The 237,685-nt window shown below is 39.3% G+C and overlaps 1 protein-coding gene across 9 annotated transcripts; it reads left to right on the top strand.

Annotated features, from left to right (window-relative positions):
• Window positions 1–20,962: 20,962 nt before the first annotated feature.
• MAPK10 (mitogen-activated protein kinase 10) lies at window positions 20,963–220,893 on the top strand. Of its 9 annotated transcripts, none has more exons than XM_080367454.1 (16): window positions 20,963–21,110; window positions 49,400–51,379; window positions 55,989–56,106; window positions 110,133–110,289; window positions 130,364–130,435; window positions 142,119–142,288; window positions 161,862–161,991; window positions 164,313–164,371; window positions 166,755–166,893; window positions 168,162–168,327; window positions 171,559–171,630; window positions 191,526–191,708; window positions 193,859–193,983; window positions 207,941–208,004; window positions 208,492–208,569; window positions 213,492–220,893. In XM_080367454.1, the coding sequence occupies exons 5-16, from the start codon at window positions 130,370–130,372 to the stop codon at window positions 213,632–213,634; spliced, it is 1,395 nt and encodes a 464-aa protein (XP_080223580.1). In that variant the 5' UTR covers window positions 20,963–21,110; window positions 49,400–51,379; window positions 55,989–56,106; window positions 110,133–110,289; window positions 130,364–130,369; the 3' UTR covers window positions 213,635–220,893. The 9 variants fall into 9 exon arrangements, with proteins under 9 accessions (XP_080223580.1, XP_080223581.1, XP_080223583.1 ...); XM_080367455.1 differs by lacking the exon at window positions 20,963–21,110 and adding an exon at window positions 106,605–106,716 and having other exon boundaries at window positions 42,816–51,379; XM_080367457.1 differs by lacking the exons at window positions 20,963–21,110; window positions 171,559–171,630 and adding an exon at window positions 181,932–182,003 and having other exon boundaries at window positions 42,816–51,379.
• Window positions 220,894–237,685: the final 16,792 nt, after the last annotated feature.

Raw genomic sequence — 237,685 nt, 5'->3', positions numbered from 1 at the left:
ATCAGCTATTAGAAAAACTGAGGATGACAGCTGTTTACAAACTTACATCTCCTTGTCCACAGATGGAAATACAGACTACAGGTAGATACTGCAGTTGTGTTTTCTCCCCCTTTTTTTTTTTTTTTTTAGTGTTGGGTTGTTTTTTTAACTTTGCTGAATGTACTTTTGCTGAAATCTAATACTGAAGGACTGTTTTACAATTAATATCTCGTATTTTGAGATTAAGAGCCTTTGAAAATAAAACTTCTCCTTTCTGAAATCTTTTTTCTCACCATGAGAGTTAGGAGGGAGAGAGGCTGCACTTCTTAGTAGTAAGCAACGGAGTCAGTGTGATACACAAGAGGCAGTGCAACACTTATCCCCCTTCCATGTTTTTCTTCAAAAAGCCTCTTGCATATTATCTCGTAGTAGTTCTGAACGAAATGTATTGATTTTCATACTTTTACTATTATAATTACAGCATCAACATTACATAATGCACTATCTCTATGATAGAAAAATTTTTTCAATAGCAGCATCCTGTTCAGCCTGACACTGGAAAACATGTCATTTACGTCATACTATACTGGGGGGGGGGGGGGGGGGGGGAGTGTTATAGACAACAACTTTTGATAGTAAGAACCAAGTGCAGCAGTGTATCAACTGGCACGCTGGCAGTGAGAAAACTTAATTATATTTCTCTAAAAAAAAAAAAAGTACAACATTTCTTAAAAATCTTGTTTAAAGACACAATTTTAAAGGGGTTAGGAAAGAAGTGTTATACCATCCAGAACAAAAATAGCTACAAAGAAAGGATTAAATCCACATGGTTGCCTACGCAGCCTTTCAGATCTGAACAGCCAGCCACTAGCAACTGCTGACCAGATGGTAACTGTACTAGCCCAGGAAATAGAGGTTTGGTTTTTTTCTTTCCAAATCCCTCACTGCTGTTAGAGTTTGTTCAGCACAGAACAGCCACTGTAAGGTGGTCATCCTGTAATTGTTGAGCATGTATTTGCAGAGTTTTGAGGATCCTTAGTTACTGAACTATAACAACAAGCAGTGGGGATATGTGCCAACCGTGAGTCCGATCACAAAGAGCAATGAGACAAACACAGGGATACTGTTGAGAGTCTTGCCTCCATGTAAGACCACGAGCCTATGAAACAAATGTGGCAGATACTGCTCCCAACACTGTGTGGAGCTCCACAAAGGTGCACTTAGTTATCCCTGGCTAAATTCTTCCTGGCTTCACTCCATTTCATGTCCATTAGACTTGTGTGGTATTAAGTGACTGCAATATAGCATACAGCTATTCAAGGATGCTTTAGTCTATTACTAGCTCAGCTATGGCAGCAAGAAGCTCAGCACACTCCTTCAGTCTTGGTACAGTAATTTATCTTTTGGCCATCCAAACTGAAAAACCCACAGGAAACCTGAGAAGAACAAGAGAAGCAATGGGGAAGATGTGACAACACATGGGATGTGTGAGATGGGGAAAAGAAGACAAGAGAGATGTCATCCTGCTACAAGCAATGTAGCCATGAAACCTATTGTTAGTGCTGCAAAAGCTTTGAGGTGGATTATCTGTGTACTCTGTGCACACAGATATACTGTCACAACTATGACAGTGCTGTGCAGACAGCATGTCTTACTTTTCGCAGGCCATTCAATGCTAAATTGGCTGGTGTGGTGAAGCAGGAGATACCAATGCATCACAGGGTACTGGGCTTGTAGCTCAAATAGTCAAACTAAGAGCTCACTAATTCAGAGGGGGCTTGTCCAGAATTTAGATTATGCTAAACGCTAAACTCTTGTTACTAGCAGTTTATACAATGCCTGGCCTAACTCCTCTCTAGGAAGCAGATGGGTGGAGAATACATAGAGCAAGAATGGAGCCAAAAGCTCTGCACTGGATCCTCAAGTGGATTTTGCTATAGACATTGTTCCCACTGCTTTACTGTAGTTTTGAGTATGTTTTATCGAGCTACCTGGAGCTTGTGTAGACATGCTCGTATTGTGGAAATAAACCCAAACCAAATATATACTTTCTTTTCAAAGTACAAATTTCACTAAAGCTCTCAGAAAAAGAAATTAAAAGATTGGGAGAGATGCTATCCTTGCAAATAGAAGATATGTTTCCAGTTGCAGTAACAGGGTATGGCCTTCTTGCTCCAATATGATGAAAAAAACCTTTGCAAGTATTTATCATATGCTACTGTGTATTTAATTTGTTTCTAAAATATAGTATAGTGCTCAGAGATGAGCAGACTTTTTTTCAAGTGGACATCATTACATATCTGCCTATGAAAGCCTGCAGTCTCCCATACAGCAGCCTTAATTGTTTGCATTACTTGAAAGAGTAATGCAATTTAAAAAATATGCCATGCCATCAACTTGACTATTTAATTGTTTAATGTCTTTCTTTGATAGATTTATGTTCATTGGGGTGGCAGCTATACAGAAAACAGAGAAGATCTTTTCTTACCTGTCTTCAGCATAAGATATGTTCTAACATTAATTGTAATCTAAGCCATCAGGAATGGCAACACAAACCCCAAGCCTTCTACACTATGAAACCAAATCCATTTTTTGACCCCTCTGGAAGACAAGCCAGAAATCTGCCAGATTTTTATGTCTACATACATAGTAAGTCAGTTAGTTGTGAAAAAATAAAGATAATGCTAGCTTGTGCTTTGTAATGTCCTAGATAATTGAAACCTCTCTCTCACCCCTATCTTTTCTTTTTCTTTTCTTGGGGGTGGGTGAGGTGGGGTGGTGGAGGTGGGTGAGGGCAGCTGAAAGGCAATAAAGTAAAAGAAAGATAAAAAGCTAACTGTATTAAGACTTGAATGTTTGAGATGGTACAGTATTGGGAAAACTCTGTGTTCCGAGTTGTACAGTCTGGTAAAACAGGTGATTTAAATGCTAGTTGCAAGGTAACTATTCCAGTTGTAGGTGCATACAGGGTTGTCCCACGGAAACAAAAGTCAGCTAATTGCTTGGTAGTACCCAGAAATGCAGAGAGGAAAAGAATGAGCTGAACCACGGACTGTTTCTCTTTGTTCAGAAGCTGTGCAGAGACACTGAGCAACTGAGTATCAGGGAAGCTTTCTTCCTACCTTGGGTATGTACGTTGCACTTGATCATAAAGCAGAACTTTCTTCCTCTTGATGAAAAATGCCTGGCAAGAACAAATTCCATCTTCAAGGTAGACTCCAAACCTGCTAATTGTTTTGGCTCCAGAAAAGGAAGGGCATCTTGGAGGTCATCTTTGGAGTTTAACTTTACTCTTGGCAGTGACTGTTTTTACCCTTAAAAAAATTCCTCTTGGGCAATTTTAAGTATCTTTCCCCACAGAGTCCTGATAGACATTGCTAAAATCTTCCTGGGCTTCTTTTCACCTACTAACTCAGTTTATTTCTCAGGTCTTCTGCAAAGTACTAACAACTTAGATCAAGTATCTGCACTGATGAAACTGTATTGCTGAAAATTACACTAAAAGAAAAGCAGCTGCAGAATGTGTGTTTGAATAAAACCTGCAGCACGAGCTCTTCATAAGTGTATAAATTTTAGCAAGAATTGAGCTACTCTACTGCAATTATGCAAGCATATTATCAGCCAAGAATAACTTTTAAAAAAAGCCCCAACCACAAAACCAAAATCCACATCTATCCTTGAATGCCTTCTCACATGCAATTTGAGTGTTTAAGCCTATCACTGAATGCCATTACATGGCACATAAAACCTGTTAAATGTGTGAATTTCTAGGTTTTTTTAACTGATGTAGTGGAAGGAAAGGCTGGTCTCACCATCTTCAATCTCAGTGACAATCCTGCTTTCAAAATAACCATGAAGGACAGAAATGGTTTCAAGCTTCAAAGATTTTTTTAGAAGAGTAATAAATACAGGATCATATGAAAACAGAGAGTATTCCATCTGTATCTAAAATATAAATGAGACTTCCTAAGAGCTGTATAACAAGACCATATTCTTTCCTATTTTCCTCCAGTAACCACAATATTTCTTCACTGGAACTATCTATTCTTACTAAGTAGCAAAAGTTAGCTGTAGAAGCCACAGTATCATATATTATTGATGAGGCAGTTAATCTGCATACTGATACAACACAAAGAAGAACTAAATCCTTATAGACTGTAGTACACATTAGGAAGTCATTTTAGTCAGTAAATGGGAGAATGTATGGTTGCATCTCATAAATATAGACAAGAGTAGTTATACTGTACTATTTATGCCAAATATTTTCAGGTGTGGAATTTAGTTGTGCAGGCTCAGTGCAAAATTGCGAGGGTTAGACTGACCAAGAAAATCACTTTGCTCACTGAGCAATTTCTTCATTTGCTCTGATCATTGAGATTCCTTTTCTCACCGGAGTTGCTCAGGTGCCCAACTTAGATGTGTAGCATGTTCTGTAGTCTGTGCAACACAACCAATCCAGTAAAAGGAAGATACAGTAAGTAAGTAAATACAAAGCTGTCCGAAAGTGTGAAAATTGGGTGTGTGGGTGTGTGTGTTTGGTTTTTTTGATTGTTTTTTTGTTTGTTTTTTTGGGGGGGATGGTGAGGGTGGTGTCGTGGGGGGAGCTAAGGAGACATGAAGAAAAATTTCTATAAGCAACTAATTCTTCCTTGCTATGGTAAATTCCAAACAGTTTCTTAAGGACACTTTAAGCCTACAGATTACTTCTACCCTTTCTTTAGTTCCCAGCATAACCTGCGGAGCAAAATGCAACAATTTGGCAAACTAACTGACATGAGAAAGACTGAGGGGCAAGGGAAGGCATGGATCTTACCATGGGCTGTGTGCCTCTTACTCACAATCTTGAATCAGTGCTTACACACCTGTTCTTAGAGTGCTTTGTTGGTCTTTTAGAATATTACTCTGTAAATATAGAATGTTACGTTTACCTGAAGCTACTGCAGTCTGTAAATATTCAAGTGAATGCTGCCAGTTTTATGAATGCAAGACTCATGTTGCACTAATGGCAATTATATATTCAATCATAAATGAAGAGGACTTTCAAGAGACACTTAAGAGCACTTAAGTACTAGATATCTAACAAGCAAAAAGTCCTAATAAGTAAAGAAGGAAAATTATTGTGGCTTTTCAGTGGAACTTCACAAATAGCTAACTCTGCAAACATCCTTCCTCTGCACCAGAATCTCAGTAAGTCTGAGACTTCTCAAAAAAAAAAAAAAAAAAAAAAAAAAGCAAAAGTACTCCATGTAATATTTTGTGAAATGTGGTTATTTAGTTCTGCTACCACATACATACACCACTGTGTGTTCAGAGAAAGGGGTGTTGCTTACACGATTCCTTCAATCTCTTTGAAAAGCAAGGTAGCTCTCCTCTGTGTGCTTCTACTCACAAAAAAAATAATCAGGTGGAGCCTTGTATAAGAGTTTGCTGCCTAAGGCCCAATCCATACCTTAGCATTCTCTCCTGAGAAATCAAATCTTACATTCCCAGTCTATCTTACCTAGATTTAATTGCCTGATTACCTTATTCTTAATTTTCTTAAGTCTCCTTGTGCCTTCCAGTGACAAGGAGAGATGGGATTCAGTCATATTCCTGTCTTATCATCTGGGCCAATAGGTTTTCTGCACCCATGCAAATGCTTTTGTAAGGGGTATGGGATTTATTTCTACTACGTATCAAGACTGTTGCATTAAATGTTTGTAATGCAATGCATTGCATAATAGTATGATGTGCTCCTCCTTCTACAGCTTGCCTGACAAATTCTTAAATTCTTTTCTGTAACATCCTCCCCTTTATTCTACAAAGACTGCAATTAAATGTTAAGGGTTGTTTTGTATTTATTTACATAATTAATTGGATCATTATCAGAAAAGCAAGAAAATTATCTTTTCTGTGTGTGCAGAATAATAGTAGTAATACAGCAGTTCTTCCTAGAAGAATCTGGATATAGAAACCGATAGACCAGCATAATGGTCCTGATCGGAAGACTTTGTACATCGAGGAGCTAGTCATCCACAAAACTGAATGTTAGCAGGTACAGGCCTGTGCGGTGCTATGCTGAACATACAGTTTAGCCTTCAAGCCTCTGTCGTGCTGGGCATATCCCTTGGCAGCTCGATAGATTGAGATGGATAATGGTAACAGAGGAGCCTGCAGGAAGTTCCCACTTTGCAATTGGCAACTATGCACCTGCACGGCCTTGCCTCAGTATAAACTGCAGCAAGCTCTCAGCTGAACATCCTTTTTAATTTGACAGTAGGAAGAATGAAGAGATTTTATTTTTTTACTTTTAAGAAAAGCTTACAGTAGCTTCAATGACCAAAACAACGTAGCCTTTCAAACGATGGGATCTGCATCAGATGCTTTGTCCTGATCCAGGATCACCCATTTGATCCAGCCCAACTCCCTACTTCCAGCATCTGAAGGGACTTAAGATTACATATACAATTTGCTGCCTCTTTGTAGTATTAGCTCCGATACGTGGTATTTTAAGTGATACTTTACAAAGTGCAAGTGCCTTTCTTACTGGGATTCTAAACAGCCACCACCTGGTGCAAAACCACTGGTTAACCTTGGCTGAGGTTATGAAAGCACATTGTAATACAATTTTACATCTGGGTACCAGTATCCGAGAAGGGAAGCTATAGCTTCCACAGGCTACAACATTCTTTCCACACAGGTCCTGTTTAGCACAGCACACATTATATGCCAATGAAGTTAGCAGTTGTTACGTACATACTTCAGAGTCCTGCTGAGTGAAGGCTTATATGAGAGCATGTAAGCACATCTAGTAAGAACTCTATCTAATCTTCTTGACTTGATGGTTGCTGATCACAGACACTTAAAGATTGCCATGCTGACATAGGAGTTTAGGAAACACATTGTTATTTAGAAATAATTTCAACATATCCTGAGTGGCATTTGGGACCTGCTGGGCACTCAGAGGGAGATGGCTGTTTTTACATGTTGAAGATTCTCCAGTTTAATCTAACAGGCTTTTTTAATGAGGGTCAGGAACCAGAAAAATTCTCTTTTCTCAAATACATGTAACACCTTTGTTAAAAAAAAAAACAACAAAACCCCACAAAACAACAAACAAAACCCTCTTGTTTTGTTTTTTAAAAAGTTAACAATAACTTCTGATTATATTCAAATCAAAAAAGCATTTCATTCACATGACACTCAACAATTGTCACATGTCACAGCACTCACAAAACTATCAAGCTGCAACAAGGTCTTTTACCATCTCATACCAGCACACTCTTCATGCCAGTCCCTCTGCTGCCTTCTCCTAGTCTCACCTCATCCAGAGCCCCCTCTCTCTCTTTTCTTCTTTCTACTTCTTCCTCCCCTCTCTTCCTTGGCTGCCCAGCCTCTTAACAGAACCAGCCACACCTGCACCTTGTCTACATCAGCCAACTCCCCCGCCCCTGAAGCCAGACTCCAGCTGTATATTACCAATGCTATTTAACCCAGCTTCATTCCTTTACAGTCACATTTACCAAATTTATTGATAACCACCAAGCACGTGTTAGCATTTAAAATGCATGCAACATTATAAACTTCCAGGCTTTCACCATCTATGGAAAGTCAAGTCATGACTAAAGTATTGATGCTGAAAGAGATTAATGTTTATAAAGTGAGTAATTTCAATGGTCTACCTTGAGACCATAGCAATGGGAATGCAGGGTGGAGAGTCCTTAGAAATAAGAAACTTAGTAGTAGCTGATAGGGTATCAGTTATAAGCTTTAGTTACCTTAAGTAATTATAACACTAAAACCGCCACTTCTAGGAGGAGATTTTTTGTGAAAATGTAGGACCACCTTTGTATAATAAGCTAGACAGCAATAAGGATATGCACAAACAAACTTTTATAGAAGTGATTAATTAGCTATTTTGATATAATTTCTTTTTGTTACCATTTTATAAAAAGGACACTGCATGTTTCCTAAAAGGTGTGCTGGCTGCTTTAGATGCCTAGCACCCAGTTTTGCAGAACTGAAATAGAACAAGTATTCTGACTTTTTGTGTTGACTGGCTTATTGCACACTGGGTGAAGAATCCACATGTTTGGGACAACATTTTGAAATTTCTAGAGGCAACACTGAGTATTTTTATTGACTGCCTCTTTTTATGGCACTGATAACTTTGTAACTTTCCTCCCAGAGAGAGTATCAATCCTATCCAAGTATTAAACCACTGCCAAGGGAAAAATAAAAAATCGGTTGTAACTGATAGGGAGTGTCAGAGCAGGGAAGGTGGGAATGTATATACTGAGTTATAAGTTCCAAAGGAGTTCAAATTAAAGAGAGTTTATTAATCTGGGTTAGGACTCAGAGTACTCTTTCCATCAGACTCCCACTTCTAAACTACTGACAGGACCCAAACCCTACAATTGTCTAATTCCAGCTGAACTGTAAATCTTCAGAGCATTACTACTGTATTGTTTTAAGGGGCAATCTGATATGCTTTTTCTATGCAAAAAAGTACTGGATTGGAACAATATTGCTGTAACACACCCCCATTTGCAGATTCTCTTACTTCATCTTTGTAGGAAGTTTTCCATTAAGTCGCACTGCAGCTCCCATCATCAGAAGCATTTTGAGAGCTCTGTACCTGCCAACAGTCTTCAAATGGTGTTGATAAGAGAAAGGAACAGTACAGTACACAATGCCATATAGAGCATCTTCCCTGACCTGTTGCAAATGCCTTTCACAAATACTAGGCAAGATGTTTACTGCTGAGCTCAGAAATTAATCTACTGGATTCTGAGGAGGAAATACTGCTGTGTTTTTGTTCAGAAGAAAGGAAATTGTTTCCTTTTACAACATCTAGCAATGACTACTATCTGAGCTAAAATTTGGAGCTTCTCAAATGGAAATGAGAATTGTAATGCCAAACTGAGCTCCCCTGGCTAAATCTATTTGATGTATTTGTAATTAATTATCCATACCTGAAGTAAAACAGAGTTCAAAGCTGATAGATATAGAAAGGAAACTGCTGTATTAGACAACAAAAATAGCTGTAAAAGGTCTAGGCCAGTTTATTAGGGTCTTGCTCTTAGGAAAGTTTCACTAGCAGTTCTAAGCTTTAGTTTCACTAGAATTCTAGTTCTTGAAAGTGTTGTGGTCTCAAATGTATGCGAATCGTGCCATTCAAAACGTACTAACACAGCTAATGCAGTACACCCTCCTGAAATTTATTTATAGACAATCGTACTTTTGCAGGGTTGGGATGGCAATTCAGAATAGAAGTTTTGCAGATACTGAGAAGCCCTGGAACTTGTCTTTCCTTCTGGAGCTTCTGGATGAGTAAAGCTGTTAAGACGCTTCTAACTAAAGTTTGAGAAACAGTAAGGAAATGTCACTTAAAACTAATTATCCCTGCAACCCGTACAACCAGGTGCAGTCCCCAAGCTTCTAGCAGAAGCTGGGCTGGTTGTTGAATTGATATATTATTACTTAACCTGTTCATACTACATTTCCCAGAATCAAAGAAATGTTAGACGGAAGGGACCTCTGGTCAGCCATTGCTTTGTGTAGCAAAGTCTCGACAGGCCTCAAGGATGGGGATTTCTCAATCACACAGATAAACAGCACTGCAGTGCTGCCTTCTTACTAAATCAGTGTCTCTTAATGTCCAGCCTGAACGTACTTTTCTAGATACCCGGCCACTAACTCTCTCCACAAAGCATCATCTGCACCTGAATGCATCTGAAGGAAAAAGGAAATGACAGGGAGAAGTGCCAGAGGGTAGCCCCACAGGATTCATGATGCAGGGAGAGACAAAGAAAAGGAACTTGAAGCAGATGAGTATCAAAATTATTTGAGTGAAGGAACTGAACAAAAGAACCCTGGCTTAACTACCAGTCTCTGAAATATCAAAACTAGGATGTTAGTAAAGAACTGGCATAGCAGCCATGTAACTACAGAGTCTTTGCTTCCTGCAAGTGGACTGTAGGAATTTGGGATGACACTAGAATATGGGTTCAGCTTTGTTTACACAGTAATTAAGATATTAATATTTTCATCTGGGATACAGTAATTTCTGGTAACTGCAGGTGAAGGAAAGATAGATTATAGTGAAAAACTACAAACTTAGCCTTTTACAATATTTTCATTTTGCCAAAGGAAAGAAGATTAAGCAAAGAAAACTAGTAATGAAGCTGCAGACAGACATATGATGATTTTTTAGAATCATGAATGGCTTTAGTCTTCCTGTTCAAGATTATAAAACAGCAATGAATAGAGGAGATGGAAGATCCATAAAGCACACATGGAAGCTTAGGCACAGAGCAGTCAGTCAACACGATCACGAAAGCAATGCGATGAAATCTTGCTCTGATACATATATATAAAGAAATCAGCTACTGTCAGAGTTCAAACAAACAAAGTGAATGTAATTAAATCAGAGTAAATCTCAGGGTGAAAGATGAAGCAGGTCAGGCGGGTTCAATTCTGTTAGTAGCCACTACTATAAAAGAAGCCTATGCACAAGATATCTGAAGTCACTAAGCCACAGAGGTCAAATGTTATGATCCAGCTCCTCTATTCCTGAATAATCACATTGGGTTCCAAATCGGGAGGCTTAAACCAAACCAACAAACAAAACCTATTAAAATCACATTCCATCACTCTTGGGATTGGAAGTCAGTTCATTAAGCTATATGAATCATTAAAGATGGCCTCCAATGTATGCATACATGCACAAAATACAGATTCCACTTACTCTAGCCTCTCTTCTAAATGAAGGGCACTGACCCATACTTGAAATTATTGAATTCACCTGAATTACTTTCATTTCAGCTGAGGCATTTCCCATGATCCTCTTTCCTGAGTCTTAATGGTCTGGGGGAGTGGCTAAAGGAAATTAAGGAAGTCAAGGAAAGGGGCTTAGAGGAGTAGTATAACATCTGATACTGGCTTTTTCCTTTCCTTGTTTTCTGCAACACTTTGTAGAATATTTCCTTATGTTTTAAGGTTAAGTCAGTCATGAAAGTAAGAGTGTTAGCTTGAAAGTCGGATAGAGCAAAAGACCATTTTACCTCCTTGTAAGAGTGCCTCCTGCAAGGTTGGAAGTGCTGTGACACATGAACCTTCCAGAGCTGAGTCCTGCAAGGTAGGATTAAGCAGAAAGAAGTTTTGGAGTGTCTCCTCGCATGATGAAAAGATGTAATTAAAATATTTGTCTAGAATTCTAAGACCATTGGAATTAGAACTTAGGATGTTGTTTCTTTGGGTTTTTTTTATAAGAACACTTAATTTCCTATTCAGAATGAAGGCTTCACACCTAGAAAAACTCGAAAGACTAACAGTCAGATTTAGTGATCTTAAGGGTCTTTTCCAACCTAAATGATTCTATGAATGCTAAGTGGCTTGATACTAGCTCCTAATCAAAACTGCATCAGCCAGATGTGAGAGGAAGAAAGGCTGTAGTCTGAATGGGAATTCATGCCTTCCTGGTTGTGGAAAGGCAAGTATAGCCTGAATAGAGATGCAGAATGGAATATATACTGGCTGTTGCTGAAGAAGAGCATATTAATGGTCCGATGGTACTATGTAGCCAGGCACATGTATATTGGTAGCTCTGCGGGGCTCCTGTTCTGCACACTTTTAAAGGTGGTTGATGCTTCAAGGGATACTATAGGACAGAATTATGGTTAGTTCTTAAAAGCTTTGACAGTATGCTCTGTGAAAGATATCATCGCTCAGGGGTGTATCAAAAAGCATAGAAAGATAGTAGTCAGAAATACATCTTAAGTAATGTTACCTGAAAGCAGATACTAAATTGAAAAGCCACCCAAGGTAGAAGAAACTGAGACCAAGGTTGCAGATGAGCTACTTCATCCTTGCATATAATGGAGTATAGACTTGAGAAAGCTAAACTAATTGACTGGAATCTGAATAAATTTATTTAAAATTATTTTATATATATATATGGCTTATATCTTCTTAGGTCAGAATATAAGCCTCACTCCAGTTCCTTGAAATACATATTCCCAGTTACTTCAGTTAAAACTTTGTATGCATTTCTAAGAGCTGTGCATTACTTCTTTATCACTTCTATGTTAATAGGGGAAAATTTGTTAGGTACCTGTTTTTTCCTAGCCTTTTTAACAAAGGCTCTCTAAAGAGTAGAATTGTGGTTTTGCTGTGTTTTTTCGCTGTGGAATTATATTTTATGGTAGTTGCCAGGTCATTTTAATTTTGGATTTGTAGGGGAACAAAAATATGAAGGACTTGTTTCTAACTCATATGTACAGCTTACTGACAACATACTAATGCTATTGCAAGCAAAATTAATTTTTTATACCTGTCCTATAATGAAATTTTTGTGTGTTAGAAGAAATATGTACTCCTTGGTACTAATGCATAATCTGCTATGAACAGCAAATGAAAAACAGCAAGAACTGAGGTTAAAGCAGTTAATCAGGTTCCCTTCAAATCCTGAAGTCATTTTTCTAAAAGTTTCTTTGATTTACCTGGAAACTTGCACTACTTACTCAAGGAGCGAGCTTTATAGGATCGTTTACCGTAGCCTTTCAAACCAAGTAATAAATAGATCAAGGAAGTAAAGTGCTCCTGAGAAGTGCTTCCTGAGATATAGTACAGCAAATTCAGCAACTGCAATTTATGGCTGAATGTGGCAGCAACACCACAGAATGAATGTCAAGTTCAATATATTTTCAGGTTATGTTCACTGGTTCTTTTGACAGACATAAGACTTTAACTGAGCCCCAGTTTACAAGCTGCACTATTACACAGTTGACTCATAAAAGAGCTCAGAGCCTTCTCTTGAAACTACCTGAATATTTTTTTTTTAAAAAAAAAGGTACTTATTTGGTCTATGTATGAGGTGTCTTGAACATGTTTTCCACTCCAGAGTGTAGAAAACATTAACTGAGCTACTATAGCATCCCTGAAGTGCCACAGGATGGCAGCCTTTCAGAACGGTGCATTGTTATTCTGTGGAAAATCCCGTAGTTATTTTTTCTGCCTGAGAATTCATACTGTCTCTGGCTTACATCTCTGCTACAGAAACCATTGCCAAGATACATCATGTTGTATTTTGTTGGGATAGTCACAAAGCTTAAAAGGCTGTTCTATATGGTGCAGTCACATTTTATGCCTGAAACTGGGATTATAAAAGAAGGGCAATCAAATATGGTTGTGGAGCGCTACTTGGTGCTTTCCACTTTAGCCTGTGCTATGCTTAAAGGAATCCACAAGGTTAACCCCTTTTTCGTCTTGCACGTGATTATTTGGTTTGTTTCCCTGACCCAATCCTTCAAGTACTTTCGATGGCATTTTGTTTAAGTAGAGATTACAACTTTAAAACATACTTTGAATATGGAAAGCCGTTGTTACTGTTGGTATGTGAAAAGTAATTACTGTTAGTTGTTGCAAAAGGGATCCATACACGTGTGAAAGTGTTGAAGATTACCATAGACAGCAAAAAAGAATTGTGTTCAGGTAGAGCTGACTGCTTACATAAACTGAGCAGAAGGACTGTGTGACCTCAAAATTAATACTACCTTAATTCCCATAGAAAAAAATTAATTGAATCAGTTCCGCACAATTTTGTGACTGTGTTCACAGGGTAAAAATTGCAAACAAACCATTTTAGTGAAATCAAGATCAAAAAAGATTCCTTGATACATGATTGTGGTGTAAAACAACAGCTTTGAGGCTACATTAGAGTTGGTGAGCGTGTTACTTGTGGAAAATTAGTCCTTATGAAATGAAAACAATACATACTCCCACATAAGCCGACAGATGTTACTTGATTGCTTACTGCATATTCTTTCTTCCCCTGGAAAAGCTCTGCTGATGTACAGTACTACTTCTCTCAGAAAGTAAGCTGTTTTACAACTAGCACAGTCTTGTTAAATCCACGTCATTATCAAGCTCCCAAGACAGGCTCTATAGCCAAGCAGACACATTCAGGCGGCTTCTATCTCAGGCTGACCAGCAGGTGACAACTTCCTTCCAAATATGTTTTATTCAGAGTTATCTTGAGGACTACCAGAAACAGACTTTTAATGCATAGTGTTGGGAATACTACATTCAGATGCTATATTGATCATTTAAGCTAAAAGGAGTCTCCTTAAAGTGAAAGGTCAACTTAAGGTACAGTGCCATAACTGTAGTATTTTTAAAGATCCCCCAGTCTTCTTATTCACTGTAGTCTGTTGCCACTTACGGGGAATGAGAGCAAAGTGAATGCTAAGAAAGGCCAAAGCCATCAGCAGGGTAAAACATCCCAAATTCTAAGAAGTTTTCCATTAACTAAAACTGTAACAATGCAGAAGATAAGTAAAGGGGTGGAAAAAAACCTTCTATCAGGACTTGGATTCTCTTCTCCTTAAACTCTGATTAAGTCCTTTGCTCATCCTGGCTTCATGAGAACATAGTGCACAATACAACTGGTGACTTGAAAATACTTTGGGAGGTCTTGTAAGCCTTTGCTGGCTTTGTATATTAGCCTGTAGAAGACGGTGTTATTTATTTCTAATGCCATAGTGCCTGACGCCTTGTCAAAGACCAGGACTACACTGAGCTAGGTTATGGACAGACACACAGTTAATTAAAGTACAAATTAAGATCAGAGAGTATGATAGTTCATACCAGTTGCTTTTGCAGATTTCTCTACAGTTGTATATTTGACATTGGATCCGTGTCAAGTGAAGTTAATCTTTGGAAAGTTTGGTAATATATTAGTAGTCAATGACAGATGTAGACAAGTTCTCTACTGTGAATTGAAGTGTGGTTTTTTTCTTAAGCACAAATCTGAACAGAAAAAAAATCGTTGTCTTTGCTAGTTTCATTACTAGCATGAGAAAGAGGAACAGAAGCTGGAATGGTGAGTAAGGCAGGAAAGAGAGGCTGTACTATATCTGAAGCACTACAGTTACTGACAGTGCAGCTGTTGACCACATAAGGTCATGTCCAAGAACAGTCAGTACTCATTTGTTTACACACATGGGTAAAATCCAACTTAGAAAAAGCAAACTACCTGCATGACCATTAGGAATTCTTGAAGGTGATACTCTTGTGTAGAGTATTATTCATTAAATTAAACTTTGCTTAAATGTATCAATGTATATTTGCTTGTATTTTCCCTCCAGAATTATTTTAATAGGCTAATTAAATTCCAGACACATAAGCTTGTCATGCTGTGGATAACCTCTCCAAAGTTTAAAGGCTGCATCTGGAGTGCCTTTTTCCTCCACCATCTATAAATCTCACAGGAAACATTAGGTCCAATTTCTGCCTACCAGGTAACACTATTTTACTTAGGAATTATAGTAGTCCAAATACCAACAACTTCATCCTAAATCAGACAGTGGCATCTCCTTGCAATTCCAAGCTCTCAGAAGAGAAAGAGGAATTGGGAACTGCTGCCCTTGAAAAAATTTTGTTTAAGCTTTGAGCAGATCACTCGGAAAATGAAGACACAAAATCCACTAATAAAGAAATACAGAGCTATTTACCAATCTACTTATACAAGCCATTTTCTTACAGTAAATAAGAAATATGTGGGGTTTTTCTCAAAAAAACTAAATTGATGAATATCAATATCTATTTATCTGATCCCTTGGAGCACTCAATCTCCAGTCTATTCAGATTTCTTACAACATACATACCAGAATGTCCCTCAAATTAATCAAATGTCCACTCACTCTGCTTTTCTTAAGAGACTGGGGAGGAATGTACTGAGGTATTGTTAAAAACAACTCAGTATTACCTTTTAGGACAGGGCGTGTAACTCAGTATTATCTTGTAGGATAGCCTGCGTAACCCATGGTTACATGGACGTTCTTTAGGAACAGGAAAAGGAAAGCAGCAATTCTGACAGCATCTTTCTGGCTTTTCTCATATGCTGTCTTCAAAGTCCCTCACACTAGGCCACAATCTTGACCGCTGAATTCTTTTATCCCTCCTCTTCTTCTTTATCCTATCCACAGAGCATAATACCTATGCTACCATTAGGACAGCAGAAAGTCTCTTATATTCTCTTTCTCTTGATCATGTAAGCCAAGGGCAGAACTGGTCCTTCACCATCTGCTTAAACTACTTGGAAAGAACCAATTTGGTTATGTTGAGAGTGATGCTATTCTTATCACAGTAATTGCTCAAAGGCAGTGCAGTATCTGGGTTTATGGGACAGTCCTTGGGGGATGTGGGAGCCAGAAACACCTGTGTCTCTCAGAATATTCCTCATCTGAGAGAAACCAGCACTTTCTTTTCTTAGGAAGTCAGGAAACCAGGAGGTAGGAAATCCTGCCTTTATAGTTAGCTCTCAGCTGACCCATAAGTGCTTTCAGACAGCAGTCAATGCACATTTGGCTCTTGTTCCAGCATATGCAGAAACCAGGGCACACAGAAGGAGAGTGTAGTGCTACTGTGCAAACAGTTAGGAGCACGCCTAAGCCATGAACTGGGCCTTGAAAGCAGAGGAAGGTTTTTGGTTTGTTGGTAATTGAAGTGTAACATGTAAAAAGTGAACTGCCTTCCTGCACGGGTGGTAGGTGTGCTGGGGAGCTTGAAATTGAGCAGGATGGAAGAGGCAGAGCAGCTGCCTCACACTTCTGAAAGGTCCTGCTTTTCTGTGCAGCAGAAGTTGTAGGATCACAGAACTGTGCTGAAGCATATGCTTCAATCCTATTTTGGTTGAGTGCTGAGACTTTTTAGAGTCTTCTTAGTCTTGGAGACTTCTGGGTGGAGAGCCTTCTACCCAGCCATGGTGACAGTCCCTCCTCAAAACTCAAGAAAGAACCCAAAAAACAGCAACAAAAAAAATGTTGGTATGGCATGTCACTGCATACTGCCCCACTTCAAATGCTACCTATGAATGTTTCATTGCATTTTCTCTTCAAATTGCAGATCTCTTCAAAATAAATAACAAAGTAATGTACAGAAAGAAATGCATAATCATTAATACCAACAGCAGTCATAACAATAAGAAATTACTTCTAAAATTAGCATAACTGAGTTGACAGAGAGTAAAAGCAGTCTTCTCATTTTGAGAGTTTCTTTACAGAAAATGTTGATAATGGGAGAAATTCTGACATTTATTAAAATGAGGACCTAAAAAAATTAAATAAACTTTGGTTGTTTGCTGTGAACCTAGAAATTTATTTTATGACTGGAAGTCTATGCTTGCAGAGTGTGCTTGTTTTAAGTATGATTTGCACCCTTTGGTACACCAAAGCAAAATGAGACTTGGGCTCATAAATTGTGGTTAGACGAGCTCAATCAAAATAATCCTATGAAGCCCATGAAAACTTATTTTGTGGTTATAAACTTATAAGTTAAAACTTATATTAGTGGTGCATTTGGCACCATTTCTCCTTTGATCCTTATGCACATAAACAATAGCCTTATTTTAGAATCCATGGCAAGCAGGTTCCTCAACAGAGGAGCTGGCTGTGGGCAACAAGTTCCTTCTAAATATGTACACGTTAATTGTTATCCTGCATACTTAAGTTGAAGTGCTCAAGATGGGCTTCTGAAGAAAGCTAGACTAAATAGGATAACGGCCTTCTGCAACAAATACAAGCAGCTCACAATATTCTGTCATAGCTTCTAATATGGGGGGGTGGGGTGGGAAATAATCTGGGTTTGTTTCTAAGACAACCTTCAGTTATGCATTAAGTAGACCCAATATATATGAGAAGACTTTGAGAAAGAGTGTGTCTTGCTGCCCTGAAGTGAGACAGTTTTGGCTTGGGTCTAACATGAATAAGCCAAGCCAGTCCTTCAGGAATATTCCAGAGGTGCTGGGCAGCCAGCACAAGTCACAGGGGCTCCTGGCATAGGATATAAGGACTTTTCCCTGTTGAAGTTCTTTTCCATTTGTTTTGGTCTTTGCTTAAGGCGGCTGCTGCTGCTGTAGTCAACTTGTTGCTGCTGTACAAGGTTATATGCCAACAAGCATCAGTAGGGACATGCATGATGCATGTTACGAATTTTTTCATACTGGGGAAAAGGGAATGTACAGATTAATGTTTTGTCATCATTGGTTTTCAAATCAGTCATGCCAGGCAATTTTTTGTGGTGTTGGGGTAGAATCCCTGTGGATGATACCTATTTTGTGAGCAGGCAGCCTGGATTAATGTTGTTAGAATTTCTTGGAAGCATCTGGTTCACGTTTAGACGTTTAATGTTTTTTTGCTACCGGTATTTACTAGTGACACGTATAACCTGCTTTGTGCTTAGGTCTGGACTTGCTGAGTCAGGCAAAGAAACATGACTGTAGCTCTTAATGCTCCTGAGCCGAACTGTTGGTTTCTATTGCCATCATTCAGGTAAGAGCTTTCCAAGAACAATCATCTGTTTTAGGGTGCTGGGCAAATGTGAACTAGGAGGAGGATAACTTAAAATGCAGACTATGAGAAACACAGTACAAAGACAGCATACAAAAGTTCATGTGTCTTTTTACCCAACATACAAATTGCACAACTCAGTTGCTACTTATAACCTTTTTGCTTCTTGTAACTTGCTGATACAGGTTTACTATTGTTAAGTCCACAAATTGAAAGAGCAGAAAGATTAATTACTACTCTGTAGTTATTTTTATGAGAAAAGTGGTTCTTACTGTTTTGAATTCCTTAACATTGGGTAGTTTTCTAAGTTTTATAAAGCACATTGAATTTAAGTTGTCATTTATTCTTCCAACTCTGTACAGTGACTGCAGGTATTTTTTACATTTGTCCAGAGCTGGTTTAGAGTAACAGTATTCTCCAGTGCGCTGAGGATATTTACAAACAACTCAGGGTTTTTTTCAATATTGTGACCAGCAAATACTTTTCTTCACTTTTAAATATTCCTTAAATACCCAGCAATTTCAATAAAGTCACTGCTAACACAAACTGAGAAACACCATCTAAGTAACTGGATCTAGTTTAGAGTAGTCAACCAACCAACGAAGACTGCATACAGGGAGTGCTCTGCTTTGGCTCTCTTTTTTCTGTTTAGATCCATCAATACCAAACCCCTTCACATTGTAACTGCTGCCTTTACCATCGTAATCTCCCTTTAAGAGATGTTCTAGCTTATCCTTTAAGTATATTTTAAAGTAACACAACTGTTTGATTACAGTTAGAGCTAGCTTGCCAAGTTGGCATCACGGGATCGTAGCAGAAACTTCAGTTATTAAAAATATAGGTATTAACTTACAATTACTTAGTTTGTCTACTCAAATAAACCACCTGATATCAAAATTACTTCACTTATTTTCCTAAAGATACTTTATCTAACAAATTAATTACCAAGGAAAAATAAAAAATCAGAGCCGCAGAAGGTTACGATACTAACGCTGGGACTTTTCAACTATGTTAGGACAGATGAATTATAAGGAAGCCGAATTATTATTTGTGGTTTGAAAACTTACTTATCTAGCCATCTTTGAAATGTAGTAGCTAAATTTTGGCTTGTTGAATGTATACTCTGGAAAATTTTGGGGTGGGGGGTGTTATCAGCCACAACAAACTTAAAGAGAAGAGTAGTCTCCATATTTGTCACTTCAGCTTTCAAAAGGAATGTACAACCTTAGTTTAAAAGAAGTTGCAAGTTTTTTTTTCAAGCTCCTGTTGAAATATGATGTTACAGCACTGTGATTTCCCAAAGGTATAGAACACCTTATTTTTTGCATTGTTCTTTGTTGCATTGAACTGTATAACATTGTAGACAAAGGATTCTAGCAAAACCCATTCTTGCAATGATTTGTACAAGTATGAATAACACCAGTAAGGAAAAAAAAACAAACCACTTTTAAACTACTACAAAAATACACACCCCAACCTACTTATACAGAACTACAAATTTCACAGATGTTTAACATGCTCTGCAAAACTGAAGATCAAGATAAACTATAGAACTGCTGGTGGCAATTCCATTGGAAGCACAGACAGGATTTGAATTGTATAAATCGGTGGATAGAAAGAAACACTTACTAGAAACCTGTCGGTATGACCCAGACTTGCAGACTCTTAGGAGACCGCTTCTAACATCTACTTAAGTCTGTAATAATTCATCGTGATTCATATAGATTAACTGTTAAGAGAAGCAGGCTACTAACTGCATCTTACAACATTACATGTTTGACTTTATCAAATATTATGTAATTCAAGTAATAAATTTAACTCACAAGCTCCTTGTTTCTCGATTTTTACTCTTTCAAAAAGCCAGTACGTTCTTGGACAGCAGTACAATTTCTGGAAGTACATCATCTGGAAGAAGGTGGTGAAACAAGTTGTTTTCACTGCTTACTTCCTTCACTGTCTCAGCTCTTGTAGGTGCTTCTTGCCAGTAGCTTGCTTCTCAGCTTGCTGTAGCAGGTAAGAGCTTATATGTGCAACCTGTACAATCATACATTGCCTAGTTATGTCGACCTTTGAGATGAGTCCAAAAATGCTTTACTGGCTTGATGCACTGTGAATAGAGAATGGAATTTTAATTATTTGTTATTATTAGTTTGGCATCACCATTTTTTACATCTTAGTTCAGTGTGGAAGTCAAAACAAAGCAGGCTGCAAATCACCTCCTCAGGTGTTTGTGTACAGGCACAGCAGGGGCAAAGTGTATACAGTATACATAGTTTTTTTAAAAAATCATAAAATATATATGGTACTGAAGTCACTGCATGGCCATTGCATGTGAAGGTATTTCCTTGTATTATTCCCTATGGTGAGTGAAAATAATGAACCTCTCAGGTGTTTTGCACACAGATATGCATTACAATTTCATCAATTGCTGGCTGAAATTACTTTGTGACACATAGGCAGCCACGCACAACATTCCCCCCCCCTTTTTCCAAGGGAAGGACGCCACCTCAGCGCCCCTGCCAGCAGCTTCAGCTCTGTCCTTCCACTCAGGCAACGGCACCTGAACCTGCCCCCGGGGTTCCGCCATTTTGGGAGGGCACCTGAACCTGCCCCCGGGGTTCCGCCATTTTGGGAGGGCACCTGAACCTGCCCCCGGGGTTCCGCCATTTTGGGAGGGCACCTGAACCTGCCCCCGGGGTTCCGCCATTTTGGGAGGGAACAGGCCTGAAGAGAGCCCAGCCCCCAGTGCCTTTTCGGAGGTTTGCAGGGTGTGATGTCTTGTCGAGTTCAGCAACAGCACAGGTGTGATAGGTGAGGAGGGAAGGGAGGAGGTGCTGGGTTTTAACCTTTACAATTTGGTGTGGGTTGTTGGGTATTTTTCCCTTGCTAACCACCCTATATAGAAAGCAACTTGAAGTAGCACTCGTATTATATTGACTTTTAGCATTTTAGTACCTGGCGTGAAGATCCAAGCCTGTCAGAAAACGGCGCCTGAGGCGGGGGCAGAGGCTGCCCGCCGTGGCGGCGGGAGCGCGGAGCTGCCCTCGGGGCTGAGGGGGTGGGAGAGGCGGCGCCACCGGGTTGTCAGGCAGGTCAGGTGTAGTTCTGGGTTTTTGGTAGATTATCTCAAATCCCTTCCCCTCCCCCCCCCCCCCCCCCCCCCCCGACTGTTTCAAAGAGCAAATTTATGTGTTTGTATCACATATTAAAGTAGATTGATCATAGAATCACAGAATGGTCAGGGCTGGAAAGGACCTGTGGAGATCATCTAGTCCAAACCCCTGCTAAAGCAGGCTCACCTACAGCAGGTTGCACAGAATTCTCTCCAGGCGGGTTTTGAGTGTCTCCAGAGAAGGACACTCCACAGCCTCTCTGGGCAGCCTGTGCCACCCAGAGCGTGCCACCCTCAGCGTAGTTTTTCCTCATACTCAGGTGAACCTCCTGTGTTGCAGTTTGTGCCCGCTGCCGCTTGTCCTGTCACAGGGCACCACTGAAAAGGGCCCAGCCCCATCCTCTTGGTACTTGCCCTTAAGATATCTGTAGACACCGGTAGGATCCCCTCTCAGTCTCCAGCAGGCTAAACAGGCCCAGCTCCCTCAGCCTTTCCTCATAAAGGAGCTGCTCCAGCCCCTCACTCCCTCTGTAGCCCTCCGCTGGCCCCTCTCCAGCAGTTCCCTGTCTGTCTCGAACTGGGAGCCCAGCACTGGGCACAGCCTCCAGCTGCGGCGTCCCCAGGGCACAGCAGAGGGGGAGGGTCACCTCCCTCCACCTGCCGGCCACTCTTCTCCTCATGCCCCCCAGCATCCCATTGGCCGCCTTGGCCACCAGGGCTCACAGCTGGCCCGTGGGCAACTTGCTGTCTCCCAGCTCCTTCTCCACAGAGCTGCCTCCCAGCAGGCCAGCCCCAGCCTGCACTGGTGCCTGGGGCTGTTCCTCCCTGGGTGCAGGACCTTACACCTGCCTTTACTGAACTTTCCACCTCTCTGGGTCTCGCTGAACGGCAGCGCAGCCTTCTGGGGTATCAGCCATTCCTCTCAATTTTGTATCATGGGCAAACTCGCTGAGGGGACACTGTCCCTTCACGCAGGTCACCGGTGAATCAGCTGAACGGGACTGGGCCCAGCACTGAGCCCTGGGGAACAGGGTCAGCAGCCGCCTGGCTACAGCCCTCCAGCTGGGCTCTGCACCGCTGGTCACAGCCCTCTGAGCTCTGCCATCAGCCACTTCTCAGCCCACCTCACTGTCCGCTCATCTAATCCACACAGCTTAAGTTTATATATGAAGATGTTGTGAGATACATCCCATGGTGCTTCTCTGGCATGCTAATTTTATTTGTATCATGCCTCACAGTTACAATAAAAGCACATTGGTTTGTGTTTTGTTTTGGGATTTTTTTTTTTATTTTTTTTTTAAATACTCTTAAGTTCTCTATTTCAAGCAAGTTTTATGGTACTATGAAAATATGCACGTGTAGATCTGCCGGTGTGGTACAGGCAATTGAGACCATGGCAACCCATAGCCTGAGTTAGATGGGAGTCTTTGAGAAAGCGCATATTTTCTCTCCCTCCCCCACCCCATATTACGTCAGATACTTCTGAGAGTTTTCACTAATTTTTCGTGTTCGTACTGTCATGTTAAGCCAAACAGTTGTGGTTGTGAAGTTGAGAAAACATTTGCATTCCAGAGAGCTTGTCAGTTAATACTGGATATACAACAGATTTGCAGTTGTCTTTTTGTTATGACCAGTTTCTTAGGTAAAAAACAAATACTTGACTTTCTTAGGCACTGGCAGTACTGTGAACGAGGACTGTGGTTTTAGCAAGTGTTACAAACACATGTAGAAACAGAAGTGGCTATTAACTTTGTTTCTGCAGTAATATCTGATGGCATATCCTTTGAGTTCCTGTGCTCTCTATGTGATGGATACCTACAAACAGAAATTTCTTAAATGTCTTTATGCTGTGTGCTCTTTTATACAGCATTGCAAAGGTAATGCAAACTTCACAGCATGCTTCAGCATGTGCCTTTGTAGTGCCCTTCATTGTAGAGTGTAGCATATCTGTAAATGCCTGCAGTCTATTTATATTCCATTTTCAAGTGGTCGGTTTAATAGTTAGGCTAGATGCATAATTCTGAATTTTACCTAAATTGAAGGCCTGCTCTTTTAGCCTTCTGGGAACTTGGTGCAGCCTTTCATCAAGTTCCCCTAACTATGGCCATATCGATTTGTCCTAAGTATGACATATACATATATATTCTTAACTGTGAATATACTTTCAACTCCTGCAACTGTTTGAAAAATTATTATTTTTTGTATTCAGACCATCTTAGGAAAGGAAAAAGAACATTAAATGTTATTGATGCTTGGACATCAGGTAAAGGGTTAATAGAAAAGACTCTCAAGGGGGTGAAACTAAAGAAGACTAAAGAAACTAGAAAAGCTATGAACAGAGAAGATGTTAAGGATAACTTGAGGGCTATACTACACAAGAGTGAGTTGCTTTCTGAAGCCATTTAAGGAAATAAAATGTCTGGGAGAGTGTGCTACTGAGATCCTCTTCTGTCAATTTGTTCTCAAAATCTGCTCGCATGATGTTGCGTTTCTGCGTCATACCGCCTTTCAAGGGGAGCATCAAGTTGCTTTCTTTGGGGCATTGTGAGTTCAGGCTAGCTGTAAAGCATTTCATTTTGCCTTCTCTTACAGACAGTTTTTTGTACTCTTTGTCTGTATGCCTTCCACAATCAAATCACATTCCTGATTATATAAAAGATAAATTACTTCCTGGTTTTGAATTTTTTAGGAGTGGTTTGTTCTTCCTTTGGCAAATTTTTATGTTTTCTGTTTGTGGAATTTTTTTGTTTGTTGCTTCCAGAGTCCCAATGAATTCTAATAACGGTAGGTATCCACTGCTGTCTATTTTATATGGAGAAGGCTGTTATAAACATTTTCATGAGTCTTATTTCAACTGTTTGAGTGAAGCATTTCTCCTTGGAATTAGTAAGATTTATTGTTGTTTAATCTTCCCTCAAAAAATGTTTTCTTTCATCTGGAGTGTTTATTCTAAACAATCTGAAGTCATTTGTTTTACTGAAAGAACACCCACAATGTGTTTTGAGGTGTTTGACATGAAAACCCACTGAAACCTATGAGTCTGACAACCTGTGACATTTTTTTTTTTTAAAGTATACTCAGTATATATATGAAAATCCTGTTTCCTTAAAGGTTTCTAATGGTATCATCAGTGTTATTTTGAAAATAATTCTTTCTGTTCATATTTGTTGGAGGTAATTTAAATGATAGTTTAAGTGAACACCAGACTAAAGCCTTTTTTCCCCTCCTCTTAACTTGTCTCCATATAAAATGAGTTAGGTGGTTCTAATTGAAGCCAGAATACTTATTCATATATATATATGTATACGGTTTTTGAAACAGATATTCTTGTTCTTATTTCACAGAAAGTCTCATGAGGGTAATAAAAACCTGAAGGAAACAGTCATCATTATCTAATTCCTGTTGAACAAAATTTGTCTAATTTTCAAAGGCTTGGTTTATGTTCTCATTTCAAACTATTAAAGTCAGTAGCTGAATTTCATGCATATGTCTCTGAAAATGAAGGCTTGCCGTTGCGTAACCTCCCAGATTCAGAGTCATGGTTTTGCATTTTAAACAATCTGAACCTGTTGTTTCCCTATGAAGCTGTCAGACATGAATTCTGTTCAGTCTCAGCATTTGTTTCTGCAGTAGTTGTATGTTTGCTTCAGCCTGTGGTCACGTTTTCCCAGACTGGCTTTAATGGTTCGTATTCAAAATAAACGTTGTTGGGGTTTTTTTCAGACTCTCTGTCAGTTATACATAAGGAAAGCAACTGTCTGTAGTTGTTTTGCCTTCAACTAGCATTTTCAGGACTTCCACAGGGAAAGCTAATATGTGATGGGATTTGTGTTGGTTTTGGCTAAGATAGAGTTGATCTTCTTTATAGTAGCTATGAAGAAGTATGGGGCTGTGTTTTGGATTTGTGCTGAAAACAGTGTTGGCAGTGCAGAGATGTTTCTGTTATTGCTGAGCAGTGCTTATGCAGAATCAAGGCCTTTTCTTCTTCTCACCCCACCCCACCAGTGAGTAGGCTGGGGATGCACAAGAATCTGAGAGGGGAGAGAGCCAGGACATCTGGCCTCGACTGACCAAAGTGACATTCCATACTGTGTGATGTCATGTTCAGCATCTAAAGCTGGAGGAGCAAGGAGAAAGAGAGGGATGTTCAAAGTTACAGTGTTTGTCTTCCCAAGTAATTGTTATGCGTGATGGAGCCCTGCTTTCCTGCAGATGGCTGAACACCTGCCTGCCGATGGGAAGTGGTGAATCAATTCCTTGTTTTCCTTTGCTTGTGTGCGTGGCTTTTGCTTTACCTATTAAACCGTTTTTATCCCAACTCATGAATTTTGCTACTTTCGCTCTTCTGATTCTCTCCTCCATCCCACCAGGGGGAGTGAGCGAGTGGCTGTGTGAGGCTTAGTTGCCAGCAGGGGTTAAACCACAACAATCGGTTTTTTGGCACCCGACGTGGGATTTGAAGGGTTTGAAATAACAACAGGTTTGATTTGGAATGTGCTAGATCGAATTTATAGCTGTTATTGCTGTTTAGCTATTAATCAATAGGCTTCTGTGCTCGCCACAGGGCTTGCTTGCCTTTCTGTGTATTAGTCTAGTCCTCGTTAGTGGCTGCTTTTCACTTTTGCTGCTTGCTGTACTGCTTATCATCTTACTCTGCTGTGCCTGGGAACATTTTGGTAACAGAAATGGCAATGCACCTGGGCTGGCAGATGGCCAGGGCATCGCTGCCGTTTCTGTACTGCTGTACTGGATTGGCTGGAACTCCAATGTGAACTCAAAGGGACTGTGGATGAGTCCATTCGGGAGCAGGACACCCTGAAGCATCTGTGGCTGTGGATAAGTTCACACTGACGAAGGTACATCTTGAAGTCCCTGTGGCTGTGGTTATGTCTGTGCCACAGCAGGCTTACCTTTGAAGGGACTGTGGCCCAAGGATTCCACACTGGAGAAGGTACACCTTGAAGCTTCTGTGGCTGTGGATAAGTTCATGCTGTAGCAGGTACGCATTGAAGCGTCAGTGGCTGTGCGTGAGGTGTTGCTGGACCAACTCAAAGTGTGTGGCCATGGATAAGCCCATGACAGAGCAGATACACCCCTGGAGGGACTGCAGCCATGGGTAAGGCCATGTTAGACCAGGCTTACTTCTGAAGACATTGTGGTCTATGGATAAGGCTGTGCTGGAACAGGTGCACCTCGAGGCAACTGTGGCTCTGGATAAGTCTATGGTGCAGCAGGCATACCCCTGAAGAGACTGTGGCTCATAGATAAGGCTGCACTTGGAACATGTACAACCCTAAGGGGCTGCAGTCTGTAGGTTAGCCCAAGCCAGAGCAGGGGCAAGGAGAGGAGTTCATTGCAGTGTTAAACCCTGTAACCTGGCCTAAAGGGACCAGAGGTGGAGATTGTAATGGAAATACCTTTAAACTGTTGTAACGCATGGTTTGAGTTGCATGTTGTAGGAATTAGTATAGGAGGAATCACCCGAACCAATGGAGGATAAGCCTTACAAGAAACAGTGCTGCTAGTGCAGCAGCCACCTGACCTGAGGTGGCTTTAGTGTCCAGTACCTCCATACAACCCACCACCTCTCCTGTCCTGAGTGACCACCATAACAGATGTAGCCCAAAGTCATGGACTGAATTAACTCAGTGGACATTTGTGGACCTTTTACAGAGGTGGCCCATAGACTAGGGGAATTACATCCATGTATTATATCAAAGGATGGGAATGGAGGGTGCTGGTTAATGAGGATGTGTTGGATAGTGTGGGACCTGAGCATGATAAAAGTGGTATGGAGTAAGGGCTGGAGAATGTGCTGGTTTTGGCTGAGATAGAGTTAATTTTTTTCATAGTAGCTAGTGTGGGGCTATGTTTGGGATTTGTGCTGAAAACAGTGTTGATAATTCAGGGGTGTTTTTGTTATTGCTGAGCAATGCTTACAGAGTCAAGGCCTTTTCTGCTTCTCACCCCAACAGTCAGTAGGCTGCTTTTAAGATCTAGTCTATTACACTGAAGAGACACTATACTAAATAGATATTTTTGACAGTGACTGACTGGAGATGAAATGGAGGTGCATCTTGAATGTAAACAGAGTTATCTTCTGTCAAAGAAGTAGACTTATTTCAGGAGATGTAGTTAAGCTGTGTCATTTAGGGGGGTACTTCAGGTGCCAGAGATAGAAGGAATTTCATATTCAGAATTTTAAGGGTCTGTCTAGTTTTACTGAGAGGCAGATGTTAAAACCCCAGTATTTTCTGTAAAATGTTTCTGTTTATGTGTTATGGCTTTTTAAATTAAATTGTTGTTTTAGAGGCAGTACAGTGCAGTACAGTGGTTTAGGCAGCCATAATAATAGTATTTTGTTAGCCTGTGTAATTTACTGCAACATTGATATGCTATAGCATTACTATTATTCTGAGATTAGTTTCTTTTTAATTGTGTTGCTATCATCCTTGAATTTTTCAGGTTTCTAGCCCACTTACTAGTTTCCTTAAATGGTTTTGGGAGTCTCCATGTTTTGAAAGAAGTTTGTCTCATAATCTGCCTTTTTATCTTGCTCAGTAGCAATTCCAATGCATAAAGAGGAGATGCTTACAGCAAGGCATCGCAAACACAATTTAGTGGGTAATATGGTCAGAAATAACCTGTTAATATGAGAAAACGATGAAAGAAGTATCCTGAAAACGATGACTGGGATATTCTGAAGTTTTGCTGCTTTGTAGTTGGCATAAAAATTTAACCAAGTATACTTATTCTTTGCATCAAGAAATAGGGACTTTTGGCTTAAAGGGTTACACTGTGAAGCTATGATTTGTGTAACATAGTGTTTGTTTTCTCCTTTGTGACTGGTGCTGGTCTTTGTGAGCCTGTGTTTTGTTTTTACTTGGGGAAAAAAAAAGTGCTTCCTTGGGGAGTATTTTGGCTTTTATATCAAAGAGCAGAAAAGAATCAAGATAATCATGTATAAGTGAAATGCACCAAGAATCTTGCATCCCTGCTATTTGGGTTCTACTCTCTCTTTGGTTGTTACTCTTTTCAGGATAAAGTAACTTGGATCAAAGAGATTATTCTTTCAACAATATGTATTTGCCTTTTATCTGCATTACAAAATGAATGTGAATACTCAGCATCCTTTCAGTAGTTACTTGTTTTCATTTACATTGCATATATTATGCACATTTCTCAGACAAAAATTCAGTCTGTAACACCAGGACACTTTGGTTTTGAGGCTGACCTCTGAAATGGGGTGGTTATGAATGTAGGGTTGGATACTTGTCTTTGATGATTTCATGCTGGTACATCAGGGGCAGGTTGGTCAGACCTTCCCCTTGAGGCTGTCAAAATCTGAAGTTATGTACTGGGACTGAATGCAGTGACTCCCACGTCATCCATATGTGTTGAGATTTGACAGTGCTACGCCTTCACCCACCACAGACTGTTGTGTGAGGCATTCTGCTGCTCCTACGAGAATGCTGATTCATATATAGGTGGCTGTAAATCCCTTTGGCAAAAATGAATTTAAGCAGAGTTGAAAAAATGGCCCCTTGTTGATAATGCCTTTATTAAAAGTTTATCTTAACAATTCATTCACATAAATAGTGTTGAACATAAAGAATAAACCAAGAAAAAAGTGTTTGCTGTTCACACACGAAACAATGAATTTTAATTCAAAGTTCTCGGTAGATCTGGTTCTGTTGGCTGTACTCCCTGTTCCCCGTACAAGGCTTTTGCACTCAAAAAATGGAAATGGCAATGTGCCATATACCACATATTAAAATTGCACTGTTATAAAAGCAAGAGAAAAAGCATTTTGCAGTGCTTTCACTTACCATTCAGTGCCAGCTGGCAGTGTGGGATAGGAAAGGCTATTGGTTAGTCTTTTATATTTGGTCTTGGTTGCTGAGTAATAAATAATGGGTCTATCTTTCCTGGCACCTTTTATACTAGGATCTTGAACTGTTTCAACTCTGCCTGTGGATGGGAAGGGTTTAATTAAATAAGCAGGTGTTGCAAAACAGGCATGTATTACACTGGGTTTTTTTACAGGATTATGCTGATACCTGCCCAGGTGTTAATGCCGGTGAATCTGTCAAACACTGCTTGCAGTCTGTACCCCATTCTGTTGATCATAATCAAAACAAAAAGAAAAATAAAGCCTCACTTGCTTTAGAAATGCAGACCCCGGCCTGTGTGAAGGGAGGGATTTTTTTTAAATAGCTCAAATTCTTTAAAACAGATGCTTTGATGCTTTCATCACATTGAAGAGCTGCCTGTGCAGCATCTTTCCATCTGAATTCTTCATGCTATCATAGCTGTAGGCTGTGATCATGATTGGGATTTTATTGCACTTACACAAACATCATAAGTGTTATTTCTTCTGTGAATGCCCCATCTAAGATCACCATTAATTTGGGTCAGGAAGAGACAATTTAAAGCCATCTCCCTCTGCATTGATTTGTTAAAATCTCGTTTTAACTATTGGGTTTTGTTATGTTTTGGCGTAGTTACTGACTTCTGTTAACTCTCCCCCACCCTCTCTTTTTGTCTGATTAATTTCCATAGCTGCTGTTCTTCTTGTGTTTCTTCTCTCATAGAAAGACAGCAGGTCTAAAGTACTCTGCTGCAGCTTTTAAGATGGTAGCAGTGAGGAGCAATTTTATTTTACAAGGCACAGATTTGCATAACACTTGACAAATGGTCTGCCTAAGGGTTTGAAGTGTTACTGCTGAGTTCAGTGGGAGGCTTTTCATTGCTTTCAGCGTGTTCCAGAGCAGACCCTAAGTGCCTGGTACAGAGAGCAGTGGGATATGAAGGCATACATGGGCTCAAAGGTCTTACATAGCAAGAAGCAAGAGGTATGTGAGAGTTCAAAGGTGATGACAGCAGTAGTTCTAAGTCCTCTAATTTATCTATGTGACTTCAGAATGGTGATGCAGATTAATACCACCTTGCTTCTGACATTTACAGTTACCACTGAAACATGCATATTTCCAGTTTGCAATCATACTCTGTATACTGATTTAGGTAACAAACAGTTTTGACTGTGGTAAGTCTAAGACCTGTAGCAGTCGTTTTCCTGATCTGCATGAGTGATAGGATTTTCCTGGCATGCCACCAGGGAAGACTGTGCTTTTGAAAGGCAGTATGGAAAAAAATACCCGATAAGGAGCACATGCATCTCTTTGTCCATCTTTCTACAGGTGTGGACAAATGTAGACTACACTTTTTTTTGTAAGAGGCCACTGGGCTACCAGGCTGTGTACTTCCATTTCTGAGCCACGCAGTACTAGTACTTCCTTGCTTTTCTCTTTCATTGTGTAATATGTTTGTGTATATATACTGATTCATATAATGTATATGTGTGTGTGTGTATATATATATGGCAAAAGAGCAGAGAAGTTTGAGAGTTTGTGGTGAAACTGCATTGTATTCCATGCTGCACTGAGATAAAAGGAGGTGGTCAGTGATGCAGGCTGGCTTAGACTTAAGGGAGAACTCCTTTTAATACCAAACGTAGTGGTGTTTATAACATGCTATGTAGGATCAAAGTCATCAGGGAGTATCTTGGAGATCTTGTGGTGCCACCAGGTGATTGTGGGCATCCAGCTCGAAGTGGATGTGCAGTCATAGCCGTTTTAGAACATTTGGGGGAAAATGGAAACCTGAAGTAGTATCTTCCTCTCTTCCTATAACTGGAAGCCAAATTACACCATATTCAGCTATAAAGAAACTTCTCTCTGAACTGTGTAGAGATCAGAAAAATTCTAAAGCATATGTATAATAAGATCACTGGAATATAAATATGGCTTAATAGTAATAGTCAATTCTTTGAAGTCCTGCTTGGGGCTATTGATAATTTGGAACCTGAAATAGGAATGATTATATCTTCAAACTATTTCACTGTAATATTTGCTGACTTGAGCATTGTTTCTCCATTTTGAGACTTGTGCAATGTGGGGAAAAAAAGACTTGTTCATGAAGAGTAGCTGAAATAAATTTTGTAGTAAATAGTAACATTGCCTCTGTGTTTACCTGTCTGGAAAATGAATGCCTGCAAATAATAAATATAGATATTTCAAATAGAAATATTAAATTCTAAACATGGGTTTTCATAATTCTGTGGAAAGTGATCATAAAACTTGTATGACATCATCACATAAAAATCGGGTTTTTTTCTAGCTTTATATACATTATTATTGTCTATGTAAAAAGGGCTGCTATATATATGTATGGATATGTGATAAAAAATGGATTATATCAGAAAATTTAGCCCTGTTTTTCCATGCATTTTCTGGGAAAGATGAAAAAACCCAATGATGATTATTGTTTATTTTTGTTTAGGTCTGTCTTTTCAAGAAGAGCTATGATTACATGCAGGAGATTTGGTGGCTGTACTTCACTGTGGTGTCATCTTTTCTGTAAAGATGTAAAAATGGCCGAACTAGTCCTGTGATAAGTTATTACTGGAAAAAAAACCAAAAAAGAATGTTAGGCATTACTGAAAAAAAAAAAAATAGCATCTCTGGCTAGAGAAATGCTAAATGTTGCAGAAGTGACTTATGGAATCTGCATTCCCAGGATTTTCATTTAGGCATGGAGATTTCAGTCTTGCTAGGTTTTGTACTTTTGTGGCCTGGAAAGGACGGGAGAGTTATACAGGGTGTTTTGTTAACAAGAAATCTCTCAAGTCACCAGGATAACTACTCTAAAATGGCATTCATTCAGCTGAACATGTCAGAATAGATCTAGCCTGTTAAACTTTCAAAATACTTTCAAGAAATCTAAACCAGGATGTTAACGGTTTAAATAAGGTAAATAGACAAGTATTAGGGTAGATAAAAGAAGCAAAATTAATCTTTTGTTAATAGTAAATAAAGTTAATCATTGGAGGGAAAGCTTGCCTTTATTTATTTGTTGGTTCTGCTAGCCGAGGTTCTGATTGTTACTGTTTTACATCCAGAAATATTTGAACCATCCTCTTAGCTTGTCTAAAGTGAGCTGCTTCAATATTGCAGTCAGTGGGCTGATAGAAGCAAGCCTGTAGCTGTTGTTGGTGTATTTATTATTTGCAATAAACATTTCACTTAAAGGACTTCCTTTCATAATATTTAAAAAACAAAACAAAACCAAGCCCAATTTGCAAGAATAATTAAATGTAAAGGGTTTGCTTCTTTTAGAAGTAATGAAGTTGCTAAATGAAGCAAGCAACCAAAAAGCAAAAGAGAGGAAAATGTGAAAACACTAGAGAAAGGGGCTGTAGCATGAAGGTCTATGCATATAGCTTTTTAAATTTTTTTTATTGCAGTCAGACATAGCATATACCGATGTCTTCTAGGGCAAAAAGTAAATTATTTGGTAATATCTGCTAGCTGGTATAGTTCATAAAAACATAATAAAGCTAGGAAAATGGTATCCAAACTGGGGCAATTAGAAACAATCAGATGACTGACACCTAGCCTACAAATAGGTTATACCTGTCTGAATAGGTTGGAGTAGGGTGGTACCCAGGGGGTAACACATATGTGGATGAGCCAGGAGAAGCCAATTTTCAGCAATGGGTAGTAGCAGTAAGCTTTTGAACCAGACTAGTCTTGACCTGTGGAAAGCTGTATATAAACACTAGTGATGATACTGGGGAAGAGAGATTGCAACTTACTCTTGCTGAAGAGCTTTTTAGCCTTACCCAATTTACCATGAAGACTAAAAGTCATCCAATAACTGAGAGCCACCCTTACAGCACCAGATTCATGGTATCATATATCTAATATTAGACTTATATTTTTGATAAATGATTCGTCTTCAGCTGTTAGGAGTTGTGCATGAAAAAAAATCATTCTCTGAGATATTGAGACTTATCTGTGTCTCGTCCCTCATCAAGGTGATCTCCATTTTGCTGTTAAGAGCAGTTGTGACAGAAGCAAGTGTTCATGAGCTGTATTTTTTTAATACATAAATCTGTAAAGTCTTATTGTTTCCTTGTCTTGGCACCTGCAATTCTATGCCCTTCTGTAGGTATCTGATGAGATAATCACCTACATCTGTCTTAAGTGTAGGGACTGAGAAATAGGGTAAAGCTGTAACTATTGTGAAGCTGAAAACATCTGTATCAGTTAAATTGGGCTCTTCATGAATGCAGCTGTGACTACTTCGTTTAGAAAAGGCAGCCAGAGACATGTGTAGTGCCTGCCATCTTAGTGGCTCTGCAGTTTCAGCACAGGCCTGGGTTATTTTTGGTGCTTCAAAAACTGGTTCTGCTTGCTTAAACAGTTGTAGGAACAAACCGAGAATCCTCTATTTCCCCTTTTGAGAAACTGCACAAGTGAGTTATTTCTCCCTTTCTTTCTGTTTCTGACTTTGGATTTTGCTTTCACTTCTGCACAGTGAATCCAAGCCTGTCAGTGCCTGGAAAAGTGTTTATGCCACGGAGCTATTATCTTAAAATGCTACTCTTTTTCCAGCTGTGCTACAAAAATAAACAGTGGTCCTTCTCTGGCCATTCGTAGAACAACTGTAGGCACCCAGGACTGTGAGAGGAGACCTGGACTGTCCATACTCTGGACAGAGCAAGGAGTTCAGATACAGTGTTTGCTCTTAAGATAACTAGCTGGTTGTCATCCTTCATGTCTTCTGCTTTGGATAAACTTGACTGAACACCTGTTTCCCCCAGACATTGTATGGGAAGCACTGGTACACAACTTTGAGATTTGCATTCCATCTAGGGATTTACAGGCCTGAAAGACAGATGTGTCAATGTGCCATTCCTAGGCATCTAGGTTTCTTACTGGACCCAATGATATCAAAAGATCTGTAGTATTGTCTGATTTTCGTGAAGTAATCTGGGGCAGCTTCCAAGTGGCTATTTAAGGCAGATATTCTGTTAAGTTCAGTACTCAGTGAAGGTTTTGTTGCATAGCATTTTGTCCATCTGTTCAGTGATGGTTGTTTTTTTTTTTTTTTATGATAGGAAAGAAGCTAAAATTACTTTGGAATTTGTTCCTATTCCTTGTTGCTTGTTTAAGGAGGAAAGTGAAACTTCATGACTCTTAACAGGAATTTCATGGATAGGCATGCTTTCTTTTTCAGTTAACATCTGAAGGGTTAGGTTTTTTCCTCATGTCTTCTTTCCCAATCCTTTCAATACCAATTGAAAAAAAAGGTTTTATTATAAACATTTTATAGGTAACCAAAAAAATTAAAGGAATTGCTTGTATTTGGCAGCAATTTCCACATGTTGCTGCTGGCAGTAATGGTAACTCTTAACTTTTGTTTTTCCTGGTTTTTGAGGACAAAACCTTTGAACTTCTCATCTCATTTCCAAGAGTGTTCTGTGTTTTGAAAACATTTCCTCAGTAAGCAATGTAAACATGCAGATTATTAGATTATCTCTGAGATCTGTTAGTTTAAAACATGGACAAAAAAATATTTCTATCTTAAAGGGAAAAAAAAGCTGCATAGATGCAGAAGTGGAGCAGCTTTGAACTTTGTAGAATAAATGTTAAGATTATACCTATATAAACACTCAAAAGACAGCCCAGCTTTTTTTGTGATTCAATTAATAAATATGCTTGCAATTTGAAATTATTAAAATTTATTTTTATTTAAGAGACCAGACTTTAAAAAAAAGATATGCAAGGTCTCTATAGTTTCTGTTTGTGCACAAAGGCATTCCAGCTGCTCCAGCTAGTAAGTCAGATTTATTGGGGGCCCATCTTAAATGCCTCTATGCAAACACATGTAGCATAGGAAATAAATAGGAGGAGTTAGACATGTGTACATGCTTGCTGCGCTGCAGTCTTACTAGCATCACAGAGACTTGGTGGGATGACTTATGACTGGAGTGTTGGAATGGAAGGATACAGGCTCTTTAGGAAGGACAGGCAGGGGAAAAGAAGAGGGGATATCATCCTCTGTGTCAACAGCCAGCTGGAGTTCTGCCTGGGGATGGATGAGGAGCCAACTGAGAGCTTATGGGTCAGGATTAAAGGGAGGGCTGGGACAGGGACAGGTCGTGATGTTGTATTGGGGGTCTACTACAGGCCACCTGACCAGGAAGACTGAGCGGATGAGGCTTTTTATAGGCAGATAGGAGCAGCCTCATATTCAGAATCCCTGGTCCTTATGGGGCACTTCAACCACCCCAATATCTGTTGGAGGGACAACACAGCAGGGCACAGGCAATCCTGGAGGCTATTGGAATGCATTGGTGATAACTTCCTTCTCCAAGTGATAGAGGAGCCAATGAGGAGAGGTGCCATGCTGGACCTTGTTCTCACCAACAAGGAGGGCTGGTGGGGAATGTGAAGCTCAAGGGCAGCCTTGGCTGCAGTGGCCATGAAGTGGTGGAGTTCAGGATCCTCAGGACAGCAAGGAGGGTGCACAGCAAGATTACTACTGTGGACTTTAGAGGAGCTGACTTCGACCTCTTCAGGAATATGTTTGGGAGAATACCGTGGGATAAAGCTCTGGAGGGAAGAGGTGCCCAAGAAACCTGGATAATATTCAAGGATCACCTCCTTCAAGCTCAGGAGCAATGAGCCACAACAAGGAGCAATGAACCACAACAAGGACCAAGTTGGGCAAAAATGGTAGGAGGCCTGCATGGATAAACAAGTACCTCCTGAACAATATAAAACACAAAAAGGAAACCTACAGGGAGGTAGCCTGGGGAGAATACAGAGAAACTGTCTGAGCAGCCAAGGATCAGGTTAGGAAAGCTAAAGCCCTGATAGAATTCAATCTGGCCAGGAGTGTCAAGGGCAGCAAGAAAAGCTTCTATAGGTACGTGGTAAAAGGAAGTCTAAGGAAAACATGGGCCTTCTCCAGAAGGAAATGGGAGACCTAGTTACTCAGAACATGGAGAAGGCTGAGGTACTCAATGACTTTTTCACCTCTGTCTTCACCAGCAAGTGCTCCAGCCACATCACCCAAGTTGCAGAAGGCAAAGGCAGGGACTGGGAGAATGAACTGCCCACTGTAGGAGACCATGTAAGGTCTGAAGGTGCAGAAATCCATGGGACCTGATGAGATGCATCTGCAGGTCCTGAAGGAACTGCTGGATGAAGTGGCTAAGCCACTGTCCAACATATTTGAGAGGCTGAGGCTGTCCAGTGAAGCTCCCATGGACTGGAAAAGGGGAAATGTAACCCCCAGTTCTAAAAGCAGAAATAAGGAAGACCCAGGAAAATACAGGCTGATCAGTCTCACTTCTGTGCCCAGCAAGATCATGGAGCAGATCCTCCTGGAAACTGTGCTAAAGCACATGGAGAATAAGGAGGTGATTGGTGACACCTTTACTAAGGGTAAATCATGCCTGACAGATCTGGTGGCCTTCTGTGATGGGGTTACAGTATTGATGGATGAGGGAAGAGCAACTGACATCATCTACCTGAACTGGTGCAAAGCTCTTAACACTGTCCCACACGACATCCTTGTCTCTAAACTGGAGAGTCATGGATTTGACAGGTGGACCACTTGGTGGATCAGGAATTGTCTTGATTGTCACATTCAAAGAGTTGTGGTCAACAGCTCAATGTCCAAGTGGACACAGGTGATGAGTGGCATTCTTCAGGGGTCTGTACCAGGACTGGTGCTGTCCGGCATCTTTGTTGGTGACTTAAACAGTGGGATCGAGTGCACCCTCACAGGTTTGCTGGCAACACCAAGCTGTGTGGTGTGGTCGACACACTGGAGGGAAGGGACGCCATCCAGAAGGACCTTGACAAGCTTGAGAGGTGGACCTGTGTGAACCTCACGAAGTTCAACAAGCCCAAGGGCAAGGCCCTGCATGTGGGTCAGGGCAACCCCCAGTATCAATACATGCTGAGTGGACAGTGGATTGAGAGCAGCCCTGAGGAGAAAGACCTGGGGGTGCTGGTGGACAAAAAACTCAACATGGCCCAGCAATGTGTGCTTGCAGCCAAGAAAGCCAACAGAATCCTGGGCTGCATCAGAAGAAGCATGGCCAGCAGGTCAAAGGAGGTGATTCTTCCCCTCTGCTCTGGTGAGACCACACCAGAGTACTGCCTTCAGCTCTGGAGCCCCCAGCATAAGAAGGACATGGACCTGTTGGAGCAGATCCAGAGGAGGGCCACAAAGATGATCCGAGGGCTGGAGCACCTCTACTATGAAGACAGGCTGAGAGAGATGAGGGATTGTTGGGTTTGAAGAAGAGAAGGCTCTGGGGAGACCTTATAGTGGCCTTCCAGTGCCTGAAGGGGGGACTTATAAGAAAGATGGGGACAGACTTTCTGGTAGGGCCTGTAGCAACAGGACAAGGAAAAAAGGTTTGAAACTGAAAGAGGGTAGATTTAGGTTAGCTATTAGAAAGAAATTCTTTACTGTGAGGGTGGTGTGACACTGGCACAGGTTGCCCAGTGAAGCTGTGGATGCCCCATTCCTGGAAGAGTTCAAGGCCAGGCTGGATGGGGCTTTGAGCAACCTGGTCTAGTGGAAGGTGCCCCTGCCCATGGCAGGGGGTTGGAACTAGATGATCTTTAAGGTCCCTTCTAACCCAAATGATTCTATGATTTATTGAATTTTTTCAGTGATCGCTGAGGTCCGGGGTAGATAGCTTTGCTGCTGCTGTTTACGCCTCTATTTCCTTCAAGAAGCTTTCTCACTGATTTCTTATCAATTCTATTAGTTTATAGAAATTTTTGAGTACTTTGCTTGATTGAAGGAAGTAATAAATTGTTCCTTTCCTGTAAACCTTGCAATTTGAGGAAAAGGTGAATGTGGTATTCTTCATGTGAAGGTGGTACCTGTTCAGAAGTGATGATATTAACAACTGTTATATTACAGTATTTAAATTAATATTTTAATACATGTAGTATCTTTCATCCCAAAGCTGCTTTACAAAATGTGTGTTCCAGCTGTGATCCTGCTTGATGATCTATGAATGGTTTAATGGTTTCGTGATATCTCTAAATGACATACTGCACGCAAGTGAGAGCTCAAAAAAGCTGTTTTGCAGTGCACTTTGTCTACTGTGGTATTTCTGGTTTACTTATCTAGGTAACAGTTTCTATATTAAATGCATTGTGTACTATGTAGAATGGCAGGGAAAGCTGCTATAATTATCTTGGGGAGAGGTCTTGTATTATACACAAATGTAATCAGTTGTGAGATGAAGACTTATACAGGACTTCATTTTGCAGGTGCAAAGGACTTTACTTTTGTGTTTAGATTTCTCAGAGAAAGATAACAGGATGCAATAGAATAGCAGAGAACCATCCCTCTTTTTTCTCAAGAATTGGAATGATGCTTCAGTGTATAGGTCAAGATTGACGTGGATTGATAGGGGCACCTGGTGCTTTGTTTTGGGAGGAAAAGCACTGTGCTTGAAAGGAATCCATGTCAAGATTTCACCTAGAAACTGTCATCAAAAGAAAAACCATGTTTCATGGGCATTTTCCAAGTCATAGTTGCATGTTGTAATTTATCTGTGTGTGATAACAATGAAAGATAAATTGGAGTCTGTCATAAATTGCAGCTTGACTTGGAGAGGACAGTAGGCAGCTGGATAGCACAGGCTTGATGTCCAAGGATGTTAGGGGCCTGATTCAGCTGCATAAACATAGATATCTGCGATACAAAATGTCACAGAGAATATTATCTATTATCTAGCTGCTGATTCAAGAAGGCTGTGGTTCTCCTGAATGTCCAGTGACATACATACCAAGTCTGTGGAGATTAGCTTGGACTTCATAGAGTATCTCAGAGAGTACCAGGTGCTTATATTGAGATGACAAAACTGCCTCATAAGGTGCTTGCAAGAAGTATGGCTCACCCAAGAGTGTTGTTTGAATAAAAAGCGTATGATTTCCCTTCTGTATTTCTTTTGCTTGTGTCCAGAGCAAGTAAGATAAATCACTGAGGGGAAAATGTGGGAGTTAGATGTGCCAGGTAGGTGTCAATAAGTAGTGTTCTCTGGTTTTGTCCTAGGTTTTGGTTCAAGTAAAGTAGACACAGGGTGTCATGGAAATTTGCAATGGCTCTCAACAAAAATCACTGTTGATAAATTAGTCCCCATGGTGTTTTAATTCTTAGGGCTCAGATAGAGAGATCCAGTGCTGTTTTTCTCTCTAATAGATACCTCTAAAATATCCAGTTGCTAATCTATGATTTAGGGCCTCTCTTTCTCTCTTGAAGACAGATCATAGAATTTTCTGCAGATCCTGACTTTGGTTTCTGTTTTTTTTATCTGTCAGTCAGTTATCTATTTTAGTAGCTATTAATCCTTAACTTTTGAACTTTCTTTTGACTTATTAAGCAGGAATAACACTTTTATCCAGAAATACGTGGTTTTTTCCTGGTGAAAACAGTATGATGCTGCAGTCCCTCTTCAGTGACGTAATTAGACCACTTATAAGAATAATCCTTGAAACTGGCCTCTGCAAACTATTTTCAGTCAACAGACATGGTTCTCTAAGCTTTTATTTGCATTCAGGCAGGTTACAGTCTTGACTTTCCTGTCAGCATAAATAATGCAATATTAAACTGATGCATGCCATGTGCTTTTGGCATAGCTTGCAGAACTTTTTTCTTTATTTTTTTGGCTTTGCCTAGGTTCATATTCCAATCACTGGCTGTAGATTTGTCCTAATTTACTAGATTACACGAGTGTGTAGATCAGATACTGTTTTCCAGTATAGGTACTCACAGACACTGATCACACCGCCACTCAATTTATTTTTTCAGTGAAGTAAACAGATTGGGATCCTTATGTTTCTCTAGCTTAGGCAGGATTTTCATGAGTGTAGTTTTTTGTGGTGGGATTTTTTTGGTTTTGTTGTTGTGTTTTTTTTCCTTGCTGTTTCTGTGACATTCTTTGCAATATTGCAGGATGAAATGAAAGAGAAGTATGCTGATGCAGTGAAGAGGGAGAAGGGCTAGAAGCACAAACAGTGTCTAAATTAGTGGAATGAGAATGTCTGAGGAATGTGATCTCTGTTGTATCTGAGCTATTACTTAAATTCTGAAATTAATTTATGTTGGCTTGGAATTACACTCTTTTGACATCACCATCCTGCATCTTTGGGATATTCATGGACCTGTTGATCTCAGCCGGTTTGCACATCGCCCTCACTTTGCTGCTGTTTTGTTCCAGATCAATATTAAAATATGGTGCTTAAAAACGTTGCTTTGCCAGATGTGCATAATGCTGTGTGGTAGAAGCAAATGAGTACATCACGGAAGTAACAACTCCAAGGGTCTTATTCTGTTTATCTTAGACTATATCTACTGCTTGTCTTGACAAACTCTATTTGAGGATGATGTTAAATTAGTTGTGTCCATTCTCCCTTGCAGTGCTCACTAATAGAGATCTTGGGTTGTGTTTGGAGCTGTGGAAGAAAGAGGGAATGTGGTTTTACAGATGTTCCTTACAATTCTCTGGCACTGTGCCAGCTAGTATGACACGAAGTTGGAGATGCAGCCTCAGCTGCTCCTGCCAAGACCAAGCAGGCAAAGCTCCCTTAGGTAGTAATGTCTTGAATAGGAAGATTTCATACCAATGTCAGTACAGTGTCACATGTAATATGCACTCTCCTGCCCTCACCCAGTCTTTGAGAGCTTCATAACCACTCCTTAAGCATCAAGTGTGGAAAGCAGGTATGGTGAAGAGAATGTTTATGTGCTTTGAGAGCATGCATCTCATATATAGTGCACCGAGTAGATGATGTACCCATCTTTCTGTGTTTTGCTTTGAATGAATTTTCTACAAATCAAGCAAAAATTTAGCTGTTTGACTTCATTTTAACTTGCAGGCAATGTCAGGGTACTTGATGCTAGTTTCTGTCTCTGAGCTGCAGTCTTTACAACTCCCCAGTTGAGGCAAAATCTTTTTGACCTATTTCTTTGGTCAAGGCTGAGATAAAACATTCAAAAATGCTTTTTTGTGATGTGATCGTTCTGCTCCCAAATTGGAACAAGCACACCTTTAGAATCATGTATTTGGAAGAAATACCTGGGGGAACCAAATGTATGGAGACAGTCAGCCCAATTGCATTAAAATAAATGGATCATGTTCTGCTAGTTTGACATTCTATAATCCCAGTCTTGGTTGGAACTTTTCGGCTTCGTCATGGGAGCATAGACTTGCTTATGTACAAGAAATGTGGAATCAGGACTTAGTAAGCGCAAAGCGTCACCTGGTGAGCTTGAGAAAAAGTGGATGCGTTGGCCAAGCTGTTATCCAAGAATTAAATTTAAGAAACAACTTCTAAGCAAGTAATTTACCAACAAGACTTTCTAAGAAAAGGCAGTATATGGAAAGCTTTTGAAGTTACTCGGGAAGCTAAGTTTTCAGTAGCAGAGGAGATTTTGCTACCAGTCATCAGGGTGCTGAAATCCATTTAGTTCCCATATCTAGATGTTCATTCTTTTCCCATTTCAGTAAGTTTGTGCAATGTTGAATACAGCAGTGTTTAGCCAAGAGAATTATTTGGCCCAACGCTTCTAAATCCTACCTTAGGGAACATACTATTGCCATGGTAACATGGTCAAAGCTTTTCCTGTTAGTTAACCTCAAGATAGGAAACTATATTCTTTCAAAAGGTATATTTGGAGCACAAGTTATTAAAATCATCAATATTTATACAGCAGATAGTATCTTCAGACAGGCTGGACACCATCTGCCACAGCCTGATTTAATTTTATGGTTGTAGCAAAGTGAACTGACAGTATAGAACTTTTCACAGAAGTCAGCTGGAAGTATGTCATGGTTTTCAGGTAAACCTGTGAAATGTTGTAAATGGTTGTGCATTCATGTTATGTAAATGGAGAAAGTACTTATTTTGGGGGAGGGGTTGACTTCTGTTTGTTTGCATCGTGAAATGAGTTTAAGTTCTGTTTAGTGCTCTATTATAGTGGAATAATTTATAATTGAATCCTTGATACTTGCCTTACTTATCTCTGTGGGGAAAATTGAGCATGAAATCATTCACTTCGGAAAAATTGTTGAATACAGGAAATGCCAATTTTTAAAATTAAATAAAACTTGAGCAGTTTTTGGTTTTACCTTCAGATAGCAATTTAAAACTGCAGTTGTTTTCCACAGTAAGCATTCAGTTTATGGCAGTTTATTAGCATTTTATGTGATATTTTATGTCATTAGGATAATAAAACACCTATCATTTTACCACTAAGAGGAAAGAGCACAGCCAGAAATAGATGTATAATGCACATAATCTTCTGGTTTCATGGCTGGTGCCATTGTGAGTGGCTTGGCTTCTATGACAATGGGACATTCTTTGACTATAGCCTGTTAGGGAGGGATGGGATCTGTCTGTCTAGAAGAGGCAAGAAATCTTTGGCAACAGGTTGGCCAGCTTGGTGGGGCGGGCTTTAAAATGAAGGACATGGGGAGAGGGGTTCAAAATGACAATGCTCACTCCTGAGGGGTGGATGCAGGGTAAGTCAAAGGCTTATGGGTTAAGACTGAGAGGCAGGCCAACATGGGGGATGCTGTTGTGAGTGTTTGCTGCAGGCCACCTGATCAGGAAGGAGATGATGGCTTCTACAGACAATTGAAGGTAGCCTCATGATCACAGGCCCTGGTTCTCATGGGAGAATTCAACCAGCCTGATCTGCTGGAAAGACAGCACAGCTAGGTACACACAGCCCAGGTTGTTCCTGCAGAGGATTGATGATAACTTTTTCACACAGGTGGCAGAGGAGCCAACAAGGTGAAGTGTGCTCCTGGACCTTGTACTAACAAATACAGAAGTAGTGGTTGGGGATATGAAGGTTGAGGGCAGCCTTGGCTGCATTGACCATGAGGTGGTGGAGTTCCTGCGTGGAGGAAGCAGGGCAATAGGTAGAACTGCAGCCCTGGACTTCAGGAGAGCTAACTTTGGCCTCTTAAAGGACCTACTTGGAGGAATCCCATGGGTCAGGGCTTTAGCAGGTAGGGGGGTCCAAGAGAGCTGGCTAATATTCAAGCATCACTTCCTCCAAGCTCAACACAGGTGCATCCTCATGAGTAGGAAATCAAGCAAAGGGGGTAGGAGGCCTGCATGGATGAGCAAGGATCTTCTGGCAAACTTCAGACAGAAGGAAGAAGCTTACTGCATGTGGAAAAAGGGACAGGCCACCTGGGAGGAATGTAGGGATGTTGTCAGAATGTGGAGGGGGGCAATGAGGAAGGCTAAGGCCCATTTGGAATTAAATCTGGCAGGGAATGTCAAGGACAACAGGAAGGGCTTCTTCAATTACATCAGCAGGAAAAGGATGACTAGGGAAATTGTGGGCCAGCTGCTGCATGAGGTGGGTACCCTGGTGACGAAGGACACAGAAGGCAGAGTTACTGAATGCCGCCTTTGCTAGTCCTTACTTCCAAGGCCAGCCCCACAGTTTCCCATACCCTGGAGGCAAGAGAGGATGTCTGGAGAAAGGAAGACTTCCCCTTGATTGAGAAGGATCATGTTGGAGATCATGTAAGCAAACATGATACCCACAAATCCATGGGCCCTGATGGGATGCAATCCTGAGTGCTGAAGGAGCTGGCGGATGTTATTACTAAGCCACTCTCTGTCATCTTTGGAAGGTCATGGAGGACAGGAGAGATGCCTGAGCACTGGAGGAAAGCCAGTGTCACTGCAGTCTTCACAAGGGGCAAGGAGGACCCAGGAAACTACAAGGCCAGTCAGCTTCATCTCCATCCCTGGAAAGGGACCTCCATCCTGGAGGTCGTCTGGAAGCATATGGAGGAAAATGTTATCAGGAGTACTCCACATGGATTCACCAAGGGGAATTCATGCCTGACCAACCTGATAGCCTTTCATGATGGAATGACTGACTGGGTAGAGAAGGGGACAGTGGTGAATGTTGTTTGCCTTGACTTCAGCAAGGCTTTGGCCACGGTCTCCCACAACATCCTCGTGCATAAGTTCAGGCTGTGTGGATTAGATGAGCGGACAGTGAGTGGGCTGAGAAGTGGCTGATGGCAGAGCTCAGAGGGCTGTGACCAGCGGTGCAGAGCCCAGCTGGAGGGCTGTAGCCAGGCGGCTGCTGACCCTGTTCCCCAGGGCTCAGTGCTGGGCCCAGTCCCGTTCAGCTGATTCACCGGTGACCTGCGTGAAGGGACAGTGTCCCCTCAGCGAGTTTGCCCATGATACAAAATTGAGAGGAATGGCTGATACCCCAGAAGGCTGCGCTGCCGTTCAGCGAGACCCAGAGAGGTGGAAAGTTCAGTAAAGGCAGGTGTAAGGTCCTGCACCCAGGGAGGAACAGCCCCAGGCACCAGTGCAGGCTGGGGCTGGCCTGCTGGGAGGCAGCTCTGTGGAGAAGGAGCTGGGAGACAGCAAGTTGCCCACGGGCCAGCTGTGAGCCCTGGTGGCCAAGGCGGCCAATGGGATGCTGGGGGGCATGAGGAGAAGAGTGGCCGGCAGGTGGAGGGAGGTGACCCTCCCCCTCTGCTGTGCCCTGGGGACGCCGCAGCTGGAGCGCTGTGCCCAGTGCTGGGCTCCCAGTTCGAGACAGACAGGGAACTGCTGGAGAGGGGCCAGCGGAGGGCTACAGAGGGGGTGAGGGGCTGGAGCAGCTCCTTTATGAGGAAAGGCTGAGGGAGCTGGGCCTGTTTAGCCTGGTGGAGACTGAGAGGGGATCTTACCGGTGTCTACAGATATCTTAAGGGCGAGTGCCAAGAGGATGGGGCCGGGCTCTTTTCAGTGGCGCCCTGTGACAGGACAAGGGGCAGCGGGCACAAACTGCAACACAGGAGGTTCACCTGAGTATGAGGAAAAACTACGCTGAGGGTGGCACGCTCTGGGTGGCACAGGCTGCCCAGAGAGGCTGTGGAGTGTCCTTCTCTGGAGACACTCAAAACCCGCCTGGAGAGAATTCTGTGCAACCTGCTGCAGGTGAGCCTGCTTTAGCAGGGGGTTGGACTAGATGATCTCCACAGGATCTTTCCAGCTCTGACCATTCTATGATTCCATGACAGATTTATTCAAAACCATATTTCTGCTTTTTAGCGTATATTCATTTGCTAGAGGTTTACAGGACATAGAGCCCTTGACAGTAGACAGACCAGACCAGTGAGGGTGAGGTTTTAAAAATGGCAGTAGTAGTGTGTACTTAAATAGTTTTTTAGATATATATATGTTTTTGAATAAGTACTGAAACGTTTTGCACAGAAGATGCAGTAATTGAAATTACAGTTGGAACATTTTTGTGTTCAGTAAGAAGATCCCGTTTCTCTAACACTTGTATGCTTTAAGTTATTAATTAAAGTTCATTCCTTTTCTTGAAGTAAGTACGTAGCAGTCCACTTTTTTATATCTAATTCACTGCCTAGTGAGGTATACGTGCCTCCTTCTGTTTGATATTTATGGGCTTTGGATCAGGACTTCCTTTTTCTAATTATGATGAGTATAAAGACTTGAACCCTTCTAATTTGTGTATTCATATGCATGCATGCATGTGCACACTTCGTCTGTGTTAGTGCCTGTCTTACTGCTTTCTAATGTAAATCTGCTAGATTTGTTTTATGCTATATGAGATCTTGATTTAGAAATGTAGAAGTAATGAATAGTGCTCTTGACTTGCAGAAGCATTTTTTTTCAGAAGCGACTCCTTTACCACATATAAACCAGATTTTCAAGTTTTAAAATAACACACTTCTGTAAAATACTACAGTATTTGCCTTATTTTGCAGTTGTTTTATGATGTACAAATTGGTGTAACTCCTTAGGACAGTTACTGTTAATCAGTCTCTGTCCTTTATGAATCCTTCTGATGCATCTATTAACTGCCTCTTTCACTTAAAATCTTGTTTGTGGAAAAAATGAATCAAGTGAACTTGTCTAACAGCTTTGCCCTGTGATATTATTCCCTGTTCTCAATTACCAGATTTTGTCTCCAGTTACATTCTATAATTGCAGCAGCTCTGTATTCATCAGGCCACATGAAGTTACTGCTTAGATAGTGCTTTTCAATGGCAGAGTTAACCAGAAAGCCGATACAAAGTTAGTCATTTATTTCTCTGTCTCAGTTTAGTTCTGTTACATTTGTCCAGCTGTATAACAAAGTTAAAGAAATACGCTTTTCTTCATGGTAGGGCAGTGAAGAGGCAGTAGAAGGAAGGGAAGTGGGGTTGTGAAAGAGGGGTGATGGGACTATGTGCAGCTTCCTTAACTTTTCCAAGAGCCCCTCTTGGCCATCAGTGTAATAATCACATGGAGAATGTAATAGTTTTAAAGCCTTTTGATGGTGATGAGCACAAAATCCAAGATCATTCTTTCTTTTGCCTGAGATAAAGTTGAGGTCAACCTTCATCAGTAATTATTCTTGAGAATGAGATTGAATAAAATCAATGAAGGCATCACAAATGTTTTGGATTTTATTAAAACTAGCTGAGAAGTTCAGTACAATGGAGGGTTGTGCTGCAGGCAAATGAAAGCTGCAAAAAAAGGTTTGTATATTGAGTCCTCAAGATTGAAAAATAACTTTGGGACAAAGGAACTCTTGGATTTCATGTACAGTGGTCATACATCTGGGGAGAGCAGCAGTGACATAGTGAGTTTGGGTTCCAGCATCAGTAGGTAGCCTATCACATCTCTTCATTGCTCCTTTTGACAGTGCAACACTACATCAGACTGGAATCATAGAAATCTATAGCTGAAAGTGATGTTGAGAAATCATTTAGTTCTAGCTTTAGCACTGAGTTGGGTGGGAGAATTTGTTCAGAGATTGGCTTGCTGCTTTATGTCTTAAAACATGAAGGTGCTTGCTCACTAGGATTTTATTTTAGTGGCCTTAACTTAATATGATCCGTTTAACCATTGAGAAGAATATGATCTCTGTAAGGCTGATAGAGCTGTACAGGGTATGTAGCAGCTCCTAAACCATCACAGTCTGCAACCCAGTACATGAAGCCATTGTCAATTTCAGATGACTTTAATACGCTGGATTGTGAATTCTGGCAATTCAGGAGTTTCTACATTCAGCCATCCATGCAGCAGAATCTGAGGAATGGCATGAACTGCTTGAGCAATTCCAATTTAGTCCTGGACCTCACGTGGATTAACAGTGAGTCACTGAGTACTTCCACGGCAGGCAGAGCTAGTACTTCTGTAGTTACTGGTCCCCTGGTAAGACCATTTCAGAAGATTCGTATAAAAATTATTAATGGTGAGCATAAAGTCACAGCTGCTTTCCTCCATCTGTTAAAAGCAGTGCTTGATTCTTTAAAAGAGTGCCTCATTTACCTACATCTATTTTTCTTTCTTGACTGAACAGCATCAGCAAACCAAGAATTGGAAATGCAGATCTACCAGAATCTCAACTTGACATTGTTGTTTTCTAAGTGATCTCTTTTTGTTTATATAAATACAGAATTGAATGTGAGCAAATACAGACATAATTGTTCTCTGAACCTCAGTGCTCCTGGTCTTATGAAAATCGATGACAGAGGTACAGTCCAGTGTTCATCCCCTGGGCTAGAAATTGTATGTACTTTTTTTGGAATTCACATTTAAAGTAAAACAAGATGAAGTTTTGTAGTTAAAAAGATCAACACTAATGAGTGCTTTAGAGGCACAAAGGGAGAGTATAAGAGCTTAGCTGAAATGAATTTAATTGGCTCATGGTGACTATTGTAGCTGTCTTTATGTTGTAAATACCTGCTTCAGTCTGGTTGATCTTAAATTTAGACTATACCTACTTCTAGTCTTGTCTATCGTGGAAAGCATTTCTGCCTGTTAAGGTTGTGACTGCTATTCTGGGAAACGGGCCTAAAATGATTGTTTGACTCAAATTTTCTGCGCTGTGTCAGGCCATTATGGTGTTTATCTGAGGCCTGATTCCAGACTGGAATGTATTTTATGGCATCTTGGTATATTTTGGCCCAACCAGTAAGCCATCTCACTGTAAAGACACGAGCTGTAATCACTCAAGGAGTGTGGAGTGAAATGCTGTTCAATAAGAGCTGTTAAATAAGAGGAAGCACCATCCCTTCATTAGAAAAAGCAGCATCTGAAAAGACGTTTTCCATTAGATCTGTACATTTTTTGTGTGTTTGTTCCAAGCACAAATACCATAATTCACTCCAAAGCCTCTGTCACCTCTGCAAGAGCTTAGACTTTTTTTAAAAATTCTCCCTTCCCCCAACCCCAGTCTTGTAATTATGTGAAAAGCAACCACTCCCTACCCCTTCTGCACCAATGAATGGTCAGTTAATGCTATTTTCAAAGGTATTCTCCAATTCTGCTGGCTCACACAGGAGTGTTTTTCCCAGGAAATCTATTTTTGACTGTATCCTGAACCATTTAGGTAATACAGGTAAAATATACATATGAACATATCTTTAAGGAAAAAATATCCCCCTTTGCTCCAGATTAATAGTAAACTTACACATATATGTGTATATATATTTGTGTATGGTTGCTGTAGTGGAGTCTTTCACCAAATGAGCAAAAGTCTTTTAATAGGTTTTTGAAATGAACAAACACACCAAAAAAGAGGCTAATACGTAGGCTTTATTCAAAGAGGTAATTTAAGTCTGGTATTTTATATATTAGAGTCTTGTTGAAGACAACTGTAAGCACAAAAGAAGTAATTTTGTTAGGGTATTCTCTTGTGATATATTGTAGGATCTGGAAGGAAAAAAAAAATTCTGGAAGTAAAAGGAAGCTCCTTTTATCAGACCCCCTCTGTGCTGGAAGCAGTAGTAGTACTTCTTGTGCAAACATGACAGATGAGTATGGTTACAGACACAAAATGGGAATGAAGGTTTTGGTGTGATGAGGGTTTGTGTTGGGGGTTTTTATTTCAGTATTTGGTAGTTACTGCTAATTGTGGCTTCTGCTACGCATGTTCCAGCTCCTTTACTTGCCTCTCCTCCCCTCATCACTCAAAAAAAGGCAAGTGTAGTAAACTGTATTTCTGAAGCTTACCTAGTCAAGTATACTATGGTTACTGAGACCAGTTACTTGACACACTAAAACTATCTGGCTTATTGCTTATGTCTATTGTGCAGGTGTTTGCAAACTATGGTGGAGGTTGTACCTTGCTGCCCCTTGTGCCTCCTCAGGACATTGGTGACACTGGCAGGATGCTGGTGACAATGGCAGGACGTTCTCTGGGCACATAATGTACCTATGCATGCTGCTTCAGTCTGTCCCATCCAGTCTTCTCTTAGTATAAGGTAAAGCACAGGGAGAACTTTCTGTGGTGATTGCTAGCTTGTGATAGAGTTGTTAAATAAATGAAAAATAATTAAAAAAAGACACAGTGTGGGCAAGTTGGAACCATAGATTTTTTTTTTCTCACTAGAAATAAATGTATTCAGGCCTTCATGCATGTATATATACACACAAGGTACACAGATCAAGATGAAAACCTTCGATTCCAATATGCAGGAGAAACAGGCTAATGAAGAAAGGAAAGTGGAAGAATGTGGTATAGTTAAGACAAGAATGGGTAACCTATGACACAGCCAATGACTTCATCTGTAGTTCTGTTACATACTTTGTTTATGGATCATGTTGTCTGTCAGTGTATGACTTGCTAAAGCAACTTGGACGGCCCTCAGAAAGGAAACAGTTATCCAACCTGAGTTAGAGAGTGTCTGTGTTAGGAGTTCCAGGTCACAGGGGACTGTGTAGCTTTAGCAATGGTAAAGTCCATGGAATATTCGGACCACTGGCAGGAAAGCTGTCGTGAGCTCCTTGGAGCTATCTATCAATGCAATTGATACACTGAACAAAATTGGTTTGTTTTCCAAAGAACACAGGTATTCCAGCAAGATAGAATTTTACCGTATTCCTGGCTAGCTCTTATCCCAGCCTAAATCTCATGGAAGTCTAGTTCAGTGTAGTAGTTTTACCAGCGTACTTTCTTTGCTCTTTAATGTCAGAAAACAGGAGACATCCTACAGCTTGATGTATGCACAAGAAATGTCATTTGCGTAAATTTTCAACTTGAGAACATCAGAAATCACTGCCACCTCTGCTAGTTTTATAAGCTCGAAATGCAATAGCTCCTCTGTGCAATGGGACCTTTTAGAAGTGGCAAGGTTTTAGTTTGGGGATTTGAGGCACTCTAGTAGTGGGGACAACATACTGATAATGGGGAGATCTTTAGCAGTTCCTTGGGTTTCTAAGGGACTCTATTCTCAGAGTTGCATTGCTTTTTCATGTGAGCAATAGCTGCATGAATAGTTGTGCTCAATAACTATGAGGAGATGTGTTGTGATTTATTATTTTTTTTAACACACCCTCCCGCCCAAGCAGGAAACTTAAATGAATTTCAAATATTTGCATGATTTCTAGGGTGATGGGCATTTTATGCCTTTGTATATCAGCTACTGCAAACAAAAGAGCAGATCTACACTGCTGTTACTATCGCCTCTCTCTGCTGACTAGCTCCCCGATGCTGCAGATGCCCGAGCTGCCGCTGCTGGTAAGTGCTACAGAAGACTATTCAGCTTCCCTTTGCAGTCTGCTCTGTCCCCTGATTCACCAGGGCGTACCGTAGCTGTGGCTGCAGATTAGACTTTTCTCTCCCTCCCCCTGCGAGACCTCTGTGTGCTTTGACGTCATGTGTGCTCCTTTCAGTTGCCATAGCAGCCCCATTCCCCAAGCTCTCTGCCTGTCTCCTCTGGTAGGTTCCACAATGGTACAGCCAGCATCACGCTGCACAATGGTTTCCAGGCAGTGAAAGAGCGTGATTCAGCAAGCCACTCTTTCCCCCCCCTTTTTATTTCATTATTATCAGACATTTTGCCTCCCCTTTTCTGTTCTGCTCTACCCTGTCCCCCAGGCTTTTATTTAGTTCTTTAAAGGAAAACAGTGATTTACCTTTAATCCAACTACCCATCTTTTTGTTTTTTATTATTATTATAAATAGCCCATCTTTTCCTCGGCACTGTTTGGAATGTGATTTAAAAATACCACCTAAAGTCGCAGTTTGGGGGAAAGGTTTCTGGACAAGGAGAATAGCTCGCAAGCACGGAATGGTAGGTGGTTGATGCTAATATTCTATGACTAACTGCTTTTGCAGGGTGGGGTGATGAATATTGATTGCTGTTTAAAAAAAATGGGGGAGAGGGAGAGAGAGACAGGCTAATGAAGTAAACTGCTAACCGAAGCAAGAAGGCTGCAGCTGTATATTTTGTGGCCAGAGAACCATCATTTTCCTGTGTTCAGGTGCGTATGAGCTTTTCTCTTTGGATGATTTAGGTGACTGGTGGTTGTGAGAGCAGTGCAGAGGCACATCATGGACAGGAGTGTGATAGTGCTTTACCAGCTGGCTCATGTAAACAGTAGTGTTTTACTCAGCCTCATCACCTCTAACGCTGCTTGGGGGCTTATGGGGGAAGGAGGTGTCTTGCCTTGCAATTCAGTAGGAATGAGTGCATTGTGTGAGTTATATAGTCCATAAAGAGCCGTATAAAATTTGAATTCATAAACATTTTTTTTTAAAAAAACAGGATAATGATAAGCAATTAGAAGATCTAGAGAACAGAAGTCTTGGCCTTTTGCAAAGTGGTTGAATGCAAGAAAAAAAAAAGAAAAAGTGTGTGTGTGTGGAGAAGTGAGTGTTTGACAAACCTTGTTGGATATGGGGGTTGTTTTTAAGAAAGTGGTCTTTTAAGGTAATCATCACTCTTCTTCATTACTCTCAGATGCAAGTGAACAGTGCAGCCCATTGAGTCTTACAGAACCACTGAGAGCTTTTAGAAGTGTTTACAGTGCTACAGGCCAGTTATTTTGCAAAGAGAATTAACAATCTGTAGATACTGCAGTGAAATGAATGTTGCTTTGCAGGGAAATCCTCTGGCAGGAAAGCTATTGCTACAGGAAGAGATGTTGTTTTTGTTTTTTACTGCAGAGAGGCCTTCTTAGAAATCACACAAATTTGACTTGGATAATTAAGTGTTACAGCATTGTTTAATAAGCAGGCGGTGCTTCCGGTGAGCCACGATGGGCATGTTTCACACCATTTGTGTACTGAGTGATTGTAAGCTTGTTTACGTGGGCTCTTTTTGCTGCATAGCTTCATGATACCCTCAATGCAGCCTTCCCCTTCTCTCATATGTTCACTGTGAGTTTTGCTAGAGATTTGTTTGAAGACAAACCAACACTATATGAAAATACAGATTTTGAAAAAAATGATGGCATAGAGTAGAATATTTTTTTTTTAGGAGGAAAATGCAAATAAGCGTACTGTAAATGATCAGAAGTCTGAAATCAGCTTGCTGGAGGACACAGAGCTTGTCATGCAAGGGCAGCTTCAGAAAAAGAGAAAGGTTAGGACAGAACAGGATGGTGTTGGTACTGTACAGGGCTGTTTGTCTTTGCCCACATGTAAGCTATCTTTTGTTCCTGTGCTTTGAGGAAAGTGGAGTGCACAAAACCTCTGGTATTTTAACCCTCTTTCAGAACATTGCTCTGTAGTCACTAGCCAGGAACACTCTACAGTAGTATTTTCTTCCATGGTACTTCTGCTGTGTGCTTACTCTTCCTGCTAGGAAAGGTGGCGTAGAAGTAACTTTTCAATTGGCGCAGCTTACTGACTTTCTCTTACTGGACACAGATGTGAATGACAAGGGTGATTTGACCTTAGCCATTAAACAATATTCTTGCTTCATGGCTCTCAGTAAACTGCACTCTTGTGCATTGCTCTCTCCTGCTGTTTCAGAGTACACATAATTTGTTGGGGTCCTGCTGTAATTATGCTTTTGTTGAGGTGTCTTGGGATTATAGGGATGTCCCTAAATAGGATAAGGGCAAAAATCACTTAACATGAAAAATAAGTTGCCTTCAGCTGCCTGCTCGGTATTAGAAAATGTCCCTCTCATCATTAGAAATATGTGTGCACACTGAAAGGGCTTTTTATGAGCAGGCCTTAGGGGTGAGTGGTTTTTTTGTAGGTTCCCCCCTGCCTCGCTGTCAGTGGTTGGCAGGTTTGCAGCCATTATTTAGAGATTTAATAGTACTGGATCAATAATTATAAGACAAAATACCTTCCAGTGGTGTTACAGTACTTTGCTTGTGAAAGCAAAGGGAGAGCTATGAAATTTCCCTGATGTGGTATTGGAGAATGTCAGAAGCTTACTTGTAGTTTGCAGTCTGTTGCAAAACTCATGCAATTTAAGGGAGAGCTAGAGCAGGCCCAAAGAAGGAGGGGTTTTAGTATTGCTTTTGCAGACGACACTATAGTTTTATTAAATTTTGGAAGGCAGAAAAGCTGTCTTTAGAGGAACGTCCCTAGCTTTAAAATTGATTACCTCTTAAAGTGTTGTTCAGTAGAAGCTACCCAGTTCTTTGGACGATTCTTGAATAACAGAAAGTATTGCCAGCTTGTTGATAAATTTTCAAAACAAAGTCATTTATTTGTTTTTTTGAATGGCAGGCATTCTATACCTCACATTCCACTGGTTACATTTTGAGCTTCTAGCAGTACTAGAGTTGATGACCTAAAAGCCTAGTGATTGCTGTATTACCACAGCTGCTGTGCTGTTATGTCATCAGGCGAAAAGGAGAGAGACTTCACTGATCCGTAGTACTGAATATACATATAACCTTTCCAATTCCAACGTTTCCAATGCTCGTATTCTGCTACCCTTTTCTATGATTCTTGCATGCTTATGATTTTGAAGGCCACGTGCAAGAAAAATTAACCCTCATAAAAGGGCACTAGTTAAAGGAGAGAATGCTGCATTTGCTGTGAGTTCTTTCTTTCTTGCAGCACCGTCTGTGGAGACAAACATATGAAAAACAGTCTTTCACAGAAAAAATCTCTTGTACTTAAGTAACTATCTAAAACGGATGGGTCTGAAACTGGAAGTGTGAAATATTAGGTGTTTGGGCTGTTTCCTTTCTCTTGGGCTGTGATAGTGAGATTAAGTTATAAATCAAAAGCATTACAGGGGATGGGATGGAATTTAGTGGTCCCCTGTCCACCATTTGCAAAAGGTACACAACTTTACTTGAGTTGCTGTACTGTGTTTTAGCCTGATAGCTGTAGACTTGTTAGCAAGCTTTAGAATCAGTCTTGCCTAGTTGTTAGAAGCAAAGGATAAGAAATTAAAATCCTGATACTTTACAGTCTTGTTTGTTATGTAGTGAGATTTTTAGTAAGAGATTTGGCACATGAACTCACTAGTGGCAGCGGAATGTTCTCAGCTTCATCTCTACAGAAGGGGTGTGGAGTCATTAGCTTCTGTGTATCTTCAGATATCCCTGACCATGCCTGGAGCATAGGACAGAGTCAGAGCCCTTGTTACAGCAAGAAAAAGAAAAAGCAGATGTTGTATTTTTAGGCTTCCATGTTTTTCTCCTATCCAAGGCAAAGAGGAGGATGATGATGAGTGCAGACCCTTGCTCTCATCACAGTAGTGACATGAGAAATTTTGGATGTTTTAGTCTCCCAGGACTGCTGTCAGCTTTTTACGTTGCAATAACCAGTAAAAGTTGGAGGACCAGAAGAGCCTTCCAGCCAAGTCAATAGCTGCTTCACCAGGATTCTACACTAAGAGGTCAGGAAATTAGGAACTACAGTTTGAAGTGGAATTTCAGGGAGCTTGAGTATGTGCAACTCTTGTACCAGTTCAGTGAAGTGTAGTGGGCCCTCTCTGATTAAGCCGTTGTTCTCTCATAAGGATTTTTAATCTTCTATTCTTAGTAGAAAGCTTTAGTTCTTCTGAGGTATTTGTGAACATGTTGTTAAACAGTGGTAAGAAAATGTTGCCCAAACCTTCCTGTTGGTCACCTGATTTTGTTCAGTGATTAGACCAGAGTGGTGCATGCTTGATTGTTCCTCCTGTCATTCACTGTCTTAATGCCGCAGCATTTGCTTTTTGCCACATTTCTGGAGGTTGTCTGTAAGTTTCTCACCTGCAAGCACTTTCTCTGTTGACCATATTTTGTTATGTGTTTTATTGTTTGATTTTAAGAGGATGCTAATTTGATAAACAGTAGTAGTAATTCACAGGCCTTTTCTTATGCCTGTATGTATCCATATTGCACAGTTTTTAAAGCTGTTCATAATGTCACCAGTCAAATTTAATTTTAATCCCCAAGCATTGGTAACAGATAACTACAAATCATAACTTGTTATAGTGAAAGTTTCTGCTTTTCCTTATTCTAAAGAGAAATTTGAAGATCCAACCTGAGAAAGATAGGATAGAAACAAAAATAATTATTTAAGAACAGTTTACGATTTTTAGTGCCATCAGTTGAAATTTGAACAGTCTTGAATATGAGCTCTTGAGCACTAGTGTTTGCCTACCTTAATTTTTATCTTTTTTCTTTTTTTTTCCTTCTTTATTTCTTTGGGAAAATAACCATGACACCTCTCTCCCATTTAAACAACTCTTCATTATGCATTATTACCTATCTCTAGCCTTTTTTCTTTGCATGGAAGAAGGGGAAATTTATGGTATGCATTCTGTCTGTACCTGGATGCTTTACGGTATTATCAGAGGAAAATCTTAAGTCTTTGTTACATGATGTGCAAATATTGACATTCCAGGTTAGCTTAGTTTTCTGAGCTTTTTCTGTGTCTATCAGACTTGAAAAATAAACCCTAAATATTTCTTTCTCTTTTTTGTGTGTGCTTAGGGCTAGTGTTAGAAACTTGTACCAGCAGCAGGCCAGCCAAATATCAGCTATGGCAACCCATGCATGAAGTTGATGCCTTTGAACCATTCCCTATAGATGAGACATAGCACATGCTGTGGTGAGTCAACAATGCATTATTTATTAAATCTTACTCCTTAGCAAACAAAGTAGTGCTTAATGCCAAAGTGCATGCTGATTTTTATTTGGGGGGACAGGGGGACGGGGACAGACAACCAACATTAAAACTTCCAGTAATTTTTAATACACATGAGCATAATGCTGTCTTCTTTCAAAAACCTTTTTCAAGTGTATCATTTCTGCATTGAACATGTAGTTATCGCATAGAGTGCATTAGGAGTATGGTTTTGCTGTAAGTGTGAAGACAGCAAAGTAATTAAAAAAAAAAAAATCCTGTATCTGCAGTGTTCCGGGTTTGATATAGCCACTATTTTACACCAAGTTTTGTAATTAAGGTTTTGCATCACTTTGATTTGGGGTGGGTGAGAGGAAGGGTTTTCTAATTTCTCTTTGAGATGACTGAAGACTAAGGAATACTGACAGAATTTTTTTGCATGTATTCTTTATCCTTGGACAGGAAAATAAATTGTGAGAGTAATGATGGAAAGCAAATAGCCTTTTTAAAAGTACTCTGTGGCTTTAAATATCTGGGAGTCTGCCCTTAATTTCAATGCATATTTCATGCATAATAAGTAATTTTGATCCTGATAATTCCTGTAAGATGGCTTTGGTATACCTTTGGGAGATGAGGAGTTGTTCTTAGGTGTCTCATGTAATCACAAAGGGATTATTGTGCAACCTTGTAACACTTGAAGGTAACCAATTTTCTGTTCAAAACAAGCTTATCTTCATTTCCCCCCGCCCCTATTGCTAGCTAGATGTTTGTCAGCTGCACTCACCATAACCAGCATAAACTGAAAGCCAGCAGCTTTAAAAGGAAGCCACAGATCCAAACTGATCTGTAGACTTCAAGCAGATCTTGTGTGGTTTGGCCTTTAACAATAGCCAGCATCAAATGTTATTCCTGGTGTTATTACACGAATAAAGCGTAGGTCCAAGTCACTAAAAAAATTCTGCTGTCTTGTTAGGGGTTAGAACTTGTTGTAAACTGCAGTTCAGTCAGAGGTGGAAACACATAGTATGTACTGACTGGTGGGTAGTAGTGGTACGTGGCTAATACATTAGTAATGAAATGAGTGCTCTGATGGCATGTCATTTTCATCCTTGATAGAGCTGCTGAAAAAAAAATGTAACAGGTGTCAGTTAAATCAAATTGACTCTGCTCTGGAGTGAAGTAAGAGAGAAAGTAGCAGAGCTTACTAGTCTATTGAAAGAATCTGTTCTGTTGAAGCCGAAGGGGTTTCCCTGTGGGAGAAACCATACATTGGACTTGTATAGTGATTTGTGCCATGAGGAGTCCCAGTCTGGGTGCTCATGTCCTTGACTTGTAGACATCCAATGGAAGCAAAACATTTATGTAGAACTTACGACCACCCTATATTACTACTATTTTTAACTTATGGTTTTTAAGGCCTATTGCATTTGTCCTAAGGCAATTCTTCTTAGCAGGCTAGCCTTCTTCTTGGTTTAATATGTGGGCTATAAAAACTGTGACACTTAACCTTTCTTATATGAATCAGTTTGGGTGAATTTTGAATCCATGATGAAGCCCAAAACCATACAACCATTTATTTATTTATTTTTAAATTTCTGTGTTTAGGACCATATAGATAACCTGCTGTTTGGAGATAATGAGAGTTTTAAATAAACTGGCCACAGCAAAGTATATATGATTTATAGTAATTGGTAGGGTTGTGCAAATAAGGGATTTTGTTAACATGTCCATAATGAACAGTAGCTACAGTGGTATTGTGCACATGTTAATACAATTAGCCCATACTCATGGCAGTTCAGTTCCTCTCTCCATTAACATTTTAAAAATTGCTGCATATGTAGAAACATCTTTTTGAAGAAGCTGGGTGATGATAATTCCCACTCTCAGCAATTTTACATTTAGTAGTATATGCAATGCTGTCTACAAGCAGTGTGACTTGATCATTTCTCCTTCAGGTCACCAGGAAGTCTTTGTCGTAATGTTGTAACTATTGATATTGCTGTGTGGTATTTGAAGCATTTACCAATGGCTCTGTTCAGTGTACTTTCTCTCTGAGTTCAGTGCACATCTAAGCTATGTCATCCAGCTTTGTTCTTCCCAATTTAGATTCTGTGATAGGTAATCAGTACAAATAAACTGCAGGTTTTCAGAAATGGCATATGATACGAATCAGAAGAACTCAGAGATGTCATTGGTAGGGAGCTGCTTGAGAAGTTTTCCTCCCAGCTGACATAATTTTAATAGACAAAAATAGTTAAACGTTTTAAACAGAAACTAGAGAGTTCAAGGTCTTGTTCTGAAGCTAAAGCTCCACAGAATATGTCTGTAGGTGTCTTCAGCATATAATACAATCCTTTAGCATGTATTTTAAGTATTTTATGTGTATGAATTAGGGATACAATCCTGTACACATGCATGAAGCAAATACAATTGGAAATCTGGGGCCTTGATGTGCAAATGCTTACGCTTTCTGTGGAGGTTCTCTCCAGTTAATATTGATCATTAAGGCATACAAATCACTTTGAATGCACAACTGTATTTTGCATCCAACCATTTCTTTTACGAAAATGCAAGCTTTATAACTGTGGAACTTGTATGTGAAATCAGAAACCAGGTCTAAAAGCATCTAGCACTAGCATCTAACCATCACAGTTAAATTAACTGTCAAGCAGCTTTTAAAAATGGTCAGGAAAAGTATCATTTGGAGAACAAAAATACTTAGCAGTATTCGTCACAAAAAAGAGCAGGTAATGAAAAAACGTAGGCAGCTTTGTTTAACATGAAAATAAGGTTAGTGCTATGGGTGATGGGAGTTTTGTAAAGCTGAGTTATAACTTTGGTAGAAATCATGTGAGAGGCTTTAATATATCTATGCAGATGAACAAGTGGGGGATAAAGTAATTTTTTTAAAAAAAACCGCTTTTATAGAAAGCTCCTCAAATGTTTCTTTTTCACAAAGTCTTAGCTTGGTATTTTGCAACCAAAGTTGCATGTTTTTATGAAACATTGTGTTGGCTTCTCTTATGTTCTTCCCTGTGTAAGTGCTAAGTGCACAGATAAATTCTAAACTCCATCTAGCCAAGTAAATGTAAAATAGCTCTAGTGAGTTTAATATGGTTACACCAGACTTGTATCAGAGGAGCTCAGAGCACATTTTCTCTGAGAAACCTGTGTTCTGCTTCTCTGATAGAAAAAGCCTATTTATATTAAATTTTCTGCATATGATAAATGTAAAAATTTGTTATCTGTTATTGATGGTGGTGATGTAATGAGCAACATTTTTCCCATTTGAGAATTGTTGCCTTAGCATATTTTCAAAAGCTATTTGTCATGTGATCAACTTCATACAAAGGTTTTCCAGAAGTGACCTGTAATTGTCAATGCTTTAACTGTTCACCTTCCCTACTGTTCACCTTCCCTGCTCTTAAAGGAGGATGGATGTTTTTTTTTTCCAGAAAGTGCTGAGATATTCACTTTGAATTACCGACTTTTCAGTGGAACCACTTCATCACCTTTTATTTTAATAAACTTTACTGGAAATACCCATATAAGGGAATTTTCCTGACTCTTGTTGTTGATTCTTTTTCCTTTATTTGGTTTTGGTTTGTGGTTGGGTTTGTTGATTTGGGGTTTTTTTGTCTCCTCAGGATATTGTTTTGTAGGATTTTTTCACTCCCTTTTAAGCACAGATAGCATTTTATTTTCCCCTGTTATTTCTCATTCTGATTCATATCCCTTTTCCCTCCATCTTTGGTTTGTCTTTTCTGATCCCTGCAGCCTGTAAGATTAGTATTTTAATTAAATGATACTGAAATGCAGCATTGTCACCTCTTGCAGTATTTGGGGTTTTTAATGCCCTAGGCTGTGTCACATACATATGAGAAACTATGAGCTTTTTTTTTTTTAATAATAATTAGGGTTTTCATCCTTATTCCTGGAAAAAAAACCCAAAAAACAAAACAACACCAAAATAAAGCTTAAGTATATGAATGCTTGAGGCTTCAAAAATGTATAACCCTCCCACCAAGATGATTCTGTAGTGGTATCTTAGAATTCTGGGGGCATATAACATGGTTCTTAGACTTCTGGGACTGATAGTCTTAAAAAATTATTTTTACAGTTAGTTGGAAAGTGAAGATTTGCTGTCTTTCTAAATGCTTGTAAAGACACGGACATACTTCTGTTCTGTATCTGTGTCTGTGTGCCTCGAGTTGCCTGGATTGGCCTAGGAAAAGCCAAGGTATTTGCACATTTAAAAAGTAAAAATGAAATTCTTCTAAAAAACTCAAGTGCAGATGCCTGTCTTTGGGGATCTCTAGTTGTTTTAATTTCACTTTGAAATACAAAATGAAATGCTTTTATTCTGCCATATGTCAGTCTGTGCTTATTGAAAAGGAGTGAACTTACTTTACTTCCCTGTGCCAGGTGTGACCTGTGAACATATCACACAAAACATTTGTGTGCCTGCTGTGTTTTTTGAGTTGCTGATGGAAAAAATAACTCTGTGCAACCTGGCAGGCTAGTTCAGTATTTGGCAGGCTCCCCCTCAACCTTTTGGAAAATATCCAGGACTATTGCTGTGGAATATGGGAGTAGAATGTCAGACAAATATCTTCTGAACCTTTGAGCAGTTTTTCACTGTGATCCTTATGAGTTGTATTAAAATAATTCAAATAGCCTGCAGAAGAATAAGTGGAAATGCCAAATCAATAATAAAAAACACAGAGAATGGTGCCAGCAGAAGGGTGGAAAGGAGACCAAGACAGCAGTAAATTCAGCTATGTTAATGGGTATGGCATATGAACCCATATTATATAAAGTGGTGGGAAGTATTTTCTAACCACAGGGGGAAATATTTTGCCTGCTTCCTCTTCTAGACTAGTCAGTATGGTGTGTTGACTCTGTGCCTATTTCTGTGTCTACTGTTCTTAGCAAAAGAGCTTTTTCTTATTGCAATCTGTCAACAGGAGCAGAAACTTGAACATACTGTGTAATACCATCAGCTTTTCCTCTGCTTACCTTCCCTCTGCTGTTGTGTGTATCAGGAAGAATGGGTAGCATTGACTGCGAGTGAAGAGCATAGCTCTTGTAGAGAGAAGCATCTGCAGTACTGGCAGCACCAGCTAGCACATTAATGCTCACTGCACTAAGGCTTAGGTCAAGCTGCCTGAAGCCACCAGTATGCTAACCGCTGTACTTCAGGTTAGCTGCTTTAAGCTTTTGGGGCAACTATTAAAAAAAAAAAAAAAGAGTAAAAAGTAAAAGAGAGATGTACAGGATTATCGATGCAATGCAGCAAGTATGATGCTAATGTCATGAACCTTCTCTCAACTACTGTGTGTTGGGATGGAGTGTTGCAGACTAGTGAGGGATCAAAGGCACACATGCATGATGGAGGACTATCCAGAAGGGTGAGGTTATCCAGAGGTTATTTAAACTCATCGTACATCCACAACCTCATCTACAGCACGTGAAGTATCCTTGTTGTGTTGGATGCAGACTGCTGTCCGGTAGCAGGTTGGCAAGAAGAGAGTGAACTTTGCAGACATGGTGCAGTACTCGTGCGTTCTTAATATGCTCTAAATTCCTACAAAATTACTAAGAGCAATTCACTTGTGATGAGTTTGAGGAGATGTAATTATTAAATAGGCATTCTTGAGCTGCTGGATTTTGAATAGCTTTGGCTTTGTTTTATAAGAATCAGAATTCTTCAGGCTTACAATTTTATCTCTTCAAAGAAAAATAAGAATCTAACAATAGCCAGTAGTCTCACAGGAAGAATCCATCTAGCAAAGGCTTCTGTCCTCAGTAGCCATTAGCTAAATATTTGGTGAAGGAAAGTGAGAACAAGATAAGCAATTATTAATGTGTCCTTTTGTATTCCAGAAGGCTGATTTTTTTTGAGACAGAAGTTGTTTCTTTGTGTTAAAAAATTTGTTTGGTAATTCAACATTTTCTGCCCAATTTGTGTTTTATGAACTCTTTTCTAGGTGCTTAATATGAAGAACAAGTTCTGGCTGCATTACAAGTGCAGCTTGTCAGGTGTAGATAGTAATCTTATCCCAGAAAAATAAAAATTTCTCGTGTGAACCCACTGTAAGACTGCAGGGGTTTTGAAAGTACTATGAAGACGTAATAGCATCCTGATAAGAAGTTTTGATTCATAGCAGATATGAAATCATTGCTAAAGGTAATGTTTATACAGCAGACTCTGAAATAATTTATCATGTATGTAGCTTTGTGTTAACATGGCTACTATCCCAAGCTAGTTCATCAAGATCCGTGCAGAATTTGATACAGAGACTTCCTAATCTGCTCCCTTAATGCTTTTGTTTCTGGCTGTAACTCCAGTTAGGTATTCAGCTAGTAGGGTTGCTTTCCTTGAGTAGTGCATAGGGTGGGCTGAGCCGATGTCAGTGCTCTCTGTTCTGGCCTTCCAACACTGCATGAGAGGGGAGAAGGATGGGAGGGTTTTCTTGCCTTGTAAGCTGTTAGGATTGAAACAGAGCACACAAGAGAAAGCAGGGAAGAATTAATTACCCTGTGTCTCAGAGAGTGGATGTGAAGGTTTGACTTGGTTGCACATCAGAACCAGATGACATAATGACCTATAATGGTATCCAAATGTTTCTGTCCCTGTACTCTCAAAGCAATTTCTTTTCTCTGAACCTAAGTGGTTACTGTTGTTGGCAGGTTTTTACCTTTAACTTCACTAATTCATGCCTAGTCCAAATACTGTCTATATAATTTACCGCAGAAAATTCAGAGATAGTTTAAAGATTGGCTTTATCTTTAATAGGAACATCCTATCTTTAAATAGGAACATTAAATAAATAAAAAAGGGGGGGGGGGGGGGGACACGCAAAAAATAAAAATATATTTTGATGCTGATTTTCTTGAAACAAAAATAACCAAAAGATCCTCTCTGAGCTTTCCTGAAAAAGGTCTGCATGATTTAATTGTGAATCACAATGCTGCTTAAATGCCTGCATTAATTTTCTGTTTGATTTCAGTTATCAATATGTAGATAGATGTTTTTATGGCATCATGAATGCTTGATTTGCTGTTGTACTTAAAATTAATTTTATTATCTGTCAAGCTGTGTGAAGAGAATCTGGTGGATGACTTTCATGACAGAAGAATGTCAAAAAAATACCTATGTGTTTGTACAAATGGGAATGATAAAAACAGTTATTCAAGGTGGGGTATACTCTTCAATCTAACAAACCTGTAGTGCAATTCTCTGCTTTTCTTTTGGGGACTTGAAAAAAATAAAATCAAGGATATCTGCTTGGTTTTGGCATTTTTAGGTAGCTGTGGCAATTGTTAGTTGAGCTTACATGCATAGGCTCACATCCTCTACATAATTACATTGATTGCAGTACGAATGGGGTGATTTACAGCAGTTAAGATTTGCATTCTGTAGGTTTAATTTAATGTTGTTTAAGTGGCACTAGGTTTGTTGCAGAAAATTTCTTCTGTGATTAGATGGAGACTGAGTTTCTAGACTACAGACTTCTCTTCCACTTCACCCAACCTTCATTTCTGAACTCTTATATATATATCATCAATGTGGAAAAAAATTCTCTAGCTCTTAACATTACATGTGGCTGAAACTGTCATATATGAAGTAGTTTTGTCAAACCCAAAGTACTCAGAAACATTGAGTGAGATGTTCAGACTCAGAGGCTGTTTGATTTTATGTTGTGAGCTTGTAGGCTACCTTTGGGTCTTACTGTTAAGGTTTCCTGTGGAATCCAAAAGCGCGCAAAAACCTAAGGTGGGCTCCAGGAAACAAACCAATAGGAAAATCACAGAAAAAAATTTTGGTGCCAGCAGTGGTAGGATATATGTTACAGCAAATTTTGTTGGAAATGCAGTTATGCATGGATCGACTGCCCAGCATCCTTACCAGATAGAATGTGACCTGGGAAGTACTACTTAGTTAATTTTAGAAAGTAATTGTCAAGATCCCTCCAAATAGCTATCAAGTGTTTACATTATAATATGAAATATAGTTCTTACATATAAGGAAGCTTTCTGACACATTTTATTGTATTTGAAGGTGTGTAGTTGGAGAATTTGCCCTGGGTTGCATCTCCCACAGTCAGTTTAGATGCACACACATTTTCTCAAATCTTTTTCTACCTGAAACTTGGTATGGACTTGGCTAGTTGGCTCAAGAGTTTATTCATCTGAATGATCTGGGCTCTAGGTAGTCCATACCAATTAACCAGCGAAGCAGAGCTTGGTGGGGTCATGGAAACAGTATATACAAAGTCAATCTTTATGTATCCCCTGTGCTGTGCAGTCTATTTTTATCGTTCTGAGGCTATCAGGCTACTCTCTTTAGTTTTTTGTTCTTTTTGTCAATGAATGGAAGTAGAATTAAAACTTGGTTCAAATTTTGAATCATATCAGGAACATAAAATTTTTGACAACAGATTCTGGTGGTGTTAATGAAAAGAAAATAAAAGTATACATCCCTCTCCTTTCTCTTTCTCAAGTCCCTTTTGCAGTAGTGAGGAACATCTCATACTGTCCAGTGTAATGGTCAGTGATAGCTGTTATCTGAAGTATCTATGCTGCAGCTTTTGTTCAGGGTCTAGCTAGTGTACAGGACCAGATGCTTTTCTTCATGGCTTCAGAGTTTCAGTAACTGGAGAGAACTGCAAAGAAGAGAGCTATTATCAATTTAGGCTTTAGTAGCCTTGAAAATTATAGCTGAGTCATGATACCCAAGATTTCAGGGTATGTCAAATGCACTTGAATTGTTAATCCTTGTGCAAGTGTCACTGTTTGGTTTTTTTTCCCCCACTGGACGAGTACTTTTGGACTAACAATTAATTTGTGTGAGCTCTGTCTTACACAACTGGTAAGAGTATACAGAATAGATCAAAGCAGGCTTTTTGAGCTGGTTCAAGCTGGAATTGTTGGGGTGTTTTTAAAGCAGCAATGTTGAATTGTGGCAGGAGAGAACAGGACCCACTGGTGAAGGCAGGTGCGCCTTTAACAAGGTGAAGGCAATAGTAGCAAGTTTTAAAATGACAAAAAATATTATACATACAATTGCTACTTAGAGACCCCAGGGTACGTAAATCAAGCAGTAGCCCATCATATATGATAATGATTTATTTATTAATAGTAAAGAAAAAAAATATCTTAAACTGTCTGTCAGGATTTGACTGTCAGTAGTGAAGTCCAAATTGGGATGTAAGTGGTGATCACTAAAATAAGTTTGACCTCTGATTGCAGACCTGAAAGTATTGCAGAGAAACTTTCTAGTTCTCAGTGAGCTAATTTTGATCATCTGTAAGCATAAATCAGTTTAATTAGCAAGTCCACTCTGTTCTAGTGAGACCCATCTGGAGTACTGCATCCAGCTCTGGAGTCCTCAGCACAGGAAAGACATGGACCTGTTGGAGCAGATCCAGAGGAGGGCCACAAAAAAGATCAGAGGGATGGAACACTTCTATCAGGAAAGACTGAGAGGGTTGGGATTGTTTAGCCTGGAGAAGGCTCTAGGGAGACTTTAATGCATCCTTTCAATAATTAAAGGAGGCTTATAAGAAAGATGGGGACAGACTTTTTAATAGGGTCTGTAGTGATAGGACTAAGGTGTAATGGTTTTAAAATAAAAGCAGGTAGATTGAACCTAGGTATAAGGAAGAATTTTTTTACATGAGGGTAGTGAAACACTGGAACACATTGCCCAGAGAGGTGGTAGGTGCCCCATCCTGGAAACATTCAAAGTCAGGCTGGGTAGGGCTTTGAGCAACCTGATATAGTTGAAGATGTCCCTGCTCATTGCTAGGGAGTTGGACTACATGACCTTTAAAGGTCCCTCCCAACTCAAACCATTCTATGAAAAGAAAAACAGAGTACAAACCAATACTCCTGATGTAGAGCTAATGCTATTTCACAGCAGTTGTTTTCATTGAGCAACCTGACCTAGCAGTTGCATGCTTATTCCCTTCTGCAGTAATGCTTCAGACAGAGTTTGGTGTCATCAGTCCTCAAGTTTTTGTTACCTGTCCTGCTGGGTTACAAAGCCCAATTGAAGCTTCTTCTGATATTGTGATGAGAGCTACTTCTGTTCCACCACCTACTCCGTTTCTTGCTGTTCTAGATAAATGCTACCGCTTTGCCGACTTTGTCTGCAATTTAAGAACTTGTATTAAAATACACGTCATTTTCACAAACACAGTTCTCTTGCATGCAGGGATCTTCTGAAGGGATTCTGCTACATCATCATTTACAAGGACTTTGTCTCATGCCCTTGATCTTTTTTCCACGATAATCTTTTTTGCATGATAAAGGTGAAAGTTAATATCTTACATAATGGTGAAATACAAATGCTAGGCATAATTGTCTTAGTCTTCCATACCTTATTATAGCTATAAACTTTTTTGTGCTTACTTACATACTTCTTTCAAACATAAATGTCTTACAAATTTACTTTGGAGATAGGAAGAAAAAAACCAGAACCCCATAACAGAGAACATGTGGCCTTTCCACTAGTTCCCTAAATTCTTCTCCTCTGCTTTCTGCAGATGTCAGCAGAACTCTGTTTTTGAGCCCATCCAGAGTTCTTTGGGCCGGTGAAGAGGAGGAAGCTTTCCTTTTTATTTCAGCCATCAGGATGACCAATATTTTGCCTTAGAACTTGCTTCTGAAATAAAAACATGCTCCAGAATCAAATTATTCTTATTGCTGTGTCTTACCACAAAACTTGTACCTTCTCTGTTGCTGTCTTGCATCCATCACATCTGTTCCTTTTCAGTGTCTGCCCTTTCCTTTCAGAATGTGTTGCTTTTTAGTTTCATCCTTTGCCAGTTCTGTGTTAGAAATTGTCCTTGAAAAGGTTTGGTGCATATTTCCAAAAACAGATGCTCAAAGTAATACTGTGTGGAATGCTCAAAAAAGCAACAGCATAATTTTGGGTTAGGTCTAAAGGCTCATTTTGTATCTAGTGCAACTCAAAGTAACAAGTAAGTGTGATGTTAAAAGCTTTAAAGAAAGTTAAGTGACTTCTTAAACACAATAGCGTGAAAATTCACCTCTGTGATTAAAATTCAGGTTCAAGATGTATCTGTACCTTGAAAAGCTTGGTTGTAACAAGACACTTCAGTAGCTGTGCTGGAAACGAAATGGGCTTCCTTGCCTAGGATGCTACTTCATACAGTCAGTAGACCCTTAATTCATTGCATAGCATAATCTCTGGAAGATTCTCAAAATTGTCTTGCTCCTGTTCAGTCCAGAAATCAGTAACTGTTTCAGTTCACTGGGCACCATGTCTCTGACTGGTGAAGAGATAGAACAGACAAAAAAAAAAGTGTACCTTTGTTATGACAGATTTCTTTTGCCTGTTGTGTTTTGGGGTTTTTTTGTCTTTTTTGACATATGAGGCACTTGCTTTTGACACTTCAAATTTATGTTGTTACTTATTTTCAGTCCTTATGTTCTAATGCAAAGCTTCAGCTGGAACTTGAGAAATATCTGAGACAGTGCTTTGAATGCCTTCTGTTTGTCTGTGAAAGGGAATGTCTCTGTCCGCCAGGAATTTTGTGTTGTAGCACCAAGCTGTAGTTTGGAAAGACTGTGTATCAATGCTCCCAAGGACAGGAATATGTAAAGATAACTAGCAGGCTAGGCAGCTAGATGGAGGCAGAATGGGGATAGACATAGCAAGATAAGGGTAGAATGAGTTTTAAGGAAAATAAGACTTTTATTTCACTGTGACGTTATGTTGGATTTATAATCTGTTACATCATTGCACTTAATGGCACATGAAGAGCTTTGTAATGTTCATTACACCTAAACCCATGGAGAGATTTTTCATGTTGATTACACCTCAACCTGATATTGTTTACATGAGTTTTAATGAATATATAACCAGCCATAAATCTCAATATTTTGATTTATATTCATGGTAAAAAATATTAGTGTATCTCCTGGTAGATTTCATGGTTGTACATTAATAAAACCTTCTGGTCTTTATTACCATGTATGAAAATAAAAAATGGTGTCAAGAGGGATCTAAGCCATTATTCCATCTTCAGTACCGAGTAATACTGCAGACAGATAATGTGAAGTTCATGTCTAGAATCACTTTGTTCCTATAGTAAAAAGAAATATTTGGGCTCAAAGCTTCTGCTAGGCTAGTAAGTCATCGGAATGATAAGATTTTCATTATAGTTTTGGTATTATGAGTTCGTGTTAAATATTGCTCTTTAGTAAGGGATGCAAGCATTTTCTTTCACTTAGGCTGAGGCCCAAAATATATCTGCTTACTTATCAAAAAGAACAGATGCTGCCATTAAATTGATCAAATTTACCATCAGGAAATGGTGTTGCTTTGGTATGAAAGTTCTTTTTTGGCACTTAGTCCTTATACTCAGTTACTTTTTTACATCTTATAAGTCAGCCTTTTAATGATGGTTTCCCCATAACACATATAATGGGGAGTTTAAAAAAAAAAAAAGCTATGCAGAGATTTATTTTAATTTCTTTTTGTGACATATAAAACGCAGTAAATTTGTGGAACACAAAGTGATTTCCTTAGGACACAGAATTTGGCCTCTGTGCTTGTGATATTTTGCACTATTTTCCATGCTATAGAATTTTATAGCTTAATTCTCTAGCACAGTGCATCATCAGTGTTGCTTATTTGCATTGACTTGTCAGTCTTGGTTTTTTAAATAAATAGCATATGTAGTAAATCATAGCTGGCTGTGAGACTTAAAATTAAGTCAGTGAATGAATTGATTTGTCCTTGCATATGATAGTTTGTTTGTTTGCAAAGTACCATGTTTGGTATTGAAATGTAATGTTATCCCAAGAGTAAAAACAAGGAGAAGAGAAAGGGAAGAATGTGCAGAGCAAAGCCAAATGGCAGCAACTTTGACACGGTTGTTTTTGGAGTCCAGGGCATGATAGCTTTGATGTTGTATGTGACATGCTGCCTTTTTTTTTTTTTTTTTTTCCAAGAGACTTTCACATAGTCAGTCACTATTTGTTAAACATTCGATAAGTCTAGCTGACAAGTGTGCTATGCTTGCAGAACCAGCAGTCTAGAAACATGGAGGACAATGTAAAGGGTGTTTGTGTAAGAGGGCATAAAAAGCCTTCTGCTAATATGATATTAAGCCTTTGTCATTGAAATTGTTTGGTAGGACAAGCCAGTGCTATGGGGAAGTCTGCCAAGGGAACAAGTAAAATTAGTTACCAGAATTTGAAATGCCCATTCAAATTATGACTTTGATAGGTTAATAAAGTTTGGAGTAGGAAACTGTAAGTGTCTGACACTGTTGGTAGTTCGAAACCAGCAAAGCCTTTGCCTTCAACCAGGTTGTCTGGAAGGTGGTGAAAGCGCTTAAAGGAAATTTCAGGAAGGAAGAGCAAGCAACCCAGTGGATAACCTTGTGGCTCTCTGAATTAGTTGCTTTTGGAATGCCGCCAGAGGAAGGAGACAAGGTACAGCTGCAGAAAGAACTAGGCACTTTCTGGTTTTTAACTGCAAGTTTTCCTGGTTACTTCTGCAGCAGCGCTCTGCTATAACTCAGACATTATATGTATATTCTAGTCTGTCAGAGATTTGTTAGTACTAATGCTTTACTGTTGCAACTTACCTTATTTTCCCTTTGTGTAGAAGGTATCGGGGCTGTTCTGTCAAATTATTTTGGTGGATTTACTCTTATCTTTCCATTTACCCTCTCCCATCTTGTGGTTGAGGAGGGGTGTTAAGGGTGACATGTGAGATGATGCTCCAAGAACACTGCAGAGGGGACAGTGGTGACAATCTGCTGTGTTGTCTTCTTCCAGGGAAGTTCCAACCACACCTGAATGCTGTTGCATCTCATGACCAAGACTGACAAATGTCTTGATTTTACTGACAGTTTCCTTACTGCTGTTCTAAATCTAGAGAGCTGTGTTTCCTTTTAAGCCTTGATTTTTAAGCTTACAAAATTTCATTTAGATGAAATATTCCTGTTGGCATTCAGTGAAGAATGAATATCTCCTTCAGTTTGCTCAAATCCTATTTGCTTATACAGGCAATTGATTTGGGTTAATGTTGGACAACCACCTTTCATGCATCTCTTCATATCAAGACGGGTCTTTTGCTGGACATCAATTTTGGTTTTTTGTTGCTTCACACACTGCCTCACCACACTCCTCCCCAGCATGAAGTGTTTATTTTCTTTTCCTGTGACTGTTCCTGAAAACCACCATTGCCATCACAAAGAGATTCCAATTCTGGGTAGGGAGTAGCATGAACATAGAACTGTAGAGGAGCCTTTTTAAAGACACATTGTTTTAGTGTCAAATACTTACTCTCTTTTTAAAAGGTTTGTGAGCAGTACCTAATTTAAACAGATTTTATGGTGGTTTTACCTCTTCTGATGAGTCTCTGAAGTACAAGTATGTGGGTGGATGGGGGGTGGAGGGGAATGGGCTGAGATAACTTTTCTTTCTGTTTATTGTCTGAAAATGAGCCTGGAGTTCTGTCTTTATTTGCATATATTGTACAAGTGACAGCTTAAGCTCATAGAACATATTTAAAGAAGATTTGGGAGTAAGGATTTTGAAGTAATACTTGTTTTGAAAAATACACTAGGTAAAAGCAAGTTAATTTTGCCCAATTCTTTCCTTAACAAAAACTGTACTATCTTCAGTATCATATACTTTTTTAAGTCCTAAGTTGTCTTCTAAGCAAACCACTTAAAGGATTTTATATTGTTGTTTGATTAAAGGACGAGCTGTGACGTCTAGTGTTTTTGTATAACATTATAAGAGAATCTTACTACAACTTTTAAGTTGTCTTGGTAACTTGGGAAGTTGATCTTGGTAAAATAGCCTGTTTTCCAGGTTAGGAGTTGTGCCAGTGGCAATTGCATGCGTAGCTTAAATTAGTATGTAGCAAACAGAATAGTTTTGTATGAGGGCTATTTTTTGTAATCAAAATTCCAGTGGTGGCATGTCAACAAGTAACGTAATGGGTACTGATTGATTAGACACTAAATTTAAATTGCATGTTGCCTCTTCTTAGCTTCAATGTGGAAAAGAAATGTAGGGTTTAGAAAAGTGGGGATTAGTGATAGCAAAATGCATATCAAATAATCTTGTACTGTTTGAAGAGTAAGTGACCAATTGCTGGCTTGTGATTCAGAGTTCATTTTTCTAATATGTTTATGTTAACAGTTTTATAATTAAGCTTCACTTAAACTTACAATAATTTCCTTTTTCATTCAAGCATAACAAAACATTTTAAAAGCATTAATAAGCCTCATGTCAACTTTGAAAAATAAGTGTTATTGCCTTTATTTTACAGTTGGGTAAGCATAATTGAGGGTAAGTGATCTGCTCTGATGTGACAAATATTGCACAGGGCAGCTCCTGGACACTTCTTCAGCTGTGTGGACCACAGTGTTAAAGTGCAGATCGCTGGGTAGATCCTTAAATATTAAGGTTTAATAGCAGAAAAAAAAAAAAAGAAAAAAAAGGGAGCTCGATAATGCTTAATGTAGATGAAAAAGCTTTGTGTAAATAACATGCATTGTGGCAGAAAGTGTGTATCTGAGATTTGCAGGGAGAAAGACAAGGACTTGGTTGGTTGGTCTACCTTTTTTCTGAGGTCTTCTGCTCAGATTTTTCCATAAAAATAGTAGTTTCTCTTCTGAACGGGCTTTTGTGCCTTTCTGGCACATAAATGTAGATCCTTGAACTTCAGCTGTGTGAAGGCCCAAGACAGGCCTGCAGAACTGCAGTGCATCACCCTTTGGGAGGATAGAAGTCTCTCTGTGTGCTCAGCAGCTGTGGAGATTAAGACAACCATAAAAAGAATCCATGAACTTTTGCTGAGTAAAGCATCATGATCAATCTATTATTTCACAGCTCACCTGTTCAGGCAGGAAGATCCTGAATCTTGGCTGGGATATAGCACTTTGATCCAGCCCTTGACAAAATGCCCAGCCCAAGCTGGATCTGAAGGACTTTGTGTTCTCTCAGCTCAAAGTATTTCCAGTTTCTTCTGTGCAAAGACTTTGTACACAACCTATCCATGATGTTTTTCTGTGCTCCAGGCATATGCCACTGAGAGGGGTGTAAGCAGGAAAACAAAGCAAGCTAACAGCAGTTGCATGTTTTTGTAGGGAAAACTTGCCTTTCTATTGGGAAGTAGGTAGGTGGACCTCATCAAGATGCATTTAATGAATAAAAAAAACCCAGTAGAGTAAAATTGCTGGACTAAATAAAAGCTGACCTTGCATTTTTGAGGACTTTTTTTGGCCTTAAATTGACAGGAAGCATCTATAACCAGCCATTTCCAGAAATATATCCTAACCTGCACCACAGCGGGAAACACAGGATAAATAATTAGATGCCTCAATAAAAGGTATACTGCAGCAAGCAAAGAATAGAAAAACATTCCTTCCTTCAGAAGAAAAAAATAATGAAAAAAACCTGGAAGCAAAAGATCATAAATAGTGATGAAGCCACCTGGAAATTAAAAGCCTACCTCTTGGGGAGAGGGAGAGTTTTGGTGTGGCCAGAGACTGCTGATGTCTTCTGCCTTAAACTCTGCTCCGGTGTTGCTTACTGATGTTTTTGACAAATGTTATCACAGTATTTATGTAGTGTGTACAGAATTCACAAATACAGAAATCGGTACCATTCACATTGATCAACAGCTTACATCCCTATGGCTGAAAAGGCTTTTCCTCATATAACAACGTCTGCGTAGTTGTATAGTATATAAAAATCTGTCTATATGCATTGTAAATTCAACACTAGCAATTTATAGGCAAAACATTTTGACTGAGAAATCTGTAGTTTCCTGAGAGGTAATTTAGATGTGAGTACATAAGGTATTTTTGACAACTATTTAGCCTTCATGTACATTAGTACTTCAAGTACTTACCATATCTAAGCAGTATTTGCCCCTAAATTAATTAAATAGAACTTGCATTCAAGCATATAATATTTGACTCACAGGTTAAAGGGGCAGTGAGACAGTGTATGGTACCTGACTACAGTGAAAGGAGAAAGAAAATAAAATAGTGCTCTCAGTTCATTTTTAGGAGTGGACAACTACAATAAGGAAGATTTTTTTTCTAATACGAAAGAATATAATCTTTTTTGCTGCATTGTCAGTGTTAGTAGTAGACTAGATATAACTCTAGTCTGTCTCTATGAGGACTGATAAGACAACGTCAAAGTGAGCGAAGCAAGATAAAAAATGTAATCAGGGTACCACAGAGGGAAAGAAAGAAATTCAAAATTTCCGATACTCATCTGCTTTATTAGAATACAGTTAACTTTTTCACTTTGATTTGAGAAACATTGGTATCCTCAACTATTGAATTCTTGTTATGGAAAAAAGTATTCAGCTGCATTCTCTCCTTTCTGGCTGCTTTATTGTTACTGTCAACAGCATTTCTGGATCCAGTACTACCCACAGGACTGAAAAAGAGAGCTCTATTTACTAGGATAATGTATGCGTACTTAATTTTAAGCAACTCGAATCATCCTGACAAGTCTAACTTTAAGTAATCAGACTATTCAGGTACTTAAAACTAAGCACAGCATTAAGAACATTATTAAATTAGGTTTGGATGCAGAAAAAGGTAATTGCCACACAGGGGAAAAAAAAAGAAGTTTCCACAGGCAGAAATCACAGTTTTCTCTTCAGTGTATATCTTTGACAACCTTCCATATGCACTGTTGTATTTACATCATGCATTTCTTCAACCCTAGCAATATCAGCATTTTTTTTGGCTAAAGCTACTGAACTTTATAACTGTCATTGCTTCCCAATATTTACAGACGAAGAGGGAGATAAAAGGCGTAAGCCTGAAACGGAGATCTCGTTATTGGATACCATACAGCTATAATTCCATCTGTGTAGATCTACAGCCAGGATCTGGGTCATGTGAAATACTCTGTCCTACCCCCATCCCCCAAGCCCTGTAATGACTATTCATGGTTAATTTTAAAGATAGTACTGCAATTTACTACTAAGTGATTGTATTTTCATTTTTAGAATCCGTCCCACTGAACAGCATTTCAAGCAGCCATTATTATAATAGTCCTGACAACTTTCTGATTAATCCTCATCCATGTGTGTCAGGTATTATTAACACTTAACTGGTAGAGCTCAATCTTTACAATCTCTGAGTCTGTTTCTTCGTGCAGTGCCTGAGTGAAGCTGTCATATGTGTCGTACTGTCAAGCTGGAGTGCATAACACATTTCTACTTGTTAATTTGTTTACTGACACTTCTTAATGTAAGGTGGATCTCTAAAGACGGTGGTGGCAGTTCTAATTGCTGGTGCAAATGTTGGTTGTTTTTTCTGCTGTTCTTTAAATAAGTGTTCTATGTATATGTCACATAGTGCAGTGTTAGGTGTTTCCCATTCATGTTGACCTGATACTCTGCTGATGTCTGAATTTGCTGCAACTGCAGTGCTGGGCACCAGTGGTCATTGTGTGTTGGCACAAGCTTGGCCACAGAAGGTGACTTGGCTTTCCTGTCAGAAGTATTTGTCCTGCTATTCCTTTTGCTAAGCTGTTGTCATGTAGCAGTTGCCACAGTTGTCAAAATAGGTTTCATCTGGCATATTCTGCAACTGGATCTTCTGAAACACTCATTACAGTTTCAGATTTAGAACTGGCTTTGAATTCACTGGCTGGGTTCTCTCAGATGAGAGTAGGTGTCCAATGCATTCATCACAAACTAGATTTTACCTGGATTGACCTTAAAATTTTCTGCTTGGGCCTTTGCCATCTCTATCTTCAGTCTCTGCCTGAATTGATGCTCTTATGTCATCAGCTATTATACATATGCTGGCAACACCTTCAGGTTTTTCTGTGTTCAGTAGCGAAAGTAATTTGTCAGCTGATTGATTGCCAAAAATAAGTAGATGGAAAAACATGCATTTTTTTTTCTTTCTTCCCCCCCCCCCCCGTCCTTTCAAAGTACATGTTCAGATGTTATCTGATTTGTTAGTATCTTTGTGGATTACTAAGTATGTTTTTAGCAATTGGGCTGTACTGAGTATCTGGTATGGGGACTGAGGAGTGCTGTCTCAGGATAACTTTGTTAAGATATTTGAAATTGAGGTGGATCCTATTCTTGCTATGTCTAGCTTAAGTTTTTGCCAGGCTACCATCCTGTAGTGTGGGCTTGTTTGCTTCAGCTGTGAGTTCCTCCTCTTACTAGCTCTGTGCGTACAGCTCCCTACATTTGTCATTGCAAAGAACCTATTTCTGCATCCACATATGATGGTGGTGATTCAGCAATTGATGTATTTATTGGGTTTACTCAAGAACTCTTACTTCATCAGCATTTCTGGATATTGTCTCATCAGCTCTTTTTTTTTTTTGGTATTGTGCATCTTTGTTTATAGTTAGCTTATAATGCATGCTGGCTTAAACTTTATACATTTATCCAGTTGATATTAAAATATAAGTGTGGGTGAACTGAAGAGTGGCCTTGTTGTTGATTGTAATTTCTAATGGAGGATTTCACCAGCGACTCTTCCTTGATCTCCACATATTACAAGCACAACATCCATGTGTTTTTTAAATACCTTTGATACTTTTTTCAAATGTAGGTTAATAGATGAATTTTAGCTGCAGTACCAAACTTGAAAGGCATAGGTATGTTGTTTTCATACTGAACAAAGTACAGTTGAATTCTAGTCTTCCAGTTCACTAGCAGATTTCCTTCCCCACCTGTAGGTTAAGAAATGAGACCTGATACACAGGAGTGCTTACACAAGGAGCCTGGCTAATAGGTTGCATTGCCTAGGGGGAGCATGTCTGGAGTTTGGGTATTTTTGTGCAGAGATTTTCCACGTACAGAGGGTGTGCCTCTGTCAGTGTGAGGGTTGTGGCATCTACAAATGGCTTGCGGTCTGTTTGTCCTCTTAACTTGTAGTTGGGAAACCACTGTGCTGTGTAATCTGTGATACCTTATACACAAGAAAAGCTTGATCGCATCTAAGTTCAGTAAACAATTTGTAGGTCTTGTATGGCTAAATTTTTGGCTATTTCTTTGGGAGAACAGACATTTAATTTTCTGCATTTTTACTGCTACTTCAAATACTGAGCATATTATGGGTGGCTCTGTACAATTACAGTCTTTTCAATTTGTGTGATTTCTTGTTCTGTGTTTACTTTCACTAGTCCAGTTCTTCCTTACCTTACCTTGAAGCTGCTTTTGTGCAGCTGGCTGTGCCTTTATTTCCTGAAGCAATTTCTCTCTACTAGTGTGCTTTCCTGCATCAGGCTTCCTCTTGATTACTTTACAGATAATAGCAAAGACAAATGTTGTGAAAGAATAAATTTAAATATTTCTATATTGTATACGTCTGATAACAGTGGACATCTTAGTTCAAGCAGTAATGTATTGTGATTGTTCTAGTTGTTGCTCAACCAGGATGGCAGTTTTCAGTCTATTCTTCCTCTGCCTTTGTATTCAGCATGAAATTCAGCTGCAAATACAAAATTACAGTACATCTAGACTAGTTCATTGGTAGAAGAGATGCTCATACCTACTGGTGCGCACAAATGCATGTCCGTCCTTGCAATGGGAACATCTCCCTACTCTGGCTACTTGGGATTTGCACTGCAAGCTGTATGCAATAATGTAAACAAACAATATTTAAGTATAAAGATATAGCGTTTATTTCCTTGATTCTTAGATACTCATACTGCCTATTGGTAGCATAAGTTGCTCTGAGCAGAAGGTACCATTTAGGTCTAATTTCTCAGACAGGTCCTTTCTTTTGGCTGCTGGGACTTCCTCGCAGGCCCGTGTTTTGGTCTGTCAGTCTGCAGTAAGAAACCTTTTTTCCTGCATTTGAAGCTACTCTCTAGTCACCACCATCTATTTAGTTTTCATCCTTGCTGGCTTCAATCATTGTCTTTCATTGCAAGTGGTAAAGAAAACCTTACTTTCTGGATTTACCATTTCAAGGGGTTGTCAGAAGGAATGGAGATACTAAATTTTTGACATTGCATGCACATACACAAACATGCATAAGTGTATTATCCCCGTGGTTTCTCTGTTTGTGTAGCTGGGTCATTGAAAATAGAAAAGTGTGTGGACTAAGAGAGGATTGACTTGGCAGGCAAGTATCAGGACAAAGTAGATAAAACAATGTGTTTAAGCTTGTGGAGGAGTGTTAATTCTAAAACCAAGTTACAGTCACAAAGGCCAATATGAAGAAAACTGATAAAAATCCTGCAGCAGTAGACTGAATATGTCTTCATGCAGCCTGTGCATTTGTAAATTCATAACAGTAGCAGCTGTTGGACCAGCTAGTGTCTGTGGTTTTGTCCCTCTCCTCTCCTGTGAGAAGATAAAAGGAAGAAAATGGGAATTGCATTACATTTCCTGTTCCTGTTTTTCAGATCTGGGAAGGGCTTCTGCTTTACTCTGGTAATTGGGTTATATACTGCAGGAGGCCAGTATATTTGCATGATTAATAGTCTGTTTTGACAAATCATGTATTTCTGAAAAGTACATGGAGCACACTGCGTTTCAATGTTGGAATAACCATGGTTTGGTTTACTCCTCTATAAATATGCTTCTCTGCTCTCATGTAGGATGTGCATAAATCACATTTCAAACATGAGATAATCATCAGCAGTCAGTAAAAAAAGATATCTCCATGGCAACAGTTGCTAAATTAAACGGTGTATCACTACCTGCTCCCTGTTTTTTCCAGAAACCTTCCTGGCTTTTGCTCAGATAACATGTTCCTTACTGATGAGTAGCAAAATTATCATGCCTGTTACAAAACAATAAATTCACCATTGCCTGTGTAAAGAGTTATTAGAGCAAAAATTAGCAATAGTTAATCACTGCTGACAGTACAGGGCATCAGCCTTTTACATCTGCAGTTCTGTAACTCTCCATAGGCCCTGTCAAACACTTAGTATGGTCTTTCCACATTCCCAGTGGAGTTGCTGTAATTGTATTTCAAAAGCTCTGGAAAAAATCTTCTGGCCTAGATGACAATCTGACTAGTCTTCCTGGCTTCCAATTGAAAGAAATGAAAAAAATGTAGAAGTGTTGGCAGTTCCTGTGGCTTTGTGGTCAGTCTGTCTTTTTCTGTCCATCCATTTTTCTACATCCAGAAAAATTACTGTTTTAAGGAATAAACTGACCCTATTCAGCAGACATGGAGGTTATTACTCTTAAATGTGGCAGGTAACCTGAGAGTGAGCATAAGGATTACAGGATGATGGACACTGGCATTCTGGGCTGATGTGAGGACTACTCATTTGATACTATACTTGATGGGAAATTGTCAGAGGGATGGAGGCAGACCACAAGCAATCTTTTGCAGGAGCAGACAGGTGGCTCACCTGTGACAGTTGGAAGGTGATTTATGTTAAGGCCATTATACAGAAACCATCTACAGAGTTGTTGCCTTGGATGCTCCTGAATCAAAGACAGCTGCCGAGGAGAGTGGTCCCAAGGAGGCTGTGGAGGGGGAGGGATTACTGGCCTTTTTCAGCACCACAGGGTGCTGTGGAGCTGATTGCTAGCGGAGCAGCCCCTAGGGCTGTGAGCTGTTAGGGGAACATCCCGAGGCCTCATTCAGCTTGCGCTCCTCCCTGTGCCTGAAAGTTGCAAGGAGGGACGGCACATTCTGCTGCACAGTTTCTTCTGTGTCGTCTTTGGGTCATTTGTTTCACCTTTCACAGTAGTCATTACATGTGGCAGTTAAATTAGCACAGTGTCTTAGTTGCTTTTTCACTGTCGCCAGAACAATTCTGCTCAATTTCTTTAGATCCTACACCGGTTTAATTAGAAAGATAATGGGAACCTCAAGCAGAATCATAGCTGATACTTCTGTTTACCTCAGTTCCCTCCTTTCAAGCCAATACAACCTGAAAGGAATGAGACCAGTACTGTACAAACAGGGAATCATTTTCTGATATGTCTGGAGGTTCACAAGGCAGAGGCAGAGCTTGCTTGAGTGTGTTATTTATGCTTTCATCATTGCTGCATTATTGAATGTGGCTGTTCCAGCAAATGTATAGGTGGATTTATAAACTGTTTGGAAAATTAAGTGTAAGATAATGCCAGTTAGTAGTTCAGTTTGTGTCCCAGGTCCATGTGATTTCAGTGTCTTCAGAAGTGGCTTTATTAGAACACACCTGGGTGGATCTTCACTGCAGTTAAATGGAGAGGAAAACTTAGAATTTGAGAGGAAGACAATATCTTAGAGGTTGGCAGAGGGAAATAGAGTTTGTATATTCTTGTCTTAAATCTGCACTGACTTGGGGCACATGTTAAATGTTTTTGTCTTTTGGGGTATGACCTTGTTGGCTGAAAAAGGTGCCCACCAAAGCAGCTCTATCACTCTTCTTCTCAGCTGGACAGAGGAGAGAAAGTATAAAGAAAAATTCGTGGTTCAAGATAAGGACAGGGAGAGATCACTCAGCAATTACTGTCATGGGCAAAACAGGGTCGGCTTGGGGAAATGAGTTTAATTTATTAACATTCAAATCTGAGTAGGATAACGAGAACTAAAACCAAAATGTAAGGACATCTTCCCACCCCTCCTTCCTTCTTCCTGGGCTCAACTTCACTCTCGAATTCTCTGTCTCCTCCCCCCCGAGTTGAACAGGGGGATGGGGAATGGGGGTTGCGGTCAGTTCATTACACATTGTTTCTGCTGCTCCTTCCTCCTCACACTCTTCCCCTGCTCCAGCTTGGGTTCCCTCCCACGGGATACAGTTTTCCATGAACTTCCCCAGTATGAGTCCTTTCCATGGGCTGCCGTTTTTCATTAATTGCTCCAGTGTGGGTCCCTCCCACGAGGTGCAGTCCTTCAGGAGCAGACTGCTCCAGCATGGGTCCCTGATGGGGTCACAAGTCCTGCTAGCAAACCTGTTCCAGCCTGGGCTCCTCTCTCTGTGCGTCCACAGGCCCTGCCAGGACCCTGCTGCAGTGTGGGCTTCCTATAGGGTCACAGCCTCCTTCAGGCATCCACCCGCTCTGACACGGGGCCCTCCCCAGGCTGCAGGTGGGTATCTGCCCCACCATGGACCTCCATGGGCTGAGGGGCACAGCCTGCCTCACCATGGGCTTCACCATGGGCTGCAGGGGAATCTCTGCTCCAGTGCCTGGACACCTCCTGCCCCTCCTTCTGCACTGACCTGGGGGTCTGCAGTTGTTGCTCTCACACACTCACTCCTCTTTTCTGCTGCAATTGTGTTGTGCAGGGGTTTTTTTCCCTTCATAACTATGTTATCTCAGAGGCACTACCACTGTTGCTAATGGGCTCGGACTTGGCCAGTAGTGGGTCTGTCCTGGATCTGGCTGGCATTCGCTCCATCAGACACAGGGGAGGCTTCTAGCAGCTTCTCATAGAAGCTACCCCTGCAAGCCCCTCTTCTACTAAAACTTTGCCATGCCAGCCCACTACAGACCTATTCCGCAAATACTCTTGTGAATGTCAGAGCAGTTTACATATATTAGCTGGTGAAAAGAAAAGAGCTTCCAGTGTGTGTATTGAGAAGCTCATTTATTAGTTCCTCTTACTAGAGTGGGGACACACCAATAGTTCAACAGGTTATATTAGGATGCCACAAAACATGAAAAAGAAATACTGGGATTTGGGGTATGTGTGCATTATTTTAGTGATAACTTGGTTTTAGTGGTGTGTATAAATGAGAAAGAGAAAATTCCAAAGAACAGAAATCATTAGACTTGTATGATAAAGTATTTTGAAGTAGTTCAGCTTCAGTGGGACACTGGACAGTGTAAGAAGGATCATGAGCAATTTTCACATGGAAGCTCCTGAGGGAAGATTATATGAGTCAGTGTGTTTCATAACCAGGTACTGATACAATGTCCCCTTCCTTTTGATTCCTTTTGCTTTTCTTGAATTGTTTGTCCTATCATCCTGAGGAATCTGGTTCTTTTCTGTTTTTTTCTCACTCAGGTCCTCTGTATTTCTACTGGTTCTGAAGACAGTTGTCTTTTTCACTCTTAATCTTTTCAAAGCAGTCTGTAGTTGTTTCTTCCTGACATCAAGAACCACCAGACATCCTGTCTTCTGAATGCAGGCAGTCTGTATGAGGCAGTTAGAGACCTCATCTCTTCTGCTTTTGGCTTGACTGTGAGCAGATATGAGACTTGGTCTGTATGTCTTGTATAGGATAGCAATGTTACCAGTAGGGCTGGTGTTTTATAAGGCTCCTCAGTAAAGACTGTTCAGTAGTTTTGCAGAAAGATATGGAAGGTAAGTGGGTAGACTGGGTATTTTGGTTACACAAATTACAAAAATTTGAGATTAAACCCTCAACAGTTCTGTCTATGCTCGGGTGCGGGTGGTTTGGTTTTCTGTTTGGTTTGATTTTTTTTTCTTTGAAGTGCTTGTCAGTAGGAATTGCTCTCATGAGGTTAAATAAGAATTTTGGGTTTTGTTTACATGCACAGTCAACAGCATAGACTCATAGGATTATTTAGGCTGGAAAAGACCTTTAAGAGTCCTAACCATTAACCCAGGACTCCCAAGTCCACCACTAAACCATGTCCCTAAGCGCCACATCTCATCTATGTGGTTTTTAAACACCTCTAGGACTGGTGATTCCACCACATCCCTGGGCAGCTTGTTGCAATGCTTGACAACCCTTTGAGTCAATACATTTTTTCTTAATATTCAATCTAAACCTGTGTTGTGGTTTCAGCTGGGATGGAATTAACTTTATTCTTAGTGGCTAGTACAGTGCTGTGTTTTGGCTCTGATGTGAGAACAATGTTGATAACGCACTGATGTTTTTAGTTGTTGCTGAGTGATGTTTATACTAAGTCAAGGATTTTTTGTTTTCTTGGGCCTTGCCAGCCAGAGGGCTGGAAGGGCACAAGACACTGGGAAGGGACACAGCCAGGACAGGTGACATGAACCAACCAAGGTGGTATTCCATACCATGGGACATCATGCTTGGTATATAAACTTGGGGGGTTAGCTGAGGGGGGATTGTTGCTCAGGGACTGGCTGGGCATCGGTCAGAGGATGGTGAGCAGCTGTACTGTGCAACACTTGTTTTCTTTTCTCCCTTTCCTTTGGATTTTATCCTTTTCCTCACCTTTCCATTATAACTATTATTATTATTATTGATATTGGTATTATTGGTATTGTTGGTGGTATTATTGTTCTTACCTTTTTATTTTGTTTAAATTATTAAATTGTTCTTATCCGAACCCTTGAGTTTTACATTCCTTTCTGATTTCCTCCCCACTCCCTTCTGGGTGTAGGGGAGTAAACGAGCGGCTCTGTGGTGCTTAGTTGCTGGCTGGGGTTAAATCATGACACCTCCCCAGGCATGACACGCTGTTTCCTCTTGCCCTATCCATTGTTACCTGGGAAAAGAGGCTGACCTCCACCTGTCTACAACTTCCTTTCAGGTAGTTACAGACAGCGATAAGGTCCTCCCCCAGCCTCCTTGTCTCCAGGCTAAACACCCCAGCTCCCTCAGCCGCCCTTCACAACACTTGTGCCCCAGCCCCTTCCCCAGCCCTGCTGCCCGTCTCTGGACACGCTCCAGCCCCTCAGTGTCCCTCCTGCGGCGAGGGGCCCAAACCTGAACACAGGATTCCAGGTGCGGCCTCACCAGTGCCCAGTGCAGGGGGACGGTCACTGCCCTGGTCCCGCTGGCCACGCTGTTGCTGACACAAGCCCGGATGCTGCTGGCCCTCCTGGCCACCTGGGCATGGTGCTGGCATCTTTCTGCTGTACAGTGCTAAGGGATTACTATTCTCCAGTATGTTTTCCTTTGAGTATATATTAACTGCTTTTGCCATAATGAAGCAAAGCCTCTGAAAAGGAAGAAATTGTTTTAATAGTAGGAAATACCTTATTCTTCATTCTACCTCAACAGTAGTGTGAACTATTTTAAATTTCAAACCAAAGATTACCAAAGAAGAGATCAGAAAGGCAGAGCATAAATTGGTACTTTTTCTTTCCATTTTGTTCTTCAGGTATAAGCTACAGGGACATATTTTGTCAGTCTCTGCGTTGAAAGGGGAAAATGCTTACTCTTTGCTGTTACTGAAATATTTCCTATCTACGGTGCCTTTCCAGACTCTCAGTAGCTCCTTTTTTTTTTTTTTTTTTTTTTTTTTTGGGGGGGGGGAGGGGGCTTTTAGTGTATAATTTTGCATGGTCTCATTTCATCAGCATTCTGTTCTGTTTCATGTCCTTTACAGCTTTTCATGTGATCCAGTTAATCTTATGCCTCACTTTGGCCTATCTGCCCTTCATCCTAAACTGGGAACTTGAGGACTGAAGAGTGAATGTCAGAGGCTGACCACACTTACCCAGCATAAAGAGTCTGGTGGGAAGCTGAAGTCTGCAGTGTTCTTTTTCTTGTTTCTTAGATGGGTCTTATGCAACTGTTAGATTGGCAAAGGTGGAGAAGATGGATACTAAAGCATTCAGAAATATTTTCCTTCCCTTCGGGGGCAGTTAGAGATGTAGAATTGGACTTTTATACGGGAGTCAAGTGAGGAATGGATTAATTGCTGTAGAAGGACTTGGAAGGAAGAAAACTGTCCCATGATGTGGGTTTTAAAATCCTGTGTGTTCCTGACAAAAGTGGGACTGTTACCAGACTGTCTCACATGATAACTTCTGAAATTAGCAGAATGTTAGCAGGTCTTAACTGATTTTACAGCTGCTTCTTTTTTTTTCCCCCAGCCAAGAAGTAATATTAAGTTTAGTCACTGTTTCTCTTTATTAAGAAAATGGAATGAAAAGTCTCAGCGCATTTTAACTGCTCACTGCATCTTTAAACCAGCTAATTTTCCAACTCCATCTGACTCTATGTGATCAATTGTGCTTAATCTGCTGCATATGAAAGGAGTTTAATGAAGTTTATCCTGGCAGGAAGACAGTCTATTAATATAGATATTCTGAGTTTAGGAGGTTGTACATTTGCGTCCTTACACGTTTCTTCAGAAATCTGAGAAAGAGCAACTGTGTAAGGCTACTGTTTCCCAGGGAGCACATTTTCCTTCTCATTCAGACCCTGTCCATGTTTTCTGGCAGCTGGCTGCTCTGTTAGATTAAATTTGAAGAGGCTGGTTTTCATTATTAAGCTTGGAGAATCAGGGACACTGATGATAACTTAGTGTTATAATTAAACAAGCACAAATAGCCTAGTTTTGGGGTTCCTGAAAATAATTATTTGGAACTGTTTTGGGTTTAGATGCACTAACTGAGTTTGGGATGACTTGACCATTTGGTGGCTTCACCAACGTATGAAAAGTGATGGTTTTGGTGTGCTTTTCATTTTATTTGCCTTCTAAGGCTGTGCCTCTGCTCACGTGCAGAGTTCACTGATGTATTCAGCAATATTAGAAGTTTCAGGTAGAGTTTTCAAGGAATTGAAAACTCCAATTCCCGATTTCCAGAGTAACTTAGCCCTGGGGCCCATCACTGGGAAATCAGTCATTCGCTTCCTACCATTTCTTTGCTCCCAGACTGCTTTATAACAGGTCTTTAATGGCTCAATAGACTTTGTGCTGTTTGCTTGTCTACGAGAGGTGTAGGTAAGCAAGGGTTGCTTGAATTTGATGAAGAAATGCCATTCTGTCTGCTCTGTTATAAATGGGGAAAGAGAAGAATCCCTTACTCAGTCTGGTGTGAATCATGTCCTTTCTGCAAAAAACTTGTTCAACTAACCGCAGCTGAAATTAAGAGTCTTGAGGCAAAAGGGTGTGCAGGCAGAACAGCAGAAAGTATTGGTGTCTAGCAGTAAGGCTTTAGTGATCTCTGAACCACAAGAACTGCAGATGCAGCATCAATATGATCAAAGTACTGTTCTTGACTGTATTGCTTTTGTTTCTCATCTTTCCATTTCACTTCTTTGACCAGCAAAGCCAATAACCTGCCCTCCTGTTATGGGTGATGCTTGAAGATTATGCCAGAGTTTACAATGGGTATTGAGCTTGGCTTCATTTCTGGAATGTCTTTCAGTCTGAAGACTGAAGGCAGGAAAAGGAGTGAAGTAATTAAGATACAGGGAAAGTCAAGAAGTGTTCTTGAGGGAAAAAGAAAGGAAGTGTAGAAGCGAAAAAGGCGTGCTCAGGAAGAGGCATACTGAATGAAATGAGAAAAGGATGCTCTGGGGAGTAGAAAGAAAAAAAAAAGTCAAGTGTTGGCCATTAAAAAACAGCAGTGGACAGAATAGAAAAGGAGAGGCAGCATGGGTAGAAGAAGCAGAAGTGATAAAAGATATAGCAAAAAAAAAGCAAAATAAGAGAACGCAGAGCAAATGAGGTGCAGAGGAAAAAAGATACTTTAAAGAAAGAATGCTTCGAATTGTGAAGGTAGCAAGCAAGTTTAGGAATGGAATTCTGAGGGAGTGAAACTGGTGAAGAAGGATACCATCCCCTGTCAGAATTGCGTGCTTTCCCACGAGGCCATTTTCTTCAAGCATTTCAGAAGGTGATACCCTTTGTCTCCTCTGTCTTCCTGTGGCATCTTCAGTCAGCCTCAGTTTGTCTTCTACTCACTAATTCCTCACTTGTTTGTTTACAGTCCCTCTCATGCTCTAGAAGAACGGCAGCCGTTGCCAGCAATTGAAGACAGTTAGTGGTTGCTTTGTGTGAACATTACAGCTGGAAATTTTAGGTTTTCCTCCTTCTACCTTGCACAAATTAAACCACTGTTGATTACAGTAGTAGAGAGCTGCTGCTGGCTACTTATATAACTCCCAAGGCAGTCGTGACTTGCTGTCGGAGAAATATAGTTTTATGAGAACAGCCCATAGTAGTGATTTTATCTTTGGCTTTTGTAAAGGTAAGCACACTGAAACCAGACAGTCTAATATCCTACTTTATGCCCCTTTTTTTCCTTTGTGCTTTTTCACCCCTTTTTGATATTTGCCAAGAGACATGCTTCTTCGAGGCAGTAACTGACAGCACAGGTGACAGAATTGTGTTTTGCCTGTCTCTGTGAAAGTGTATGCTTGTTGCGAAGACCTCATTCATATTCTTGTCACTGGTGTAATGTTCAAGTGTTGTGAAATGCCTCAGAGTGAGACCTGACCTCTTGGCCTGATACTGATATTACGCTCAGTACAGTGCATCTAGGTATTGTTTGCCTCTGCAAGGTTTAGTAATGAGCAGAAGATGAAGTAGCTAGACATACACCTGTGTTTTACATAATTAACACCTGCTGTCATGTGTATTTGTTTATTTCTTGGCTCCAGAGACAGGAGTCAATGAAACTAAATACGTAAGTAATAGAAAAAAATTGTTGTTGTGTGTAGTATATTTGTTTTTTAATTCAATGACTGGAAACCAAAAAAGAAAGCAGTAAGAATAGCCTTAAGTTAAAAAATATAAACAAGCCCAAAATACCTGAAGAATTTTGGATTTAGCTTATGGACATAAATTACATCTTTTCTTCCCATGGAGAAGGTAAGACTGTCATTCCATTGCAAGATTTTTTGCACTTTTTATGATATGGCTGGTGATGAGACTTACTAAAAGCAGTTGACAGACCAACCACTAGTCTGATAGATAGTAGAAGTTCTATTAGTTTTCAACAGAGACTGCTCTTTATTGCCCTTATTACTACCATTGTTAAGGGTGTTAGTGAGATGATGACTTCCAGACTGTCATGTACGAAGTCTGCACAGACGTGCTATTGTGGATCATTAGATAGAGGGATCAGCAGTTTAAACTACCTCCGGTACATCTCTGTCAAAAGCACTGATGCCTTCCATGAAACTTCCCAAGCATGACCTTTGAGGTACAAAATGCAACTTGCATGCAATTCAAACTGGTACATTTGTGTTGGGCATTTAGCCAAATTGTAATAGTTTGGTAAATGAGTTCTAATAATTTTCCTGATTAAATAAATGGAGTTACTTATTTAGTTTGTAACTGATATGTCTTGATATTCTCTGGTGCATAAGGCAGAGTTTATCTCTGGTTCTGGTCATTAGAGAACCTGGGCCACATTTCTAAAAAAAAGTCTTAGCAAATGTTAGAATAGGCAATGCCTTTTTGTGTTGTGCACACTGATTTACTCTTCAAGATGTTTCTGCAGCACCAGTTGTTTTTTCAGAATGGAAACTTTTCTTCTCATCAGTGATTCTTCTGGTGATCTGTAAGCTCAATACTATTTTCTGTGTAGTTCTGTAAAGCAGAACTGAGTTAATAATCTGACAAATTAATTGGTAAATGCTTGTTCAGCATCTTTAAAGTTGCTATTAGTTAAACTTTTATTCAAAACAGCTTAAAGAGAACCCCACTTCTTTCATGTGAAATGCATGAATTGGACAGACTGGTGGTTCAAGGTTTGGCAGTTAAATGAGTATGGGAAGGGTGCAAATGTAACTAGCCTGTTAATAGATGAATTAATTTCCAGTCTGCAAACGGGGTTGAACTAGGGACATAGATGACAATATAGTATTTATGACATTTGGATGTGCTTGACCTCTCTCTACTAATCATTTCAATCAGCAGCAACTTTTCTACATTTCAGCAGCATGCATACTTTTGACTTAATTGAACTGTTCTGAGAACAAAATAGACACAGTCCATACTAATAAATTTTTGCGAAGGGTAATCCATGAAAGGATTAAGAGCTCTCAGAGTTCAGAGCATGCTGGGCTGTGTGCTCTGTTGTGGTTTGTTGGTAGATTCACATCTCAGAAACCTGTATTAGCAAGTGTAGGAAAACATTTTCGTCAGCCAAAGGGTTTTTTTTGTTTGCTGAGCAGTACAACACTGAAGCAATATGAGGTACTAAGGCACTCTACATGTCCTGAAGGAATGTTCATGTTTTCTGCGTGGAGAAGACTTTGGTGATGTCTCAACATGTGATGTTATTGTGCATAAAAAACATATGGTATGTGAAGCAGAACCAGTCTTCCACTTCTGCTTGAAATAATTTCAGCACGTAAAATGGCCTGCTGAACTGAAAACTAATCACAGACTGCTCAGTCCCTTGTCACAGATCAGAACCACAAATTTAATTAGCAGTATGGATAGTTCTGGGTATCAGCTGAAGAAAATAATCTATATTATGTTGAGGATAAGTGGTAATTGACATGGGAAGACTTGCCAATACTATTAAAATGATCAGCAACAGTTGCACTGTCAGCAGTAGAAAATGTTCAGAGTTAATTTTGAATTGAAATCCCAGGGCTTTCATCTGAACACCTGCTGTTTAGAATTGGAATATGAAACATTAACTGTGATTACTTCCCCTCCCCCTCACCCCAAAAGGCACCCAAAACTGAGCAGCTGTTACTTCTTAAATTAAGGTTATGTTTAACATCAGTTTAAAAACTAATACTAGAGGCATGGCTAGATTGCATATAGAGTTCCTATGGTTCACTCTTTGTAACAAAGTAAAATTACAGTCTGCTGATAGATCAGTGAGGAGTTAGAAGTAATTTCTTGTGAAGCATACTCTGTGAGAAATGAGAACACTGGCTGTTTTGCAGTAAAGTTGAGTAACGTTACTGTTCAGTGTAAAAGACAGAAGAAGAGGCAAGAAATGTTGCTTTGGCAGCCAAAGCAAAAGGCTAGCTTTATGTAGACTTTCATGTTCAAAGTACCACATAAGTTCAATGAGTATGACTAGATAAACTTATGTAGTATATATATAGCTGGTATATGTGCTAGATATTACAGTATAATGTGGGCTTGAGAAAGAAGTGCTCTTCATTTAGTAAATGTAAATAACACTAGTATGAACAGGGCTCTGGTTTTGCTGTTGTATGTGAGTTCGTTCCTTTTAACTGTTCGATGTGATTTGGGCATGTGCAGGTGGCTTTGAACTGGACAGTGGCAAATTGTGATTATTTTCTTTTGTGCAAGGGACTGGCATGGTGTTTGTTTAGTTGCCCAAGGTATTTCATTCTTTAGATTGTTTTCCCATGTTTTCAGTTTGTAAAATACAGATGAGTAAGATGGCAGTTTTATGAAGTACTTAGCAATAAATGGGCACAAAATGTTATGCTGTAATCTTTCTTATTCATGTTAGATACTTTCCTGTTTCTGTAATCTGTAAAATTTCCTTGATAACATTCACTACTTCACTGCACAATTGTGATAGTGAAGGGGAAAAGCCATATAGTATGTACTCTGGTTTCTTCTACACTTTTGTAATATCTGATCTTAATTACTGTGATGAAAGCTAAGACTTTATGGAGTCATTCTTTGAGGAAATGAGATAAGAATTAGCCCTGGATTTTGTTGGTGGGTTTTTGGTTTTTTTTATGTTGTTTGTTGTTTGGGGTTTTTTTATAGTCCAGTTTTAGTCTATCAGCTTCAGGTCACTAGGTAGTTTGGGTTTTGAGTGGGGAAAAAACAGGAAGAAGAAGGAGGAGGATCTTTATTTTCTACCTTTATGCACAGTGGTTAAAGAACTCACATATTTTTTAGGTCACGTATTTTTTCTTTTTCCTGTCTTTTGCAAAAGACACTAGTTGCATGCAGGTGTTCAGGAAGCCTCACACCGATTTAATGAGACACATACAAAACTACCCTCATTTAAAGCCAGTGATGCAGAAATTAAAGCGAGATTCTGAAGGATTCCACTGATGTGAAGTACTTTTCACTTTTGAGTTCCTAATGAAAGACTACTTTGGAGCTGATTTTTTGAGGAGGTGATTGTGCCCATACTCCTGTGGGAAGCTACTGGTTTTGTGATTTTTCTACTAGTCCTAGACTTCTGCTCTTGCAAGCAGTTTGCGTCATCAGAGCTTGACATAGGATGTTTGAAAAGTATGCTGGAGAAAATTACTGATGTTAGCTGTCCCCTGTGAATTGTAAGTGGTTATTTATTTCCATAGCATGAGTAATGCTGTGACAACAACACAAATGGTATTGTTGCCTGGAATTTAAGGTGTTATGAAACCTCTCAGCCTTGGAAGAGTTGAGTTACGGGCAGGATGGCATCAATGTCATCCAACTTGGTGAGCAGATTGCTATCCTATGCCATTTTCTCTGTGTGTTTTCTGTAGTAGGGTATGGCTTATTGGATTTTATTTTGACTGTATGTTCCAAATATCCATGTGGATATTGTGATTTATGTTTGATACTTCCAGCCTCATCTACTGTGGGTAGAATAACCTTGTTGAGAAATGCATGTACAACAACAGTTTACAAAGATAATCTAGGTACTTCCAGGTAACTGGAATTTTTACATGGTACATGCAGGTAAAAGCAGCCTCACCCGGACTGCTGGATCATTTAATCTCTGAACATGTTGAGTTCTATTTAAAAAGGTACCAGGTGGGTCAATTAGATTTGAAGCTGTTTGTCTTACTGCACTTTATTTCCACCAATATGTCATCTTTTCAAAGTGTTTGTAGAAGGTCTTTGTCATAGACTGTATTTCAAACATCATAAGTGATTGAAAGTGGAATTGCTTTTTGAAGTCCCATTTGTGTTTTCCTTAATATGGTACAGCACTCACACTATACGTGACATATCTACCTCATCTGACTTCTGATAATTAGTATGTTCCTATGGTGAGAAATAATTTCTAACTTTCCTTTCTTCATTTTGGATGCAGCTTGTTTCTACCTTAGCTAATGGTTTGGAATTAATGTTATGCAGGATAGTGCCTATTGTCACATAGGAAGATAAAATGAAAAATGTCTTAGGGTCTGTATTTGGGTTTATTTCACTGTCAGTGCTTCTCGTTTTCTTTCATACAGTGGAATTTGTGGAGCAGCTTGCTAAGATAAATTGGAATGAATTTACTGTAGATTTCAATATGCCCATTTATCTATAAGCTGTCTTTTTATTTAGAGATTTTGCTATATTTGCAATGGCTTCATCTTTATGCAAATTAAAGATATGCTCTGCTCACATTGTGCCATCATGGCAATACAAAGGTACCATATACTAGTCAAATAAACACTTTCACATCCACTTCTGTTGTCAGTGACTTTGATTCAGAATTGGTTTGCTATAGTGTATAAAAAACCCCCCTTAAAATGCCACTTAAAAGTGACTTGTGTATCATTCCAAAATTCCGTGGATGATGGTTTTACATTCATATAAATATATATTTATATTTTCAACAGCAGGAAGGAGGAAGACTACAGGTATTGTAATAAAAACTTTTAGGCATTTGACTGGTTAAATGTTATCGTATAGATAGGTTGATGTATCCTGGATAACAATCAGATATGCAGTGTGCTGTTAGGTATGAATATTATTCATATGCTTTTTTCCCCCTTGGAACAGCTGCTGATATTTTAAAGACAGCCAGAACTGTGGTTGCCTGCGGCCCTCTCAAATGAGGCTTTTCTGTGTTGTACCAACAAAGTAATGCTATCTATTGTATGGAAAACAAAGAGAAGAATAATGAAATGAGACCAGCCTGGGATGTTTGTTCCCCATTTGCTTTTGCAAATTCTTGTGTTGAATCTAGGGCAAGAAGTATTGCTTGAAGCTAAAGGAGGAAGAAAGTTTTCACTGGATGTTAAGAAATCACTCCCAAAAGGAAGAACAATTAGTAAAATAAGCAAAGTGCTCATGCAGGTATCATTACTGCAAGTAAACCACAGCTTTCTACATGAGGATCAACAAGATGCCACACAAAGAGTACAGGCTTACTAGCTGTGCTTGTCATTTCACCACATAGATCGTTTTTGGTGAAATTGCTCTAGATAGTCACATGTGCAAAATGGCACGACCTCATTCTGAAATCACACTGCAGTCTGTCAACTTCAGTTACTTTTTCAGATTATTAAGTGACCTCTCCTGTAACGTGCTTTCTGCCATTACATTTTAACTAATTAATCATAACTTTAAATCTCCATACAAAGTGAGTAACTTCAGGCCAGGAATGCACTGCAGCTGTTTTTAGTGTACTGCTGTCCTTGATCAGTGCACACTAACAAGTTCCTAAGCATTTAAGAAATGCTGTGGAAAAGAATGTAATAACTTTGAAGTTAGACAGATGCATACTAAACTATTTTGCTCAATCAGGACAATGCAGAAAAAGAAAAGTATCTTTATAATAGGGGTACATTTTCTTTTGTGGATATTACATTATAGGCTTTAATAGTATACAACAGATACCTTGGATAGTTTATTATTAGGAAACAGAGAGAGGAGGGTAGAATTTCTTGTAGTAGTAGCATGAATTTTGACTACAGAAACAGAAATGGCTGGACTAGATGCTGGTCTTTGTGTAAGTAGAAGGTAAATATAACTTGTGTCAGCATTGCCAAGTTGTTTGTTGCATGTGTTTCTACTTAATTTTAGGTATTCTGATAATACACATAGTCTTTTAGAAACCTTATCAAAAGTATTTTGTGGTCTCATTGTTTTTAATACTTAAAGTACTCTGGTAATAATTACATTATCATGTCTTATAAGGATTCTATTACTGTAGGTAATGTTCAGTCTTTTTGGAAAACACCAGAAAAATTCACAGTGTATGATCAGAGGTTGAAACAGTTTCATTCAAAATACTTCCTTTTATATTCTGCAAGGCAGTTGCCTTAAAATGTTAAAATGTTTTGGTTTTGTGAGCACAGGGTCTGAGCTTCAGAAAAGATGCTACCAAAATATCATTCAGACTTTATTAGAAAACCACAGGCAGGAGCTTCAGTGGGGAAGCACTTCACCCTGCAACAGTCTGCCTTGCCTCCATAGCATTTGTATGGGAGGATGCAAGGCATGTTCCTCTGGCTGATAGGTTTGGAATGAGATCTAACAAATGTCTCAAAGTTGAGTCACTCAAAATATTCAGCCAAAGGTAGCTGAAGATGTGTTATCAGCATAAGTTTTGTCGCCAGAATTATGGGGTTCAAGGTCTTTGGAAAGCCAGGTTTGCTGTTCTTGCAGCTGTTGGAGGGCAGAGAAAGGAGGGCATAGAGAGCTGGGTCTACAGAAATTGCTTCCATAGTAGCCCTGACACCGTATATGCCAACTTCTATTGAGTAGCAATGGGAAATCTGTCTCTCTAGGGCTTGGGCACTAATGTATTAAGCAGAGGAGTCAACAGGTGTGCTGTGCCCAGAACCATGCTATTTTAAGTAGCTGTTTGTTTTGCCTACACCAAAGTTCAGGCCTGAACTTAACACCCCAAATTTCCTTTGGTCACCTTTTGCTGAAATGTGAGATATATAAATTAATCTTGTGTGAACTTAAGTCCTTAAAGTGTTGACTACCATTCAGTAAGGTTCCATATTTGGAGATAGTGGAGGTTTCCTTGGCACAAAAAACAGTAATGAAAATTAGGAAATATTGAAGGAAGAACAGTGGTAAAGTGGTAGAGAAATAGAAACGTAAATTTATTTTTGTCTATGATGTCCTTGTATGAATAACTTTTTTTATGACTAGAATATGTCATCTTAGAACAACCACTGGAATAATGAAAGGGCCGTTTTCAAAGGACAATCTGAAAATAATTAGTATCTCTTGCATTTGTGGTGTTTGACCCTGGGTGAATGCTAGGTAACTACCAAAACAACTCTATCACTCTCCTCCACAACCAGACAGGGGAGGGAAAATATAACAAAAGGCTCATAGATTGAGATAAGACCAGGGATATCACTCAGACGTTACCATCACAGGCAAAATAGACTTGACTTGGGGAAATTAGTTTGATTTATTAACATTCAAATGAGGGAAAACATCTTCCCCTCATCCCTCCCTTCTTCTTGGGCTCAACTTAATTCCTGATTTCTCTACCTCCTCCCCCTGAGCAGTGCAGGGGAACAGGGAATGGGGGTTGCGGTCAGTTCATCACACATTGTTTCTGCTGCTCCTTCCTCCTCACACTCTTCCCCTGCTCCAGCTTGGGGTCCCTCCCACGGGATACAGTTTTCCATGAACTTCCCCAGTATGAGTCCTTTCCATGGGCTGCCGTTTTTCATTAATTGCTCCAGTGTGGGTCCCTCCCACGAGGTGCAGTCCTTCAGGAGCAGACTGCTCCAGCATGGGTCCCTGATGGGGTCACAAGTCCTGCTAGCAAACCTGTTCCAGCCTGGGCTCCTCTCTCTGTGCGTCCACAGGCCCTGCCAGGACCCTGCTGCAGTGTGGGCTTCCTATAGGGTCACAGCCTCCTTCAGGCATCCACCCGCTCTGACACGGGGCCCTCCCCAGGCTGCAGGTGGGTATCTGCCCCACCATGGACCTCCATGGGCTGAGGGGCACAGCCTGCCTCACCATGGGCTTCACCATGGGCTGCAGGGGAATCTCTGCTCCAGTGCCTGGACACCTCCTGCCCCTCCTTCTGCACTGACCTGGGGGTCTGCAGAGTTGTTGCTCTCACATAGTCTCACCTCTTTCTCTCACTGGTGCAGACTTTTTTTTTTTTTTTTCCTCCTCAACACACTATCACAGAAGTGCTACCACCATCACTGATTAGCTCAGCCTTGCCCAGCAGTGGGTCCATCTTGGAGCTGGTTGGCATTGACTCTGTTGGACATGGGCGAAGCTTCTAGCAGCTTCTTACACAAGCCACCCCTGTAGCCCCCCATTACTACCATAATCTTGCCATGTAAACCCACTATAGCATTCCTTAAATAACATGAAAACCAGACAATTTCTGCACATATTTCTGTTAACAAAGAATCAATTTACTACTTAATACACTGAAAACTTCTTTGCACTTCAATCCTAGTGAAAAACCAGTTTTATAACAGTATTATGACTCCCGGTTTGAGCATGAAGTCTCATTTCTGGAATTCAATTAAAGATAAAGAACCAGCGAATTCTGTAAACTCATTACAGAAAAGATGGAATCATTAAGGACATGATCAGATATCATAATGTGGATCTAGGAGACAGGGTGAAAATTTTCAGTTTTTCTATGCAAGTAGTAATGTCATCAAGAAAGTATGTGTGCCCATGTTTGTAATGGACTAAGAGAATCTAGGGAGAATGTCAGGGAAAAGGAACTGTTGCATGAGGAGGCTCAGCTACAGGAATGTAGCTCTGTACTGAAGTCCGACCAATTAATTCTTTAAAGCAACCACCAAGGCCCACCTAAGATGGGCAGGAGTCCGAGAAATGGAAAATATATTGCAGTTTCATTTTTATATACTTTAAACCCAAACTAGATGTAAACACATTGAACTATGAGAAGGAAAAAACCTAATCCCAATTGATTTGAAAGAAGACTGTCTATTTATGCATTTCTCATTTATTCTACACTTTGGACACTTGATATGTGGTTTTTTTTATATATCAGGATAATGTGCTACAAGGTAATGGCCCTCTTCTTCCATCTCTATTCCCTTCTTATTTTGGCTTTTCACAGATTATTTTTTTTTTCCAATGGATCAGACTATGCTATGGAGAGGCCTTTCTGTTGTCTTCCTATGATTTTCTGCAGTTTGCTGTTGTCTGTTCAATAATTATGCTACAGTAATATATCTAACTCCCTGGTATGGGACACTGATAAGCTCACACTAGGCTTGTACGATATAAAAAATAGCAACATATATTTTTGTTTCATATCTGTGGTCTGGTTTCTGGTACCAGAGTCTCTGTAGTTCACAGTCCATTCCCTAAACCATGGCTTATTAAGTGCTTTGACTGATGGGTAATAATAATCCCAAAGGAGAAAACAAAAAAGTCTGTGTTAAAGAGTATGTCCCAAGTCTTGAAGCAGTCATTTGTTCTATGTCAAATGGAGCTCAGCTTTAACAGGTTCCTGAATTATGATCATTTCAGTTGGCTTGATATCAGTTTGGACTGTTTGAGCTGCCATTTTTGAAGGTTACATTTGTTACAGGGCCTTCAGGCCACTTCCAATATTAACTAACAGATTATGACACCCAGTAGAGTTCATCTCGTTTAAAATGATCTATCATGCAAAAAGATACCCAGTCCTGTTATGAAACTGGTAAATTTATTTAAAACGGAGTCTCTGGCATATTTTGTTTTTCAAGGGAATTATTCCCCTTTATTATCCTCATCTCCATTAAGTTGCAATTATAGTATAAGGGACATTATAGACAAAAGATACTAAAATTTCTTCCTTTCCAATAATGGTTTTCATACCTAATGTTCTTTTTTCACCTTAGGGAACCTGAAAGATAATCTCATGAATGCAGTCTTGTGTCATACATTATTTTGGCATGCTAACAAACCCCATTGTTTTTCTAGGATGTATAAAGTGTGGAGGAAGGCTTACTTTTTTTATTTTTCTCCTTACTCTTACTAAATTACACTTACTCTTTTTATTTTTCTCCTAATTAGATTGCTTTTTCATAGCTATATGTAATGTTGTAAAAGAGTAGAGGAACAAATCAGCTAGGCTTGAACTGTGCTAACATTCCCAAGTATTGAGAAGGTGGCCAAGAAAAAGCTTGTCTATGCTAGATATATTGTTTCCCTTCAAGTAGAGGTAGGGGCGTACTCTCTGAAGTTCCCTTCCATGTTGTTTGTGTTGAAGTGTAAAGTTACATGGATTGCTACAGCAAATTGTAGTTTGGAAAGTGAAATAACAGGCAATATTATGCCTTTCATTTCTATTTAAACCTGCAGATTTTTTTATATCAATTTAAGGCACCAAAATAAAGTCATTGTTTCAGAAGCAAAGTTTTCAGTTTATGAAGTCACTTCAATGATCAGCAGCTTAGTGCTGATGTTCTGCTGCAGTGCTGTATTTGCAGAATACTAACAACATTATCTGTGCTGCACAAGACACAAATATAAAGGGAATTTCTGCTCCATTGAACTCCCATCCCAGAAAGCAGACACAAAGGGCTCAACTTGCTGTGCGTGCCAGAGAAAGGAGGTGATTTTAGATGCAATCCCATGTCATGAAATAATTTCTGGAAGGCTTCTCTTTCTGCTTTCAGGTTTTGGTGCCTTTGGTTGGCAGCTGCTATTTACAAAATATTTTGCAGTGTCTGGGGTCTTTCCAAAGCGGTTTTGATAACCTCCGGCAGGGAGCAGAAAAGACTTCACTTTCTGGAGCAAGTTATAGCTTCTTTCTTTGATAGATTCTTATTTCTAATAGTCATGTTGAAATCAATGAGGATTTCCTTGTCTGATGACTAAGATACTATTTTTTTTTTACTGTAGTGTCTCTCCTTAAACTTCAGATTGTAAGGACATCTTTCAGTTCAGTGCTTAGATTCTCTGAAAGTTGAAGGACAAAGAGTCCACTGAAAGAAATCAAGTTCCTTTTTTCTACTTACTCGGAATTGTGCTTTCACTGATTTTTACAGATAATGCTATAGTGATAACTACAGGCTTGTGAGTACTGTTTGTTTGCTGGAGAATTTGTGGTAGGAACAATAGGAGATAAATACAAGCTGGAAGGACAAAGATGTGCAACAATGGACATAGGCTATCTGTCTAGACTGCTGGTAAAAAATGATGCAGCTTCACAAAAATGAACTCTTGAAAAAAAAGCCTGTGATACGGGTATGCAGAGTCTCCCTGGAGAGTGATGGGTAGGAAAGTCAATATGGACAGTTTTTTCTCTAAGGTTTTTATTGTCTATGAAATTATTAAAACAGACTCAGTAAGTTAAAATCTACATGATAAAGCTGAGAATGTTTAAATGAGTCCCTAAATAAAGTCTTAATTGTTTTATGTTTCATATATGAAGGACTCAGGATCTCACTGGGGTTCACCAATGGGCAGAAAACTTAATACTCAGAAATCTATGCTTATTGACTGTGATTGTTGCTGGAAGTTTCTAATCATAGAGGAGACAGAATCTAAAAAGAAAACCCACATAGGAACAGTAGGGGTTTACTTGTTATTTGAATGGCTGTCCCTCACTCTTCTGTACTGCAGCAAACTGAAAGAGTCAGAAGTTAGGTGCTCTGGAAAGAGCTAACAGGCTAGGAAAAGCTGCAGCTCACAAGGCAACAGAAAGTTGTCTAAGTAGAATTAAGGAAAGAAAAACTTTTTTCAGGGGGAAGGTTATAGATTCAAGTACTTTTATCTAAAACACCAAAGCATACAGTAGTTAGCGAAGGGATAGTACTTCTTCCAAAGATTAGAGGGGCATTTTCCGGAAAGTTTTATGATGCATATAAATTTGTTGACACATCCACATGTCTAAAATAGATAATTTTGAACAGCTTCACACTGTATGATGCCGAAAGTTCCTATATAGTTCATATAAATGTACACAAAAGGGTGGGAAAATGCTTAAAATACAAAATGCTATGTTGTTAGCTTTACTGGAAACACAAAAAATTTGTGAAAAGAACGACTATAAGAAATACTGTAAGAAAATAAATGCATAATTTGAGAACCAGAGATTTAGATAACGCAAAGGGGTCATTCCTAGAAAACATGCCTATACCATGCTGTTTAAAAAAAAAAATACCCTATGTGTATGGTCTTTTTATGCGACCTTCAAAAGCAGGTGAGTGCATAACAATAAAGAAAAAAGTCTGGAGAGGAGGAGTATTCTTGGGCAGAGGAGGAGTATTCTTGGGCAGCACACTGAGAGCAGGCGGTGGTTGGCTGTACTGGGTGTGACTGCATGGCAGTGACAACAGCAAATGGGATGCAGAGCTTGCTGTTCAGAGAGGGTGTGCACTGTTTGGAGAGAGGGAAGGGGAAAGAAATGGAAACCAGAGAAAGCCTTCAGTAGTCTGGCAGCATATCCATTTCTTGTGGTGAGAAAATAAAGAGGTACTGGTAGGATGTGGTAGGTTAGTACATTTGGCAGACTTGAAAGGAATGGAGTCAAACATTTTCTCAGCGTTTGGTAAATAGTCAGGGTTGAGAGGTGGAGAGGGGGACACAGTGAGCTCTGCAGAACCCTCTTGCTTCATTTCATTTTGGAAGAGAGATTTTCTTCACTGGTGGTAGACATCAGAGAGCATTGTTTTGTGGGGAAATAAACCCACAAAACTACTTAACCCTTCTGTTGTTTGGTGGGAAAAAAGAATCTTTTTTTTTGTCTATCAGTTCACTGAGAGCTTGACACTTCACATTATTGAGAACACTTAACGATTGTTGACCTGATCTTTCATTGTATTTGTGTTTTATGGCTGTGTTTTGGTGTTACAGGCTATAGCTCTGGCTGACAGGCAGCTCATATCAACCAAAGCACCTGACATGAAAGTAGCAGCTAGGGAAATGTTCATAATAGTGACCTTCAGCTTGTTAAACCATTTGATTTGGTGAGTTGGGAACTCTGGCAGTGAATTTGTACAGGCTCATGGGGTGAGGAGAAATGGGAGTAAGCCACAGAGCTCCAAACAACATCTGAAAGGTGCCTCATTTTTTTTCTCAGCAAAGCACTGACCTGCCCTTCTGATCATTGTATCAGAAGTAGGAGTCTTAATATCATTAACAGCAATAATAATAATATGATAATAAAGCATTAAAAATAAAATGTATAGATCTATTGTTGATTCAACCAATCTATGTTTTCAGCTTTCCCGTTGCCATTGCCTGTTTCATATTTTTCCTGTATTGTTGTACTGCTTATTGCCATTTTGGATAAACAGCTCTGTGGGGCACAGATCCTGTCTTTTTGGATGACTGCTCTACAAAGAACTGCTCATATAGCGATTGCCACAAAAAGCTACGTCTGCCTTCAGCTACAATGAAGCAGTAACTGAGCTTCCCTGCTGAACCATTTAGTACTTGATCTGAAAGCTGTGCAAGTGTGCAGTGCTGTGCCATGGCAGTAGCTTATGTCTTGTTCAACTGTTATATTGTATTCTATTCTTAATAATAAATTCAGTGGAAAATACAGCTAGTTATCCAACCAAATAACAGGTTTTTTTGCTAAAATACATAAAGGTAAATAATTCCAGTTAACCAATGGATAGCTTTAGATGGCAAGCTGAATATGTTGTAGGTGAAACATATCAGTCCTAGAATTCGTAACGTCAGGACTGTGGGTGATGAATGTGTTCTGCAGTAGCTCATTTCTTGTTGTCTCTTCTTAAAATTTGTTAGGACCAGGCAGAGCCTCACCCTACTGGGGGTAGTGAGGTTAGAACATTAATAGCTGATGCTCATGTTTTATCACTGAAGGTTATCTGCTGTACATATCACAGGTACCTGTGTACGTATCACAGGACTACCATGGTTGTGACTGTTACTTTACCCATTGTCTTTGATTTTTGCAAAAGGGTAAGTTTATTTGCTCAAACAGCATTCTGCTCTAAACTAGTCAGTGCTGTGGTGGTCTACTCCTTATAATCCAGACTGGCAACTGTGCCAAACATCTTGGCAGTACTTCAGAAAGATAGTGTTTATGTTTAAGGAAGGTGATGCATTGTGAAAGCTGTCATGTTATGTTGCACTGATGGAGGGGCCAACTGGAATTACTGAGACAGAACTCTCTTCAATCACTGTAACCTGTGATTTCTGAACTGAAAAGTGCTGGGTTTTTTTTAAACCCAGTGAAAATGCATCTTTAGATACTTTGAGGCAAAACATGCTACAAACACCATAAATATTGTCCATCGAATATTGCATACATAGGGATCTTTGTCAACTGCAAGAACACTTAAGAATGAATTTTTGCCCAGAAAGATTAATGCATGAAAACAAGATGTGAAAAGTAACTGACTAATGTTTAATGAAGGTGCATGCTATTCAGGTCAACCAGTTAAATTTCTGACCTGCCTTTTCTTACCAAATGCAAGCTAAAATAGAATTCTTGGCTGAACAATACAATCTGATTATAGTCTTGGAACTTCAGTGTTTGCTATTACCACATATCTCAGTAGCGTTTATTATTTGGGGCTCATTACTGTGCTTATATAATTTCTGCACAGAAAATAGTTGGCTTATGGGAAATCATAGAATAGGGTGCAGCAAGGAACCATTTGGATTTGATCAACCCATCATACCATACATCACCTGCTCAGCATTACTGTAGGACTTTTTGCTAAAGTTACTTCAGAGTTGCAAAATCACAAGTTGGCAGCCTTGTCCTGCAGGCCACTCCTTCATTTGTTCTGATCTGAAGTATGTTGGTACGTATGAAGAGGGCCATATTCAAGTGGCACAGTTGAATGTGGTGGGATGAGCCTTTGGTAATGTTTAAAGTGAGGCAGGTAACTAATACTAATTTCATTGTGTCTTGCCTGCCCACAAGTCCTGGATGAATGAGAATTAGATGAGGAAATGGGATATGGGGCGCAATGGGGCTTGTCTGTGACTATCCATCCTAACATTTTCTACGTAGTTTTAATGAGCTAGCGCGCTATGCAGTTGCAGTTAGTAAGAGGTAATGACAGACATGACTCTACTTTGGGAAGTGTAAGCTAGCTGCATGAGCAGTGGGTGTGTCAAGAGGTAAATCTTGTAGCTGAGTCACTGGTTTTACAGAACTCCAGTGCAATGCTATCTCATTTGCTTGCTTTTTTAACTTTCCGGAAGATATGATGTAGTAATTGGTGTGATTTCCTTACTAATCTAATGTCTAAAATACATACTTTAACCTAATGAGTCCTGAAAACTACTCTAGCTGTAGCAGATGAACAAGTTGCTTAGATGTTTTTTGGCAGGGGTTTCGTTTTTTCCTCTCTTGAAAAATTATAGAGAACTTTCAGAAATACTTTGATTGTGAATTGTTGTTTCTCAGGCAGTTCATGTACTGACTTAGGGAAGCCCTGGAGCAAGGAGCAGCTACATGGAAATGTGACCTTGCTCTGTAGTGCTTTGCTTCTGATTATACTTGAAGCCTCACTCGTTGTTACAAGTAGTAAGAATCAAACCTCGTTTAGCATGTGCAAGGTCACAGTACATCTACAAAAGCAGACACCAAATCAGTCAGTATTCATATGTTACCACAAATCACAAAGAGAGAGACAGAGAGAGAGTAACCATATCAAGAGAAGATGAGAAGCAGACAGTGAAAGGAACTCAGAGACCAGAATTATGGCCCAAGCTAAATTAAATACAAACCAGTAATTTCACGTTGGTATTTCATCTTTTAGATATTCTACTTGTTTTCTTATGCAAAATAACTTTTCAAAGGGTAGAAGAGGAGACAGAGCTTTAGGAGCACTATTCATTCATGTTTCTCTATCTATGCTTCATGCAGACCTTGACACCAAGAGAATAAGCTAGTATTGAACGATGTCTGATAGTGTGCACCCTGCAACAGCTTTTGTAGTTATGTTATTATCCTCTCCAGTTATTAAAATCTTAAGAAAGATTCCTTTGAGATTGTGAAAGTGGCTTAGAAATGCAAGTTTGAAAATCATCAGTGGCAAGACCCCTTTATCTGGCTTGTATGTGGTTTGTTTGTGGTGGGGTTTTTTTGGAGATGCTAGTTAAGTTATGTGGAGTGGGCTTTGCTTCAGATGTCCAGCAGCAAAACACTTGCTTGATGAATCTAACTTAGTGTCATGTTTTGGGGACATCCAAGGCAGCTGGATATGATGTTGTTTCTTATAATGCCATCTACATAGATTCTGTGCTTTTCCACACTTGTTGGGTGCAACATCTGCTCTCAGTAATAAATTTAAACTTTTTAGACCCTTTCATTTTACATTTTAAACTCTAGAACTCTGGTGGCAGAAAAGGCATGCAATATAAATAGAAAATAATGCTTATATCTGTGATATAGCTAAAGATATATCTCATATAATAAGATTACATACCATCATTCATTAAAGTATGTGACTGTACTGTGTGTATATATATTTAAGAAAAGATGAGATTGTAATCCTTACATGTCTTGAGAGCTAAAGGCTTTAAAAATATATATAAAAATTACCAAATAACAAAAACCCAAACAGTTCACCAAAAAAATGTTATTAGTATAAGCTACCCACTTTCGGTGACAGTGTACAATCAGTGGAGGAGGACAGAAACTCACCAGCTGGCTTTGCTGTTGTTCTTACTGCCCAAAGAAGTGTGCTGGCTGCTCCCACAGGAGTAGGACTCAGTCTCCATCTATTCACTCTATCACAAGAGGAACTGTGAGTGCCAGGGTTGGATAATGTTGTTCATTCCTCTATGGCATTGCCTCTTTTCTCTGGTCATTAACTAGGACAATGGCCTAGTGCTGCAGCTGGGTCAGTAATGTCACCTGATTTATAATATGTTAATAACTGGAAGTTTCTAATTTATTTTCCTTTTGCTTTGTATTATACAGCTTTGACTAAAATGTTTGGTCTTGGATATTAGAAATGTGTAAGTGGTGATAATTTTCTTGTAAAATTACAAAATGTTCTTACATGCATAACACTGATCCAAAGGGAGAAGAGAGCTCATGAAATAAGGATACTTTAGCTTAAAATTCAGCTTATCAGTTAAGCAATTTTCAGTTTGATATTTTTAGATTTGTTATGCAAAGTCCTTAAGCACATCCCTCTGGGAAGCAGGAAGCTCTAGAGTAATTTTTTTTGGCTGAATCTGGACTGTAAAACATAGGTGAAAGGTATTAGGTTGGTGCTGTAAATATGAGGCCTTTATTGCAACTAGAACACCACTTAATGAAATAATCCAAAGTCTGGTGAAATCAGTAGAAAAATATCTACTGAACACACTAACTCAGTATCAAAATGTGACCTACAGTCATTATTTTTTTTGAGATTATGTTTTATAATCAGAAATGAAGTTACTGAACTGGCACAAAAAATTATTCCTAAGGTTGAAACATCTGTATCTATCATAAAAACTTCTGTGTTATGAGATTAATAAATCTTATGGTTTATATAAATAATATATCCAAAGACAAGATGCCACTGATATTCAGGGAATGGGGGTCAACTATTACTGTCTGTATCTGACTGTATGGGAAGATTTATCTTCTCTTTTTGCCCCACTGCTGGCTTATTCTTGCTGAGTGCAAATGCCTTTTGGGAGATACGTGTATGTCTTCTTCAGGCTGAGACCATGCTTGTTAATTTCTTCCCTTTTTATTTACTACCTTCTGGCTTTTGTTTGTTTGTTTGAAAATTGAGTTTCACAGTGACACATTTTGTACTTTATTTACTAAACATGTTAAACTGTAGCTTCTATTAAAACCTGAAGTAACTGTACAGCCTATTCCCTTTGGCTATCTTGAGATGATCTGGGACTACCCTCGAAATTCTACTGCTTCCCTTTGTATATGTTTAGTTGCAGTCTTTTCATTCTGTTAGACTCAGTTGTCTTGGTGGTTTTGTTTACAGTATCTTTAGTTTTGATAGAAGGTAAATGTAGCCTTAGAGAGAAATCTATATCCGTACATACTCTTATCAACTGCTTTGATCATGCAAATTTTTTACCTTGTTTAGGTAATGTTTAATGAAGTTATGTTGCCACACTACTGTCCATTTCTGTTGACTAGACAACCTTTTTGGTATCATTAAGAGTAAAATATTAAAACGCTGATCTGTCTTTCTTTACTCCATTTTATTCTGTGTCTGGTCATTGCAGGTATAATTTAATTTTCCAGATTTGTAGGTACATTGCTATTTGTGGATCTTACTTTGCCTATTTTAATTTATTTTTTCTTTCTTTAATTTCTATTTGTTACTATCTTAATATTTATATTTTCCTATTTTGAACACAGTTATGTAAACTATTTGTATATGAAGTGCAGGAAAAAACAGTATGTTGAAAATCTATCTATATGCTTTAGGTAGACTGTGTGTTGTACAGAACTAGCTCTTTATTTAGTTTTTATTGTCCAGGTCCAGTACAAAACAGAGAAAAGCTATCAAATCCTTTCCTTTTCAGAGGAAGCTGGCTTTCATGTCCTTATTCATCTGTCCCTAAACTTCACAGTGTCCTCCTATGTGACACATAGGATTCTAGCAATGGCAGTGTGCAGCTAGAATTTTAATTAAGGATGTTGTTTTCTTTTTGTGTTGAAGAACTTTTTGATGAGCTCAAATGCATCAAGTATGTGCATATCTGACAGTATAAAGAAGTAAAGGACAAAGACCTGTGCTTGCTCTCTGTCAGAGACGTTTTAAAATATTTTGCCATTTGATGTGCTTCATTCCACTGTAGAGGTAGAAAAGCTGTAATTCTGCTTCATGAATTGTCTCTTCCATTTGCAGTCATGGAAGTGCTTCTACTGTGGAGCTGGTGTAGTGTACGTGCCATTTTATTTTTATCTTCATTGAAATGCAGCTGGGACTAGGCATGAATCCACTAAACTGTCTTGGAAATGGAAATGTCTTTCTGTGACTGGTTTTAGTGTGCCTTTTTGACTGAGAATTGGAGGCATCCATGTTGCTTTGACAAGCTTTTTAAACATCCAATTCATTATTGCTGATGCTGTGAATTTCATTAGTACAAGATCTCTTTCAACGTATGGACTGATAAACTGCATTCTGTTTAGCAGTAGGATAGAGATTTCGTGGTTGAATGTTCTCCAGGACTGAGTAACTATTGAACAGCATGTGCTGGCTAGTCTAGAAAAGGATCTGATGATCTTCTTTAACCATTCAAGTATGGCAGATAAGTTCTGTATGCCAAAAAACTCAACCCCCCAAAATCCAAAATAGTGCACTGTGTGCTTAGTGTTTCACCTTCAAATGTCAGTTTGACAGCAAATGCCGCCTGATTCTTTAAGTATGAAGCCATTCTACTAAATGAAATAGGCTTAATTTGTAAACTTCATTGAAATAATTGAATTAGTCCAGAACTAATGTCCTTTCTACAATCCAGTAGAATTGTTTCACTGGTAGTATATGGCTGTTAATTTGGGGGAAATTGTCTTCTACTATAGCACAAATGAATGCATTTGTCACAGAAGAATGGTTGCTTGTCACCCACCCGTCTGTGACTGACTGAGTTGTTCTGTAGCCATGTGGGAATGATATCCCACAATTGTGAATTTATTTTTCTTTCGGTGTATCTTTGAGGTAGGAGCTTCTGCTTAAAACAAAGCACCAACATTCTCGTTGATCAGCTTTCAGACATTATTTAGATTATACAGAGAAAAAGAAGCTACAATTATAATACTACGTGCTTTAAATGAGACAGAGGCAAGTGATAAAATAAAACTTCAGGTTTCAAAAGGCAGAGAGAGTAGTCTCTCAAAGGAAAAAATCCCCAAAGAAGTGAAAGGGAGAGTAATTATTCTGAAACATGCTGCTGAATTAATGAAATTGCTAAGTAGTGAAATACAGTGACACATATTTTATGAAAACATTCTGCATTTGAAGAAGGGTGTTGTAAGCTGTTGCTCATTGCGGCATGCTTTATTGCTACCTGTGTGGCTTTCCTAAAGCCTGTGAGCTGTTGCATGCCTGCATCTGTTTAGTAACAGTGGTATCGTGTTAAAACAATTATGAGTCAACAGCAGAAGTGCAAAGCTGGAAAGATTGTCTCTCTGATGTGAGGTTTGTTTGGCTTGTACATCCCTTGTACTAGCTGCAAAATAAACAAAATAATTCTTGTGTTGGAGACTTCCTACAAGTAGGACATCACATGTTCCCAAGGGTGTAAATAGCCTTCCCTGTCTGGATACTGTTGCAAGGTCTAACCTAAAACTTAAGTTTGTTATATAGTGGATATGAAATAATTTCATGAATTTTCACCCTTTCTCATGCTTTAACTCCAGCTGGCAACTAAGCACTACGCAGCTGCTTGCTCCCTCCCTCCTGGTGGATGAGGGAGAGCACTGGAAGAGTGAAACTGAGAACTCAGGGGATGAGATGAAGACAGTTTAACAGGTAAACAAAAGCCACGCACACAAGCAAAGTAAAACAAGGAAATCATTCAGCACTTCCTATTGGTGGGCAGGTGTTCAGCATCTTTAGGAAAGCAGGGCTCCGTCAGACGTAACAGTTACTTGGGAAGACAAATGCCATAATGCCAAATGCAAATGTCCCCTCCACCTTCCTCCTCCCCCCAGCTTGTATATACTCAGCATGACGTTCTATGGCCTGGAATACCCCTTTGGCCAGTTCAGGCCAGCTCTCCTGGCTGTGCCCCCTCCCAATTTCTTGTGCTTCTCCAGCTTCCTTGCTGGCAGGACCTGAGAAACGGAAAAGTCCTTGACTTAAGTATAAACATTACCCAGCAACAGCTAAAAGCATCAGTGTGTTATCAACATGGTTTTCCTACCAAATCCAAAACACAGCATTACCAGCCACTAAGAAGAAAATTAACTCTATCCCAGCCAAAACCAAGACACCCTGGCTGAGCTCTGCAGTGTGCACTGGCGGTTTCACTCATCTTGTTCCAGGTCTGTGACTCATCTCTGGGGGGCCTAAGCCAGCGAAGTTATTTCCAAACATTCTGCCAGTCCCTCATGAAGTATGCGTTAAGCAAACCTGGAGTCACTTGATGAAAGGCTGGGCCTTGAAAATGCCATAGGGAGTGTTAAGGGCCATTCCCAGATAAAAGAATTGTAAAATGTTCTTTTAGCTGCCATGTTGTGGTTTAATCCTGGATGGTGACTAAGCCCCACGCAGCCACTTGCTCACTGCCCCAGGTGGGATAGGGGAGAGAATCAGAAGAGTAAAAGTGAGAAAACTCAGGGTTTGGGATAAAGACAGTTTAATAGGGAAAGCAAAAGCTGCACATAGAAGCACAGCAAAACAAGGAATTCATTCACTAGTTCCTATCGGCAGGCAGGTGCTTGGCCTTCTCCATCCCGCATAACGATTACTTGGGAAGACAAATGCCATAATGCCAACTGGCCCTCCCTTCCTTCTTCCCCCAGCTTATATATACTCAGCATGATGCCATATGGTATGGAATACCCCTTTGGCTAGTTTGGGTCAGCTGTGCCTCTTCCCAATGTCTTGTGCCCCTCCAGCCTTCCTGCTGGCAGGGCCCAAGCAACTGAAGAGTCCTTGACTTGATACAAACACCACCCAGCAACAACCAAAAATATCATTGTGGTATCATCATTGTTCTTACACTAAATCCAAAACACAGCACTACCAGCTACTAAGAAGAAATTTAACTCTATCCCAGCTGAAACCAGGATGCATGTGCTTTCTTGTGTCTTCCAGAGATGGTCAATGAGCTCTCAGAGTAGACACCCATCCCATTTTGAGCAGAAATTGATAAATGCTCTGGTTACTTTTGAAGTGACACTGATTAAAAAAAACCCACAAAACACCACACAAAAGCAACACCCCAAAAAAAGCAACATCCTCGCTCCCACTGCAAAAAGACCAACCATAAACAGTTACTGGTTAATAGTCCGTGTCTGGCAGGCTATCAAAATCTGGGGGTAAATGACCATGCAAAGGCATTTACTCTCAGTGTTGCATTCAATGCAAATGTGGTAGAAAAGTGCCTTGGAGCCAGAAGATAAAGCCTTGTTGGCTGTACTTTTTCTGCTGCTTGTGAAGTGGATAAGAAAAATCCTTGACTTAAATGGAACATTAAGCTCTTCTGGTTGGGTTGATTAGACCTGTTTCATCAGATTACAGTAATTTAAATGCAGTGGTTGTTTAAAATTATATTTGGCATGTAAAGTAACTGACACAAGAGTATACTAAACATACAGGCTCTTCATTAACAGATAAAACTCTGGAAGGTTTGTAGAGTGCATATACTGGTTCATCATGGAGGTGGGCATAACCCTGATTAACCTTTCTACCAGCGGTTAATTTGGCCTGGGGTATATAAATTTTCTGTGAATTCTTTCATATTTTTGTAAGCCTAGCAATATACTGTTCTTCGGATGCTACAGATTTTATTTTTTGTAAACAGGGAATTCTCCACTGAACGCAATGTAAATTGCAAGGACATGTTCGATTATGAAGAACAAGTTACGAAAATATCTCTTAGAAATAATTATGGTTGATCCCACTGTCAGGCAGGAATATAGACTGGATACTTTACTGGCGTCTCCTTCAGCAGTATTTTTTATAGTTCTCTTACCAGGAATATCGGAATTAACTAAAAATGGTGGTAAGGGGAAAAAAGGGAAAGGAAGGGTTATTGATCTTCTATTCTTGGCTTTGCACAGCGGCTTGTGACATGGGCTTACTCTTCCATGACTCTGTAGAGAGCAGAGTGTGCTCATGGATACTGTTTTTGAAGATGTGGAGGCTCTTGAATGTACAAATGCTTCCCTGTTTTTCACTGACACCTAAGGATGTCTTAAAGGCCTCAAACAGCTGTTTGTTCCTTTTAAAGTTTGTACCTTACATCAGATGTGGCATGCAGAGGTAGACACACTGTATGGTGGTTTGAGGTGTATATTTTGCCAAGTTGTCTGTAAAAGTGACTTCTAAGCAGCCTGTAAAGTAAGTTAATGGGAGAAGCTGCAAAGCTGTTGGTTGCCATTGCCCTCTGCTCCCCCATTCTCTGTATTATTTATTATCTAGACTTGCTACAATTGGGCAGGACAGCAAGGCAAAAGAGAAAGATGAAATGTATAGAGGTGGTGGGACTTAAAAAAAAGGTACGTTGGTAAACAGCTATTATAATTTCATGAGTCTGGTAGAAATTGAAGTGTCAGTATTATTCTTACAGAGAGGACAACAATACATCTTTCTAATGTACCCTTTCCTCACCAATATGCAGCTGGTAAGATTTTATTGATTGCCTCTGTTAAATTTTTACTCCTGAGTATTTCAGCACTGACATTTTGGGGGTTTTAATTTACCTTTCCTCAGAAGGTTTCCTTATTTCTCCAAATAAGGAATTTCCCTTTCCTGTAAGCCTTCAGCATCGTGTAGAAAGAAGATCCAGGATGTGGAATATTATTTTTTTTTTTTGTATAATGGTCTATTTAAGGAGTAATGTATTGCTTGTTTATTTGCCTTTTGGACTATTCTCTATACCCAGAGGTCCACAGCTACAGAAAGGTTCTCTACCTGAAGTTGAACAGGATGTTGCAGCCATTGATTATCGCAGTGCATTGCAGCGACCTCCAGGGGTTTTTAATCCAACAGGGTATACCAGTGAGTGAAAATACTGACTTTAGAAAGGCTGCAGAGTTTGAAAGAGAACAGCTAGTTTAATAAGTGAACATGAGCAGGGGACACGGAGTGGTCCATTTTATCTGTGCAGTTTTGAACTAGAGCTTAGTAAAATGGAACAAATGGTCCCAAAATGAGCCAACTGTCTCAACTCAGACCCAGGCTTCCTTAACTCTGCATGTCTTTAACTCCTTTGACAGCTGTCTTCCACTGGGACAGAGGTGAAACTTCGCCAGGCTGCATTTGTTGAGCAGTGGTCCCCAGATTTGCAGCTCTCCCCGGGAAGACCTCAGAGCAATTACAAGTGTGTCACCTGGACAAAATGTAAAACTTCGCTGTCAGATTATCCTATCCCTGGTAAGGCATCTGGGGCCACCTAATTACTGATGAAAACAAGCTTAATAAAAAGGAAAATCATTGCAAAAGTAGTGAACTGCTATGGATATGTTACATGTTTGTGAAATGTTCATATTGCACTGTGATGAGTGTACGATAAAGATGAAAGTAATAGCAGGAGAATCAGTACAGAATAAGAAACGATTTCTAAAGGTGTTCTTTAGTTTGTAGCTATTGTTTTTAGTCTGCCCCATGTGAGGAAGAATTGATTGTGACCAGACTAAATTTATGAAAAATGCCTGTGAGTGTTATGACAGAGCTGGTTTTGATTTGACCAGTCAATGAACCTTTGAAAAACCACTGAATGAATATGATGTTTTGCATGATAGCTGTAAGCCTGGACAGCATGTGGGTGAGGTAAACTGTATTCTGTAGACATTGACCTATTTATTTGTGTATCTTGCTGTGAAATTTCACCTCTAATTCCAGTATTACTTCCCTTCCATGAGATGACTGTGCAGCTGTGGATCCTATACAAAGCCTTATGCACTTGTTTACCTCTGCTGTCTAGAGGGCATTGCACATGCTGATATTTCCTTTAGGCTTGTATTTAAATTTTTGCTAAATCGAGATCTCAATACACTTGTAATATTCCCTGCATAGTATGGATGTATCATATTATAATCTAAGTAGAATATAGTAACAGGGTAAATGATAATATAAAATATGAGTTAGCAGTACTCAGTACAATGTGACTGTTCTTAGTTCATCTTTAAGTTCCCATACATTAATATGATAACGATTAATCACGGTAACATGCTAAAACACTGACAAGGACTAAAGATAGTTTTGAATGACATTGTGTTAAACTCATTCGCTAAGCAATGCTGAGAACAGCTGCATAAAATCACAAAATATTCTGATGCCTACAGGGTTTTTTGTGAGTGGTTTTCTTGGTTTAACTTTTTGTTGGGTTTTCAGCTTGTTTGTGAGTTGGGTTTTTTGTTTTTTTCTTTTATTTGCTTTGATAACATAGCCAATTGAGTTCTTGATACAATGTGACCAGGTAAACCTAGGTTACAGCTATAACTGTTGGCTGCATGTTAAGCAAATGAATGTGAAATAGGAATAAACAAGACACTGGAAAAGAGGAGACTGAGAGGTGATCTTATCGCTCCCTACAACTACCTGAAAGGAGGTTGTAGGCAAGTGGGGATAGGTCTCTCCTCCCAAATAACTAGTGACAGGATGAGAGTAAAGGGCCTCAAGTTATGCCATGGGAGCTTTAGATTGGATATTAGGAGAAATTTCTTCACTGCAAGGGTGGTGAAGCATTGGAACAGTCTGCCCAGGGAGGCAGTGGAATCACCATCCCTGGAGGTGTTTAAATAACAGGTAGATGCAGTGCTTAGGGATGTGGTTGTGGCCTACAAACACTCCCTCCCAACTTGGTGTTGGCTGCAGACTCGCTGAGGGTGCACTCGATCCCCTCGCCCAGATCACAGACAGAGACACGAACCGGGACCGGCCCCAGCGCTGAGCCCTGGGGAACACCACGTGTGCCCGGCCGCCAGCTGGATGTGGCTCCATCCCCCACCCCCCTTTGGGCTCGGCCAGCTAGCCAGCCTTTTACCCAGCCCGGAGCGCACACGTACGGGCCGCGAGCAGCCGGTTTCCCCAGGAGATGCTGTGGGAAACAGTGTGAAAGGCTTTACTAAAGTCCAGGTAAACGCCCACAGCCTTTCCCTCATCGACTAGGTGGGTCACCTTGTCACAGAAGATCAGGTTCATCAAGCAGGACCTGCCTTTCACACACCCCTGCTGGCTGGGCCTCATCTGCAGGTTGCCCTGCACATGCTGCATGATGGTGCTCAGGATGACCTGCCCCGTAACCTTCCCCAGCACCGAAGTCAGGCTGACAGGCCTGTAGTGCCCCAGATCCCCCTTCCTGCCCTTTCTGTAGATGGGCGTCACATTTGCTAAATCCCAGTCTTCTGGGACCTCCCCGGTTAGCCAGGACTTCTGATAAATGATGGAAAGTGGCTTGTGAGCCACCAGCTCCCTCAGTACCCTCAGGTGGGTCCCATGCAGCCCCATAGACTTGTGCGTGCCTTAGTGGTGTAGCAGATCACTGACCATTTCCCCTTTGATTATGGGGGATTCATTCTGCTCCCCATCCCCATCTTCCAGCTCAGGGGGCTGGGTACCCTGAGAACAACTGGTCTTACTATTAAGGGCTCGGGTAAAGAAGACATTAAGTACCTCACCCTTTTCCTTACCCTTTGTCACTATGTTTCCCCCCACATCCAGTAAAGGATGGAGATTCTCCTTAGCCCTCCTTTTGTTGCCAGTTTATTTCTAGAAACATTTTTTGATTGTCTTTTATGGCAGTAGCCACATGAAGTTCTAGTTGTGCTTTGGCTCTTCTTTCTCCCTGCACAATGTGTTTTGTTTCAATCATGTAGCTTGGGGCGCTGGCCCCTGTGAAAGCAGAGGCAAGGCACTGGCACAAAGGATTAATTCTGATGCTTTTTTATTGCAGAGATAAAGTCCTGTAAGTTAGAGAAACAGGCTAGACTCATGAGAACAGGACAGTTTTCCTGCTATTCTGTTGTGGTCAATACCTGGCATTTCTGCTGACTGAGTTTCAGTTTGGAAAAGTGTCTGAGTAATTTTATTTATGTTGTATTACTGCATATTTCTAGATACATTTATGGCAAATCAATAAAGGTATAAAAATGCCTGTCTTCAGTTTGAACCTGTTTGGTGTAAATTAGGGATTAAATGTTTTTGTAACATTGTCTCACCAGTTATCTACTGCAGTGAATTTGCTGGACTCATTAAACGTTCTAGAGGACAAATTGTCTGTAAACTCACTCAAATTAATTCATGAACACTTAAACTACTAAAACTTGTTTTTTCTATATATCTAGCTCTTAATTTAAAGTTATTTAAAGTTGAAGGATGATCACACAAGCTTTAGTCCAGTAGGAAAGCAAGCTAAAACATTCAGTCTGCATGGCAGTGATTGGTATCCTGCTTGGCAATGCCTACAAAGGTGCCAGTTTGCCCTGAGATGCTGCAGGACAAGAGCTGTCTCAGTTTGTCCAGCTTATGGTGCGTTAGCCTGCACCTACAAGTAGCCTTCACTGGAATTGCAGTGGTTCAGTGTGGTATCTTTCAGCTGTGCTGTATTATCATGCAGAAAGGATGCAAAACTATGCTTGTACATCTCACATAAGGGTTTGTTAGGAAAGAACAAATGGCAGCTGAAGACAGAGTTTGGAACAAGAAAATAGCAGTGATGGTTAGCCATACTTCAAGCATCTTGTGGTAACCAGTGTGGCGAGTTCTTATTTGTGGTTGTAAATACCATGGAATAGTATTATATTACAGATCTTGTTATGATATAGTTGGGCTCTGATAAAAGTGGAATTTTTCTTCACTGTGTTACTATTTTAAAAAGCTGTGGCTTAGTGTAGAGTTAAAACTCTCCTTTTAATCAAAATCATTAGTGGTAGTCAGCTTAGGCCAGAAAAAGCAGAAGATCCTTTTACTATTAGCCTATGCTAAAAACAAAACAAAACAAATCCCCCAGACACCAAAAAACCAAAACAACCAAAAAAACCCCAAAACTAAAGGAAAGAAAACAAAACAACTTGTGAAAATAGCAACTGGTTTGGCAACAATGCATTCTGGAAAATTGTTATTTAAGCTGATGTGCTATCTAGGTTAAAAATAGAATACTGGATTTTTTTTTTTAATTTAAAATATTTCTTGTGAGGTCAGGATCTGGTGTAAGATTTTTTTTCTTTTGTTTATTTGTTTTAAGGCTACAACTTGTATATTGCTAGTTGAAGGTACTTAAATAAAACAAAATTTAAGCCTTTCTCTCTGCTGTGCCCTTTAGAACAGAGTATTGAGGACAAAGAGGATCAGGGGAGACACAGAATGGCTGATAAAAGATGTTTGTACTGACACAGAGAGGTAAAGGCAGGGAGGAAGTTCACTGTTATAGCCACTCTTACAAGTGCTTTAAAGGCTCATTTTATTTCAGAAATGTCATTTTCCTTTCCCTGTTTCTCACTATCATTCAAAAATTTCTGCCCAGCCAAACTTAAAACTCCCTGCCACTCTAAAGAATATGGAGTCTGTCATTATTCATGTATGCATTTGATTTCACACCAAAACCCAGAAACATGTCCTAGAAAAAAAAGTTAGAAAGTTCGAAAAAAACCCAAGTGATAAAAAATACTGGGTGTTACAGAGAAATATATCAGTTTATTCAGCTGCTTATTTCTATGTTCCAAAATTTTTGGATTAAACAATGAAATAAAAAAAAAAAAAAGGCAAGCATTTGGCTATGCAAGCAAAATTGGATTTTGTTCCTTTGTTTCTGGGACAGTGAAACCCAGTTGTCCTTAACTTTTTTTTGTGTGTAGGAATTTGACCTAAACTATTTATGTTAGCTTTCAGTGGTGCTTTCAGTATGGGAATTACAGCCAGGAACCCAGGCTACTATTCCTGACTGAGTGGACATGTCATTTATTCTGCTGGTTTCTTGATTTTATTATCTGTCAAATGTGTGTAGAAGAGCTCTTGAGGAGTGTTGTAAACCTGTTTTTTGTAAAACATCTAGCTTCTACTTTGCTTACCACACTGTACTTTTGGGGAGGGCGGGGAGAGATCTAAAAGGTGCTTTTTATCATCAGGTTTTCTCCCTGTGGAGCATCACTGAACCTGTGTCATTGATTTTGCTGAAAAAGCAGTAAACAGTCGATTACCTAGGAGATACATGAATTATGCACATTATTGCAATGGTTTTATGTAGTGAATGGAACATAGGTTCTGTTCTGTAGTCTACACAAGGCTGAAAACCACGTCAAGCAAATTTCTCATCTCAGTTCAGGTGGGTTTTGTGGATAGTGGGTAATTTTTGTGTGGAACAGCTTCATGGCATTCATTGTATGTTGCCATAGCTCATGCTACCACTTTGAAAGGGAGAAGAGGAATCAATCAGCTGTCTCACAGCAGGATAATTCCCTCCAAGTGATGCCAGGTCAGTTGGATTTGAGTTGATTTGTCTTATATACAGCTTCGATGACAGTTGGATTTGATACCAGAAATACTTAGGGACAGTCATATCTGATTCTCTGGGCATCTGCTCCTGTTTAGGAAACAGGGCTCAAGCTTATTTACGATACAGAAAATTGGTGGTGTTCAGTGCATTTTTTCAGCTTGGCTTTCAAAAGCTGTCTGCTTATGCTTGTATTCTGGACACTTGGCCTTTGTGAGGTTCAAGAGAACAAGAAATCGTATCATTTCCAAATCTTTGGGAATTAGGAACAGAGAAAGAAGCAGTCTGTCTTAAAATGCTCTATCAAGGGAGTAATGACAATGATTCATGTGTAGGCCCAAAAGAATATCTCTTACGCTACCTGTGTCATCATGGCAGCAGCAGCTACTTGCCTCAGAGAAGGGCAGGTACCTCAATGTACACAGCCCATGGACAACACTGGGGTCACAGACTGCCAGCTGGCCCATCCAGTATACAATGTAGTAGTCATAGTAGACAGCTGCTTCAGAGGAAATGTACTTTAACTGAATTTTAAAGTATCTAGTTCAAATTCCAGTTGCAAGTTAGGGACAACAGCTTAAAGCTTTGTGCAGGCCAACCAACCAGGTTTTATAAATTATTTTTTTCCTGATTATTTACAGAAATTATTAATAGGTTGAGCTACTAGTCCATGTTATTTTCCAGGTAACTATGGAAAGGTTGTTATTGGCACTTCCTAGCTGGATTGTGGTGTAGAAATAACCAAATGTGAGGGTAAATGACAAGATGAGGGTAGAATGAGGGGCAAAATGGCAAGAATATGATAAATATGAATGAATTAGGATTGGTGCATATTATTAGTAATGTTGGTAACACCTCAGCTGTCAGGTCTGTGTAATTAGCAGCAATAAAAGCAGATCTCAGTGATGGATGTTCTTATTACAGTTAACTGGAACCTTAAACTTCGTTCATTCTTTCATGTATTCACATCTATCATAAATTTGAACAGTAATTTCTGGAAATTCTCTATAGTTTATTTCTTAATTCATGTTTCAGTATTTCTTCAGTTAGTCTTCTTTTCAGATAGTTTCTTTTGGACTGGATCTTATGAAGCGACCTGGAAACTGCACCTCTTCTGGCATATAATGTCTGTAATAGTAATTTGTAATAGTTTCTGTCTTTTTCTCATTGGCTGGATGCTTTCCTAAAATTGCCTGAAACACCGTTTTACAGAAAAACAGCTGTGATATTCATTGCCTTTCTAAGAAGAAAAATAATGATTTTACACATAGACTATGTGTATTTATGAATTCCCTTTCTTTGTTCACCCTGGGACTGAAATGAAAGTATTCATGTGGTGGACTAGTGTTGTTCTGTGGATAAAAAGTTAATATGGATTTCTGCTCTCCCTGCCCCAATTTGGTAAACTGTTTTTGTATGGCTTGAGCAAAAATTCTACACTTGACCTTGAGAAGAGGAAGAACATTGCAGCATTTACAAGATGCTGATCAAGCTGCAGCCTGTCAACTGGTCAGTTTTGTCCTGTTCATTTTGCCATGTTTACATGCTGGAAATATTGCTGTATTCTTTTTCTGATGTATTTCCAGTTATCCTGTAAATGGCTAATTGGTTTTTTGGGGTGTTGTTTTTTTTTGTTGTTTTTTTTTTTTTTTTGTGTGTGTGTTTTTGTTCTTTTTTAAAAAAAAAAAAAAAAAAGTATTTTTAAAGAGATATAAACAACAGTGTCTATAATGTGTCTGGCAGTGTTGATTTAGTGTTTTATCTTGTGCAATCCTAAACTCTTTCTGTCAGATAGCGTAGCTTTGGAGTGAAAGGCTGTGACCAGACTGGCAGCTTTCAGACAGCACAAGCACCGCATAGACCTCTCCAGCAGATGATCAGGGTGTTTTTGAAGCAGGCTGTATGTGAGCATGTATTTTTTTAAATTTTGAGGCTTTAGACTTGGAAGTATGTTTAAGAGATATTATTAAATAAGCTAGTTGAAGAAAATGTTGGTAGAAGACTCATCACTACTAAAAGCGCTTTTAATGGAACAGAAACATTTAGTTGGGGGCAGGAAATAAAAGAAAATTGATCAAAGACTAAATATTTAAGTTCAACTGTGTTTCCCTGTACTCTAAGGAATATTTTTTTTAGGCTTTTTTGATTGAAAATTTGACTGTTAAGGTTTTCTTTCTAGTTTAGAAATATTTTTTAAAGTGTTGCATTTACTGCAGATTGGATAATGCAGTTCCAATGGCTCTGTTAGTAGTGTGGGAACTTAAGTATACTAGAAGGAGTCACAGTACATCAGGTTTGGGATGGTTGTCTGCAAGTGTTTAAGAAAAGTATTTGTTTATTTTATATATCCCTGTTTTTCATAATATCCATACCTGTTGAGAAGTCTAGGACATAGGAACTGAATAAGAGTAAAATTAGACAAGGTGCTGAGAGCTTCTGCCTAATTCAGGAAGGGTTTACGTTTGTAGTTAAAGTGTAAAAGCACTAGGAAGTGAATCCAGAAACCCTTACATTTGCTGGTCTGTTGCTCATTCAAATAGCAATTGCTTTCTTGTGGTATATATTCCTTGCCTGCTGCAAGAAAAGAGCTAAGTGTAATTGTGATTTTACTGGCCAACAGATGTTTCAGAAACAGAAAACTATTCCCAGTTGAGCCCTTGATAAAGGCTGCCACCCAAAAAACATGTTAAAACCCTGAAGCCTTAATCTAAAACTCTAGAGCCCTGGCATATGACTGAGTTCTACGTTTTTCATTCAGGTTTACATTTCTAGTTTAGGAGGGTGAATGCCAGTGGAATTGTGTGAGGCAGGCTGTGTTATGCTTTATGAGCACAGGCCTCCACTGAAGCTAATGTGAAGCTGCACTGTCCCCATGGGAGTACTAGGAAGCATTTATGCCTTGGGCACACACTAAATCACTTTTTTTTCCCTAGAAAAAAAAGGGTGTGTGCGTTTATATGTCCCTTAAGAGCTTTCTCTTCTTTAGATGACCATATGCATTATGCACACATGTAAAGGGTGTGATTATTGTTACTGTTATTTAATACTCATCTGATAGTACGTAAGCATGAAGCTTTACAAAATGTGTAGCATCTGTACTCTCCAAGCTTGTAGTCTAACTGGGATGAGTATTAGGCAAATGGGCTAATGATTTATAGGGAGCAGAATTGATTAAATCTGTGTGAAGGGCTGGACAAAACAGAATATTTACACTGCTGGTTTTGTTGTAAGCCTAAAGAAAGCTTGGCATTATAGACATCAGAAGGTGTTATAGCTATGAGGAAGCTCTGGTATTTGGGTCACAGCTGAAGAAGCAGCCAAAACCATGAGAAGAATTTTTTAAAAAATACTTAAGAAGGTGCTAAATGGAAGAGTTTGAGAATTACTCTTGCACTTACATTTAAAATGGCAGTCAAAAGTAGGATAAGGTTGTGTTCTTGTACTTACTAAATTCTTTAGTAACTCATGTAAAATACGTGTTTATCCTGATCATGGCAATTTATCACTTTGTGGTGCTCGTCTTGGATCTTGCAGTCCAAACTTTTCCAAAGTAATACAAAGATTTGTCATTTGAGTTATTCTTTAGTCTTTCTCTCTCTCTTGCTTCTTGGCATTACTCACTGCAGGTGGCAGACTTTCTCAAGGATCCTTAGCTTGTCCTTGCTAGGATTTACCATACCTTATAGTGGCAGCATTTTGGGGAGAGAAGTCCTCAATCCATCTGGTGTATCCAGGTAAATGAAACTTGTTCCTTTACTGTTCTTAACCCCCTTGGCTTACTGGATCAGACACCGGTATTTGTTGCTGTTCACCCCTTGGCCCAGCTCTGAGGGGAGCTGCGACACAAGAAAGAATGCAGTTCTTGATGTCATTTCACGTTTGAATTCTCTTCAGTACCTGTGAAAATCTTGATTTCATGTGAGGTGTTTGACCTTGCACGTTTCCGTAGATTTTGAAAGCCTTTTATTCCTGTCTCTGAACTCTCTGATTCTTCGGCAGGGTCAAGTATTTCTGAAAGCTTTTGACAGCTACCTGAGAGTAAGAGAGGCAGGCAGTTACTTGTTTGTCTAAAGTATCTGTGCTGTATCTATGCCTTAATGCACTTACAGCATTTCTCTCTAACCATGGGGATGTCTGTGTTCTTAAATGGTGCTGTGTGCCTCTGCCTGGCAGAATCAATTCCAAATTGCTGTTTACCTGTAACAAGGAATCTTTCCCTACAGTCAGAAAGATGTATGAGCAAGTGTCTGTGTCCTGGTGGCAATGAGGAGGGAGACATTATGAAACAGCCTGTTTCACCTTCCACTTTCTCTTTTCCCAAACTGTCCAGAAAATTGCCCAGTTTGCCTCTTTGGATCCTTTTTTCTTACAAAAGTACTAGGAGAAGCTCATCTTTGGTTAAAAGGAGCATGCTGAGAGGGCAACTGTGCCCTTACGCCTTCAGCTGAGTTTGCAGTGATGTGAAGAAGAGGTTTTTACATTGTTACTGGAATCTTAATATGCTGCCTTCCATTTCAGTACTGTAGAAACTTTTATGCTGCTGTATTAGTTCACTTCCATGAATCTCTTTCTTCCTCTCTCTTTGGTTGTTTTAATGAATGGCTTATGAAAAAATGTGTTTATTTTTTTCCATTTGGAATAGATGACACACTTCTGAACAGATAGTGTCTGATATAAAAGGTTAATTCCCAAATCCCTCAAATCATTGAAACTTTTTCCACTGAGTGAAGTAGGACCAAACATCTTTATGCTCTGTCCATATGCTGTTGTGTATTTCTAAGGATATGATGTGATGATCTGGTGTGCTGGAAACTCAGAGAGAGAAAAACCAAATTATTTCAGAAAGTGAAATTGGGAAATGTAACTGGAAAAATAGCTCTCCAATTGCAACTAGAGAAAGAACATGATGGCCCATGATGATATAATGTCTTTCATGCTGTAATATTTTTATTTACTATAAAAAAGATAACAACTACAGTAAAAGTATTTTGCATGAAAGTTATCTTTTTTCAGTTGCTGTCAACGTTTTAACTTCACCTGAGTTGTTTTGTGCCACTGGGCACAAGAAAGTAGCCTGAATTTGTCACATGTGATTCCTGCTGGCCATTTCACACTTGGGAAGAGAACCAAAGCTAGGCTATTTTCATACACAATTCTGTGTGTGCTACGTCATGGTTCTCTGGAGTCTCTGCTCATTGAAATAAACTGCTGGGCCCTCTGCGGGGTCAGTGTTTTGTGGGGTAATATTTGAAGTGAGCCAGCTTTATCTCCCAGGCCAATGGAGACTGGCCGTGGGATCCAAGAAAGTCCACTTTTGTCCCCATTATCTCTTGTCCCTGTTCCTTTATTTAATCTGTGACAGCCTGTTAGAAATGCAAGAACCTTGGAACAGAGAGATTCTAAATACACCTTCTGAAATGACAGAGGCTTGAAAAAGCTGTTGTGCATACAACAGAGATGCAAAGTTTCTGTTGCAGCAAATCCAGAACATGGGAGTGTTCTGGCTGTCCTGTTTGTATCTGCGTCTCCTGGTCTCCCACAGAAGATTCACAGGTAAATATAAGAATCCATAAATAACCATACAGGACATTACATGCACAGTGGGCCTCAAACAGGAGGACCCTAATTGAAGTCCTGAACCAGAATATCATATTTGCTGTAACCATTAGCTATCATAAACCTGAATAGCCTTGCTTTTCATAAAGGCTCAATTTCCTCTATTAAATTCCTGGCCTTGTTGCACTTTCTGCAATGATACATCAATTCCTTGATCTAAAAAGAAATGTACATGAGTAAGTGTTTCTACTTAAAATCTTTGAACTCCCCACCCTCTGACTTTATCAAAGTAATTTTTTTCCAGTGCTACAGAACAAAGAAAATAGCAAAAAAATTTAATTTACTTTCTTGTGTCAGTTAACCTTTCAGTTTTAACGTGACATTCCTTTTTTTATTTGTATACAAGAACTAACAAGAACATGACTTGGTTTTAATCACTCCTTACCTGTCCAGTCTGAGTTCACAAAACTGTAATTTTTTTTCTAATGTGCTGTCATCTGTATAACAGGTAGCTAACAATAATCTTCATGATTCTGTTTGCATTAATCAGCTACTGTATTTCTGGTTTTGCTTATGGAAAAAAAAAAGACACTTGCAGCAACATCACTCAGCAGCAGTAGATACGCTTTCTTTAAATAGTTCTCATTGTTTGTCAGACCCTAGAACTGTAATTGTATTCACTAGGTATATAATTATCATTATTATTCCTTGTAGGAATGGATTTTTATTTCGTTTTCTGTTATTTTTGGTCTAGCTGCTAAATATAGTAAGGTAAGTTCTTTTGCAAATCATGTGTCAGGCATCCGGAAGTTGGGCATCAGTGAAAGTATAGGTGCTGCACTTCAGTTTTTATGTAGTTATGGGCTTGGTTAATGTAAGAACTTTGTGGCCAAATCTGATGTTATACTTAAGGAGAAGTGTCTGCTTGGAGAAAGGAGAACAAGCCTACATGGGATTAGTAGAACATAGTGATTATCGTATCAGTGTACATGTGCTATATATAACACATGCAGACAGCCATGGAAGCCAAAGAAGAAAACATTGTGTAGTTGTGTGCTTCGCTTGTAGCCTGAAAATTGTTCTGTATTAGTATTTTATTTAGCACATAGCAAATAATCTTTTTGCAAACTTTTTACCCAGCACTAACTACATCTAGATTGGAGCAAGTTAACACCTGGTTTTGCTGGGTTTATACCCTGTGTAACTTGGAGAGAGTCTTGGTTTCTTTAGCCTTTGTGCAGTAGCATGACATACGTTCCAAACAGCAGCAGTGTAAGTAAATGGATATAGGCCAGCAGCAAACATGCTGTTCCTTCCGGTCTCCCATCATATTAGATGTAATTATAGATTATCAGAAACACAAGGCCTCTTCTTACTCCATTAAGATTTTTTTCTCATATATTTAGAGTTTTAATCGATACAACCCAGAAAGCATCAAAACATTTTCTGTGTTTTCTTAAACAAGATGCAGCTGCTATTGGGTATTAACAGTTTGCAGTGATTTTGCAATAAATCCTACTTGCATCCCTGAGATGACTTGTTCAGGTAGTGTTTTTCTTGTGGGAGTAATTAAAATAAACAAATGTAAAAGGTTAGGAGGGGCAAAAGCTTTTCAGAAGGGAAGGAGTCTGGATTTTAGTTGTTTGAGAAATAAACTGTTCTGTAGCTGCAGAATTTACAGTGTAATCTGCTCATGGCCACAGGCTTGTACTCCAGAACTAAGCTTCTTACATTTTTTTAGAATAATAGTGATTTTAGTTGTGTAGCTACTGCATTAATGTGCAAATACAAACCAAGCAGGGTTTGAGCATCCTGACTTGGCAAACAACTGAAGCAACTCTTTGCTTTGAGCAGAGAGGTTGGATAATAAATTTCCCAAGGTCCCTTCTAATGTGAGTGATTCTGTGATTCTGTTCGTGAATAACTGTGAGGTGTAAATTGGCCACCACATTTCAGTGGCCAATTATACATATTTTTTTTAAGTTATGATGAAAAATACAGACATCTCATTTAAGCAGGTTATTCCATAGTCCTAAACAGCTTTTCATACTTTCGTCATCAAACTTTGATATAGGAAACATGAACATTGGTGGAGTGTAATATAACTTTTCATCAAATAAGTAAAGGCATGGCTAAATTTTATTTTGTTTGCATAATTTGTTCCTCTTAAGTCACCAAAACCATGATTTTTTTCCTCTAAATTGTATGAAACTGAGATAGAAATTCCTATTTACTCTACCATAGTAACAGAAAATGAAGGTACCCTGAAACAGGATATATAGGATCTAAGTGCCCTGATCTTTCCTATGTTTCTCCCTAAGTCAGAGTTTAGCTTTTGACTAGAGTATTAATTCTTTTTACATGAACCCTTCATTAATGGGGGGTTAACTTGCATAACAGAGCAGCGTATTAAGAAGGAGATAAAATAGCATACAGTTCAATGTATTAGTAATTAATTCCAAACTGTTACAGCTTAGAATATATAATTTAGTGAATTCTATTAATTTTATTGATACGGCTTGATGCAGACAGTAATTGAGTATTTTTCTCTATGCATTCTATAGAATATATGTCATTCGCACCAGTCATACAGTGCCAAGGCCATCTGTGTTGAAGGGAAATTTAACTGAAATTGAATTAGGTACAAAGGCTGTGCTCTGGCTTTGGGAGTGTGTTAAAAATAGTTTTGTTGAGATTCATTACATATACCTTCAAGCAGTTTTACCACTGACGTTTATCTGTGGAATAGGTTTTTATTGTTGTGTTGTTTGTTTGTTGAATAGAGGAAAGCAAATTTCTGAGAGGGCAGAATTTTTCATTCAGCTGTGCTGAGATGATTACCTCATTTTTTTGTGTTTGGCTTGGTTTGTGGGTTTTTTTCCCCCAGAAAGGGAAAGCAGATTAAAACCAAATGTCAGAATTGAAAAAATGCAGGGGTAAAAAGAAATAAATCTTGCTTTTACCATTGTGGTAAAGGTTTTTATCTTATGGTAAGCAAGTAGTGTTTTACTGTACTCAGGTCTTTCCAGTTCTTCATTCTTTAGTGACGATAGTAGCCATGGTCTTCTACACTTATCACTGGATGTTCATTCTGTGCACATTCAGAGCTGCTTCCGACATCAAAGTCTAATTTAATGCCTCTAAGATGTTACTGGATTTTATTTTGCCTTTCAATTTGCATCAGAAAATTAAGATATTCAGCTACAAATGAAAAGGTGGTATGAGAGTTTATGACAAGATCATCATAAACTTTGACTAGCTAATCTGCTGCAGCATCTCACAGAACCAGGTTCTTTCTTTCATAGCACCTGTACATAAAAGTAAGTATTACTTAGATAGGTAGCATCTTGGACTGTTAAAACTTGGACATTTACACCAGGTATTGTTTAAGTGTGGAAAACAGACTCATAACAATTGACTTGAGAATACACGGGGAGCTGGTGGCAAGGCCGGACTTGGAGCTTATTTGTTCCTGTCTTCAGCACGTGAGCTGTGATCATTAGGAAAACCTGCTTATATCAATCCCCTATCTTTTCAGCTTGTATGCTTTTTTCCTTTTCATGTGCATTTCCTTTGAAAGCCTTTTCAGTGCTGTTCCTAAATTCTTTCTTTACCACTCTCCTTTATTTTCCAGCAGCTGAATTTTAGAGCTGCTTGCATGATTCTTATGAATTTTTACATGCCATCACTTCTCATCCCAGTGGAAGATGATCTATTTCTGCTGGGATTTAACCTTAATAATTACCCTGTTCACACCATTGCTTTCCTCACTTATTCAAAAAATAATTAAAATAAGAGCATAAACACAACAGTAAATTTCAGTTCATATTTATCCTCTGTCAGGTCTTGAAGCTTCTTGCCAAGCAGTGAGTCTCATTGAAGCTGGTGTTGAAAATGCCCTGTTGTTGTAGTGCTCTAAATTAGATGTGAAAAAAAAAAAATCAAGTTCTAGAAAAGTTGCTGATAAATCTGAAGGTCTGGTCTTTGAAGCCCAATTTAATAGTATATTTGGACATACATTCCAATCATAATTGGCAGTGATTATATGAAAAATTTGAGCAAATTGCATCCCTTCTTTCTTGATCCAGCATGTTAAAGAAGACAGAGCCCACATACAAAGTTCCATAGGAGTCTGGGGATCAGAAATTACCATTCTCTTATGGTATGCTTTCTCGTACTATGTGACTTCGGTGAGGTCTTCATTGTTTTGTACATTCAGAATACAAAGATGTTAAATGGAAAGATGCAGTATACTGACAATATTCTGTAACTTCTTTATTTTTCTCCTTGTTTATACAGAGCAGAATAGCCAAATTTCAGTAAAGGAAAGTTATAGTTACAGAAGTGAGAGCATTACTCAGAGCTTCAGAGAACTGATAAGCTGCTGTGATAAGAGTATGTATTTTCAAATTAAGGAGAGAGGAATTCCAGTACTGGATATGCATGAAATGATTCAAACACATCTTCAAAACAGGAAGCATTAATAATTCATAAATGTTAATCTTTGAACATTAGTGTTTTTCAAGAAGGTTTTATAGTGACAGCTGAGTTGATAAATTGCCCCCTCTCACTGAAGTGGGACAGGATTTTTTTTTGTTTGTTTTTAATAACTTTAAATGATTATGCTATTTCATTAATTTTTTTCATGCTCTGAATCTTTCTGTTCTTGAATGAAATATAATGAGGCAGAAATAAATACTTTAATTAGCCTTTTGCAGCACGAGTATAGAACTATGTGCCTGTGAAGACAGGGAGCAGCATGGCACTGTACCCGCTGTGCACGTGATGTATTCGGGTGGAAATACCAGATAAGCATAAATGCCGGATTTGGCTCTTGATATGAATATATATAGTTTCCCCTTATTATTGAGATTATCGCACTTGATGGGACCGGGAATAGATTATAACATGTTACTGGGAGATGTCCTGTGATTCTGTTAAAACCTTCCAGTTTGCAGCCATACTGTGCCAGGTTTAAATCTAGTGATGTTTTAGATACAAATAGTGCTGTCTATGATCTCTTCAGCTGCCATTTGATTTCTGTTGAAACGGGAACTCGTGCTTTTTAATAATTTTTTTTTCACACAAGGTTATTTATTAAATTAGGATGTGAAGGATTTGTTTCAAGTTTGTTTTGTGTGGGACATGTAAACACCTCTCTGAGTACAGCCTTAGGCATGTGGGAGGTGAATAGCACTGGGGCTGGTTTGGGACTTGATTGATTTAAACTGCAGCAACTGTTTTAAAACACTATTTTAAATATATGTCAAACAGCTGCTGGAGCTTTGCACATCAAGAACCTTGTTTCAGCCCTGGATTGGTGTGTCTGACATAGCTGATTTTGCTGGGGAGTGAGGTGAAGAGTCCTGCCTGATGAAGAAAGCAGTTTCACAGCAGGGCAGCTGGCTCCTTCGCCTCTCTGAATTAAGAAGTTATATGGAACTTTCCTGAGGCTCCACATTTGTCTTCTGTGTTGTCACAAAAAAGCCTTAAGTATGTTTTGACAGGCCAAGGCAATATCTGTGGGGCATGAGGGATTTGCCTGTTGATTAGGAGACATAGAGATGAGAAACCATCATGGAGATACTTTCTGAAAAGAAAGTTACTGTGATGTTTTCTCTGGACAAGAGAGCTTGTTACGTGGCAGCTTAGAGGCAGGGTGGTGGGTGCAAGTGCTGAGACTCTTTTTGGACTAGTACAGCAACAGTTCAGGCTCCTCAAGCTCCAAGTTTGCATCTGTTGGGCATAAGGCAAACATAGGATCTCCATCCATGATCCGGAAACCAATTACATGAACAACAGTACAGCCTGGGAAGGAAAACAAGGCTCCCAAGGCCAAAAGACTGGTTGCCAAACTGCCCAGACATTCACTGGGTACCAGCATCGTATAGCTTTGAGGGTGAGGAAAGAATTCAAGGACAAGCAGAAAGATTTAGTGCAAAAGGCTATATTTGAAAACTACAGTTACTCTTGGTTTTCTAGTCTGCTTTGTCTACTGTCATTGCACAGTTTCCTCTCTGCTCTCAGTAATTATCCAGTAGTATTGATTTAATCCTTTCAGTATTCAAACAGCTGTTTGAATAATAATGACATAATCCTCCTGACTCCTTAACCATAAAGGTTAAGCATTATTAAAAATAAACAATCCTTCTCTAGAAAAAAACTGATTTGGTAGCAGCACTGAGGGGAAAGGGAAGTTCACGCCTGAAATTGGGGTATGGCATTAGCCCACGTACTGTTTGGAAGAGTAGCTGCTGCTAAGGGAGGAGAAGTGGAGTGAAGAAGAGGATGGTGAAGCAGCAGGCCACGCAGAGGTCAAGCCTCAGTGGTATTTTCACAGTCCCAGGCAGCAGTTCACTTGGATCTATGCCACTGGACAGCTCAGAGGATTTTCAGTATTATCTTACTCTTGCCTTCATGTCTACTTTCCTCCTCCTTTTTTTAGTACCTCCTAGTTTTGTCTTACCTGAAAGTAGATCACGTATTTGCTGCTGAGACTTGTATGTTTTTACAGTTTCAGGCATACAGATGTCTTAATCATGATGAAAATTTAAGATCCAGTTATGGTGTTGGTGTTTCATAGACAGGGTTTTTGTCCCTGTGATGCTGCTGTGATCTCTGGTTTCCCAGCACAAGGTGTTCTGTTGCGTCAGCACTGTTCTGTTCTCCCAGTTCTTCCCACCCTGGGTGATTGTGCTCAAGGTTGAAAAGATAAAGCGTCAGGAGCAGGGTAAAGAAGTATTGGATGCTTATGCTCCCACCTAAAGCTCACATCCCTAGTGAGTGAGGCCGTTTGTCACTAGCTTCTTGTTTTCTGACTACTTTATGTTTTGACACAATTATTTCAGCATCAGGCCAGTTCTCTATTTGCCTTACATTGACACTTCTTCGATGTCTCTAGTGATGCAGTGTCAGCTAGCACTGGAGGAGGTATGATCAAAGGTATTTACGCAGTTGAGTGTGAATGTATTTTTTGCATGAAGAAATTAGAAGTTGCATACATGTGTGATTACTTAGAGCACTGAAGGGAATCTCATGAATTCACTATATGAAGGCACGCACTACATAAAACACGAACTCAAATCTGTTTTGCCATGGGTATACAGTCTTACAAACCTTTGTGCTACAGAAAGCTATTCTCATTCCTGGTGTGCAACTGGAGGATCTCAGATCTCTAGTGATTCATTTGATGTATCTCATGTACAGAGGAATGAGTATTGATCTCAGCCATTAAAACATATCATATTCTATTATTTTATAAGCAGTAACCGCATATAAGGACAACATAATAAATTATAAAATGTATTCCAGTTCATAAAATTCACCAGCCTATTGCTCTGCCCAGGGTGACTATTAACAGTTACAGTCACTCCTGTGGAAAGCTGAGGAGCTGTGTATGACTAGTAATGCATATATAATACAAAGTGTGTCTTCTCAGTAGCTTGTCACAGAAAATTTAGTGAGAAACCAAATTTCCCCAATTCACTTCCTTTCCTTTTTTCACTTTCCACTATTAGACTGTCTTGAATGTGGTATGTTATGACTAATGACATTTCAGTCATTGATTATTATAGCAATATAATGAATCCAACCAATAGCATTTCATAGTGTATATATCTGCAGCATGAGAGTAATTATCTGCTGGCTTTCCAGAGATCACTGGCAATATGACTAATGTTAAAAGCTTTTTAAATATCTTTCTTTCTCTTTCTCATTTTAATATAAACCCTCTGTGGAATGGGAGGCTCTGGTAATGACTCATTGGGCAACGAGGCAGCAATTGCAGACACTGTAATGTGATGCAGAAAAGGTCATACACTTGCTTTCATAACAGGATTATTCATTCATTCATTAAAAATTAAACACATGTGGGAGCATGTGATGCTTTCAAGTTGGCAAGTATTGAATACTTTCTTGTAGTTTCTTGAGTCCTGATCACTTTGCGTGAGATGAAGTTACTCCAAATTAAGTCTTTTCTTACTTAGTGGCATTTGCCCATGTAGTTAGTTAATTGTTCCTGTTGAAGACAAGTACCATAAGAAGGCACACAGTGTTTCAGAATCATGGCTATATCTTAATGGAGTGGTGGTTGCAGGTGGTTTTTGGGTTTTTTTTAAGTCTTTGCAGTGAGTTTATATTTAGAAGAAGAAGGTGTTTTTCTATACTTTCTACCTCCTTCTACCTAAAAGTTGCTGGTTTTTTAATTCTACTGTTAAAAGTTTTGGTAGGTTTTGGGTTTTTTTTGAAGCAGGGTCATGCCAAAGAATCAATGTGCTCCAAAGTTTTGTGACATAGCTGCCTATTTCAGCCTGATAACATTACTGTGGTTTTTTTCCATTGACATCCCATGCTAGAATGCAGCTTGGAAAGTATTGGTTAGTCAGAGCTGTATTTAATACTATAGAATTAAGTTAAAACAGCTGTCATAGGGTACATGGGGAGGCCTGTTTGGTCTAGTGTATGGTTCCCTTGACCAATATCTGATACCTGCGAAAAAATCTAAAAATAGGGTGAGCATATAGTGGCAGACTGTGACTCAGGGTTATCTGGAGTCAGAGGTGATATTTTTGAGGTTAATAGCCTTCAGCAGATTCCTCCTTATGTGAGTTTGCTTAATCATAGTAGGACTTACGTTGACTTCTGACACTCGGAGCAATGTGAGGCAGGGAGTTTCGCAGTCTGACAAAACAGTGTGTGAAGAATTCTCGCTCCTATTGCTGATTTTGAATCTGTTGTTTGAAGACCTTAATTTGATGACACAAGCTTCTTTAAAAACAAAACAAAACAAAATAAAAAACCAACAACAAAAAAACAGGGAAGGGTGTTTTCCTTTTCACTTTTCAGTAAGCCACTCATTTTATGGATCTCCAGTGTATCTCCACTCAGCTCTTTTCTAGGCTAAAAAAAAAATGCTCAGTGTGTGCAGCTGTTTCATGTAAGGAACCCTGTATGTGCTTGGGACCCTTCTTACCAGCCTTTTCTGTAACTTTTCTAGTTGTTTAAAATGTTTAGAGAAGAACCAGAACTACATGTAATATTTATAAAATGGTTGTGTCATGAATTTATACAGTGATGTAATCAGTCTTTCCATTTCTATAACTTTCCTAGTAATTGTCAGCTTAGGACTGTCTCCCATTCCCACATTGTTTAGAATGTCATTGACCCATTTTTTATTTTTGTTGATGTAGGAATATGCAAGTGACATGATAAACTTTGAAGTATGTCATCAGTTACTGTAAAATTTTGTAGATGTAACCAAGTCATATTTGAGGCCATAACCTTGACAATCATTGGAAAGAATTTAGAGCCTATTTACAGTTCAGTGTTCTAACTGTTACCTGCTGTTCACAGCCTTGGTAGCAACTCAGGTTGATTTTGTAATCCACGTGTAGATAGAGCTGCATTGTACTTGCACATCAGGTGACATACAAGAGTTCTATGTTTACTTTTCTTTAATTGCAGGTATTTATGAGCCGCCATTTCTTGTATTATTGTGGTGAACCTACTCTGGATGTGAAGATTGCCTTTTGTCAGGTGTGTGTTCCTTACAGGTAAAACAAGGTACAGTATATACTTGTACTTCATTTTTGCAATTCATGCCATAATAAAATAAAAAACAGAAGTGAATTTCAGCAGCTTACTGCAAGTAACTGGTTATAAGAATGAAAGCAAATATGAAAAAATAGAAAAATGCATCACGAAAATAACTTTTCTATTTATTTTGAAGTTTATTTTGTAGTTTACTCTTAATGATAGTTAATTTTGTTCTGCTAAAATGTCAGTTATGTTTTGAGATTTCTTTTTAGGTAAAAATAATAGCAGACTTTGCAAACAGAAAAAATTGGCTGTACTTCCAATAAACTTAATGATGAATTACACAACATAACTGTATGTACACCGATGCTTTCACAGAAATATGCAAATTGAAACTATTTTATCTTAGTCTCTGGTTTTGGGAGACAGAGCCTTTTACATTGTAGCCTGTGACTGCAATGTTCTGTCCCTTAACCTAACTTTCCTAGAAGTGAAGGGAGGGTAATTGCAGGAGCAAAATCACGAACTCAATGACATATCAATGTGATCCTAGTTGAAGCCACTTTACTTAAGTTTCTGCAAACTTTTATACAATATTAATATTCATACATACATCACACCTTAATTCTATTGGTTACATACACTGTTCACACGCTGCTATACAGATACTAATTGCTTAAAAGCATACAAGCTGTTAGTCTCATCATTAAAATTGTTGACATTCTTGCGGTCATCAGTTCCCAGTTCAGCTCTTGTTTTTCTGCCTGCTTAACTGCCAAAGATCCTGTTTTCTTTGTTCTGGGTGTCTTTCTCACACGACCGTGTGGCCTTGCTGAGCAGATAAAACTTTCAATCATATCAAGCTGTTAAAGCAAGAGCGACTTTCGATAGGCCAGGTGTCCCTTTTCTTCCAAATACATTGCCGTGGGTAATTAAAATTGTGTGGGGTTTGTCTCGTGTCCAGTTGAACACCATGTGCTATGTAGGTTCTGGAGGCTTGAGACTGCACCATAGCCAATTCTGTATTTCTAAATTACCCTTTAAATTGTTTGGTCACAGTGCTTGGAAGTCTACAAGGCTGGAACTGACTTTGTGATATGAAGAAAAAAGCACATTGGTTTGTCCAGTTTTTGGTTCTCTTGGTTAGATTAAGTTAGTGTGTGTGTGTGTGTGTATAAATATATATGTCACAAATCTCCGTGCATGTTTTCCCATCCTGGATGAAAGATTACTTTTTTGCTCACTTCTGAACAGTGTTTTATGTTTGAATTCTGTTTCTTCATAGTTCTTTTGTTGAGGTGGGACACCAGTAATCTAACTAGCTGGAGGGGCATTAGGGAAATTCTTCATTTTTTGAGGGATGAGAACAATACTACATTGTTAGAAATGGGGTTATGGTATTTTTTTTTTCCCTTTATGTTACTTATGGGGTCCAAGTAACTGAAAGTAAAATTCTAAAAAAGAAAGGGCTTTTACTTGTATGTAAGCATTTGACACAGAACAGTGACAGGTGTTGGGAGGTTTATTGTGTGCTTTTTAACTTAGGAGTATTAAATATTTGTTCTGCTGAGAAGGTTGGCTTTGCATTTTTAAATCATCAGCTCTAGGATGGATCTTGGCTATTCAGTTTGATAATCTTTTTTAACTGTCTTTTCTGTCCTTTTATATCTCTTGTTCTTCATGTGCATATGTTTTAGTTCCGCTGTTTTTGAGAGAAGAAAGGATTTCTCAAACATAGTATTTTTGTAATCTTTTTAACAGGGTTCACTTGCAAAAAAATTACAAAATTCTGAAAAAGAAATTTTAAAAAGATCTGTATAGAAAAGATGTTATTAATGAAAAAAAAATACTTTCACTGCACAGAAGACAGTTTTTTGCATAGTTCTACTGGCCAGCTTTCCTCTCCTTTTACTTAGACCCAAGCTGAGCTGTAAAGAAACATTTCTATTTTACATGTGCAGAGGAAAGGTACTCTTAATCACTTCCTTTTATGTTCAGTGCTCCTTTAGTCTTGGCATCAATCAGTGCGTGACCACATATAGCCAATGCTTCCTGTCACTGCACTCTGGGTTCTTGATTTAGTGGAAATGTGCCACTGTAATTATTTCTTTACTGTTAACCTGACTTCATAAAAAGTGTTCAGAGGCACGTACAGAACCAAATGTACTTACAGTGTTTTTGTTGAAGTATATATATATGATGAAGTAAACAGTGTTTTGGATTAATTTTTATCACTGAATGAAATTGATTCATGTTTAATGCCTACAGCAGGTAACCAAAGAGAAGTCATCCAATAAATACTTGCAAGAGGTACTATCCTGACATTGCATAAACAGGGTTCTATCCTTCAAGCATTTATTGCACAAATAACTTTTCAAGGTCTTCAGATTTATTGTCCTGAGGATAAAAGCTGGTTCAGGCTTCATGTTAATTTATTCTCTCCGTAAAAATAGACCCTGATCCAAATAACAATAAACCACATAGTTATCATTAAGTACAAGAACAGTCTCTAAATTAAGTGTTTTGTTGCATTAAGACCTTAGCTGTTGTGGATTCATTTGTGTTGCACAGGGTGGGATGTGAGTTATATCTGTATCCAGGTAATAATTGGTCCAAGCATCCAGATCTTTATTTAGAGACTGTTCAACAGTCTCCAGATAGTAATATTGTTTATTTCATGTGCATTCATCATGCTAATGTGGAAATCAAATGCCCTATGATTTACTATTCATTCTTATGCTCTAAGTGTAAAGTTCCTTTATACCATTGGGAAACTTCTACCTGCTGAATTAGTAAATCTAAGATGTTCAGGAACTACTGTAAACAAAAGATGCTGATGTGACATCAGAATGGTTATCATCAGCAAGAGGTAGATACTGCCACTGAAATCTTGAGGTGTCTGCAACTAACAAGAATTCCAGCAGTATCTAGACAAGAGACCATGAAAATGCAGTTTCCAGTGAACATAATTCAACTCCATTTTTTAATGTAGCTCAACAGATGCAAAAATTATTTCTACTATATAAGGATGCAACAGATAACAGAAAAGGTCACTTTGTGGTACAGTTTGATCCTGCCCTGTTGATCTGTTAAGATCAGAGCCTCTAGTGATGGTATACTGGAATATACAATTTATCCAATGGGCTACTGCAATTTTGTGACTTATGTTTACCACGTAGAATAGAAGTCCTGCTCCCGTTTGGAATTTGTGTATCACTGTGGACTTTCTACAAAATATAGAGTTGTACTGAAGTGTCTTGTATAAAGGTACCATATTGAGAAGTACTCCAATGATTGTTAGTAGTGTGGACACATTTTTCTTGTAATAAATATTTTGTGGCAATTTCTCTCTAATGGTCCAAAAGGCATAGCTTTATGTGCTATGAAAGAAAGTGACATATACCTAATTATAGGCTGTTCCTCTTGACACAGAGCTTATGTCGTTGAGCATACTAGTTTTATATGATGAAATGCTAATTCAGCAGGAATAGAGTCTTAAAGATTTCCAGCTTAAGGAAAAAAGAAAAGCCCTTCCTGAGAAATACTCAGTAGTGTAAGCGCAGTAAATATGCCTTCCCTCCTCCCACCCCTTCCTGCCCCCCGTTTGCAGTATAAAAATATCTGTCTGGCATTACTGTACATTGCTAGCCAAATCATATTCCGAAACAGCCATCTTTTTTAAGGCTGAGGAAAAGGACATAATAGAAAGGTAAGACAAGAAGAATTCTTTTTTAGGCTTATAGAATTTAATTAGGCTTCTGTAAGGCTATCACCAAGTTTTATCTGTTTTATCTTCAATAAGAAGTCTCAAAATGTGTAGGGTCCTACACATTTGAATAGGTCATTAAGCTTTAAATGCTGAATAATAGCTAACAGTACCTAAAGGATACTTACTACTTCATCCATGTTTTCCTTCATTTAGTTTTTCAATATTTTTTTAATCAACATCAAGATGTGTATAGCCTGTCAATATTTTCAAGTTTTCTAAACTGTAGCTGCATAGGATACCTTTATTTAGAATACAATTTTATGATTTTTATACTTAGAGTATACTGAATTTTCTTGTCTTGGAAAAACATGTCTTTATTATTAGAATTTGTATGTTATAGTATTTCCATAGTGCTGCAGCAATTCATTTTTTAACAGAAAAGCAGAACATTGGATTACCAAAATGAGATAGCAGGGACCTGGCCATGCACATTGAGAAAACTTCTAATGTGAGTCAGGAATGTAAATTCACATGCTGTTTCTTCGGTGCAGCATCATCCCTTGTCTTTACTGACCAGTTTAATTTCACGTCCCAGATAGAGCATGTTAGCATTTTTGCATACTGAAATTGGAACTGGTGCTGCACTGATGCCACTGAAAGAAAACCTTACACTGAAATTGTAGTTTGCATGTCAAGGGTATTTTTGCAAATTTCTACTCAATTCCTGCTTTTAAAAAAACCCAAACCAAATAGATTTTAAAAGCTTTAATTTCTCTGTAACATCTTTTTCCCCTGAATTCTGCTAACTTGCTTTATTTCAACAGTTATGCTAACCTGTCTTGAACAAAACACGTTCATTGATGCAATATTGCATCAATGACCATTTAAAAGTCATATTATTTTAGAAAAAAAACATTTTACATAGAGAAAAGATCAGCTTTATTAATTGCATTGTTCTCCATTGATTGGTTGATTCATCTGGTCTGTTTTTTAATTTTATCTTAACTTTGATAAACCACTTTAATGACAACTAGTGCTTTAATCAGATTGGGTGGAGTTACTACTCTGACCGTTAAAGAAGCTGTCTTGATGCAGAATGTCCTATAATTATGCCTTCTATCCAATGGGAGATTAATTGGTATTCATAAGCCATCAATGAGCAGTGACCTGTATCTTAAGATTTCTAGGATTGAAATGATACTTCGTAGTATCAAGAGCTGTCTATTTCTAACAAAAGGTATGATTAAATTATTAGCTACTTACAATCTTTCTTTATAAAAGAGAGAATCTTTTCAAGTAGCTGTTGTCTTCACAGTGAATATTGTAATTCTAGAATTATTTTGAGAAATTTAATCTTTTGACTACTTCATCTGTACTGTTGTTACATACTTTACCCTTCTTTTTAAAGGAAACCATGTTGTGCATCGGGGCATAGCATTTCACGTAGTCAGTCATCTTGCTGCCCTGCTTGCGTACGGGAAGAAAGCTTCTTAAACACTACCCAGTATTTCAGCGTAATTCCAGTTTCCTGAGAAGTGTAAACCATTTGAAATGTACTGTATTATCAATATATGCAATATATAAAGAGGAGCTGTTAATCCCATCTTGGCTATCTTGTGCTCTTAACACGGTACTTTTATGTTCCCTTCACTACTGTTGATAAATTGTACTTTTCATTCCTTAGTGTTGTGATGTTTTGGCCAACTTCTAGTGAATCCCGTATCTCTTTCCTAATCTTAATTGTATCTTGCTTCTTCCCACGTTACTGCTTCTTTTTCAGATCTAGGGCCTCAGAACAAACTGATCAATAGAAACTGCAATATTTCCACTCTTCTCATTTGCCCTGTGAGTTAGATGTGGCTGCTGCCATTGTTTTCCTGGTTTGGACACAGTTCCACAGTGTGCCTTTGCTAGCTTCCAATCTCTGGAGCTATGCCTGGGTGAGATTTTTCTGAACATCTTTACCGTAGCTTTCTCACTTACTCTTAAATCTTTCTCTCCTGTATTTTTGGCTACATTTTCCATTTGGGTCACTGACTAAGTACTGTCCATAAAGAAACCTCACTCTCAAGGGATCTTTTTCTGTCAGTGTTCCTTGATCAGTCGTCTTATCCTTTCCTTCTTTGGTACAATGACCAGGGTTGGATGTTACCCCTGTGTCAGTGTTGAGTTCTTCAGGCATCAGGGGAATGAGGAATCATTTGGAACTAGTTGTTTTGTTGTGTGGATACTCGCATATTGCTCACTTCTTAGAAGTCTGGCCTGGAATGAAGCAGTCACCTTTGGGTCACAGTGACTTCTGAGCAACACATGATACCACAGTTACAAGTGAACTACAAAAATGTGCCTGTAAGAAAGAAGCAATTTAAATTAGTTAAAGCTCAGTGAACATGTGGAGGACAAGTGAAGAATATGTAAATAGTGGTTTGCTTTGTGTTTTGAGTAGATATTGACGAAAAGGACACAGAAGGCAGTCCTGCTACTTCTTCTGTAATCAGAACTAGGTAACAGCCAGTTCTGAAGCTGTTGGGGTTTTGCTATCTGTTAGAAAAGGTTAAACAAGGACAGTGTGTTTAAACAACAAACAAACAAAAAACCAACCCCGAACAGCACTTGTGAATATTGTACTACATCTGATAAGATGTTTTAATACGATGTTTTAAAATAGAGTGAAAAAACCCAAATATAGTAAAAAGATCAATGATTAATCGATCAAGGTTGAGTAGTTTGCCAGGGTCAGTTGGCTACTTGAAAGACTGACTTCATAAAGGAGGGTAGATTGCATTGGGGGGCTAGGACAAGACTGCTGGAGAGAGATTAAAAGAAGGCAGAGAAATTAAAAAATCCCACTCAAAACAGACTAAAATCAGGAAGCCTGAGTGACTAATACAATCCTTAGAAAATGGGAATGAGGTGGAAGAAATGGGAACTATGGTGTGATGTGACTGATAAGAGAAAAATCCGTAAAACTACACCCAAACACACACAAGATGAAAAACCTGGTTTTCATAGGAGATTTGATCACTATCTGTGGACTTTTGAGTTTGGGGAGAGCCAGAATTACTGAGCAGTCTAGCTTTATGGTGAGAAAAATAGATAATATTTCTGCCATAAATGTGGCATATACTTAATACATAAAGAAAAATAATTTTCTTGGCATTTCTATGCAAAGATACTTTGTATTTCTCAAATTGTGGCTTCTGCGGCCATCCAAATTTACACAGAAACCTTCCTGACCATTAAATCCAGAGCAAAGGGTTCAGTAAATGTCTATTCATCTCAGAATTCTGGCACATGAATCTTCTGAGAAAATCACAGCTGTGCAAGTGGGAGGATAGCCATTAAATTAATAGTGTTGTTGACTTAGCAGATGCACACAGGTGAGCAGGGCTCGCCTGTATGTACATTTTTGGAGCTGGCAAGAAGACTCTGAGGATTTTACCATGCTTCAGAATTCCAGTTTGTATAGTCTCATCATCTGTCTTTTAAGGTCAAATTGTAGCTTTAAGATACTATCCTTTTGGATCCTGAGAGATTCGAGGGCATCCACCTCTGAAACGTGCTGTTCTCCATGGCTGTCTCTTTGTCTGAGATGGGGTGGAGACAAGGGGGCCCTGGGGAGCCATTGTGATTCTAGCTCTGAACACCCTCTCTTGTGCATCCTGCTCATCTTTGGGTCCTGTGCCAACTACAAATTAGAAGCTAGCCTTTCAGTCTTCCATCTAATTCTTTTCCCCACCTGCATTCACGCATGTGGAGTCATTTAGTTGTTTTCAGCAGCTTTGAATCATAGCACCCTTCAAAGTTGATGTGTTTCTGTAGGTATTTCTGTGTGCAGACAGGGAAGGATGCTAATATTGAGGTAAAGTTTCCCCTCAGCTGATGCCTGCCAGCAGCTTCTGTGACAACCTCATTGTCTTGGAAATGCAAAGGAGAGTAATTTAGCTTAAATTGCTGTTAGCATGGTTTGTATTTGTAAAAGCTAAGATGTATGAGATATTGAGCTGTAAGAAATTGTGGTATTTTAGGCTCATCAATACTAGAGGAAATGGTGTTCAGAAACAGATATCTGTCAGTGGAATGTAATAAATATAGTTATTTTATGGAGAAGAAATGGACAAATAAAATGGGATATCAGGAAACAGTTCATCTCATAATACAGAAAATGACATCACTTTGTTGCGGTTGTGCTTTTAACCCTCTCGTTTGCTCTCAATGCTGTGAAACAAAAAAAAGAGAAGGATACAATTTGTAGCTGTGTGTGAGGCAGAAAGTTATTGAATTTCACCATTTTTTTAATAATTGTTCTTTGAAAGCAAAATATATTTTGACTAAGCATTTAATAATGGTGAGAGTATCTTTGTCCTTCATCTCAAAAGCTTGTCTTGACAGTTCATTTTCTTTCCTCCTCCCCAGTTGTTGGGATATTAAGCAAACATCATTGCAGATATGGCTGTGCATTTAAGTGACCCAATAAAATAGCTATGTTTTCAGTCTGGAAAACTTTTACTTCTCTTACTCTTAAATTTCTCAGTATGGAGGAAAGAGAATTAGTTATGTGTTAGAAGTTTTCAGTTAGGAACTGGAAAGAGAAAATAATGGTGCATGCATTCTAGTACATGTGAAATGAAAGTTAAGTTCCAGTCAGTGTTGAAGTAATGAAATTCCATTGTCCAAATATTTATGTAAACCAAGAACAAATGGCACTCCGATGCATACTTTGTCTCTGAGGAATAATCTTTCATGTGACATAGAGGTCTGAGAAACTGATGTGTTTTGTTTGAATGAAAAAGGATGGAGAAATTTGCTTTTGTTTCACACCTGAGCATTTACTATTACTTTGGGGCCCCAGTATTGTAGCTTGCCCAAGGTTTGAAGTTTACCCGAAAATTCATTAACTCAGTGAAATTCAGTTTTCTTTACAAGACCTATGCATCTTTACTATGATATTCTGAGAAGTAAACCTGATTGCTATGTGTGTGGATACCCTTCTTTTCCCCAGCTAATTATTAATGAAGTGCGAATTCCTAGTTTCTTAAGATGTCAGTGTCAATCAAATTTGAAGGAAGTCTTTATTTTAGGTGTGTATACAGAAGGGCGTATACTGGAAATTTCTAGCCCTCTGTTCCTTTCTGCTGTCAGATAACCAAAGCTTTAACCTAAGCTGTCAGTACAGAACTTGTAAGCATTATGCAGTAAAACCTGAATCTGAAACACCTTACGTGGTGTAGATAGAGGGAGCAGGGAATGGGGATATTAACTGCTATACCAGCACCAAGGCTTCTGGAAGGGGTTGGAGTGACCACCAAGAATGTAACAGAACAAGACAAAAATGTGATGCTTAGGTTTCTTTAAGATCAGCAATGTAGGTTTGAAGACTTTGAGAAGAATTTCTTAATCTGAGTTTGAAACTAAAACTAACATTGACATGCTCTATTAAGAGCATGAATTTCCTTGGTAATGGGACAATCTTTTTTGGCTTAGTTTTAGAGTGAAACAAAACTGCAGTTTCCTTGTCCTCATTTAGGAAGTGGCTGTTCTATCAACTTTGAGATGCATGCATTAATTGTCCATATAACTAAGGTAGTTATATATACTGTATATATATATATAACTACCTTATAACTGTACATATAACTAAGTATATATATACTGTAGTAGTGTGGTTCTTGTGAGCTGTTTTAATTGATTTTTAAGACATTCCTGGATTTGAAATAACCACTTGCTGGAACTGCAGTAGCTCAGGAATTCCACTGTAGGCAGCATGGTATTGTGAGGCTAGCAGTTCACAAGGTCAGTGTAACTTCAAAGCAAGTAATTTTGATGTGCATAGGATTCTAAATGTAGAGTGATGAAGTATCTTTTCAATCCTAGCTCCATACTGCATGAGGAACGGTTGGGTAGCTCAGGAGAGAGGATGCAAACAAGTTACGGCAGGCGTGGCTCACTCAAGCCTTAACAGAGTCATGTGGCTTCTTTAAAAAAGTCACTCTATCTGTACTTCCAGACGAGCTGGCCGGGAGTCAGGCTCATTAAGGAATGCAGTTTTTGTGCTGACACTTTACATAACATTGGTTTCAGAGTAATGGGTGTTAATGCTGAATATCATCTGCATTGTTCTGATAATGACATCAGAAAAAAACCACACTGCAAATGTGTTTGTCTGGCCAGAGGGAGCTGTGATTATTTCCTGACCATCAGGAGCATATTATTAGAATAAAGCCTCTCAATTCCAAGTCTGGTATGAATAGCTGAGCTAACCAAATTTATGTATCTCTTCATGTAATGGAAGGAGTTTTAAGGCTGAGGCTGCACAGTGCGAATCAGATGCAGACTGTCCACAAATGAGAAAAATTCAAACTTCTTTCGGAGTCATTTCACTCTCTGTAAGCTTGTATTTATCACTGTGTCAGTGTTGATAAATCTCTTACTTTCTGCATTTGGGGAGGGGAAGCTTTATCTGATTAACAAGTTTCTAATTGATCTTCTAAAATGAGATTTTCTGTTTGAATGAACAGCTACGTTTATTAAAATGTTTCAAAGTCTCTAAATGAGGTCATTAGGATTAACCAATACTGTCTAGCAACAATGGTCCGTCCAGTGAGGTAACGAACAGAAGAAGAGTATTAATCATACTAAGGCAAACCTGAGAATCCAAGTTCTCAGCAAGGTCAGTTATCTATTTTTAATGACCAGCTTTGTGGAACACTGGAATGATGTCCTTTTAAATTTAAAATAAAATAAAATAAAATAAAATTCTCCAAATTGACTTTATGTTTTTCCCTACTCCACCAAAACTCAACTTAGTAGTCCATAGTTACATAATACAGTTATCATTCAGATTTTTTGGAGAAAGCAATTTATAATAGAGTAAATAAGAAAATTTAGAAGCTGCATTTGCGAGCACTGAGAATAAATGCATGGGCAGAGAGAGGCACATTCAGTTTTTACTTCTCCTTATAGAAGGTATTTGGAAAAATCTTGACTTCTATTAGTGAATTGTCAACTACTTGAGGACAGATATGTTGTAATGTGTTGAACTTTTGCATCCTGTGCTCAGCATCATGTAGTATAGAATCTAAATTGCAGACATTAAATTCTGATTTATATCCGAAATTACTATATGCTTTGCTCCATAGTTTTCAGGGAATTGAGCTCACTCATAGTCATAAAATGGTTATAATGTCACTTTCTGCATAGTAATTCTGCAAATTTGGGTTAGGTTACAGCTCTGCAGTGCTAGTTTCCCTGCAAGCATAGAAAATTTACACTGACTTCTCTTTGTGTCACAAAAATTAGCCTTTGCTTAGGACTAACGCATTTGTCAGGTCACGAGGGAGCTCTTCTGTACGTAGGAACACAGAACTTGGGAAGATCTCCTGAGCTGCTGAATACTGTCCATGATACTGAGCCCATGTCAGGTCAGAGTTTGTCTCATAAACTGCTGTTTCTTTTGCAACTCCTGCTGAAAGGTTCTCAAGGCCTTTTGTCAGATGCTCAGGGAAAGAGTTAGTGCTCATGTGGATAGACTTATTTGCTCTGACCAATAATGAAGAACCTAATTCCTGTCTTTTGTCCCACTTCTACATGGATGTAAATCTTGTTTTAAAAGATTTATTGCGATACAAATGAAGGCAGAATTGGTGTGAACACATAAGCCAGTAGTCATAAAGCAGCAGTAACAGCAAGCTGAGACCAGTAGCTGAGAGTAACTGTCACAAACCTCAGCTAGAGAATTCGCTAGCTTTTTTTAATCAGTGGCTTTTTATGGTTACTCCTGGGTGAAAGAAAGTTTGATAAAGTCTTCGAGAGCATTTGAAGATTCATGTAGATCTATGACAATGAGCCTAAAATGACAAGAATTTATATTGGAAAATTAGGCTGACTGTGTTTTATCAGTATTCTGATGTTTTACCAGCCTTGGTTTCTGTGTTTTTTCTACTCCCTTCCCCCTTCCCTTCTTCTGTACAACAGGGATTTGGGAAACAAGTGGATGTGTCATATATTGCCAAACATTACAACATGAGCAAAAGCAAAGTTGACAACCAGTTCTACAGCGTGGAAGTAGGTGACTCGACCTTCACAGTTCTCAAACGCTACCAGAACTTGAAACCTATTGGCTCTGGGGCTCAGGGAATAGTTTGGTAAGTATCAGCAGTTTCTCTTATGCTTTTAAATAGGGTTTGCCTTTTGCATTTCTTCACAGTTTGCTAGCCACAGACATTGTCTAAAATTGCAACAATAAGTCAGGCAACAGACATCCTGAGGCAGAAGGAGCCTAGTGATTAGCTAATAAATTCTGCTGCTGGTGAGAATGATAGCACTAGGTTTGTTTCTCTATATAGCAAAATGTAACTAGCAAGAAAGCAGGAGAAAGATTTTATCATAATTGACAACTGTGGCACTATTTCCAGAGGCAGTGCAAATAATATCCCAAGTAAACCCTGTAATTTTAGTCTTTGTGCAGTAAAAGTCACTGAGAGCAATATAGAAACTTGTCACATCCCATAGCATTCTCAATTATTCAGATTGGAAGCCTTTCAAATAAAGATAACTGTTAATGTTTCCTTTGTTTCTTAAAAGAGACATTGCAGTGATGTGAATAATGCGAACAAAAGACACAAATTCAATAGCACTCCTAAATAATATAAAAGGCTTATGGAATTCAAAATTATTATGTTCAAAAGCTGTGATATCCTGGTTGGCTTTTGCCTCTGGATTTTTAGAGATGGCTTTTAAATTTCAGTGACTTATATTTAAATGTCTTTGTGCAGGCATTTGTTACCTGTTTAATCACAAGGTATTAGGGCAAGGGTCCTCAAACTTTTTAACCAGGGGGCCGGCACACGGATGAAGTGGCAGGCAGTCATCTGCGGCTGCTTGGTTTCCCCCCCAACCCCCGGCGGGGGGGTCTGCAAATACCGGGGCCAGATTGAGGACCCTGGGGGGCCGTATCTGGCCCGTGGGCCGTAGTTTGAGGACCCCTGTATTAGGGTAACTAACATGATCTTTTATCTGTAACTTGATCAGAGATGAATTCTAATTCCATCTGTTGTCTTTATCACTGTACTTTTCTGACTTTGATGCAGTGTGTGTTACCTTACATTTGGAGGCAGTGGTAAAGCAACAGGCTTCTTTAGTCTAGGGGTGAGTGGGCTTCCATGGATCATTGGCATTGCCACTATTAATTGACAGCGTAATAACAATTAGCAACGCATCCTTAGGTCTCAGACTGTCACTTCCAGTGTTTAATGTACTTTGAGGCCACACAAGTCCAAAGATTGATCTAAATGATCAAATACTGTATTTCATATCTTAAACACAAAAGGACTAAACGTTGGTTTAATGTCAGCTTTGGTAAAGAAACATACTTTGTGTTGAGTACGATTCATATTAATTTTGCACTATTTTTCCACTTCCGTATGTAGCAACTGATGTTTTTTCTTCCTACTTACTATTCTCTATTCGTTTTAGAGGAAAATCAGATTTTGCTGAACCTCTCTGCAACTGAATTGCTGTAATGATCAATTATGAGCAGCAAAAAACCATAGAAGTTAAGCTGAATAAAATCAATAACAGTTTCCTGTGAATTTGTCTTTCATACTAAGAGTTGACAGGCAAAAACTAAGAATGCCTTAGGAAAGAAAATGAAATCAGAGAACAAGTAAGTTCAAGTGAAAGTTTAACACAAATCCCCTGAAGTGGCTGAGTAGCATGAAGAGACCACAAAAGGCCTTTTATGATTTGATGATACAGATCTAGAAGTATTCCATAATAGATGGAGAAGATAATGAGCATTTGTGCTTAGTATGTGTTATGTTGTAATCTACCTGTCATGAGGCATAATTTAGCAGAAATAAATTAACAAACTATGAGCAAAGCATGAAGAATCAATGGTGAAGTGATAAATCAATGAAAAAAATCGTGAGATAAATGTATGTAGTTTAACTGAAGGAGGACAATACATGATCAAAATATCTTCTGTTGTTTAAGTTTCTACTTGTGTGATAATTATATAGTAACAATAATAACTTTACACAGTAAACTTAAATAGTTTAGGAACTTAAACTATTTAGGAACTACTAAGTAGTTCGATGGATGTAGGGTTACATCTAGGATAACACTGAAAACCTGCCTATTTGTGGAGCGCTGGTGGTTCTGGTGAAGGAGGTATTTTGCTCTGCTAGTCTTGTTCTTTTGCAAAGAATACCCACGAGAATTTCCTCTACAAAAATAGTGGGAAAAACCTAGGTCCTAGATTCTTTCAGATCCCGTGGCTCTGTTCATACTTAATGGCTTGTTCGAAAAGTGGAACAGATCTGGGATGCAATTCTGTTTCTTAGTGCCAGAATTAGCAGAGTGTAGGAGATGAATGGGTGATTTCTGATTGTTCCCTCTGCCAAGGGGAATTTCTGGATTTTCCTTCCAGATAATTGTAGGTAAAAGGACACTACCTATTGTCTGGCTGGAGTGAGGCTACCCAGCTACTGGAAGCAGCTTTAGTGCTTATTGACATCTGGATTTATGGAGTGATAGAGTAAATGCTAACTACCCTTTCAGAGCTGAGCTGCTGCCAGCAGTTGCCGCCAGGGACCTGCTTCTTGACTAGTCTAAATTTTTGCAGCTTGGCGAGTGGAGTCCATGCTGTCTTTTGCCCATGTTGGAAGAGCTGAGCTGCTGATGACATTTCTGATTTGTCTAGTGCTTGGTCACACAACTGTAATTCCCACATCTCGAGAAAAAGGGGCCTATGTAATAATAGATTTTTCAATAATTTAACATCAGATCTCTCAGTACCAATCGAGTACCTGATACCCCGTGCCAAGGACTGCTTCAGCACTATCTTCAGGACCAAACTCCACATGCTAGCAACAGCTTCCCTCTTAACTTGGAAGTGGGATCCCACTTGCCCAGCATGCTGGCTGCCTTAGGACCTAGCCAGGTATACTTGGACAGGCAAACTGTTTGCAGCCCAAGAGGTAATTGTAGAGGCAGAGGGAAATGGAGGAGAGACATGAGGTTTTTCAGGATGCTGTAGAAGCTGGTGTTGCAGGGTTCCTAGGTAAAGCCACAGAGTACACTGAAATCTTTCTCATAGAATTCTATAAATAGATGTCCACGTAAGCAGGAGAATTTCAGTGGAAAATAATTCGTGTTGTGGAACAGACGCAGGCATGGGAAGCAGGGAGTGTGGTTATGAAAGAATTTGGGATTTAATTTCTCTTGATTATTCTGAAAATTTCATCGAAGAAAATAATTTTCTTGATATGAAAGCGTTAAAGATATTAAGGTCTTCAGGGAATGATAATTTTCTAAATTATGTGAAAAAGAGAAAGCCATATTGTGTGTTAGTTATAATTGTCATTGTGCCCATGTGAAATAATTATGAACTCAGTGAGAAAGTGGTATTGGCTGTAACACAGTGCATTCAGTATCTTCCAAAATTAATTGCAGCTTTCAATGGGATTTGTGTTAACTGTGTTCACAAAATTATTTTTGCCAGCAGGAAGAAATAAAAAGCTGCTTGGAATCTCCTGAGCAGGGAAGTTCCTCTTCACTCTGTAAAAACTACTCTTAATTCAAGTGTAGGCTGCTTGCTCACTGTACATCATACAACTGTAAGAAAGACATCTGTGAGAAAGACTATATAGGGTGTGTTTGCATCAAATTATAATGTTGTTATAGGCATGATGACAATGGGACATAGCTGAAACAGAGTTTATGGTTTATTAGACTAGGCCGTAGTTGTAAAAACTGTTCAGGCTTTTAACCACACGAGCTGAACTTAAAGTCTGTGATGGAAACTGAAAATGCCAAAGGTAAAATGAGCTGAAAACAGTTTTCTGAGTTTAATTAGATAAATTCCACTTTAAGACACTGAGAGAAGAGGTAGTTGATATCCCTCTGCAATGTTAGAAGAGAGTTGACAGCTACCTTATTTTACAAGGCGGGGGGTGGGGGTGGGGGGGTGGGGGGGAGAGAGAGAGAGAGAGACAGGTCACTTTTAGCCTGTGGCTGTGGATGGTTTAGATTAGGGTGGAGAGAGAGAAATTCTCATGTTCCATAAGATCAACAGAAATATGCTGATGTTGGAGTGGGTGTTTCTTTGTGTTTTCAGTTTGCCTGGAAGCAAGGCACTTGATCTGTAGGTTTTCTGCTGTGGTTTGCAAGCTATCATTTTCTATATTGCCTGTGATATTTTTGATACTGCCTGTGTCTGTGTCTAGAAAAATGATGTTGTGCAGGAATATTTCAAAAGCAATTTGAAGAGATTGTGATAGTTTTTGAATTTATGATGGAAGCGAGGGTGAAGTCCAGTTTTCCATGGCAAGTAGTGAAGACATTGCTTACAGGCTTGAGGATACAAATAATTAAAATCTTAGAAGCTGCTTATGAAGACATTTGGCCTGGTTTGTGACCATGTTAGTGCCTATACCTGTGTGCATTTTCAGGAGAAAGTGTTAGCTTTGTAGACAAACTTCTCTGGGTCAGTATGAAATACATGAGTCTTATGATGTCTTCCAGCTGAGATCCTGAATTTTCTGAAGAGTGAAGACAGGCGTTCATACTGTATGATGTTGGGATGTGGTCTAGTGATGTGTCAGCTGGACCCAAGGAGTGTTAGCAGGGAAGTGCCGTACGCTATCCAGTTTATGCAAGAAGCTTTTGTGTCTTGGAGTAATGGGGTTTGGGGAGAGAGTATGGGAGCAGGAATGATAGTTTGAGGATAGTTTTGAAGAGTCTTGGTAGCTCTTCAGTGAAAGCATTATAAATTGAGAAAGATATCTCATTTGCAAATATAGAGGATGCTATAAATATACTCTTCAATTACTAAATCAGGCAACTTGTGGGTTTTGTTTCTTGGAATTAGTGATGTGATGATAACTTTGAGCTTGAATATAAAGGAGATTACGGAGTATTTTTGTGTTTCTTGTAACGGGTACGGTCTGAAAGTCAACTGATAGCTTGCTATGTTGCCTAAGGTTACTGTAGGTTTTCCTTTGCTGATTTAATCATAATTTGGTGGTTGGATCTTAAGCAGTGCAGAGTTCTTTCAAATTGACATGTTGTGATGTTGGTGCTTGTTGTGGAGAAAGAATAATGCTGATTCTTTCCCTAAAGTAATCGTAGAATCATAGAATCATTTAGGTTTGAAAAGATCCTTAAGATCATTGAGTCCAACCATTAACCTAGCACTGCCAAGTCCACCACTAAACCATGTCCCCAAGTGCCAAGTCTACATGTGTTTTAAATACCTGCAGGGATGGTGACTCAACCACTTCCTGTAGTGTTCAAAGGCTGGAAGAGGAATACAACAGGTATTGTCCACTACAAGATTTCCAGTATGAAGGGGTTTTTTGTTGCTGTTCTCCTTGGAACTGTCATAGGGAGGTGTCCTGTTGTGCCCTGATACTGGTAATGGAAGATTTGTTAAGATGGAATTGGCTAAAACTTCCTCTAATTCTCTGTATATTTGTGTATTATATATACTATGAGAATTATTATAGGGAAACCTCTTCCATCCCTTAGATCTCTGCTGGTGGTCTGTCAAGACATGAGCATGGTCAATCAATAGAACAACTTAAAAATAGATTTTAATTTAGTATGACTACCTTCTGTGTGGAATGTGCCTGTAAATGATGAAAAAGATCAGATTGTTGAGTTTGCAAAAACACTTGAGCTCTTTTGTATGCTGGTTAACCTTCAGTTCTGGTTTTGTGTAGCACAATTGACTCCTAGTCTGAGTATAAGGTTCTAAAGCAATATTGCAATGGGAATAATGGTAAAAGCAATAGAAAAGAGGTGCTGACTTCTGAACATAACCAATTCTGAGCCCACAGTGATCAAGGAAGAATAGTCTATGCTTTTGCTATGGTGCAGTGGAAAAGACACAAAGAATAGCGTACATCTCAGCGTCTTACAGTTAATGTACGATCTTATTTGTATTATTTAGCTGAACTCTGGTGTATTGAAGTTATTGAGAGATCAACGTTATTATTACTTCATTGTTATTATTTCCAGTGTTATTATTTCTCTATATTGTTATGGTTTCTTTGTGCCACTGAATTAAAATATTGTATTCCTTGACAGAGGTCAACATTTCCACTTGTATAAACTGGCATCGTTCTGTTGAAGATCAGAGATATTCTCACCACAGGATAGATCACTAATTTTCCTCAGAAGAGCAGAACAAAGAATACATGTTGTTCAGAGGAAAAATGAAGTGAACCATGTACTGAGATATGCCTAGAATTTCAGTGGCCCTGAAGGGAGTGGCAGTATTAATTTTGTCAGTCCCAGTCTCTCCTGTGAATTGGTATTGAGTATATGTTGTGAGTTCAGGGACTTGTATTTCAGGTACACAGTCGGATCTTGCAGACATTTCATGCTTAACATTCTGTCAGCTGGCACTACAGATTTATCCTGTTCTGTTAAAGATTCTCCAAATTGTATCCATTAGTTCAGCTTGTGTTCTCTTTCTCGTGCTGTTTTGTGCTTTGCTGATGTGCTTAGACACTGCTTTTGAGGAGGGTTTTGAAGACAACCTTTAGAGTTTTACAAGTGTTTCATGCGAGAGTAATGTAGAAAATAGCTGTCAGTTTGTACTGTGGACTATTACTGTACTGTTAGTGAAATAAGCATGTCAATTGAAAACAAATTCTCTGATATTTCCAAGTGCTAGTATCTCATACAATGGCAACGCCTGGTGAGATATTTTTACTTTTTTTTTTCTGCTGAGAGAAATTGGTTTAAACTATTGCCAGATATTTTTTTTTCACTTTGGGAAGTTCTTAGATGTTGAAATACCCTAAGTAAACTCACAGCAAGCTTCAAGCCTGATTCATTCATTTGTACATTGCAAGATTTTTCTCCAACTACCAATTTACATTCACATTGTAGTATCTTTGGATTTTCTAGCGTGTCGTTGCTCTGAAATGCCAAAGATTTAATTGCATGTATTCAGTTAGGCATTGATCGCCACCTGATGTACATCTGGAACACCACATTCTGGTTGGTTGTTCTAATATATCTATGCCTTAATTCTTCAGAAAGATAGGAAATTTCTCAATTGTATTTGGCATCTGGATCACCAGCACATGAATTTAAAGGTGCTGAGACACTCCCAGTGGGAACTGCAAAGATTAAGTATTTCTGTGGATTTCAGCTCCAGAATATTGAGTGAAAGTGCTTATCTTAATTGGTCAGATTTGTGTTTCTTAAAGTGATGTTATTAGAATTTGCGTAGTAACACATATTCAGAGACATTTTTCTTGGATACAGGGTGAGGGGAGGAGGCAGTGTCTTGCGATGCTCTTGCTAATGACGCAACAAAGAACTTAGCTTGGGTGTGCAGGAAACTGTCATTAGGATCATAGACAATAGCTGCCATATGCCAAACTATACATAACATGTCTCAAAAATGAGATGAGTTAATTGTCTTTAAGAATAAGAAGCTTCTATTCCATGTTTTCTTTGATTCTTACAACTTCTTCTGTCTACTAATTGTAAGTGGGAAAGAAGCAAAGAAAAGGTGTATATCCAGTAGCAGTGCATGAAAGCGCCTCAGGCAGGATGAAGACCCATTTTTATATGATGGGGTACCTGAGCTAAAATTTTTGAGCAAGAATTATTGTTGTAGCTTTTGACATGTAATTACTTTAAAAAAAATATTTCTCAGTTATTTTTTTAATTGTAATTTCCTTTTTCTACGTAACTGCAGAGATTCCTGGTAGGCAGGAAGTCACCACGCATTTCATGTTTGTCTTCTCACATTTCATTTCATGTGATTTTGGTTCCAGTAATCACAAACAATATGTAATAAAACATACCAGAGTATGCTCTCCTAGCAAAGAGATCGTGGTCCCTGTCTCTAAAATACTCAGACTGCCTATATTTCTGACTCTCCTTTTTTCTTAACGAAACTGTATAGATTTTCATTACTAAAATAGTTAAGCGGGCAAAATCTATTCCAAATTTTCTCTCTGGAAGTTTGGGGGGGGTGGGGGGGAGCGGAATTATTAATGTGGTGTAGAAACTATTTCTGCACAATCTGTTTTTGTGAACCCCGATGACAGTACTCACATTACTTGGTCATAACTACAGTACTGTAAAGATAAGACAGTGTGTCAGGCCCATTTAAGAGCATTGAGACCCAGGATTTTGAGCTGGATCAGTGCAGCTCCGAGATACAGAGCAGGTTTGTTCATAGCCATGACTGGATAAGCATCTATGATCCTGTTAGAGCCATTAAAAAAAATGTATCAGATGTTTGTAAATTTTGTGGCTGCAGAGAAGTAGCTAATGTTTGTGTAACTTAAGCTCTTTCTGTGTTGGCTAATTAAAAATTTGATTTCATTTACACTTTTTTCTATCAGGCAGTAAGATTTTATAACTCCTTTTACAGATACGAGGCACCTATCTGCTCCTCCCCCATCAAAACTTCCTTCTGGTCACTGCCAGATCTCCCTTTTCTCACATTTATTCTCTCTTACACCTATACTACGACATATCAGACAGATTTTTTTCAAGACTCTCCTTGCTTCTCCTGCTGTGTCAGGTTGTCTGCCTGGAATTCAGTTGCAGACAAATTTCAGCTCAAAGAGGAAATCGGGTTTGGAATTAACTACTCTCAGTGCATTTCAGCCATTCCTTAACTGAGTTCAGACTTATCCTTTAATTTCATTCACTTGAAATCCTGTCACCACTGAAATGAAGACTCTAGCAGCAGCATCGCTGACTACCATGTGTTTAATGTGAGAGCAATTGCACTAGACATTTCTGTTCCCTCCTAGAGATAATGGGATTCTTCTGTGATAGGAGAATAGCTGTGACCGTATGGAATCAGAGGGGTAGCACTATAGGACAGAGCATCCAAATAAAAGGGCAGGTATCAAAACAAAGAAGCAATGGAACCAGAATTAGAAAAACTAGAGCCAGTCTGGAAGGAAATGCACCTCAGATAATTCAATTTTATTTGCCAGCATGTATTGTTAATATTTATTCTCTGATAATAACAGATTTTCACAGTGTTTTATAGAAAGCAAAAAGTTGTCCCTTGTCCCAAGACCTGCTGTCCTCAGACAATCATAAAAAACAGTGATGACCAAAAAATCTAAATGAAGTTGTGCAAAATAGAAAGACGGTATGAAACAGGAGATTGTGTATGAAGCCTAGGTGAAGCTTGTGAACAATGTGAGATATCTGGCATGGCATGGGTTGGAAAACTCACCAGAATTGCAAGAGTTGGCAGCAGAGAGGCAGTTAAGAAGGGAAGCAGAAAGGAGCAAGACTCAAAGGCAGTACTGAAAGCAAGTGGCAAACAGGACATCGAGGGGGTTTTTTATTTTTATTTTTTGCTTGTTTTTGCTATTATTCTTTTCTGGGTTCAGGGTGTTACACTGTTGGTTGGTGCCCATTTACAAACTGGAAATAAATTTTGTAGCTCTGGGGTCACAAATTCACCATGAGCCACAGAAGAGGGTTGAGTTTCTAATTCAAAGAAAAATCTTGTTTTAAAATTTTGTCAGAGCATCTACATCTAGAAATTTCTGATGTGACCGGCCAACTTGAAAACTTAAGTAACTTTAAATTTTGTTCCTGTTGAACAAAGGCATTTTGCCTTGTTATACAGCAGGTAAAACATTTCGTATCTTTACGAACTATCAGTTTTACCTGCTAGCATCTTACCTGTGTCAGAGATGTGCCTCAGTATGAGAGACTGTAGATAAAGAATTACCCCAGCTGGATGAGAGAGCGCTGATGAATGAGTTAGAGCAGCCTGGGTTGGCTGAGCTAGTGTCAGCGTAAGGGCAGGTGTGTACTAGCCCTTTGGCTGGGAGGGTAAAGGTGACATATGTGGCAGCATTGGCTTTCTTGCCTCCTGGAAGAGCAGCAAGTGACATTTCAGCATCACCAATCTTCTGTTTTGGTCTGCTTAGAGCACCCTTGTAGAGATTGCAGGGTTAGCTTTTGGGAAGCTAGAATCTGAGTAGCCTTTTAGGGTTAACCTATTTACGGGTTTTTTTTCCCCATTTATGATTATCACATTGCTGATGATGACTTGCTGACAGTACATTTTTAGTGCTTCGTTGAATTTTGATTTTTAATCAGTTGAGAAATGCAGCGAGAAAGGTTGTGAAATAATGTTTCTTTTTCTCCAAACTGACAGCTTTTGTTACATTTGTCAGGCAAGCCAGCAAGTCTCTTAAATTATGACTGTGAGGTGGTTATGGAAGATAGTAGCTGTTTTCTATTTCAGTTTGTAGATCCAGAAATAACAGATTTATCATGGGACTGACAATTTGATTCTGCTAGGTACTCAACTTCTACAGGTGCACAGACTGCCTCAGTGTCCGTATTTCCCTAGTCTTGTAAATTGCTGTTAAAATGAGGAAACTGGGCTTTTTCTGGCTTTGATGCTTTGATACTTAGCACAACTTGAAAACTGTCCAGTGTTTATATGCCCAACTGACAGTTCAGAGCACTGAATGTGAGATCTTTTTGCTAGGTTCAGAGTCTTGTACATATTCTCCAAATGTTGGGCAAACATTTACCCAATATGGTTTAACTACAAATCACTCTGATGTCCTTAGCCCCTGTATTTTCTGCCACTGAGTATTGATAGGCATCTGCAGCTCTGATCCATTTTTCAGATTTTTACCTTTCTCTGGCTTTGGTAAATCCTTAAGCATACAGAGAGTGAGCAGTGTAGCATACTTTGGAAACCACGAGGTTGTCATCTCTTACATGTCACACATATAAGGGAAAGCATTTTGGCCTAGAGCCCTTTTAAAGCAGAATGAAAAAAAACCACTTGGCTTCTTTCACTGACCAAGTTGAATTTCGTAGGCTGGCAGTTAACAAGTTATTGTCAGCTAGCAGATATATAGTGAATTGGTGACGAGAAATGCAGAACCATAAAGTAGGGGTTTACAGTTCTGTTCAGAAAAGGCTTCTACAACCGAGTTGCTTGCAGAGCCAAGTAGAAAGAATTAGCAGAGTATATGCAATGAGACATACTTTACATTCAGCATCCTCATGAATATTTTAGTCTCCAGGCAAACTACAATGGCACCCATTATGAGAGGCATGCCAGGCAGTGTGCGAACAGTATAGCTGTTTCCACACTGCCTTTCCTACCATGTCCCTTCACCATTTTTGTGAGTGAGAATGACTATGGGAAAAGAGTTTATCTTGCATCAGTATACAGAACTGATCAGTAGATTCCTAAATGGTTCTTGTTAGGGTATGACCAGTTCACATAATTAGAAACGTAACTGAATCAAGATTCAAGCTGCGAATAGGGGAGTCACAGAGGTATTTGTGTACAAGCTGAGCCAAAAGGGCATAACCTTGAGCATCTGAATTGTCAGCTCAGTCAAGAGTTCTTGGTCTGTGCAAGGTGTGAACCTTCTGTATGGACAGGCTTGTGGTTTGTGGTGATGGTAGAGCTGGAGAAGATAGTCACCTTTAAGAACTACTGGAGATTTTGATGGAAGAGCACTTTGTTAAGATGAAAAAACTTGATACTTTCACCTGTGTAATTTTTTTAAAAGAAGGTATCAGCAGAGCAGATTCAGTCTAGTAAGAGAAGAATTTGTCAGCAAGTAATAAAGGGCAAATTTTACTGCAGAGCCTCCTTTTTCTTAGTAGATTCAAGCCTGTGATTCCTCTTTTTCCCAGCAGTTTTTGAAGAGTGTACCTTGTATTGCCACATAGTGAATTATTTTGTTATTTTACAGTTTTACCCCGTTGTATAGTTGACAAAATTGTAATGCAGCATATTTGGAGCCACCACTGACAGATGTTGAGTGAACTTCTATTGTAAATATGTTTACTAAAAAGAAGTGATCCAGCTTTTTTTCCTGTGCAACTTTTACAGTCTTATATATGATGGCTCAGTCCTCTTCCTTTACACCACCCATCTGAAAGTTTGGTGGATAAGAGCTGCCTCAGCATTACTGAATTCTAAAAGAGATTTCACAGCAAAGTTTTCAAATCTAGTTGCCCATAGAAATAAAAATTCATTGTGCTCCCAAGTTCATCTTTTTTCGAAAGGCCTGCTTGGCTTTGACGTTTCAGGCAGTGACTGTCATACTTTAAACAGAATGAGTAATGTGGAGTCAAAAATGGACTGCAGATGTCATGGATATGAAAATGATACTATTCTAATCCTTTATGGGTGACAGCAAAGGGACTGGGTGAGATGTTGGCTTGAACTTTGTGTTTATTTTTTTTTTAAATAAGCATGAGTGTATTTGGGTCTCTGAACAAGTTCTTTAAGATCATAAATAACTAGGCATACACTGTCACAGATCTAACTGGGGAAAGATTCCTGTTCAAGCAGTTTCTTCTAGCTGTGGTAAAGATTTGCCTGTTTGCTTCCCCAATAAGTACAGTTCATGTGACCAGTTCTTAATTCTTTTTTTGGTCATTTCCATACATTTTCAGACTGAAAAATGTGTAGAGCTCTTTAAATCACCTTTTCTTGTTTAATGTATGAATGGATAACCAGGGAGCTTTGGTCTGATTTCTGAAAAAATTTAGCTCAACTAAAACATTTCCATTCAACGAGGGCCCTTAGAGAGCTGTATTTGCAAGGTAGGAGATAGATAGGTATTTTGTAGTGAAGTGAAGAAACATGTATTGAAATGCTACAGTAGTAATTTCAGTGACTCTATAATGAAATGATACAGAAGACGTGGACATTTTTTAGTCAAAATGTGTCACGTATGCTCTTCTCTGTTCTAAAATATGTAACATCTAAATGTAAAATCCATAATATGAATTGGACAATAAACTCCATTTTCAGAGGACTTTATTTCAGTATCAGAACCATAAGTCTTACTAACAAAGTTTGAGAGCAAGCATTTTCTAGTGCAATACACTAAATGAAGAGTATTGTGCAAGCAGAGACCAGACATCTTTTCTGTTTTTAACTGGATTTTGCCTTAAATTTATTAAATATATGAAAACATGTACACACTGAATGGTAGGCTCGATTCTCTAAAAGTTTTCTGTGAAAAGAAACCTGTCTTTCCTGATTAAACACTGAAATGTAAAATGGAGCCACACATTTTGACCTTTTGCCTTAAAATCATCCAGTTTTAATGGTACACCTTTGAAGTTTAAGTACTACAGAATTCACTGTGTTATCTTGATAGCAATGTTGAACTTCCATTCAAGGACTAGGATGATAATCCCAAATGAATCAAGCATTTCTGTCCTCTTTCATGTTACTTCATTCCAACACAGGATAACAGATCATAAGTTGAGGTCAAATGTTGAATATTTGGCAGTGAGTTACCTTACTTTGGCTGCAAGATTCCCAAAGGCCCCAAGAGGGGTCCTGCTTGCATTTAAAAGGCACTGAGGGCACAATTTAGTTAACCTCTCTTTTTGTCTTTTGCTGCTTAAGTTTCATGTTGTCTTGGCATGTGAAGGGGCTCCAAAGGGCACCAGCTGGCTGGCAAGGGTGCCTGTCCTTGACGCCTCTGCTGCACTTCAGCGTGCACAGTCTTTGCTTTCCCATGCAGTGCAGGAAGGAGTGTTTTGAGCTCAATCAGTAACCTCTGCTGTGATGAGTAAGCTCACAGAAGGTCTTGGAGGTTGATTTATTTATTCTGTGAAACATGCATGGTGACAGTAAAAAACCTAAATGATGAATTGTGTTGCAGCTGGGGAGGCAGCTTGATTGTATTTCCTAATCCAACTGTTACCAGCTGATTGCAAGAAGCTGTGAGCTGATGGAAACTCAAAACAAATAGCTGGAACCATATACTGTAACAGGAAATGTGCAGCAGTCATCCATTATGAAACTGTATTGGTCTCCCTGAGCATCAGCTCTGAATATTTTCTCAGAGGCAACTCAATTTCTCTGCATTTTGCGGAGAAATCCAGAGTGTAGAGCAGCCATTCCTGACAACAGGTCTGTAAATCTTCATTAGGGTCATATTAATTATTTTCTAGGTTTTCAGTACACAGGCTTGGTTCCAAACATAGTAGGGATGTTGAAAGGCTTTTGTTTGTTACAGTGGCTTTTGACTTGTGCTGTTTTGGGGAAACTGTTTCTACATGTTGATTCATGTATGGAATTCTCTCTTTTTTTTTTTTTTTTTTTTACACCATTTTCATGGAAAAAACCCACTATTTTTAAAGATACTTTCTGAAGAGAAGTTTTCATTCTAAAAATAATGGGATGATTTTTCTGTTTAAAAGTAATTATTGAAGAGAGGAATACGCAGTGTTGTAAATGGAAATGTGTCAGTGTCTGCCTTTAGAAACTCAGAAGTTACATGTCAAAAGGAAGAAAAATAAAAAAGAATGAGAAGGTCTAATTTCATTCTAAAATTTGGACTTACAAGTGAGGTCAGCATAAAAAGCAAACAAACAAAACCCACAAAAAACCTCTACCAGAATATATTTTAAAATTTGCTTAAAACAAAATATCTTTTTCTCTCTTTTTTGTTAAAGTGCTTGCCTGAAATGGGACCTTAAGTAGAGAGAAGAAAAAGCACTGAAAATATTTTATGGATAGTTTCATAAACCATTTTTACAGAAATTTTGCTTGATACAGGAAAAAGAGATTTGGCTCTTGTTCCTAAAAATGACTTCTTTAGAAAGTGCAGTAGTGCTAGTTATCTGAAACTGAGGCCACAGCGATTGAAGTCAGAGAAATAACTGTGAAAACAATTAATCTATACATCCATGTATGCTTTTCTTTTTATGCATGTATGTATGTATGTGCATTTAGATGTGTATCTGTGTGTCTATGTAGAATGTGTTCTGCTCCAAGTATCAGTGGTGATTGTTGAAGAAGAGCTATTGAACATGATTTTCAAGGTTACCAATTCTCTCCGCTGATGGAGATCTCGGCACTGAATAACCAGGCTATTTCAAACACACAGATCAGTGCTTTGTTTGACACGATCAGTTTCAGCTTTCTTCCCTCTTGCTGTGCTGGGATGGAGGAAATAAGGCAAAATGCTAATGTCAGTGGCAAAACTACCTTACTTAGAAGGATCAAGTAATGCAGATATATATAGCAGTGATTGATAATAAACAGTTGCAGCTAGAGTCTTTCTGGAGGAAGGCAAAGATGACCAAATTCTGCCACTTCAGAAAGTAGGTGTAATACTAAGTAGCTTTTCAGAAATACTTTAATACTGTATTTGTTGCAATATATATATATGTAGTGATAGGTAAGAGGAACATTTAGTATATCTTGGATTTCTATAACATAAAGACACTTTCTTTATATAGAAAGCTCTTTGCTGAGATTGCTGAGAGCATCCGTTTCACAGCCTTCCCAGGGAGGCTGGAGGCTGGGAGCTTCCCTTCATGTTTCAGGCTTCCATTCCATCACGTGAGAGCTAATAATAGCACTTTAATGAAGTAGTGGCTTGAGGAAGGGTAAGCATCCTGGAAAGCATGTGTGTGCCCCGTCTGAAGAATCTCAAAACTAAAGACTATCAAAAATTGCCATTCGTTATCCTAGGAACATGTCTCTAAGAGTCACTTAAAAATTTTTTTCTGTGGTTTTGGCAGGGTAGAATATAATGGAATTGATAAATGTGAAGTTTCATTGATGATTAAAAAAGTTATTCCTGTGTGGGAAGAATAATTTTAAGTATTTACTTGGTGAATGTCTATTGAAATAAAAACTTGGAAATGAAATAGAATCCTTTTCTTTGCTTTTTTAAATAGGTATAAAATGAATTCCTGGTCCTTCAATTGTATGATAACAGAGCATTGCTCATTGATCATTACAGTCTGAACTCACACACAATGTCAGCGGTAAATGGTGATCTGCGTTTGTGTAAATATGACTAGAACGAGTTTAATTTAGTTCTTTTTTTTTTTTTTTTTCCCCCCGCTGAAGTCAGCAAAGAGTCTTGTTAAATAGCTGTAATTACATATATCTCTTGGTAGTCATGAATTTATATTCACATCTGGCTAAAATTTTTTTATCTCTGCTAAATAGGTTTGTTTCAAATTATTTACTGTTTGAAAAGGCTTTTTTAGCACTAACATTTACCTTGCTAAACTAACCATAAACAGAATTTATAGGGAATGAGATTATTTACTGCATTTTCTGTCTGTATAGCTGCCAGAGATGGTAGTAAACTTGGAGGATTTTTCTGAGCTCGTGTTGCAGTAAAACAGTAATTTTATTACAAGACTGGGGTGAATTATATTCTTTGTTATAAAAATAGGGCAACTGTATAAATTAAAACCTAAATTATTAGTTGAGAAAGAGGTGTTATGATAGAGTTTCCAGATAAAGAAGCACAGGCTTTTAGATGCAAGTCCAGTCTCTTATTGGAGATCTTGAAATTGACTTTCACGCTCAGCCTTTTCATAGAAGTTCGCAGACACTCATTACTCTCTCTCTCTTATTCCTGCTCCCTTGAGTCACCTGTTTATACAGCCACTCTTCTGCCAGTGATTGAAGTTTGTCTTAAGAAGGCTTATCATCAATACTAACCTTGGTGTTCCAAGGTAAGGATTTTGTGTAGCAAGCACCAGAGAGAGGACCTACATGTGGTATCTGTAATTTCATTGTAGTAAAATGCATAGATGGCTGTCTGTAAACAAAAGCTTCTCTCTGGTGAATAGAAAAAAAAAAAAAACAAACCATCGGTGCTATTAATTTACTCAGTGCAATGAATTTACGTATTGACTTCTTGAAGTAGTTGGACACCTTCCATTTGATAGAAGACAATGATAGAACTGCAGTCAAGACCCTTGTATCTCAAAGTAAATATCCCTGTACAAAGGATTACTTTACTTGTTTTATTTTCCTCCGTGGTATGTAAAGGACTGGGAACGGATCATAAAAGCCAAAGACTTAAGGAAGCCTTTGGTTTTCTGATTTGAGATTGATGCTTTTTTATCTCTTGCTTTGATGGAGAGAGAAAATTCCGAAAGGCAAAGGAGGTCAGAAACCAAAGAAAATGGTTGCCCAGCCAAACTTCTTTTGTTACTGTTTTCCAACTCCTAGTTAGCAATTTTATGATGTAACTAATGAGAGTAAAATATGAGAAGAGAAAAGATTATTAAAATGATTCAAAGTACTCTCGCATAGCTCAGATGAGTCTCATGTAGGCTTTTCTTCTTAAAAGAAGTGGGGTGATCAAGTAATATGGATTAGCTAAGATTTGTCTGCTAAAGTACATTTGTAATATATGTCCACGAATATTAGAGACGAAACATTTAATTGTTGAAAGACCATGTTTTTTAAATTCTTTGGCTTTGCATTTTATTTGTTCAATACTTTTTTAAATGGAATTAAGGCGTATTTTAGTTGTGACCTTTATGATGCCCTGTTGTGGCTGAGCTAAATGAGAATGAGACACAATTCTGGCAGTTGCTACAGGAGGTTTGCGTTCTGCTACATAAGATTAAGCTATACATCACGCATCTTGTTCCTCCTAATGTAAGGTTTGAGAGATGTTCTCTGGCCAGAATGAAGTCAAATCAGACTGGATCTTTGATAGCCTTATCACCGAAGCAGCTTCATATATGCTTTTGACTAGTGAGTACAGTATCTTTGCTTACACATGTGCCTAGCATATTAGCTGAGTCATGGAAGTTAGATGCCTTATTGATGAAAAAGAGAAGAAAGAATTGTTACCGAATGACAGAATGGATGACGTTGAAGAGTGGCCTGGTCCAACCCACCTGTTCAAAGCAGAGTCAACTAGAGCAGGTTGCTCAGCACCACTGGAAGAGTCTGGCTCCATCTTCTTTACCCCTCCCAGCAGATACTTAAGAACAGTGGTAAGATTCCCTCTGAGCCTTCTCTTCAGGCTAAACAAGCCCATCTCTCTGAGCCTCTCCTTGTATGACGGGTGTTGCAGTCCCTAATAATCTTCATGGGTCATCAGTGGAATTACTTCAGTGTGTCCCTATCTTTCTTGTACTGGGGAGCCCAGAGCTGGACCCGGCACTCCAGATGTGGCCTTAGTAGCACTGAGCAGAGCGGAAAGATCTCTTCCCGTGACCTGCTAGCAGCAGTCTTCCTAAATGCAGCCCAGGATGCTGTTGTCCTCTTTGCCTTGAGTGTGCATCGGTGGCTCATGTTCAGCTTGTTGTCCACCAGGACCCTTGGGCCCTTCTCTGCAAAGCTGTTTTCCAGACTGTCGGCCCCCAAGCATGCAGTGGTGCCTGGGGTTGTTCCTCCCCAGGTGTAGTACCTGCCGTTTCACAGTGTTGATAATTTGGGGAAATTTAGTATTTAATTTTAATTTATTCTATAAATTAACATTTTTATCTGAAATAGTTTCACTGTGAAAATGTTAAAATAGAACTTCCTGACAATTTCAGAATACCTGCAAGGGCAGTCATGAGAAATTTTTCCCTCTGAACATATTTTCGGGTGAAATCCCAATATCCTGCCCCAGATGTTGACAGTGGACTAAAGCATTCTTCACAAAATTCATCACCTTTAGCAAACGGTTATTCTTATGTGTGGGATGTATTTGTTTATGCAGGAGTAGTATAATTTAAATATTTCTTATCCTTCTCCACCTGTGTGGTTTCCAAGACATACGTTGCCAACACATTCTTACTTATTTATAACACTTGTACGTTTTTGTTGGCTTTGTGACTAAGCTTCTGATGCTTGCATGCTTTCTGCTCTGTACTTGGTCAGTAAGAATGTGTAAGTGAATGTCAGTGAATGTCTACAATAAGCAGAAATTAATAAGAAAAAAAAATGCCAGGATTTTGAATGTTTGGTGCTTTAAAAAGTCATTATTTTTAGAACTAGTGGTTTGGAGGATTTATGTTGGGAAATACACTGTTGCTTTTTATGAAGTAGAAGAAAACTTGTGTCATGCATTTCCTCATGCTTGGTAAAAGGGAGGATCAGGAAGAGGGTTTGAGGACTGTGCATTTGGGAATGTTTCTAAAAATCACTGTGCTTTCGAAAATGGAGAAGTCAAGATTTGTGTAGTCAGATTTGAACAACCAAAATAAGTGTTTCAAATTCGTAGGAGGCGAAGATTGTCAAAATAACTGAATGTTGTATAAAACCTTTAGAAGTTTAAGGAGAATTTTGGGAGCTCAGTTTTAAATCCCACTATGTAAACCAGAGCCTGTATTTCTTCCTGTTTTCAAAATGTTTAACTTAATGAAAAAATTTGTTATATACACTTATCAGAAGGAAATGGTAAAGAAATTTTGTGAAATGGTTCTGTTTCTAGGTATGTTATTGGAATTGGATGATATGGTCTCAAAGAATGATTAAATAACTTGATTCTATTAGGAATATCATAAGGAAAACACAGACTTCATTCTAGATAAATGTGGGCAATTTTTTATTGAGCCACTTGGTGAAGGTGTCCTTGATCATGACAGAAAAAGCAAAAGCCTCTCCGCTGTACCAAATGCACAGAGAGTTGCTTTGTGAAACAACTTTTTGTCTCATCCAGTTTTTATTGTATTTTTATTTGAAGTTATTTTTTTTCCCCCACCCCTTGAAAGTGTTAATTTCCTATGAACTGGAGTTCAGAAGTAGTGGTGCATGCTGTCTTCTGCCAATGTGGTGGTACGTGCTTCCTTTTGATGTCTTATTTTTTTATCACTAGAAACTCTCCTTTTGTCCTGGTGGGGGAAAAAATGGCAATAATAGACTGAGGCTTAGGAATTTGCCATGAGAAATGCAGGATATCCTCGTAAGATGCATAACCCCTGTGTTTGTAATTACTGCAGTGCTGCATATGATGCCATCCTTGACAGAAACGTGGCCATTAAGAAGCTCAGCAGACCATTTCAGAACCAAACTCATGCCAAGCGAGCTTACAGGGAGCTGGTCCTCATGAAGTGTGTGAATCATAAAAATGTAAGTTTTCAGTAGGAAACCGGAGAAGTGGTATGTATATTTGTTTGTTAGAAAGGAAATTGTTTTGTTGGGTGCCTTTTTAAAACAGAAGAAATGAAAAATAAATTATGCTCAAGGGCTACAGTCTCTCTGGTACTATATGGCCACATGAGAGTGTGAGGATCTTCCATGTGCTTATTTAAAGGCTATGTCAAATGGAGATGCTGCTAGTAGGTTTAGGGTGATAGGAGGGGAGAGAGCAGAGTACATTCTTGTCAACTCCTTATCCAGAAATGTGTAAGTGGTTGTTGGAATGCTGGCTCCATCCTCTTCTCACTGGGATTTGTGACAAAAGCTCTGTCTCTTGAGTTGGAGGTACCCATGCACAAGCATTGCTCCTTGTTTTGGACTTCATCTGAAACCCAGTCATATCGATGCATTGTACAAGATGAGGGGTTCTCATGGTGAAGGTTGCAGCAAAACTGCCTTAAGAGCCAGAAGCACTTTTCTGTTTTCATGTATTTGTGTGTAAGCTCACATTGTGGAGCCAGGGACTCTGAGGCCTCAACACATTGGGCCATTCCTTCAAATCGCAGAGTTCTTGTTGAAAGAAACAGCACTAGCAGATTCTAGACTTTCCTGCTTCTTACAGCCACTACCTATTGTATAACATTCAGTATCCATAACGAATGAAAACATTCTACACCGCAGCAAAAGAGTAATGCCAGGGCTGTATGTTAATTGTAACCATCTATCTGTTAGAATTATCTGCCTGACACTGTTATCAGCTTGCTTTTTTGTATGTAGGATTGCTCCGTTGCATTGTCAAGGGACGTCCCAAGGATTTAGTTTTCCTACAGTTTCTCAAATTCTGCTGTGGCTTGGTGTCATACCTGTGCGCCCCTTCCTTTTCATTAGGAGTGAATTTTTCAGTTTGCTGCATGTTTACTCTTGCCTCACATCCTGCAATGATTCTTTCTGCTTACGTAAAGCATAACTGAGTTCGAAAAGCATGATGTAAGGTGAGATTTGACACTTATTCTCAATCGCAAATTCACATGGAAAGAAAAAAGACTGACCCTAAAACGGGAAACAGCAGAACTTGTCATCTATAGCGCTCTCTGCCCTGCTCCTGGGCATCAGCTTACCCACTGTGTTGATCAGGACTGTACCTGTCTCTTCCCTGTTGATGGAAGTAGGATGGAAACTACTTTCAGTCAGATCAATGCACAGGGCTTTGAAAGTGCAGGGAGAAGTGAGTAGTTCTCCCTGTAGGCAGGAGAATTATGCATTCTCACTTCATGTTTTTAATGGACTGGAGAGAGCAGAGGCCAGCAAGAGCATTATTAATTTTGAATATATAATTTTAAAACTGCTGCATAAGAGCTGATAACAGCACCACGTTGGCTGGGTCAGAGTTTTAATCTGTCTGTACAGTGAGGTGCAAAGGAAGGAGAGGATTGTAAAGGCCCCTGTGTGGAGGCAAGAATCACTCAGAAGATGTGGAGTAGACAGAAAGAATATTGAACCATTCCTGTTAGAAAGCCTAGACAGGTGATGGAGGCAGGGAGGGAGACATTCAGATACTGTCTTCATAGCAGTTGTGCTAATATGTGTGTTGCCCACACAGAAAGCAAGCACAGGAAATTCCAATCCCTGAGGTCACATTTTTCCTCTCTGCTGTTTCACACATTCTTAGCAGTGTCTTTCAACAGCCCAGCCCATTAAAAAAACCAACAACACAACAAAAAAGTAAAAAAGACATCTGGGAAAGATGTCTTTGCCCAGAATGTTCCTAGTGTTTTCAAGTGCTTCTGCTAAAAAGGAGTACCTCTCATGATGGAATTTGTGCCAGCGTGTGTGCATATGTGCCCTCAAAGGAATTGAGGCCATGTCAGACAGAAGGAAGGGGAAGGTCTTCTGTTTATTTTTAATAAGGTGGTCCTTGATTATTTATCCCCGTTAGATAAGTGTTCTTCATATACAGGAAATTTCTGGCTGTAGCACAAGGACTGCTATACTAAATGGAGCTGAAGTTGATCTTTGAACCTGTAACTTCAAAATTCAGAGGACGGTTTGATCCTTAGCATTTTGGTTTGTCACTGATCGTCACTAATCCTTCTCTCAGAAACCATTTCAAGTGCACTTAGAAGAGATCTTAGAGATCTGCAGTATTTTATTTTGAATGTTGTTGACTTTTTGCAGATCCATGAAGTGAGAAGTGTTAGTGTAAATCGAGCAGTTAAAAATCAGAGTTTATCCTTTAACACGCACTTCAAAATGGGTTCAACTGCTTACATTTATCACTTCTCTTCATCCTTTTGTCTTACTTTGCTTTTCAGATTATCAGTTTATTAAATGTCTTCACGCCACAGAAATCTCTGGAGGAGTTCCAGGATGTGTAAGTAACACAGGCAGTAATTAAACTAAAGCTTTAGAGATGTGTGAGGCATTATAGCATATCTTGAGTGCAATAACTCGGCAAAATACAAAGGTTATAAGCCCCTCTAAAAGAGATCATGTGTAGTCTATGCTGTGGGTAGACAGATATTCTGCATTCCCATTTTGAGAGCACTTTTGACACTTACGAAGTGCCAAATACTGGGTTTCCTAAGCACTGTAACAGCACGCAAAGCCTGCTGGTGGCTCTTTGTGAGAGGGCTAGTGGGTTTGCCTTTGGCTTCACATGCAGAGGAAGCGATAGTTACAAGGGCCTGCTTTTGTGCTATTAGTTTGCTTGGGAAATGATAGTTGCTCTTTGAGTCCCGGACATGTGTGAGATTTTGATATGTGGCACTTCATTCTGATTTAATTTCCTGTAAAAAGAGACTGATGTGAAACATTTCCTCATTTCATATTTGTTTTGATATAAATTTTAGCTGTGTAAAGTTACTTGCCTGGGGAACTAGTGCTAGGTGTAGAGAAGTAGCATCACCACTGAGCATTGCCCTATTGCACAAGCACTAGTATGCATAGTATGAACCTGCCCTGAATAAAATATTAAATATTCAGTGTTTTATGTGGCTGTACTCATTTTTCCTTTCAGTCTTCCCTATATTCTGTATATATCATATGGAAATGTATTCCCATTCTGTACTCATCAGTAGTGATAGCAGACAGATAGCAATGGCTGAAGTCAGGCGACTGTTGTTCTGGGTTTAGTATATGGAATTTCTGTATAATATTGTCACTGCAGACTTATGCAGGGCAGAGGAGGTAACTAGTGCTGGAGAGAAGACAAGGTGTGCAGCTGACATTGAAATGGAGAGCTAGTGTTTTCCCCAAAGTTTGAGTGCTTTAATGTAACATTACAGTTATGAATCAGCTGTGCTTGTGAGATCACAGAATCACAGAATGGTCAGAGCTGGAAGGGACCTCTGAAAATCACCTAGTCTGACCCACTGCTAAAGCAGCCTCACCTACAGCAGGTTGTAGAGTCATGTCCAAGTGGGTTTTGAGTATGTCCAAAGAAGGAGACCCCACCGCCTCTCTGGGCAGCCTGCGCCAGTGCTTTGCCACCCTCAGAGTAAAGAAGTTTTTCCTCATATTCAGCTGGAACCTCCCGTGTTGCAGTTTGTGCCCGCTGCCCCTTGTCCTGTCACAGGGCGCCACTGAAAAGGGCCCGGCCCCATCCTCTTGGCACTCGCCCTTAAGATATCTGTAGACACCGGTAAGATCCCCTCTCAGTCTCCAGCAGGCTAAACAGGCGCAGCTCCCTCAGCCTTTCCTCATAAAGGAGCTGCTCCAGCCCCTCACCCCCTCTGTAGCCCTCCGCTGGCCCCTCTCCAGCAGTTCCCTGTCTGTCTCGAACTGGGAGCCCAGCACTGGGCACAGCGCTCCACCTGCGGCGTCCCCAGGGCACAGCAGAGGGGGAGGGTCACCTCCCTCCACCTGCCGGCCACTCTTCTCCTCACGCCCCCCAGCATCCCATTGGCCGCCTTGGCCACCAGGGCTCACAGCTGGCCCGTGGGCAACTTGCTGTCTCCCAGCTCCTTCTCCACAGAGCTGCCTCCCAGCAGGCCAGCCCCAGCCTGCACTGGTGCCTGGGGCTGTTCCTCCCCGGGTGCAGGACCTTACACCTGCCTTTGTTGAACTTTATCAGGTCCCTCTCTGCCCAGCTCTCCAGCCTGTCCAGGTCTTGCTGAATGGCAGCCATATGAGATGTCTCACAAGAAATGAGCTGTGTTTAACATGGTAACTTACTGCTAGAGGGATTGTGTTAACATCCTGCTGAGGTTGCCAGTGAAGGTTATTTATCAGAAGTGCAAGACCAATTAGTTGTAATGATAACTGTGCAAAACCATGCAATCTTAGGGGGATTTTTTGAGACGTTCCACATGGGGAAGCGTATTTTTGTCCTCTCAGACATCTCTACTACTCTTCAATTCCTGCGTGTACTGTGGTAGCTGTTCTTCATATGGTCGAAGGCCAAGCAGTCATATCATTTGCTGCTTGTGGATCTTCTGTTTCCTGCGTGTTTCGGTGTCATGCTGTCAGTTTGCCCACGTAGGGTAGAGTCCTTGTTGTGGGGAATGCACCAGTGCAGTTGTCCTTTTTTGCTGGGATGCTAAAAGAATGGTGTCTCTGCAGCGAGCTACTGCAGTAAAAAACAAACACCACAATAGTACTGCTGTGTGTGGGCCCAGGCTCTAGCTGTGTTACTCCCAGACATCAGAAGTAAAGTGAATTTTGAAGCCAGAAAACGCATTGTTACTTATTTGAGATGATGCTGTTGTTCCTCTTCAACACAGGCAATAACCGTATGACTTTGCCTTTTCATTCAGTTACCTGGTAATGGAGTTAATGGATGCCAATCTGTGCCAGGTGATTCAGATGGAGCTAGACCATGAGCGAATGTCTTATCTGCTGTACCAAATGCTCTGTGGTATCAAGCATCTTCATTCTGCAGGAATTATTCACAGGGTAAGGGGTCTTTGGCTTAAAATTTAAGGCAGCATATAACATCGTATGAAGACTTTAGAAACCAACCTGAGTTTCTTGTCTACTGTGGATCAAAGCCCTGTTTCACAGTAAAAGAACCGTAAATTTTTGAGCCCATCCCCTTGGCAGAGTAGATTCATGCTTGTGTTAGGAATGAGATTATCAGTGCACCTAGGCAGACCAAAAGGTAATGTGATTATTAAAAATAAATAATAACCAAATAATAAGCACTGGAAATCGTGAAAGTGATTATGTTCTCTGAAATGTGGAGATAAATGTTATTTCTCCCGAAAAGGCAGGTGGCTACATCTACCTTGCATGACATTCAGACACTTCCAATTGATGTTTTAGTGTGATCTAAGTATTGCTTGGATAGAATCCACAGAGGTCAGGGCATATGGAGCTGGCATTTGCCATCATTTACGTGTGGTAAAACAAAGACTTCTAAGTCTATATTAAATGCATCCTCTCATTTTGCTTTTCCGTGTCAGAGTGCTGTGTCTGGTAAAGATGCAGTACCTGGCTGCAAATGCCAGAGGCAGCTCTATGTGTGATTTTTGACAAGGGAACAGTTCATGTGACTGTGAGCAGGAGGGAATTCTGACTGGATTGAAAATATCCTGAGTTAACTTCTTTAATTAAATGTGCTTTTACTAATTTGGGACTTCCAGCTGAAAAAAAAAAATAATCCCAAAATGCTTCACTTCTGTTGCGAGGAAGAAAAGAAGAGCTGATAAAGTGGGTTACAAAGCGGATGTTGCTTTACCATACACAAAGGTCTCCTTTCTTGGCATGTTGTGTGTTTAGCAAAGGATGATAGATTTGGCTTCCAGATAGTCATCCAGCAAAGGATGAGTGGAATTATTATAAATGAAGTATTAAGTTATCTCCATATCTACAGTTGAAATGTCTAGTAGGTATACAGCATTAAAAAAATTACATAGCCAGAACAGTACTCTAATAGTAATCCTAGTTTCTTGAACTGCTAAATGTGATTGATGTGACATCAGTAGGCTCCTGCTATCTAGGTAAAGGCCCACAGTATGCCAAATCAGAACATCTTCCAGGAGAGCTTGCTGGAGAAAGAGTAGCAAGGTTTTGCTGTGTCTTTACAAGTATTTCTGATAGTAACTGTTAAGTGTCAGAAGAGTAAAAATATATTTAAAGTGTGATCTAAATTATCGGTCCATATCACAGCTGTGCCTGGCTTTATGAAGAACAGTCATATGTCTTTTCACTATCTTTTGCAGGATTTAAAACCGAGTAATATTGTGGTAAAATCTGACTGCACATTGAAGATTTTGGATTTTGGACTGGCCAGGACTGCAGGCACTAGCTTCATGATGACTCCATATGTGGTGACACGTTACTACAGAGCACCAGAGGTCATCTTGGGAATGGGCTACAAGGAGAACGGTAGGGCTGCAATTTCATAGCAGGCACAGTGTGAGCTGAAGTGTAAGGTCTGCCTCTACAGTTGTAAGGGGCACCAGAAGGAGAAAAAGAATACGTAATGGGGAATGACATCTTGAATTTAAAAGGCAGGTCATTTAGAGCAGTTTCTCACTGTTGTGCACTGCAGCTACAGAATGTATTTGGGATGCGATGCTGGTGAGTTTATCAGTGTGGGATTACAGAGTAAAGAAAAACTTGTTCTTAATCATGTTTAAATTTAACAAATACAATTAGTTCTTTCTGACCAGAATGTCTTTGGCTTCTGTGGCTGTGAAACTGTGTGGGAACCACTGGTACTGCTGAATGAGTGATGTGTTCTAAATTTGAGTCTGGGTCTCTGAATTGTTCGAGGGAAGAAGATGATGTACAAACTCAAATAGGAATCCTAGCCCTCCAGAATTTTTCCAAGGCCAGAGCTAGATCTGAATTTCAGGAATGGCTTCTGTCTTTATGATAGCTTTAACTAAAGTCCCAGGTTTTGCTGACAGATTTTGTGTGGTCAAGATCTAGGCATAAATTTTGCAGTTTTAGTCTTTTTAATGGAAAGTAGAGTTGGTGAGAAGAGGAAAAAGCTGAAGCTAAAAAACCCCATACATCTTATTTGCACATAATCTCCCTAGATGTAAAGAGGATTTTTCTCTGAACAGTCTGTGAGGGGTCTGGATACCTCTTGGTCCCTGGAAAGGTAGTGAAAAGCAGGTAGGGGGTCCTTACTATAGAGAAGTAGGTAAGGAATAACTCACATTTTGCAGGGGATGAAGAGAAAACTTTGTAAGTAACTCATTTTGTAACAAAACAGAGAATTGCATCTGAATGCCAGACAGACCAGGCAAGAAAGGATGGGATGCAATGTATAGCGGAGAAAAGTCCACTATGACTCAGATTCAGCTGTCAAAAGCTACCACTTGTCTGTTTGACAAGGAGACTTTTCTATGACAAATACAGCAAACGTCAAACCCCGGAATTTATTAAGAAGCCTCCTACTTAATTTACTTTGAAGTGGTTAGCTAACCTGCAGGAGAAATTTTACTATCAGCCAGCCACATCCTGTAAAGGGCAGTGAAACTGATTTTGGGAGCCGATTCCATGACTTAAGCAATGATAAAGGCATGCTCAAACAACCTCTTCCAAAATTAGCAAGTCTCTGCATTAATTATTTGTAATGTTTATGAATTTACAGTACGCATTTTAACATGAAAGTCTAAAAAGCAGAGAATTATTAGCCAGAGTCTAAGCATACAGAATAATACCTGATAAAGGAATAATCTTCCTTAAAGTATTTTGTAACTGGTATTTTTGGTAAGTGCCATTAGAGATCTGATCTAGGCTCAGCATGATTTAGATAGTTCCTTAGTCAATGTCCAGAGTTCTTTCTATTGTGAAATGAATACCCTTGCATGTTGTTGTTTTTTTTCTCTGCAGACATTTAGTAGATGATTACCAATGTGTTGTTATTGTGTCCCTGAAAGGACAGAGAAAGCACTTGCTTTTCACGGTTAAAATCTCACCAAGAAAAAGTTAGACACGCTTTTGCAATGAAGTACACAGCTGGGAAGGTACTGAGAACGTTTGCCACATCCAAAGGTCCTGTTCAGCTGCCCACTGAAGTTAACAGAGAGACTTCCTTTGACTTCCCTGGGCAGTGGATCGGGCTCAAGATGAATGATCTCATCTTAACTTGTACAAAGTGAAAACAAAGTAAACAGAGAAAGAAAACTGAATATTTGAAAATGAAGGTCAGCTGTCCGAGGAGCTAGTCTGCTTGGAGGCTCTGATCCAGCTCCCAAGGAAGTCAACAGGGTGGTGGTTTGCTTCCCTGCTCTGGCCTATGTTGCCACATTACTGAAGCTCCCCTACTGGTTGTGGGTTTTTTCCCTTTTACTATGTACACTGCCTGTATAAGGACTGTTCACTGCTTTCATTTTCTTTCTGCACTTGGTTGGCTAAAGATGCATAATTATCACCAGTTGCTGCACTTCTGTGGAAGGTCCCAAAACTCACTACGAAGAAAACTCTGCCACTGCCTCAGGCATGCTCTTGCTGTCCCATGCCCCCGATACCTGTACCCTCCTTTTCCCAAGTGGAACATTTCACCTTTATTTTGTTTTACCAAGAAATTAGTTGTTTGTTTGTTTCTTTAGTTTGTTTTGGATTGCTTTTGAAGGATAAGAAGGGGGAAGAAAAAGAGGAGAAACTGGTTGTGTAGGTCAAACCTAACCACAAAATGAGGATTCAAAGCTGAGGGAAAAAGTAGTCTTTCAAAGCATTTGAAAGCAGGTTTTTTTTCCCCATCACATGGAATACAGGTCTTTTCTTTCTGTGTCACTATCTATCTAGCCTTTTTTCTTGTAAGACTTAAAGGGCAAACCCACCTCCCCACCCCCCTCCCAAGTCAGGCAGATCACGTAACTATGCATACTGCATCTAAAAGCTGGAGGCAGGAAGATAAGAAATGCTCTTAGTCTTGCTGATACTTGTCCTGTGAAGCATTTGTTTTACCATTTATTTTGAGTACCCATGCAGTAAAAAGCAGAGTCCACATGGGTCATACTTATCAGTTCTTTCCAGATGGTATGTAGGTACAGACAGATACGTATAGATAGGTGCCTATAGGTAGGACATAGGTACAGATCCTGAAGCAGGAGTTTTAAGTAACCCTTAAAAGTGGTATTTATCTCTGCAGCCTTTACTCGTGTGAGCAGTTCCATCTGGAACCTCTTGTGTACTGCTGCAGAGAGACTCAGTCCTGCAGGACAAAGCCTAGAAACTGCCTGGCTGCAAGTAGGATTTATTCCAGATGGTCGTTGTCTGGGTTTGGGGTTTTTTGCTTTTGTTTTTTCTATAAAGAAAAAGAAAGGAAAAAAGTTGGTTTTTTTCACCATAAACTCAGGGCATACCAAGGGTCTGTGCAGTTGTTACTTTATCTTTGCTTGCTAGCTGTGGGCCTTTTCCCCAAAATGTTGATTTTCCACCATTGCTACTAACTACCATTGAGCTGACTGACGCAGCCTTTACTTATTGACTTATTTTAGCTTTTGATGAGACTTGGGAAAAAAAAAAAAACAAGACCATGAAACAAACTGTACTGTTCTGATCAACCTGCTCTTTTTCCCCTCCTTTAGGAGTGAAATGTTGTAGTTAACTTTGCTTTTTTTTTCGTCCTTCTTCACTTCCCTGTCTCTGCTGTTCTAGTGGATATATGGTCTGTGGGATGCATTATGGGAGAAATGGTTCGCCACAAAATCCTCTTTCCAGGAAGGGACTGTATCCTTGTGCCATTTGCTACAGCTTCACCTATTATTTGTTCCTCTCCTCCACCCCGTCCCTTTTACCATATAATGACTATACCAGGACTGTAAAGATAGAAGCAAAAAGTTGAATCCCAGAGGTATGAGTAAATGAAAATAGCACACTACTGATACGAACAAAATTGAAAATGAAAAACAGAACACATAATTATTTCAGTCAAATAAGTTACTTTATATTTAAACCTGTTATCATTCCATTTTATGTAGTCTTATGTCATACTAATAAGCAATATACAAAACAAGCATTATGATTGCAAATTGGATAGCTTTACTTATTATTCTTCAAAGGAAAAAGAAGAAAAAAAAAATCCTAATGTGGCCCATCTGGTTCCTGTAAATCTGTTTTTCTGCTTTTATGTTTTGGAAATAGTGACTTCATAACATTTGTGGTGGCATCATAATCTTTTGCTTGCTAATGCATCATGGATTTGTATTCATCTCAATGCTGTATAGGCTCAGAGTTGAGTCAATACAACATTTTTTTCTTTAAAACAAAACGAAGAATTTTACTCTCCCAGTTTAAGGCAAACGTTTATCTGCTGTGGTTTCCAAATTGGCCTGAAATCAGATTCTCTGGATTTAAAAATGGGCTCTCCTTTACTTGCATGAGGTCTGTGTCCTTAATTAAACTGTATTTCCCTCCCATCTTGTTCTTCTCATCTTGGGTGATATTATTTTTACCACTTCCAAGGTGGTGAAAGCAATATTAGAAAATGAAAACAAAAGAGGAGGTATCTACTTAGCCTTTGGTTTATCACAGGCCAAGCCAGGCAACCTGCCCATGATGGCTGGGAAGTGTAAGTAGTGTGTATTTTGCCCATCAGAATAAAATGCGGCAACATAACATGTTTTCCACTTTCAGAAACAAAAAAGATGTGTTATTTTCAGCACATTGGCAGAAAGACACCATCAAAACATGGCATCAGCAGACACTTGCAGTTGGTGTGGAGAAAATCCAGCTTTTACAGACATGTAGTCATGGAAGTAATTATTTTTTTGCTGGCTCTTGAGTGATTCCTGTAGTGTTTGTCAGAGTTATGTCCTGCCTGTCCTATTCTCACAGCTCTGTTGACTTTCTTGGAAAACAGAGCTCTGCCTGGTAGCCGGTGGAGATGCAGTTGTACTTTACTAACGGGTAGATGGGGAAACTGCAGATACCTCCTGTTTGTACTGGCTTCCAGTCTTATAGGGACATGGACAGGAAAGTTATCAGATGCAAAACATGTCAGTGAAGAGTGGTGGTTTTTATTGTAGTGAATGCTTTATGATGTTGCTCCATGGACGTTGAGCTCTTCCTGCAACGTGTGGAGCAGGCTGCTCGCCCACCTTCTGCTGTAATCTGAATGTGCAGAGCAGCTCCCAGCATTGCTAAGACCTGTAATTCAGTGCGATAGTTACGCTGTGTTTCAGTGGTAACAACACCTCAGAAACACTGTCATAACTCCTCCTCCAAATATTATGGTCTTTTCCTCTTTTTTTATTTTATTTTATTTTTTTAATGTACAAAATAAAACTAAATGACCAAACTATACTTGAGGTTCAGCTGTAAATACTGGGAGTATTTCCATTTAATCTATTTGGAGAGAAGTCTGATCGAGTTTTTAGTTGATAGGCAACTAGAATACAGAAAAAAGCTATTTCAGTGTAAAAATATTGCACCATGGCTAGTGGGTTGCTCTTCTTTTTCAATAACAAGTGATATTTGAGTCATATTCTTCCGCCTGTTTCCAGAAAAAAAGAAATGCTATATAATTTAAACAACATAGCTTTTAAAATAATCATTCAAACATGAGAATCACTTTGTTTCTGACTGTCTTATTCAGGGATAGCAACAAAATATTTTTAAAATACCTTTTAGCATTTCAGCATCACTTAAAAATAACAACTGAATTTTTGAACAAATGCAGAAAACATTGTGTGAATTCTAGGATGGTGCTACTTTTTAAATCACTGGAAATCCCATAGCCTGAAATGCAGCATATGTGGGCCAGGTCACAACTGCTACCACACTTTAGTGGTGGGTTTATTCAGGTGAGTTGGAAGTTTAAAAAAAAAAAAAAAAAAAAGAGGGAGAAGAAAAAAAAAAAGAGAAAAAAATTGGAATCTGTATGTTCATTTGCAACTTAATGCTCATTTGTTAACCAGTTTGACCCCACGAATAAGAGTTTTCGCTGTTAGAAAAACTGGTTTGTGTCTGGGTCTGTAATACTGTATTATCTCCCCTCCCTCCGTGGCTGTTGATGAGCAGATCTAGTTTGCCTCCTAGGTATGAGAAGAGCTGAAGACGCATTTATGCAGCTGCAGGTAAACTTCACAGAGGCAAGTCTGTATAGAAACTAAAAATTACAGTTCTCTTTAAGTATTCAGAAGAACGTCTACTGTGTCCACTGGCTACCAATATAAGGAGCTTGCTCATTTCTAGCCTGGAGTAAGAACATTCCTGAATGGCACAGTATACAGCTAGGAAAAATCTCACCGCTGCTGCCAAGTTTTATGGAAAGAAGGATTATAAAATGTTAATCTTAACTAAACCATTGCACTGAGTTACCATTGCACTTTGGTGCTTCTGACTTTAAATAAAATTTCATTTTTAAAGTCTTCATTGAAATTAAAACATGGAGAAGATTAATTTCAGATCATCTCATCTACATAAATAAGAAAGTCTCTCTATGTTACTATAGGAAAGCTCTGGAATCTGTACAGACTACAGGTACCAGTATGCGATAACTGTCCCAGTTAGTACAAATGTTAAGTTATGCATTTTCAAAAAAAAGTGTATGTTTCTTAACTTTATTAAAATGCTCTCTGAACACATTAACTGCTATTTTCATTAGCAAAAGTCAAACTTCAAAATTACTGCTTTGTGAATATTGGTGAGGTATTTAAATTAATTGACCTAGTAGGAATTTTGAGATCGAGCAGGGCTAGAGGATTGGTGCACTCAAGTGCTGTCAGTTTGCAATGAGCCTGCTGGTTTTCAGAAAAATAGGAAAACCCTCCAGCTTTCCAGAGAGTGCCAGGTAGAAATTGCATTGCAGATACCTTTGCTCCTTGTGACTCACCTGAAGCAGACATTTCAAAATACTGTCAAGGAGACTTCTTTGTCAGAAGTCAGAGCCTCATGAGAAGAAATCCACCTTTTCATCAAATTCCAGATGGATTTACAGACCAAAATATTCCTGGCAAGTTCTGGTAAGCTTTTGTAGTCTGCTTCTGAGCTTCCCGCTCAGTGTTTCTTCCATGCTTATGCCACTCTTGTCTCAGCTAAATCAGAAAGAGTGTGAGCAACTGAAAACTGCCCAAACTCTTGGATGCCACTGGAACTACGTTGGAAAACCCCAGGACTTTCCACAAAGCTGTGTTCAGCTCTAGCTAATAATGTCTTCAAAATCTCATTAAGATTTTAATTTAAGGATTAGAAATGTATTTCTGTGGGGTTTTTTAAGAAAAGGGAAAACTTAAAATGGTCTGAATGCTTTCAAGATCTGAGCTGCTGAGGCCACAGTGATGTCCCACAGGCACATGTGACTTAGTGGGGAAATAAAGCAATCAAAGAGCATTTCTTTTCAGTACTGGAGAGGCATGTAAAGGATGGTACTCACCAAGTTCATCTATGAGTCCTTCAGCAGATCCAAAAGGAAACAGTGATTTAGTCATAGAGATACATTGTGGTAACAGCCAAGTGTCTTAAACTTGGCTAGGCCTGGATTACAGTAGTGAATATGGAAAACAGAATTCCTGCTGCACATAGTTTAGTCTAAGACAGTCAAAAGAGAAAACACCATTAAGAGAGCAAGAGAGAAAAAAATCCAAACTTATTCTGTGTAGCTACGAACATCCAAGATAGAGTGTGAAGAGAAGTCAGTGTTAACAGATGAAGTTAATGTTTTCTGTGGCCAGATTGAAAAAAAATTCCTTTGCCTGCCAGCTGTCTTTGAAGGCAGTAGGATTAAGAGATGACCCCTGACATCTGACAGTATTCTGTATTTTCCCAGGAATTCAGACAGGGGGAAAAAGATTGCTTGCCTTAGGGAAAAATTTTTGAACAGGAATGTCTTCTAGGGAAAGGTGTTGCCTTTCCATCACTCAGCAGAATTTGTCTTTGCATTTGAAATACGATTGGCACTTATTAGGGTTTTCTTAAACTTCAGTATAATAAAACATCTGCACTTTTGTTTAGTGCAATCCGTTGTTTTTCATATCCCCAGCAGTATTTTCTTACGGCTTGTTATGTCTTTAAAAAAAACAAAACCAAAACCAACAATTAGCATCGTGATTTTTTTAAAGAATATGAAGAGTGGCCTGGCTCTGGAGGTTGGATCAGCTGGTGTGTGTTAGCCTGCTGCTTAAGTGTCTGTTGGCTCTGATGGCTGAGTTTGGATTTTGTTCAGCTGATGATTCCTCCCTAGGTATGTGGTATTTGGTTTTAGACTTAGGATGTTACCAAGAATATAGTAAGAGTTTGAATTATGATGATTTTATTGGGCGAAGTTTGCTCCTATGAGATGAGATCTGTCTCAAAGAGACTTCAGCGTAGCTGTGAAGACAGTTGGCTGTTGCCATTCTTTTCTTTCTCTTTTAACTCAAATACGCGTAACAGTTTAAAGTGCAATTTGCACTTAGTGTAAGAGCCCCATGCTGTCTGTGATCTGCGTGGCATTTGGAGTAGATCCATGGATCCCAGCTGCTACAGTGAAGATCCATTGCTCATTTCCCCAACACTCACCTTTTAAAATTTTCAGCATGGATCTGAACATGTGGTTTCAAAAGTGGCCAAGTGTTGGGGTGTAGCTGTGTGCTGCACGTACTGCTGCCTCACATGAAGTTCAGCCAAGGCAAGTTAGTTGCGTTTCCAGGCACTTATGCAAACTGGATGCTTTCAAATGCCTTTTTTTTTCTTTTTGTGCCATTAATCAGCTTTTGCTTGATGGCAACTGTATGAGGTTGAGCTGAGTTTCACTGGTACAGTTGATCAGAGAATTTGGAAATTGTAGACAAAAAGGTAGTACGAAAGTGCCTTTTGTCAGGAGCATGTAGGTATCCAGTTGGGATCAAAGTAGAGGACTGGAACACATCCAAAATCACATATAATTTATCAGCTATGAAAGCATATAGGTATACTGAAAAGACGCGTTAATGTGTTTGTGTTGTAGCAGAAGAGACTACCTGTGGGATTCCTGCTGGAAGGGGTAAAATGAGTGTACTTGAATACTCTTTGAGACCTGGGAAGAGACTTCAAATTCAAAATTTAACTTGAGCTAAAAAGAGGGTGTGAGGCTAGCAACTGCAGGATCTGCAAAACACATTTTCAACGTTACTGTCTGTTAGATGCAGTGTAGCGTGTTTAACATCCCTTGGCAAGAGTCTCTGTAGGTCTCTCCTACTGCAATTTTTTTTATATAATTATATTCAAAAGAAAACAGGAGGCAGGGAAGGGCATGAGTCATTCCTTGTGCCTCCACTCATTCTTGAGCTTTCATCTTGGGATTCCCTTTTCTTAATATACATTTGCCTCTTAATATCCTGTGACATCCCTTCCAGTCCTCTGCAAGCTCTGCTGTTCTGAAAGGGACAGTGGAGCATGAATTCCCAAGGAAAAACAATAGTTTTGCAACACTTGTTTGGTACTGCAACCTAACAGCCAACATCTGAGGAAGAGCACAATTTGGGGTGTGATTCGTACCACCTCCTGCCTTTTTCCTGGTGGGCCAGGCTCTGGCCTCTGCCTGTCTACTGCAGATCAATTCTGTCTATGCCAAATGAAGGTGAGCATCTGTTAGTCTGAATCCCAGGGAGCGAACGGCTCAGCTGTGTCGTAAGAAGGCATGAGGCATACCAGTTTGGAACTCACAGAAAGTTTTTTAAAAATGAGAAATTCATACATTGGTTTGAAGCATCACACTTGTGAAATTCTGCTAACTCCCTTCTGGTTCCATCTAGAATCTGTCAGGTGTGTAGCTGTGCTTTACAGTGTTTTGCAGCTTCAGTGGCAGGTAGTAAATTAGAAGTCAATAATATTCAGACACTTTGGGACTCTGTTACTGTTATTGAGAAATATTGAAGTAACATTATCTGGAAAATGGTGTTTCAAATTAGAAAGGAAAGACTTTCTCAGGGAATCTTAATGGATTGAGCTGATACTGTGCTGAGCACTTGTTAAAACATGTTGAAATCTGTGCATGTAATAAATACTGGCATGAAGAGAAGATTTTTGGTATTTCAGTGAGGTCCTGAGGTTGGAATGTTACAAAACCGGGAGTTTGCTATGATTTAGATAGAACTGAGAGAGGGAAGGGTTTGGTGGGTTTGAGATGTTTGTAATCTTTTTCAAGTGTTCAGGCCATCTTCTTGTAGGAGTGCTGTGCAACCCAAACTTCCCTTGGCGTTGGCAGTCTGAAGCCTTAGTAGCTCTGCTGCCTGGAGCTTATGAAAAAAGCAGCTTTGCCCATGTGTTACCAAGAATTTTGCTAAACCGTGTCCTTTTTTAATTACATAGAAATAATAGAAAGAACCGTGACAATAAGGTGCAGTGTCCAGTACAAACTGCTGTAGCTCTCTTCCTGAAAATTCAAGTTAGGACCTAGATATGGTTCTTCAGAGCAGACCTCAGTGCAGATCTGCAGGAGCACTCAACAGCAGCGATAGAGGTAAAGGGAGGTCCTACCCAATAAGGTGGCTTTGCATTTGAGGAGGATTTGGAGAGACTGTGGTGATAGGCATGCTCTGTTGTCTTGAAATTTTACTGAAGTTTGCACCTTAGCCATTGGGAAACAGCATTGTGTCCTAAATATTATGGCCTACAGTTACACAGATAAAATCAGGTATCACGATTTGCTTCAGATTTATCTCTATCATAGTCTTGCCGAGTCAGTTTTGAGGACATGATCGTCCCTTTTTAGCTTGCAGATGATTTCTGCATCACCTAAAACAAGAGCTATGACAAATGTGAATGTTTGGCATTCTCACTAATGCTCTGGGCAGAGAGAGAAAGTGTGAACTAACCCATGAGGTTGGGAAAGATAGCAAAGCTCACTCAGCCGTGCCTGTATCTCTGGCCTCCAGAGTTTTCCATGGCATGCATTTCAGGAAATTTAATTTGAATATCATGATTTTTCTTGAATGAAAACCAGAGCTTACTAAGTGTAGGTCTGAGGAGCCACCTCAGTAGTTTTAGCAAGGGTAGTTGCAGGTTTTACTTACGGGCTCATTTTCATTGTGTTCTTTCAAGTCCCGGAGAACCTGCAGTTTGGCAGGAGGAGGATGCAGGGCCATTACAAAGGAATGGGGAAGGAAACAAGCTACGGTGTCTTCAGTATCTAACACGCACGCTTTTTTCAATTCATCCAGCATGGTAGGAGCAGCCTTCTGCAGAAACAGAAAAGGAGACTGCATCCACAGCTGAGTTGCAAGGGAGGTGTCCGTGGAAGGTTAGTTTGGATCCTTTCCATATAGAAACATCTTTGGCTAGTTCTGCAATTCCTGATCCTTCTGCACCTTTGCTGAAGGGAACCTGAAACCTGGAAAGATAAGCAGGCACTGATTTTGGTCAGGAAGTATGGTAGGGTAAAGCACAAAGAGGAATAAATGTCGTATTAATGTTCTTCAATTCCAACTCTTCCTTCTCTCCTCACCATCTTTTCGGACACCTTCCCTGTGAAGGGCTGAGCCCGCAGCCAGCCCAGACTGCTTCCCTAGGGCACAACAAGGTTTGTGTGGCAACAGAGCAACTTCTGTTCAGCCTCTCCAAACTCTATTCAAGCTCCCAGGGAGATTTTGGAGTTTCCTATGGAGGACAGATTGATTCCCCAAATGTTTTGCAAGACAGCTCTGACACAATCACTGTAGAGTCAACTGTTTGGCATGCAGTCGGGACCAGGAGGTGGCCCAGAGGTTAATATTTGCTTTACAGATGAATTTTGAAGTATACGTACACGCAAGAATGCATTTCAGAGCAGCTCTGCGCAGTCATCTGGTTTGTAGAATTTTGAACAAATTAAAAATCCCCTCCTCTTAGTAATCCAGGACACGGGTATTCTAATGGAGAGGGGGCTTCTCATCAAGGGCTATCCAAATCTCAGCAATTTCACTTCAGAGAGCTGTGAGAAGTTGTAGGTTTAATTCCTTAACACTGTTTAATGCGATCCTAAAACATCAAGGCAAACAGTTGCTAAACTGAAGTTTCACGTAGAGTCACACAGCGGTCTCTCTGACTATAAGTTAACCTGTGTTTGATTAAAACTTAGGGATATTTCGCGTGTTGGTGGAACATCACCAGTCTTTGTGAGAATCTTGCATTTGGAAAAAATCTTGAACCAAATTTTCAGTGCTTTGGAGTTGAGCGTGAATGTTTAGAGGATGTGGGTTGTTTCTTTTTCCGATGCATGTACAACTGAAATTACTCGTACGACCTCTGGATCGATTTCAGACTAGACGAAACTGAGGATTGAGGCTTCGGTCTCTGTACTGCAGTCCCTCATGGAGCTTTGCACGAGCCTTAGTGCCTTAACTGGGGCCCCCGACAGCTGCTGCTGTGTGTGCTGAAACTCCTAACCTCCAACTAACTACTTTCCTTAAACATGCAGGGAAACTCGGGGTTCCAGTTTGACTTACTTTTAATTGGCTCAGGAGAGGTAAAAGAGGCAGCAGTCGAGAAGGCACGGGTTTTTTTCTCTTTGGATGTTGGTTATATTCAGATGTTCATCTTTGCTTCTTCTGATTCGGGAATATTCAAAGAGCTTGCTTCCTTCCCAAAACCTCAGGAGTAGAGGAGAATGATCACCTCTGCTTTACACAGTTTAGAGTTTAGTAAGTCACTAGTAATTTCAACTGCTGTGTGTTGCTCTTGAGCACAGCATAAAGCGGCAATGTCAGAAGACAGCCTCTGAAAATAAAAAGGGATTAATAACAGATGAACAAACAACTGCTTGCTCTATCTTTTCCTGATATTTTGCATGCCATTTAGCTTGTGATGAAAGCAGCAATAATTTGCATCTCTAGGTTTGCTTATTGCTTCCAAACAAGTAGCCTTTTATTTATTTCATTTTTTGTTTATTGGTTTATTTATTGTGTAGTGATTAAGATTTTCATGTGCTAAATAAAGCAGCAGGGAACCTTAGACCCAGGCATGTAAAGATTTCCACAGACAGGACATTTGCCTTCAAAGTCAAATCCACTTTAAACTGTTGCTCAATATGAAATTATACATTTAATCAAGCAGCATGACGTTTTCATTTTTTTTCCCCACAGTTTCTGGCCCTGATTGACCAGTCTGTCCCTCTTCTTGCTTCCATGCCCTATGACTTATCATAGAGCAAGGACAGCAGAGGTAATGTGGTTTCATGGTATCGGTAGGGGGGGAAATGCCACTTTAATCCCATACTGGATATAAGGAGTCTGATTTTCATCTTGTGTTCCAGTGTAAATCGTGGTTAGCTTTGTTTGACCCAGCTGAACTGCTCTTCTCTGTACAAGGTAAATAGTGCCCCAGTTTGCTCCGCATTTCAATGTGGGAGGTGCAGCGTAGAGCTTCAGTGTCTCAACTGTCCTATTTAGAAACCACCATTTCCTACCACGGCAAATGGAAATCTTAGGAGATTCTCAAGACCCCCATTATGGACTGCTGGCTTCGCGGAGATTCAGTGGAAGGGAGCCAACAGCCTCTAAAGCAAGCATTATTGGAGTCGAATGATCTCAACAAATTATATTCATATTCCTGATTAAGAGGTGGATATGTCTTCACAAGGACCCAAGTTTCTTTTGTGGCTTCTGGCAGTTCAGCTTGTGAAAATATGCATGGATCTCTGGTAACTGAAAGGATAAAGGAAAAGCCATTTGCATATCCTCATTGAATACAGACACCAGGATTCATTTACAATACAAAGCAGTATAAAGCTAGGTAATGAATGCAAATGCAGGCTTTAAAAAGACAAAATTAATTGGTAAGTTTTAATTACAAAGTTGTAATATGACACAGTAGCCAGCTGTGAGTCTCTCTTAGTTTTCTGTATTGAATAGTATTGTCTTTCGTCCATACTGGTGTAAAGGAAACTGTTGGAGTCAATCTTTCTGAGACCTGCTACGTTGTCACGAAACTTGTACACTCCAGCGGAGAAGCACCTGCAGACAGCGGAAGGCAGGTCTGTGTCTGCAGTGTGGGCTGCAGGCTCTGAGCTATATAGCACGATGGGATAAGTCTCTCATTTATTTGTTGTTCTGTTCCTGTTTTCTTGTTTACCTTCATTTCATTTTTGTTTTCAGTTGACATGTGGTCAGTAGGGTGCATCATGGGAGAAATGATTAAAGGTGCTGTGTTGTTTCCTGGCACTGATCGTATCCTTCCTAGCAGCCGTTTTGGCCCCAGTAGGTACTTCCAACCCTTTCCCCTCCAGCCCTTTCCCGCTAGACTAGTGCTGACATACATTTGTACTGTACCTAAAGAGCTGGGTCAAGTCCCACTGCAAAATCTGTGCAAACCAAAATGTCAATAAACCGTTACTGCCTCTCAGTAAAAGCCCTAGGTGGAAACCACAGCCGATACAGTGTAAGGAGATGGAAAACAACATCCTACATGGTTCGTCAGAATCTATTTCTGCTGCCAGGGACCACTTGTTTTTGACTTTGTTGTTATAAATGTCTCTTTATTAATTTGGCAGGGGGTGGGGTGGGTGGGGTTGTTTCATAAATGTCAGGGGTTTCAAGTTCAGGTTGTAGATTGGCAGGCACAAGTCACTGCTTACCTCAGGATGGCACGTAAGAGCTTCTGCATTTTAGAAAGAAGGTATGATTAACTCAGACGTGACTTTTAAAAATGGTGATTTCTTTCCTCGTTTGCTCTGCAAGTGGTATTGAAGTAGGAAAGTAAGAAATGGCTTCAGTTTAGGGACAACTTCTGCTTCCCAAGACAAAAATTATCACTTAAATTTGTATAAATTTGATGACTCAAAAGGCTGGGAATTTCCTTGGGAACTGTTGTAGTCGACTTCAGTCTGTCATCCTTTATTTAAGTACATGTAGCTGTTATGTGAAAGCATTTTGGACATCAACAAGAAGTGATTTATAGATAAATGCATTACATCAGTGGACAAGCAGTCCAAGCAGACTAGGTGCATGTACATTTTCTTAGGGACCATTCTACAGTCAGGACTGCGGCAGCCATAATTCTTACTTCATTTGATGCTTTATTAAAGCTTTGATGTATACTCTGTTATTTGTCAGATTGTGAAAGTGGTTTCTTCTTTTGCACTTCAGCAACATAGCTCCGTGCATGCTTGGTCTAACTGCAGTGGTTCATGGTCCCTAGGATTACACAAATGAGAAATGGAGATGACCTGTGTACAAGTTTTCCTTCTAATTTAAAATCTGTACCTAGATGGCACAGGAATTTCCAGGCATTATTCATTTTTATGTAATTTTCTCTGAATATGTGTGTGTAGTTATGTATGTGTGTGTGTGTCTGCATATATAGACATATTTACTAATTCAGTTTAGCACTTCAGTTTTGGCCTCATTCACACTTTAAAGGGGTCAACATTTCGATTAAAATGTGGAAAAAGTAATATCTGAAGAGTGTTAAAGAAATGAAAGTAGGCCACGATACCATTAACATTTTCACAGCCTTGTCTAGTAAGATTCTGATTTGTGTTTTGTTCAAAGTGTTGGATGAGCATATTCACACTGAAATGAAAGCTAAAATTCCCATGTGTTTTCATATGATCTGGAGCACATCTCATCTGCATATGTGGAAGTAAATTTTCCTTCGATGTGTTGATGTAAATCATTAGCACCTATTTGCTCCATGAAGATTTGGCTCAGGCTGTGCTTGTGTTTTCTGTGAACACAGAGTGAGAAATTTAAGTGTGGGGGTTAGCATAGTGCAGTCTTGTAGTCGGAACTGATTTTACATTAATAGTCTTACATTTTGTAAGATATCATTTAAAGAAATCAAGTACAAAAAGAATTGAACACGTCTTACATAGCACTTCAAAAACTGGTTGCTTTGACACAGCTGCATACTTATTAGAAAGAAATCACACGAAGCCTCTATAATTAAACCATTATGTGCTGTGTATTATTGCAATAACCCCGTAGAAATCTGCATTACCAGCTGCTGATTTGTTTAGGATCGTTCTGTAATTGAGTTCACGTTCTTCATTTGTATTTATAATACGTTGCTAAATTTACAGTGTTTTGTGTACTGCTCTGCTTTTCTCGGGCCGTTCCACAAGTCTCTATTATGCGAACAGAGAATGATGATGTTGCTTTCTTTCAGGCCACTGAGCACCCCTCCTCAAAGCCACTTTTTCTCCAAATGCATCTCCCACTCCCCCACTGCTTAGTAGCTGCTGGCAGGCGTTCGGCACTTCTGGCTCCTGTGCCCATCTGTGCAGCAGCTGAAAACCAGTCAGAAAGTTGCAAGGGCAGACCCAGCCTGCTGAGATCAATGACCTCATGGCATCTTCTTCCTTCAGTCTGTATAGATAAGGCTTAGCATTTCTGTAAAAAATATTATTTCTTCAAATGTGTGATGGAGTTGGGTGGCTGTGTAATTCCATCAGCAGGGACTGTGAGCCCTAAGAACTTGAGGGCAGCATATTTAAGGATGTATTTAACTGTAGAAGGAGGAAGAGTAATTAGAAATCTGTTTCTTAGGGGAAAAAAAAAAGCTTCCTCTGTGACATAAAATGGGTGTAAAATGGGTTAAGACTGGCAGTGTACCAGAATTTGTTATCAGCAGTTTTTTCTTCACAGGCAGTGCTTCATTTCACAACTACACTGTGATTTCTGGAGTATTTAATACTAAATTGTGTCAAATTTTATGCATAAATAACTATGAAAAGCAGTTTTGAAACTGAAAGATTGAATATTCATGAGAAATACAGTCAGTCGTATATTTGACTGCAAAATCTACTGTTTGCCGTTTTCCAGCAGTTAAGGAGTACAGGTTGTTTGAGAGTTTCTGTTTACAGAACTAAATGATCCGTTCAGCTAACTGACACAACTTCTGTAGCAAAATACAGCTGCCTTACATGGTCATGGAAAATTCACAAGCAGAAAAATAGGGAATGCCCTTGAGTAAGTGTGGAGTGGAGTGCTTAGCTAGTCTGCAGCTCTCTTCCACTCGTGTAATCCATTTGGATTCACTGAAATTGCTCGGGTGAAACTCAGAGAAGAATCCATCTCTGTTTTTAAACCCCAATTGTGGGTGAACGCTTTTCAGTGCCCAAAATCCCCATGATCTTTACTGATCCTTGAAATTTTAGTATTTCTCTTACCATTTTTGGTGTATGCACATGACACAGTTAAACATGAGCTAAAGCTTTTTTTTTAAAAAAAAAAAGTCATACAGAACTTCTTTCCAAGGTTGGCAGCAGTAGTTCTGCTCACAGAGAAACTGTTATCATTGTTATCATGAAGCTTGGCTATACTTGTGCCTCAAGCAAGGAGAAAATGGCAACATGGTTTGTTGTGTTGCCTCAGGAGCAGTTTGGAAAGCTGGCTGTACATGTGAGCTGACTCTTGTTCCATGTGTTCTTCTCAGAATTTTATGAGGGAAACTGTTACTCTTTTATCACCCCTGCATAAACGATCCAAAGGAGTTAGCAAGGTGCCTTAGTCCTATGGTGAGCTGTGAAAGTGGTAGTTATATGTGTATTTTCATTTCATTTTGTTTAACAGCTGAACGCATTTCGGGTAGACAAGGACGAATGTGCCTTTAAATTCTGTAGTTGGGAACGCTTGGGGAGACAAGCAGAGAGATCTAAGGTTAGCATGATGTCAGCTTCTCTCAGCATAAATCACAGATGGGCATACAGCCTGTCACCTGCGGACACTTATTCCACAACTGCAACCACGTTATGCAGGTCACAGAGGTCAGGGTATAGGTTTTTTATGCACAGTTTTACAGTTCATTTTGAACGTATTTAATAATGCTAATGTTCGTAGGCTGCTTCCTAGGCTAGGTACGTGATCATCGTGCATCCAGCTGCACATGTTACAAAGACAGAAGTGTGCCATGACAGAAGATTCTGGAAGCCTAGAAACAGTCCTGGAGTAGTACAAGTAGATACTGCAATGGTGAGGAGATATCCACGAGGGAAACGGTAATAATTGTCCAATGGCAAGATCACAATCCTGTGCTGCAGGATCTGGGCTATCCACTAAGCACTGATTTGCTTGCTGCTGTGTAAGCCAAGATGCTCAGCAAGTGAATGAAGTGCCAGCTAGGAAAAAAATTGAAAATTTTGGTGAAGGTATCATCATAGACACATATCCAGAGCTACACAACCAATGCTGCTATCTCCTAACATCCATATGACAGGTGGTAATCTTTTGAAGTAATTTCATTTATGTGCTATATATTATTTTTATTGTCACCACATGTTCTATTATAGCGCATAAACAGCAACTACTATTCTTTAAGTTGCGAAATATTTTCTAATACGGTCTAATTTTTACAAAGGCTACATTCTTCTCAAAGCATTCACCTTGCACAGAAAATGCTCTACACTTGTCTTGTCCGATGCTAGCATTTTCAATTTATTTGTGTGTTTTTTATAAACTGTGTTGACATCAGTACATAAATTACAGAACTGTGGAAGAAACATGCACCTGACGCTGGTGTCTCCCACAGTGAAGTTGGTTAGTCTGGTTTTTATTAACAGATTTATTTTTTAAAAAAGGTCCAATTTAAAAAAAGATGAAAATGCGTTGAGCTATCAGCTTTACAGTTGGTGCTACAGTTTGGTGTTGGGGAGGGAAATACAGAGCTGCTCACAGTAACTATTCTAATTTTGACAGGTTAGGAGGGTCAAAAATTTGTACTTGAAGCAATGCAGTTCGTTTTCATTGGTGGAACATGCACATTGAAGGAGAAAGCTATTAGGTGGTTTCCTTAAGGTTTTGACATTTAAAAGATTTGAGCTTAACATGCTTGTCTGTCAGTTATGAAGGAAGAGCTCCATGTCCATTTTGTTTCCATTGTGCCTACCTTAATAAAAGCAATGTGACATATCCTACTCCTAACCATCTCCAGAAGAAAAACAGTGAGCCAGAAAGAGCAAATCCTGCTCCAGTGCAGTAAAGCTAGTGCAGATGTGCTGCTCGATAGGTGAAGAAAATGGAGTCCAGCATGCTGGGCAGAGAAGCATGATTCCGCACCATCACCACCACAAAACACACACTCTCATTCTCTCTCTCTCTCTCTCTCTCACACACACACACACACACACACACACACTTTTCCAGGAAAAGAAACAGGAACAATTACAGTAAGTTATTGCTAAAGGTTAAACAGCTGAGCACTGACAAGTTTCTGACTAGCAGGGAAGAACGCACGGGCTTAACTACACATGCGTCATAGTATGTTGTTATTTGTATTGCCGTAAACTAAAATATCCTACTGCAAACAGTATCTCCTCCTGCAAAACCTTGCTGTTAAACAGGAGAAAATACAATCCTACACTCAGAAAGAGTATGATCTGCACTGACTTAACATGAGAAGGAAAATTTAAAATTATTGACATTTTGAGGCTAGCTAGCTTAAGTACAAAGGCAATAATTTGTTGTCTAAATTTCAGTTTTTAACCACAAACTATTGATTTGTGCAACTATAGAAATGCTTTTAACATTTTCTGATTGAGACACTGAAGTATCCTAAGTTTTTTCCTTACAGCCAAGCTTCATTTCCTTATTTGTTTGAATACTTGCAGAAATGTAATTTAACTGAGGTCTGCAGGCCAACTGAAGGAACAAAATGGTGGTAATTCACACTTCTGCAATACATTGCATCAGTGCACACATTGCATCGATGGGAACAGAAACAAGAGTTATGGTAAACTTCCAGCAAGAACCTCTAAATAAATTACTTCGCTGTGAAGTCTGTTTTTTCCAATAGAAATACTTCCTTGTGCATTCAAAATATAATTTTCCCATTAGAAATGTTGTGCATTTGCTCTAGAAAAATACATCTCTGAACGTGCATTTCAGATTCTGGGTATTTTCCAAATAAATAACCAAGTATTTATAAAGCAAAGGAGAACAATCCCTAGGACAGTGTTAGAGTGCAAAGAGAAGAGGTGATTGGGAATCTTGAAGCAACCTGAGGATTCTCTCCATGATAAATCTTCATTCAAACTGTATATATTTTAGAACTATATTCTTAAAGAAGTTTCTTTGCTGTAACTTTGTGTAGCCATCTTAACGTTAGTAAAAATGCCACTAACAACACAAGGTTGTTAGTGCCAGGGACAAACCAGTAAATCTAGGCTAAATCCCTTCTTCTGTCTTAAGTCATACAGATGCTTTTGTGTATAGTTGACACATTTTCCTTGATTCTTTTTGAGGCAAGGGACACCTGAGGTGATTTAAATAGCTTTAAAGCAGACATTTCATCATCTTCCAGAGTTTTGCGTTGTAACTCTTTCCAATTGACAGTCTGTCCAACATTTGCTTAATTTCAAGGGGAAAGCCAGTGTCTTCTATTAGCAGAAGGTTTTCTTCTTTAAGTTTTTTTCACTCAAATACAGGTTAATCTTTTTTGGCCTTGGAAATTTCTGTCAGTGACTTGGTCATTGACTCATAGTACCATTTTTTCAGTGGTTTGCAAATAACACCTACAGCCGCACTCAACTCGTTGGTTAATGTAACCCACGGTAGGGTTTGGTTCACATTAGGACTGTTCTATAGTAACATTTGTTTCCTGCAGAACTGCTGGAGTTAATTCTGTTAGCTAGAGAAAGCCTCTTCTCTTTGCTTCCATAAGTAGACCTCAGATCTTTTTTCAAAACATTTTTTTTTAATCTTGTACCGTGACAGGTACAACCTCTCATCATGAGCTGCACCACAGATGCATTACAGCCAGTGACTGTATAAAACAGAACGATGAAAGCGAGCCAGACCAGTATTCAGCAAGAACGTTACTACGTTTTTGCACACTTCCATGTGTTGGACCTCAGAATATAATCCAGTGCTAGTAAGGCCTAGGTAAGCGGAGAAACAATATCAGACAGAAAATGTATGTGTCCATCTGACTGAAAAATGGTCTGTCTCCACCTGCTCTTGCTGGGCATGGTTTTGCTATTGTATTATTAGGACAACAAAAAAGGTCTCGAGTGCTTCACCATGCATATTTGTGTGCGTGTGTGTGTAGAGACATAGACCAAATGAATATATTTCATGTAAGGGTTCTGGCATTATTTGAGCAACGTAAGTCAGAATTAATTCCGTAAAGAGGCACTATTGTCCATTCAGATCATTCAGTTACTCAAAACCAGTTCCTGAAGTTGCTGTGATGGAAGCCTGACATTTTTGGCCCTTGGTGTAAGCCAGGGCTGTAAAACCTCCAGTGCTGTCCTCCTGCAAATCGAGGCTAGTCAAGGAGTGGAACATGGTGGCTCTGCCAGCTCCACTGGCTTTGGATGTCATCTTTGCACTAATGACTCATGAAGCATCTTCCATCTTCAAATCTTCCAGTCATGGGTGGTAGCCTGCTTGTCTGTTGTCTCTTAGTGAAAACCTTTCCGTCAGCTCAGAAGAAATGTTCGCAGCAGGCACTGGCTGCTTGTCTGAGGATTCTCCTTCTCCCCTCTCCATCACCGTTGACCCTGGCTTCCACCATGTAGGTCCTATTCTGGGATCTTTTTTTCATTCCTTTTCCCTTATCACACACATCCAGAGCATCTTACTGTACCTTCCTTCTCAACATGCCCAAGTCCCTCCACATTCTGTAATCCCAAAGATACCTCTGGTTTTGGCCTTCATTAAACGCCTGAGAGATGGTGAACCTGCTTTGTACAAACATAAGCCCCTGATGTCCGCTTTGACACAAGTCCTGTACTTGGCCCTCCTTGTTTACCAAACACCCTTCGCTTAATCTGCACAGGTAGTGCTTCTATAGCTTGGCTTGCTCACCCATTTAGCTTCTCCTGGCACAACTAACAGCACCTTCATTTCTCTATTCTCTGTTCTTCTCCGCAAAGCATTCACACACTCTGTATTTTCAAGCTCCTCAGAAAGAACTGCTTCTGGAATAGTTCAGCCAGCAAACAGTGAGGTGTGTTAACTTGAACACGGGTTTAAAATGTCAGAACGGTTTATTTTCTAATAAAATGTTTAATGAAATATTCAGGCTACTCTTTCAGCAGCTATAGTCTTGGATAACTTTATTGTTGTTGCAATTCTTTAGTTTTCTGTTGAGAAAAAGATATTTTTCATGGACAACACAAGACTGACACAATCTATGATGTGTGTAAGGGGTTGTTCCACATAAATCTTTGATTTAGTTTGAAATACGAAGGTTACTCAGAAAAATCTTTAGAGATTACTGTTATTTTTAGCAACCTTGCTCAGCTGAAATTAAAGCCATTCAAAACACTGTTTCAGCATCCTTAAAGCCTATGTTTAAATTATTTTTATTCCTTTATGCACTTTTGAGTAGTAAACCTACATATTTAAAATTAATTATTTGATTTTCGTTCAAATAAGATGATTCAGGTGAACCCAAAATAAGTCTGTCTTGAATTTTCAAGGTATGTGAAAAAACTTAAGTTTCCATTTCCCTAATATAAAACACTTTTTAGAAAATCTGAAATTGCTACTGCACCAAAGAGCTGGGGTTTTGCCTTTTTTTTTTTTTTTTTTTTTTTTTTTCTTGTTATCTTCTTTCTATTGACCTGATTTCTCTTCTAGACTGTCAGGAACTGTCTTAAGTCTTTGGGAAACTCCTCCATACTTATGACACTCATTACAATCATAAATTAAAAGAATAATTAAAAAAAAAAAGCTCTGTGCTGAAATGCTTTGATTATTTGTTTGTCTTTTAACAGCTTTTTATTTCTGGTATATTCTTAACAAAACTCTGTTCATCACATTTCTTAGCATCAATGTACCCATGGCTGCATGTACACGTCCTTTTAATCTTTTTTATGTTGTTATCAGATTCTTCACACAGTGTAGAGATGGTATTGATTTTATAGACACTTGCCTGGGTTTTTTTTTGTTTTGTTTTTGTTTTACAGTGAGGCTTGCTCTGAACATGGCTGGAAGAGCTACATAACACCTGTTAGATGCCCTATCGTTATCTCAAGAACACTAAAAAAAAATCAAAACCAAAACAAAAAAGCAGCTCAGTACAAATTGCCTGTAATACAGTTTGGTTTTAAGCATGAGAGCTGGTTTCTTATTAGTCAGTAACAGTGTAGTGATGCAGCCATCACGTTTGAAGTTCAAGAAGAGGAACATCTGTCTGTACCTAAGGCATCAATGTCTATAGAAAATAAGTCCTGGTGCATTCTTAAAAAATCTAGCAAATTACTTTTGAGGGGTTGCTGTTTGCATGGTTTTAGCAGCACCAATAAAGTTATTGGAGAGAGTAAACACAGAAGCGCGAAGCAGATGAGTGGAAGGTGACTTCTGTGCCGTGCAGAACTCCCTTGAGCCAGCTGGGTCTTGCCCTCCACAGACTGAGAAGAGCGGGCAGGCGAACACCTCGCTCTTTCCTGCTGCACCCATGTAGTCAAGTTGACAAAGAGGCAGTTACCCACATGTAAAAAAGGGTGTGCAAGTCATTGGATTGCAACAGTAACAAGAGTTGACCCAAAGAGGGGAAGCTGTGTGTTTTCCCATAGTGGTTTTAGAATTGCACAATGCCCTTAAGTAAGTACAGTTGCGAGAGGGAGTTTTGTCCTTTGCAGGCTATAGGGCCTGCAGGCATAATGATGAAAAAAGATAGTGACTGTAAAGGTGTTGTGAAGGGAGTTATACACCTCTGAGGATTCCCAGAGAACAGTCAAACAGAAATGTCAGGAGACTTACACTGGGCTTTGCGGTTTGTTTTCCTTAATTCCTGATGTTCAGATATTGATCAGTGGAATAAAGTTATTGAGCAGCTGGGAACACCCTGTCCGGAATTCATGAAGAAGCTGCAGCCGACAGTACGGAACTACGTTGAGAACAGACCCAAGTACGCGGGCCTCACTTTCCCCAAACTTTTCCCAGACTCTCTCTTCCCAGCTGACTCGGAACACAACAAACTCAAAGGTATGTCTGACAAAGGGACACGGTTCGCATATCAACAGCTACAATGCAATGAAAATTTTTTTCAGTTTTTCTTTTCTCTAGTTGTGCTTTTTTTAATGCAGTTGCAGAGACAAATGACTGCACGGGTTTTGTTCAGCTGAGAGGCAGCTTTTGGAAAGGTTTTTTTGAGAGCATGGTGCTTGGGCAGTCAAGGGAATGTACCTTATCACCGATGCGTGGCGTTCTGCGTGATGTTTCTGTACCATGGGGAGCTGAGGTGTTCCATTACTCTCATTCTTAAACTTGTAACACAGAGGAACAGTAGGGTCTCGGTGTGAAAAGCAGCGGTTCAGCCAGATGCCTGCCTCATAGCTCTACCGTTACTAGACAATAGAAAGATATTAGCAACATCAGCCAAAATAGTCTTGATGTAGCTGAGGTTTAATATGTGCTGTGGGTGGAACTCTTGAAAAATGCTGTGGGTTGGTTTGGATATGTGAAGTAGAGCGCTAACTTAATTACAGTGTGACTAGATATACCCCTGTGGGTTTATTTTTTATATGATTTTAATCATATATTGAAGTCTTGTTTTACTTGAACAGGGCACTGACCTTCACTTGGAAAGAGTGATTAGTGTGTTTAGTAGAGAATGGATTTCTTGTCACAGCTCTGGAACGCCTGCAAACGCGTACCGTGTATCAGTTCTGCACCACTGAAGTACTTGGGGCCGCTTACTGCAGTGGCATGTGATGGGTTTCAGTTGCTTGCAATTTGCATGTCATTACATCAGCCAGAATACTCCTCCAATTAACAGCTGTTTCATAGCAAGGCTGCTGTCTTGGCTTTGGGAGCAGTGAAAGGTCTGAGCAGATGCTTTTGGATACACGGGATTTTATGCTCCATATCCAATAAAATTGAATAATGGAATTTTCTTGGATATGGAGCTAACGAATAGAAATGACTGTCAAACAGTGCTGTTGTCTTTTGGATACAGGAAGCACATGTGTTTGAGCATAATGAATGCCAGTTTTTAAGATACTGTCATAAAAAAAGAAACAGTGCCTTAAAATAATTCTGCTTGTTGCATCACTGTATCATCCCATGCCCTGCCTAAATACTTTACTATAATGTAATGTTAATGATTGAATTAGATATTTGTTTTACTTCCCCATGTCTGATGAGATACCCAATAATATCTTTGCACTTACATCTCTTTACATTTTTTTCTTTCATTTTCTTTTTTATTTACACAGGAAATAATTTTGGACATGAAGGAGCTTAGAACACTAGTAATACTAGAAATAAGTGTTGGTGTTGTGCGTTTTTGGGTTTTTTTTTTACATGGGCTTAGATGTTACTGTATTTGTTAGAAACTTTAAACAGTAAAACCGATTTGGGTAATAGAAGGACAAGTTTGTGGCCTGATAGACACAATGGGCTATATTATCAGGTAAAATAAATCAACATTGCCACATAAAACTCAATGTATATATAAGGCTGTACCTTTTCATAGTGGAGGATGATGTGTCCCACTGATTTAAACTTTGTTATGTGGGATAAACAAGACTGAAGCAGTTCCAAGGCACTTCCATACCATTACGTGTTGATCCGAGGGTACAGATTTGACATCATTACTTCTGATGGGATGCCCCAAAATAAGCCGGTACCTATGCCTGACTGAACTATTCAGTATCTCCCAGAAGTCTAGGAGAAAAAGTTTAAAACATACAGAAAAGTTTGGATGTTTTTCTGAGTAACTGTAAGAGTATCTCTAAGTTCCAGGCTTTGATTTAGTAATGCCATGATTTCCGACTTCATTACATGAGCTTTGTTTTTTTTCTGATCCTGGCAAGAATACAGATACCTCAAGCACATTTTTCCTGCATATATTATTCTGTCCTCTACATGGAATTTGCACACAGCGTGTAAAAACCATTGAAGCTTGTCGGGGACCTAAGGCATGCAGTCCTGATGTTGGCACCTTCCTAATGAATCCAATCTAAAGCGATTACTGAAGAACTCTTGCTATAACAAAGCCAGGGGCAGAAGTATATGCATATGGTCTCTAAAAGGAGTGTGTCATTGTTACTTTCCTAAACCAATTAACCCTCCTCTGGAGGCAGTGATTTTTTTTGTACTAATACTATGTTTGTCTGATTTCATTGTTCTAGCCAGCCAAGCCAGGGACCTTTTATCAAAGATGCTAGTCATTGATCCGGCCAAGCGAATATCAGTAGATGAAGCCTTACAGCATCCGTACATTAATGTCTGGTACGACCCAGCAGAAGTGGAGGCGGTAAGTGAGGCATGATTCCTTACTTCAGGCTGCTAAATGCCAGTATGATTCATAGATTCCTACTGTTTTACAGCAGTTTGATAATGAGCATGCTATAAAGAACCAATGTTGTGACTGTGGTGGTCTTTGGATTTACATGAAATGAGATCTGTAGGGACAGAATATATCGCTTTGGTAGATTCACGGACAATAGATGGCAGAAGCAAAAACACTTCAAGCATATGAAGCCATTTTCTGTTCTCTTCTAGACAACATGAAGAAAGGGGTTTGAACCCAGTAGCTCACCTGGTTTTTCTAGCTATATAAGTCAGTCTGGCAAAAGATGCTGTCTGTCTTTCTAAACCTTTCCTTGTGGAGAGCAGCAAAGATTGCTTCCTATGTTTGTGTTCGAGGGTATACGTGGAGAGGAAGAGAAATAAACAAACAGTACAAAATCCTGAAGCTGGGATTCAGAAAAATCTTAGCAGGACATAAATTATTCCTTAAAATGAAGCAATAGCTCATGCATTTTCCTGGGCCATGGTTCAATGGTCAGTATCATGTACACTGTAAACAGACATGGAATTTTTCTTCCAGTCCTGTAATGCTCTAGACATCTCTCTGTATGCCTTGATGAGGCTGATGTTAACAGGAATAAGTAGGAACAAGTGTAATCTGTAGGCACTTCGTTGACATGGTATAATAGGTACAGGTATAAATTCAGAGGTGTTCTTTGTAATGCTGTGTTTGAAATGTATGAAAGCAGAGGTTGGTATTTGAACCGATTTAGAAATGTTACTTAACCACAATAGGAAACTAAGATCCTGAACCTCACAAAATGAAATCACTGCTCTTTAGCAATATGCTTCAATTCAGTCTGTGTTCTTGAAAGTGCCATAAATACAAAATAAATGGAATGCTCAAAAATTCATAAAATTTCATGCAATAGGATTTTTGCAAATTATGTTACTTAGGAGTGCTTTACAGAAGATGGTTCTGCTATCTAGAAAGCCTTTGGTATTTGTGTCCTGTTTAGTTTTCTTCAAGAAAAAGGTTTATCAGTCTGAAGTGTAAACATTTGATACCCTGCAGTATTTTATCCCCTGGCATGTACAGTTGAGTTCCACATCCCTCTTGAAGATCTTGTTCCATTGTCAGATACTTCTGTTGTATTTCCGTGCATTTCTTAACTCCATTTTATGGAACGACTCAGATGTCAGAACTCAGATTTGGGTCCCTGTTTAGACGTGCTTTGCCTGTGAGTTTAGCTTGGAGAGCCATTTCTGATGCAGAACAGGAAGGGAATTTGGTACAGTGGATATTTCGATGTAATAATTTTCCCAGTTTCCAAAGGTATGCTCTTAGTTATATTTCAGATCGGGGCAGAGGTTGAATTTTTGTGGTAATGTGATTGCCCTTTTAGAAGGAAAAACTTGCCACACACACCTAGAAATAGAGCTGATATTGAACTTCGTATCACTGTGCTCTTATGCAGGCAGAGATCAGGGGTACATCTATGGCTGAAGAGACAATGGTTTGACTTCTCATTGTACCGTAGAGTCCTCACGTGATCTAAAACAAACTATATCCTTTCTCTGGATCATGACTGTAAAACATGAATAATTATTTGTTTTGCCTGCCAGGTGAATTGGCTGTATTCTAAAGAGCTGACTAGCTCTCAGAAGCCTGTGGTACTTACACGCTAGTTCACTGAGGCATTGTCTCTCACATGCACCTCCTGTCACCATGGATAACGGTCCCACGTGCTATCAAATCACATTCCTTGCACTCTTGACTGCATTTCATTGCTCAGTAAATGACTACAGAAGGTGTAAAGCAGTGCAAACCCAAACTGTCATTGCTCCTGCAGCACCTCAAAGAACAGAGGATGTCCTGTGTGGAAGGAACAGTGCCTTTAAATGTTCAGCTTCAAATGCTTCATGTTGTCCCAGTTATTCGTAGTTTGCATCTTTTTCTGAATTGCATCTTTTTACATAACCCTTTGTTCTCTTCACCCACCTGGTTCTTTGCACCGTTATTGTGTAGTTAGCATAAACTGAACATCAGCGTCCCCAGCTGCTTTCTCTGCCTCTCTCAGCTTCAATTTTCTCTCCCAAAGCATGCTATATCTTGTCAATAATATAGAATCATACTAATACTTTTGCCATGAGTGTGTTGGTAGTGAAGTGTACTGAATTGCTTCAACACTGATCATTCTATGGTACAGAGACACTTCTTCTCTTGGGATCACAGCAGCTTATAAATGAGGAAGGTTCAGGCCATGCACAGTGTAACCTAAATAGAAGAACACAGGATTAGTAAATATTAATTTGTCCTGGTTTCGGCTGGGATACAGTTAATTTTCTTCATAGTACCTGGTGCAGTGCTGTGTTTTGGATTTAGTATGAGAACAATGTTGATAACACACTGATGTTTTAGCTGTTGCTAAGTGGTACTTACCCTAAGTCAAGGGCTTTCCAGGTTTCCCATGCTGTGCCGGTGAGGAGGGGCACAAGAAGCTGGGGGGGAGCAGAGCCAGGACAGCTGACCTGAAACTAGCCAAGGGATATTCCATACCATAGAATGTCACACTCAGTATGTAAACTCAGGGGAGTCAACTGGGGCTGCCAATTGCTGCTGGGGGACTGGCTGGGCATCGGTCATCAACTGGGGAGCAATTGGATCACTTGTTTCATGTTTTTTTCTTTGGATTTTATTCCTCTCTCCCACTCTCTCTCTCTTTCATTACAATTGTTGTTGTTATTATTAGTATTCTTATTATATTTTATTTCAATTATTAAATTGTTTTTATCCCAACCCGCCAGTTTTACCTTTTTCCCCGATTAGTTGCCAGCTGGGGTTAAACCACCACATCATTGTATTTTATCAGAGTGCTAGGAATTCTAGAAAAAGCCATCTTCACTGAACATGCAGTATTTTTCCACCTTCATTTTCAGAGGGAATGTTAAACTGGGGGACTTTCTTTTTGCATTTAACAGATTATTAAATTCTAAATTCCCATCTGTTCATGCTGACACACCTTCAGTGGCTAACTGTTAAACATTTACTAATTATTTTCTGGAGAAAGCTTAGCTGGATTTTCTTTGCCTCTTGACTCAGCTGCTGAAGTGCAGTCAGTCTGTGTTTTTCATTAGCGTTGCCTCGATGATGGAATAAGTTTCTCAAACAGATTTACGGGAGATTGGTGGCTTTCTGTTCTTTCTCAAAACTGTCCTGAGGTTCTGGTACTGCTAGTAACTGGCAGTGCCTCCACAAGGAGTAGTTGTTGGTACACTGGAGAGAAAGTTTTACTTGGTCATCTGTGTTAAACTTGACAATTCTGGCTGAAAGCTTGATGTCTGATTGGCTATTAGTTCTTTACAAAACTGCAAGGTACCTGTATGTGATAAACTTGTTTGCTGGTAACAGGAGTGATTTAGTGCTTGAAAGCATGACGTAACTTGTTCCCTCTTGGGAAAAGTGGTGTTGGTAGGCACCATAGGCTGTGTCCCCTCAGACATGGACTAGGGGAACCCGGTGTAATATCCAGAACACCTTTTGGAGTATCTTGTAACACTGCATTGACATCCAATTCTTAAATGATTACAGTTTTGTCCAGTAGTTTGTATTAGGCTGTAAGCCCCAAGCTCTGCATCATGCTAACTCCCTTGTTCTACTTCTGTGATACTTGTTGCAATTTTGTAGTTTTAAGGGTATGGGATAAAGAATGGAATTAGCATCACACGAATCCTTGCATCTCTCAAATACTTCACTGAAATACCTGCTTTGTTACAGTTGCAGAAGAGTTAGGATCAAATGCAGTGAACATTTCCTAATGCCATGCATTGAGCACGTCATGGGCAATGGGAAAATGAATGTCATCTTACGTAGCCACCTTTGTGGCAGGGCTGGGAGTTGTGACTCATCTAAAAACATCCAGCAGATGAGCTCTTTGAGAGGTGGGTACTTCTGCTGAGTCATTTAATAACCTGACTCTCCGAATTTGTCTATACTGAACTGCAGAAGTTACAATAGGGTACAATTGCATAGAGAAGTTGTACTTGAATGACATGTAAAAACCTAAAAATGGTTTGCTGGCTCATTAACGTTAAGTTTTGTAAAAATACCTCAGGGATATTGGTACAAAGAGCAGATTGCAGTCTCATTCTTCCAGACTGTGTACATCTTCAGTTTCCCATTCCAGTTTGAATGGAACAAGTAATTTTTCCCTGTCTTGGTAAGCTATTTTATTAATGTGTGCTGCGAAAGAATTGCACCAGCACATTTAATCAGTGACTTTTCTAATGGATCTCTGGATCTAGCCCACTGAATTTTGGAAGGTGGAAACGGAATTTACTGGCCCTCAGTTCTGCAGCTGAACCTGTTTCTAGATGTAAAACAGAAGACAATTCTAGATCAAAGCACTGTTGAAGTGCGTTGAAATCCTCATGCTACTAATGTAGGTCCTTGTTGTCCACAAACTGTGCTGTAAGCATTTTTGTAAGTAGAGAAATGTGTACTGATCATTAACTGTTCCACTGAATGCAGTTAAGAGTTTGCCCCAGTGTGGTCTGAACTTTCAGTGCCGAGCTCTTAGCTGTGTTTGGGAGCCAGCTTTTATAAATGAAGAACAAAAGCAAATGAAAGACTACAGTCTAAATAGTTTTTTCAAGCCATTTAGTCCCATTTTTCCGTACAATTATTCACGTACAGATTTAGGATCTGTGTTCATGATTGGAATAGGTTGACAAAAGGTTTATGCAAATGCGTATCAGCCTAAGGCAAGTCTGCTACTATAAAGTTTCTGTTCTTAGTGTGTAATGTGTTACATGAAATTATTTGTGTTCCCTGTCTGGAAGATTTGCAAGCCGAGGAAGAGATGGTGATATTTTCTCTTTCCATCATGGTTTTGCAAACTTGCATAATAGTAAAGTGATAGAAAGAGATTATACTGATGTGGAGCACGTTCTTATTCAAACTAATGTCCTTTGCAACATTTGTTCAACTGTTCTCTGTCTCTTAAAGGTGTTGTCTCATATTTTGATTATCAGGAGACTGGGCTATTCTAACACTTTACTGTTTCATTTAGCTGACAAGCCAGTTAATGGATTTTGCATTTGTGCTGTCTGAGTATTCAGTTTTACTCTTGTTTTCTATTTTCTGTGCTTATTTCTTGTTGAAATTCAGAAGTGATATTTTTACTGTGTTGCTGATTTTTGAAACATTTGTCCCCTGGTATCTTTGCCACAAGGTGATCTTTTGTTAAAACAGGTTTTAGGTGGGTATTTGTGTGTTGTATTTCACTGGAAATGCCGCAGTTAGTCAGCATCAGATTTGGTCCTTTTTCTTCACCCTCTTCATGAGGTAATCATGAGTCATACTATTTTGCAATTGCTTTCTCCTGCATTTTAGAAACATACTGTTTTGGAGCCTATGATTTTTATTTTTTAAAATTCTTCTACAATTGCGTTTAATGAGTCTCCTCTTGTGTGAGAATCTGGCTTCTGCAACTGGTCTCATCCAAGGTGGATAAATTTCTTCTTCCAGTCTGAGAACAAAGCTTTAGAGACAGGAATTCAAGAAAAGACTGGTCATCTTTACTTGTCTGTGTTGTTTGTGTTCTGACCCGAGTTGAATTGCAGCACTCTCTGGGTGTGATGAATGGGCAGATCAGAACTTCTCTGTCAGGCGGAGGGATCAGGAGCCCTTTACAGAAGCTTAGTAGGTACTGTGGTGGTGTTCACCTTTTTTTCTCTTTCTTTACACAAAGACATACCTTGTATTTGGGAATGTACCTGTTAGATTTCAAGTCATAGGTCTGTTGATTCCTGGCAAAGGGAGAGGAAAAGCCATAAACTAGATTTTACATTCTGTCTTCCTATATCACGGACAACAGTTGCTAACTGCACTTTTTGCTTTGCCTTCCCCAAGTGGGCCTTGTATCTTCTGAGATAAGCACTTCACCTCACTAGCTTGCAGCTTCAAGGATTTGCATCTGGTTTATGGGCTGGATGCCAAAAGGTACAATAGGAGCCTTAGCTATTGACTGCAAAGTGGGCATGCAAGGATGGAGTGGAGGGAGGAGTGGGAGAAAGGATGGACTAGCCTCTAGACACATGTTCTGCCACATCTTTAGGGAAAGTTTGCAGAGGACCAGCTGGCATCTTAATGAATTCTGCTTTAAGATATGCAGCATGATAAAGCTCTGTGAAGCAATCCTGCTTTTTCCTGCAAATGTGCAGGGCAGGGAACCTGACAAGGGTGTGATAGGAAAATGAGCGATGGAGATGCTTTTGTTCACTTGCATTGTGCTTAACTTCCCACTGTTTTTCCCAGTTGCCCCAAAGGGACTTACAAGCCTGCATTGTGTTGCATCTGCCCGTGTTCGTGTTCGCTGCACCCTCTCTCTTGTAGCACTCGATAAGCACTTTTCCATAGAGTAGTCTTCTTTCATCATGTGACTAAATGTTTGGTAGTAAGGTGTTTGGGGTTTTTTTGAGTCCTCCTTCCATAGTGTGTAACACGAGGCAGGATCCCTTCCGCTGTCAGTAGCTCTGCACAGTAGGGATAACACAGAAATTAAGATACAGAGGTATTAAACAAGACAGTGTTTTCAACCAGTATAGCACAGGGGGGCGGGGAGCGGATTTAGTTAGCTGTCTAGTTATATTACTTCTTCTCTTCAGTAAACGGCTTCATCAAAAGCAGCTAGGCATCTGTTGTGTACGGTATTCATTTGGTGCAGAGGCCTAGAAGGACAATGAACTGTCAGTGTGTGCTGGAGTAGACCGTAAAAAGCACTGAAGACAGTTGAGGGAATAAGCAGAGAATTTGGTGTCAAAGTTTAACCTGGAGGTAACGGCCCTTTGCGTCTGCCCAGATTTACAGCATTATGAATGTGAGGGGAACAGATAGAATAGCCCTGTCCAGTTGGAAAGCAGGCTAGTGAGAGTTACAGTCCCTTTTTATAAGTCTGTTAAAAGTTTATGGGTTTTGGCAGGCTATATGGGGGCAATAAAGCTATTATGTCTCATTCTAATGGGCAAAGACTGTAACACAAGTGGGAAGTGGTACGAATGCAATACTCTTTCCCCTGACGTGTAACAGCATTAAACTCTTCTGGTCAGCCGTGATCCCCTGATACAAAGAGGAAGATAGTGTTTTATTAGACGTGGTACTTGCCATTCACTAACAGCAGGAGGTTACACAAACAGCGTGGTGACTCTCCCACAAGACTTCTGCATAAAAACAAACCACATCCAAAGCCCTCAAATCGAAAGCTCTGAAAGAAGCATCCTATTCACATGTAGAAACAGGCCTTGCACAGTTTTTAAGCTTACCTGTGAAGTGAGTGGGTAAGCTAGATTTTCAGTTTAGAGGAAATCCTTATGTCTAACATACTAACCTAGTTAGCCAGCTGCTTTTGAGCTCACTCAGCTATGCTGCAGTATCTTTGATAATAAAGTCACAGTGTTAGGTTATCCAGCATTGCTCTGAAATTAATTTAAATAATTTAATAGTGAAATCAATTTAAATAGTGTTACAGTTAAGATAATTTCTGTATGCATGTTTTTAAGAAATATGAAAACAATCATAAACACACATAATCTGTATGTGTGGAATTGCCAGGTTTGTAGGAACTGTTGAAATCTGCTTTCAGTCTTCTAATTTATATGTAGGAAAACCAGAGTTCAAGGGGGAAAAGTATTATTTCCTAATATTACACAGGAAACCTATTGTAAAATCAGAATAGGAACCTGTAGACCTTACTTCTCTGTTTTGTATTTCAGTTAAAGGTTCCTGCTTCCTATATGTTATACACAGAAACTGTCTTGGTTCCCCTTTTAAACAAATATTATGTTTATGACTCTCCTATTATGATATTTACTTTACCTACATAACAGCAGTTAGACTATTATCATGAATAAATGAGACACATGATACCTTTTCTCCTTCAAAGTGCTTGTTTTATTTCTTGGAAAGATGATGCTTCCAAAATCTCTTGCTTCCACATGTAGACTATCCTGTTTATTGTAAATTATCTCAAATATCTCCCTGATGACATACTAGCTTCTGTTTTCTTGTCTGAAAATGCTATGCATGAGACTTTGTTTTCATTTACACAGCTGCTTTTGAAGTTGCTATACATTCTTATCCTTCATTGAAATGATCTATGACTAAACCCCAAATCTGATATTTAATTTTTCATATCTCTCCTAATGTTTATGCAATGCTACCTATATGCATGTCACTGTTTTTATCCCAAAACGTTTAAACCGTTTGTGAACAGAATGGATTCCTAGACAAATGCTTTAGAATAGCTTTAGCATTGCCACCTGGGCAGCTCCGAAATCAAATTTTGGAACACTTGTGCTGGTTGTTCTCTAGGACTGTGTTGGCTTGAGCTGCCTGATCTCTGGTCTAATTCCTTCCATACTGTTGGCATTAGAAATGGTTTTCAATGGGAGAGATACCTACTTACCGCTATCAAAGTCACATTCTTCTGCGAGACTCTGGCTGCGTTCTGTTCCTCCCCTTAATTTTTCAATTATGATGTTAGGACTTAAACCTGCACAGTTTTTCTTCACCTATAAATGACTTCATTTTGGAACCTTTTGAGTATTTGTGTGATCTTGTATCGGTTCCTACTTGGGAACAGTATTGTTCCATTCCATGGGGACAAACCCTCGTAGCAACATTTGCCGTAGATTATTATCTTATGTTTGCTGTTAACTGGTTTCAAAATTCATCTTAGATTTTACTGTCCGTGTAGTTACTGTTATCTATCATATGCCATCCATTAAAAGAGAGATTTCTTAGAAAATGGAAGGATCAGATGTTAAGAATATTTTTTTAAGCATTTCTCTACGGACAGATTTTTACAACTGTGATAGATTTTATGAGGTCTTCTGTACTGTAACTCACACTACTTTTGTTAGTGGTTTTATTTTCATAGGGCTTGTATTTCGCTGGGGTATCTCTGCATCTAGGACCACCCACGAGGGGCTGAGCTGTGAATTATCATTCATTTTTCTGTGCATGTCAACCTGTGTACCTTTTATTAATGTGATGCTCTTTCCTGCAATGCTTATGAAGAGAGCTTGGTTTGCGGATCTCAGTCTGAGGTCCTTTGCGGGACAGAAACTGTTGCTGTGCTTGTCTTAGGCCTCTATAAACTATCTGTGACCAGCTGTTAAATACAATCCTTCCAAATGAACTTCAAGTTTCATTGTTTTTCATAAGGAAAAAAAACCAAACAAACAAACAAAAAAAACCCCATGATCCAGCTTTTATTTTACCTGTGAGTGCTGAGCATCCAGGATGATGGGGAAGAGCTTCTGGAGAGCTTTATGACCTTGGCAAACAACACTTCAAAGAAGGTGTAACCTCCATTAGATGTGACACTTCATGGCAAAATCAGGTCTGTCAGGTTGCGTGTCTTTCCTGGTATTCTCTTCTCTTGTTCAGCCCTGTGTGTACAGATGATGTATCTAAACTCTGGTGATCTGCCACAGGGTTTTTTTAGCAATCAGTTACAGGGTTTGGTTTTCTGCTTACAGGTCAATGGTGCGCATCTGATGTCTTACAAAAGAAGTTTGCAGCTCTACTTCATATGCAAGCATGGATATTTCCTCTAGTCAGCGACAGCTATCTATTTATAGCTGATTAACTATGGAAACTGAACACTTCTGCAGCAATCTTTGTTAATGTCAGTGAGAAGTAGCGGTTAGAGAAGAAAGAGGCATTTCTTGTTGTCTTTTTCTTTTCCAAACCAAATCTTTTTCCAGCTTGCTGCTGTTCAGTCATCTCTGTTGACTCCTGCTGCATGGTATCCTTATAGTCCAGCTGCTCAGAAACAGCTCAGACCATGGTTTCTTTGATGCATACTAAGCACAGAGTTTTCCATAAGGCTCCGCAAAAAGTCCAAGGAATGAATGGGCACAGAGGCATCTCTTCTTCCATATCCATACTTGAGATCGTGCCCAGCCCACTGTGGAGTCCCTGGTCAATACAGGGTGAAATCCAAGACCCTTCACATTTTCCTCTCCAGCTAAAGACTTCAGGCCTCTGGTGCCAGCACACTGGTGTACTTTGGCTTGCACTGCAAAAATAAATATATAATGCTATCAGTGACACAGACTAGGTTCTAGCAAAACACAAAGGAATTTTTATATTCACCTGTTATGAGAATATAAGCCATTTAACAAATTCTTTGACCTCACACCATGAATTCTTACAGCCTTCATTGCCTCTGTTATTCGTATATTGCTAAATTCCATTGTTGCCTTGTATGCTGCTCCACGACTGCTGCTCCAGACCCTGCAATTCTGGGAACAGATGCAGAATCAACCCTTGCTCCTGCCAAGCTTTCTAAAAACAGTGCATCCCTAGGTTTTCATTGTGCTGGCACTAGCTCTGCAGAGGCAGGGACAGAGATGGCAGGATTTATTCAAGTGTGAGCTCCAGCCTGTTCCTTTTGCTTTCTAGCAGTAGCATACACACCAGTCCATGTTGCTTTGGGAAAGTGAGAATACATTAGCCTCAGCATATGTTTTTTTCCCTGGTGAAAAGCTTTTCCTCCCTGGATATTAGAACGGTATTTAACAAATCCAGTAGTCTCCTGATGTTTATCTGACCGCCTGAAAGAAACTGTCATTTGTGGATTTTGGTTTTTGGATTGGCTTGGATTTTTTTGGTTTCACTTGTTTTGGTGGGTTTTTTTACAAAAAAAGGTCTCATGCATATTTTCTGGGGTTTTTTTCTTTTTTGTAAATTTTATTATATTCAATTAATGTTAAATGTAATGCAAAAGTATTTTAAAAATCCATTTGTAAAATTTAACAGCCAAGAACCACTGAAACAAAGTATTATTTCAATATCTACAAGAAAAATATAATTAATTCCTTCTCTTCCGCATCCAAAAATTGATTCTGTTCTTTGTTACTGTGGCCAATGGAATTGCTTACAAATCATCTGATTTGGGGAGAAAATGGCTACCTTAAACTGAAGCTACATGCTGCCACCCATAGGCTTGATCCACACTCTGCTTTGATTTAATGCTACTTTAACTATACTTTTCCTGGAACCTGTACAAACTAAACCATATAACTCTCAGTTGGGATGTGCTGTATGAAGGATTTATAAGAATGTCTATAATACTGCAGCTGCATGCACATAGAAAATTAATAATGATGAACTCTGTCATTTTCTAAGGCATTTGACTTAGGCAGCAATGTCATTTTTAGACCAACTTTTGCACCAAGACTGAAATGAGGTGGCCACGAGGACCCAGGTATGGCAGCTCTGTCGCTCCATTGTTCTGACAATGCTTGTGGTAAAAACCTCCCTTCCTCCCTCTAAGTTTAGAAACTGGTTAAAAAAAACCCCAAACAAACAAGTTAGCAGAAAATGGGTGGTCAGCCTGGACAGGATTATCTAGGTTGATAACAATATATTAAGGTTTGTGGTTCTCATTATGATTAATGGGGATCATGGGAAATAAATTCATTCCTGAAACTGTTGCTCTGTTCTTAGCTCAGCCTTGAATTGATGAAATTGTCATAAGGGCTTATTTCCTGATATCAGGGAATTTAAATGGGAAAGCTTCACTTCTTCCAGTATGAGAGCGCTGGCCGGGCCTCTCAGTGGAGCCCTATTCATCTGTGTTCTCCACAGGTTTTAGAAGTTATAAATCCTGCCTGGGTGAAGAGCAGGGATTTATTCATGTCATTATCACACTGAATATTTGTTACCCTTGGGTCTTGCGTTCCTGCTGAGAGCCATGTTTTATAGCTGTGGGTTCTGCTACTTCACAAATAGGGGTCTGCAGTATGAACACTGGTACTGCAGCAGAATGCTGTGCGGGTGCAGTATCTGGCATTCTGCAGCATGTGAAGTACAGAGTTTGGTTGCTCTCCCTTGACTGTCTTCATGGCAAAATAGGAGTTTGGTAAGAAATGACATTATTCTGGGCGCTCTCCCTGGAAAATGTCTTCATTTCCAGAATGTGTTAATCTAGGAAATAATTACTGCCGCTTTTCTTGCTGCCTATTAGCCAATTACGCCCGTTTATGATATAGCTGAAATAAATTAGAAGAGACGTAAGCCAAAGATTTTGTGGTTGTGTGAACAGAAGACAGGAATGTGCATCTGATCACTTGTTCCTTTTGTTTCTGTAATTTGCATTTGGGAATTGCAGTAGTGAAGGAATCCATCCTCTTATTTCTGGCTGGAGGAGCAATACCCCTGGTTTTCTATGAAAGATGTAAAAAGAGTGTTTACACTTGTTAGGAGCAATTTTACCTACAGCCTGTGCTCTTTGTAAACCCCTCCCTGAAGCTTTTAGAAAGAAATGTACTTGCAGGGTATTTTTGTCCAGCTTGGTTCACCTGCTTTCCTTCCACCTGACAGCAGCAGTGGGTCTGCTGCTGTGATTCAGGCTACAGCTCAGCCAAGAGCCAGCTGTGTAATGGAGCTCGAGAGCCCCTGTAAGCCTCCTGTAAATTCCTGACTGCCCAGGCTTTCCTTGTCTTTGCCAGCTCTCTCTGCTTTCCCTCCATAGGAAATACATGCTGCAGGGCTGGCTGAGTAGCTGAGCAGTAGCTCAGCAGGCTCAGCTGGAGGAGTGGAGCCGCTGGTCCATGGTGAGGCTCACCTGCACCCTTCTGTAGCATTCAGCTCCCTGATAACACAATCAGCAGAAACATGGAGTCCCCATGGGGATTGCACCAATTTGGCTGATTCTGTCTTAAGCTTCAGGACTCAATGGAAGGGACGGAGAAGAGCTGTTGTGCTGAGGAACAGCTGCATTGGCTTTGGACTCAGGACTTCTTACGTGGTTGTGTTTTACCTTGCTGACACAGCAAGGCACTGGCACTCACTTTAATTCATGGCATGTGTTTCAGGTTCCCTCTCAGCACCTTCTCGGGTATGAGACTTGGCAGTCCAGCACTTCACCTAATTTGCTTGTCTTTAGCCCCGATACGAATGTCACTGAGCAGGAACTTCTCTTGTTTTCAGTGACTTGTCCAGTTCAGCTACCATAGAATTTTTCTGGTTCATATTACATCACTATTACTTTCTCAGTTGTATCTGTAGCATGCAGATAGTTTAATGGACCGATGAATGAACTCTCAACTTCTTGGTGAATCAGAAAATTGCTTGGTAAATGTGCATTTAGTAGTAGGATGTTTTGACTGGGATGCAATGTCTGAGTGCCCAAGATGAAAGTTGGAGGAAATAACTTATGAGCATGAAAGGTATTGTAGAGCTTGTTTCCATCTTCATTAGACACTATTACCTCAGATGCTGAAGCTTCTTGGTAGAGGGAAGGAGAAGAGTGTCTTCTGCCTGGCTTGGCGGCTCTATTTGGCCGTGAACATCAGGAGAGACAATGAACATGTGGCTTAGCTGCCCAGTGGAAGCAGGGATTCAGGCTCTCGGAAACCACAGTTGCCTTTGACTTGGTAAATTCCAGGATCTGCTACTTCTGTGACATTCTCATCAACTAAAAAATGGTGGCAGGGAGATTTACTTCAAAAATAGAGTTACTCTGAGAAGTTTGTATAGCAGCAATTAGGATGTCTAAAGGGCAACTTAAAAATTAATGTAATATTACTACTAATTAATCAGAATGGGTATTTGGTACTCTGACAGTACTTTCTCTGCTAGTGCAATGTGTGTGGAGTTTCTGGGCTCGGTATAAGCACAGTGACATTGTAGACCTGGGTTCTATTTCATCTGCAGCTATGCCTCTTGTTTAAAAGTGGAAAAGGGAGAAGTATATTGCTTTCTTCTACATAACGAGTTGAATTCCAGAAGCGTTAATATCTTTAATATTCACATGTGTTTCATGTGTTTTTGCGTGTACAGGATGGATGACAAAGAGAAGACTATTTATTTTTTACTTAAATAATTGCTCCTAATTTTTTACAATATGACCGACAATTGGCTAAATAGCTTTGTTTCTCTCCTGTAGCCACCGCCTCAAATATATGATAAACAGCTGGATGAAAGGGAACATACAATCGAGGAATGGAAAGGTAATCACAGTTTAGAATTATATGGGAAAGGGGTATTTCAGTGGCAAAATGGCCACATCCCACCACCAAGTGCACCTGTGTACAACTAAAAGAACTCCTTTGAAACTTCAGAGAGAACTTCATTGAAATCTAAGGGTATCATCTGGAGAACAGAATACTCTTCAGCAGGATGATGCAGCAGAATTTTACCCACAGTAAAAAGCACTGTACTGTTGTGCTGCTTCATGTCTAGATAGTGCAGCATTAAACAATTCATGTGTTCCAGTTTAACCCTATCCATCTCAATTCTGCTCTAAAAAGAGATGATAGGAGAGGGGAATGGGAAAGAGAGGTCTTAGGCAAGTAGGGCTGTCAGACTCATGAAGACAAGGTAGGGCAGAACCAGGGGGTGCTTGGGAGGTCTGCGACATTGTGTTTTGTAAAGTTGTTTTGCTCCTGATCACAGGCACTGGTTCCTATTTGTAATTGCAGCAATCCTCTCTTCCAGAACTCATCTACAAAGAAGTAATGAATTCTGAAGAAAAGACTAAAAATGGCGTAGTAAAAGGACAGCCTTCTCCTTCAGGTACTCAGCCCCATTGAATAACTTTGATGTGTTTTCTGTACTGGCAAAAAGAGAATGGAGATAGCTGAAACACTTGGGCTACACTTGCAGTTATGTATACCAATGAAGAAGTTTTTATGAAATCCAGTGCTTCTAATGGGTTGGCCTTGACTAATTGCACTCCAGTGTTATGTTAACACTTAAAATTTGGTCTGCTTGCTATCTGAGATACAGTTGTCCTGGTATTTTCTATGGAAAGATTCATGGTTACAGATTATATTCGCGTGGGTGGGGAGGCTTATCTCACTCTATTATTAGTATACTGCTTATGGATGGATAACTGAACTAATATTCCGGTAGTTGATATAAGCAAAATTGGTGATGTTAGCATGTCTCCATCGGTTGGACACAGGACGCCGCACCCTACCACGTCAGCATCTGGTGCCTATTCTGGTAGTTTATCCTTTCAGAAGTCTAATAACATTAGACCAGCTTGCTTGACAAGCTTGGTTGACACCTGGATAAGAAGGAAAAGTTGTCTTCAATCACAGATTCCTAAATTCCTGTCACAAAAAAAACCATCTCAAATAAATTTTTCCTGAGGAAAATTCATATCAGCAGTGTTTTCACAGAAATGCAAGCTGTGACTGCCAGGACACAGAAATATGTATTTGCGAAGGCACACTTTCACTGGCAGATTTGAAGTGTGCAGATTTTGAGCACAGTGTTCCAGTCTTCTGCAGAGCCTTTCCTCAAAGTAACATCATTCAATGCAGCGTTCTCTGCATATTTTCAGAGATATGGTTTTTCAGCATTCTCACGCTTCACTTGCTGCTGACCTAACTTAATGTTATAACAAGAATGCATCATTAGTAACTGACAGGACAAGGGGAAACATGGCAACAATGGAGGAAGTTAATAGAGCGCTAGATGGTAATACTAGAGTACTAGCACTGCACCTGGATTTTGACATCACTGAAGACGTTGAAAACAATCTATTGTGTTCATGTCGAGTAGCAAACAAAGTATAGGACTTGCAGATTTCATTTTCCAAACTGCTGTGCTACCACTGAAAAGAAATCTGGGGCCCTGACAAGTATCTAATAAAACCTAATCCTTAAATATCTTTCCCCTACCTGATTGTGGTTGCAGTCTGACATACAATCAACAAACACTGTAGTTGCTGGTTTCAGGAATTAACTACCCAGGGATTTCTTTGTGTTCCGTGTTCTGTCTCTTTCCTATGGGGAAAGTTTTTATTGTTTATGTAAAACACTTCCAAACATACAGAATTGCCATTTCTTACCTGTCTTTCTTTTGGTGTTCCCCTTTGACTGTTTTTGGATTGTTAGGCACCAACAAGTATAGCAACTATTTAAAAATTGCTCTGAGATGAGGCTGTTTTATGAAACAGTAGGTTTCCTGGTTTTCATTACTTCGTGCACCTGACAATTTTTTTTTAATTGAATGAAATACTGAAAGAATGAGGTGAAATGAGTTACCAGTTCTAAGCATAAGGGAAATGAGGGAGACTCTACACACACATTGCTTGTTGATTGGTGTTCTTGGCAATGATTCAGAAGGCTAAGATTTGGCACTTTATCAATAATCACAGCAAGCAACTGGCGATGAGTTTCTGTGATTATTTGATCACAGCTTTTGGGGAGACAGCTGAAGTTGACAGCACCAAGGATAATAGTTACCCGCTGATAGTGCAGGCTACTTAGAGTGCCTGTGTATCAGGGTGTCAGTCAGTGCTTCCTCTTGTCCAGTGAACAATTAGTTAATACAACATAAAAGCTTGAAATGTGGGGCTTGAGGGGAACCTCCAGTGCCCCTTGTGTCGATGTCCAGTGAACAAAATCAACTGCATCTAAAGCTGTCCCTAGCAGGTACTTGTGCTGTCTGTTTGAAAAAACTTCTGTAGGCTACTTTGTCTACTTTCAGAAAGCTTTTTGTATTTTGTCTTGCCTAATCTTTTTTGGCTGCAGTTTAACTCTGTTATTTCTTGTCCTGTCTCCAGAGAACATGGAGAACGGTTTCCTACATCTTTCTTTCTGGCAGCTTTTAGCTCGTGTAAATCCCATTATCACATTCCTAATCAGTCTTCCTTTGAACTTCACTACCTGCCTCTTTCAGTTTTTCAAACTTAATGCTTTTCTCTGCACTTTATCTAGTTGACTTCTCTCTTTCATAGGTCACAGCATCCAAACCCGTCTGCTTAAGGCACTAGTCGTACTGAGTTGAGTGGAAGGATTTGCATGTAGCTGTGTATATAAGCAGCACATGCAAACAACATACGTGTGTTCACATGTACACATAAACATTGAATTTAATCTTAGGTGGTAGGTTTTGCTTTTTTATTCTTTTGATGTCACAAAAGTGCTGAACGGTTCTGTTTTATTTATAAATTCAAATGCTGTACCCCTTACTGACATGTTCACTGTCCAAAGGGCCTATGCCATATCATTACTCAGCTGGGAGAATAAAAGTGATTAGAAAAAAATCTTTTCTCAGTGGAACTCAGTCACAACAATACATGTAAGAAATAGCCACTAAATTTAATCAGCCTTCAGGACTGTTGACTAATTCACACCCTTGTAACAATGAAGTTATATAACCTTTTATACACCCATATCCTCTCCAAAACACACATATTCATATATATATATATATATGTGGCTATCACACATGCAAATGAGTTCCATAGAAGATGTATTATTTATTTTAAATTACTCACTTTACCAAGAAGTGCAGCGGAACCTTTCATTAGCAGTTTCAGGACTCTTCTGCCCTGTCATTTCTGAAGCAGAGAAGCAAAGGATATAAATTGTTTTATGCAAAGATATGGGAGGAATTTACCAATACTGTGTTCTGATTGGTTCATACATTAAAAAAGTGTTTCTGACAGGTATTGTCAAATAGTAGGTATTTCCATTAAATAAAAATATAATACAAGGCTGTAAATTATTTAGAATTAAATTTGTTCTGTCCAAAGTAAATAACCTTGCTGTTATCTGCAGATTTCCTCTGCTCTGACACTTCATACTCTCTAACCTCCTCTCACACTCTCCCCTAGTCCTCACGACCCAGCTATAGTTTCATACCTAGTATTTGCAACTGTCTTCTCATTTCTGGATACCGAATATAGTGAATAGCGCTGATCTTAGTGCGGCTTATTCTTAGCAGTTCCCTTTCTTGATGAAAATTGCTCTTTTATTACTCCTGCCTTTTAGTTCCTATCTGTTCAGTTTTGTTGCTGTCACCCAGGAACTACTGGGTATAGCCCTCTTCTATGTGTGCAGAGCCAAAAATAAGCAGCTGATGGACTTGCCAAGCGTTATGACATTGGATATCAAGAGTTACTAATTAGACTATTTCTAAGAACCTGAGCAAATCCCCAAGGCAGACGCAAGGCTTTTTGGGGGAACAGCAAAAACTCCAGTTGTCCTTTCAGTTCCCCCGCTTCTGTACCACTTCACAGCTGAAGTCTTAAAGGCACTTCCATAGGTGCTAATTAAACAGGGCTTCACAGGAGCGCTCTGAGGAAGGAGCCCCTGCTTGATAGCATGGAAGCTGATGTGTGGCTTTTAAAAGTATCTGTCAAGTCAATGGTAGAGCCAGGAACAGATCCCAGGAGCTGTTTCTCACCTTCTCTAATCTTTTGCTCTTTTCCTTGACCCTGCAGCCAGTGAGAAGCTTTCTAACAAAGAGTAAATTCATAAATGGGGCTTGTTTTCTCTTTTGAATGCACCCCTCTCATTTTTGCACTGGTTTACCTGACAAGCATCCCTTCAGGAACAAGCTGTTGTAGCACCAGAGAGGTGCTGAGCGTAGCAAACGAAGCATTGCTTATAGACCAGGACAGCTTTTGGTTGGGTTTCTGAGTGTTGCAGCATAAGTGCTGCTTTGTGCTGGTGAATTCTTTAGTTCTGTCATTTAGGTTTGGTGTGCTTTCATTGGGGTTTGTGCGTATTTTATGAGTCTGGGTGCTTTGGAACTGCAACAGTAACTATCAGGTCAGTGTGTTGTGTCGTGTGGAATTGTGCTGAAAGTTAGGAATAACCATTAAAATGTACTTTCCAGAAACTTACGGGCTGAGTTGATACTTGCTGAAATTAACTTAGCAGGGTTTATTGAATTCAGTAGTGCTGAATCAGACAGAGTGCAACAAAATCTTCACCTATACAATTTCTGCAGCTGTTTCTTCAGTTATTTTGCGTAGCTAAGTTGATCACACATTCATCAAAGAAAGCTGCACAGCAACAGTTTGATCAAAAGTTGATTTAACCTACTGGAATTCTTTCCATTTGATTCCTGGGACAGTATCCATGACTTAAAGGCAGGCTTCTGTCCAGCATTGTAAAAATTTAGAAAGGTAATATATTGTTTAGCCATTAATATCATTAAATTCAGTCATATTTTGACTAAAGGCATTTGTCTTGACTGGTTTGTATTTTCATAAAAGTGTCACATGGTTTAATAACAGGTAAACATGAAGTAACAGTATTGTACTGGATGATTACTGATCAATATGAATGAGGTATGTGTAAATAACCTCATTTGTTAGAAATAACAAATCTTGTCAGAAAAGATGGATGATTGCTGTCTGCAGTCACCAATGAGATGTCATCGAGATTGCTCTGTCTTTTTGCAGCATTTACAAAATTAATTATTTTATTTTCCAAATGTATCAGGAGAGTAAACAAGCTATACCTCTTCAAAACAGACTGTTGAGGGAGGGAATTCCTGGTAAAATATTCAATATTTTATGCCTAAAATTTGCATGGCCCATTTTCTGCTGCTACTGTTTGCCACTGTTTAAAATGGTCTGTGTACTTACCATGACTGTTGCCACAGGGTGAGTATCCTTTGCTTTTTAAACTCTGAGAAGTTTTGGGGTTTCAGGTTTAATCACGTTGGTGTTCGTTTTCGTAGCACAGGTGCAGCAGTGAACAGCAGTGAAAGCCTCCCTCCATCCTCATCTGTCAATGACATCTCATCCATGTCCACGGATCAAACACTGGCGTCTGACACGGACAGCAGCCTGGAAGCTTCTGCAGGACCCCTCGGTTGTTGCAGGTGACTAGCCGCCTGCCTGCGAAACCCAGCGTTCTTCAGAGGATGATGTAATTTAGGAGGAAAAATTAACAGGAGTTAAGAGATGAAAAGGAAGAGAAATAAATATAAAGGCTTAAACAAAGCAAACAAAAAAATCTTTTCAGCCTGCTTCTCCTACAGAATTATGTAATGCAGCTAAGCTCAAGTGTATATTCAACTTATAGTTGCTCTGCTTTGGTCTTCTTCCAATGATGCTTACTGGGGGGGAAAAAAAGGAACTGAAAAATCCTTTTTTTTAACCCCCTCCCCATAAGATGTAAAATTAATGGCTGCAAAACCAGCAACCTGCAACTGTCCTTTTCAGACTGGCATGACAAGGTGTGCAGTAGCCACTCTCAAACGTATGAGTGTGTATCAGCCTTCACTCTCTGTTCTGTTGTCTGCTGCCCAGTGAGGCACATAGGGGTATACACGATTTTTTCTCCATATATGAATAGCACATACACACAGGCGCCAAGAGAATTCTGGCAGTGTATGCAGCTGTGTGCCTACAGGAACACGCACATCTGCATACATACTTAGTGTACAATCCACAAATATAAATGGCCCATTTCAGGTGAACTGCATAATTACATACATGATATTCCCAGTATATATTATATTTATTTGTTCATTGATGAGGTTGCATATCTTGTATGAGGATTTGTGGAAGTGTAAATAACCACACTGAACTGTGGCTCCCTCAGACACTTGAAGATGTAGCACTAAAATTTCTGCTGAGAGTTGTATATATATTTTGAAATAATAACCAGTTTGTATTGAAAGAAAAAGCCACAGAACTTCACAGAAAAATGTTTGTTTGTGAATGTTAAGACTTGTTGTTCTGATTTTTAGAGCAGATACACCAAGATAAGACCAGGTTAGAAGGAAGCGCATGTACTTTTGCAAGCTACAGGGAACAAGAACGAAGGTTTTTTATGCATGTGTAGCCAAGAAAGATTTCTCTCAGTAAGCAGCTTTTCCTGCAAATGTTAAGTGAGTTATCATCTTAGTTCATAGATAGGCTTGCTGTTATGAATTACATGTATGCTTGTTTGTTAGGGGGTATGGCAGGGTGGGAGAACAGTTCAGATTATTATCAAAAGGACATGCAATAACTTTTTTAATTTACATCTAGATCTTTACTAGGTTAAATAAAGTAAGGATATTTGTGGCCCACTCCCTTTCAGTGTGTGTTTGTGGCTTAGAGGTTATTTTCCCTTCAAATCATTCCTTTGCAGGGATCTCGGCTACTAAGAGACCAGGCGTTCTCTAGGTGCTTTTGGCTGTCCATTTGCTTGCAACAAATCATCTGACTCCCCAGGAAGTTTTATCAGCTGTGTTACATGGAAAAGAACCACAGAGTGCATGGGTCTAGTATTCCTATATTCTAAGTAACAGCAGAGGATATCAGTCGGCTAGTGTGCTGGGCTGAAAGGGTCGCCATCAGGGCTCTCGGAGGCAGTTTTGATGAGTTCCGAAGAACCCAACAGTGACTGAATATCAAATTGATTTTACCAGGTAATAACACATAGGATTCCCAGTGGTAACAGCAAGTGTTTTTTTACCAGAGAATGGCAAAACTCCACACAGAATTTCAGAACAACTGAATGTTTTTTCCAGCCAAGACAGCAAATTAGCATTTTCCACTTCAAGGTCATCGTTACCAAAGTTGGAAATTAAATACTGGGTCATCTCTCCTCTTACCAAAGTGTGCCATGTTAACTGAAATGAGCTAAATCATACTGTAATGCTTTTCCAGATGTCAGAAACTGCTTAGGCTATATTACTGGGTATTTAAAATTCACTAATTCTTAGTATTCAAAATTCTACCAAAATAGGACTGTTATATTAGGTGGCTTACAAACCTGCCATTCTGTGGTAAGAAAAAAAAAATTAGTATCAAGTCAGATTTTCTTTAAAGGGAAGAAAGCAACGAAAAAACTCTCCAGGGTGGGGAGGAGGGAAGATAAAAATTAAGTGGATATAAAGTAACTTCAGGCTTGGTAGATCTGAGCTGTCTCAAAATTGCTATAGGATTTTTTTTCCCCTGGATATATTTTTGGTAGATTTGTATGGAAAATTTTTTGAGAATGAAATTAGGTAAAAAATACTCTAAAAACTCAGAGCAGTAATTGTAAAAGCAATAATTTACTACTGCTAAAAATATTTAGCAATATTCTTTCTTAAGCCATGAAACATAAAGTCATGGTTGAGTGATGTAATTCTCACTTTAAAGCCAATGATCATAAAAGTATTGAAAGGTAAATGGCAGCGCTCTGTAGGTACAAAGGCAATAACACCAAGGGTGACTTCTTAGCAATAATGAAATGTATCACCTCCAGATTTAATTCACCATAGATATATATTAATAATATTCAGGTAACTAGTATCTGCTTTACATTCCTTAGTGTGCACCATTTGGGTGTGTTATTTAAACAAAACCAATAAAAGTGTCTCAGTGAGGCAAAGGTCTATGTAAGAGAAACTGCAAAAATACCACAAATGTAGAATGTAGAAACTTGGAATAATCACCATTCATTTACAGTGATATTGCAGAGATGTGGCATAGGCAATAGCAGAGAAGCCACTTACAGTAGATGGATGCTTACAACTCTCCCATGTTTCATCTATTGAAGCCAAAACCCATGATCTTAGCCCCATGGTAGAATTCAGTCTTGTTTTAATTGCAGGTGCTGGGTGGAGAACTAGTCACCATAGATGTCCTAGTGATCGGCGCTAAATGAACCCACGTCATATCAGACATACAGCTTTATTCCCAGAGGCCCTGATTCTGCTAAGCACCGGTGCTTGTACAAACATTTAATGGAGAATATAGGGATGCATACATAATTTTAACTAGCATGTGCTTCTTGTCCTTTTCTCAGCAGTGATTGACATTGGCATGTGCTTAAGTGCCTTGCTGAAATGGGGCCTAAAAGAATCACTGCATCTCTTTTTGTCCTCAAATTAGTTTGTCTCCTTTATGAGAAGCTCTGTCTGGGGGAGGAGACTTGGGGCTGTCCACATTGGACACTACAAAAAAGCCATCAATGAAGAAAAGCAATAGTTCTTTATAATTCTGGTCCTTGTATGTCCAAACTGAAGTAGCAACCATCAAACAGGAATAGTATCCTTTGTCTTGCTTTGTGTCAGGAAGTTGGTGCTGTCAGCTGATACCTTACAAGAATGCATGTACTCTTGAATAAAAGATTGCAGTGATGATGTTCTGTAGCTGTCTTACGGTAAACAAAATTTTTCTTTTGGATTCTAGAAGTCTTCGATACCCTTCAAGTCTGTTCCCCTTTATTCCAATATTTTCTTCAGCTTGATAATGACAGATGCTTTTCTTATTTTTCTTGCCAGTGATCTTCTAAATCTACCTCTGTTTAAAGTGTTACTAAATAGTACTTGAGGAACAATTTTCACCTCATTCTCTGAGCTTGGCAGTTATAAGCATAATTGCCACTGCCGCAGAGATGTAGGCAATCAGGAAGCCAGAGATCTATGACAGATGTTCCAAGGTATTTAGGCACTGAAGGGGCAATCAGAGAGCCTGTGCCAGAAGTGGCATATCTTCCATCAGTGTGAATGGCAGCTGGACACCTTGGTATTTTTGAAAATATGCCTAAGAGCCTACTGGTATCTTAAGTGCCTGAATACTCAAAGCAATTCTGTCCCAGGTGGCTTGCTTAAGTCATGCAGATCGCCATCAGCAGGGTGAGGAAAATGGCAGAAACATCTTAACTATCAGTGGCTGCTCAGAGCACTAGCTGCAAAAAAAGTAGCATTGAAAAGGTAGAGGAAAGTTGCTGCAAAAAGTTCCTGCTTTATTTCCAGATGGAGTACTTTTGGATAATATGAGAAACTAAAACAAGGTGGGGGAAGTCAATTGCTCTTAAAAAGACCCTCCATTTTCCTTCTCACTCATAAGTTTAAATGGGGATAAGGTATTGATTTACTTCAAGGTGATGCACGGTTATGCATGTTTTCCATCCAAAATTTTCTGTACTTTTTGAAATCTTCAGGTACTAACTTGATAGTTAGTACCTTCTGAGTTCTGACTATATTCAACTAAAATGTAATAGGTCTTTAGAAAGTTCAGATCTTTGGGTTGGTCACACACTGATTTATGCAAATGGCATTGTGGTTGATAATCCTCCATACTATCTAGAGTTCCATGGCACAGATAGATTCAGGAATCTTAGCAAGCTTGCTTTATATAAAGCAGAGCTTAAATCAGAGTACAAGTGTGGTAACATGTCAAAAACAAACAAACGAACAAAAAGCTATAGAAAGCCTGATTAGCTGCTTCCCTAATGCACTGACAGTTTTCCTGTGGAAATAACTGGTTCCTGCACCGTATTGGGCTCCAGAGATTACACGAGACAGACGGTAATGTCACTGTATCACTCTTCTAAACTTATAATCAAGAATAGATTCATATATATGGTTTTATCTCCATATATATTGCTTTACCTTCAAGCTTTGGGCTAACAATACTGAAGAAATTAGACTTGTTGCAGTATCTTTAGGAATTTTTCCAAAGTAGTGCTATTTAACTGGTTTGGATTGTATTCTAATTGTCAGTAAGCACCAGTGACTTCTTTTCCACCAACATATTTTCTCATGAAAAATATGCTGATAGTCAATTTTAAAACTGCCTGAGAGAGTCAGTTTCAGCAAATCCCCTGAATTTTTCATTAAAGGAAAAAAAAAAAAAAAAAAAAAAGGAAAAATGTGTTTGAGTATCCTGAAATCATTGTAAAATGTAATTGGAATATTTTAATTCAAAATAACTTGTAATAGTCAATGTTAGCTTACTTATACTACGAATTTTGCAGTATTCCGAAGGGTCAAAGCTTATTTTAGTTTCAGATCTATCTTTCTTCATGCTTATTGAGACTTTAGAATTTTGTGTGACTTCAAACATGCAAAACTAAGCAAACAAACAAAAAAGGCATTTTGCAACAAACTCTGTGTGCTTCCAGGGAGAGCAGAATGAAAGAAAACCTGCAGGGAAGAATTAGACTTTTAATAGTCTGGCAAAGAAGTCTGAGTTAGTGGTTCATGAAGTTTAAGCTTTTTCTTTGCTTCCGTATGTGTGTGTAGGAAAGAGAGTGAGTGCATATGGATGTGATTTTTAGAACCTGTGTTCTGTTCATATTTTGATCCAAGTTCTCAGTGTGGATAAAGAGCATAATTGTAATGTAATCACACATCTTCAAGAATCTGATGGATGTGCTTATTTGAACTTCCACCACTTTACAAAGGACCCAGTTAACTAACTGCAAGCTCAAGGTGATCTTTTTCACACACACACACAGACACACACAGACACACACACACAAAAAGAAAATCATTGTGCTGTGGGTTTGAATATTCCACAAATATGTAATGTCTTAATTAGTAAGATGCTAGGGGGAGGCAGGGGGATGATGAATGTGTCATCTTCACCCATGAGCTGCAAAACAGACCTGTCCAGTGGAATTTAGTGGAATCTGCATAGAATATTAGGAACTTGCCAGTGTGGCCTGGGTTTTTTTAATATTTTTTTTAAATTAACTATTGATTGCAAGAGGTGAACTCTTTAACTTAATTTCTGTTCACACTCATTGACGCATGGCAAGTTTGGGTTTTGAAGAGGGTTTGATTTGACAAAAGAATGTTGAAAAACTTCAACTGAGGCTAATTGTGCCTTTTTACCTGAAAGCGAAAAGCTGAAAAGCACATATTTAAGGAAGACACAGTCAATTTGGGAAATAAATGTATTTCTACCGTACTTATCATTTCAGACAGGTAAACCTGTCTCTTCTGCTAATTTTCACTGAACAGGGCCATTCTCGTCTTCTGGAAAGCAAGGTATTTATAATGTAAATAGTTGTATTGATTATTATTTTTTCTTTCCTCTGTAACTAATATGTAATAATCCAACACGCTATTTCTGTTAAATCTTTTACAATAAGGCCACTGTATGCCTAAATACGGTAGACCTCTGGCCTTTTCCTAACTCAGTCACATGCTGAAAAGGAGGGTGCTGGAGGTTTCAGTGTACATATAGAATCATGTATATTTAGTAAATTGAGTAAAGTGGGACTTATGGCCAGTATACATTAAGCCACAACAGTGACAAAGCTCCAGATCTTAACTAGCAAAAACAACTGTTCACCTTGCCATGTCCATCCTGTAATAAGATCTGAATTGCACCTGCCTGTAGTTCTGCATGATCAGACTTCGAAGTATAACTAACAAGATCTGTAATGTATCAGTGTTGATAAACGTAGATGTAAAAAAAAAAAAAAAAAAAAAAAAAAAAAGAAAAAGAAAAAAAAGAAAAAACTTGACCAACAAAAGAAAATCAACAACAGCAACAGTTCAGTATCAAGACTGGAAGATGAGACATGTCCGATTTTGTTGCACAGTTATAGCTGAAAAGAACAACCAGTGTCAGTCAGCATACATGGACTGCAGTAGTGACATTTGTTAAGGAACCAACCTTATTTCCATATTGTTCTGTTCTTTCCCTGTTTTCCTTTGACCGTCTGTTGTTCCCTGTGTGTAGTACAGGGGAGAACAGAGCCTCAGTCATCAGTGTTTTATGGGTCAATGTTGCATCAATGATTTCTGATTTCTGTTCGTTTAGCAATTACTGAACTAAGATGGGAATCTCATGTTCTCCCATGTGTCGAAACAAATCCTGTCAGAGCTTCCTCCTGAGGATACTCTTCTCACTGCTGTCCTGACTCCTGTCGGCTGAATGACTTTGCAGCATTCCCTGCAAACAGCACAGTGCAGCAAACCATATTGATTGAGGGCTTCATTACATGTGTGTTGTGCATCTGTACTTCGACAGGGACTCAAAGTCATGCAGGGACAGGACTCAACTGAAATATGGTATGTACTCTATGCATGACGCCTATATTACACCTTTATGACCTTATAGTGGAAAAACTGCTGGTCTTTACAGATGTGGATTTGGACCATCTTTTTTGGGGAGGAAAGTCGTAGTGAACCTCAGTCCTTATCCCACAGACCACTCGCTCCTAGCCAGAGCAGCTAAGTGGACGTTAAAGTGGTACGAGGGCCTTCTGGGGGGCTGTGCACAGGGGTGAATTTCATGCTGTTTGAATGTGATCTTGCCAAAAAGCCTGTATGTCTAGCAGGGGAGACTGTGACTGTTCTATAAGGAGTGTTTGTGTTGTTTACTTTAAAACAAGCTTTGCTAATTAAAATAGTGTATTCCGGAGTCCTATTTGAATGGCATGAAGGGTATCAATGAAGAAGATACAAAATATGCTTGCACAGCTTTCCTGGCTGCTTGTTTCTTTTCCTTCAGCCCTCGCTGGGGGACACAGATAAAGCTGTAAACGTGTGGAAGTTGCCAGGATTACAAAATCCAGTTAGTGCTCCTTCTGAAGTGCTTCGTAGGCTTAATCCTGTATACCACCTTTCATTTAAGAAGCATATGCAGCACTACAGGAACATAAAGGAATTTTAATGTATATGAGACTCAGACTTTTTGTCTTTAAGTAGTTAAGAGTTTATTCCTCTGGTTGAATGCCTAAAAATACTGGGGGAAAAAAGACCATGTGACTGGACAGAATGAAGAAAAACTGCCAAGTGAAAACTAGTCCCTCTCCCATCTTCCCTCATTAAAACAATGTAAAACAAAATCAAACCAACAACAACAAAACAAAAACACCATACCAACTGCAGTTACTATTTGGGGACTGATTTTTCTCTAAAGTTGAACACACTTAACTCCAAGTGAAAAAAGAACAAAAAGGAAAAAGGTGCTGCCTTTTGGAAAACATTGCTGTTTTTCTCAATTCTTGCACAAGCTGTGTGTGCCCATTCTATTTCCAAGCAAGTCAAACCATAATACACAAAAGACATGTTTCTGTTTGGATTTACCACGTGCAGAGGTGAAAAGAAAAATCTCAAACAGCCTTCTGTCAAAACAATTTGAAGGAGGAGAGCTATAGAAAAGAATGAATTAAAGCACTTTGTAAGCACTGTAAAAAAATAAATTTTTTTACATAATTTACAATATTTACATAAAATAAAAAAATACACTTGCTGGTACTTAAATGCTATTTCAAACATACTGTGTAGAGCTGGTACTCTTGCTCTGACTTGCTGAAACAGGGCAGTTTTCAAGGTCTGTTCTCGCAGCTTGTATGTGCAGAGATTGGCTGAGCTACAACATATGACACAAACCACTGATCTGCAGCGGCTAGGGAATTTTGGTTTTGTGATTCTTAGTGCAAAATAGGAAGGAAAGGGACCAGCTTATTTTTTTTTACTGGGTACCTCTGGAAACAATTTGAAGACTTGTCTTTTTTTGAGAGGTTTGGCCTTCTCAGCAGTCAGAATTTTTATGACCATATTTCAGTGATTTACACATCATTGAATCCAGATCTGAAGCTGTAACTGTGATTTAGCTTCAAATAACCCAGAGTCCTAAATTCCAGAAAATCTGAAGCTGTATTTGAACAGGATGGGTCTATTTCCTACAATGCCTCTTGGTATTCAATGGAAGTACCTTTTGTAGCAACAGACTAGCCCTGGAATTTTTCTTTGGTCAGCTTTCGTGATGGCCTAAACATCTTTTGTTTGGTAAGGGGGAGTGAGTATTGCACGCTGATGAGCTGTAGCAAATCAATAGAACCGTCTGTGTTGAAGCAGAGTTGAAGGAAGGACATCAGAGCACCTCTGCAAAACTGCCCCTCGCTCTCTGCTTGAGGCAAACAACTGGGATGAAGGTCAGTGAACAACCTTTGTGCTCAAACTGATGAACATTCACTATGGTGTTGTCAGGCCCACTTAAACGCACCGGGACCAGTTCACAGTCCCCTTCCAGTGTCTGTGGTGGTTGTGATCTGCGCTTGGGAATCACTTTCCAGTTTGAGGGCAGAGTTGAAGTTCGGGTTCTCCCGTAGAGCTCTCTGCTGGAGGCTGTTCCGTTTGGGCTCTTTGTGTGTGTGTGTGCTGACGCTCAGAAAGCAACAATCCTGTAGGCTCCACTCAATGCCCTGTGGCCAGGATTCTCTTCAAGTACATACAGATAAAGACCGAGATTGTTTTGCTTTTCAACATGCTCTCCCCAAATCCTCTGTTAATGGTATAGCTTGGTGCCTGAATTGCAAATCTGCTGTGCCTCCAAGTAAACATGATTATCGGTATAGTGTAAGGACCCAGGGAGGATGTTTAGCTAGTTAAATGAATACTTATTTCCTAATGTATTTGTCTTATTTTGAAATTGACTGCTGGGAAGGAAAGTGTTGTTTGTCTCCTGATGTTTCCTCATGATGTTTTGCCCACATTCCAGGAGCATTTATACACAGAATAGTAATTAGGGTGCTGGAGAAAATAGCTCTCTTTCTGAATATGTCTAATAAATAGATAGACTGGGGCTTTTGTTAAGTAAGTCCCATTACAGGCAGCGGCTGTCTGTTGCTGTCTGGAAGATTTTAGCCTGTCTTGCATCATAAGCCTGGAACTAACAATGGGAGCATTTAATGTTTCTCTAGGCTAAATCTGAAATGTGTGAAATTATTCCTACCTCTGCTTCCCATCTAACAGTGGAGAACAAGGGCAATTATCTTTGATTTGTACAAACTCCTGAGGCAGAAATGACAAAGAAGTAGCCACTGCAACAAAATAGTCCTTCCATTTTCCAGAACAATTAATGGTTTAATGTGTGGGTGAGGTAAAAAGTTGTACAATGACCTCTTCCTGCTGTTAACCCTAGCTAGGTAAAGACGTGTCTGGTGGTACATGATTAAGCTGTGTTAGCGATTAAGAAATTGATGGCACATACTATGAAAATGTCTTTAAGTCTTGGTTTGTCATCAACAAATGTTCAGAAGGATTACCTCTGGAATTTTTTTGTCTTGGAAGATATGTTTATGCTTTGCTGGGTTTGTCCTCAGCATTCTCTAGACGACATTCCTGCTCTTGGCCTTTTCAGTTCAGCTGCGTCACCTCAGAAGGGAAAGGATATGTTTTGAGTGTTCTCATCAGAATGCTAAATAATGTTCACTTTTTTATTTTCTTCCTTTTTGCATGAATAATTACCCTAAGTACCCTAATAGCAAAAGTAAAAACAGTCCTGGAGTATGTCACCACAGGGTGCTGTTAAATGCGTCCACCTCGCACCTGTTTTCCACAGAGCAGTCTGCCTTTCAGGGGAAGATTTGTGAATGTAGGTATTTGGTGGGGAATGGAGACTTTTTTTAACATCAGCCTGAATCCAGAATTAACAGGGCCTGAACACAGGTAAATTCAGAGTATGCGTAAAAGGTCTCTTCAGTAAAATTGGAAGTACTCTGGGGCCCAGCACATAACTGAGTGGACTGGAGGATGAAGCTCTGGTTTTAAAATCAATGAACATTATGAGAAATAGTCCAGGAATCAAAACTAATGTCTTAATACCACTGAATTTCAGAATTCCAAGCAGCCAAAACACTGTCCAAATTATCTTCAAAAGCCCAATGCTATGTAATGGATCAGAATGCATAGCTGTGCTCTCAGAGAAGGAGTACTCCAAGATTTTTAGTGCATGTCTTTCTGAAATGTCAGTTAGTTGAAGGGTTATTATGATTGTCTGCATAAAGAAAAACAGTAATTTTTGTCAGTGTGCAGACCTCTCATCTTTTTTTTTCAGCAGAGACGAGAAAAGTAATATCTCCTTGAACAACACTGCAAGACAGTACTATGATGCTGACCACAGACGGGTGGTTAGTGGGAGAATGCTGGCCAAGTTTCAGCACAGTTGTACTCATCAGTTTTAGCTTTCTGACTCTGTTTTGTCACAAGCACAAGACAGGGTTAGTGGACACTGCAATGAAATTGCAGCATGTACTGCTAAAATAATTTATTTGCCAACAGTGTTGTGCGATTTCTGAAATATACAGTGGAAATTTTAATTTCCCTTTTTGGCTATAATTACTAGCATGAGCAAATTGATAGGATAACCAAGTTGTCGGTTGGTTTTAGCATGGGGTTTTTAAACAGAGTTTTTAGTGCAGAGACAAAGGTAAACACTCATATGTACTGCAAAAAATCACTACCATTGTTATGTAACACGAATCCAGAGGGACCATGATTCGACATCAAATTTGCACTGTGTTGCAACCAGTCCACAGGACCATCCAGTAACCAGGGAGGAACAAAAAATAATTTAGGAATCAGAGTGTGCAGTGCAAAGAGTTCTTTTAAAGCTGATGGAGGAAGTCGCGACCATGGTTATTCCAGCTTCTGCTCTGTGTTAGATCCGAGTCCTTATCACACAGCTCCCTTCAGCAAGGAGGACGCGCGATACAGGTGAAGAGTGCCACCTAACGGCAAAAATGTGCTGAAGGCTCCAGCAAGAGCAAAACTCGGCGAACCCCTCAGCCTGTAAATCATCTACCTGTTGCATTTCTTCTCCATCAAGACTGACCCTGGACAGTTCATCGTGTACTTGATGGTCTGGAGAGTTTCTTGGACAAAGAATAATTCTACATTTTCAGTAAGTTTTCATTAATTTTCTTCGTTTTCCGATAAATTTTGTGTATGAATGTGCGTAAATCACTCCCTGTAGCAGGGGAAGACAAGAAAGATGGTCAAATGAGCAGAATCGAGGGACAGATGATGGTCGTGCTAAACTGATTGGGGCTGTGGGTAGATTTGGCCACCATCGATCTCTTAAAAACTATTTGGAGTCCTGGAAATAAAAGGCCACAAAGAATTTAGGCGTTTACCTTCAGCAAATTTTCAACTGGTTTGTGTTCAACTTGAAATCACATAGTGAAAACTTCTTCCAACAGAGCAACAAAAATATGTCCAAATAGACATGCTACGTAAGCAGATTTCTCTTCCCTTTAGATAGCTCAGCCATCAGACAGCAGTACAATTGGACACCAGTACCATGCTGGAAAATTGCTTTGTGTTAAGTTCTTTTCTCTGCAAACTTCTGCCCTAGTTTTTTTCTTTTTTTATTATTTTTATGCCCCCTTTAACAGAAAGGCATTCTCTGAACTAAACCTTCTTTCAGTTTCTGATAATATTAAAAACAAGATGGAGCTTTCTGCCATACCACAGTACTTTTTGGAATCTGCGTGGAGTTTTTTTCTGGTTAAATTACTGTGCTAAATCTAGTTAAACTATATTTAACACAAAGCAATTCCCAAGCAGAAAGATGTTGCTAATCTCTTGGGTTTTGTTCTGTGAGGACTCTGATGGACTCTGTCCTCATGGTATATGGGCTCTCTCCAGCCATTCCACCTATTCTTACTGAGGTAGTACGGATTAAAAAAAGTATGTAGTGAAACTGGAGAAGAATTAATTACGCATCTGTAAGGGTAACAGTTCCCTAAGAAAAAGATTGCTGTGGTATCTGAATCTGTCACTGACCCTGTTTCCTGTGCTTCTTTCTTTGGAGACAGACAAGTCTTATGCCCAGCGTGGTGTGTAATGTTGTAACATCTGCCATGTTACCCAGGAACAATCGCGGAATCATCAAATAGTTTGGGTTGGAAGTGACCTTTAAAGGTCATCTAGTCCAATCCCCCTGCAATGAGATGGGGACATCTTCAACTACATTAGGTTGCTCCAACCTTGTTCAACCTGACCTTCAATGTTTCCAGGGATGGGGCATCTGCCACCTCCCTGGGTAACCTGTTACAGTGTTTCACCACCTTTGTTGTAAGAAATTTCTTCCTTATATATAGCCTGAATCTGAACCTACCCTCTTTTAGTTTAAAACTATATCCCTTGTCCCATTGCTACAGGCCCTGCTAAAGAGTTTGTCCCCACTTTCTTCTAAGCCCCCTTTAATTATTGAAAGGCCACAATATGGTCTCCCCGGAGCCTTCTCTTCTCTAGGCTGAACAACCCCAACTCTCTCAACCTTTCCTTATAGGAGAGGTGCTCCATCCCTCTGCTCATTTTTGTGGCCCTCTGCTGGACCTGTTCCAACAGGTCCACATCTTTCCTGTGCTGAGGATTCGGGAGGTGGATGCAGTATTCCAAGTGGGGTCTCACCAGTACCACCAAACTATGGAGAGATCAACCTTGTTGTACTATTAATTAGTCCTTATCTCTATAACAACTTCTTTAGCAGTGGAAACAGTCAGGAGTAGCACACTGACACTGAAAGAAACCACACATGACTACATGAGCAATACTGCTTTATGCTTTCCTAAATACTTTCCTTTAGATCTATAAACTGAACCTGATGCTCCCACACAGAGCAAACATTGTAATGTTTTAGAAAACATTCATCTTGCCAAGCAATACAGTTTGTATCTCCTGTTTTTAAGCTCTAGTACATTTATTTATTAGGGGCTACGCCATCAGGTCAGGAAATGAGCTCTCTTAAAGATAACAGCATTCGGTAATTATCACCTCTCTCATTTTACTATATCAGAGAAGCTGCTTAAAATTATGATTACATCCAAATTCCTGCTGCATTGCCTGTAAGAAGTGTATTACAAGTAAAGAAAAAAATGTTACTGCATCAACACTGCAGTCTTGCTCCTCTAGCTGTGAGGAGCTAATAACTTTGCACCTCATAGTGAAGTGCATGCTGAGAATTAATATTTTCATTGATTTGATGGTGTAGGTGATGTACAGTTAATATGCAGGGAACAGCTACAAAATGCAGTAAGTGCACACAAGCACTTTTTTTTTTCTTCGTGGAGAAGAAGTCAGAGCAATAACAACATAGCAACTAACTGAAAAACTGCAATTAATTCACCAAGCTAAATGGAAAATATTTCCTTACCAAATTTGTTGTAAAACAGAATCAAGTAAGGCCTATCTCGGGTAATGAGTTTCTATCAGGTGGTGCTTCAAGTTTCAGTTATTTACTATCTGTGCTATGTATGTGTAAATCATATCACAATGCTTAATATGTTCAAAGGGTAGTTAGGAAAGTAAATGATATTGTACATAGGAAGCATTTGATTCAAATTAGCGTGGTATTTGGGGGAAATATCCCTGGAAAAATTCTGGCACAACAGCTTTCTTTTTTTTTGTTACAACACAATGCTGAAATATGGCCATAAACTTGCCCCAAGGTCACTACAGTGCAGAGGGTGTTTTACGTTCTCTTCCTTTCATTCTTTTAACTATTAAGGAGTACAGTTGTCTCAGTAATAGTAACAAACTAATCTACTGTAGCGGCTTTTTTTGCAATTACTTAAGTCTTTATGTGAGAATGCAGGCTGTTTTTAGGAGGTTTTATGTTGAAAGAAATAAAGCAGGTTGTTAAGAATGTGGAACAATCGTTCCAGCCAAGCTGTGTGAATAACCAACACTAATGACCCAATACACTACTGGACTGCTGAGCAGCTGGTTGAAACAGCTCTGACACTATAAGCAATTCAGTTGTTGATGCTGTATTCAGTGTTTTGAACCGATGAATGAATGCCTTACGCCCATGCCGGCTACAGTCATCCTTCTTTTAGGAAATACCAAATTTAATGGGCACGATACAACAAAGTAATACCTGCTAATTGGAAACAGTGTCTCTGTAAGCAGACAGTTGTAAATAATACCAAATCTGAACTCCACCTTCAGCGCAGGTCAGAAGTCGGTTCAATACCACATGTGCTGCTGGAGTGCCAGGCTTTTGTAACCCTGTATAAGATTACTGCTGAAATACCCACACACATGCATGCCCATCAGGGTAGGGAATAATGGAGAGCTGGGGATGGTCAGCACATTGTCTCACCGTGTGAATACAGTCTGGTTTTGCACTGCAGAGCAGCAGCAGCAGACTCCCCAACATTCCTCTTCATGCCAGGAGGACCTCCCCATTTCTGCAGTGTTCTGAAAGCAATTGCTGGTTTAGGCATTGTGGCCTTTGATGTCAAATAATTGGACTAGTAGGCTTTGCTTCAGTTGGTGCATGATGGTTTCCGTGAGCTTCAATAATGCGAAATGGAATGTTTATTGTCACACAGGCTAAGAGCTCGTATTTGGTTTGCCCGTGGGAGGCCTCTTCTAACTCACATGGCTCTGACCTACAGATTCAGAGTTTAAAACTTAAAAGACTACAGCAGGCAGCTCCTAAGGCTGGAAAAGAAAATTACTGTTATTCAGCTGAACAGGACTTAAAACAGCCATTAAAAGAACTAATGTGATCAGTGATAAAAGTGTGGGTGGCATACTTTTATCCTTTCAAGTACACTTTAAAGTTTAACTCTTTCCCTCCACATTCTTCACACACTAAAACGCTGTCCTCCCCTTTCAGGACAAAAATGTTGTAGGAGCAGAGTTTACTACTGTGATGCATTACAGTCTCCTCCTCACCTCAGTCACGGACGTCACAGTGGTATAGAGTTAAGACCTCAAAGAGAAAGGGAGACTCAGGTACTTGCTGCAGTCATTCCTGCACCACAGACCCCATGCTACATTCTCCTTCACCAACGATATTCACACGGGTCCAAGGCTGTACCTCTCATTCAGGCAAAAACTCCTTCTTCTCTAAGAGGAGATTTGGCTGAACAAGGAGGTCAGAATCAAGGTCAAAACTTATAGACAGGTGGAGGCAGAGAAAGAAACCATTTATCTGCTGAGACGAAATGTAATTATTTCCTGTATAAGTAAATAAATAGCAGCTCAAGCTGTTTTGGCTCATTTTTCTTTTGTACTGATTGTGACTGATTGATTTTATTCTGCTGTGAGAAAGTGTTAAATGCACCGTTTCTCTACAGCAGTGCAGTGTAAGAGTCTGACAGCCTTCTCTGCTCCCTAAATTTCAAATCCAAGCACCACCAGACTTTTCAGAAAAGTATAATAATTTCAGGAAATGACTCACCTATGTCTCCTATCCTGAACTAATTATATTTTTGTAGAAGGAAGAACCAAGAAGATGCTCAAGATTTTAAAGTTCCTCTGTATGAATAACTATTATATGTATGTGATTGAAAATAAAAGCGAGTCTTTGGAATCAGAACCATAGTGTGAACTGCTTCGTAAATTTTCACCTCTCAAACCCTGTTTGTCAAGAGTATTGTTACCAAATGCAGTGCAGTCATGTTTGGCAATCGCCCTCTGGAGAACAGTGAAGCAAATAAAAAACCTTTACCTTGCAATTTAGAGATCCTTAATGTAGTTTGTTTCTGTACTGTGGTGTGTACTCAGGCTTGTGGGGGTAAACATTTGACGTGATATAATATTTTCAGCCACTTCCTTGACAAGAGCATTAAAGATTGAATAATATACTGAACAAGCAATTTACTGCCAGGGTTAATTCTGGTTCTTTTTTTTTTCCTAATACTTCAGCATTTAGGAATGTATAAAAATGTTAATGATACTTACTTTAGTGCTTTGATTAGCACTGTATCTCTAACAATTCAAATCCATTTACAACCACAGCACTGAAGGAAAATCTTGATTTTCCTCCAGATATTCTTCATAAATACTTCTTATACAAAGCTGTAATCTTTATTCAAAGAGATTGAATTAGAATAGCAATAGGAAGGTACTCTTTTTTTTTTTAAAGTGAAGTGCTTTTCACTTATTATCTTGGCCATTTGTTATCTTACAGTTTTGGTTAGGATACTAGATGCAAATGAAACATCTAACATTTCCATCAGTATTCCAAAGTTTCACCACCACCAGCATATTTCTTCCAAGTGATAAAAATTAAATCAGGTTTTATGGAGTGAAATCTGAAACTCATTCTATATTGACATTAGATTTCTATAAAATTATTTACATCTTTATTTTTAGTCAAGGACCTATCCATTGGCACAAATAGCACAACTACAGTGTATCCTATTGTTTTAATAGCTAACATTATATATATATATTTATTTTTTTTAGGATGTCAGGATGTCCATTTTTTTATCTACAGTGTGCTCCTGTTTCATATGTTATTGTCTTATGAATGCTGCCATACCTTGAGGTTGGCTGTTTGCATAAATGCTATAGCTCTTGTTATCTGTAACACCCTGTGATTCTCATTTGTCTTGGTAGGATTGCTACAAATCAGGACTGGCCATCTGCGAGCACACCTTAAACAAGCTGCAAATTCAGTTTCTTATGTTCGGAGCTAAACTTCCTGGGATGGCTACATCTCCACTCAAAGTCATGTGCAGAAAATTAATCACTTCCTTCTTCTCCACCTGTTTTTATCAGAGATATGAGATTATTAAAGGTGTCACAAATAACAACACTAAGATGTCCATTAAGGAACTTGTGTTATGCTGATGATGCTTATTTTTTATTATCCCTCATACAGTCTGAATTAAAATTTCCATGGGCCTCCCTCCCTGTATTTAAGCACCTGTGAAGCCAGATGTTAATTTATTATCAATTATTAAAAGATAGCTTGCATTTCTACAGAATGTAGAAATAGAGGTAAGAGATTGGCTATTGTTTAACTCATCTGTGAATCCTGAAGCATGCAGGAGATAGCAAGAGACTGAAGGTAAATTTAATTACAAAGAAAGTAAAAGATGGTACAGAGAAAATACATGTACAGAAGTATTTTGTATAAATAATTCCAGAGATTCTGTCACATTCATTTGTTTATTTAAATAGTGTTACAGGATCAGAGACTCTGGGGAGAAACATGCTGTTCCAGAAATCTGTCTGTTCTGGTCTTTTGAAGGAGACAGAGGTTTTGGTCACAACATCCATGCTAATGGTGTGCCAGCTCTGACAAGAAACTGTCGCTCTGCTGCAAGTACTTGAAGCATATTATATGAAATATAAAATAGGCTTAACACCCAAGCATGCAGATGGCAAAATATTAGACTGAAAGATTAATTTCTTTCTTAACTGCTAATTTCAAGTGCATTTCTTGGACTATCTGATTTTGTTTATTATTTGCTTTAACAATGAAGCAGCCCAGGGTGAAAACGGAGCTGCTCTAGTTTCTTTAGAGCAGAAAAGACGCACATCAGACCGCAGCCCCTTGTGTAACAAAATACATTTCAGTTCTGCAGCATTGCCAAGATAACACTAACAAAATCAGATGAGTTTCAGATTTGTTTTCTTGAACATGTAAGTCACTTGATTTAAGGTATCTCTGGAACAGTCTGTGTTTTGCAGTAGAGTGTGTTTCTGAGGCAGAAATGATTATCTACAGTGTTAAGCCAGTTACAAGTGGGCAGTACACTAAAATACCTGCTTTTGGATGACTGTTTTGCTAGTATTCTGACATAGAAAGCACTCCAGCACTGTCATAAAAAATATCCTGTGGACCCTTTCTTCAGTAATAATTACAGAAATAATGGTAACAAGGAATTTACTCTGAGCTTTAGCAGGCATAATCAGTGCAGCTTCATTGACTTCAGTGTATTTGCGGTCAGATCAGTAAATTATCTTACTGGCAACATCTCCCTCCAGAGAAAAACCACACTGCATACCATTTTCTAAAACAAAATAATTCTTGTTACGCTTCCTCTGCTTCATACCATATTTGAACATTGGAAGTATTAGTTAGGAAAAAGACGAATGATGCTGGCATTGGAGTAGACTAATGCACTTAAAAATAAAAAACCCCAACCCTGCTTTAAAAATTGAATTCTTCTATGTATAAAGTAAAGTGGATACTGCAATGTGGTGAAAGCAACTCCCAGCTAGAGCAGGACAGAAAAGAGGTGGGAAGAGATGAGCCGGTGGGTAGAAACATACAGGATGATTCAGGTCAGAGGGTGAACCAAGTCAGTAGAGAATTACAAACACACAAACAGCAGGTTTTAGTTGGGCACAGAAATGGTAAGAAGGCAACCAAGAATGAAGTGATCTCATGCCCACCCTGGAGCCAGAGTGTGGTAATGCCACAGAATTCTAACCTCCCTGAATCTGCAAATTCTTAGGAAAGCTGCAAGAAAGCACTGATTATATAGGACTGTCAGGACAGAGTCTAAGTACAGAATAGCAGACAGGCAAGACAGGAAATTACGATGTGCTACTGCAACGGGTAAGTTTGTTTTCTTAAGTGTTTAAGTTCCAAAAGCAGATGACGCTGTTACTGCATGTGGGACATCAATTGTGAGTCAGTTATCTCTCACTTCCAGTGAAGTCTCCTGAACCATGTCAATTTACACCAGGGAAGAAGACTGCAGGTACAGTGATATAACAGAAAACCCTGGGTCTGGATTGGAGTGGATCAAAAGGAAGTTAATGTGTACAGATCAAATGACTGCTGATTTGTTGATGGCTCATGTATATGGTATGTTTAAAATTATTAAGATCTCCCTACAGGTTTGTTTGTGTTTTTTTTTATTTCTGCCTAAGCAACACAAAGACAACTCTTGATTACAAAGGATTTGAGAAGAAAAAATACCCGCCCACACAGTGGAATTTTGGAAGGAATTCCTCCTTTTTTGTCTTTTCAAAATTACTTCATAGGACTGCTCTGTGTCCTCCCTTATTTTCTTTTTGTAAGTACTTTTTTTCTGTGTACCATTTTATGCATAGTGATACTCAGAGAACTCAGATTTAGGGCCCAACAAGCAAGAAAATCTTGGGTTTTCTTAATTGCAAGGTATATCTGCTTTTAGCCCCCACATTTGGGTTGCCTACTCATGACAGAGCAACCACAGCATTTGGGTTGGGTATGAAGTCACTTAGTCTGCTTGAATAATTCCAGAGACTGAATAACCAAACTATACTTGTTTTGAACGAACATGAGCCATCCACAGGCTCATGTTTGTTTATACACCCTACTGATCAGACCACTTAAAAAATAAGTTCACAATTTACATGCAGAGAAGTCATAAATCGGAAGGCAGGCTTCTCCAGCTAAATACTTCAGAAACCTTTGAGCTAATGCTCCACTCACCAGGTAAGTTTCTCGAGCACTGCTGACACAGACTAGCCTACTGTCAAAAAGAAGACAGTTGAATCACATTAAAATTGAGTAATGTCACATCTGCTCCTTGTTAGAAGAAAGGAAAATGACAATGCAACAATGGAACTTGTCAGGTTTACTTATATAGAATACACTCCTCGTAATGGTATAAGGCAGTCATACCAGCAGCAAATACAAATCTTAAAGACTAGGTTTAGAAATACTGATATATTTCCCCAGGAACTGTGAAAATTAAAAAAAAAAAAAATTCAGTGATCTCCAGATAAATTCATTTTCTGTAAGTTTTTTTTTACTCCTACTCTTACACAACCTAAAAAATGTGGTTATTTTCCTCTGGTGATTTCATATCTAATGCATTCCTTCAGCTATCTAGCAATGATAAATTCATTCACATTAAAATTAGAAATAAAAAATACATTTTTTCATATTTTGTTTCCTGCATGCACATAACATATGGTTAAGTTTTATTTAAATCTCTGCCTGATATGCCTCGGAGACAATGGTTCTATTTAAAAGTTGTAAAGGAAATCATTTACACCAAATAGTTTCCTGTAATAGAAAAGAGACTGCTCCCCAAAGGCAGCCAGCTCAGGCTCTGGGCCAGCATCTGACCCAGTAGTACACGCTAAACCCCCTTATCTTAAGCCCCATTTTAAACTTTCATATAAACTAGGTAAGTTAGTGATAGACTTGGTCACACTGTATTTGGATGCGTTCCCCTGAGTACTTTTTTTATTATTATTTTTTCAAAACAGGAGATTAATAGCAGGTGCTAGACACCCTCTATTAATTTACTTTCACTTTGCTTTTTTCTTCCTTTTTCTTCCTAATAGTTACATGAAAGCTGGTCAGCTTCTGCCTCTGTCTATGAGGCTTTCAAGTCAAGAATCTCCATGGGTTTACAAATTATGACTCCCTCAAACCTTTACAGTAATTGCATCTTCCAGATTGCCACGCAAATACTGTTTAATGGGCCAGCCTCACAGAATTACAGGTACGTCTATATTAGACTTCTCAGATTTTCCCCGTTCATCCTTGGCTAAATACAGTCCTGTCACACAGAAGGATGTGCCCATTCAGTCTTGGGGGAAGCTGTCAAAGTGATGACAGCTCACACCTTGCCTTTACTGACTGCAGGCTCTTATTCACTAGACAACTGCTGTCTACCACATGGGTATGGAGCTCTGGATCACCTAAATCCTTGGTGCTGGCTCTTTAGAGGACCATTCACTATTGATGGTCTGTAGAAACAGCACAATGTGTCCCTACTAAGGAAGAATAATCTCTGAACACTTAAATGAAAAGTTCACAGCTGGGGAAAGATGAAGGAAAGAGCAGAGCATCCACCAGCAGGGAAACAAAATATTGGGTAGTCAGAAAAAAACGAGAGTCATTACAGAAATGGGCTATCTCTATGCAAACCTATAGATGGAGAAGGGTCAGCTTTTCCTTAACAGGACACAAAAATTCAGTAACAAGAAAATGTACTACTGCTCCGTTCCCAAGTCCAGAAACAGTCTGCTGTTCTTGAAGTTGTCAAAGTACTTCTCTATGGAATCGTGGTACATGAGGGTCAGAAAATACGTTGTGGAAAAACATATGCCAATATTTTTCTCTGTAAATAATAGTTTTCTAATTCTGACCTCAGGTAGACCTACTGTGTGATACGTATCACAGAGGACCAAGTATTATTTGTAGTTATGCAATAGTATAATCCAAGTAATAAGAGCACTCCATTAATGACAACCTCTATACGTAATTTTTTTCTCCACCTTTGACTGGTAATGTGGTTATGACTTGCTCTCGTGGCATGCTGTACGATTTGAATATACCCCTTTGACATATTTTGCATTCACAATAAATGTGCTTTCCCTGAGGCACTATTATTTCCTGTTTCCATGCAATGGGATAAATTACACAGAGATGTAGGCAACACAATCAGATCCTAGCACAAGAAACAGAGAAAAATTACACATTTTCTGCCTAAATGGGAATTAAACACTTTAAAAAGCTTCTTTGAGGACTATTATTTTAGAACAAGATTATTCTTTGCACCAGTGGTAACAAAAGACAGATAATGTCTCACTGATGGCTCTGTTTTCTCATCACTCAAATCTCATGGCACAGATTATGCTCTCCAGACACACAGCAGACACTGGAATTAGGAGACTTTCCCATTCTCCGACTCTATGTCTATCATGGGTGTGTCTGCCTTCAGAGCTGCTGTGGATGTGGCAGACAAGCACTGTGCCTGGAGCCTTGTTACCAAATGAGCGTCTGTCTGACAGCTCCCTGACATGCTCCTCAGCCTGTCGCACCAACCCATGCTCTGATCACACTGACACAGCTCTGCTTTCCTGTCACAGGCTTTACACCCAGTCCTCCCATGCACGTAGAATCATTTAGGCTAGAAAAGACCTTTAAGATCACTGAGTTTTACCGTAAACCTAACACTGCCAAGTCCGTAGGCCCCCAGCAACCAACCAGCTCAGCCCCAGCAACTCAAATTCCAGCTAAACTCTCTGATGTTTGCAATGCATATCCAGTTTGTTAGCCATGTATCTAGCCCCAGTAGCTCTTGCTTTCAATCAGCAACCTTTATGTGGGGAGAAAAGCAGGCAGAAGGAGCAGCTAAGGCCTGAATTCTCCTTACCTGTTCAGGGTGTACGTGCTGTCTTCGATGCATGATACAGGAACATGTGGTAGTTTGGCTGATGTACCTCTGTCTCTGTTCACTGATGATATGCTATGGACTGCCACAGTTAACTGAGGAAAGAGGATGTATAAAGAGCTTGTGAATTTAATGCTGCTATGTAAGGGAAGGTAGTACCACATGCTGTTGCATTGGTCCACTCTGTATTGCTATTTCTCCTATTAATGGATTCAGTCATTGTTGCATGGTTAATGACGATGACTGATTGTAACTGACATAATAAGATGCATTCCAGGAGTGCAAAGTAGTTGGATTGTAATTAGTCATGTGATAAGTATATACGGTACATTTTATGCTTGAGTTCTTAAAAATACAAGCTGCCAAACAAAGAAAATGAGGTACAGTTTCTTTGATTTTCAGGTGGCACGCGTAAATTAGTTAAAGTAGTGTTGAGCCAAAGACTTGCAACCTCAGAACAATGGAAGTAACTCAAAAGATCAGAACATTCTTACACTCTGACTGCAGTTGTACATGCTGAATTCTGTTGCAAATGTAGCCTGAAATGCTCCTTGTGTGCAATGCCCTGTAATTTCTAAACATGCTGAGTAAAGATTTTATTTAAAAGCATAAATTAGTGGTTCTACCATAAGGAAGTATTTTACAAAGAAGCCCTTTGAAATTTAAATAAGATAGTCTTCTACCTAACAATCTCCACAGTTGCAGGGAGAAAAGGGCATGTTTTAAATTCAAAATAGTACAGGACATATTATGAAAGGTAGTGAAGTGAAAACAGATGAGTAACTATTGCTATGCATAGCCAGAAGAAAACCTCCAGAGACTAAACAGGAGTCTGATTCCTTCTGGACTACCAGCTCTTCTGTAGGAAGTGCATGGGACTGGAAGTCAAAACTTCCAGTGCTTTGTACAAAATTTTCTGCATAACCCTGAACATATGAGGTCATGTGTCAGTCTTCTTTCTTTGAAATGTGAATAATATTACCTTTCCATATGTGTTGTGAGATTCAGCATATCAGTATAGCCACCTGCTTTGAAAGCTTCAGGAGGCAGGAGTTACGTATGTCAAAATATTAACAGGCATGGAATGACACATGAAAATTCATAATTGGGATTATAAAGCCAGAATTGAAAATTAAGCACTTCTTTAACAGCTGACCCAAATTACCAAGTTTTCCTTTATAGTGATTAAACAATGACCTGACTTTTAGAAGCAAGAAACTTTTCAAAGGATGTGTTTCTATTGCAGACTGGTTTCCATCTCTGCTTGTTCTAAAAGTAATTTATGGCCAGGGGGTACTGAAAAAATTTCTCTTTGGGACTAATGACTGTTATAAATTCTGTTAAGATTTCCAGTTGATATAGTACAACAACAACATTAGACTGTTCAACAAACTGCTTCATCTGCTTCATACTTCAAAAATAATTTCCAGTTAACAAAGCTGTAAAACGTTATTAAAAGAAGCAATGTGACACAGTTAAGTAGAAGTGTCCAAAAGCCATTATATAATTATATTAATCAGTTCTTTTAATCGCCAAAGTAAATG

This window comes from Falco punctatus, assembly GCF_963210335.1.
Source record: "Falco punctatus genome assembly, chromosome: 1".
NCBI classification, from domain to species: Eukaryota; Metazoa; Chordata; class Aves; order Falconiformes; family Falconidae; genus Falco; species Falco punctatus.
The sequence above is the reverse complement of the archived record's forward strand: the minus strand, read 5'-3'. Positions and strand labels throughout refer to the sequence as shown.

Bases quoted from the DNA above. Each gene is read 5' to 3' on its own strand.
- MAPK10 (XM_080367454.1), top strand. From the start codon at position 130,370: ATGAGCCGCCATTTCTTGTATTATTGTGGTGAACCTACTCTGGATGTG. The intron at 168,328-171,558 runs GTAGGGCTGCAA...CTGCTGTTCTAG, and splicing joins AATGGGCTACAAGGAGAACG to TGGATATATGGTCTGTGGGA. The intron at 191,709-193,858 runs GTATGTCTGACA...TCATTGTTCTAG, and splicing joins GGAACACAACAAACTCAAAG to CCAGCCAAGCCAGGGACCTT.